The sequence below is a fragment of the Drosophila biarmipes genome, chromosome 3R, assembly GCF_025231255.1.
Source record: "Drosophila biarmipes strain raj3 chromosome 3R, RU_DBia_V1.1, whole genome shotgun sequence".
NCBI classification, from domain to species: Eukaryota; Metazoa; Arthropoda; class Insecta; order Diptera; family Drosophilidae; genus Drosophila; species Drosophila biarmipes.
The window spans coordinates 26,267,070-26,543,067 of NC_066616.1; the positions used below are offsets into that span (position 1 = coordinate 26,267,070).

Here is a 275,998-nt window from a genome sequence, read left to right on the forward strand (position 1 = left end):
ATACACACAGCATAGACATTCAAACCCTCGAAATGAAAAACAATATAGAAAAAATGGAAAGTACGAAAAAATGAACGAACCAGAAGCCAGAAATCTAGTTATGCAATAGCCCTGATATCAGCACAATTTTGCATATACACAAGATGTACTGTAACCAATCAAATTTGCGCACATTGTGAAAAATCGTTGCCAATATTTGTACTCTTGTATTTATACGAGGTACAATCGATATTTGCCATATAAATTGCACATAAATATTTGAATCTCCTATGTTTACCATTTATTTACATCACTTAATTTGTACGTTTATTTGGACGTTGTTAAAGGGTTAATTAAGGAACTTTTAACGGAAGAAACTGGTGCTTCACACACTAAGTAATTGCCATTGAAGTGGCTTAAACATGGCTTGAAGTGCCAGGTTCCTTGGAGATGATTCAATGTGCTGTTGACTGGGCAACAAAAAAGGCAAGCACAATATTTTTCGGTAGCCATCAACTGGGTTTTGATGCCCTTTTAACGACGCCATCTGGCAGTTGTGCCAGTCATAACCGAAGACCATTTCCACGTTCCATTTCAATAAACGGAGAAATCAAAAGGCACTATATTTGAGCGAAATTCTCTAGGTATACTGGTCTACTAGTTGCCAGGCCCCACTGACTTCGCTTCATTTGGCTCCCACATAGTTCATTTCCTGATGAGCGTGTAAAAAGCCGAATATTACCTGGGGCTTTCTCTTTGTGGGTGCGTGGGTGAGTGTGTGTGTGGTCGTGTTGCCCCGTAACCGGGGCATTATCACAGTTATTCCATTAGAGAGTGTTCCTGGGCGGGGGCGGACAGTGCTTAACCAAGCCCGGTGGGCGGACGGGTGTTAAGAGCTGGGAGGTGTCGTCGTTAATGGGTTAACTGGCAGCACGAATCGCTTCATTTCATTCGACACATAAGGCAGTCTCTGCCCCCCAGTGCATCAGCATGCCAGGGGTGGCAGACGGGTTTACTAAAACTGGATTCTGGCTACGGGACAATGGGTATACTGGTGGTATACCAGGTTGTTCCTAATGGGTGGCTGCTTTAGGGCTGGGCTGCCTTTTGGTAAATTGCCTGCCGTATGCTCATTTGTATTGACTACAAATACAATTTGATAGTCCTGCTGCTGCTGCTGCTGTTGCTGCTCTTTCGGCCCCTTCTTCTGCTTGTTGTAGGCCAGGTCCTGCCCTGCTTTCCTGGTCCTTTTTGGCTGCAGGCGAAAGATACACAGACACAGACAGAAAAAATTCCAAGAATTTTGTACCTGTTCTTCCTGCAGCTTGAAAATCAACCATCAATGAAATTGCTCAGTTCAAAGAGGTGGAAGCAATTGAAAGTTCGATTTAAGACTTCTTGGGACTCTGCCACCTTGATGAACCCATCAACTTATGAACGATTATTTTTGATTTAGCAAAACTTTGAAACTAACACACTCTGGCCCTTTTTCAGGAAATTAAATTTCCTCATTCTTGGCATTGAATTGCCATCATTAGTATACCTTTTTTGTCCAAGTAAAGCGGATAAATACCATACTTAAAAAGTCGTTTGTTTTAATTGCGTATAATTGGCTATAATTATAACAAACTACACATTTACGTGTGGAAATGTATTTTACATGTACTTCTTATTAGATATGCTAGTTGGCGATTGGTTGAGAGCTTATATAATAGTAAAAGTATGATGGTTTCCTTTCTGTTAGGAAACTCTATCTCTAAATGTATATATCATCCATAAATATGCAAATTCGGGAGGGGAAGTGCTTAAGATATGATGAAATATGCGCGACAGGGCAATCAGATTATAAAAATAAACCCCCCAAATAGGCGACTTTGTATTCTTCATCCCTTATCTAGGTCTACGTTTTTTTCTTTAAAATATGTTCATTGGCATCAGGTAAAGGCATTGATTTTGGGTTTTCGTAAAGTACTTTATTTAACAAATCGCAGGCTATAAATTCCTATCGAATTCAATTGTCTGCCGTCTTTTTTTCTTCCTGTGCTACCTGCCACCCCACCACCCACACACACAGTGTACGTGTTCATGGCAGCAAGCAGAAAACAGTTAACCGGCGGTGGGTAACCGGAGGGGGGAGGGGGGATAAGCGGAATGGCAGGGCGGTCCACACAAATTGCGCACCACCGACGAATCTCCACTGCTTGCTAGGTGGTACACCTAGGCGAATGCGTTATAATAATACGTATACGTATGCACATAACGATGGCCAGAGGAGAAACCAAAAGAGAAACAGAAGCACAAGCAGTGGCAGAAGGAAACGGAAATGAAGAAGGAGGTGGGCGAGGTGGAAGGAGAAGGAGAAGGAGGTAAAGGACAGGACAGGACAGGAGCAGAAATGAGGAACAAGGGTTGCGGGGCAAGATAAAAAGTTGAAAATAAATTTTTATTGTTATGGGGCTTACACACACACGCACACACACTCGCACACACACACTTGTACGTCTCGAATGTCCTTGTATCTGTTTGCGTGTTTGCGACACTCATTTTCTGCAGATGTCTTTTATGTGCGGCTCTGTATGCGTGCTGCTAGCAGCCCCCCATCCCCTTTTCATTTTCCTCTTTCCCTGTGGCCCGGAAAATCCAATGAGAACATGTGTACTTAACATAAATCGCTCACTCATTGAAAACAGTTGCATAAATACCGAGCCAAAGGGATGAACGGGTTGAGGGGGGGCGGGAGATCGGTAGCAGGGGGTGGCGGGTGTTGGGGAACCCCAGAAGAAAACCAGAAACAGAAACTGAAACCGAATCAGTAACCGAATCAGCTGAAGTTGCAACTGCAATGCAAAACATTTATCGATTGCCACCATTGCGAAACTATCTATGCACAGTTCTACCCCCTAAGCCCCTATGACACCCCGCATCCCCCCAGCATTTTCCATTCTACGTTTTCCACCGCCCGGTGCCACCCACTTTTCCGGAACTCGCACTCGTTCAGCCGCCCCACGTGTGCAGAAAGTTTTGCCAACAGTTTTAATTTCCCATAATTACACAATTACAAAGCGCAAAGTTTTCAGCACACGCCACGCCCCCCGCGGCCCTGCCCCCATCCCGCCGGCCCCCCAGCCTAGCCCCACACAATGCCAACTGCGCGTCATGGAAATGAGCAGTCAAAAAAACAAAAAATGGGGGAAAAAGGTATAGGGAAAGCGGAAAACTAAAAAACAGCAGGAAGCGGATGGCGGATTTATTTCGATGCTAAATCGAAGCTCTAATGCCCTGAAAGTGGGCGAGATTAATCGTCTGTCCGGCAATTAGTTAACCTTTCTCGAAGATTGGGTCGTCCCTACGCAGGACATAAATCACAGGCAGTAAGTACCTTGGTGCCATAGCCCCAGGATGTTTTGAACAACTAGGAGGTCTTATGCAGATTATACAGTGAATTATTTAAAGCAGAAGGGATAAATGAATTCTGTTCTACTTGGGTGTTGTGTGATCAAAGGGGTAAATAAATATTTCAGCTTACAGTTTGTATTAATAACATTTAATCCTACGACTGATAAAACTGTATTTATCAAATATAAATGGTAATTATAAATCTGTAGTATAATTATTTTATCATTAATAAGTACATTACTAGTTCTACTTCTTTAAAAACTATATTTTTAAAATCAATGCGTAATAAATAAATTAGTTATATTAATGGTTGGAGATATTCCCTTTCGAAGTTTAGCCATTCATCTAAAAATTATGAGTCGTGAACATTTGGTTTCAATGTCCATTTTATATATATATGAACAAATTTATGAACCCTAAAGAAAATCGTTGTTTACTTTGGATAAAAGAAAGAAATCCTTTTTCTAAATATATCGTAACTGACTCAAATACACTTATCTTCAGGGCTAATCCTTCGTTTAGTGTATTGTTTTAAACACAAGTATCCCCTATCTGTATCTTTTGATCCGACTAACCCATAATCTATAGCTTTTCGATCTGATCGCTATGCCCCGATCTGCGGCAGGGCATAGGCGGTGCATAACAACAGGCAAAGTGAGCAAAAACTTTTTGCATTGCTCACACTCACACCGGCAATCCAGCACACATGGATAGTCAGGGAGACAGGAAGAGTGGACGGACACGTAGGCAAAAGTATTTATTGAAAACTGTTACCGTTAGCAGCCAACCTGAGCCAGCCACCCCCGGCCACCCACCGCCCACTATCACCCTTTCATCGCCGCCCCCCGCGATGCCTTTCACACTTTGTGTTCGAATGGCTTTCACTGTATTCGTTTGGTTGCTTGCTTATCGCTGACGTTGGCTCACACACAGATACACACCCTGAAGTGGCTGTGTGTGAGTGCATTCACCGCGAGGGGCGTGGCAGGGGCTGGGGGCGGTGGGCGGTGTTCTGTGGAACTGATGGAGATACGTTGCCAAATGACAATGCGACAATGCTGCCCGCCAGCGAAGCCACACTACGAAAAATGCCATAAATAAATCAACGTTATTCTCGGCAAATCGAGAACACCCATAAAACCGGCTACTTTGAAGTGGATTCGCTTCTGGCTAAAAATATTAGATTTTTCCAAAAAAAATTGCTTGCTGTGCGCGCCATATTTTGGTAAATAAAAGTTTCTACAATCTTATTTATAACCAGTTTTGAACAAGACTTGTTCTTTTTAACAGCGATTTAAAAGAACAAGTCGTGTGGTATAACATTCCCCGACTACTTATAGCTTGCATTCGCTTTTGAACAATATTATTTATTATCTAAACTAGTGGATTCAACTAAACTCCCATTATTTATTTAATGAGTAGAAAATTGAATAGTAATCAACAGACCCATAACCATATTTTATTATGCTCCTTAGTCTCTAGGAAAAAAATACACAATATAAATTTATTTTTCAGAGATAGCATATGCTGCTATGCTGTCACTTTTAATCCATATCAGTACTCTAAAATCCCCTTTAACCATTTAAAGTGATTATTAATATAAGAGGCACATGCAGAAAATTATCCGAACAGGTTATTGATTTGCGACCATAATGTATTTAATTTAGATTCACTTTAAAAATATTTTTCATTCTTATTAACACTTAAAAATTGTATATAGGTACTTTTTAAATCATTCAACCATATTTCTAAAGCATGTATTATTTTTAAATATTATTTGTAAATTTCCAAATTTTTTGAGCAGTGCTCTTGCGGCGCCGACTGTTGACAGTGGCTTTTGTTGGAGATTTTAAAATCAATTGTAAATGCAAGTTATACGCGCATATCCTTTAAATCAGGCAGCTGTCCTGTCGCTGTCGCTTTCGCATTCGCCTTTCCGTCTTCCCCTGCTACCCCCGCTTTCCCCGGACTTTCCCCGCAATTTCCCATCCGATCGTCCGGCCAGTGTCCTTGTCAGCCGGATGCATAATCCCTGGCACTATTTAATTTTCAATTGAAAGGCCGGCAATTTATGGTTCTTCTTGGAAAGTTCTCTCTTACTCCTCGAACTCCTTGCCATCTCTCGTCCGCTGCGAAGTGGAGACAATCAAAAATTGTGCCAGCGGCTTACAAGTTTCTCGTGTCATAATTTATGCCATGCCAATAAAATAGACGCCTCGGCTCTGGCCATCAATTTCTCAGCTCTAGCCCCCAAAAATTTCAATTCGATGTGCGTAGAGATCCTTTGCCGGCTTTTCATGCAGCACGAGGTATGGGATGGCATGGTGTGGGTCCTGGGCCATGGGCTATGAGCTGGAGGCAGGAGAGGATTGAGATTCGGAGCCGGAGGAGGGAGAGGAGGAGCTGTAAGAGATGTGGCAGGCCAACCAGGGCCACGCCACGTTAATTATGCATGGGGTTAGCTGCCAGAGCTCGGGCCAAAGTAGGCCACATGGTTGCGAGGCGCTCTGAATGCTGCGATGGGCTGTTTGGGGGTGGGGTGGCAGCCAGCGACGGGGCATGGGTTATGTATGTGCGGCATGCAGCGAACTTTTAATCCGCTTTAACTAAAAACATTTAAATTTGCCCGGGCAGCGGCAGGGGCAAGCCAAACCGCCCAAAAACACCCACTTCCATCCACCGCCCGCCCAACCACCCACCCACTCATCCAGTCAGCAACCGAAAAAATGGAAAATAAATAGAAAAAATGGTATAAGGCTTATACTCTGCAGCAGGGAAAAGTGGCCGGAGCTGGAGCTGGACGAAGATGAAAAGTAGATTAATGAACAGCTGATCCTCTGGTAGTTTCGTTGCAAGTTCGATTATAACCAGTTGGGATTTTACGCTCAGAGAAATACCACTTTGAGGATTTTCAAGTTTCCATAGAAAAACTAAGATATTCCCTAAAGAGAATACATTTTTAAGACACTTCTATTCGAAACTCTCCATTCTAGAGCATTTGGAAAAGGTTTGTTGTTGCTGGCATTCACTCACATCTGGCGATTAAGCTTGTTTGCATAATCAGTTTGTTGAAAAATTAATTAATCAAACGCAGTTCACAGTGTTAGGTGGAGAAATTAAGTACAAGGGAAAGGGTTGGATTTAATTTGATGTGGGAAATAATTGATTTTTTGTTTTATAAAACTCGCAAAGGTTTGATTAAATTTCATAGTTCGGCTTTTAAACGAAACAAAAGATTTTATTATAAGTTTATTGAAAAGATTTCGTACTTTTTCCCCCAACAAATGGATCAAACATTTTCGCTGTCTAAAAGCCATAATTAAATTTACCCAATTGTGTTCAAAGGCTTCCAAAAAAAAAAACACGATACAACAACATAAACTCTCGAGTGGATTGATATTGAGACCATATGCCACTTTTCTGATATTTCAATGCGGAATTGGATCAGATTTCAACCACTTTTCACACTCCTCCTTTTTTTTGCTACCGAATTTTGTTCCAAAACGAAATCGATTTTGCGGCGACGGATACCTGACGAATATTTGATTTGCCAACTTTTACCAACTATTTGACGGCGCAGTCGGGCGGAAAACGAACTCAATTAAAACGGATTGAATGCCGAATATCTGTGAAATATTTAATATGGAAATGCTTTTAATCCCTGCCAAAAGCGCTGGCAGGCATAAGACAAATCTTGTACGGCGGACGGAGGCAAGAATTCGAAATATTTTATTGATTTGTTAATATATATTTTCTGATTTCATTTGGCCTTTTGTTCTCTGCCACACAACAAAACACACGCATGCCGCACAGCCTGGCAAATTCTTGTTCAATAAGGAATCCCAACGATTTGTTTTGCCTGTCTCCCTGTCATTCCCTATCTTTCCCATTTCCCCGCCACCGACTTTCTCAGTGCATGTGTTGTTCGGTTTTCCGCAAATTCATTTCATTTTCTTAGCTTTTTTCCTGTCGGGAGTGAGTGATTTTTTTCCAGATTCACCCAAAAAAAAAACTAGGTGTTGCTTTTCCCCCTAATGAAGGACGCGCTTTGAAAGCCGCAAGCTTGGCGGGGGGTGGGGGTGAAAGGGGAAATGCGGGAAAATGGTAAAAGTGGGGGGAAATTCTCTGTGCTAATCACAACTTGCAGCTAAGCAGCTTACTGAACTTGTTTTCCACTGTAATTTTTGCCACTTTCCTCGGCGTGAATGGCTGAAGTTGGGCGCACTGGAACAGCTGCGAGGCATTTAAGGAAATTTCTTTTTCCGCTTTCCACTTCAGCTTTGCCACTCCTATTTTGGTCCCCAGCTTTGGTGTCAAACATTCCTGGACAACAGATTACAATAAACAATTTTTCATGGCAAAAACAGCAGTAGCAACAGCAACAGCATCAGCATCAGCAGCAACACCTACAACGACAGCAGCAGCAACATCGACAGCAGCAACACGAACAACAAAAACCGGAATGGAGCCGCAGGACGACCACAGGACCGCAGCAGAGGCCGAAGTGGAGACCATAACTTAAAATTTGACAAATGTATGTGACACTTACAATTAGTATAAATTGACTGGCGTGTTGAGTGGCCTTACACACACACGAGCTCACGCCAACAATGACACCCTGACACACGCACACACACCTCGGTGGAGGCGCCACCACCCACCAACAGCCGCCACCCCCTGCATATCCCACTGCCATTGTCATTCTATGAGTATTCCAGCTGGCGAACCGCACAATAGAGCGAGCGGAGAGCGACAACAATGTCACGGCATCTGCTATTGTCAGGGCACAATACGCCGATTTGCATTACTAGCTGAGGGGGGAGATACAGGAGTTATGGGACTCCCGGGGCCATGTAGTGATCCAATCCGCAGTGAGTTACCTGTTTGATTGGTTAGAAAGTTGAAAGAAATGCTCAACTTTCGAACGCATCAGTGGAATTTAGAATATTACAGAAAGTAGAAAGGAGGATGCCACAACTAAATCAGAAACCAATAACTCAAGTTAAGGAATATTGCAGTGCACTATTGGGTCCCCATACTGAATTCCATTGGAAAGTTGAAAAGCTTGAACATGAAAATGGGCTAAAATTTCGGGCCTCTCCAAAACTAAATATTTGAATGTAGAATATTAGGGAATTTAACCACGAACTTATAGAGGTATCCCACTTCAAAATCGGAGTTGAAAAACTCAAGCTATGGAATTTAGAAGTGCAGTTTTGGGTCCCCATATTGACCCCCCTTGGAAAGCCGAAAAAATTGAACATGAAAATGGGCTAAAATTTGGACCTTCTTAAAAACTGAAAATTTGAATGTAGAATTTTGGGGAATTCAACCACGAAATCATAGAGGTATCCCACTTCCAAATCGGAGTCGAATAACTCAAGTTATGGAATATGGAAGTTCGGTTTTAGGTCGCCATACTAAAACCCATTGGAAAGACGAAAAAATTGAACATGAAAATGGGCAAAAATTTCAACCCTCTTCAAAACTAAATATTTGAATGTAGAATATTAGGGAATTCAACCACGAACTTATAGAGGTATACCACTTCAAAATCGGAGTCGAATAGCTCATTTTATGGAATCCAGAGTGCAGTTTTGGGTCCCCATACTGAAATCTATTGAAAAGACGGATAAATCCAACATGAAAATGGGCTAAAATTTCGACCCTCTTAAAAACGAAATATTTGAATGTCGAATATTAGGGAATTCAACCACGAACTCATAAAGGTATCCCACTTTAAAATTGGACTCGAATAACTCAAGTTATGGAATATGGAAGTCCAGTTTTGGGTCCCCATATTGAAACCCATTGGAAAGACGAAAAAATTGAACATGAAAATGGGCTAAAATTTCGACCCTTTTAAAAACTAAATATTTGAATGTAGAATTTTAGGGAATTCAACCACGAACTCATAAAGGTATCTCACTTCAAAATCGGAGTCGAAAACCTCAAGTTATGGAATTTAGAAGTCCAGTTTTGGGTCCCCATACTGAAACCCATTGGAAAGACGAAAATATTGAACATGAAAATGGGCTAAAATTTCGACCCTCTTAAAAACGAAATATTTGAATGTCGAATATTAGGGAATTCAACCACGAACTCATAAAGGTATCCCACTTTAAAATTGGACTCGAATAACTCAAGTTATGGAATATGGAAGTCCAGTTTTGGGTCCCCATATTGAAACCCATTGGAAAGACGAAAAAATTGAACATGAAAATGGGCTAAAATTTCGACCCTTTTAAAAACTAAATATTTGAATGTAGAATTTTAGGGAATTCAACCACGAACTCATAAAGGTATCTCACTTCAAAATCGGAGTCGAAAACCTCAAGCTATGGAATTTAGAAGTCCAGTTTTGGGTCCCCATACTAAAACCCATTAGAAAGATGGAAAAATTCAACATGAAAATGGGCCAAAATTTCGACCCTCTTAAACACTAGATATTTAAATGTAGATTATTAGAAAATTCATCCACAAATTTATAGAGGTGTCCCACATCAAAATCGGATTCAAATACCTCAAGTTATAGGACGTGGTAGTGTAGTTTTTGGTCCCCATACTGAAACCCATTGGAAAGTCGGAAAAAGCCAAAATGAAAATGGGCTAAAATTTCGACTCCATTAAAAACTAAATATCTAAATGCAGAATTTTAGGGAATTCAACCACGAACTCATAGAGGTATCCCACGTTAAAATCGGAATCGTAAAACTCAAGTTATGGGATCAAGAAGTGCCATTTTTGGGTCCCTGTATGAAATTCGTTGGAAAGTCAAAGTAATTGAACATGAAAATGGGCCAAAATTTCGACCCTCTTAAAAACTAAATATTTAAGATCAGAATATTTGGCGAATTCAACCACGAACTCATCGAGGTATCCCACTTTAAAATCGGAGTCGCATAACTCAAGTTAAGTGAACATGAGAATGGGCTAAAATTTCGACCCTCTTAAAATCTGAATATTTTAATGCAGAACTTTAGGGAGTTAAGCCACAAATACAAAGAGGTAGCCCACGTTTCATTTGGGTTCAAATAATTCAAGTTATGGAATTTAGAAGTGCATTTTTAGGTCCTAATGCCGGTAACCTCCAAATCATCATATTTTGTATTCCATTCTAGTTGGCACTTCAACGTAATCCTGTAGCAGCCTCCTCGCCAGCAGAGTAATAATAAATTTATTTGCCAACTCTCGCCCAGCGAAGTGAACTTCCCTCAATTTATGCCAATTTCAGCGTGTGCGCACGACTAAACCGTTTAAAAATTGATGCAAATTAAATTCGCTATTTTGCAAAATAGTGGTGGAAACTTTTTCCAAAAGCGGAAAGCGGACAAACAAAGCAGTCGATGGCCAAACAATAAAAAAAGCCACGTGGAAATTGGTAAAATTTAGTTTGCGGTCATCCGGCCACGCATGAAGTATTCATGGGACCTTCTCCACAATTGCAATTTCACGATCGCCCCTCGGCGGTCCCTGCGTGTGTGGGCGTAATGGTGCGGATGTGTGTGAGCGTGTGCGGTAGTATTTACTCCATATACAAATATATCATCCAAGTTTAAACTGCCGCAAAGGCTAAGGGCAATTGCTTTTGACAGTTATGCACAAATTTATGAGACAAAGTGCTGGGAATGGCGGGTGGTGGCTGGGGAAAGGGGCTCGTGGATGGGGGATACGGGGGCTAAGGGACCCCCAATCCAAAAAGGGGGCTTCCCTGGAGCATGCTTCTTTCGGTGGGTCTTCGGCTGACATATGCCGCTGCCTAAACTTTAATTGAGTGAATCTAAGTGTGGCCCACTCGCACACACTTAACCTGATTTCCAAGAAGAAAATCCCCCCATTTTCACATTTCCCCGACAAACACACGCACACACGTGGACATCTCGAGGTGAGGTATCAGAAATTACTTACAATTCAAAACAAACTTTTTGCGCACAGCAACCTAAATTTGTAAGTCAACAATGGGGCGAGAGAAGCAATCAGGGGTAAGAGTGGCCTAAGCGTTAGCCCCGAAATCCGAAAATGTCGCAGTGAAAAACTTGTGGAAAGCGGACCCAAAAAGAGGCAACTTCCGGGGAATGGGGAGGGGGTGGGGGAGGGTGAGGTGGACTCGAGGCATGCTGCAAAAGTGAAGAAAAATTGTGGAAAACTTTTGCTGATTTCGCCCAGTGCGCTTCATTTATTTCAACGATTTGTTGCCGGCCCAGCAGCATGAGAGAATCTCCAGCAGAATCTGAAGCAGAACCAGAATTGTGTCCAAAGAGCAGCTGTTTTACTTCTTGATGGGTCCGCAGAACCTCCGCCCCGTCCTCCAGGAACCCCTTAGGAATCCCCTCCACCCATGGCCATCCCACTGACTTTATCGCTTGAGTAAGTTGCCGCTGCCTTCCGTTTTATAATATTATAACGTGCGTTGTTTGTGCTTGAACAATTTTTCGGCGTTACCTTCGCCTCTGCTCTTATTGGAAAATTGCAAGTTGTCGCTAGGCGGCAGCAGCACCAAGAACAACAATGGACCATCCATTGTATATATATATATATATATCTAGGTGCCAGGAAACGAAAGGAAAGAAAGTTTCCCGGGGAGTTTGGGTCTCCAGTTTGAGTTCCAGTTCGAGTTTGAGTTCGAGTTTAGGTAAATACCTTGCAGATTCTTATTTGAGTTGCCCCGTTTGAGTTGTGTTCCAAGTTTGAACAAACTGTTTGTGTGCGGCCGGCTGTTCTATGATTCCCGCTATAGGGTTCTAGAGTTCCAGGGTTCTAGGTTGCCCCCCAAAAAAAAAGAGTGTTTGAGGACAGCCTGTTATCGTGGCAACTATCTGCCAACAAAGAAAGCCAAAATGTCGGCCATTTCGCAGAGCTAACAAAAAGCGCACAATTGCCGGGTCTATCTATGCGGCCATCGGCAAGGCACTTGCTTTTTATTTCGCTCGCATTAATTGCAAACTTTAATCGCCACAGCAGCTGCGGCTATTTTTAGTCAAAGTTCTTGCCCGAAATGGCCAGCAAAATTATTCGAATCTCACTCACTAATTGGCTTAAGCTTGTTGGGTATTAAAATACATTTGGTTTCCACAAAGAAACTTCCTGACTTATAGATATTATTTCCTATTGCTTGCAAATAAAGTGATTTAGTAGTTTAATAAACTAAACTTAAGGCTCTTCTTTCATTTAAGTAATATGGTTTGCTGCCTAACAGGTTCTAAGTAGCTCAATTACTAAAAAACATTAAATAATCGTTTACAAAGCGTTTGGTTTCAAAGTTTTTCAGCTTAGTAGAAGGTGTTAAATGTGTCAGGGATTTAATCATGCGAACTGCAATCATTAATCCGATTGATCGATTGATTTTTAAGTTGCATTTTAGTCGGCTGGCCAATTAAATTTATATATGGGTTTTTACTTCCTTTTTTAAAACATTTTTTCAAACAAAAAAGTTAATTGTTGTCAATTTGTTATCCTCCAAATGACTAAATTTATACATTTTCCTTCTTTCTTTTTTTTAGGTCGAGTGAAATTTAAATTACCGATGACATAATTTAATCTAATGCTGCAAAATCATAAAGAAGAAACTTTAACAAGCCAGCCATTTAAACAATACTCAAAGAGCCATAAAAAGAAGAAAAGAAAAATGTAGTTTTTTATGCAAATGCATAAAAATATTTTATTGAGTGGCTGAACTTTTTGCTGACTAAAATTGATTGTGTTACTTTATTGGATATTTAATTCTTTAAAGCCAGTTGTGTCGTGGTGCTTTATAGCCCGCACTGGTTAAAGCGAAACGATCAGGCAAAGTGGTGCAATTTTCGGTGGTTCCCCCAGTGGAAGTGGTCCATTTGCGGTTCCGTTCGCAGGGTTCATTCACTCGCCTCACCTTCGTGCTGCAGGACACAAAAAGGAAGGAGGACAAATGCATGCATAGGCTGCAGCATTTTCGTTTACGCTGCTCCTAAATTTAAAGTATCCTTCAAGTGCTGGCCCTACAGCCACGCCCCCTTTGCCACCGCCTGTCGCTAATGCCGTTGTTGTTGCCGATGTTGCTGTTTTTGCTCTATGCCGTGTGTGTGTGCCATGTGTGTGTGTGTTTGTGTGCGGCAAACATTTGCAAAAAGCGACACACGCTGCAAAACTGCACAATGAAGCTTCCTCCCATTCAGCCCCCCTGGAAAACGACCCCCCTTCGCCGGCGCCCTTCCCGCCGGCGCACATTGTTGCCGCTGCTCCTTGTTGCTTAACAAAAAGCATTAACACAATGCAGGCGCAGCATGACGGGGCCACGTTTCGGGGCCACATCCACATCCACGTTCACATCCACATCCACGTTCACATCCACATTCGCGTCCACATCCACTTGCATACTTGCAGCCAGAGTTGCAGTTGCGAGTGAAATCAGGAGCCAGTGGGCAGGAATGGCAAAAGGAGCTACCGGAGCGGCGGGAGGATCCTCCACGCGGGTCGTGTTATGTACCGATATTGTCGTACAGAGGGAATATGACACTGGCGGAGAACAAAGCCCTACGAAAATAGTCTTTTTTACCGACTTTTTAGTACTTAGTTGGAGGATTTTCCACTTTCAAAATATGTTGCCTACTTATGAGGGCTTTCTAAAGATAATAATGTAGAAACGTTTAAAAATGCTTTATAATGCTTAATGCTTAATGCTTCAATACATATTACTTTAAGTGTCCAGCCTGGATCTATAAAAGCTTTTACCGACTTTCAGCAGAGCGAGAGCCTGCCAAAAAGTTAAAAAGCAATGTATTTCGGTTCAACATTTTATTACCTGCACAGACTTTGAAGTCCAGGAATTTATACAACTGTGGACCAAGAACATCTATGTATATTCCGTACTTTTCATTGCTGTGCACACCTCAATAAACACGACATATACTATATATACCCCGTGCACCACATGAGTACCAGGTATTAATGTAATGGAGGTGGGCGGCAGGGGCGAAGTGAGAGTGCAGCTGTTGCCGGTGGCGTTGCGTGGGACTTCCGCTGAAATGTAACCACAGAACAAGGGCCCCGGGGCGCGGAGGGAAGCGGGGAGCGGTCGCTGGAAAACGCCGGAGATATAAGCAGTCCCTGCGGACGGGCTCAGATAAATTTGCAAGTGCACCGAAAAGAAAAGTGCAGAGTTAGAGTCCACCTAATGCTACCAAAGACTACAGGATTTCATGGGAAGCGTACGTTTTTTTTAGCAGGATTACTCTATGTATACGTTTTAAGTTTAAGAAACTTACTAAAAATGATGTATATACTTAAAGAAGTAAAGAATTTGGTAGTAGGCCATTTTATTTCCTAATAAAATGTTTATCTAAATAAATAATATGATTTAATTCTAGGTAACCATACTTTATCAAGAAATCCGAACAGCGATTTAATTATGGAATAAAAAAATTAAATTAAAGTAATTAATATTTGATTACCCAACCAGAATTCGTTCATTTAATAAACGTTTAAGGCCACATGTAGCAATTATAAAATGGTTTCCTGTATCGCAACAGGATTTCATTAAGATTTCCGGACCCAGCTTCAATTAATATATTAATCTCTCAAATCAATAAAAATAACCAATTAATCCAGGCATCTTCGACGCGCACTGCCATTTGGCCATCGACCGCAATGAACACATTTTGAGTGTGGGAACACGCTGCAGCCACAACAATTCTGGGTAGCATAAAATGCACAACCAATATTTTAATTGAACATGACGGACCTCAGAGCATTGGCCACTAGAATGCCACTCTCGCATGGAAGTTCGCTTTAATTGGAGCGGGGATTTTGTCTCTCTGTGTATTTTGATGACAGCCAGATGGAGATGGAGGCTAGGTAGCCTGGTGGTAGCCTGGCTGCTGCAAAGGGTAATTGCTAAGCAATTACCTTCTTGCCAAGATTAATGGTCATGGAGAAACTTGGAAATGCTGCCGCAGTGCTAACAATGACCCCAACACATGACAGCCTGGCTGGGATTCGGGCAAGGATTCGGTCGAGGATTCGGTCGAGGATTCGGTTGAGGATTCGGTCGAGGATTCGGTTGAGGATTCGGTCGAGGATTCGGTTGAGGATTCGGTTCCCGGTTCGGCCAAGTCGAGGACTTTACCTTTTTTTTTAAGCACTGCTTTTTCTCCCCTTTTTTGAGGCATGGCCCTGGGATAAATGAGGGCGGCACGGCATTAATTAGATGCACAGTGGGCGCGGCCGAAGCGTGTGTGTTGCGCCCCGCTGCAAAAAGCGTCGAATTATGCAAATCGCCGGCGCTCCTCTGCCAATTGGCGGGAAAAAAGACCAACACAACTGGCTTTTTCACTTGGCGTTTGTTTGTCTTTTAGCTGATTTTCCACTTTTTTGGCGTGTAACTGCATTCTGACCTGGAATTTTTTTGTAATTCGCACCGGATATATGCATTTTCAGGCATGTTTAACTGCATTCCCAATCGCCATCCTAGCCAATGCAATCCAATCCAATCCAATCCACGACGACACCGCAATCACCACCGCTGCTGACCCAGCATCGGAATCGGAATCTGCTGCTGCTGCTGGGGGATTCCCCCTCTCGGTTGCCCACTGCGCTTTACATAAATTATATTTCCGCCGGAAAAATTAACATTTTTATGAATTTCCTTTCACCAGTCGCGCATTGTGGTGTCGGGTAAAAAAAAAAAATTAAAAGAAAAAAATGAAATAAGAGGGAAATAACCAGGCAGCGAAACGCAGTTCGCCGGAGTGGGCGCCATGTTCAGGGGGGCGTGGCGCTGCAGCAGGAAGAGGAAGAGCCAGGAGCAGCAGCAGCACGCACACTGGCGCCAAGTTCTCGATTCTCAGTACCAGTTCTCAGTACTCGGTTCTCGGTTCTCGAGGCCTCCTCTCAAAAGCCCAGCTCCCCAGTGAGTGTTTCTCGCTTTTTTTTCTCCCTAGCCCAAGGAAAGTAAAGGGGATTGCCATGAGGGGAAAACTGCGAACTGCGAACTGAAAATGAAATGTTGTTATTGAAATTGGCAAAGTTTTATGTGCGCACTTTTTACATAGAAATGTGGCCATGACTTGCTGCCGAAAAATGTTCCCAAGTCGTTGGCTTCGGCTTTGGCTTTGCCTTTTGCCTATTTATGCGCGCCGAGCTTGGAATAAAGCGATTTGCCTCACTTTTTGTGGCTCTAGCTTTCGTTTAGCGGGCTTGTGTATGCCATTCAGTATGCCATTCAGTATTTTTTTTTTGCTAGTGATATCCGCACATTTGCGCCAATGTGCCGGCGTTGCGTTGGTGTAAAATGGCATAATACGGCAGCAACAACAACAGCAACGGCGAAATAAAGTGCCAGGAAACACATTTAATATCTACGCATAAAAATAAAAGTCTGGCAGCCGGCAGTGGAAGTGACCAAACGAAGCCACGACAGCGGCAGCAACAGCAGCAGCACAGCAGCAACATCAGCACGGCGGCAACAGCAACATTAAGGCAAAGTAACGGACAACGGCCAACGGACAACGGACAAGGGGCAGCGGACAGGGGGCAGGGGGCAGGGGGCAGCGGTAGAAAAGGACAGTTGAGCCGGCGGAGAAAGCAGAAAGGACGATGTGGACGTCGTCGGTTGAAGGTCTTGTTTATTACGCTCGCCTAGCCAAATGCAAAAATTTACGGACCGATGCGTGCAAACTGTACAAACTTAAAAAAAATAGTGGCCAGGACGAAGGAGGAGGAGGAAGAGTGGCAGGAGCACAAGCAGAAAGCCGGAGAAGCCCGAGCTGCAAATGAAAAAGCGCCGGCGAATCGTGGCAGCGAGCGCAGCAGCAGCAACACAGCACAGCAGCAACAGCACAGCAGCAACAGCAACATCATCAGGAGCTGGAACAACTTCCAAGCCAAAGCTTACATGCACTGGACAAAAGAGGGTAGCAAAGGTGGCAGCGAGGTGTACACACTCGTATTTGAACAAGTGCGGTCAAAATATTAGCACAAGAGGTCCCGAAAGCTCAATGGCAGTTAAGAAAAACAGAGGCCATTATCACTTGATGTTTTCCATGAACCTGAAAAAAATACTGGTCGTGTGGAATACTTTTACTTTTGCGAAGCTACAAATTGATTTTAAAGAATAGTCCACGATACACCATTGACATTTGGGGTTTACGCGTCGTATACTTAATATTGTCATATGTTACCATTTTAAGAACTGCACGTCATAAAGCTTATAATTGTAATTCAATGTGTGGTGAACGTAATTTATTACTTACACAATTATTCAATTTGTCCTGTATATGGGCAAAAGCTTATCATTTATAATTGCTTTTTACAATTATTAAAGTTAACATCCAATGGCTTACCGGTCGTATGCGTAATACAGGCGGATACTTTGTTATAAAATCTATATTGAAGCTTGCACCCACAGGCAATGCATAAAGTTTTTCTATATTTAGATCGAAGAGATAAAAATATTGATTCACAAATACTAGAGCTGTTATACGGAGCAGACCAAATTCAATTTAAATGTTGATTAAAGAGTGGATTTTACAAGTCTGTACCCAAAAATATGAGTGGAGTGTGTAAGCTCGTACACACACTTGCATACTGGAAATTCAATTTTAATTTAAATGCGGAACAAATACACACATTCAAGTCAGCACGAATGTAAGAACGTAAGAGCCGACACACACAGAAACACGGACAAGCTGCACCTAATGGAAAAAGATTAGCCGAAAGCAACAGCAATGTGCAGGGTTGGCTGGGATATTTGCATAAACCAGCTCGTATTCAATGTGTAATTCCGATAATTAAGGGAAATCCACTAGATACCAAGGGGTCTCGAAAGGCAGCACAATGGACAGGGGACACTGCACACCCGTTTCTCGCAGTGCAGCTTTGGGCCAGGCCAAGCGAAAGAAATTACGCAGAGGCGAATAAGATAAAAGGGCCGAAAGTGTGCAAAACAAGGCAAAAGGCGATCGAGGAAATGCAACAGAAATGAGAATTTATGTTTATGAAAATATTTTTACCCCCCCCACCGTGGGCTGCCCTTGCCGCATGCAGCTTATGAATATGCATGCGAATGGTGTGGGGTGAATGGAAACAGGATGCGGAAGTGGCTGGCAAGAGGAAGAGGCAGCGCAGGGGCAGAAGAAAAGTGACGTTGAGGTGTATATTTATTAGCAGGCTGTGCACAGGAAGCTGCTAATGTGCTTGCCGCTTTGACTGCCAGGCGGCGGAGCAATAACTGCCTAATGGTCTGTCATTTGTCTCTCAGCGAATGGGGGAGGTGGGAGTTGGGTGGCCTACGGTATAAGGCCTCCATCAAAGCAGGGATGTCAGTGCAGGGCCTAACTGGAACTCATTATGCGGCGGCAACCCGCAGAGCTTTGATTAGCCGTCAAGGCCTAAATAATTTAAATCGAAACTTAGCCTTATCCTTAGCTTTGCAGCTTTCGCCTGCGAGCTTTAAGCTGCGACAAAGCTCTGTCGGCTTATGGTAACTTTTTATGGCTACGCTATAAAAAGGTCCTTTTCTATTCCCCTAGCTCAAATATCCCTACTTAAAAATTCCCAAACAGACTCAATTAAATATCCCTAAATATCCTTAAATATCCTTTCAAACTTGAACTTAACGCACGTTAGCACTTCTTCTTTTCCTTCGTTGCTCCTTTTTTTTGCCTCTCCCGCTCCTTCTGCCACTTCCGGTCCTGCTGGAGATTGAGTCTCTGGTTTTGGCATGGCTGGAAATACATATTTAATAATTCAAAGTTGACTGCTATAAAACCTCAGCGGGTGTCCGTATTTCAGGGCGGTAATTTCACATTGTTCGGTTTGCCAGCCGCAAGGAGCAGAAAGCAGGAGCTGCAACTGGAGGCCTGCCAAGCAGGTGGGCCCGCACAAATTTCGCCTTTTTGTACCCAGTATGCGTAAATCTTAGGGTAGACTCGCCATCGTAAATAAGACTTCTAATGGTTGGGCCGAAAGACCTTTCATGTTGAGAGTTTGACGCAGGAAATGAACTGTGGAATAAGTTACTTAAAATAACTAATGGACTCACTAGTGTTGAGATGAAAAGATTTAATGAAAAGTTACATTATTTAAATTTAACAAAAATTTGAATTTTTCATACTAATATTAGATTGTCATGCGAATGTCATCTATAGGTGACATTATTGAAATAATAATAATTTGTTTAACCAGATAAGCGATCTCATCACATTTATATTTTCCTAGTTGCTACATTGAATCATCCATCTAATTTCCAACTAGCTCTATTCGAAAAAGAAAGGGGAAATGGAAAAACCTTTTGAGTACCGGGTATCTGATGGTCCGTTGGACCGTCGCGCGTAGGCGAGGTCCTAACTGGTTTTTGGTTCGGGTTCGGGATTGGCTTTGTGTTAATGTGAGAGTTTACTTAGCCGAACGCTCTGCCTGCTTTAAGGCCATTGAGCCGGGGCGCTTCCTGGGGGAAATTAACCTCCTGCCGGGGGGCAATTGTGAGGAGCGAGTGCTCCGTGCAGTTGCCTTTCAGCTCGCTTTGTCAGTCACACTCCGTTTCCACCTCATCTGACCCGCCTCCGTTCGCTTTGATGATATGGATCAAACGATTTTGTTTGCAGATTAAACTACATGGTCCGACACCAGCTCCTCCGGAACTCCAGCTCCTCCACGTCCTCGTCCAACTCCAACTCTAAAATGGAGCCCAGAAAAGCAGTTAGCGGGAACAATCGCGTGTCGCATGCGAGGAATGACAGCCAGTGCCAGAGGCTCTGGGATTCGATGCCATTCTGTGGCAATTGCCGCAAAATGCCTGCCACTTTGCACTTTGCACTTTTGTGCACTGCCACAAAACTTAAATTGAGCCGAAAACAAACATTCTGGCTGGCTAAATCAAACAGTAGTGCCGGCCCACTACACCAAGCGGACCAAAAAGAGACCAAAAACCCAACCGAACCGGGCCATTCATTATCCGCACTTTGATTTTAAAGCCAGTCAGCAAATCACTTAAATCTCTCTTGTGCAAAAGTCGTGGCCAACTTAAATCGCATGATAAATGTTTTCCTAGGCCCCGGTAGATACCCTCGTTTTCGATTGGGAAGAGGTATATCGATTGGTTTGGCCCTTGGCTGCTCGGCAGTGGTGCTGGGTATTTGATAATTCAATTGCTCTAGTTTCTGGCTACCATCCGTTGTATATTTAATAGAATCTTTTGCATTTCTTATGTGTTTCCAAGTGTCAACGGGCTTCTAATTTGATTTATGACCGACAGAGTTATGCCCCAATAATAATATCGAAGATAAACTTTTTTCCCCCCCTTGTTTATGCCGGACTAACGATGACTAAGGCCTTTTAAATGCTGTCGAAAGATGTCTTTGTCTTGGCCAAACTTCCCTGTGTCTCCGTGTCTTTGTCTCTCGGCTCTGGGTCATAAGTTATGCATGCCAGCTGGATGAAGAGCTCAAGGAGGAGGGTGCCTGGCTAAGGTCCCTTGTCGGATCCTAATACCTGATAATCAATTGCTAAATGCTGGCTAAATAATTGATTGTTGTTCCTCCGCCGCTCGGCCAACCAATCAATCAAATTTGGGGCGCTGCTGTTATTTAGCTAATTAGCAAATTAAAAATCCCTAGTTCCGCGCCACTTTTCGCCACGTTTTAAACGCGCTTTCCCTCACGAGTTGCAGCATGAAAAACTCATTAGTAATTAAATGTTTTCCGGCGCGTCTACGCCCCGTAGTTTCTCAACACTGTCTGTCCTTGTCGCTCCCTGTCGCCGTCCCGCTTGCTCCTTTGTCCCGAAAGCCTGTCCCTGAAGTCCTTGTAGTCGTCGTGTTCGCACAGCCAGCACTTCCGCACTTCCGCCCGCCAATGGTTCTGGTTCCGAATCTGCTCCTGCTGTTGATTCTAGGCTCCTCCTGCCCCCTCTCGAACCCCCTTTCCCTGCGTCCTTTAACTGTCTCTGCTGCTGATGACGCACACACACTCCGCCACACACACACACACAGCAACACTATGCCAGACAGGCAGCCAACAGGACGTATACGCACTTTCTACCTGCTACCTCGCATCGCAAGGCGGCATGTTGTTTTCCGCTTTGGCAAAACTTTGCCGGGCTGGAAATACTTTATTTATTGCCTGGAAACATCAATTAATCATAATTGATCAAGTGATTTTTCAGCGAGACAACCCTAGAAACACTTTTACCCAAATGAGATGCTGCCTATTAAGGTCATAACTTATGTGTGCCGTTGAATGTTTTGATCACCTGAGGTACTTTAATTATTCGAATTCGTAATTGAATTTTCTCTATGCAGCTTCCTAACTTAATTAAGAGTGGCAAGAAGAATGGGCACTGGTGGCCTGCAGAGCTGAAATGAATATAAAGGTGTCTACGTGACAACCATGCATGCAGGTCTTCTTCTGGCTTCATTATGACAAGTCGATGAATCATTTGACAAAGGACTCAAGCCGTGATTGATTCAGTGCCAAGGAGCTATTGTTGGTTTGTTCTGTTGGATTGAAGGATAGATTTAAAACTGGAGTGCAATATTTTCTTTCGACAGAAACTTTAAAAACGATTGCGTTTTTGTTATGGCCGAATGACTTACTGTTTTCGGCATAAAATATTAATTTCAAGCAGTCAAGCGAGCTACAAATAAAATGGCATTTTATTGAGAATTTTATTGTGAGTTTAACAAGGTGTGCCATTGGTTAATCTAAGCTTTATTTGTTTCGTTTTGACAAAAATATCTACTCCTTTAAATGAAAATCATGGTCAGGACTTTTAGTGAACAGCTTTCGGATTTTTTGGTGCAGTAAAATAATTTGTTTCGGCCACTGATTACAAAACAAAACAACAATTAAAACTTAAAAAAACACCTTATAACGTTTTTATATATGTATTTCAAAAAATATCCCTTGATTAAGAAGGTTATCCCTAATATAGTAAGTTCATCTGAACATAAGAAATTGGTTCTTAAATTGGTTCTTTTAAAGCTCTTTCTGAAATGTTAAAAAATCCAGAATGGTTCTTTTCAAAGTGCCTGGAACATGAGAATTGCCACATACCAGTACTTACTTTTCAGTATAGTATTTAACCACAACCATTTTTGTGAAAATACTTCTAAGCCTGTGATTTATTTGTTTATTATCTTTTCAATATGTTTGTGGGCCCAGGAGGTGGGTATTTGATAGTCGCAACCCAATCCTCTGGCCTTTCTCCTGACATTGCTGTTGTTGCTCGGCGCAGCGTATTAAGCCCGTAAACAAGTCTACAAGCAATGGCTCCGGTTAAGGCAGCGCCAAAGGCTACGGATACGGCTCCGAATACGAATACGGACTGCGGACTGCGGAATACGGACTACGGCTGTGCCAGTGGCTGTGGCTCCTACTGGGCTGCAGCCCTGAGCATGATTTGTTACTGACAGCGTCTCAGGCAGCAGCAGTAGCATCGCCCGGAGTCGACGAGGCTGGCTTTGATTTATTTCTCGTTGTACAATTTATGAGTGAAGGTGAAGCGGCAACGGCAACAGCAACAGCAACACTACAACCGGTCCAAGGATCCCGGGCTACAAGGATTCCTCACCCAGCCGGACCCTGGCAACTCAGTGAGCTGAACCCGAGATGCGTCCTTCCAAGGGGTTATGTTCCGGAATCCGAGGAGGCAGTGGCAGGGGATGGAATGGGTTAGGGACTGCGACTGTCAGGCAGCGCGTGTTTCAGATGCGTAAGATTCCCCAAAGATTTGCGAAACGCCGGGGGGAGATGAAGATGAAGGAGCCGGCAACCACGACATGCTTACACGCCCATGTAGCCAGCATTTCTTCCCGGTTTAAACCCTCTCCTTTTCGCTGGATTGTGATGGATGCTCGCCTGCCTTGGTGGTGCCTTTGCCAGCCAGCTCCTGCTCCTGCTTCTGCTTCTGGTCCTTCGAAGGACTCAGGGGGACTCTGCTCTGCGGTTACAAGGAGATTGGGCCAGCGAGGAGGAGCTGGCAGCCCTTGCGTGCAGACCCATTAGCGGCTGGGTACGTCTTTTATTTCAATTACCACCACCTTATGCAAAATTCAGCGAACACTTGGCAATAAGGAGATGCGTTATGCGGCTTGTTCCTTCCTTGCGAGTCCTTATTTCTCGTCTCCTTCCCTGGCCATTACTCATTGTGTGTGCTACTTTGCCTGCTCGGCGGCGCCTTTGAAGCTGCCGCAATTGTCACCGAGTTCCCTGCATTCACAGTCACACTGAGGTACTTATTCCCGAGTTATCCCATTGTGTGCCAAACTTTGTCCAAGAACTTCAGCTGTAATTGCCGTCGAGGAGTGTGAATTATGCACGCTTCAAATGTTTCAATTACCCTGCTCCGGGCACACCTGTCGACGAGGCAGTCCTTAATTCCTGGCTGCCCGAAAATCGAAAGTGTCCTGCCTTTGAAGTTCCCCTGTGTCAATGCCTGGGGCCAAGGCCCCAGCCACACCATATATATACCGATGACCCGACCTGACCTTATCGTTTTTCAATTACCGCTCGAACCCTGGCCCCGGCCCCGGCCCCGACCCCGGTCCCGACCCCGGCTCCTGGCAATTAAGCGCCATAATCCAGCATCCAGGATGTCAAAGTCGGCATCGCATTCACCAAGGGCACAGATAGGCGCCCACACTCATATCACCATCAATCATGGGTTGGGTGGAATGAAATTGCCCACGATTCATCATAATTAATCTAGATCTCGCCTATCTATTATTAAGATTAAACATTTATTTACATTCGTTACGGATTCGATTCGATTCGGTTTCTCTGTTGCAGATTCGATTGCTCGCCCTCTGGTATCTCTAGGTATGCGATCGTGTGCACATAATGTATCTGCTAGATGGCTCTATATGGCCACATATGCACTTTCGACCTATTTACTTAATTACGTATAAAAATACTTAGAGACTGAGCCACAAAACACAAACATAAACAAAAACTCGATTTACATATTTACAAGACAACGCGACATCGACGTCGTTAACCTCCATCCAGCAATTTCTCCAAGGGGGTGTTATCCCAGGCATGGGCATGGGTATCGTCATGGGCGGTGGTTGTAAGGGGGGGCGTGGCCTGTAACGAGATGATGACTACGACTCCTGAGCTGATGGCGGCATTAAAAATCAGCGACTTACCCGGCTCCCGGACTCCCAGGACTCCAGACATCGAACATAAGTTGCCGCTCGACTTTGGCCGGGCTTAGAGGGGTGGGCGGGCCGCGAGGGGTGCGGGTGCCCGCAGGACGACCAGAAGGACCGCCAGGAGCAGCAGGGGCAGGGGGGGCAGAGCCAGCCTCGACCCCAGTTCGTGCTGCATGGCCGCGTGCTGCTCACTCTTAATGATATGCACAAAGACGCTGTCAGAATCTGTTGGGAAATGGAAGGGGGGTGGCGAAGGGGGTTAGGAGGTAGTAAAATAATATTATAAAATCATTACTCCGTAAGGACGGGAATTCAAATATTTAAACTAGCTTATACTGCGAAAAAAATGATTTTTAATAAAATAAAGGGAAGGGTATGTTACCAAATTACATGCATTGCATTATAACTGATTGAGAAAAAATGTTTGGGATCATACAGATGAATGTTTGTATTAAATCCAGAAAGCTATTTTTAATTTTTTATTCATCTAAAATCTTGGTGATTATAAACTGTAATATACCCTAAAGCCTCAAAAGGATACCAGACAAATAAATTCATTGTGTTTACATTTTAAATTTACTTTAATTTACATTGTAATATTTCAATTAAATTGTTTAAAAATGTATTAACAACTGAGAGCTCAAGGCCTCGTTGCAGCCCAACAGAGTTTAATAATAAACAACATAATAAACAATTGAATTACTTAAATGTTCAATATCTGATAGTTAATTTATGTTGTTTATGTATGCAACTACTTTGCGTTAGTCATGGGCATACATAAATATTTAACATGCTGTCGTTAGTGGCCTGTTTAAAAAGTAATTAAGTATTTAATGAAATTAAATTTGCGCTGTAAAACTGACAGATTCATCAAGGGTTAATTGGATTCAAAATTGCATTTTCGGTATTGGCTTTAATGAAGGACTGCCTAGTTTAAATGCAATTAAGCAGGAAATTTTTAGAGACTCACTGGAGTTGTCCGCGGAGCAGGTGTAGTTCCCGGAGTCCGTGTTGAGGACGCGCGATATCACCAGGTTGCTGGTCTTCATCTGCTGCTCGGACACCACCCGGATGCCGCCCCTTGCAGAGTCGCTCACCAGCTCCGTGTCCTTGTGCCACATCATGTGCGTGTAGGGTCCCGGGGCCTGCGGAGCGATGCACGTCAGATTGATGTCGCTGCCACTCTGGATGAACAGCTCGCGGTTGGCCAGGATCTGGGCCTTGGAGGCTGTGACAGAAACAGCACCGATTTCGATTAATGGGTATGTCAACAAGTTGCCCATGGGAGCACGCTGCCCCACTCCCTTTGCCATCCCCAAAACCCAGGCTCCTCCATCGTATGATGTTCTGGGGTGTTTGATAAACTAATTTGTCAAAGTAATCCCAGCTCTTTGCACCCTCGGGCTGCTGTCTAAACGGAGATGTAAACATCGTCTACATGGACCTACAAGACCGCCAATCGATTGAGATTCAATGGGGGCAATGGAGCTGGCACTTGGCAGGAATTTTGATTCAATAATTATGGTGCCTCATGAAGGGGAATTTACTGGTGGGGCTTATGATGGAGTATTGACTTCTAATCGGATTCTAATGGAATTTAATAGTTTGGAAAGTTTACACACAGTTTAATGTAAAGGGGGAAACCCTTATGATTTTAAACGAACTTATGGGTAGCTGGAAATTAAGATAGTTTTCTGTTGGTCATTTTAGCTGTATAGCTTCTCAACTTAATATAGATGGATACTCACTCACGACGACCAGCTTGTAGGCCAGACTGATCTTGGGCTCCGTGGACACCTGGCACTCGTAGACGCCCGCATCCCTCGGTTGCACCGAAACGATCTTGAGCACCCACTCGTCGGAGTTGTCGATGTGCCGCGCCAAAAAGCGCTGATCATTTGTGTAGGTCATGATGCCGATGGTCAGGATGTGGAGATCCCTCTGCCGGATCCAGGATACCGCCCGATCGCCCAGGTTACGCACCCGGCAATGGAGGCGGGCAGTGGTGCCCAGGGCGGCGATGATCTCCCGATCCGTGGAGTTGTCGAAGATGGGATCGAGGGCATCGTAGTTATCTGGTATCAGATTGGACAGTTCCTCGGCGGCGGCCAGGTGACCTACGGATTTTAAGGAAAATATTTAGGGATATAAAAAAAATGTAAATAAATATATTCGTTTACTGTTAAAACCTTAGGATATGAATAAATGTTGAACTACCCATTTCTATAAGTCTGGAAAACTGTTTACAATCCAAGATCCAATTTCACTTTTAAACACTCAAGCATTCATAAAATATTTACTGAAACCCCATACCACATCGCATTTACACAGATATCTTCATTGTACACAAAGGGTTCCCCTTTCACGAGTCTGGAAATCCGACCTGCCCATTAAACAAGCCCGGCTAGTTAATTCAAACAGCTGTATCTGAACGTCAATCTGAACGTATTCGAGTGCATTCCAGGGCCCGAGCTTGAGGCAGACAGATAGATGGACGCAGGAAGTGTCGGGTAGATAGACAGTCGGACAGCCAGACAGACAGATAGATGGATAGATAGATATGCAGACAGATGGACGGCCAGATGGATGGTCGATTGGGTGGCTCAATCCGCTGGTGGGGATTGCCTCAGCTGGCGGGGCATCAGCATTCATTTGATTAACGAGTAGTTGTGCTTAATTTATGCCCCGGCTTAAGCTTGCACCATCTCTAATACTATTCCCATTGCTATTCCTTTCGGAGCCATTGCCACGTTTATGATCCATCGCTGGGCGAACAAGTGATTTATGTGGGTGGTTCTGGGGCTTCTGGTGGCGCTCGGGCCGCTCTGCCATTGCGATGTATTAGCCAACTAATGCGCTAATAATCCATGAGTGCCTAAACAAATACAAACACAAATACAGCTGGCCATGGAGAGAGGGACTGGTACTGCGATTGGTTGTGGATTTGTGGATGTGGAGTGGATAAACACATATTGATTTATAGGCCGGGATCCATTGTGTGCGTGTGCTACAGTGTGCCAGTGTGTTTGGCAAATTTAGCTATCAAATATCAAGCAATAAAATGACGTTAAACACTTAATTGAAACTGTTGCTCCACAGCCGCTGGCGTTGCTTTCGCTTTTGCTCTTCGGCCAGGCCAAACACTTCAGCCTGAAATTGCTTTTTATGCTGGCCGCAAAATAAAAAACTCCCGCCCACACACAGCCACCCACACACACACTTTGCCCCATTCCAAGAGGAAATATGTAACAACATAAAAATTTTTAATAAAAGTTGCGTATTTACATACAAAGTGCGGGGGGTGGCAAGTTGGAAAATTGCCGGGTCGAACCGCAACCGCAGCTTCAGTGGCCATGGCTAACGCCTCTCCAGAACCCTGCTCTCCACGGTCCCTCTTGAAAACCGAACTGCAGTCCCCCAAGCGAGCCCTAAACTGAGTTCAGGTGCCATAAATTACAAATGAGCAATTGCAGCTGCTCCTGGTCCCCTGTTTCAGGAACCACACTCGCAGTCGGGAGATGCGAAATAGATGGCAGCATAAACAATTTTGGACAGCTGGGAGTGGAGATTACCCAATTCAGATCCCCTTTGGAGATCAGTTATCCATTAGGGAGCGGGCTCCCAGTTCAACTGGGGGAGCAAATTGGAATTTAACTTTTTTCCAAACTGCATTAGAAGTTTGGGGTGTTTAATTGAATACATACGGGAACATATGGGAAGTTTTTAACAAAAAATGTGTGCCAAAAAAGTACAAAAAAGCTTTTCATTGGGGTGATAAAAGACAAAAATGTAGGAATCTTTGTGTATTTGTTTACGGTTAGCAGTAAATTGTTAATAAGAATATTTAAATAGAAATAAGGATAAACATATTAAATGAGAACGTATGATTTTTATTATTTTTAAAAAGGAAATATTTTTTAATATACATTAATAAAGCTTAATAAAGTTTTCTAAGAAAGGTAAATTGAAGAACATAATTAGCTGTGCTTCAGCTTTAATCAGAAGACGAATGTTCTTCATGTGGTGTAAAATATATCCCACAACTTACATCCCAAGCAAACAGATAAGATTTTGAGCGATGAACCTTTTCCTTTTTTTAAATTTTAGGTAATTGCGCTTTAATGATTTGTGTGAGGACCCAAGAAAAGGGGGTAAAAATAAATACTAAAATGGTTTTATGCCTTGCCCCCACTTAGAGATCAGTGGCCCTGTGTAATCCCCGCCATATCCCCAATTCTAATTGGAATTGCTTCGCACTCCCCATTTCCGATTTCCAATACCATCCTCTTTGGCATCCTCATTTATTATGCCAATTCTGATGCGACTGCCCGGCCTCCGACCCCCGAACGGGCTTAACCCTTTGAGTGTCGTCTGTTGTTTGATTAGATTTAAATCCTTACTCACCGAAGTATTGGCTGGTGCGCCGGCTCTGCTTGTCGACTGGAGCGGTTAATCCCATGATCACGAGCAGCGCCATAAAGTATTCCACCAACATTTCATGCGCAATTTGTGGGGCTCTCGAATTACTTATAACTGCAGCCAGGACGAAAGGACCAACGGATGGTGGGCGAGAAACAGAAAAGTAATTAAAATAAATGATGGCAATCGCGGAACTCGACTCGACTCAATTCAACTCGTCGACTTGTCTTGCTTCGACTCGATAGGCAACACACAAAAGAGATGAAGACGAAGATGAAGGACACTCCTGCTCCTTTCTCCCCCCGCCCACAAATGTGGAGAAACAATAACTGAAAAGGGATTAGGCTGTGGGCTCCGTCTTATCGGAGCTCCGGAAACCGCAGCACATTCATTTAAACTGATGACAAGACCGCAATGCGGTCGAGTTTTCAATCACCATGACGCCCACAGGACAACAACGAGATGAAGATGTCCTTGTGGGGGGGAGGGATGGTCGTTAGAGGGATTCCGGGAGGAGGGATTCCAGCTTTTGGTAATTTCTTCATTACACACTAAGCTGTCCATTCAATTGCTTCTGGCCAGCGGAAGAGGAAAAGCAGCAGCGTTTGCCTCGCCCGCAGGCAGCAATTTCGCTCTGGTCACGTTCCGATAATACACTTAATTATATTCGACAGGGGGGAGGTGCGGTGTGCGGTGACATAAAGGGGGAAATTGTAGAGGGGGACGGGGGGTCCTTCGGCTACCTTTTTGGCTAAGAGCGGACTAGATTCGATGGTCGTGGTCGAAGTAAATGTAGCGCGAACTGCGTGCCGCCATCTCATGCGCAACGTAACGCATTCGAGCGCGCTGCGTTTAAGTCCTTTGCCGCGGGGCACGGAGGTCCTTTCCTGTGCCTTACGTAACTTCCCCTTACGCTACGTAAGCAGCACTCATCCCGCGAGCCTTCACACCAGCACGCAACTCGAAATCAGTCACTCCAATGACGCGATTCCAATTCCAATTCCGATTGAGACGCCAGATACGAAAGCCAGCCGAGCAGGCCGACACACGACGAGTCACGGTTCGCGGGTCACGGGTCACCGTTCACGGGTCACAGTTCACGGGTAACGGGTTGCCACGTTTCCGCTTCCGTTTCAGAGCGCTCGCTGCGTGTGTGTGGCTTGAGGCGCGGTAAACAACTGAACGGAGCTGCTCCTGCGAGTCCTCCAACAATATGCAAATCTCCAGGAGCAGCGGGAGCAACAGGGCCACCAGGCGCCGGCGCAGCGGCAACATGTTGCAGCAACATTTATTGGAGCCCCATTGAATGGTTGGCCTCAGGCCCGAGACCAAGTAACGGCCCATCGGTGGGCTAAGGCCTGCTCCTGCACGGTCCTTAAAGTTCATTGGAGGTGCGTGGCTGAATGTGCTTATGAAATATTTAGCAGGGTGCGTTTGATTTGTGTCACAGATCGACTGAAAAAAAAAGAAGGAACAAGCAACAAAGGGAACACCAGCAAATAATAACACACACCCAAAACAACATCCATAATAAAAGGCAGCGAACTCATGCATGACAAGGCGCCTTTTTGCAGTCGGCTTTTTATTTTGCAATTGAAAGTGGCAGGGACAGACACCCACACACTCGCACACTCGCACAGCGAACAACACACACAATAACGCGCTTTGTGCGCCCATTGTGTCAAACCGGAAACGGATATGAAGCGGCCATGGTGCTGTTGCTGCTGCCGCTGCCGCTGCTGCTCCCGATGTTTCTGTGCTGCCAGGCGACTTATCAAAATCGATGAGGCAACATATGGTCGATTTTAATTTTCTAACATATCTCTCTATATGTCTCCTCGCACACAGACAGGCCACACACGAGCCATTGACACGACACAAGCCACTGGAAAACCCGCACACACTCACACGCACCCTGACATCCTCACCTCGGAAAGTCCTCGAACGCCCCCCCGACTGCACTCCCCCCCCACTCGCCGCCACCCCCTGAAATCCGTTTAGCATATTTTCTTTGGAAATTGAATTTCCAAGTTATTATAAATATTTCTCCAATAAATGCAATTTGAGTGGAATTCTTTCTCCTGCGTGTGCTTCTGACTTTCTTTCTGCGACTTATTCGACTTCACCTACTGCCGTTTTAGCATGTCCTGGCAAATCAAATAGACAACAGGCCAAGCGGGCGCGCCCCAGTAAGCCGAGACCCATCCAGCTCGCTCATATTATTTTACACTAACAAGCCAAACATTCCTTAAATTTAACAAGCGGCGACATTTTTTTCCAGCCCCTCATCCATCTCCCTTAGCCCTAAGTGAATTCTGTTTTCATCGCCCTCTGTTTTCCGAGCGAAGAGTGCAGAATTATGAAAAATGTTTACTATATATAGTATGTGGCATGGGGGGGGGGTTGGACTCGTCAGAAATTGTTGCAAGAATGTGGGGGGCGCTTAAAGTGTGGCGTTTGATCTGATGCAGGATGCCCCGAAAAGTGCGCTTTAAGTATGTTAAATTCAATATTTCCTCGAAACTCCTTTGAAAAGGATCACTTTCGATGGAGCCTCTTGAGTGAAAAGCAAAGACCCCATCTGCGAAAGTATTTTGTCTCGAGAACAGTGAGACTTTCCTAAGAGTTACTTTTCTTCTTTGAAAAGGGATTTTAATAAAATGTGCATTAGGAAAAGAAAACAAATACGATTTAAGACTTTAAAAACGAATTTTCCCCAAATTTAAATATTAAAACCCCAATATTTGTGGAAAAGGGGGAAAATTCGAAATTTTCAAATAAAAACAAACAAAAAGGAGTATTAAAGATGGCTAAAGGTATATAAATTTATAGGTATCTCAGTTCTTAAAATGTTTTTCCATTACAAAATTTAATAAATATTATTTTAGCATCTGTATTCCGCTTCAGGGATGTCTTGCCTGTATTTATGATGACTGAGGGGTTTCGCCGCTTTGCGTCTTCGATTTGGACATTGATTGCATACTGAATTGATGGAAACGCTGGCAGTCGCAGCTCCCACCTTCGCCTCCACCCCATCCCGACCACTTTGGGAAGCCCTTCCGCTGGGAAATAATGTACTGGGGGACTGGGCACGGGATGAGGATGTGGAGAGGGGCTGTAGCGACTGTCGTGTGTAAAATTGATAACTTTGTTTGTGTAAACAGCGACGCGACATATCGCCAGCCCCCTCCCCCCACGGTAGCTTCCTCTCCCTCCATCCGCATCCTGTGCCCCCCACCTTGCCCCGCCGGCGACCGACAAATTTTCCGACATGATGTATGTTTTCAGGGCGTGTGCGTGTTTATATCGCGTATACGTACCGCTGACTACACACACGGACACCTAGAGAGGGGGACTCGAATTATCGGTGTCAATTTTTATGCTGCTACGTGTGCGAAATTTAACAGAGCGCCAACTGATGAGTGAACCTGTAGACACATCGCCACATCCTCGCCCGAATCCTCCCATGGATTCCATGGGGCGAAGGCAAAAAACAAAACATAAAACGATGTCGCCCAATTTGGCATTACATGGCGATTGCCGAGGACTCGATAACGAAATGGAAACCAAGCCGAATGGAGAGCTACAGATACAGTGGCAGTAGCAGTAACAGGACGATTCCGAAGGAGGATAAAGAAAGTCAGGCGAAAGCAAGGTGAAAGCCGGGGCTAAATATGCCAAAAGTAGTTGCAGGAAGAGGAAAGCCAGGACAATAAGAGCCAGAATCACCAGCAGAATCAACAATGGCCCTGGTCACAGGAGGAGTAACCAGTCGACGAAAGCAACAGCAGGGCGGCGCAGACGATGCTTAAGTTTTGCTCAACTGTTCATCAGAATTACAAATTGTATTCGATTTCCGGCATTTGTGACGCTTGAGTTAACAGCCGGAGTAAGCAGCCAAATGGGACGGGACATGGGGATAGGGTTGGGGATTACCGCCCCCATACAAAAGCGGCGGCCAAGGGGAGTGACAAGCCGAGGGGCGAGGAGCGATTTAAATGCCATATAAAGTTTTATGCATATTGCGTACTTGTTGTCCCAGCAGCGATAGTTTATTCGGTTAAACTCGAGACCAGGGACGAGAGAGACAAAAGCTGGGACACACGAAAACGCTCCATTTGAGGCCGTTGGGTTGTCAAAACGTTTGATTCGATTAGACCGATTGATTGTATTAGCATAAAACTCGCATTGATTCGGCTTAGCCAAGCACTCAGGGATACGGAATTTGGATTGCAAGCGATGGGAGGAGGAGGAGGAGGAGGAGGAGGATCAGGATGAGGAGGATGAGGCTCTAACGAGGTGACTTTACCCCGCCAGACAGGTTCTCATTTTCAATTTTCCATTTGCCATTTACAGGGAAAAACAAATCGCAATCCTCTAAAGTTTGCCCAATTCTTGCGAATTTATATGTGAGCCGTTGTTGTTCCTCGCTCGAAAGTTGCGCCTCGAAACTTTTCTATCTGGGATCTCTTTCAGTCGGAGACTTTCGGTTGATTTATAGGATTTTCCGATGGGGGCGCATTGGTGAAAAGTAATATTTAAATAATATTTTCGCGGAGTGGTAGAACAGTGCGGACATAACTCATGATAGCGGAACCCCAACCCCCCCATATACAAGCTATTATAGATATTATGTATGCCAAATGCTTTTTAACCCACACTCGAAACTGAGGTCATCCGCCAGGCGCCGGAACTCATTTCACCAGCAGATCCGATGGCAATTTCGATTGCGAATCCGCTTCCCATACCGATGCGGGGCAGAAAGTTTAAGCCATCACCCATAAACCCATGATTGACCAGCCATCGTGCGGCGATTTTGCCTCCAGCCATCGGGGGGTTTAATTATAGCCACCATAATGCGCACAAATAGCAGGTTACATTCAATTTGACATGTAATTTTATCGCCTGAAAGAAAAACTTTATGTGTGCGAGTGGGTATGGACGCGTCGCTTACAATTCAAATACATATATTTTATTATTTTATTATCTACTGTTTTATAACTTTTTGCCAGCAGCAGAAGCAGCTCCTAAGCTGGCACTCAAACTTTCTGCACGTTTTCCGTATAAAAAGCACTGTGGCCCAACCGGGGCTTCCGTCAGCAGATTTGTGTCGACTGTTCCGCCCGCCCTTCTGCCCCTTTCCAAGGGCCAAATCTATAGCCATTCCCATAGTGTACTATATATATATATATATATGGTATAGGGATGTCCCCGCTGCCCCGAAGACGCGGCACAAATGGCGCAATTGTGTGAAAGTTGAAAAACGTTTTTTGGCGAAATGTGCGGCACTAAACAATGCCATAAAGCGTCAAACTTGTCGATACTTTTTCGTTCTGGCTGCCATCATCCAATCTCGTACACATTGCTCCTTCGTATCTCGGCGAACGTATCTCTTTCATTCGTTCGCTGTCAGCCGCAGTTGCTGTTTTTCTTGTTATTCAGCTACCACTTTGATTATAACAATGGCAACTGGAGAGGGGCCATGGGAGGGGTGGGAGGAGGAAGCTAGACAATCGCTTACAATCTTGGCAGACAAAAGTTTTCAATTTGTAACTATTTGTTGTTCTGGGTTATGTAAATTGGCTCATGTCGGTCGGTCTTGGCTGGCAACTTGAGGAGCGCCGAGCATTGCATTCATTCCGATTCTAATTTTGTCCGAAACCAAACCCCTTTTTCCCAGACGACTATCTGCTTTACACTTCATTTGCAATGGCAGTTGGCTGGTGGATTTGCAATGTTTTGGAGAGTTGGCAGCCAAAAATGGTTATAAATGGTCATTAATGTGCATTTGAAAATGAGGGGCAGTGAGGGAGGAGCGAAAGGAGAGATGCATTCCGACCAAAAAGAGCTGACTAATTTCGAGCGCTTGAAATTATGAAAAGTGTTTGGGCCATCAAAATGCGAATGCAACTTTGGCCATTAATCATTTATGGGCGTTCGTTTTTCAGCCCCTGCAACTTTGCAACTTTCTGCCTTGCAGTTCACCACCGACCCCCATTAAGCCCCCTTAGAACCCCTGCCACAGAGCCACTGCATAACGGGAGCACTAGCTAACAGACAAATCCTTTTTTCCAACTTATCATATTTGTATTTTATTTATGTGCATCGGTGCGCTGCAACTGCAAGCCAGATGAAAAAATACTTGAATATTTAATCCCTGAATGAAATGTTTTTTAAGAATTTTTTTCTACCCAAACTACTTTTTCATGTCCGCATATGAGTTTGTATGTGCATTTGCGGAAAATTATAAAATCTGTTATTTTAAAAGGTTATTTTTTGAGGTGAAAATGTCATTTGTATCTTGATTCGATTATGAAAACAATTAAAGGGATTGTCTCAAAGCGCACGATTATTGTTTGTCATTAATAAATATTGATGAAAACATAATATTAATAAATAACAAATTGGGCGTAGGGTTTTTTGTGGCTTTTCTTAAATTAAAAAGCGCAATAAACTCAGCTTAAAAAGTTGACAACTTTTTTAAGGGGGCCTTACTATATGTTTTTCTTTCTTTGTTACCCAGTGTAATCGATGAGCTGACACTGCAGCACTCTGTGGCCTTGGTAGTCTCAACTGCAAGTACGGCAGCAACATCTAGGATTGTTTGCCCCCGGCGGCCTTTCAATGGGCAATTTAACCCAGCCCGACAAACACAGATATCCAATTGTTGATGCTAACCCTCAGCCCCTACGACTTTTCCCCTTTCCCCCGACATTTCCTCCGTTGTATAGCAACTATCATGATGGGCTTCTCTCAATATTTTCCTGCTTAATAAATATGCCCGAGCGATAGCAGTGAAAGCGAATGAATGGCTACATAAAAGCAGATGGCCGGGGGGGAGGCGATGAAAAGTGGCAGAAGAAAGCACAAACATGTAATAAAATGCTTCAATAATTTAATTTAATTTTTATAGCCGCTCAAAATGCGAGACGACAGCGCCGAGGATGCGGATGAGGATCCGGATGCGGATGCAGCAGCGGATGCAGCTGCGGATACGGATGAAGACGTCGATGGGCACGCACTGAAAGGGAATGCAGAATGCACTGTAATCCAGGCGGAAAGGGATTAACATTAACCCTGACCTATGAGCCAGCTGTAGCAGATGGAGCGCAGCCGAAGCCTGGGCAGGATCTGAAGTTGGAGCCGTCGATTCAGGGATTCCCTTTGAGGCGTGGAAAAAGCAGTTAAACACAGCTTCAAGGAGTCGGAGGTTGAGCTGGTGTTGAGCGTAGTATCGCAAACTAATATTAAATTAAAAGCCCTGGGGCACAGAATAAAGACCATGAGCAGGAGTGAAACTAAAATTAGGAAATATACCTCCATTTTAGCCCAATCAATGGCAATACGCTCGTAAAAATCCTTGGCCAACACATGTTCTAAGCTGAGAAAATGCTTGCAATTTTGATGTTAGCAAGCTACTTACCTAGTTCCTAAATAAATTATCAAAAGACGAAGATGGCATACCCTTAGAGAAGGTTTTAAGTCTATAGATCTATAGTTACCTTGGTATAATATGATAGGATAATAAGGTAAAAATAGACAATAAATGTTATAAAAATGTATTAAAAGGTTTATACATACAGGTTTAGACATTAAGAGCCATTGGAGCTATCAAATTTTAGTTTTTTCCCGGTCAAAATGACTATCTATTAAGTATATCTGACTTTAATTTCAATCTCTGAAAAATGAAAGATACCCCCTTTTACTTAAAATTTTTCGATAGAGCATTCCGATGCTGATCACTTGCTGCCCGGGAGCTCTCCACATTCAGTCTTAAGTACCTCTCGGTGCTGAGTCTCGAATGCTAACAGCGTACCAATCTAATGACGCTCGACTTTCAGCAACTGGCCGATTGGAGGACCTGGGAAAAACTTTGGCAACAACAAGCCGGTCAGGGGAAAACAGGAGCAGCGACAGCAGTAGCAACAAAGTAAACATATGTCAATTTTCCACTCGAATTGCGATGCAAAGCTGGAGTGAAAAACGTAGCTGGGAAAACTGGAAAAAATAAAAATAGAAAGCACACACAAGGAGAGAGAACAGACCGAGAACCCAGAACCAGAAACAGAAACGTAGACCGACCAGAAACCAAACCAAGAATGTAAACGTTGACAACTTTCGCATTTATACATTATATAATGTGTATGTTTTAGGTATTGGTCATATCGTACTCAAAAAATATATATAGATATATACGGACATGTATGAATGAGCGGCTGTACTTTCATTTTGGCTGCCAACAAACAAAATAAAAAAGTCAATTTTATGGCTAGGAATTTCGGTTGATTTTGCCAGCGCAATTTTATTTTATTTTCCCCCCTCTCATTTTTTGCAATTTTTCGGCTTTATTTGTATTTTATTTGATTTTTTCTATAATTCTGCAGCGGCAATCGACGGGAAAACACACAGTGGCAGCGGCGGCAACAACAGTTTTTAAGAAGTTTGTCCGTGAGCCGAACACGAACGTAACGTTGTTGATAAATATTGGCTGTGCCCCCCAGATCCTCCTCCTCGATTTCATACCCAACCGATTTCATATTTGACCCCATCCGCTGGACAACTCGTCTTGACTCGACTCAAAGGACGAACATCGGAGGGAAGGAGGTGGCCGGGCTTTTGGGTCGCTCCTTTTTTTTGGGGGGGAAATGGAAAATTGCGGGGGCAGTGGGGGTCATATGCAGACGTCAGACGAGGGATGTCAAAATGGCAAATTGCTGGGAAACATGTAATTTTCATGGTTAGTTACATTTTTATTGTGACATTAAGTGGTCGGCACCAGGCCCCCATGTGCCATGTTCGTGTTGTTCTCAGCCCCATTCTGGGGCCTATGAATTGATTGAAATGCCATTTCAGGGACCAGATGAAAGGTCATTCGGGTAATATCTCACAATCTCTTCGGGGGCTGGGGTGATGGGTATTATTCGCCTGAAATGGATTTTTGGATAGAGTGGATGGCGCAGTGTGGAACGGAATGGATGTGCAAATGCGTTAACGGAGCTCCGCAGATGGCTTGGAAACTTCTACGCCTGACTGCGCCACTTAACGCGCGTGTACCGCCACTGCCCCTTTTCCGGATTTTCCTAGACTTTCCCCGACTTTCCCCTGACTTTCCGCCCGCCTTTCCTCCCGACTTTGCCTTCTGCAGGCGTTGCAATTCGTCAGGGCAGGGTCGCAACTCAACCTCGAAGCGGAAACGGAGCCGCAGTTCGAGTTTGTTTTGCCATTTGGCGTAGTCATGGCTCCGCCCCCCCATCCGCACCCGTATCCGCATCCGCATCCGTATCCGGCACGGTCACGTCATGTGTTGTTTGTCTGTCTCCGTCTCCGTCTCCATCTGCGAAGCTATCTCCATTCTGGATTAGATCAACATTTGTGCTAAGCCCGGAGTTAGAACGGGGTAGCTGGCGGGGATCGGGGCAGCGGGGCCGTGACCTCAGAGCGCGGGCAACACGCGGCTGCTAACGTCAAACAATAAATCGCAACTCGCTGTGCTTGCCAGCATAATAAGTGCCTACTTTTACGTAATCCAAAATGCTTGGCTTCCACCCATCCGAGAACCACCCACCAGCCGCACCTCAGGGGCAAAGGGTGAATCCAATTCAAGGGGGTTCCTTGCATTTTCATTTTAAAAACGAAGTAATTACTATCCTAGGTTTAGGGCTCTCTGCATTTCTGAGCTAAAGGCCCTGGCCAAAGCCGAATAAATCCACAAATATTATTGTATTTCAGAGCAGCATGTTGGCAAGCAATTAGAATTGAATAGCAAATCCCAAGAAAATATTTGCAACACAAGTTTTGGGAAGAATAAGCATAGAATGCATTCGCAAATGGAAAATATTACGGACAAATGATACTTGATAAGAGGTCAGGACTTTCAATGCAATCTACTTTTATGAAATATGCGTATTGTTCGTTGGGATTTTCTTATGGTTTGTGGTTTATGTTCATCAGAATATTTGAAATTATTTTTTTTTACCCAGTGATTAGTTCTTAGATCAGAGAAGAGTAAACAAATGAATTTCATTTGTGATAATAGGGCTTCGCATTGAACATAATCCCATAGTAATTGTCGAAGGGAATGTATTCTTCTGGTGGGTGGATTTAGCCCCGGTATTCCCCCCCTGCCGCCGCCCCTGGCCCACCCCCCACTCATCGCCCGCCATTAACCCGCTCCGCTCCCACTGATGAAGGCCACAGGCGCAGACACTACAAAACAGACAGCATCAGGTTGGGATTACCTCTCCAGTGGCGTCGAGGGGTTTGGCAAGGCGGTTGCCAAGGGGGTGGTGCGTTTGTGGGCTGGCTCTTTTGCATTTTATTGTCGTTGCTCTCCCATTGCCGCTGCTCCACGGATGTTGTTGTTGCCCCATTGTTGTTTATGTGCGGGTATCAAAACGCTATTAGGCCTTGGCTATGACGGCACGCATACCTCGATATCCACTTGTGCTTATGCGTACTTATCTCGGCGGTGGAGGCTGTCAACCTGGAAAGAACCGAAACGGGGAGTACCCTATAGCACAAAAAAGGAACCCTTTCACACTACAAATACTATATAATACACCTCCTATATAGTTAAGATGTAAATAAATTTACCTTGTCATTTAAATAAACTCTAGTTTCATAGCATGCTATTGCAGTAGCTACCTAAATCCTTGCAAATGTGAATTTGGACAAACCAACCTGATCCTGTAAGCAGTGAATTTCACTGGGGATACCCACATTACCACTTACTTTCAGGTTGAATGCTCTACGAATCGGGGCGCCACTGCTGGGCTACCCCGCAGTAAACAGTATGTACAGTATACAGTATACACAACACCTTCCATTTCGCTCCTCCGATCCATCCATCCCATTGTCCAACTGGCGACGACTCATTAAGAGAATACAAACTTGGGTTCCTTGCATATTTGCTCAAGTGCAAGAACTAATCCCTTGATACCCTGCGGCTGCAGAGGATTCAAAGCGTTTTTCCCACACCCACCGCCCACCATGATCCACGCCCCCTTGTTCTTAACCAAATATACATTTACAGAGGGAAAATCACTAGATGACAAGAGTGCTCAAATTGCTATAAATCTATATTTTAATTATCATGAGATAACAAAAAGTCATCTAAAATAAAGTCAATGAAATGTACTAATTTTTTTTATATTTTAAGTTTAATAAGTGATTATTAGCTTATTTTGAAATCTAGAAGATTGGAGTTATGTGACATAAAATTTTCGGTATTATAAAGTAGAGAATTTTTATGAAGTTCTATAGTATACAAACAACACTAATTGCTTTGTAGAACATACGCCGTTTCTCGCAGTGCACGTGGCTGCGTCTCTTTATCTAGCTGTGTTGTAGTTGGAAATAAACGGCAAGTTTTGTCTCTGGCGCTTGTTAACGCCCCCGTTTCGGTGGCTTTGAAAAGCTTTTGGCATCGTCGGCACTGCCGAGCTGTTGCCGTTGGTATTGGCCAGAAATTAAAGACTTTTGTCGCCGCCCGTCGGGGCGGGGGTAACCCGAAAGTGGGCAGGGGCGGCTCTCACGTACCCGGGCAACAAATGGGCTCTGCAAATAAGTAAACAAAGCGGAGGCGTTGGCCCTGAGCTGGGGAGGATTCGGCGGCGGGTTTTCCGGGCAGGGCTGCTCTGGGGTACAAGACGGGGTCTAAGCCTGGACAGCCTGCAAATTATTTTAAACAAACTTCATTCTTGAGTTTATACAACTCGTTGGGCAGCAGAGGTGTGGAAAAGCGGCGGCGGGGGGCAGCCTCAGTCTTGCCTTGTTTTTCAATCATTATTCAGGCGAGGCTTTGCCAGGCTTTCCTTGGAAAACATTGTATACGACTTGTGTGGAAAAGGCTGGGTGTGTGTGTGTGCGAAAAGGGGCGGGGTGCACGGGGCAGGGTATCGTGTTTTGCACGCTTTTAATTAAAATTGGGGCTACGATTTTTCACTTCTGGCCGGCTTAGAGCCGTGATTTATGAAACTTGCTTGCATGTTATAGTTTAAAACAAAAGTAAATGCTAAGTAAATGCCACAAAAGGCCTTCAGCCTCCTGCATCCCCCCCCCTGTCAGCTGCTTTAATTGAAAACTGGTTTAAAGGTCAGTTGAATGGGGAAAAAGGAGGCATTTGCGAGGCAGGAAGCGTTTAGCAGGAGGCGAATACCAGGGCATAAATGCCAGAAATATGTGAAATATGAAGACACCGGGCAAATACGCACATCGGGCACATCCTGGCGGCGTTATCAGGACTCCTCCTGGCTCCCATCTGGCCAGCTCTCCATCATGCGATTAACAAAGTGCCGGGACACTAAGTGCGCCACACCGAACTAAGCACAATTAATAGCCCGTGGAGTCATAACAATGCAGGGAGCATGTGGCTCCACCCACGCCCACTCCCTCTTTCGATTGCCAAACACATCATATCGGGGCCGAATTTTTTTATATGCGAGGACATATATAAGTATAATGAGATTATGTCGTGAAGGAGATTTCGTTTCATTAGCAGGAGGCATTTAATGACAGTTGCCACGCCCACACATGCGTGAAACTTACATTTTGCCCTGCAGCCCACACAAGGCACACACACACACACGGCGTATGAGTGATGCTGCCAAAAGGGCAACTCGGCTCGGCTGGTTGAGCATCTTTCCTGCCTGTCATGTTCGGTTATTTTGACTTCATTTTGATTACCCATTGCTCGCCGGCTTTTCCAGTCACCTTGCCGTTGTCATTGTCCTGAAATTGGTTCGTTCTCAGTCGATTTTCCTGCCGATTTCGGGGTCTGTCTGCCCCGTTTTTCCGTTTAACAATAACAGTTAGCCAATTACAAATCCAACAGCTCCTGGCTTTTGAAAGGCGCCCCCTTGCGATACTGAATACGGGTCCTCAGTTCAATTAGAGCTCGTTAAGGCTTAGAAGCCATAAAAACGAGCTCTGGACAAACTTCTGGCTCGACTCCCGGCTTTGGCTTGCAGTTAGGCACATGACCATAAAAATTAAACGCTGCCGTTGCAGCTAATGAAGTTTCCTCCACTCGACCACCCCACTCGAGCACCATTCGCATTGATCCCATCCGATTCGATGCTATCCCATAGAATCCAAGCCAATCCGACTGGACATCAGCATTGACATCAGAGCGGGCATTCAGCACGTGACAGGGTTTGGGCAATTGGCAATCCACTGACATTTCAAGTGTGCATGTGTCGGCGGCGATTATCCACCATTATGTTGGATGGCTCTTGTTCTTGCCCCATGCCGCACACACGAAAAAAATTATTGCTATAAAGATTTGGGAAACAAAACGTTTAAAGACTCTATATTCCATTCTATTCTATTCTAATCTTGGCTTGGTAAGCACTGCAAATAAAAATGTGAACGGAACTTTTTGTCGGTTTTAGTTTAGATAAACTGATTTGTGCAACAAAACTTATAACTCAAAAGGACTCATAAGTGTTTAATTATACTATAAACTATATTATTTTTAGATTAATAGAACAGCTACCAATTTAAAGATAAACATTTCGCATATTCTCAATTACATTAAATTTTCTGTTAGGTTAGTTGAGATAAATAAACTTATGACATTATTATTTAATATATTTCCTAATAATACTGACTTCTATTATAATGAGAATTCTAATTTTTATATAAATGAACAGTACGGACAGTATTCTGAACAAATGTGGCAGAGTTACCAATTAAATATTTAATATATTTAATTAGCATCAGTGATATACCATTATATCACACTGCATTAAAGGTTTTATGGTTTTTTCCTCTGTACCGTGCTTGCCACATGCTGCGCCAGTTAGTCTGGCCGTTGGTGTGTTGGTGCGGCATCTTGCGTGGACGGGCATCTATTTTACATTTCCACATCATTTGTTCTGGCCATGAATTGAATGTATTATAAAGCCCCAGCCCAATCTCCTGCGTGGCCACATGTGTAAGCGATGTAGCGCATAATGATAACGTGTCCCAATCCCCAACCTGGACCTAAAAGCCCCCTAAAACCGGGCCAAGACCCAAGCCGAGTCCCCCTGCTAACCGACTTTTTATTGGCATATGATTATGGCAGCCCATTCTTTATGCCTTCCTTATACTTTATTCTGTTCCGCCCCCTTTAGTGCGGAGTGCAGGCCAGCTAGATGCAGATAAAAGATACCCACTCGGTCCGGGGGTGGCATTAAATAAATTGAAATATTTACAAGCGAGCGTAAATGTTTTCACAATGTTATATAATATGTCATTTGAATACTCGGGCACTTGGGATACTGGGATACTCGGATACTCGGATGCGCGCCAACAAAGGACCACTGGCTGTGTACATAAAGGCCTCGACTGCCATCCATCTGCACGTGAAAGCATCAATTTGCCCAACAATAACTCCGGCTCACCCCGCCTCATCCCCGGATAACGATTTCTCCGGGTTATCGCCGCACTTAATCAAAGCCAGCCGACGCAATGGATCTTGACCCGCTCCGGGAGGAGAGGCCTCCTTTGGGCCAGGTGGCTTGTCCGATTGCGTGAGGAATGGCCCAGCTTTCGGGGGTTTTGGGGGCGAGGGGCAGTAGGCTCATATCCGTTTCGTAGCTGTCTCAATATCTGGCCTAGTTAATGTCAGCGTCTTGTCGGTTTCACTAGTTAGGAGTTGCCAACTCCACCTCCTTGGGCAATTTATGGCTTCTCACAGGGCTTAACTTGACAGTTCACCTGGGCAGGGTGCGGATCCCCTCACTATTTGCGGTATCTGGAGCTCATGCAAAATTCCCGGGCACACACAACTCGGGGTCTTTTGTCACGGCTGAGCCTCCTCCTGCGACGGTCTCCTCCGCCTCCGCCTCCTTTTCGGCCAAGTGTGTGTGCCCTGGTACTTAGGGCAACTTTTGGCGGCCTACAGCCAGAGCCAACTTTGAACTTCGACGTTGTCTTCGCTGCTGCTGCCGCTGCTGCCTCCGCTGCTGCCGCCGCTGCTGTTTACATTGTTTCAAAAGCTAAATGTCATTATAGCCAGAACCCTTGCCCCAGCCTCCGGCCCCTGGGCACGCCCCTCCCGCCCCTGCTCCTTTGATGCAAAGCGAGCGCTTGTTTGCGTTTGTGCATGTCCGCGTGTGTGTGTGTGTGCGTGGAGCACACATCTATGCTATCTGCTAGATACTATCTACTGGCATCGCAGTTCGTTCGCCTGTGTGTAACAGTGCGTATGCGTGATGCGCATAAAATGCCAAGCGAAAATAAAAGCTTATCCGCCCCATACACACGCACTGGCACTGGCACATCGCGAAGCGGGACATGTATACAATTCATTTGTGTACCCACTGCCGCTCTCTCTTGATGTTTGCCGCCTGATTTCTGTTTGTCCTTCAGCACAGCAAGCAGCACACCCCCATCAGGCAGATTCACCCATCCCACAGATCCTCCAGCCCCCTATAGACCATCGCTTTCAGCTACCCCTTTTCTGCAGCCACTGGGGCGCGCATCCTCGACGTCCACTGTGCTCCATGGAGGCGTTGTCACTTTATCTTAATGTGTTGCCACCTACGACTTGGCAGCAGTCTCCGGATCCCCCTGCACAGGGGAAAAACGGGCGGGCACTTTAACGTTTTAAGGGCGAGAGTTCAGAAGTGGCCAGAACTAAAATTCAATCAAAATTCATAAGCCAAAACAATGCGCATTCAAAGCCCTTTGAAAGGCCAGTTGATTGGAGTTCTGCAGTTTGAATTTATAACAAAATGCTTTTAGAGTAACAAAAAATGTGTGTAAACCCAAGATAAAATGAAATTTAATAAAGTTTTTATTTACTAAAATGTATTCAAGGCCTTACAGGGATATCCTTCTTTGTTCTATTTATTTAATAACGATAAAATACATTCCTTGGGCAATTATTAAGATATTTTAATTTGAGATAATAATATCTATCTATCTATCTATCTTTCTATCTTTTGTTCTAAAGATACTATATAGCTTTTCAATTATATTTATAGTCTTAAAACATCGATAGCACCACATTATTTCCCCTAACCAACCTTGATCAACTCTTTTTTCTCCGTGTAAACGTCTCTGTGGCAGTGTGGCAGCTGAATGTGTCCCTGCGGTAGCATAATATCATCATTTATTGATCCGATTTATGTGACAGGCAGAACTATCCTCGCCTTTTACTTTATCTGCGCGCCGATGGTTCAGTTTAAGGGCGTAAAAAGGGTAGTTTCGGGTGGGGGAATTTAAGTATATGGCGTGCTTTGGTTTGATAGAAAGTTTAAAATCGGAAATTAGCAGTTGGCTTTAAAGGGCCGCAGCCGAACAGTCGATTAATCATCGAACCTCCTGTCCATATCGAAACCGCCCATTCCATCAGCCCAACAGCCCGCTGTGGCCAATCACATGCATAATTTATATGTTAATAAATATCTATTTTGCTTTTGTGGTTTTTGCCAGCGAATAAATTACAAGTGTGCGCCAGCGTCAGGAGCTGGCAAGCCGAACCGAAGCGAACCGAACCAAAATCGAACCTTTTTGAGCTGCTGAATGAACTTTAATTTACTGACTTTGGGCAATCAGCTGCCAGTCGCCGGCTCAACTGAGCGCACTGCAAAGGCAAATCTGCCAAAGGCAGCGCAACACGAACATGGCTGCGGATGCGGATGTGGATGTGGATGCGAACGCGGACTTGGGCAGGGAATATGGAATCACTGGCTATGTACGGGGTCTACGTGAACCGGACATGCTCATAAATCAATGCTGAAATCAAATAGCAGTTCGAGTGAGAGCCAGCGAGTCGAGCGGAAGCCGTGGAAATGGTCAGCCAAGGGCCAGGACTCCGCTCCGCTCTGTCCCCTACATCCTATATAGGATGGAAAACCCCTTGCCCTTGCCAATGCCATTCCCCCCAAGGGGTCTGTCCGCCCTTTGACAAGGGCCCATCGAAGTAATGGCAGCTGGGGAAAGCGTGAGAATTAAAATTAAGTTTGCAGCCTGGCCTGGCGCACACCAACAACCTATCCATAACCAGTGGAACCTCACTCGGGGCCATGGGAAATCCCGAAAAACGAGATGCCAATTCAATTGCCCAAATGGGTTGAGCCAAAGTCGATGTTGCAGATCAATTTAAGTGCCCCAGCAACCCCTTAATTGCAAATGGGTTTCGGAGAAGGAATTAAAGTGGCAGTGGCAGTGGCAGTGGAAGTAAAATGATTATTAAGTAGATTGGTAATTTAATGTAATTACCAGCAACGCTTGGCTGATTTCCATTCTGCTTAACACTACTTACTTGTTTGGTTTCTTGATGTCTGCCTGCGGAAAGACCCTTCTCAAGTGTCTGGGCCATCATCTTCGACCCACAAATCTCCGTTCCCCACTATCAGGTCACAACTCAGCCAAACACTTTATGCTCCATTTGCAGCGACATCTTTGAGCTGTAAAATTTATGACTCCCAGTCGGAGAAGTTGGCCCGCAAACTGGCAATTAAGTAATCAGGTTGTTGGCTTACCAATTTTGCATGAAATTCCCTTATCAGCTCATTTTTCTGCTCGTCTGGCTGAGGATTTGGGATCGGTATTCGGGATTTTCGGTTGCCACTTGGACTTGGTTAGCCCCTTTTTTTTTTTTGTTTTTTTTTTTTCTGTTCAAGGAATTCTTCAAGTTGGCTGACTGGCGATGTCGTCAATTCCCATTTTCACTGGGGGTTAAGTGCCCCGGGCAAAAGTTTTTAAGGGCCTATTCAATTTCTCCGCTTGATTAAATAATGTGCCATGTTGTTCTCGTTGTTTTTGCAGACCGGCAGACGCTTTTAGCATTTCCATGCACACACACCCCGGCTCAGATTATGTTTATTTTGGGTGTCCTTGCCGGGGGGGTGTGACTTGAAATGAGTGGGCACCGCGGGCAGGGGGGGGGGGGGGGAGTGCTCGATGAGCCATGAGGCGAAAACTTCAAAAAACGTTGAGGGACGAGAAGAAAAGCGGAAAAGCAGAGACACTGGCTGTGGCAGAGACGATGAGTCCTTGGCCCGCCACGTAAATGCCGCAATTTCCTCGCCCACTTGCCACTCGCTTCCAGCTATCCATCTATCCATCCATAGATATAGCAGATATAGGTATGCCCGTATGCTCGCATATTCCATATATTTTCCATATACATTTACATATTTTCCCAACCTCTTTGAATGGAGCCGCACACACGCACACTGGTGCAGTGAGGTGTGCCCGTCTGTGTGAGCCACTGTTCATTATTTTAATTTTCTATGGCATAGATAATTGAAAGTGCCGGCAACATGTTGCTGGCTGGGTTAAATGTTGCTGGCTTTCGGGCACTTTCTCTCGCGAAGGAGAAAGGCCTGGCCTTTCTCTTAGCCAGCTCTCTTAGCTGAAATCTCTGGCTCTCTCTCTCTCTCTCTCTCTGTTGGCCAAGTCAAGTCACTGGGTTAGCACGGAACTCTGTCACCGAGTCACCGAGTCAGTGGGTCACCCGAAAACAGGCAAAGATGTTGGCTGTCTGCCGTTCGGTGGTGGCTTAGCTTTCCCCATTGAAACTTTGTAGGCATAGAAAATATGGCGAGTTAATTAGCCCGAGCCACGTAAATTGCTTACAAATTGCCGAGTTGATACACGGCAACAAAGGGCATAAAGCGGCTCAGCTCAGCTCGGGCTCAGCTCAGCCGAGTCTCCTGGCTGACTGCCCCCGTTGCCTTGGCTGCTGCTGCCTTTTGGCCACGTTAAATGCGTCGTCTGCATAATTGGCTAATGTGAGGCACACACAAGCCATGCACAGCAAGAAAATTTTCTGTTTTTAATTAATTACCAAAATAAGTAGATAAGCGTAATTGTATATCCACCGCAGCTGCACCACAGCAAAATAACCATAAATACATGGTCTACTGGTCCACCAGAAATGTCTATGCCATTTTCTAATTTCGTCGACAACCGATTTAATTAGAACAAAATGAAATCGATATGATGAGTGTTGGCTTTACAAAAAAATCAAAATATTTCATCTAAACCAGTAACGAGAAAATGATTAAATAAAGCTTAAATTACAAAAATGCATTGAAGGAAAAACATCAAGGTGAAAAGCTGCCTTGGTGTAAAAGGGAATTCAAATTCAAATCACCTTAAATCTTAATAAAAACTTACTTTACAGCTCTCTCCTTGGCTTTCACTGCCTTAAATGATAAGAAACAAGTTGAATGGCAGTGGTTTTCCTGCACTCAAAGTCACCTGCATATTTTCGAGTGCCAAAGAGATGTCAACTGAAAAGAAATAGATAGTCATTCCAAATTAATAGAATTACTTCATTTCGCCAAGTGCATTGTTTCCATGACGAAAGCCGTGTTTGTCTACGGCTAATTTTTGGTTCAGTTTACAGTTGACAGGCTCCATTCTTGGGACTTTGGCTAAGGATATGGCTTTGGCTTTGGCTTTGGCCGAGCGAAAACGATAACAATAACACGAGCCGCAGGAAAAGGGGAAGACCAAACAAAGCGCATGTAAATCACGCATACGCAACGTTTAACCTGCACCGAATGGCAACAATAACAATGTTAGGGGGGTTAGCCAGGGGCGGCGGGAGTAGGGGGACTGGCGGTCTCTGAGCTGAAGTAGAGCATTTGACGCATAATTCCCAAGCACATCCGTGGCGAGCGAAGGAGCGTAGCAGGTGACGAGATGAGATGAGTTGACTCGAGATGAGTTAAGTCGACTGGTTGGTCGGAGAACAAAGCCAGGGCTGGGAGCTTCTGGCAAACAATGCACCATGGGGGTCCTTAACCCCTGCAAGGGAGGGCAGGGGTGCACGGAAAATGGTAGCTTTTCTTTGGCCAGGAATGGCCAAAACCGATAATCGAACGGAGCTCGGCTGAAAGACGTTTCCCGGAGCATTCAGCCATATAAGAAGATAGCACTCGCTCTCTACATCCGGATTTATGGTTAAATATTGAGTTATACACCAGTAACTTTTATATTGTTTATTTATTTATTAAACATGGGATTTATAAATATATTTACAAGACAAAATGTTTTTTATTATATACATTTGTTGGTTAAGGGAAAGATACTTTTTATAGAACTTGCAAAAGGGTGGGGTAACCTTAAACACTTTATAACAATCACATTTTACCCGCCTTTTACAATGCTATATCATATTATTTTATACACCAGAAAGAATTTATTTTATTACATTAATCTTAAGGGGTATCATTCCTAGCCTTCTTAAATAAAGCATTCATAGAACGCTTCCTAGAACGCCTACAAAAACTCTTCTAATTTTATATTTATTAAGAAATGATTTTAATTGACATTAAGCTGCCCCTGGGATGGCTCTTACTGGTGAAACATTAAGAGAGCCCATTATAAAAACACCTCCATCCCTGAGCAGGATGTTCCTTTTATTGTACGGGGGACTACTGCACTTTTGCCTGCCTTGGCCCATACAAATTTCATACATTTCTTTTGAGATTGCTCCTGTCGCCCCCATTAACCGCCAAGTGCGCGCAATTACATGGAGGCTGTGGGGCATGGGTTGGTGGGTTAAGGGTTGGAGGTTGGGTGCTGGGGTCGGGTATATCCTTCCCTTAGCCCCCTCCCTTTTCAGCTGATTTGCATTTTGGGCTGCGCTGCAGGGGGTTGGCGGGAAGAACACAAAGGAAGCGAACAGAAGCTTGGCTTAAGCTTTGCCAGCTTTTCCTCTTCACGTGCGAGCAGTGGGGCACTTGTGGCATCCGCCTGGGATTCCACTGAAGGACCACCATTCACCAGAACCTCCTGCAGAACCACCTCCAGAACCTGCTCCCCTTCCTCCTCCCCAGACGCTGTCACATTGCCTTTATGCCCGAACCGTCTGCCGAGTGTTTCGCTTAATGCAGGTAAACGAGTTTTTTATGTTGCCTTCGCTGGAGTCCGCTTAATGAGGCGGCGGGAGTGCAGTTTATTGTATCGCCATCGCCATCGCCATCGGCGGGGGACACGGAGATGGCAGACCTTCAATTGTCCGGCGAAGGGCCATAAATCAGGCTGTGTGCGGTATTAAAATTAACCAGCTAGCAGGCCAATAAACATTATCTGCAGAAAGGATGGATGATGGCTGCGGATGAGTGTATCCCAGGATGTGTGGAATGTAAGGATGCGCTGATCCCCGGATCCTTGGATACTGGGATCCTGGCCAAGACGGCAATGACAGGCCAGTGATGGATTGAGCGCACGTTTGTCCCTCGCAAGAGCGGCCAAAGCTGTGCGGAGCAGGCCAAGACGGATGCTGATGCTGATGGCGATGGTGATGGCTGATGGTCATGTGTGGATGCCCCACATATATGTAGGTGCCACCTCCACGGCAGCTCCTTGCTCCTTGCCCCGCCCTCCTGTTGTTTTTGCAAAGCCTTTTGATGCAGCTACCATAACTCATCGGGGCCGAAAAACACTCGAGTCGAGATGAGTCGAGTACCGGGGGCCAGAGCGATAAAAACTATCATTTGCCAAAAGGTGAAGTGAGATGGACCGGGACAGCGCAGGATGTCAGTTGGGGGGCTGAAGATGAGGCTAAGGCCTTTGCCAAATGCCTTTTCACACGTTTTTATCGCACGGCGACCTGAGACCATTTGTTTGCTGCTCGGAGGCGCCTGATGGCTAGATGACTAGATGACTTGCTAACTGCGAGGACCCCAAGGACCTCGGGCAGAGCCAAGGATTCGCCCCTATCTCACCCCATCTCACCGCTCCCCCGATGACGCCATCGATGCCCCCAGCCACCCGCGCGGCACTTGTCACTCGTCTGTCAACTCTATTTGAATATACGCTGCTCGGCGAAACTCTTTGCATATGTTTTTGCCCATTTGTTTATTGTTTACCCCGCCGGGTGGGGGCGTTCAGGGGGGGTTCAAGGGTACTGGGTAAAAACCCTCGGGATGCCGACACTGTGGCGCAAATTATTCATGAAGCGAATGAGCTCAACAAATCTGGGCCCCGCCCTCGAGTGGCCGCCTCCGCCGCAGCCAAGTGGCCTAATACATATTTTTTGGGCCCACTCAGAGTGGCGTAGTTCGGGCATATTTTACATATTTTCCGCTGCTCCTTGTCTGCGGCCTCTGAGCCGGTTAAATCGTATTAACTTTTACCGCCAAAGCTCCAATTGACTGTCGCTCTGTCTGCCCGCCCCACTTGCCCCCTGTGTTTCCCCTTTTTTTTTGCCGCAGAGCACAATGTCGCCATCCAACTAAGTATATTAAAAATATATTGAGCCGCTTATGCTCGTACAATGCCAGCACTAAGCCGGAGTCTATTCCAATTTCAGCTTGGCAGGCAGTCAAAAAATGGCACAGAGGTGGGGAAGTGCATTCACATGTGGCATGCAACATTGGCAGCGCTTGCACCCCATTTCATTTAACCAGCTTTACGCTTAGAAAAATACTGGGCTGGGCGACTAGGGATTTACATCCGCTAAAATATTAAACAATTTTATAATATATAAATTCATAGAAATATGAATCTTCTTAATTGAAAACCTTTTCTTATATACCAGTGAATGGATAAGATGATCTTTAATAACCATTCCAAGCTATTTATTATATATTATATATATATATATACGTTTTATTTTTATATACCACTAAGTGTTTTTGATGTTCTATAACAATTATTCGAAATTATTTGAGCCATTTAATTTAATAAGCACGTTTTCTGCATAAAAGTAAAATGATACGTTTCGATGACTAATTGAAAGCAGATCTAATAACAGTCTCTCCAACTGGAATGGTAGCCCGTTTCGGGTATTTTTCATACACGACTGGGCCGAGTTCGTTTGTGGTAGATGTTCCAATTAAAAATCGATTTTGTGGTATTTTTCGCAGAGTGCAGGGAGTTCCCCGTGGCCACCCGAGCACATTCCTTCTGCTGACTGTGCCCAAAATGGGACCCAGTCTCGGTCCCGGTTTCCAGTTCCAGTTCCATTCCGCAGTCGCAGGGGGTGGGGCCGAGCCGGCACATGCATGTAAGTAGGTTTAAACTGCAATTTATCTAACACAAGGGGACCGGGCCAAGAGCCGCCCGCACTCCTTTTGCCGGGAATTCCGAAAAGTGGCAGTGGATGTGGCATACGGATCAGCATAAGTCGCACACCATTTGCCTTCGGCTTGAGTTGTGTGCGAGTGTGGAATGGATTCGGATGGTGGGATGGGAGGAAAAACTTTGCATGTGCCTCACATCTGTGCATTTGGGTGGTGCGGTTCTAGATTCTAGATGCGGTGCGGTGGCGGCTTCGAATCTATTATTTACGCTGGGACATATGTGTTATGGCATCGCTTCCATCAATAGAACTAATTGTTGTTGGCCTGCCTGTTTGTTATAAATTGTGTGTGTTTGTTTACCCAAGGGGCCGAGGGACCGAGGGAGCTGCCCTAACGAAACAAATACCCTTGAAAAGAAGGACATGACAAAATGCCATGAATGCATGAATGAGGCTATCATCGCATATTGATTATATGCATGTGTACATAGTGCATTCTCCGAACCGAAGACACTGCGAGGAGATTAAAGCTCCTGCTGAAACAAGGACTGTGTGCTGGGGAAATCTCTTCGACGTCCTCTTGAATGGAAAACAAGATGGCTGCTACTGATTGGGTGAATCGATATGTTGGCGACACTCGAACGAGCGTGTTGCAGTTTCCCATGTTGCACATAGAGAACTGATTGCCCCGATGTCATTAAATGGAACTAAGGCGAGGGAATGGCCTTTGAAAAATATGTTTTCCAATTTAAAATGTAGTTTCCCTCTCTTATTGAGCATTTAAGGATTCTTTATTAGTTCCTATGCGACCGGAATTTTCCTATTTTCCAATTTCCAATTTTGCTTTCTTATTTCAAACTTTCAGATTTGTTTTTACCTCTATGCGAGCTGTGTTTTCCCTGCTTTCAAATGCAAAATGAACTTCAAGCCTTTTTATTAAAGTCCTTATGACACTTACTTGTCAGTCGGTTAAAGGGGATTTGTTTTAAAGTGTCATGGTAAACTATTTTACAGTTGTGCTAAGTATTTTCTTAGGGTTTCCTTGACTTTTTAAGGTAAACCCAGGCAGAAATCAAACTAGTGTCATAAGACCTCGAGTAACTTTGAATCAGTTTTTATAATCTATAACCACAAACCTCCTCTATTAAACAGTCAGTTTAATTGAAAGATTCTTAAAATTCCCAAAACGATTCCCCGAAAGTGTTTAATAATAGTTTCGTTGCACTTAATGGGTACTGTAATTCGATAACTGATTTCCCTGCCCCACGCGACACCGTAATTATTCATTTAATTGCACTTTCGTGGTCGCAGGTTGGGAGCCTCCAAAGCGTCGCCTCGGATGTTACCGGAGCTTACAACCTCATCAATGGCACTGAACGGCCCCGCCACTGAACGGCCCCGGTCATTGTAAACAGAAAAGGACCCCCGACCACCTGGCCAATTCCAAGTCCGCCCCCTGCCCCCGCCCCAGTAGGAGGCACAAACATGCGTAAATTAATTTAATGTGCCTTATAAATATGTAAGCTGGCCCCGGCTCAATAAATTCTTTTTTGCCGCTGTTTGTTTTTCTGCCTTGTGCCAGGACTTGGGTCTGGGCCAGGCCAGGACGGGCCAGGACCACGTGCCCGCTGGCTCCTATCCTATATCCTAGTTACTGACCCGGCCACGCCCCCTCCGCCCGCTCCGCCTCCCCGCGGCTATTGTTGTTCTTGCCCGACAAAGTTTGCTTTAGAATTTTTGAGCCCCAACTAATTGCTGCAAATTACAAATGATAATAGCCACAACACACGCTTCAAGGTTAGATGCCGGCAATTTATTTCGTTCTCAACGAGCCCCGAGCTTCTGGGAGGTTGGGTGGCTCAGTGGCTCAGTGGCTCACTGGCTGGGTGGGTGGCTCAAGTGGGTGGCTGAGTGAGGTCCGCCGGACTGCCTGGCTGCGTAAGAATTATTGGCTATTTATCAAGCGACGCATTGCTGCCTCCGACCTTACCAAGCCCATGCCTCCGCTTTTTCCAGTTAACCTTCTTTGAGTACTGAGCGTTGACTTTGCTTATTAAATATGCATGTGTGTATGAGGGTGTGTTTGCTGTGTGTGCCAGTGTGTGTGTGTGGGCCAACTGATTGCCGAGCTGACCAAAGTTGCCATTAAAGGCGCGTTAATTGCGCTCGATTAATGGCAGCAGGTTAAACGTTAAGTGAAATTAAACAGGCGCCAGGGAGTCCGACGTGTTTTGTATACTTTTCATACCCGGTAGGATCGGGGTCCTTCGGTTTATATGCCACACGAGTATTCATATTGACGCGTGTAACTGGCAGCGACACTAACATAATATATCACCGGCCTGAATTAAGCGATAGTGTTGTACACGCCCTTATGAATATCGAATTGCAGATATTCAAACTAGGAATAATATACAAACTTGAAACGTTTTTAAAACATTTCTGGTTAAAATACATTTTTAAAAAATATATATCATATTTTAAATAAACCCTCAGTCGTTAATTAACAACAATCATTTACATATGTATTGCTTATTGCTTTGCTGTTAATGGTAAACTTTTTTATTGGAAAAATACTTTGGTATAAGTATACATTGTTTAATCGCTAAAAGGCATACCTACATGCAGGGTACCACCAGGTCGAGGACACCACTTCCCGCTCAACTTACGTTTTATGCTGCTTCTTCGCTCCAATAAATCCTGACCAAGGGAGAGGCTGGTCCAGAAAGAGAGCTTTAACTTTAGTCAACTTGGCCGGGAGGGATGGTAAATTTATTTGGCTAATTAAAATATGCTGCATGCTAATGGAGCATTGTCTGCGGCAGCCGGCAGCAGGCAGCTGGAGCCACAAGGACAGGGAACAGAAACAGGACCAGAAGCAGGATGTGGAACAGGACCAAAGGCGGACACTGGCCCGCATGGCACGTGCACCCACAGTACAGTAAAGCGCAGTACAGTGAAGCTAACGAGCCGGAAATGCTGCACATTCCCAGACACGAGGGCACACCGAATGCCGAGTGGAATGCAGCCAAGCAGCTGATGATAAAAGCGATTAAAGCCGGCTAAATGCAGCTGCCATGGTGAGTTATTATGCAAGGTGCCGCGGGCTGGGGGCAGAAAGACAGAAGATAGATTCTAATGAAAGCATAATTCAGAGACGCCAAGTGTTTTCAATGGGCAGCCGGAGAGGGGCAGCTCATCAATGAGCTCTTACTGGGGATAATGGAATAGCCAGCCAGTCAAGTTTAGTGTGTAATCAGCTCAGCAAACTTCTTCAACCCCAGGAACTCGGAGAACTCTGGGAACTCTGAGAACCCCCGGCTGGCTAAGTGTGCCAGCCATGGCCAAGGCTAACCGCTAACGCAGAGCCCCACTAATTCATTAATTACGAAATCACTTCGAGCGAGCTGCCGATCGGAGTTGGCCCGGCTCTTAAATGGGGGCGAAATCGGGCGGGAGGTGGGGCCCAGGCCATCAGCAACTTCAATTAAGTTAAGTCAGTTTCCTCATTTCGAGACAGCGTTGCCCCCAAAACGGCTGTCGTTTGTTTCAGCTTTGCCAAAGCTTTTTACATCATTAGCATTTCAGTCTTTCGACTCAGTGACATCCTCGTCCTTCGCCCAAGAAGCTGACTTCGATTTCACCAGCAAGCCAGCCATTTTGCCTGGCGCAAATTCGCAAATTTTCCCATCATTAGCATTCAGGGCAAATGAAACAAATACACTTAGAGAGACAGGGGGAGAGGGGGGGGCGACACTCGGCACTTGCCACTTGCCACGCCCACCCTCGGGCTGTTATATCAACCGAGAGTTGTTCCAAAGTTAACACAATATTTTTATTCATCCTAAGCACTGGCAGGCGTTCCGAGTTGCTCTGCTCCGAGGAGCAGGATTCCAGAGGCTTCCAGCTCGCACCAGACAAACATTCGCACATAAGCCCTAATACGTTCACACAAGTTCAATTAGTGGCAGAGACAGAAGCGAAGAGCATCCTATCCCCTGCCCCATCCTGTTTGTTTTGGGGTCTTGGGGTCTCTGGAACTCCACTCTCCTCCGCCCACCGAAAATCCTATCTGTATCTTGATTTTATTATGCTTGCGCACTTCTAGTTCCAGCTGAAACCAAACCAGAAACGGAGACCGGATCCTTGACGAAACCGCAGCGAGGTCAGCACAGGACATCAAATAGAAATGGCCAGTGGGCACTGAAACAAATACACAGAGAAGGACACCTCCTAACGCCCCCTCCCCCCTCCACCGGCCAGCTAATCAGAAATGTTTTACTTACAAATCCTTTGGTATGCGAACTACGTATCTCATTTTGCTTCTCGCACAATTTACGATATAGACTCTTGTCTGGTTTTTCCCCCGTACCCCCACGCCGATCCCATATTGGTTTGCCATTTAATGGGGCACAAAGTCGGGGAATTGCTGTTTAGCATTTGCCGTGATTCCAGCCCAGGGAGAAAGTTTTTCCGCTCAGCTGGGGAAAGTTTTAATACCTTTTGTCAATTGATTCGGCGTGCGAAAATCCCCTTTTTTCCGGCCTGCTTGTCGGGGGCTGACGGAACTAATTGTTCGGGGAATTGGATACGATTCAAAGGGATTTTGGGCCAGGTCAAGGGTTTCCAGCAAAAAAAAGGTTAAGATGCGATTCGATGTGTCTTCAATTTTGGGGTTAGTTTTTATCACGGCAATCGGGCGTAGTTTTATTGTCTTATTTATGGCCGGCATTCGCTTTATATATTTAATTAGTGGGACACACAGAAGTCCGGCCCTTTGGCGGGATTTGTCACGTATGCGTTGTCAGTCGGATTTGCGCTGCTTATGTAATAAGCCATAAAAAGTTAATAACAATGACATTGGCGACAAAGGCAACGACCAAACTGATATGGACAACAATGGACTCGGTAGCTCGGTACTCGGGGCAGGATCAGAAAGGTTGGGGGATGGTGGGCTCGTTTAGCTTCGATTCGGTTATGGTTAAACGTGCAGGATTTATACGTCCCCATTCACATGGCCATTCCAGCGGCAGAGCCCGCCCAGCCACGTTGGCCCAGTTGGCTAACGAAGCTCGTTGCGTTGGCCAACGGCTGCTGCTGCTGCTGCGACTTCCTCAGCCTTCCACGGCCACATCACGCATACGCCCGGTAGGCGTTGATGAACTGACAATTTGTGTCAACTGCCGCAGCCGCAGAGCAAAGGGCATACGGATGCCCACATCCACATCCACACACCCCCTCGTAATCCCTGGCAACGCCCTCAAATAAATGTATTTTCGAACACAAACACCATTATTCGTTCGCTCCGAGTGGGGATTCCATGCGGATGCGGGTTTTCTGCCTGCTGGATTTTGGATACTGAATGTTGGATGCGGGCTGCCGAATGCTGGATGCTGGACCCGGATGGCTGAAGCCCCGCCTGATGGACGAGGAAACTGCCCATCCGTGGGAGTGGGCATAATAAAAATTATTCGTTTCATGTGGCGCCTGGCCAAGGGGCAAAATATTTCGGCACCACGACGAATGTGCGGCATATGCCACCAGGCTGGTCATGAATCTCCAGCCCCACTCCATTCGGACCTCCATGAATGCGTGTGCGATGCGAACATCTCGACAGATCGGCCCGGGAATTATTAACTTGTAATGTGCTCTGCATAGCGTTTTTAATAAAAGCCGGGCCAAAACAGGACGTGACCAGCTGAGGCATCCACGTATCAGGCTCCAGGGAGCTCCGCGGCGGAGCAACCTGATGACGAGGACACCACGTGTGCGAGCCGCAGGGCAGCCGGGACAAACTTATACATTTTTATGTCGCCGATGAAGTGATGGAATAAAATTTTTTGTTTTGCATTGATTGCCTCGTCCGGTTGGGGAGGGAATCGCACGAGCTGGGACACCGGGCCATCGGGTCACGAACCAAGCCCGAGGACACGCAGAGAAAGGAAGGATAACAAGTATATTATGAGATTAGATTAACAAGATTATTATATTTTAATTGTATATATTAAATGTTATGCAGAAACCAAAAATCATATATATACATTGTTGGTCCTAAAATGGCACTGAAATACTTAGAAATAAAAACCTTAAAGTGTTGAACTTTTTCTTAAATTTGATAGAAATTCGGGCTATATTTTAAAATCCTTAAATAAAAGTCAGATAATAAAAACTAGAAAATTAATAACACTTGTTTTCTTATCAAAAAAGGAGTATTCTCATGGCACTTATATGCTGAACGATGATATTACTATTATTTACTATCTAGAAGAGCCTTACATCACAAAAAAGCACATCACAGATTAACCTATATAGACATTAAACATTCCGTAAAAAATTGTACAGGTAAGATAGGACTGCAGTGATACCTTGATAGGCCCCTTATAGACTTATAGATAAAAGTAACCGGCTTCCAAAAATTGTTTTCTCTGCACGAACACCAACATGGGCCCGACAAGAAGTAGTTGGCTGCGATTGAGCAAACGAGCGCCGGGGGAATCAGTACGCAGCCAGGGCAAAGGACAAAGGACACACGACAGGATACACACGTAAACGCTTAAAGTTGAAGCTGAACAAACAGATTTTTTCCCAACGCAGCTGTGAGTTCGAGGCGCTTTCCCTTAACCCTCCGAGGGGACAGCGTGGCTTAATGCGGCGTCATGGCACTACCACCGCCAGAGAAACTTTATCAATTAAACTTGGCCATTTTTTATGCAGGGCCACGCACCCGCAGGCCGGTGCCGTTGCCTTACTTGCCGAGCAAAAAGCCCACAGCCCCGGCCCAGTGACAACTATCCTGGCCCATGAAAAACAATGACGAGAGATGCGGCTAAATGATAGAGCCAGCCATCCGGCCACAGGGTTAACCCCAGGCTAACTGCTGCCATAACTTGTGCGAACTGAGCCGGATGTCTCACATGGCGATGCAGATCTGGCTTTCGCCTCGGATATGAATCTCGCAATGGAGTGGCAAGACCTGGGGAGCAGATCATCTCGCCGGAGCCAGGTGGGCGCACTCTGCGCCTCTCCTGGCGGCACTCTGTGAAATTGGGCCACCGGGAGTATGATTCTGATTTAGCAAATGAGAGACACCGGCCTCACCAGCCTCACCGTTTGTTGTCTCTGTTTTTGAGCTTGTCTCTGGGTTTGCCTTTTTGCAGGTGCATCTGCGATGGCCCGGCGAACCCGAACCCGCTAAGATGCCTCCAAGAACCCAGAGTCAGTGGCAACCGCAACCGCATTTAGTGCCCCGCCTTCTCTCCCACCTTCTCCTTGCCCAGCGCCTATTAGAAAATGTAAGGCACTCGGAAAAAATGGTAGTGACAAGAAGATGGCGTAAATAGATTACAAATAATTTTGAATAAATAAAGCCTTCATCTTCGCAGATCTCCTTTTAGTTTAGTAATATTTTCTTCCAATAAATGCTACCTTTATTTGGGTCTTATATGTCTTAAATTTTAAGAAATAAATAATAAATCAATTAAAATGTTTAAATTTTTCGCTTTAATCAATTTTCTATACAAAGAAAATTCAATAAATTTAATTGAGCTCAAAAACAAAGAAAATCGATTAGGAAAACAAGTAACAGCTCGGGTTAGACAAGTTAAAATGGATGAAATGATAAAAGATTTGCCAGAAAATCGAGCCTGTTTCTGACAGAGCCTGTGGAATTTTGGCTGCTCTGTTGGATTTGCAGCACTTGAGGAACGTTTTAGTTCTGAGTGTGCCGAGTGCGACCTGCCGCAACCCACTTGGCAAGCGGCGACCCCAGGACCAAAAAACCATTGTGCGCTCCTCCAAGCTTTGTTTGAGTGTGCTCGGCTTTGGCCCCTTCTGGAGTCCCTTCGGGGCACCTCCGCCCGCCGCCCCTTCCTGCCTCGCCGCCCCTGTCCGCCGCCGTGTCCCTTTGTTGGAGAGTAACTAAGAGGCAGCTGCTGCCCCCGTCGCCACTGCAGCTGCAGCTTTTTGCATGAGTGCATTGTTGTCGCCGCTGCTCTGCCGCAGCTCTGCCGCCACTCTGCCGCTGCAGTGCGATGCTTTTAATTACAAAAGTTACGTATACGTCCTGTGCACCGCGTCCTTCGGCGCTGTCGCTTGTCTGCAGGTGTTGCAGCTGCGACTGCGGGACTGGGACTGGGACTGCTCTTGCCAATGGACTGCGACTCCAACTTGGCCATAAGGGGGGCGGAGCGGAGGTTGCGGACCATGAAGTGACGGAGGCGTGGCACCTGTGTCAGGGCAACGCTTCAAGTCGTCGGTTCCGTTCGAGAACGTTAATTACCGTTGCAGGTGAGGTTCCAGAGGTTCCCGCTTCGGGGTTAAGATGGAATGGTGGTGGGCGACACTCTCTATATAGAGATGGCGACCTGCAGGATGCCGGGTGGCAGATAATGGCAAGCAGGAAGCGTGGCCAAAAATGTGGCAAGCCCAGCGTCGCTTCAAGCCGCATATAACTGTATAACTGTATAATTAGTGCCATTTTCTGAATGCGAAATAACCGAATGAGAGGTTTATATATGTGGGTGAGTATCTGTGTGTGTGGGTATTGCCTTGTTTGCAGTCGCATTTGTTGCTGGCCAGTTTTATGTACTTTATGGTCTCTATTCGGGGTGTGTGTGTGTGTGTTTGCTCGCCACTTTCCCGGCCATTTCGAGTGCTGTGTCCCTGCAAATGAATTCTAATTTTTGCACAAACTTTAAAGCCATAGTACGGCAGCGGTGGCAACAGTGGAATCAGCCTAAATGCAAACTCAGCCATGAGCGCGCAGATTAGCGCAGAGTGGCGAGTTCAACTTACAAGCCACAGTCGGTGGGCAGGGATTTAATCAGGATGACTACATTTAGTAGCTGCATCTCGTCGATTCGTTTGGGCTCTCAAACTGAAAATAATAGATAAATGTTTATTATCATTAACAACTGCATGAGTACATTGCTGTGTACAGACCACACAAAGCAAATCGTGCATAATAATTGTTGTTTAATTGGGCGATTTACACATTTGCTTAACATATTTTGTTTGCATAGTACTTTACGAATGGCCAAGATAATTGTTTTATGTTGCCTTCAAGCGATGTGGGGTCTTTAAATTTTTCTAAAACAAATACATTAAAGATAATAGCATTGAGGCTAAATATTTAAAAACAATTCCATAAAGATAGCGACATTTGTGTTCCCATTTCGCTTGGTTTCCAGGGACTTTTCCATAATGATTTAATCGCCCTTCGAGCCTAATCATGTGTGACTAACACGACTGTCACGAATGACTTCTTCGTCAGAGGATAACTCATTCGTATTTCACTGAGAAAAATTATACGAATCACAAACATGGGTATACATTCAAATATATCACTTTCAATGTAGAAAGTGTGAACTTGCTATAAGCATAGTTCACCCTATTCCACTGTAGGTAATCTGCGAGTCATCCTAGCCGGACCTGAACTTTGACATTGTTACTGTTGCACTCTCGTTGGCCTTTTTGGCTGCGGGGAAGTTTGGCCGGCGTACAAACTTGCGACCTCTTCGCACGCGCATGAGCTGCCTTTCGAGGGCTTTTCATTTAGCTAATCTCCACTGTAGTCGCTCAGTCGGCGCTTCTGATTATCCCCACACTGCCGCACAGCTCTTCATCCTCTGTTTGTTTTGCTGTGGGCGGTTGAGTACACAGGGAAAATTGAAAAATTTAACAATATACATAACATTTCCGAAGGAATAATAATATGGGCAATTGTTTGTTTCATTTTACCTACACATATAGAAAAATATGCTAATTTCTACTGCACTTTAAGTTAATTTGGTTTTTCAAATATGACCTAAAACCAAGATTAAATTTACTCTTCAATTTGATAACGAATTGATGTGATTCCATATTTCATTCTTAATTATTTAAGTAAATGTTGTCTGGATCAGTGGTTGCGCTAAGCCACATAGAGTTATATTTGATTAAATGATTAACACGGGAAATCCATTTAACCGAAACCATGGACTTACCCCATGCATACATGCAAGTTTGGCAGTCTAGTGAGTGGCAAATTGGATATTCAACATTTATGGCTCCATTCGGAGATGTTTTTTGTTCTGTGTGTTTGAGTGGGTGGTTTTATGGGGGATTTCAGGGTGGGCGCCTGGGTGGTTAACGCGAGGATTGCTTTGGTTTTGGGATCGCTCACTCAGTGGCTCACTCAGCTGTGGGACTGGTAGTTCGGGCGGTGTGTACACAATTTTGTTTTATGGTTTTTTAGTTATGAAACTGAAACTGAATTACACATGTATATGTGTGTAATGGCAAACATGTTACAACAACCAGCGATTTGAGCGTCGCTGTTGTTGCTGCTGTGGTTCACACGCCACCGCTGTTGCTGCTGCCGCTGCTGCTGCTATTGTTGTGGCTGCTGCTGTTGTTTTTCTTTTTTCCTCTGTGTTTTTTTCTCTTTTTAATTTTTTGTTGGCATATTTACGCAGCATTTTTTGCATGCTTAAAAACAGGGAAACTGCAAAAGGGGTAGGAGGGGGGAAGGGGTGCTGGAGAGTAATGAAGCAAACTGTTGGCGGTTGGGATCGGGAGTGGCATTGAAGTGTGCCAGCCATGGCAGCCCAGCATATACCATTTACAACCGACTCCTCTCGCACAGATAATACAAACGTTGTTTAAACTTTAAACGCAAACCCCCAGCCACGGCCATAAAGTGATACATGAAACGATGCCCGAGCTTGGCCATGGGTGAAATTGAACATTCCTGAGTTCTGAGTTCCTGAGCTGCCGGCTAAAAGCAGAATGCCCTGCATATGTAAACCGGGGCCAGGAAAGCGCATTTTCCAACCATTTTGCCAGCTTCGCAGCCAGGCTTTTTCCCCCATCGCCCAAGCCACCCACTGCGGGGTCTCGTTGGTCGCTTATTTGAATGCAATTGACTGAAGGCTTAGCCAACATTATGTGTGGCCTGGCTGGGCTTAGTCTGTTGGCGACATGTTGGCTTTTGGCTCAGCCATCACTCGCACAGTGGGTCGAATGGACGGGCGGACAGACAGACTGACAGGCAGCAACTACAACAAGTTGCAGCAGCAACAGCAGCAGCAGCAACAGTAGCAACAGCTACATCACGCATACATGTATTTCCGCATCCGCTTCCGTTTCCGCTTTGTGCATTTCAGAGTAGCAAAGGCAGCAGGGGTTAAGAGTGGGTGGTGGCGACGGCGACGGCGACGGTGACGGGGGCCTTTGGGTGTTAAGGACAGCGACTGCGGCAGTGACAACTGTCATGCTTTTATGGCCACATTTGCCAATTGTTTGCTGAATTGTTGACGTAAATGTCGCCCGGATGAAAAGGCCCCATACGTCTGAGTCGGAGTCTCCGGTTGTGTGGATGTGGCAGACGTGAGCACGCCTCGACTTCATCGCATTATTGCTTGGTTCCCTGCAGATCCTTTTCCCCATCCTCCGTTAATCTTGTTTAAGGGACAGTTGGCTGACAGATTATGCCACCCAAACAGAGGAGGAGGTGGAGGATGAGGCGGAGGAGCAGGCGGTAGCCAGGCAATCCTCACCTGTTGTAATCATTCCGTAATCCGTTGACGGCAACACGTTGCCACAAATCCAGCGCACGCAAACTCTTTGATGCGGAAATTTGCCTCGAATTTCCACGCACATTTTCATCCACGGGGCGGGGAAATGGATGGGGCGTGGCAGCTGAAAAGCCACCCAGTTGCCTAGTTGCCTAGTCCAAATACACTCGGCTGCCAAAGCAAATAACTTGATTGCCCGAATTGCGATTCAGATGTAGTGGAGATGACAAGCCGGCTGACAGCACAAAAGAACAGCGACCGACTGACGGTTTGACATAGCGAATAATGAAATTAATAAATGTCGGAATTCGGGCTTATTTACTTATGTCGACGCATGAAGCGTTTATTATTATGCTATAATAATTGCTTCAATAAAATAGACCCCATAACGACTGAACCCCATAATTAAAAAGTTCACAATTTAATTATTTATCCTCAATTAGTTTCTTTTTTTTTTGGCGTTAAGCATTTCCAGTTTTTTTATTTAATGATAAATATTATTTGTTTTTCGTGCATTTCTGAAATTCCTGAACTTTGATGGGAATTTAATTGTTTTAAAGGGCAAAAGCGCCTCTGAGAATAATATTTGCTTTGCATTAAATCTGATTAAAATTTTGGGCACTTAAAGTGTTGAAGATGCACTAAAATACTTTAAATATTTAAGATATATGATTAATCAAACATTTGACCCATTTTCGCTTTCAACTTGTACGACTTTCCAATGGATCTCAGTATGGGGACCCAAAACTGTACTTCAGAATTCCATAACTTAAGTTATTCGACTCCGATTTTGAAGTGGGATACCTTTATAAGTTCATGGTTGAATTCCCTAAAATTCTTCATTCAAATATTTAGTTTTTAGGAGGGTCGAAATTTTAGCCCATTTTCATGTTCAATATTTTCGTCTTTCCAATGAGTTTTAGTATGGGGACCCAAAACTGGACTTCTAAATTCCATAACTTGAGTTATTCGACTCCGATTTTGAAGTGGGATACCTCTATGACTTCGTGGTTGAATTCCCTAAAATTCTACATTCAAATATTTAGTTTTTAAAAGGGTCGAAATTTTAGCCCATTTTCATGTTCAATATTTTCGTCTTTCCAATGGGTTTCAGTATGGGGACCCAAAACTGGACTTCTAAATTCCATAACTTGAGTTTTTCGACTCCGATTTTGAAGTGGGATACCTCTATGAGTTCGTGGTTGAATTCCCTAAAATTCTACATTCAAATATTTAGTTTTTAGGAGGGTCGAAATTTTAGCCCATTTTCATGTTCAATATTTTCGTCTTTCCAATGGGTTTCAGTATGGGGACCCAAAACTGGACTTCTAAATTCCATAACTTGAGTTATTCGACTCCGATTTTGAAGTGGGATACCTCTATGAGTTCGTGGTTAAATTCCCTAAAATTCTACATTCAAACATTTAGTTTTTAAGAGGGTCGAAATTTTGGCCCATTTTCATGTTGGATTTTCCGTTTTTTCAAAGGATTTCAGTATGGGGACCCAAAACTCCACTTTTCCACTCCAGAAAGGGACCCCAAAACCACATTTTTAGATTTCATAACATGAACCTGATTTATACGTTTGATATCTCTTTAAATTTGTGGTTGAATATTCTAATATTGCACAATAAAATTTATATTTTAAGCAAGGTTAAAATTGTAGCCCATTTTCATGTTTAATTTTTTTGTAACTTGATTTTATTACATGAGTATTTTAATCCCGATTTAAGCGTGAGATATCCTTATGAATTTTGTAAGCTTTAAGTTATTGTTTTCAATTCAGAACAATTGAGTGTTGAACTTTGGCATTATGCTTTTTTGGGCTCTGCAAAAAATAATAGTTCCCAAACAACATTGTAATCTTTTGTGGGCTCTGCTCGATGGGTGGGAGGTTGGTGATGCAGCTGAACAAGCCTTCAAATTCCGTTTATTGCTTGAACAAACCTTGTGCAGATGGCCCAAAGAGTTGGTAATGGCCACCGTGGCAGTAACACCATTAAAGACGGATGCCAGCAGATGGGGTGGGTGCTGGGGATGAGGTGCTGCTGGGCTCTCCGGAGCGGCATGCAATTCTTCGCATCATGATATACCTTCCGCTTGGCCGCCGCTGGCAGCCGAAAACCCCCCTCACCAGCCACCCGCTGTGCTGTTGGTTTTAATTCAATTTAACAATCTTTTTTCGCTCGTTTTGTTGTTTTTTCGCTCTCCTTTGCCGTTTTTCGCCCAGTTTTCCTCTGCTGCGCCGCTGCATTGTTGCTGGCAGCGGAAGTGGAAATGCAGCCGGCAGTGGCAGCGACTGCGGCAGCGACGCCAGCCATTAGTGCAAATGAAATTGCATTTTGTGTGCCCCAAACACTCAAAGAAATTTAATCAAAGGCGCTGCGATGCGCTTGGCATACTCCGCTATATGCAGCGATATGTTTGCCATATCTTGTGCAACGCGTATATCATGCTCTTGCATACCTCTTTATACATGTGGCTTTATCGAGCGAATGCCTATGTGGTATCTGCTTGCTTTTATTACCACTAAATCGACTGCAACGTTTTTCAATGGCTTGACTCTCGTCCAGATAATTGCAGATAATAATTTCCAATATTTCATAAATGCTCACTGAATGGGGCAGGCTACCTGGATAGCATTTCAGCTCCAGCGTTCCCGTTTCTGATTCTGATGCCGATGATGGAGAGTTCGAGTGGAGTAATTGAAACGTATTCATCATCATTTGCGAGCATTTTGGCCATTAGGAGCAGCTTACGGCTGATGGAATGGGCCTCGGAGTGCCCCCGCCTCCAACCCGGCAATCTATTCAAATAGATGATGAATAACATGCATTAAATGCCTGCCAGTGTGTTGTATATGTAACATTATATCACTCTGGCTTCACTGGCTCACGAGCCTCATCACCGGAAACTGTCCAGAGATTTGGACAAGTCTACAAATATTAATTTCGATTGAATGCTAATCGCATCTGATGCCAGGGAATTGTGTCGGCCATAATTGAACAATTTCAAATCCAAATACTTGACAGCCATATATTTCCCTAAGCTGCTCGCAAATTTGACTTGTGGTGTCGAAAGCCTATTCTTTTAAAGCCACAATATTTGTACTTACCTAGATAGATTTGTTATTTGGCAACATGACGTTGTTCAATCTTGTAAATAGTTTATTTCACCCGCTGGCAGAGAGATCCGCTCCTGGCGCCACCCTGCACTTGACAATAATTAAAGCCTTACTTCCTGCTGGCCCACAAATGGAGTGATTTATTGACCCCACCTCGGGGGGAGCGCCTATCTATCAGCCTTATCAACTACAAGTGCACAGAGTGGTGTTCGTTAGGGTGAAGTGGAATTCATTGGACTGGAGTGCGTTGAAGTGTGGGCGGGAGGGGGTTTTACATATATGTGTGTGGGGGTGTGTGGAGTGTATTAAGGGCTCACTCAAAAAGTTAAACTATGGCTAAACAGGGATTAAACTAGACTTAGCACTAATAATACCATTCAAATTTAAGCTGGAACGACAAGGATCTAATGTAATCTAATTGTTAGGTCCAGGCCACTCGCTTGCGGGCGAACTTCGGAGGAGCGGCTGTCTGCGAGGTGACCACATTGAGAGAGCGAGATTTGTTCAGGCGCAGCAGGTCGTCTTCGCCACGAGCCGGCGGTAGATCCTGCCACACATCCAAGTTGAGGTTGGAAAAGGAGTCGCTAACCTTGGGCATGAGGTTCTCCTCCGACCTCGAGTCCTCTGAAACGGCAGCTTGTGATTCCACTTCCTTGAGACTGGTGAGCGATGGCACAGCCATCTCTGCCTGCTCCTGGCTGAGCTGCTCCAGCTGCTTGTTGGCCTGCTCGATGCCAGTCAGATGCTGGCTCCTCAGCTCCACCAGCGCCTGCTGCTGGCTCACATTCTGACGGAGCAAGCTGCCTAGGCAATCCTTCTCCTGGTCGATGAACTTGCTCAGCTCTCCGTAGCGCTGCAAGTGCTGTTCCCGCCAGTTCTCCTCGCAGCGCTGCAGATTGTACTTGGCCTCCGACTCGTACATGGTTTCTATTTGGGCGCAGGCAAGTTCCTCGTTCTCCAGCTGGGAGCGGTACTTCTCGAGCAGGTTCTTCAGCTCCTCCGTCTTGACCGCGTACTTGGACATGCGCTGCAGCATGTTGACGCACAGGGAGATCTGCTTGCGACTGGCCTCACTGCGTTGGCGGATAAACACCTTGATCTTCTTGAGGTTGAAAGCGTGTCCGGAGTCCACGCGTTTGAGCACCAGAGCACTGCTCTCCTCCAGCAGCTCACGCTCCTTATCGAGCTCGCCCAAGAAGAGCTGGAAGTGCTGCTCCTCCTCCTTCAACTTGTCCGTCTCTTGCTGGCGCAGACGCAGCTCCGCCATGTGGGATTCCTGGAGGGCACGCAGTTCGCGCAGCTGCTGCTCTCGGATCTGCTGACGCTCCTTTTGGGCCTGCTCCGTGCGGCTAATCTCCTGCTGCAAGAGGAGCTGCCTTTCCGCGGCCAAAGCCTGCTTCTCCTCCCGCTGCTGCTGATTCTCGATCTGGCGATCCAGCCAGTTGAGCTTGGCCAGCACTTCGTTGTCTGACTTGGATTGGTAGAGCAGCTTTTCATCATCGACGCCATGCCGCCAGCGACCGTAGAGCTTGGCCTCCATTTCCAGTTTGCGACGCAGTTGCTCCTGCTCCTTCAGAGATTGGTTTACTCGGCCCAGCATCTGGAGGTCACCACCGCCAGGCTCCCGTGGTCTCCGCCTTCGCTCCATCTCCTTGTCGTAGGCCTCATTTTCGGAGGCCAAAAGCTGGCGAAGTCGGTTCTGCCGCTCACTGAGGGCCGCCTGCTTCTCCTGCTGATCTCGGCGAGATTGGATCTGCTGGTCGGCCTTCTCGTAGTACTCCTTGTTGGTCCAGTTCTCGAAGCGCGAGGTGACCTTGCCCCAGTGGCTGTAGTAGCTGTTCACCGCCTGTGTGGCCTGCACCCGGTTGTTCTCCTGCTCCACGCGTTGCGCGTACGCCGCGTGCTGCTGGTTGAGGCGACCCGGCATCCTTGGTCCTTGGTCGATGGTCCTGCTCCTCCTTCCTCCTGTCAAAACACACAAAAAACGAGAGAAAAAATATCAGAGCGATGATGGTGAGAGTCTGAGTGGAGGCGCCAGTTGGCTGACAAGTTCATAAACTTTTAAATTGGGGCCAAGGCAAGCTAAGGATGGGGACGAGAATGGATGGTTGTTCGGTGGGAACTTCCATTTGCCGCTGCCCTTCCGCAAGGGAAGAATCTCAGCTGGACACACACACTCCATGGGGCAAACTTCATTCAATTAGCTTGAGGATGTTCAACTCTGAACTTACCTCTGTAAAGCAGATATATGCAGGGATCTGTGAGCTGAAAGTTTACTGTACGAGTGGCATTTCCCTTTGCTGTTGACTGTCTTTTATGTGCTACCACTGCCTACTCTGACCCATCCATTGGAAATTCGGGCAACAGAAAACAGAAATTTGAAATTTTGGGCAAACAGCTGCAAACGAATTCCATTCTTTTCGGCCAGTCAAAGGCTCTCGGTCCGAGGGCAATTCTCCTCCAATGTTAGGGAATGCATGGCTGCCAACCGGACAAGCGTTATGGTTGCCCCGGCTCTCCATTTCTGGTTTGAGTTTGGTTTTGGGTTCGGGTTTTTTCAGCCCCAAACTGCAGCCATCACCGCAGCTGTCACTAACTGCCAAAGCAGCAGCAGCGCCAGCAAAAGCACCAGCAGCCACTGGAGCAGCCAAAACGCAGAAATATGGCCGAATCTGTTGGAACCGCCCCCTGTCCACACTCCCAACTAGCAGTCATGACCCTGCTCCCCCAGAAACAATTCCCGGCCAGAACCAGCCGCCAATCCATCACCAGGACAGCCCAGCAATCTGTCAGGGGGGCTGGCATGCAAATGACCACACTCGCCAAAAAATATACTGTGTGCCATAAGAATCCCAACGGATTTGCGGTGCTTTAAAATATATGGCCAAAGAAATAACTGGCTTACTCTTGGCCCACATTGATAGCATTTTAAAACGCTGACGCTGGCCAAAGATTATTTTAAAAAGCTGGGATCAGAAAGCCTCATAAAACCCATTATTATGATGTTGTCATGACAGTCAACCTTGTCTTGAGGCCTTATAAAAGCTTAGCTTTAAGCAAGTGTATTAAGCAGACATTTCTTATGACGGATTATAGCAAATAGGTAACACTTATATGGACACGATTCTTTAAGACACGATTTATCTTTAAGGTGCATCTTTGAATTTATTGCCCCTTTTTAAAATGTCCTAACCACAAAACCCATCAAACTTTATTTGTGTGAAACACTAGCTTTTAATATTTTTAAGTGCAACAGTGGGTGGGCTGACTGAGCTAATTTCCCAAAGATTTATGGGCAGCACGAAGCGCATTGATATATGCCAAATTGTTTACAAATTGATTGCATTATTAATAATGCCCACAGAGGAGCGACCAAAGCCTCTTTCGCACTCATTCCAAATTGAATGGAAAATGTCAGCCGGCAAGGTGCTTCAGTGGGCTGGGGAGCCGCGTAAAATGTAAAATATTCCAACACAGTACTCCTTATGTCATATGACAGACGACAAACTTTGGCAATAAATCAAACAACAGGCGACGACGATGCCGTTTGTAGGCGGGCTGCCACCAGGATCTGTTCGGTTTGCTCCTCTTCGGTTTAGGCCCCCCATTCCCGCCAGGCTGGGTATCCGAGTGGGCGCTGGCAGGCGACGCACACGTGGAATACAGAAGCAGTGAAATGCCAAGATGCCACCGCTATATAGACTTAATACACTTTCGGCACACACAAATTCACTTCCTTAATTGAAATTTTAATTTGAATACTTTGGCAAAGTTTTGGCCGACAGCCAGGAGCAGGCGAGAGTGAGACTCTGGCGCTGCTCAGGCAGCAATAACAAACAGCCAAAAAGTCGCCGAAATCCATATATACGTATACCCATTTCCCCCTCCCGGATTCCCCAGTCGCCAGTCCCCAGCCTTTCCACAGGCAATCTCGCACAGGCTCAGCGAGTTTTCAATTTACGCGCCTCGCGAGTCGTTTGTCATTTTATGCGTCCTAATATATGGCATGTGCGTGCCGCTACAAGGATACCAGTTCCCAGGAACCAGTGCCCCCAGCCTCCTGGTACAGCCCCCCCTGTATTGGGGGTCTCTCCTTGCCAACCAGCAAGGCGTAACTAATCAGCACAGACAATGATATGGCGGCATCTGATGAATTGTTCGCACTGCCGAAGATTTCAATTGGTGGCGTAGGCTTAATTCTGAATATGTGTCCACTCAGAAAAATCAATGTTGTTAATATTTAGCAAAAATGTAAAGATTTTTAAAGGCGTAAAATAAAAGGATCTTGACTATCCTTCAAAAATAAAATGGTCAATAATTAAGTACAAATAAGTCTATACATTTTTGTATCTGCCATATCTAAGCATTTAAATCCAGCTCTTGATTAAATGGACATTTTTTTAACATAAATATTATAATATGGAAAATATTCATATTTCATTAAAACCAATATCTCATTTCATAATTAGTCGAAGAAGTATATCAGTGCTCCATTGAGCTCTATTAGCACACGAACATTATATAGGGTCAGTTTTCTGCACGCTGATTAAGCACTTGGAATTAAAAAACCCCCCACTATCTAGAACGCCACTTGTCTTTCATCGGACATTGAAAAACAGGCCCTTGGCTTCAAATCAATAAATTACTACTTCACATTATTGCCTGATATTCATTTGGCTCGGGACCAATTTATAATGATTGAGATTACGCCGATGGAGCAAAAAAACAGTGGAAACTGATATGGTCTGTACATTGTATCCAACTGAAATTATTCCGTTTTCGCTCGCCGTGTAGATAGACTCTTGCATGGCTTGCCCATCAAAAGTTTGGGAAAAAGAAGGCCTGTGATTTTGCGTGTGATTTTTGCCCCCCACTCGGCGCTTTTTGATCGGGAGAGCGTGCCAAGGCGTAGTTAGTGAGCGGCACTTAATACCCTGATAAGATGTGCGATTAGCGGGTAGCCAGTCGAATGGTAAATTATGAACACAATGGTCAGCCAAACTGGCAGCCGAAAGTCGAACGGGCAATGCTCTAACCGGGCGATTTGAGCCCAGAAATGCCCGGGGATCCCCCCAGATAATAATAACCCCCTGATGAACCCGCCTTACTTGATTTTTATCACCTCTTAATTGCATTGTTATACCCCCGTTTTGTTTACAAATGTATTTATAAAGCGTACATGGAAAATTTCAAAAATACAACTAAGTATTTTCGATTTTCGTACGGAACATCTAATGTAAAAAAAGATAAATTGCAAATACTTTTTTTCAGCGTGTGTGTTTATCTGAATCGCACACCTGTGGCCATAAAATATCTTTAATTATTTGTGTTATAACCAGGGGTGGGGCACAAACAATGGGGTAAAAGCAGTGTTCTTGAAAAGCATAAACACTGAGCACTCATTCATTGATTCCAAACCAGTGGATTATGTGTCCAAGGTAAGTGCCCCCCAAAAAAGGAAGAGCAACTCGAGATTACAAGACCTAATCAAAGGCACCTGTTGGCAGCAGCGATTCGAAATAGTTGAGTTCTGTTCGATGGCTTTGGACTTCACCTCAGTTAGCCTCAAAGACATTGGCACGCAACATGGGCGACAAGACGTCTGGATCCGACTCCACTTTCCCCGTCTCCACTACCAGTCCCCCAGCAATCCTCACGGATTCGGAGCTGTTCCAGCAACAACAGCTGGCCCCAAGTTGCGGTAAGTACCGCCACAACTATTTTTCTGCTAAAACAATTCAACAATTTGGAAAGAGCGTTCGAGAAATTTCCCCTTTTTGAAGTGTAATAAATATTCGGTTTTTGAGGGGGGGACGGAGGTGTGGTCTGCGTGTTTACCTTGCCGCAGGTATAAACAGCAAATAAAATAAGGCAGCAGAGGCAGAGAAAATGAGTCCGGTGATTTGGACTTCCTTTGGCCGAGGCGCCAGAACGCATCTGGCCACGGTGCTCCCCCCAAAGTGTTCGACACGAAACACACAAATAAATGAAATGAAAAAACAAATTCAGATTAAGATCGAGATGAAGCTGAGGATGGAATGTGCTCGTTCGCCATAAATCGACGACGGAAAATAAAATGCTGTTAATTTGTCTATCCATCCGATCTCGGCACTCCGACTAAAGCAATTTAGTACCCGCCGCATTTGCAGCGGGCTTCCCCCGAAAACCAACGCGATCCCACCAAGGGGCATCCCCGGTCCAAAAAAAAATAAAATTAAATCACACGGCTACAAATTAAAAAAAAAAAGAGTATGTCCGGTGGTCAAAGAAAGCAAATGACACAGAGAACGACGAGGGGCAGAGATGCTGCCTCTGAAGTCACTGCGAAAAAGTCACGGTTTTTAGTATCAGAAATGGAGTTAGGATCATATACCAAGAATACATTCATTTTATAGGAACATCTTTTTTAGGATCACATCATTTATTTATTTAGATCTCTAATCATTAATAAGATATAGGAAATAACACAAACATCTTAGAATTGAGCAGGATTGAGATACTTTGTATGCAGTCGCTTGAAATGATTTCTTTTAAAATTCCTAACCATTTTTCAGTTCTCTTTCAAAAATTTATAAATTGTTAATATCATTTTAGATCTAACAGCTAAAAAAAAAGAAAGGTTTTAAAAAATGTAAATACTTCACAAATCGTATTAAACACCAATCAAAAACAGAAAAGTAGAAAACCATGGTATACAAATCATCTCAAACTATAGAAATGTCTTTATCATTTATCAATCCAAATTATTGCATCAGCCAATTTTTTATCCAATATAACGATGAGACTAAGTATCTTAAATACAACGATGACACTGCGAAATTTCGAGCCACCAAAAATCACCTGAAGCTATGGAAATGGGCTCATTCATTTATCAAGCCCAAATATAAGAATAAAACGCCACCTGTGTCTTCGAAAACTGAATAATAATATTTTTGAAAGAGATAGTTAAGACAATGAATGAGTCATAGATGAGGAGTGCTTTTTGTGGTTCCGCAAAACTTTGGCCAAGTAACAGTGACAATAATAAATTGCCATTACAAACTCGAACCTTTGTCATTGTCGAGTGCCAAAAAGCAGTCTGCAGCAGGCTGATCGCGAACTGTCCCCCCAACAACTATTGTTGAAGAGATTGTCAACAAAGTTCCCCCCGCTGATTTATGGGCCTGATAGGAAGCCCTTATCAGCGGCGACCTTCAAGACTGACCGATATTGAACTGCCCTACTATATATGGAGTTCCTCCCCAATCCAAATGATCAACCATCCGCATCACGGTCCTCTAATCGCCATAATCCAAAACAGTTTTAATTGTTAATCACTAGCCCCTGTCGGAAGTTGTGATTGCGAGGCGTGAATTCTGCCCTATAGCCTAGGCAACGTTTTCAAATTCAATTGCGATGATTAACCCTAATTGCATATCAAAGTGATAGGGTGAAGTATACTTATTATGTGCACGCAGAGAAAAGTGGTGACTTTTAAATAGGTTTGGGTATGAATAATAAATAGGTAATGAATAGGGAACATCAGAAATAAAGTATAAGAGACTTATTTGATACTAAACAAACTAAACAAACTTATATTATAATCCTTTTAAATATGGGAAAATATGTTTTATACATATATTTAAAAAATTAAGTAAAAAATATATAATAATATATTTATAGAAATAAAATAAATGAGAATTCTTTGATATTAAACATATATATTTTCTCTTTAAATATTAAACAAATTATGTTTTGTATATAAAATTAAAAAATGTATTAAAATATATAAATCATTTCGAGAAAAAGCATTGGTATCGTAGGTAATAAAGATTATTATAGCGCGAAGTACACCCCTTTTCTCTCTCTGCACCCCTATCTATAGGGCGGAGTGCCGATTCACGCTGACACGTGTGGCGGCCCTCGTAACAGTAGTGCTCAAAAAAGAACCCTTCAGATGCGAAAAAGTACCGGCGATCGGAAGAGGTGAAATGCGGTTGAATGGGGCCAATGAATTCGCACTGTCATGGGTAATTCACCGCGAAAACCAATAGATAGTCGTATTAAATTTCCCTAAAGACCACAAAGTGACCTTAGCGGAACCCACTGCTGGCTGATAACAACTTTATCAAATTCAGCTGCGCCGTCGACGCCGGCAGCGGCGGTAGCGCAGGCAGCGGCGGTAGCCGAGGCAGCGGCAGCAGAAAGCTCAAACCGAGAGCGGCAGCGGTCGCGAAATTTAAAAAATCCAAATCAAAGAGCGAGCGGCGAGAGCGTTGGGGCCATAAGTTTCATGCGATTACCAATTTGTTTGGCATTGCTCCTACGGCGGCGGCGGCGGCAGCAGCAGCAACAACGACCAGCGGGAGCGGAAGCAGCGGCGCCAGCAGCGACGTCAGCGGCGGCGGTGCGAAATCGGTGTGAATTTTTCTATAAACTCAGGCCCGCCCTTATGCTGGCCAACATTCGCGATTGTGATACGGAGCATAAGGCCGCCGAGCGAGCAGAAAGCTGCCAAACCAAAGTCTGACCTTCGAAATTTCGCACAACTCTTGCCACACAGCCACAGCCAGCCGAGCAATAACAACACACGGCAAACAACCAACAACCAGCAAACAACCAAACAAGCAAACAACTAAAAGCGAGCAGCAATCGACACAAAAGTTCCTAAATCAAAGTCACATTTGGTGCGCGCACACAAGTTCCTAAGTAGCTGAAAAGCCGAAAAGCCAGCCAGAAACAATTGCAACAGCAGCATCGCAGCAGCAACAGCGCAGGGCAGCAGCAACATCCAGAAACAACAGCAACATGACGGCACTGGGATTAGTTTTGCTATCCATGATGGGTAAGTGGCGGGCTTTTGGGGCTTGCTTCTTATCGACATGCCCCTGAGAGCACCAAAATTGACTAGATACACGAGCCGCCTTATCGCAGTGGTGATTTTCAGTTCTTTTTGCTGGACTTCTGGGCGCCCATCAAGTGCAATCAGCGTCAGCTGATAATATATGTTCCGTATAATGTATGCACAATTTGCACGCTGTCAGATATGTGATTTTTTGTTTCAATTAATTACTGACATTTAACAAAATTGTCATTTACTGCTTGACAACCAGCGGGCGAGTGAAATGGTTTTTGATTTTAATATTCATAATTATATGCGCACCCTAACCGAAGCTCAGAGTCGCTTATCAAGTTCTCTCAGCCTTCTCGCTCGCAAATAAAAATATCAATGAAACTTGATATCAGCATGCATTTTTGTGTTGAATCAAAAGCAGCCAAAATAAAAAGAACGCCTTTTAACATATTAAAATAAATAAAATTTAAAATATGCGCAGCGTTCTTGTCCGTAAAAGCAAAAAATAAGCACGTAACATGCTAATTTTTGAGGGCAAATGCAAATATTTTAGGTCGTTTTGAGGAATAAAATAATAGAGTGATAACAATGTTTGTGGGACTGAATAATAGAGCAATACTAATGATTGTGGAATGGAATAATATAATATTTGCGGAATAGAATAATATAATAATTACCAGATAAATGGTAATATATTAATGAACCACTAAAAATACAAAGAGGAATATTTTAAAGATGGTTTGATTTTGTTCGATAATCATTTTTTTGGGATTCAGGAAATCAAGCAATCATTCAGACATATATAGTTTGAAGATGGTTCCGTTTTCCAACATAAATATATTAGCTTTCCGGTTCAGATTCAGGAAATCCTAGAGATCAGAAACAAGCAACCCAATGAGATTTGAATAGGTAGAGCGAAGGGAATTGAATCTTCGGTTTCGCCACCTAGAACACTTTCTTTCTGGTTTTTTAGCTTTTTCCCTCTTTTTTGCTGCTTTTATTGTGTTCTTTTTTCTGTTTGTTTGCTCCGGGTACTTTTTGTTTTGCCGTTGTACGGGTATCGGTTGTTTTTTGCCTGTTGCCTTTTAATTTTTGTTGTAATCGAGCGTGACTTAATTTCGCACATTCCGCCGAAACAATTCACGGCTGCACGGATATTTGTTTAATGGCAGACTGACGGGCTCCTCGGCACCGCCAACATACATAATAATATTGAAATGTCTCTATTATGTGCTTTGCCTGATTAAAAACAAACAATTACCTAAGGGACCACTCCACAACGCTCTCTGGGTGTGTGTGAATTTCTGCCACTCTAATTATTCGCTGGTAATTTAAATGCCTCAATTATGCGAGAATTTAATCAGCACGGCAGCTCGGGCTCGATAAACCGTCCGTGGGATTAATCGAAAATTATCAAAGAACTTTGCGCCTCTGCCTGTGAAATTACTTTTTGTGCAGGTGCAAAAGCCCAGGTGAGGTGATAGTTTTCGCTTTAGGGGGTGTGAATTTCGGGGGGGGGGGCTTATGTGGCAAGTTCGCAACATTGATTAGGCCGAGGGGTTTTAATGTTTACTTTATTAGGCCGCGCAATTAGGGTAACAATTAGGGGAGCGGGCTGATTTTGAGCCCTTCGTGCCCGGCTGTAAATATAAATGTAATTAACATGTAACACACACACTAGAAACTAAGCGGCATAAATTAAACAGTCAACGATTCGGCACTTCCCCCACATCCTTGCATATCGCACATCCCCAAAGCAATCCCGCGTTTTCCTGCTCTGTTTATTATTCAAGCACGTGCCGCCCATGAAGTCCGGGATCCAGGATCCAGGATCCAGAATCCCGAATTCAGGATAGGTGCCAAAGTGCGGGCGCGACACTCGCGAACAGATGGGGAGAAAGTGACAGCACTTGAAGTCCTTTAAAGAAGTTTTCACAACTTGCTGAACTTTATAATTTACTGAAAGTTATAAAGGAGAAAACCCTTTTTCCTACACTACAACCTTATACACTTTAACATCTTAAAAAATAGCTGTTTATAATATGAGCGTTAAAAGCTTGCAAAGCATATAAAAACATTTTTAATAAGTAGCAAAAAAGAAGAACAATACGAACACTTAAAATAGTAATGGAGTTTGTTTAGAAAACCCAAAGCCGTTGGCCATGACCTTCTGTTTTTCTCATGAACAAACTTTGAAGTATACAAAAAATGCAAATATATTTCCTTAACTCACTGAACTACAGTAGTGTGAAAAGTACTTAACGCTTAATTTCCCATTTTACTTTGCCGGATGTCAACACTGCTATTATGCTGACCTCGGCTGTGTGCCCACGCAACTTTCGCTCTCCGTAAATTTTAATTAGAAACTGCCGCTATTAACTTAGCCAAGTGCTGCATCTCCTGTTTCCGTCGCCCGTTTTCGTTTTCGCTTTTCCGGCTTTTCCATCGGCACCCGCTCTAAGTTTTCCGTATGCATATAAATGCCGAGGCGTAACGCCCACAGTCGGGAGTGGCCCGGCGTGTTCCGGAGTTTTTGGCAGACGCCGGCAAACATGCCAAGGCGATGAGCTCAAGCCCCGCAACCGACGAGCTTCCCTTTCATGTTTGCCAACTCCGGCTCTGGGCACACATAAAGCAAAATTTGAATGAAATAGTTTTCGGATCGGAGCCTGACTTTGAATGTGAGTCTGCATTTGCATTTATGACTCACGCCGGGGGAGGAACCAGGGCCAAACGGAACCGCACCGACTGCCGGCCTTTTCTCCGGCCCGCAGTGTCAACGGCCAAACGCTCACGCCATTGATAGATGATAGCCGACCCGTAGCACCTGTTGCGAGTCGGCTTCCTCTGCCATTTGGCTTGGCTTTCGGGCTTTAAGCTGAGTCACGGTGATGTGGCCCAAGCCACAGCGAATCGAGAATGCCCTACTGAGCCAGCGAAATAGATACATCTATCTGCAGATAATCTACCAACGATTTGTATCCCACAAACGGGGGGGAATAGTGTTTTCTGTTGGCAAATTTAAATATTTACTTTCACCATAGAGGCGTTGAAAAATATGGCGCATAAAATATAAAAATAATACGCCATGTTGGCCCGAAAGCGGTGGCAAATATTTATTTTTGAAAGATACAAAAACATATCTAATAAGTGGACAGAAAAGATACGCTTCATTGATTAACTGGTAAAAATATCTCACCAATAACCCTCGCTTTTACCCTGGAATATCAAATATGTGTAGATAGGTGTAAATGCGAAATCAAATAAAAATCACCCATCTCATCGACAGTTTAGCATAGTTGATTCCCGCTCAGCAGGCAGCCGCTGATGACGCCGATCGCTATTGCCCATCGGAGCCGATCGGCAACTGGTTGTTTTGGAGCTCGTAAAGGGGATTTTCAGCTGCGCCGGGGTATCGGGGAATCGCGGAGTCAGTTGAAAATCGTGGCTCGTCGGAACCGCAGCCACCGCCGCAGAGACCCACAGACATCCGCAGACAGCAGCGCCGCGTGGGGAACCCGGCCATCATTTATCAATGGAATGTGAGCGATGTACGGCGGAACTACCGCAGACCACACGCCCCCTTTTCGCACACCCGCACACCACGCCCCCTTTTGCAATTAGGGCCAACATTGGCCGACTGTCTTGGAAGTGCCAGAGTCTTACGCGCCAGATATAACTCATGGCAAAAGTTAAAATTGAACTTGTTTACGCCACCACAAGGAATTCACGGGAATAAATGTAAACAAACAGTTCACACCGAAAACAAAATTTGAAAGCCAAATTTTCCGTGAGGGGAAGAACCTGAGCACTCAGCGAAATTAAAGTGAATTTTGAAGAAATATATAATAGTTTGGAAATATTATAGATTGACTTAGAGATAAAATTCTCTAAAAATAAGATAAATAAGACTTTTAAAGTGTTTTGAAATGGGTTTTGATAATCTTCCTTAAAATTTATCGAAATTAAAGGGTTTTTATTAGAAATGAATAAGGATTTCGGAACTCCAAAGCTTTAAGTTAATAAATTGCAACTATAAAGTGTTTTTAAATAGCTTTTTATGAGGCAGGTATTAACAAAGCTTGGTCCAACAATTGCAAATGTAAGCCTCACTAATCCCGGAAACCTATCTTTACTTCCAGGCTATAGCCAGCACATGAATACGGGCGATGTAGTGCCTTCGAGTCGAATTGTGTCGCGGGAGGAGTGGGGAGCCCGCTTGCCCAAGGCCGTGGAACACTTCGAGGGAGCCGCCCCCTACGTGATTATCCACCACTCCTATATGCCAGCCGTGTGCTATACCACGCCGGAATGCATGAAGAGCATGCGGGACATGCAGGACTTCCACCAACTGGAGCGCGCCTGGAATGATATTGGCTATAGCTTCGGGATCGGCGGCGATGGAATGATCTATACAGGAAGGGGATTCAATGTTATCGGAGCCCATGCCCCCAAGTACAATGACAAGAGCGTGGGCATCGTCCTCATCGGAGATTGGAGAAGTGAGTAGGAAGGATATGTCTTTGCAATTAAGGATAGGGCTTACTTAAAGAATACCCATTCCGTATTAAACAACAGAATATTTAAAACTCTTTAATGATGACCTATCCTCATTCCAGCCGAACTGCCGCCCAAGCAGATGTTGGATGCGGCCAAGAGCCTGATTGCCTTCGGCGTCTTCAAGGGTTACATTGACCCCGCCTACAAGCTGCTGGGCCACAGACAGGTGCGGGATACCGAGTGCCCGGGCGACAGGCTGTTCGCCGAGATCCAAACCTGGCCGCACTTCACCCAGCTTAACGCTACCGAGGCCAGCACTCCGGCCCCAGTGGAACCGCACGTCCATGCGCCAGCCCACCCGCCGGCGGCACCTCAATCCCCGCCAGCTGCGCCCAAGGTCTAGTTAAGGTCTGGTCCCCGCCAGACCCTCATCCCTCGCAACAGCAGTTTAAGAGAAGCCACAACGAGCTCGGCTCCCCGCACAACGCCAAGGAGTTCATTCAGTATTCATTAGATGTCTCTTCGAACATTTCACAAATAAAGCAATTTCTAGATGATAACACTTAAACATAACCCCCATCCTGTGGCCGTCTCTGTCCATACATACAGTCAATTCCGACATCCCGCCCCACATTCGCACTTGTCAAATCAAATAGCAATTAATTTGTGTCAAATTCGATTTCGATGGCACAAGTTTTTGGTCGACACGCGGCGCTGAAAATGTCGGCGACCCCGCACAAATCGAAAGGTTTTTCCAGCCATTTGACATTGGCTCGCCATGGGGGTCGTTTTGTGGGAGGTGAAGTGGCGTTTGGGGGTCCATAAGCCCCAATCCTCACATGCGGAAAAAGCGTTTCTAGGTCCAACTGATGAATTAATAAAGCCTCAGGGGATGTCGCATATTGGAATTCCAAACGCAGAACGCAATCGCCTTAAAGCGGATTTTTAAAGTCCTCCAAACATATGTGGTGTTTTATGAAATAAATAAATACGTAATTAATATTTGTGAAAAACGGTTAGACGAGTTGGTGGCTGCCACAAAATTTCAATTGGTTGCAAAGCGAAAATGTTCACTGTCATGTGGCGTGGGAATATTTGCTGTTTAATTTGGCATACTTTTCGGCTGACGCTGACAGCGCAAAAAAACAAGTGGCCTGCTTTCGGGCGGAGCTTAAAACAAAAACATTTTAAAAACACACTTCTGATAACGAACAGTGCAAGTTAAACAAATATTTGTGGCAGTGACATTCGCTTTAATCGGTTGTTTTCGCTCTGCTGGAGTTATTTGATTGATTTCAGCCAGATATGATAGATACATTTTATCAGAATGTAACTCCTTTGATTGATAGAGCTTACAGAAGGGTACCAATTTAATTCACTTATCCAAACACTGGAAGCTTAATTATATGTTTAATTGTGAAACTTCTTTAATCAGTATATTATGATAAAATAATTCATATTAGTTAATGATACCCCTGTTTATTAACTGATAGAGATTACAGAACACTGGATTTATAATCATAGATTTAGTAATAAATGATTATGAAACTTGTCTAATCAGTATATTATGACAATACCTGGCATATTATCTATTCATATCTCATCTGTTGATTGACATGACATCCTCATCAGCCCTAGACCAATCGATATGCGATCATTGGGACCAGTCATGCAGCCACGCACTGCCCCATCGATCGATCGATCGATTGCACCGCTCCCCCGAGATGTCAACCACAATTGAGTGAAACGCGGGAGCAGCCACTTAGTAGACAATGTAAATATTGAAAGCGATTCGGAGAGAAGTAACGCATTGGGACCGGACAGACCGTCGAACAGAAGCACTAATGGGTTTGGACTTTCTAGACGAGTGGTTTTTATCACAGGGTAAGACGTCCCAACCACCCACTCCCCCTGAAATTAGCTGCGACGCCCACGCCGCTGGGGAAACTTGCGTAATTGTGCCCCATTGAATGCGGGGAGTCTGATAAGAGGCGCCTAATGAGCGGATAACTAGGGGGCCCAACGGGGAAGCCAACGGGGAACTGTATCCTTGAAGCGGGTTATTAATAATTCCATTGAACTGCACCTGTCGTAAGGTCAATCGTATCCGCTATATCACCCAGCCCCCTCACCCCTGCCGCAAAATCGGAAAAAGATGCTAAAAATATTCCTCTGTCGGTCAACAAAATTTTCATTTCACTTGATTTCGTTCTCTCCGAGATAATGAGAGGATGCCCAAGAGCGGCATATATGTGCCGAGAGCGAGTGGGGAAATTTTAAAAAAATTTCAGGCATCGCCGTGCCGTTGGAAAATGTATGAATTTAGTTTTTGAAACGCCGTCATAGGCGCTGCTGCCTCCGCTGCTGAAAATTCACTCTCCGTGCCCGTGTGTTTCTGTGTGTGGTGTTTGCGGTTGTGGTGGTGTGCGGGTGTTCGGGTGTCTGACCCAACCACCACACCTATATAGTTCAAATATATATAAAAAAAAATACATATATATCCAATATATTGTACAACTACGAGAACGTGCAACGCAGACTGCAGCGACCGAACGAACCAATTAATACACATAATAAAATTCTGAAAAATCCGTGAAATATCCAAAAATATAGCACCGCCACATATTCGTGTACATTTGGGCGGCGAAATGCGCAGAACTTGCGAAAGCGCTGTGCTCAGGCTCTTGTCACTGGCCAATCGATCTAATAAATCTCTCTGGAGGGGCGTTATGAATGGTCTATGCTGTTCCCAAAATATCCCCGGCGATATTTTTAAACACTTTTGTTGACAGGCAATCTTAGGATGAAATATGGCCGGGCATTAGCTTAGTTAGTTGCCATTCCGAGCACGATTCTTCGCAACTTTCGAGTCAAATTAGCCAGTCTCGTTAACAATTTTAATTGAAATTTCATTTTTTCGTGCCTCTGCTTTACTCTCTTTAGATGTCCTTTGCAGATTTAAAAACACAGTAATACATTCCTATGCCACTTTTTATTGCGCGGAGATGAAACATTTTCTGGGATATTTTAGGGTTTAACATATTACTGGATAGTTAATATTCGATAAATATCAATGAAAACAGCTTGAAATGCATTTAAAGCAAAATCAAGGAGTTCAACATTAGTTGAGTTTTGACAACGCAAGTGGAAGCAGCCTAAATTGCATTTAAAGCAATATTTGACAAAACATTCCGTTAGTCCCATGACAGTTTCTGCTGCAGAAGTCTGACTGTACTTCTAAGTATAATTTTTATTTGCATGTCATGTTTAATTAACGCCTCCATGCAGGAAAGACCGAGAAAGTGTTCGTCGCTCCGGCCAAAAAATTTGCAATCGCCCCGAACGAGAGGAATTGAAATGAATACGGGGAGGTTTGGCCGGTGGGGTGGAGGATGGTTTTTGGGACCGGCCATGGAATGGCAATGGAATGAAACGAATTTGGATTTCATTCCGCCTCCTCGAGAGATCCTACACACTCTGCCACCCCCCGCCCCAATGTTTTTGGCCTTTTTTGCTCCACAACATTGGTGTTGTGTACGTTTTGCTGTCTACTTTGTGAAACGAGCCAGTTGAATAAAAACAAAAGCAACAATAAAAGCAAAACAAAATGGATGGATGGAAGCAAAAAAAAAAAATAGAAAGGCGAAAGACGAAAGCGCCAGAGATATGTTTCCTTTTATTCTTTCGATTCGGTTCCGTTTTGTCTCTCCCACTTGGGCAGTTCTCTCGCCGCCCGTCTCTTTCACTTTTCCCCTCACTTTTTTCCTCACTTTTTTCCACTTTTTTTCCACTCTCGGCGGCACAAAGAACCTAAAATTAAATATTTTCGCCTTTTACATATCGCAGCCAGTGGCAGAGCAAATCGTTTCTGTTATTGTTTTTGTTGCTCTATTCCCGTACACTGGGGCATTGTTGTTGCTTGCGCTGTTTATTGGAGTGCATATGTACGGACGGACACACACATACGCAGGCGTTTAGCTGGACATTCACGAGGCACAGCCGCGGTCAAGATAGTAGTGGCGGTCGCCGGGAGTTGCAGCGGTCTGCAAAAGGCATTTCTCTCGCCTTCCTTTTCCCCAATTAGGCAGGGAAAAGTTGCAAATTGTTGTTTACATTTTCCCAGAAATGAGGTCTTTATAAATACGTAGCGGAAAAAGAGCAAGAGCAAATAATTACATTTTCCTTTACTCTATTTGCATAAAAAATTAAAGTGCTAGTGCTGCAGGCTACGACTAAATGATTCAAAATTTGTTGTCTGCTCAAGTTAATTGTTAGCATCAGCGAATTCAAATTATTCACCAAGCTCATTTGGGTTTCTCTAAAAATAGCCAGAAATGATATTTAATTATATTTATGGCCCAATTATGTTTTCATTAGAAATAATTGCTCAATATTTGCGAATAGGCTAGCAAATGGTACAATATGTTTTCTGAAAAGTGTTCGGTATTCCGTAGGATATTTATTTTCAGTAATGTAAATATTTAGTCATTAAAGTTTCTCTAAAACGTAAACATCTCAGAGAAAAAAAATCATTTGAGAGATATAGGCTGCTTTAGATATAGACCATCGATTAATCTCGAATGTGGCCATGTAATAAGGGGTAATCTAATCCTACAGTTAGACATCCTACACAGTTGATTGCAACTGTGGCTGTTTTTGCGAACGCCTGCAAAAGCATTCCACTCAGTTGGGATTTGTTGATGCATTTGTCCCGGCCTCCGTGCCTATATATTCCTATACCTATCCCATTTGGTATCCATGGATGTCCCTGTCCATGACTATGACACAAAGGCCTACATTCTGTCGCTCAGTAGAAACGGCGACACAGGCATAAACAACAACAACAGCAGCCAGCAAAGCTAATGAGCGCATTCAGTTAAAAATAACATTGAAAATGAAACATACCCAAATATACACGAATTGAAATGAATTGAATCGGATTGAAAATATCTCAAACAGCTGTTGCTCATCGTCGGCAGCGGACCAAGAATAAAATTCCCAGCAACAAATTCGCGCAGAAAAAAATACATAAAAATCTATTAGAAAAAATACGCGTATAAAAAAAATTATCAAGGCGAGGCAGCTTCAAAAAAAAAACAAATAGAAAAATAAACGGGAAAAAAACACGGGAAATCTGAATGAAAGAACTTTTTCGGACAACTTCCCTCGGCGGTGCTAATGTGCAAAGTTCTGTGTTTTCATCAGCAGCAACGCCAAGAGAAACGGGAAAAACAAGCAAAGAATTCACGGCAAATTATTTAAAAAGAGTGTGCGAATAGACGGGCGACGACATCGGCCCCTGGAGAATTTAACAGCAATAACGCCGGGAAAAAAATAAACCACCAGAGGAAATAGTCGAGGAAAGTCGAGAGGACCGCAAGCAGTGCCAACAGCGACGACGAAATGCCGTTCGTGACGCCCCGTGCGGGAACAAGCAGTGCAAGCAGTGCGCCCGGCGGACGCACCACATTCCGCCCGCCATGGGTGAAGGACGACGGCGGCACCACTGCCACCAGCAGCACCACAAAGCCCAGCGCCACGCCATGGGCCAAGAAAACAGCCACGACAACGGCCACCACACCGGCGACCAAGGAAAACGGGGAAAAATCCACGGCGACCAAGCCGAAGGCAGCTGCAGCCACCACTGCAGCCGCAAAGAAAACCCCTGAGCCGGCCAAAAAGGTGGCAGAGCCAGCCAAAAAGGTGACGGAGCCTGTGAAGAAATCTTCCCTGTCCACGACGGCGGCCAAGAAGACACCGGAACCCGTGAGCAGCAAGAAAGTGCCAGAGCCAGTCAAAAAAGTGGCGCCCACCGTGGGGCTCAAAAAGCCTGTGGCCACCACCTCGGCGCTGAAGAAGAAGAAGGAGCCGACACCACCACCTGAATCCTCATCCGAGGAGGAAGAGAGCGAGGAGGAGGAAGAAGAGACCGAAGAGGAAACCGAGTCCGAGGAGGAGGAGGAAAGCGAGGAGGAGAGCGAGTCCGAGGAGGAGGAGAGCGAGGAGGAAGAGGACACCACCGTGGACGAGAAGGTGCCCGAGCACGTGAAGAAGGCGGCCCAACTGCGCCCCACCACCGTCAACAAGAAGCCGGAACCGGAAAGTGAGTTGAGCCAACGTTTTACCATGGAGAAACCCAAGTTACGCAGCGTGGTGGTCAAGCGGGACAAGTCCTTGAAAAAGATGGCCACCGAGGACGACGACGAGGCCGAGGAGGGTGAAACGGAGGAGGAGCGCGACAGGCGGCGCCGCTTCAAATTGGACAAGCCCAAGCTGCGGCACGTGAAGCGCGAGGAGAAGCCCCTGCCCAGCAAGAGCACCGATGACCTGTCCAAAATCCGGCCCGTGCTCAAGAAGGTACCCAAGATCGATGAGCTCCTCAAGGAGCCGAAAGAGGAGCCCAAGCCCGAGTTCACGACCAAGACCCTGCGCAAGGCGTCCATAAAGCGTGAGCCGAGCATCAAGTGCGGTAAGTTGTCCGATGCGATCTGATCCGATCCGATCCGGAGCCAGCTCCAGTGATGGAACCTAACCCGATGCCCGACTGGATTAACCCGATTAACCTCTGCGAATGGATCGACTCAACAAGCGCTGTAAATTTACGCCCCTGCTTCTTTAATGTCTAATGTCTAACCAGAAATGTTTGATTTACGTTCGGGTAAGGCTGCGGGGACTTATACTTTTATATTCTATACTTTTTCGCATTTTCTGCCTGTGCGATTTTCATTGGCCCTGGCCAAAAGGCAAGGCCACTGGGAGCGCAGCAAACAAAACAAATAATGCGTCACCATGGCGTATGAGCGATATGTGCAAAAAAGCCTCTCATTGGGGATGGGTACGTGAGGATGGTTTTAAAGAGTTTATTTTTGGTGAACCATTTTTTGTACACTCCCAATGTTTGCCAAGCATTGAGGATAAACGATTTACGGGGCGTATGAGTAATATATCACATATTTACCTTGAAAGTAGCAGATACATTTTACTCAGATTTATTATTCTCCTACTACCTTACTCATTCGATTTTTGGATGAAAGTGTCATATTTCTTAATTAGGATAGCTTTTCAGGCTGTCTAAAATTCCTTCTATTTATGAGAGAAGTGTGCAGGATATCAATGTCCCATATAGGATTTCTGGATTGCTTAACTCGCCTCCTTTAATTTCCACTGCAAAATATGTGCCTTCACGCTGCCATCAATGTCTGTTACCTGTCGCTCACAGCCATCGCTGTCTGCTCATTTATAAAAACGCAGGGAGATATGCGAAATGCAAGTGCCTGTATGCAGTGGGCACATATTCATATAGAAAAATGGGAATTTATATACTTGAAATGAGTGTGTAAAAAATATTTCATCAAAATGTTTCGCCCCAAACAAAAACCACAAAGCGCACACAGACAAGGGACAAGAGAACAGCGTTGGAACAGTGGCAAAAACAAGGCTATAAAGCAATATAAATATCATTTTTTATTTATTAAATTTTAGTGAGTGTTGTGCATTGAGCCGAAAGAGGCGCAAAGTGTTTTCCTGCCAGTTTGCCTGCCTGCCTGCAGTTGCGCGTGGCTTCTATTTGGGCATCCATTTTCCTGGTTTTCCGGGGAGGATCCATCTGCCTGTTCGAAAGGGCAAACACAAAGGTATATGCCGGAGCAAATGTTCTCTCTAATTCCGTATTTATTGCCACACACACTCAGTCAAAAACACTCTCAACTCGAGGAGCTTGTAATTTTGTAATGGACTTTCCTGCCGCGAGGCTGGTCTCAAAAAACAAAGAAACCTCAAGTTGCATAAGTATGCTGTCACCTGGCCTCAAATTGAATTGCAGAAAGCCGTCCCTGGGCCAGGCCTCGAGATACTTCTCCCCTGGGGGCCAGGGCAGGCAACTAAAATGAAGTGAAAAGCTCGTTAGGACCTCCTGGCCAAATGGGAGTGGGCTAGGGCACTGGACTGGCTACGTGTGAGGCAGTTAACTTGCCTTTGTCCCCGTCCTAATCAGTGGGCAATAACGTGACCGCAAATGCCTCCTAATCTTGACCGACAAACAAAAGAGATCGAAGGGGCGGAGACTGGCCAAAGAGGTCACTAAATAAAATGACCAAAAAACGATGTCCGCTAAAAATAAAACAGAGCAACGTTTGGTCCTTTTTAAAGCTGTCACCCTATCAAACAAAAAAAAAACGAAAAAAATAAAACAAAAAACGAAGCAGGACACCAGAAGGACCCAAGGAAAGAAGGGCGAAACATTTATTTAATGTGTTCGGGTGAATTCTTGGGAGAAAGGGTCCTCAGTGGAGTGGAGTTTTCTTTTATGGCCCAAGACAAAATTCATGATTATTGCTCATTCTGTCAAAACTACAACATAAAATGGAATGTTTTAAAGCCAGATGAGGAATGGGGCGGCTCTTAACTTACTTTTCCTGCCCCAAAAAGCTCGCAACTATCAAATGATAAAAGGCCAACTCGGACTCGAATTGGAAGTGAATCTTTAAGAGGGGGGGCGCCAGTCGAAAGCTGCCAAAGATATATGGGAATGAGCTTGATAGAGTCTAACTAAATGCGCCATTTATATTCAAATATCCGCCACTAAAAAACAAAACGAAATAAAAGACGGCGCTGGCCGCAGGTTCCCCGTCTTGAGAGGCTCGAATGTCCTCAGAGGACAAAAAAGCGGCAGGATGGAAAAAAATATTTTCCTTTATTTAAATGAGCCTCATCTCTATGTATGCGTGTGTAGCTGCGAGACATGTAACGGCTGCGCCCCAATTTTTTGCCCATTTTTTGTTTTGGGAAATTCGTTGCCTTCCTTTTTTGCCTGGTTTTCCAGGGTCAAGCGATGGGTGGCATATTGGGTGGGTCGGCCCGTCATTAGAAATGTCGACTTTCAATAGGTGAGGGTGAATTTCTTCTCGCTTTTCTGTTCTCTGTGTGTGTCCCATCCAGCGGAGCATAAAAGATGATTAGGCTCTTTCAAATTTAGAAATAGCGTGGTCAAAATGACGTAAAAGGAAATGGTTCAAAGCTCACCCATACACATGTACACGCTTCTTAATGTTGGCCCATAGCTGTTGGCCATAATTATACTGGGCGACAATGAAATGGTTGACTGCATAATTGGATTAGTGTCCCCCAAACGATGGCAGAACAAATCCAAATTGAAATTGAATTCTCTAATTGGACTTAGGGCCCATCACCTGGGGCACAAAGGGAATTAAATGAGGTCTACTGTCGAGCGGAACAGCAAACATATTTAATAAGCAAAGCGAACTTCAAGAAAACTATCTTAAAAAAAGGCTTATAACTTTTTTTTAGGCAAATGATGCCGAAAGAAAGTACGCAAGTGTGTTTTCAAGCTGAGGCCAATATACAACGAACCACAAAACCTTAAGCGGATTCTGGAACCCAACCTTATAAAATATGCACGAGACAAAAATCCACTTTAAATAGTGGCCCCCATAAAGGAAATTAAAATTCCCTTCCGAAAGTAAGGTCATAGAGAAGCGCTTACAGTGTCAGGGTGAAAGAACAGCATAATTCCCGAGCTAATAGGGTTCCAAATAGTTGCAAGAAGACCCATGTAATCCCTGTTAGCCCCTTAGCACCGAGTTCTGGCTCCCAGTCAGAAACGCTAATCATACGGAGGAGCATCTAGGGGAAACCCGCTCCCCATCCCCACTCTCCACGCTGAAATAGATGGGCTGGCTGAGCGGTGCTTCATCATGCCCCGGCAGACAATGAATGAGCGGAGCCCCTGGAAGCTGGGAAGTCACTCATCGGGCGGCAGGCAGCAGGCAGCAGGCCATGACCAGGACTCTCGGTTATCCAGTACCCAGTACCAAGTTCCCCCATTTCCCACTCCAGTTTCCAGCCGGGTTTCCCAGTTTTTGAAGACCCGGCACTCACTTCATACTCCCGGTTGATTCAATGACAACGGCAACATTTGTGCATGCATAGAATATTCTGCTGATGATAACACAATGTGCCAGGAGGCAGACCCCCTCTATTTTCCTTATGGGGAGGCGGCTGCCATCACACCAGCACCAGAGTGAGCTCGCAAAATTTATGTTTACATACCCCGCTATTCATTCTGCGACGTCGTAAGTGCGGGCTTTGCGGTATATTAAGTGGGTAGCATCATCTCGCAGCTCCCCGAAAATGCCGCACCCACAGCGAATCTTCAGTCCTGGCAGTGCTTGCTTTTTATTTAAATAAGAAATAATTTTGTCGACATGAATGAATGAAGACTTTTATCTGCCCGCCACCCGGCACCCTTCTTTCCTCATCGCCCGACGTTGTTTTGCTTTCCTTTGTTTCTCGCTCGCTTCCACTTTTGTTTGCCACTGATTTAGGATAACTGCCAGGGGGTTGGGGGCCCCCCAAAAAGAAGGGGATTTTAGTGGTTAAAGGGAGCGCTTTTGTCCATAAATTACTAAACCGAATTAAGCGCACAACTCACTAAACGCGTCCTCAATTGGCTGTCCAAAAGTTGACCACGTATTTTAATCAGAGTTCTCCGAGAGCAGTTCATTAACATGCAGACAGGGGGGGATTCTATTGGGGGAGGACCAAATTCATGAGCAGAGCCGGTGGATCGGTGGAAGTAGTGTAGCAGAGGTGGAGCACCTCTAGACAATAATCAAGTTGCTCGTTTGCTCTGATTTTATTCAGCAACGTAACACGAGTTCGGATTAGTTTCATTACCTCCCTCCCCCTCCCGGGCTATACAGCTCCTTTTCCCAGGACCAGGTTGAGGGGCTTTTGGGGGAAGTGCCACGGATACTAATGCACCGCAAAAGGCAGCCAACCACTTAAAGATTAAGTGCAGATCCAGCCAGGCGCAACCGAGAAACCGAAAAACCGAAAAGCGAAAAAGGAGAAGGTAGTCTGAACTGGAGCTCAGACAAAGGATAAGGCCGGGGTGGCCTTGGCTACCCAGCCCGCCTCCATAAGAAAGCCACCCGATTCCCCACCCCCATCCTGTCAGCAGCGAGGGTTCTCCCAAACAAAGCTAATTAACAGATTTGTCAGCTTTTCATCACTTGCTGGTGCCTTCATTGTTTTTTGCATCTTTTTTGCCCCCTTTCCCCTGTTTGACTTTTACACTTTTTAACAACAGAAAGCAGAAAGCCGAGCATAAAGCAAAAGAAATGCAAAGTATTCGATAAAAAGTAATGGAAAGAATGGAAATTTTGATGTATGCCTGTGTCAGTGAGTCTGGTAGAAATTGAAACTGGCCAACTTTTTCGATTGTTAATTGCGAGGCCAAGGAGGAGGCGAGGCGACCTCGAAGATTGTTAGGCGAACAATTTAAGCGGAAATTTATTAGAAACAGCTGGCTGCAGGGGGCCACGAACCGAACCGAACCGAACACACTGCCAATCCTAATTGGCCTCGTTAACAGAGCACCAAGACGGGCGAGAGTAAGAAATAAAGTGGAGCCGGAAAGGGTGCCGGCCAGCAGAAGAGTTTAAACTAACTTAAAACCCCGTGCCAGGGTGAGTGGGGCGGCCAGTCGGGCGAAACCCGTACAAAGTAAAAAATGCAATCAAAGTTTTGTGCCACCGCCGGCCGGCCCCCGCAGTCAGCCGAATTGAATGGTGTTAAGGCAATAAAACACCATCAAAGCCAGGTCCACGTTCCAGGACGAGGTCGCAGCGGAGGCAGGCACTAACTTTTCAATCTCTGCTGCAACTTCCGACAGAGACAGCCATGTGTCTGGGCTCCCAACGCCCCCCAGGAGCCTCTACACCCAGCCAAACTTTAGATAAACGCACTATAAGCCTGTACATTCGCCTTGTATGCCTCTAAATGGGAAATAACAAGCTGAAATGTACAAAAAATAAACTAGACAGTTCTTTATAATAAACTTTAAAGCCTCGTTTTGGGAATAAGTTCATGTTTATGATCCTATAGTTGTCAACTAGACTGGGGAAAGTGGCCTTAAGTAATTTAAAGACTTTAAAAACACTTTAATTTAAAGTGTGAGCTTCTTTTTGAGGGAATAGTTATACTCACAAGTAAACATAGGAAACTGACTTAAAATAACTTAAAGATTGTTTAAATAAGGTTTATCATAGAAGTGTAGGAAACACTTTCGCAATGTAATGTATTAAATTGCGAGCTCATAAAGTACTGAAAGTACTTAAGGAATTCTAAAAAACATAAATAACAATCCACATTTTGAGTGTAGCAGCCATCCATTGTGTTCGCCCTGTATTGATATGTATGGAGCAACTTTGCCCGCAGAGCACGGCTAAACACTGGGGTGGCCTGGTGCTCTGGGTGGGAGGGGGGAGGAGCTGGGAGCCCCGCGGGAGCCGAAAGAACAACAAACAACTGACACAAATTGCAAACTCATTAAATTAAAATTATATTTAATAACCGCGAGTGCACGCAGCGCCCGGCGATTTGCTCTAATGCCCAACGACCGAAACCTCGGCCCCACTTGCAGCACTTGCAGCACTGAATGCCCCCTCACCAGCCGGCAGAGAATAACCGCCACCCACTTGGGTGCATTCCGTGCTCTTTATTGTTGCAGTTCCCGCCCCGCCGCCGTTGCCCTCGCTGGTGCCCAAGGCACCGCCACCGCCGCCCCCGCCCCTAGCCCCCGGTGAGAAGAGAGTGCTCTCCAGCAACCAGAAGGAGACCCTCGAGAAGCTCAGGTGAGTGCAAGTGACCCCTGGCCCCGTCGACCTCCCGCCCCCTGCAAGCCGAAATATCCAGCAAACGGATGGCTTTCCCTTTTGAGGCAAAGGATGTCCATAATTCCGACTCGCCTCGATTCGCAGGACACGACCCCGAAGGCGTCCGGACTGGTCCGAGATGATGAAGGAGGTGGAGAGCGGCAAGAAGCTGCGCCATGTGGCCTGCAACGATAGGTAAGTAATGTCCGCATGCTGGGCAGTAATTACCGACTGCAACACTACCAATAACAAAAAAAGGAATTAAAACGAAAGCAATTTAAGACAACAGCTGGCAAATCCTGCTGTGACCACGCCACTTTTAGCAGTCTCTTGTTAATTCACTTCATTTAAACTTGATTGAGAATCTTTAATGTATATAAGAGAGGTTTTGAAACCAGTTAAGCCAAATATCTAAGAATTATTGCTAATCTCCCACCCTTCACCCTCTCAACTCTGTAGATCTCAGCCCATCCTCACGTGCAAGTCGATGACCAAAGTGGACGACAAGTTCATCTACGAGACGGAGAAGGGCAACTCGCACAACAAGCTGCTCTTGCAGATCCAGGGCGGCATCAAGTTGAAGCCCACCAAGACCAACGATCGCAGCAAGCCAGTGCTGGATGGACTTCGCAAGTTCCGCCGCCAGATGACCATTGAGGAGCAGTTGCAGAAGTCCCAGTCTAAGATCAACATGCTCAGCGAGGCGCCCAGCAGCCATGCCCTTGGTCCGGGCAGTGCCACGGCTTTGGGAGCCGGAGGATCCCGGCCCAGCATCGTTTCGGCCATGTCCATCGACGAGGAGAGTCCCGACGAGCTGGACGACATTGACAAGATCCGCGACGATCTGCAGAGCACCAAGCAGATGTTGGCCCTGGAACTGCGCAATCGGGAGGCGCAGGAGCGCGAGAACAAGAAGCTGCTGGCCAAGATCCGCACCCTGGAGACCGAACTGGAGCGCGAGAAGTCAAGGGAGAAGAATCTCGAGTATGGATCCAATGTGATTGTGGCCACCATGGATCCCACGCCCACCGCCGAACAGACCTACGTCAACTCGCTGAAGCGCGAAGTGGAGGATGCACGCAAGGTGTCCAAAGAGGTGGAGCAGAACTACCAGAGCACCAGCGAGCAGCTGGTGGAGGCCAAGACAGAGATCGAGGAGCAGCGCCGCCAGATTCAGTTGCTTGAGCGCAAGCTGGCAGCGGCTCTACAGGTAGGATTTGGATTAGGGATAGGGTTCGGTATAATGGTTTTGGGATGTCGCTCAAAGTGTTGTCAGTTGAGACTGGTATTACAATGTTTTGAAATATTATATAAATGTAAATATACTTTCCGCAAATATATATTTGTTCTTCTTAATAGAAGTGTACATAACAAGGATAAAGTTTTTTAATCACTTTTAGATAGAACACAGCTTAATTTCCCAGTTTCCACAGTAAAAATAAGTATATCCAAGGGTTTACCAAGCATTAGCACCCCAAGCTAGCCCTTCTTTCTTGTTTTTAGTCTCACCGGCGTCGCCTCGCCGCGTCCGCAGAGGGCGGCAAGTAGACGGGAGCAGCTAACGCAGCCAACGCAATTAGTAGACTCCTCCTTAGAACCTCGTTAGTCGTCCCTAGTAGCCACTGTAGCCAGAGAAACAGATCAGCTGACAACACTTGACACAAATCTGGAATGGGTCTGGGAATGGATTGCCCAGGGACACCGCTTCTATTTCCCGAAAACTTTCCTTTAATTGCAAAAAATTCCTGCTTATAACTTGAAGTTCTGCCCACGAGACTCCAGGAACCAACAAGAATAGCCAGTATATGAAAGAAAAACAGAAAAGTAGAAAAATAAAATCAATTTTAAGAAAAAATGGAAATTTGAAACTGACCAGAAACAAATTGTAGAACATTTCGGAAGCCTTATTTCAACAATTACAGAAACTGTATAATTAGGAGTCGGGTTTCACTTTTTTCAACCCTCACCTGTGGTTTCCTTCCACTTAAACACAAGTTCTGGCAAACAAAATAAACTTTATAGAAAATAAACAGAAAAAGTTGAGGGGTCCCAGCTGCTTTGCGTATTTAGTTTTGAGCCTTTCAGTTAAGGTGAGCACTGGAAGCCAATATAATCGAGGTATTTAAGAGAAATTCAAAATGTTTTTCATCATTTACGCACATTTTGTGGCAAATTTAGTTGTAGGAAATTCCTTTTTATTATTTAGAGTATGAACGGTGCTAGTAAAATTTAGAAAAGATTAGAGTAGTAAGAATTATACTAAATGTTCCAAAGATCTCGGGTGCAGAAGGTCAAAAACCTTTTCTTACATGCTGCATGAAAGACTTCCCCTTCCCGATTCCGCCCAGACCCAAGCGGAGTTATGACCCGTTGGGGAGACGTCCAGTCTCCCACCCTGAATCCTCCATCCGCCGCCCTGGGACGCTTTGCTCTTGCACATCGCAGCAACTAACCGATTAACCCATTGACGCTCTCTTGCCAAAGGCGACACCAAGCACTAACAGACCGCACATTAGTAATTGCTTTGCTTACGACGACGACGACTACGACGATTGCTTCCACTACGACCACTACCATGCAGCACGGCACCAGGTAAAGCCAGGTTTGGTTAGAGGATGCCTTCACTAATCCGTACTTTCTATCGTTTTTTCTCATTCTCCGTTCCGCATCAGGGCGGTGGTTCCCTGGACGGATCACGACGACCCAGCGATGCCAACTTTGGAAGGGACAGCTCGCCGGAGCTGGAGCCCGAGGTCAGCGAAAGCGATCCCGATGAGCCGGAGGAAAAGAAGGTGGAACGCCGGGAGCGGCGCGCTGGCAAGGAGCTGAAGGTCCTGCGCAGCAAGCTCACCAAGCTGAAGGTCAAGGAGGAGGCGGCCAAGAAGGAGAAGGACGCCCTCAAGCAGGCCATGAAGAAGAACCATGTGATCTTGAAGTGAGTACAATTTTGAATACCATCTGAATTGGTTTTAACTGGGGTTTTCATTGCAGGGAGGAGAACAAGAAGTTCAAGAAGCTGGAGAAGGAGGTGCAGAAGATGGCCGCCTCGATGAAGCTGGACGAAGACGACGTGGATGGCGAGGAGAAGGACGAGGACGAGGAGGAGGCCGAGGAAGAGCATGCCACAGAGGAGGAGGAGGAGTCCGACGACGAGTCCGAAGAGTCGGATTCGGAGGAAAGCGAGGCGGAGACGGGCAGCGAGTCCGAGCCGGAGGTGAGTTATGATTATCCTTGATTTTTGTATCAACTCACCTGGACTTTCTCAATGGTATCCCGCAGGACTCGCCCAACTCCGCGAAGAAGGCGAACGTGGAGCCGCGGGTGAAGAAGCACGAGAGCCGGTTCGCGGCGATGAAGAAGTGCAACGTGCTGCTCCAGGCGAACGTCGACAATTTGCAGGATCAAATTGTGCAGGTGCGATCGCGGGCCACCAATCTGCAGGACGAACTGGACGCGGTTATTGCCGACCTGGGCTTCTAGTCCTATTTCTAGCCCGACTTATGTTCTGTTTCCGTTCCTTGCTCTGTTTTTCGAGTGTATGTGCTTCGAGAATATTTATTTATTACGTATTTTATAAATTTAATAATACAATTTGATTTGCAAAACAATAATAAACAAACGAAAATCTAGAGATGGAAGTAAACAACATTTTGCAATCGATATATATCGATTATGCTTCTGAGTACCATCTAATTACAAGATGTTTCCACTGGCACATATATCCACGTTTTCTTTAAATATATGGAGTTTTATTAAATGTTTAAAAAAGTTGAATCAAAAACAAATAACAAAAAATCAATTTTATATTTAAACAACTGAAAGTAAAAGTCCTCGTGTAAAACCATGTAAAATGCATAAGTATGTCACAGTGGAAACATAACTTTGCCCGCGAAATTCAAAATGAAATTACAAGCATGTTGCTATTTTTACTCATAAGTTGTATTTATTATCGTATTTTAAGCATGTATAACAATGTACAAAACAACAAATCGGCGAAATTGGCTAAACTAAACACGCACTACGAGTATTTACTTATGAGTGGAGTGGTTATCACGCGACCATTCTGATTTCCTTTGATTAAACTACGATCTGAGCCTTGATATAAGTTAAGTCTACGATGAGTGAACTGGTTTGGTGCCTGCCTCTGATGCTGGCAGGGATTGGGTGAGAACGATGGCAAGACGGGGGAGAAACCGCGAACTTCTTTGATTAGATTGAAATCTTTCTATTCCAACAGGATGAGCCTGAATCGCTTCCTCAGCGAGGACTCGCGTGGCAGGGTGCCTGCCCACTTCTTGAGGGCCGTCAGGACCACGGATCCCATCACCATGACGGCACCCACCAGGGAGTAGGCGGTGGGCGTCTCGCCAAAGAACAGCATCTGCCAGACGAAGGCGAAAACGATGTCCGCGCAGCGTGCAATGGCCACCGGTCCGGCCTGCTCGATCTGCAGGGATAGTGTGAGCAGGATCTGTCCCAGGAAGCTGAACACTCCGAGCACCACAACCAGCCAGCGATCCCGTCCGCAGCTGGGCCAACACACTGCTCCAATGGATCCACAAACGATCAGGGTGTAGACCAGAGCGATGGTTCCAAAGTTCGTCATGATCACGGAGAAGTGCAGGTTCTTAAGGGCACGCAGCAGGATGTACACATTGGCGCCGAACAGCGTAGATGAGATGGCGGCCACGGGTCCCCAGATGTCGTACGTCTTTCCGGCTAGATCCTCCCTCTCTCCGGAGTCGCCAAACACAAAAGGTGGCCGTGTGATTAGGACCACTCCAACCAAGGTGAGGTTGATGGTCAGGACGTTGAAAAGTGTGCACGGTTCCTTCAAGAAGGCCCTTGCGAAGATGGCCACAAAAACGGGCGTGGAAAAGATGATGACACTCGCATCAGCCAGTGGCATGTGCCGAAAGGCGTAGAAGCTGAGCATCAGGCCCGTGGTGCCCATGAAGCATCGCAGCAGGAGGATCACCCGCTTGCCCTCCGGAAACACCGGCTGTCGCGTGTAAATCAGGATGGGAAGTGCCGGCAGCAGGACGCCCACGAAGCGGAACGAGGCCAGCTCCATGGGATTCACGTCCACCAGTCCCTTGACAATCACCGAGCACAGGGAGAAGAAGAGCGAGGAGAGCGTGGCCAGCAGGATGCCCAGATAGGGACAATCGGCGCCCAATTTCCGCTGCAGGCGCTCCAGCCATCGGGGGGCGGGATCTGGGGGCGGGGCGCCCTCCTGGAACTGCTGCAGCTCCAGGTTCTCCGGCATTTCGGGGGTCTCTGCGCTACAATAACAAAATCCTTTCACAATCTCAGCATCCTGAAAAGGGACTTTGCGTTAGTGTGCGTGTGCATATGTGTGTGGTGTGTCTAACGGTGTCTCACCTGCACTGAAAAATCGATTTTCTCAACTACCTTCCTTTATTTACGCTCTGTGTCTCTTTCTACTGCCGCCTTTTCCGCAATTTTCACTCGCACATCTTTTCCCCGCCGCCCGTTTTACAGGGTTTTATTCATTGTTTGTTCGTGTTACACGCGTTTAATTAAACATTTTAAGACTTTTCGGTTAAACGGCGATTTCGGAAAAGCCTGCGGGCCAGAGCTGCCACTCTGCTAACACACAGCTCAACCAGTGCTGCCACTTTTTTCAGTGCTCTTATTTTGGCTGTAATAAAAAAAGCTTGAAGTTATAATAGATCTCAAATAGCTTTTAAATTGTATATAAAATGCATAATAAAAAGGTGAAAGTATAAAGATTTTTTTATTTTATGTATTTTAACTATTTACATTTTTAAATTTCCGTTATATTTTTTCCAGCTATGTTATCCAGATAGAAAACAAAGTTGGCATGCCCTTCGATCAGCTGTTTTTGTCCGAAAGGAAAACAATGAGCCAGGAATCGGGAGTCGCTACTACCAGGAAATGGGCGATTGTGGCCGCCGGCGTGGGCTTGGTCTACGTTCTGGTGCGGCACAGACAGAAGCTACTAGGGCCCCTGCGCCGCGTGTGGTCCTCCAACCGCCTGCTGCCCCAGCGTCGCATAGAAGTGATCAACTCCGTGCAGGATCCTGCCACGCAATGGGTTTTGAATGAACTGAAGAAGTGGGTATTGCCCATAATCCAAATCTCACGAGGGTTTTATTTAACGCCTTTCCCCTCAGCCACTGCCAGACTTTTAAAGTTTTGGGATTCGACTGTGAATGGATCACCGTGGGCGGCAGCCGGCGACCGGTGGCCCTCCTCCAGTTGAGCTCCCACCGAGGATTGTGTGCCCTGTTCCGGCTCTGTCACATGAAGCAGATACCCAAGGACCTGCGGGAGCTACTCGAGGACGATGCCGTGATCAAAGTGGGCGTGGCACCGCAGGAAGATGCCATGAAGCTCTCCCACGACTACGGCGTGGGCGTGGCTAGCACTCTGGATCTGCGCTTCCTGTGCCTCATGGCGAACCACAAGCCCGAGGGACTGGGCAAACTCTCGCAGACACATCTCAACTACAAACTGGATAAGCACTGGCGCTTGGCGTGCTCCAATTGGGAGGCCAAGCAGCTGGAGCCAAAGCAACTGGATTATGCTGCCAACGACGCCCTGGTGGCCGTCGCCATTTACCAGAAGCTGTGCCGGGATCTGCAGCCCAGATACTTCTGGCAACGGTGTCCAGAGGACGACCAAAACCTGCGCACCAAATTCGAACCCTTCCTGGACGTCGACTTTACCAAGGGCTTCTCACTCAGCGGAGTTACCCGCTCAAAGGGTTCGGCACAAGGCAAGGGAAAGAATGGGCTGAACAGGAAGCAACCATACCGGCAAATGGCCACCAGGTCCAAGGACTTTTACGACAACTGTCTGCTGCAGGCGCCCGATGGCGAACTCCTGTGCACCATTGACAGGCGAAAAGCATCCTGGTACCTCAACCAAAATCTGGGCACTCAGATCAGCGTGGAGCCCTTCACAGTGCGCCTTAATTTTGAGCCAGCGGGACGAGCTGTGGGCGATGTGGGTCGCTACTACCAAACGCCCAAGGAAAACCAGTGCGTGGTGTGCGGCGACCGGGATGCCTACATACGGAAGAATGTGGTGCCCAGGGAGTACAGAAAGCATTTTCCCATGGTCATGAAGTCGCACACCTCCCACGACGTGCTCCTCCTTTGTCCCACCTGCCACCAGCTGAGCAATATCTCCGACCTGAGGGTGCGCAACAAACTCGCCGCCCAGTGCGAAGCACCTTTCAAGCACGAAGACGGATCCGTCAAGTACCGGGATGATCCGGAGCTTAAGTTAGTATTTCCACTATTTTTGAATGCATGGAACATTTGAAAAAGTATGATTTTGCGCTTATTTTAGGGGAGTGTATGTACATTGCTCTAAAAAATGGCGAGGAGTCTTATCTTTCTAGGCGTGTGTTATCATACTTGTTCCACATTACTTCCGAAACATTTTTTTAAACTAGTTGTGATAAAATATGTAATGAATTGTACTTTTCAGACGCGTTCAATCCGCCGGCAAGGCCCTACTCCACCATGGCGCTAAGATTCCCGCTGCCAAGGTGGCAGAAATGCAGCGAACCCTCCTCGAATACTACACCGATCAAACGGAAGTCACGGAAGATCTGCTGCGTCAAGCGGCCAGCGTGGAGTACCGAGTGGAGAACGCCGACTACTGCCAGCACGGCGAGCGGGTGGTTCAGCAGTATCGCGACAATTTCGGCGGCCTCGTGGAGCTGGAGAGGCTGTGGCGAGAGCACTTCCTGCACACAATGCAACCCCGCTTCCTGCCCGAACTCTGGAACGTCAACCACAACGCCGACCGACTGGAGGTGCGGGCCAGCGAGGGTCGCGTGGATGAAGCCGATCTTCTGGTGGCCGGGTTGGATGCCAAGGTTAAAGTCATGTGATCCAGGGGGTTTCTGAGTTTGCCACCGGCTTTGTACGTTTTTTATTTCAATTTCAATAAATATAAACTAAATTGGATTTGTGCTATGGTACAAGACGAGATAGGGAGTCACGGGTCACGGGTCACGAGGCAGATGAGCATCTGTGGACTAACCTAGCTGACTATAAATATAAAGCTTACCGTATGGGACATTAATACATTATGTACACGCTTAAAACTGGAGCACCTGGATCGAAGTGGAGTGGATTGTGGTGCTATGGCGTAGGATGCCGAGCTAAATGAACTCGAATCCCTCGTACTTGTAATCGGTTTCGATCCGCACCTCGGGCAGCATCGTCTTGCCCGTAATGTCGAAGGCTGTGATGAAGGTGGCCGTCTTGCCGTTCAGCTCCTCCGACTTGAGGGCCACGATAATGGAGTCATCGGTGCCGGGCAGGAACTTAAAGCTGGAGAAGCCGTGCGTGGGCGTTGTATTCTCAGGATCAAGGCGTACGGTGTCGATATTCGTGAAGCTTTCGTCGGCGGAGACCAGGACATTGCAGCCCATGTGCTCGTCCTTGGTTTCGTTGTATCTGCGGTTAATAGATGGGTTAATAAGGATTTCACAGACTGCTCAGCATCCATACTTTTCTTTAGAGCAGCGCCTGGGCAGGAAGAACCAGCGCTGCTTCTCGTCCGACCAGGTTCCACTCTCGTGGATCATGTAGCCCGGCCAGGCTATCTGCTGCGACTGCAGGCGCAGCTGCTTGAAGTTGTCCACCCAGTTGAGGGACCGCACCTCACCGGAAGGCGAGATTGCCTTTACGTACATGGGGTTATGGTTCTCAAAGTCGCCCGCACTCGTCGTCCACTCCTTGCCCATGGAGCCGACGTACAGCGTTTGCTGCTTCACTGTGGCCCACTCGGACTTGAAGCCCTTGGCACTGTGCCCGTCGCCGTCGAGCAGGATCACCCAGGGTATGGGCTTGTCGTTGACTATCTCGTACACGAGTCCCGTGCGGTCGTCGAAGCTGAGGAGGCGCCCGTTGAAGGTGACCAGCTCGGAGAGCTCCATGCCCCGGCCCTTCAGCGCAAATGCAGATTCCAGCATCGTGGGCGCTCCATCGTCCCAGCTGATCTGGATCTCGGCCCTGGCCACCGTGTAGGTGAGATAGCCCTTCTTCAGGTAGCTCCGCCACGCAATGCTGCCGTCGCTCTTGGTCACCTTAGAGTTGGTGTCCAGGTCGGCGATCATGGCTATCCGATAGTTAATCACCCCGCCACGCAGCACCATGGGCGGCGTAAGCGGATATGTGGCATTGTAGACCTGGGCCACCGCGCCATTGTCTAGACTGCGGGCCTCCGTGAAGCCCCTGCGCAGCCAGTAGCCATCGGAGGAGGAGTGCGAGCCCTGGCGCGAAAAGTAGAAGAGCAGGACCAGTATGAGGGCGCAGGCGATGAGCAGGGCGAAGTGGTAGTTGAAGCGCACCGTCCGATTCCCAATCCGGTACGTGGGCGTCCGCAGGGCCGACCGCCAGTCGCGCATGTACATGGCGCGCGGCGAGTGATCTGCGAGTTGATCCCGGTACGCGAAGGCGGGGCTCTGCATCTGGTCGCACGTCAGCAAGATCTCGTTCGCGATCTCGGTGATGTGTCCACTTTTTGGGGGCTGCTCTGCCCTGCGGAATTGTTGCTTGGATGCTGGCGGTGTGACCAGAGCAGTTGCCGATGAACAGCTGGCGCAACAGCTGATGACGTCGGTGTTATCGGAGAACAGGTGTAAGCATTTTAGTTGGATTAAACATTCAAAACAAACAAATTTAATACATATTGCAGGGAAATTAAATTGAAATGAGGTACATTTTGAAAGTTATAGTTTAGAAATCATATTGGGTATGGGGTACAGTCATGATATATTACCTTTTTAAAGGCACTAACTTGTATTGTATATTCAATTATTCTTTTTTTAAATAATTTGTTGATTTTAAAATCCCTTAACCAAGATTCACAACTCAACCCTTTCTTGCCAGTGTAAGCGCTTAGTTAACCATTATTATCGAATATTCGATAATTATGCATATTGGTCCATCAAATGGTATTTTTATGGATCCAATGTACGGTCACACCAATCATAACTTTTGCAAATTTTACGCGGTTTAAGTTGCGTCCAATGTTTTTGATGATTTTTGTTCATTCTTATGATGCCTGTGACAAATGAAAACCCCCCGATACGAAAGAGGTAAGTCCTTGGAAAATGCTCCTAACTGAACTGCACCATAAAAGCCAAAAATGTCTACTTTTAGAGATAGCAGTCATCCCGTTTCCTTCAAGGAGTTTCAGAGGTTGATTGTGAACTTACCGGAAATAGCACTCCAGTTGAAGACTGCCGATGGAGGCAGTAAAACGCTTAACCACTGGACTCGATGGTACTACGAAGAGTTCTACCGCAACCCCAGCATTAGGGAGCAGTATCCGTTTAAGGTGGCGCCATGTCCCGGGCGGACGCGCACGAACTTGCTAAGAGTGCCCGAGACTGCCACTGCCTCGGAAAGCGATGCATCACTTTCCCGCCCAGAAGCGTCACAGCTCCCGGCACCAGAGTCCAATGCAATGGCAGAAGAAAACCAGTTGCATCCCACACCCAATGGTGTACTTAGATCAGAGAGCGGTTCATCACCAGACAGCCACGGTGTTATTGTTAAAGTGAACAAGTGAGTTGATTTACCTTTAAACCATCACGCATCACCAACTTTAGACTCTGTTCCCAGATCTGGCTCCTTCCTTTTTCCGGTATCCTTTAAAACATTCGAAAGGAACCTCAACAAGTTCGAGGTATTCAAAAGGATCGTCAAAAGCCAGGATTATTTAAGGCTGGCGGCCGACGACGCGTATCGAATGCAGATCCTTCGAAAGTTCTATCATCGCTTTTACATGCATCCAGATAAACGATCGTCTAAGAACCTATTCAAGGAAGTGCCAGAGAACCTTTTGACCAGGTTGCTCGAATCTGGAAGACCGCATGACGCAACTGCCATTAAGAGTATGGCGGAGTATAATGCCAAAAAGGCGCTTGAAAACAAGTGAGCATAGAAACTTTGTTATCCTCATATAATTACTTAATGGCCTTTTTAAATATTCCAAAGATCCGTCGCCACATTTGTGTTGTTCAAGGAGAACGTGTCGAATTTATCAGACATTGTGGAGCAAATGAAGCAAATGGACCAAAATTATGAGGGCAAGGACTTCAACGAGTGTGCCTTTGACTTTTACCTGGCATTTTACATAACTCCAGAGATCCGGGAGAAGTATAAGTACGAGCTGCTGCCAGGAACTTCGACCATGCAGTCTCGCATGCTAGCCATTCTAAGCAAGAAGTTTACCGAGGAACTCCGGCAAAGTCTGCCGCAACTAGCCAGTCCTTCGCCAGCTCTTCAACTGCCCGAGTACAAAGGTCCTGAGAAGTCTTCAGAAAAATCTGAAGCTGAGGAAGAAGTCCAAACAAGATCTCAAGAAGTCATAGAGTCCGCTCAAGAATTCAAGAGTCCCGAGAAATTTTCTGAAGAAGCTAAAGCTGTATCAGAAAACAAAACAACTTCTCAGAAAGCCAAAGAGTCAGCTGAAGTTCCAGAGTAAGTATCAGTAAATTAAATTTTTTCCAAAAAACTAATAAGAATTTATATTTTCTTTTAAAGCTCAATTACCATGGATGTTGACGTCGAACTGCCGCAGTTAGCTCTTCCTTCGAAAGGACCTGACCAGCCCAGGAGTACGAATCCTGAGAAGTCCCCAGCAAAAGCTAATAAGAGTAAAGTTGTACAGTAAGTAAATTTATGTTTTTAAACAATTAGTAAATAAATAGTTCATATTTTCCTTCCAAGGTCCATTAGCATGGAAGTTGCCGTTGAACTCACGCAGATAGCTATTTCTTCGCCAGGACTCGAACTTCCCAGGTCTAAGACTCCTGAGAGGTCCCCAGTTAACGCTAATAATGTTAATCAAGTTGTAGAGTAAGTAAAATTATACCTTTTTAAGAAGTGTAAGAAATATATATATTCCTTTTAAGGACCATCAGCATGGATGTTGAGGTCGAACAGCCGCAGTTATCTATTCCTTCGGAGGCACTCGAACTACCCAGGTCAAGCACTCCTGAGAGGTCCCCAGCAAAAGCTAGCAATGTGAAAGAAGTTGTAGAGTAAGTTAATTTTTTCCAAACAATTAAAAATAAATAAACTATATTTTTTCAAGGATCATAAGCGTGGATATTGTCGTCGAACCTCCTCAGTTAGCAATTCGTTCGCCCAGACTCGAACTTCCCAGTTCCAAGACTCCCGAGAGGTCCCCTGCTAAAGCTGATCGTGTAAATGAAATTTTAGGGTAAGAATCCTTTTACTAGGTGTTTCAAAAAGTAAATTTATAATCTACTTTTTCAGGAGTCCTTCTTTTGAGACTGATGTTGAAGTGAGCATTGGAAAGTAAGGAAACATCACTTTTATGTTCTTGATTTTCGATAATCTATTTTCCAATATTCCTAGGTGGGGCCGCTTTATGTTTCCTGTTTCTTATGACACATTTCGGCAATACATTAATTACGACGAGATTATCCCTCTTATTCTTAAGAAACATTACGCTCAGGACGAGACTGGACTAAAGCAGTTAATTGCTGATCCGTCGAATCCACAGTGCAAGAAGCTTTTTCGCCAGTCGTACAATCGATTCTATGTACATAACGAGAAATTTCGCAAGAAAATACCTTACAAATTTAAGTGCACGGATTCCAAGATGCTGAATAAGTTGCTAGAAAGCGCAAAACCTTTGGATGAACCAGCCTCAAAAACCTTGTCTCTCTTTGCCGCAGAAGATAAAAAGAATATTTCGAAGGCAACCGAAATCCAAGTGACTTCTCCTCTCGAGAAATCGTTACAGCAGAGTTTGCCATGTCAAAAACAACCTGATTCCCAGGATCGTTGCACCACGGTGAAACCCTGCGAGGAAGGACAAGAGGCGTCAAGCAGTCAAGCGGCTTGCAGCAGTTCCAATAAAGTGACAGAGAAAACCAAAGATGTTTCCGGGGAAAGGTACGAAAAACCTATTTTTTATTTTCCATATTTTGTATTAACATTTTATTTATTGCAGACCACAAATACCTGAATGCGCAGCGAAAGTAGACAGCCACACGGATGATTTTACCGATCAAAAGCCAGGAGATAAGTCTCATAAAAATCCTGTGTCCTTCAAAGTGTTTAGACACCATGTAAGAAATCTGGATGAAATCGCTTCTGCAATGCTCTTGTGTCCCGAGTACAAAGGAAAATCCAAGGAGAGTGTTATTCAGGAATATTACCAGGGCTTCTATTCCGGACAGGAAATGCGGGACAAGTTTGTTTGCCGATTTAAACCATGTCCCAGCCAAATGCTGGAAAAGTTACTACGTTTTCCACAGAACAATAAAGAGGTAAGTTCAAGGGGACCAGAATGCCAAGATGTTTGTGCACCAGAGAAACCCAGCGAGGAAAGTCAAGAGAAGCCACACAGCCAAGCGGTTTTTGCCATCCCCAGAAATGTTATACCGAAAAGAAAAGAAAGGTATATTCCATGATATTTGTTCAGTTATTATAATAAATTGTTAATAATTACAGCACGCAAACAACAAAAGGCGAAAAGAATGAGACCATGACGATAGCTAACCAATCGCTGTTTGGCAATCTATCCAAGTCCACTTTGTTAGCCTCTAAGGGTTCAGTTGAGCAAATCGAATCGAGAAATGAACAAGCAGTCGTGAAACCGGCTCAAATTTCAGATGAATGTAACGCAGCCAGGATTTTAGAACTAAATAGGTGAGTAACCCAATTCCGTTGCGCTAATTATCATACCAGGGAACAATAATAGTTTGTATTTGATATCCTACATATATTTAGTGTCTAATTTTCTGTTTTATTATTTTACGTTTAGCAAACCAGAGGTTGATGCGGTTGAATTCGAAGCCCACAATTTATTTACCTATTTGTTTGATGGTAACACCTCCCCGGAAATTCAAGCTTCTCTTAAAATTCAATTCGAGGACTTCCGCTTGGCTCAAAAGGAAATGTTACAATCCGATACCAATCCTGAGAAAGCTGCAACAAATGTTACAAAGGAAAATGATTCTGTACCAAAATCAAATCCCATGGAGGTCGATACAGTCAGCAGAGATCGTGAAACAGCAGTTGAAACTCAATCACCCACCACGCTAAGCACTGACTCTAAAGAAGATGAGTTACAGAGCAGTTTAAAGCCACCAATAGTTGAAGAAGTTCAGACAAATAAAAAGGAGATCCAGGATGAAACCTCCAATAATCAGGAAACTAACCTGAACAGTTCAAAGAACGCATCAGAAAATAACTCCAGAGAAGTACCGATGAGAGCAGATGGAAATCCTGCAGTTGAACCGAGCTTACCTCAAAAAACAGAAAATGAAATCCTACTCGGGCAAGCGAGGGATATATTTTTCGCTGAAAATGACAAGGTAAAAAGAAATCTTTAAGAACAAAAAATATAAACTTATAAATCGAACCATTCTACCCAAAATAGGATCACAATATGAGGTATATGATCTGCACAAGCCAAGGCCTAATGAGAACCATTTGGCGCATACTCTACCAACTGACTCTTGAGGAATTCTCCCAATACACGAGCATCCACGACGCGGAGGCCTTGTACAATTGCGATGAAGACTTACAGCTCTGCTTCCGCCATGTCGTATCTCTTGGCAACTGGCCAATAAATCTGTACGTCCGTTTGGGATTTTTAAAGCAGCTTCTCCACAGTAAAGGAGTGCAGCTGGAAAAGCTGGAACTGTCCCATATATCGCCCAAAATACTCAGCCCGTGGGAGCTAGGTTCCTACTCGGATTTCGACAAAATCGTTGAACAGGAGTACACATATCACACCGGCGAGATAATCGATGACGTCGTTCAGTTGTGTCAGGAGAGGGAGAAACTATATGCGGCTTGTTGGACACAAAATAAATGGATTTCACGAGTACCTCAAATAGCGGAAGAGGTACTGAATGCGGAAATGGGAGAAGCTGACCCTTCACTCGAAGGGATTTCATTAAGTGAGGCTTGTTTTAAGGAATATTCCCTGGTTAGATATGTAATGATTTAAATTCTAGGGTCAATTTGTGGTCTGAAAAGCCAAGATGTAAATAGCCCAAACGAAGTTGTTTCAATACCCTCAAGCTTTGATACAGTGTGTGGTAAGAAATCGACTAAATTTTGTAATAACTTTTACTCTAATGAAAAATAATCCCCTAGAGGAAACCGCATGTCCGCCCACTCAGCTCAACAGTTCCAACTTTATAGACGTGGAAGGTGTGGACCCAGCTTCCCAAGTGACACAACTGGCGGACGATCCACTAACACCCGAGGAAACCGTATCAGAAACTCCTCCTAAGGAGGAGATACCAACGTCGACAACTCTGGTGACGGTTAAGAAGGAGCCTATAAGTCTGCCCAACAATCAACGTGCCACACTTTCTCAATCCGATGATTGCCAATGGGAGGAAATTTCGTCCCAGGAGCAAGTAATAGACTTGGATGCCAGTCAAAATGAAGGGTCGAGTTTGTCCTGCTTTGCAATCCCAAAACCAAAGGAAAAGGCGCCAGAAGTGAACCTAAATTTGATTATGAGTGAAACTGACAGCGAAACTGATGAGAACTCAAATAAGTTGGAAGTCCCATCCTCTAAAGAGAGGCTGGCCAATGCAGTTCCAACGCGCGATCAATCCAAGTCCGCGCAGATTCAGATTCCTGTAGTTCTGGGAAAAAGACGGTCACCATCCGCAGAATTGGCCAGTAAGCGAATTAAACTGGTTAACGAGAAGGTTCCCCAGCTGCGACATGAGTTCCAGCCGCTGCCGATTGGTGTTATGGTTCGTATCGAATCGGGCGCGAATAAAGCACCTGACTGTCAAGTAACTACAACGCCAGCAGAGCCGGCGCCTAATCCTCAAAAGAATTCTACGCCGCAGCCAGAGGAGGCTATCATCACTCCCTCGCAGGACTTCGCCGCTGGAAACACAATCCTGGAATGCACCCAGCTGCAGCACTTGCTGGACTCCACGAATGTCAACACTCGCCAGGTAAATGAAGAAACTACTGATACAGTTTTGGTCGAGGTTCGTGCGGCGGAGACCTTTGGCGGTTCCCCTCTTCAACACAGTGTTGTATTCCGCGACCTGGATCGCTTCTGTTTCTTTAACCGGCTAACTGTTCAGCAAATCATGAAGTATCGCATCGAAGGACACCTACCGGGTGCCACTTATCTGGAAGCATTGGTCAAGATCGACGGACGGCTGTGCAACGTGCGTGGTCCTCTGTTGAGCTGCCTATTCCCCCACCTCTCTCCTGAATCGCTATCTGATTTGGAGTATGTGCTGCGGGACTTGGGAGAGTATCTGTACAAATGGAGCTGGCCAAGACATAAAGATAAAACCGTGGATATCCGCACACGAGTTCTAACCGTGTTTATAAATGTGAGCCCGAATTTCGGGCCATTTCGCATTCAGTACGATAATGAAACCAGGGAATGGGGTACCTGCATCGAAGTTGCCAATGATGAAGAGCCGGAGATCGAGGAGCGAGAGACCAGCTGCAACGTCACCGACTTCATAAGCCCGCGCATCCTGAGTCGGATCCGGGAATTAAAGCAGCTGATGGATTGAAACTGATCAAATAAAGCTTTATCTTTAACTTGTTATTTATTTATTTAATTAACTTAAATAAATATTCATTTATGTTATTATTTTTGTATCTTTTCAGAGACTTCCACGATCTTAGGGCTCTACTTGTATTATTAATGGTTTAATAATGCTCTCAAGAAATTTTTAAGTTTTATATTTTTGTTTAATCAGAAGTTTTGAAAATATGATTGCCTGTGATGAAATGTTTCGTTTTAACAAAATAAAATTTAGTCCAATACTCCAGAACCATATACATTTAAAAACAAACCTTTAAAGTAATGGTTTGTCTTATTTTCCGCTTCTAAAAAATCTTCTATAACGTATTTCCCTTGCCTAAACTTGTAACCTTTCTATCTTTATAAAACTATTTCCTAATATTTTTCATAAGCACTGCTTTTAAAATCTAAAAAAGGCGCCAATATTTAAAAAAAATAGCTAGTTTATCAATACATTTTTTTGGGGGATCAAATGGCAACCACCTGTAGCTGCGACTTAAGAACTACTTTTTAGCAATTATTATAATTACAGTATCGACTTCGTCTCATAAACCTTAAAAGTCCATTATATTCGAAAAGGTATTAAGATTTATGTACTTTTGGTTAATATACATGAAGCTACCAGATGATTTTTTAGCTAAGATAGCACCGTCGCCTGAAAAATAGCTAAATTGTCAGCACTTGTGGCACTGCACAACACCGATAACGATACACTTTCATCTCTCTTCTTCTTCAGCAGCACACGTGCTAGCTGCTTGCGCTTTGTTTTTTTCGCAAATTATCCGTCGTAATTTGCGAAAATGCGCATTGAAACGTGTTATTTTTGCTCCAGCAAGATATACCCAGGCCACGGGGTGAACTTCGTGCGAAATGACTGCAAGGTAGGATCTCTTGGCTGCCCCTGTTTACGTGTGCCGCGATGTTTATTTTGGTTCCCTCTATTCCTTCGCAGATCTTCAAATTCTGTCGGGGCAAGTGCCACAAGGCCTTCAAGCGGAAGAAGAACCCCCGCAAGGTCGGCTGGACGAAGGCGCACCGCAAGGCCGCCGGCAAGGAGCTGGCCATCGATCCCAGCTTCGAGTTCGAGAAGCGCCGCAATGTGCCCATCAAATACAGCCGCGAGACCTGGCAGAAGGCTCTGGAGGCCATCAAGCGGGTGACCGAGATCAAGGAGAAGCGCACCAGCCAGTTCGTGATGGAGCGCCTGCGCAAGGGTCGCCAGATCGAAATCCAGATGGACGTCAAGGATGTGCAGCGCAACATGTCCCTCATTCGCTCTCCAGCTGCTGGACTCAAGGAGCGCCGTGCCAAGGAGGCGGCGGAAGAGGCCGCCCTCATGGAGGAGGATCTGCCCGAGGAGAAGATCACCTACGTAGATGCGCGCGAGCTCGAGAAGAAGCTCGAGGAGGGCATGGGTATCGAGGATCTGGAGATGTTAGAAGCCTAAGGACTAGTACGCTGATTTTTGTAGGTTTAAGTTGCTGCTAAAAAAATAACACTAAATAAAAAACCCCGTGGTACATAAATGTGATCTTTGTATATTTGCTCATCACTTGTTCGCTTCCTCATTGGCTTGCTTCTCCTCCGGACTCTCCAGATTGATGGTCACGGGTCCATCGTTTTCTATGTGCACCTGCATGTAAGCTCCAAATTTGCCATCTGTTGGGAGGGTTGTTATTAAAGAATAACATAAAACAAACACCTTGACCCACCTTTAATCTTGCTGCTATCATAGGATTGACCTAGGCGCTCCAGGAAGTGATTGTACAGCTTCTGCGCCTCCTCGCCCTTCATGGCAGCCGAGAAATCTGGCTTGTTGCCCTTGAGCCGGTGGTACAGTGTAAACTGGGAGACGCAGAGCAGCTCTAGGTTGAGATCCTTGACGGACTTTTGCCACCTCTTGCCCTCCTCCTCGAACAAGCGGAGCGCGAGGATTTTCCGGACCCTAAAAAGGTAATCAATATGCTCAGTGATCCTTGGCTAGGCTGGTTTTTACCTGACTGGAAATTACCTACAGGTACTCAACATCTTTGGCCGTATCGCTGGCCTTGATCCCCACCAGCACGCACAGCCCCGGTCCAATGGAGGACACCAGCTCATCCAGCACTGTGGAAATAAATTAAGCTATATCAAGGATGACAACCTTTGATTCCCAGCATACCGGTCACTTTGGCGGCCTTAACCCTCTGTATAACCGCCCGCATTGCTTGATATTTCTATATATTTACACTATCTAGATCCCATTCCGAATAGTGCTGTTAAATTCATAATTGCTAGTGTTAGTAAACCCCCAAAAAAAATCAAACATGCGCGCCCTTCTTAGGAATAAACATATAACAATATAATTAATATAAAAATAACATTGAGATAATACAATACAATCAATAATATAATATAATTTGGTTACTTGTTGGGAGAGTCTTTTTGAGCTCGAGGGTGGAATACTTGCTGGCCCTTTGGAAAGTTTAAAATTGATCTAAGTTAATGTTAAATTCTAAAAACAAATTTCCTATACTAGCCCAGATACAAAAGGTGAGGGTTTCAGAGGTAAATGCTAAAATGATGACTTTATAATATTGTGAAATAGATACCAGTCACTCAATTTGATTGAGATTAAATATAAATAGGTATGTGAAGTTTCTTAAAGAATTCCGCAAGGTACAAAGCCTAAAAATCATCATTTTAGTATTTATCACAGCTATTGAAAGCCCCAAATAAAATATTAATAAGGTGTTATTGCCCGAGGAGTTACGATATCACAGAGGCGGTGCCGTGGCGCTGAGCTGAAGCCTCATCTCGCACAGCCTTTTGATGTGAACCTGCCCGGAGAGCTCCGCCTGCCGCAGAATACGCCGGATGTCCGCCAATCGCTCGTGCTTGTTGGCCAGCAGATAGGCGGACTTGAGCTGCCCAATGTAGATGTGGGAGGAGACCCGCAGCTCCACGCTGCTAATGCGTTTGATCAACCGATCCAGCATCTGCTTGGTTTCGGGAGCACTGCTGTCCACGGCGGCATTAATGGCGATCGACAGGATCTCGTCGGACTCCGCGGAAATGCCACCGCCGTTGTTGCTGCCTATGCAGTCCAGCAGGCGCTCCACCTCGGCCAGACGCTGATTCCTGGCCAGGTACTTGGCTGTGGCTCCAAACACCTTGATGGAAGGCAGCTTGTAGTCCTGCATAATTCTGGAAGTGCATCATATATTAATTAAAATGTATACTTAAATAATCATTCATTTACCCGTAAGCCAGACCGAAGCCTTCGTCTATATTTTTGCCACACATCAGGATCAGGATGCAGATCTGGATGCGATCTGCGGAGCCTTCAAACAGAGTGGGCAAAGTTCCTCGACTAGACTCCATTCGGATCTTAAAGAAAAACATAAGCATTAGTTAATGTAGGTACAAAAACTGCCATTCATTTCCCTACCTGCTTCAGAGTCTGCATAGTTTTAAGTGGCTCTTCTGGCCCCTGATCCTTTTCGCAATTGGCCAAAAACTTGGCCACCTCCAACTGTCGCCGAATGGTGTTGATGTGGCCATTGAGAGCCCGGGCATCCATTTGCATGGCGAAGCAGGCACCGCGAACGCTGGCTCCACTGGCTACGCTGCTCCTGCGCCCCTGCTGCCGCTGCAGATGCTCCCACTCGGACAGGTCCAGTTCCCCCTGCAGGTGAATGTGGGCCGACTTCAAGTGCTGGGCGTTGGCATGCAGCTTCTGGAAGTTCTCGCACTGGAGGGCATAGAACTTCACACACGTCATGCTGGCGCGAATGGGATCCTTGAGCAGGAGCTGCAGTTGGTACAGCGAACTGAGTTGCTGGTTCTGCTCCAGGTGGCGGCAGGTCTGCAGCAGCGGCAGGCGCCAGGCACTGAGTTGAGCATCGTCCAGCTGCTGCAGTTCATCCATCAAAATATTCAGACCTCCGTTGGCCAGTTGCGGTTGAAAGATGTGCTGGATGAAGAGATCGGCGTCCAACTGCTGGTGCTGCCAGTAGCGCAGTGCTGCTCTCAGCTCTTCGCGCTTCATCAGGAAGTTCAAGATGTCACTGTGGCTGCCGTAGGTTAGCACATAGTGCAGGGATTCCTCAAATCCGCGCTCCTGTCGGCGGCCCTCCTCGGTAGGCAGAACTTGGCCGCCATACTGACCCTTTGCTATGTTCTTAAGTCCCGCCAATGCATTGATAACATTAAGAGCTGGTTCCTGAAGAGGACGCTGTTGGACGTAGGGCTCCCGACGTCGCGTGAAAAGCGATGCCAGCGAGGTATTGGAGGTGCGGATGAGTGATGCCCGGTGAAGAGTCTCCGGTTGAGTTTGCGTTTGCGGCATGGCGGCTATTAACTGAAGAATTTCCTGCAGCAAGGCCGGACCACGTTGTGGCCGCTTTCTGGGCAACAGAACCGCCTCTGAGGTAGCCACTCCAAACATGTTCTTGCAGATGCTGCTATTTAGCTGCTCACTGGAGAGGCGAGTCATGCAGTGACCGAATTTCTCACGGGCTGAAATTAATTCGAGTCGATTAACAAGAAGATTTGGAAGGATGAAAACAACAGCTTACCTGCATCGTAGCAGCCGGCTCGGAGGCATGCTAGTCCATGTGCCGCCATCACGCCCGTGGTGGCGAAACCGCACTTTAGATGCACCTCCAGGGCTAAAGACCAATGTTCCGCTTCCACCAAGGCATCCGCCAGCCTGCGGAGTTTGTGGTTGTCGAGAGGTCCAGTTGGGATCAGCGACTCACAGCCCTGCTGCACCACCGCCATGATGATCTCGGAGTGCTCACGAATGTTTTCCATCTCGCCTGGAGCTCCGCGAACCTATAAGAATATGGTATTATAAATGCTACTTTTTAACTAAAAAAAAAATTAACTTACTTTTGCAGCGAAAGCTAAGCAGTTTATCATCTTAGCTACCAGACCATAGTCGACCTCTGGATTGGGCACGATTAGTTTCTCTAGCTTCCGGCAATGGAAGAGTAGCAGATCAACGCAGCTACGCTGCTCGACATGATTGCGAAGAATGGACAAACTGACGGCCACACTCGGGGCGTGTTCATAGGAAAATTCCTCGCGCAGCAGCTTGTCGTGGGTAATGATCCCACTCAGCCGCCATTTGCAGTAATCACTCTGTCCGGAAGACCTTGATCCTGATCCCGAAGTGACACTCTTCTCACTAGAGGTGCCATCTCGTTGATCTTTGGCAGCCGTACTGCTGGCACAATCGTTGCAGATGCGCACCTCCAACTCGTCGTAGAGCTCTGGAATCCTTAGCCGATGGGTGGAGCAGGCGTAACACACCACTCGCCCACATCGACGGCAATGATGGCGACGCATCAACATGGTGAAAGCTGCGCGCCGACAACACATGCAGTGACTAGCCTCCTCGTCGCGCGTCCACTGCTGTCGGTTTGGCGCCTGCTTTGGCATCACGAAGGCACCACATAGCGAGTCCAGAGAGTTTTGGACATCAGTACCCAGGGAACCCGGCTCAGAGGCCGCCCGCACATTGGCCACACGGTAATCTAAAGCTTTGCTGGCATAAATTCGGAGGAGCAGGTCCAAACACTCCTGTCCCACGAAGTGATCCTGCTGGTAGGAGTTGAAGTTCAGGAGAATAAAGGCCTCCGAAGTGGTTTGTCCCAGTTGAAACCTTATTTTGGTTGGCGTTCCTCCTGCTCCACTAACCGTAGCTGAGCTCCCGGGATCGTATACATGCCCTGTTTTCTCGAAGCAATAAGGGCATGGGCCCAATGGCTTCTCCTTCTGCAACTTGGAACGAGCCGCATCTAGGAGCTTTCCCAGCAGTTCGAAGCGGGCATTCATCACCAATTGCTCTACGATGAGCAGAGGGTGTCGGATTAGTTTCCAAAACTGAGAACGCTCATCGGTATCCATTTGCCGTAAAAGCTCCAAGGATAGCTGGTAGTTCCTGTATAGACGAGGATCGCGGGCATGCCCTTCGAGGTAATCGATTACCCACTGCAGCAGTGGCAACGACCTAAACTTATCCTTGTGTGTGTCCAGGAAATTCACCAACGATGAGGGTGGAAACATTTCCACAATGCCCAAAAGGGACTCATCCAGCTCCTCACCATCGCGCAGTTCCAGAAGGGCATCCAATAGAGTGAGCAAGCACACCCGCTGCTGGCCCGCTGATCCAGCCAGGTAAACCACACGGCTCCACTTCAAGCACAGTCCAAATCGACGGCGCTGCAGCAACTGCTCGAAGATCACATTTGGTGTCTGGCGTCCAAAGTCATAGGCCTGTGGCCAGCTCTCAAACTGAAGCAGAGCCGACACTCTGGCGTAAATAGTTATGTCTGACAGCGTGTGTTCCAATTCAGAGCGCAGGAAAGGTGGAATCGCCTTGGCCGCCAGGCGATGCTGCAGAGTTCGTTCTATCAGCTCCTTGGCCTGCTGACTGCTGGGGATGCGGGTGAAATGATCCTTCAGCAGGCGCGCACGCAGTCCAAGATCACTCATATGCACCACTAGCTGTATGTTACGAGGGTCCTTCTCAATAAGATCCGCAATCAGCTTGTCGATCCGTGCCCCTAGCAGCTTTGGAGAATCTAAATGAAACCAGAGTATTGAAAGAATGAAAATCTATACATGTTATTTACTAACCAGATTGCCCGCCAATTCCAAGGAGAAGAATCTGCAGTAGCTGCTCCCGATCCGGCACCAAATGGTCCATACTGGCACTATCCAACTTGTAAGCGTTCAAGGCGGCCAACACTCGATTTCCCTCATGCATGGAGGCCAGGATCTCCACCTCGGGCAGATTAACCAACTGTGCCAGGCATGAGAAGTTTAATCCCGTCTCGCCATCCGGAAGGTTTCCCAGCTGTATGGCCAGCAATATTTGAGCCAGCAGCTGGTTGTGCTGAGAAATATAGTTGTGTATCGATTCCTGCTTTTGAGGAGCCACGATGCGTGGCAATCTTTTCGTGGGTTCGTCGCCCAATTGAGGGCAGATGTTCAGCGAAATAACGTGAACAAGATTTAGGTGAAGAGCCGCAACGCTGGCCTCGATCTCCAAGGGCGTTATGCCGCACTCGTAGATCAGTTCGCCAATAACTTCGTAGGGATCGTTGCGAAGGAGCTGAGTGGTGTGATACTCCAGGTTAGGATCTCTGAGCTGCAGCAGGCGGGCCAGTTGTTGGACATAGGTGCAGAAGCGGGCATAGTAGTTGTGCCGCGAGCGGAGCTGTTGGAACTGCCCTGCGTTGGCGCGCAGTTCCTGACCATGCGAATAGTCCGATGGTTCCTTTTGATAGAGTGTCTGAAATGCAGCCTCCCGTTGGAGTTGTAAGGCCAAGACTGCCGGCCTGAGCGGATAACACTTTAGTGAGAGCAGCTCATTCAGCGCAGGCTGTTTTCCAGATCGCTCCAACAGACGCATGCACTCGCAGAGATTCTGCAGGAGATTCATGGCTCCAATCTCAGTGGAACCGGGGGAGGAGGACGCCTCATCGCTGGCCATCTTCTGCTGCTGCTGGCGCCGAATGACCAATAACAAGTTGCTGGTTATCTCCCGGTTGAAGCCCAGGTTTACAATAAGATCGCATATGATCAGGGCATTAAGATTGCGCTCCTCAAACTGCTGCAGGAATCCCTGCTGTCCGTTGGAACTGTGCCGCGAGATGAGTGCCTTTAACTCTGGGCTTTGTTGCAGACGCTGCGCCTGCGCAAAGTTGTCCACAACGCTGATGATCTTGGATAACTCGAAGCCCTTGGCCGCCACGCCCTTGATCTGCTCCACGGTGGTCTCTCCAGAGTTGGCCTGCTGCGCCTCTAGCGCCTGGTAGTTGGCATAAATGGTGGCCAGTTTCTGCTTCACCAGCTGCTGCTGCTCCATAAAGTGCAGCTCACGGTTTAATTGGCTCTGCTCCAGATGAAAGGTCTGTGGAAAATAATTTTGTATCTTGAAGTACTAGTAAGTAAATAAGTAAAATAGATTAAAGTTTTTCCAGGCCCTGTTATCATATTTGCACACAAACAATTACTTAATCGTTATTACATATTAAAATGATGAATCAATACTATATTATCATTAAAGTCGTAATCTCTAACCACTCACCTCAATGATCTGCTTGACATCGTTAAAATTCTTTAGGGCCAGTGCCATGATGGCCAGCTGCTCTGGCGTGCTGAGCATTTTGGGAATAATGGACCTCTCACACGGAGAGGTAGCGCAAGAGTTTTTCCTGCTGCCACTGAGCATCTGGGCCCGCGCCCGGTACTGCTCCATTGTGAGACCTCCATCTATGGGTGATTTCGTAGCTACTGCTCCACTGAAGCTGGCTGCCCGTCGCTGCCTGCGAGACTTTCTTCGATTGAGGCTGGAGGCGTGGTTGCTGCGCTCCCGGCTTTCATCGTCGCTGGAGGCCTTCTCCTTGGCGGTGCTGTGGAGTTGGACCAGCTGCAGTAGCTGTTCCGGCTCTAAAAGGCAGCTGATCGATGGCGCCGACTTGATTAGCGACTGTTCTATCTTCTGCAAAACTCCCAGTTTCCACAAAGCTTCGCTTATGGCGTCCACCAGGCGCTGAAATCTCTGTTGGTGCTCCGTGGCGCACTTGTAATCTTGGGAATGCAGCTTTTTGGTGACGAACGCCTTCAGGAAAGTGAAGAGTGCCTGCAGCGCGGGAGAGCGGCAGATGAATCCGTAGCGAGTGCGCTGGCTGTGGACAACTGTTGGACGTGGCGCCGAGGCGACGTCATCATCGACGTACTGCTCATCTTCATCTTCCTCGTCATCCTCCTCATCTTCCCTTCTTTTCTGCGGATTCTGCTCGAGCTGCTCCCAGCGCAGGAAAACTAAGAGGAAGATGTCCTCCAGCAGAGAGCACAAGGTTCCCAACTGATGTAGTTGCCTCAATTGCACGGAAAGCTGCACCAGCTTGGCCTTGGTCGTCTGCTCCCCCTGGTCCAGGATCACATTGTACACATGACAGAGGGCGGTGTAGTAGCTCAGAATCTCCATCTCCTGCTGGTGGTAACACTTGAGCGCTGGAGTCTGCTGCTGCCACTTGTAGGTGTCCTCGAGCAGGCTCAGCAGCTCCTGGTGCTCACATCGAATTCCATTTTCGTGGATCACGGAGAGAACCCCTGGAGCCTTAAGCAGTGCATCTACTTTAAGAGTTTTGCTTACCTCCCGCGGACGGAGGAAATTGAGCAGCGTGGATAGGCGTTGAAAGTCCGCGTAGAAGAATCGATGGACTTCCTGCAACTCCTCCGGCACAGCGCTAACATCAAACTCCGCTAAGAATTTGTCCAGGCAGCCCAGCTCGTCCAAAGTCTGCGCGCCCAAGGCAAACTCGTTGGCCAGTCGCAGGATAAGCAAGGTATTTCTTAGAGTGGGGTCCTTGAAGCATTGAAAGTCCTTCAGTTGTTGGCACACACTGGCCACGAAGTGCTCCCTTTGGCTGAGGACCAGCCACAAAACTAAAAGTCTGGTGGGCACCGCCTCGCTGCACTGCGACCGCAAGGCCACTTGCTGCTCCTGCAGCAGATCCTGGAGGAGTTGCCCATCTTTGCGCGCCAACATGGCCAGCATAAGGTGCTCGCTAGTTACTGACTCACCCACTAGACGACTCATTAGTTTCTGTCGAAGCGTGGCCGCATCCAGAATGCTCGCTGGAAAGTTGGCCAGCACACAAAGGGAGCGCGGTGATGAGACATCGCCGTCTAGCAGCTGACGGAGCAGGGTGGCGATTATCTGGCCAATGTGCAGCTTAGAGCGCTCGTGGAGCAACTGCAGAAGTTGCAGTGCGGGATAGGGCGACGCCTGGAGCACGGATTGCAGGGCGTTCTGCTGGGCTTGAATGGGTCCCGATGATTTGCCATGGAGCCATTGGATGAAGGTCTGCCAGGAAAAGGAATATTAAAGGAAGGGGGCCTCTATTAAATGGCAAAACCCACCTGAAAGATCTGCCGCTGATCCTTGGGCAGCAAATCCAAGAGCTGCTGCAGAGTCTCCTCCTGCTGGTCGCCCATTGTGGAACACCTGTAGCTCCTCGGCAGTCCAGTGTTCTTCTGAGCTCTGCTGTTTTCTATATGGGCTAGTGCTAGTTCATTGTTCGGTCTTCTGACTTCTGAATGGGGGCTCTCCGCCGAGTGATCTTCCACTGCTGATTATCTGGATCTGGGCTATTGTTACAGCTCGCCTTTTGTGTTCGCTGCTGCCCGACTAGCAGCTGTTCTGGCTTCGCACTTGCACTGCCGAGTGATAACAGCGGCCCGCATATTATCTCGGCGAGCCGGAGTCGATCAAATAATGATCTTCGGAGCCGAATGCAATAACAAAGAATTTAGGTGGCTTACGGCGGCCAGTGATGAGTGCGCGTCGATATCGGAATAGGAATCGAAATGCAGCCAGCTGGATTTGGCGGGAAAAAGCTAAAAGCGAAACTGACGGGATGATGTGTACGGAAAATATTTACGTACTTTTGTAAATGTTTGAAACATAAAATTAGAGAGCCCTATATTGGTTTAAATAGTTTTACGAGTTTATTTGAGTTTAATAGCGTAACAAAATATTATCTTTCCAAATCAAACTTTTGATTTATTAGGTTTTTTTTTATATATTTGAAATGTTAAAAATGGTGGAAAACCTTGTAAGCTTTCCGCACCACTGGCAAAATATCGCTCGCCAAATGCTCATCTCCGGCCGATAGACGGTGCGCTTGAATTCAAATTTGGCGCCCAATACCACCCCTTGAAGGCTTTAATTGGATTAGACCAAGTCCGTGGCAGTCAGTGGTTCTCGTATTCCAACTAGTTGGATTTCGTCATCGCACAGAACAGCATGGGTCTGAAATTTCAAAGTAAGCTCGAAAAAAAACATAAACAAACAGCTTTTGAGGCTTTGTTGCTGCAGAGATTCTGGTTCTGGGTGGGATTATCATAGGATTCCTGTCTGTCGTCGTGATCCTGGTAGGCACTCTGCTGAAGAACAACATACCAAATGTATTGGCACCGGAGGAGCGACAATTCGCTTTCGACTATGTGATTGGTGAGTAGCTCTGGATGGGATAGTAAAGGTACTATCTATAAGGGAATATTGGACAGTAACATTTTTCTATTGTCTTATATTTATATATATACTATGATGATAGTCGGAGCAGGAACGGGAGGCAGCACTCTCACTTCGCTGCTGGCCAAGCACAGCAATGGAAGTGTCCTGCTCGTCGAGGCTGGAGGCCAGTTTGGCCTACTCAGTCGCATTCCCCTGCTGACCACCTTCCAGCAGAAGGGCATCAACGACTGGTCCTTCCTGTCCGTTCCCCAGAAGCACTCCTCCAAAGGTCTCATCGAACAGAGGCAGTGCCTCCCGAGGGGCAAGGGACTAGGTGGCTCCGCCAATCTCAACTATATGCTGCACTTTGATGGTCACGGACCGGACTTTGATGCCTGGCGGGATCTGCACAATCTCAGCGATTGGGGCTGGGCCCAGGTGAGATCCTTTATGGCGGCTGCCAAGCCCAAGCCGCCGGATATGTTCGAAATCCCTCGTCGTTACTCCAAGTTAACTGAGGCACTGAACGAGGCACAGGCTCAGTTTTCCCACAAGGATTGGATCTTCCGTCGGTCCACGTATAATATAAGGAATGGACTGCGTTTTTCAGTGTTGCAGCAGTTCCTGAATCCAATGCTCCATCGCCCCAATCTCCGCCTGCTGCCCAATGCCTTGGTGAAGAGGATTCAACTTAATTCTAGTCCAATGCTCCATGCCGCTTCCATTCTGGTGGGGATTAAGGATGAGGAGAACAGGGAGCAAGAGTTCAGCATCGAGGTGAGGAGAGAGTTAATCCTCTGCGCTGGAGCCTACCAAACTCCTCAGCTTCTTTTGGCCTCTGGAATCGGAGACGCTGCCGTATTGAACAAATTGGGGATTCCCCTTCAGCATAGCCTACCTTTGGTGGGTCACAACCTGCACGATCACTTTAATGTGCCGCTCTTCGTTTCCATGGGAGTTACTGGACCCACACTAAACCAGAACACGCTCCTGCACCCCATGACCTTGATCAATTTCTTGAGCTCTGGAACCGGGCCCTTGGGAAACTTTGGAGTGCTGGGAAATGTGGCCAGCTATGGAGGATCACCCTTCGGCATCACCTTCTTTGGAGCCGGCGCCATTGATGAATCTGCCCTGATGTCCATATCCAATTTTAAGGGACCAGCATTCCGGGCTCTCTTTCCACGCTATTATAACGCCTCCCAGGAGGGCTTCGTGGTCATTTCCAACTGCCTGCAGCCAAGGTCACGGGGTTCTGTGCGTCTCCTTAACCGGCACATGAGAAGAAATCCCCTGATAGATCCCAACTACCTCAGTAGCGAAGAGGACGTGGCCTGCACCATTGCGGCCATTCGAAGTGCAGTGGAGGTAAGTTTTATATAACAACTTTCATGAGCTCCATCGATGATATACTGAATCCTAGATGGTCACTTCGCCTGCCTTCGCTTCACTGCATCCCCGCATCCATTGGCCTCGTCTGCAGGAGTGCTCCAACTTCGGTCCCTTTGAAAGGGACTTCTTAGACAACCAACCCTCGGATCACTATCTGGAGTGTCTGATGCGCCACATTGGCCTGGGTTCTCATCATCCAGGAGGCACATGTGCCCTGGGCAGCGTCGTGGACGCACAATTGAGGTAGAAATATTTCCAGTATTTAATATGTTTTGAACATTTTTCTGGCTTGTAGATTGCGGGGCGTGTCCAATGTGCGAGTGGTAGATGCCAGTGGTAGGTTCTATTTTCAATTATAATCTATTTTAACCAAAAATCTCATATCATCATCAGAATACTTGGAAATGTTAGGAAAATTTTCTGAAACCATTAATATTTATGATTATTTTTCCTAGTCCTGCCCCGTCCCATCTCGGGAAATCCCAACTCGGTGGTCGCCGCCATTGCGATGAGAGCCGCCTCTTGGATACTGAAGAGCGAACTGCAGGCCGGTGATTTGAAATGAATGAAATTCTCTGTGAGATTGCTGCTAATGATTTCAAGTTGAGGGACAAGCTCACTGAAAAAAACAAAAAGTTTTATACTTAATGTAATGTATTTTCAAATGTTTCCAATAGTGAAGAACACAATTTAATGACAAGATCATTAGCATAAAAATTATTTTAAATTCGAAAATATTTTCTTCAAATATTTTCGTTGGTTTCTACTTTTAAAATACAACTTCTTCATAAGAAAGATTTCAAATATCTTTTAATATTTTAAAACTATGTTAAAAGAAGATCGGTTTTTAGGAACTAGAATCTGAATCAGTTTCAGCTTATGCCTTTTAATTATGTATACATTCTCATTTTAAATTTAATAAACATATCATACTTGTATAATATTTTAGAATTTTAAAAAATTTCCAAAGTAAAGTTTTCTTAAATTGTAATATATTTATTCGGATATTTAACGAATGTGTTGTACATATTTTCCCAGTGCTCTGTTGATTGTTCCCGCCGATCTTGCCGATCTTGCACTTGATCCCACTCCGCTCCCGCTGCAGTGCTCCTGGCTCTCTGCCAGGTGGTTCTGTGAATGACTATATACGTAGTAAGCCTCGGGTGGCGCATGGCTCCCACTCAGTTCTTGTGCAACTACAATCGGCATCGGTGAAAATTCCGACAGCGTCAATTAGGCGTTACTTTTCGGGAAATGCCGATCCGTAGTGCAACCTCCGGGATTTGGTGGTGATTGGTGCCGAGATTAAGTTGCGGCGCCCGGCTCTTGGCGAATTCTCAAAAGATCACTTTGCGTACTGGGTGACATAATTGCGTGCAAGGGGGATCGGGATCTGTGACGATTCGCAGTGGGAATTGGGCCAGTGCTCGCGCGGAGGAGCTGTGATCCATGGGTCGTTCCCGGAACTGGAGACGGAGGTGTCGTAATCCCCCCGCCCGCCGGCTTAACTAAAGATAGTCGCTGCCCCGTGCCCCCGAAACTAAATTACCCCACAATTGATAATTGAGCGGAATTGAATTGAATCACTGCCGCCTGGGCAGAGGCACCCAAATCTGGGCGGCACATGGGCTCAGTGAGCCACCGGCGGACCTGAGAGTCGGACCTATAGCATCCCAAAGCCAGCGTAGTAGTTAGTCGCAATGGCGAGCATCGAGGAGATTCTGGGCGAGCTGCAGCAGTTCGCCTGGCCGGACTATGTGGCCTTCGTTTCGATGTTCCTGCTCTGCATCGGGATTGGCATATACTTCGGGTTCATGAACAAGTCCGTTTCCGAGGATGACTACATGCTGGGCGGACGAAAGATGCTGGTCATCCCCATCGCCTTCTCCTTGGTGGCCAGCTTCGTTTCAGGGATCACGCTGCTCGGTCTGCCCACGGAGGTCTACTCCTATGGCATCCAGTATCTCTATGTGGCCTGCGGCGTCATCGGCATGGGCGTGGTGATGGGCGTGTTTTACCTGCCCGTTTTCCACGACCTGAACATTACCTCCACCTACGAGGTGAGTTTTTGGATGCATATATTTGGATATATCTGAAAATTATTTGGTTTCCTTGTAGTATTTGGAGATTCGCTTCGATCGCAGGCTACGCCTTTACGGATCAGTTATGTTTGCCATTATGAATGTGAGTATATGGGTGACCTATAGTATTGTTCTATAATAAGAGATTTCAGGGATTAAATAATTACTTCCTTATATGATTCCTTAATCTTTGAACTAAAATATTCTTCAAGATTATAAAAAACAGACATCCCCTAAGGGGTTATGGGTTTTCAACACTAAAAATATATGGGTTAACCATATAATATATAATAGAATATAACTATAGTATAGTTACCATAAATCCCATCCTAGGTGGCCTATCTTCCCATCGTCATCTATGTACCAGCATTGGCCTTCAACCAGGTGACGGGAATTGGAGTCCATACCATCACGCCGATCGTGTGCATCATCTGCGTGTTCTACACGAGTCTGGGTGGATTAAAGGCGGTGGTCTGGACCGACGTGGTGCAGGCAGTGTCCATGGTGGGAGCACTCTCCCTGGTGGCAATAAAGGGCACACATGACATTGGTGGAGCCGGAGTGGTCTTGGAGCGAGCTTGGAACAGCGATCGGCTGGAAGCACCTGAGTAAGTATAAAATATTTTAAAATATTACTGAAATTTTTACACCATGTCCTGCAGTCTTCGCATCGATCCCACTGTGCGTCACACATTCTGGTGCTTGTTTTTCGGAGGGATTGTTTACTGGACGCAGACCAATGCTGTTTCCCAGAATATGATCCAGAGATACTTGTCCCTTCCATCCTTGGGGGATGCCAGGAAAGCACTCTGCATCTTCTGCGCCGGCGTGCTACTCCTGATGGCGCTCTGTGGATACAATGGACTGCTGATCTACGCCACCTACCAGAACTGCGATCCCCTGACCACCAAGGTGGCTTTGGCCTTTTATAAATTAATTTAGTTTAAGGATCATAAAAATATATATCCCATTACAGCTGGCAAAGGCCCGGGATCAACTCCTGCCGCTCTTTGTGATGAAGACACTGGGCGAACTGCCCGGCATGACAGGACTTTTCATTGCCGGCGTCTTCAGTGCCGCCTTAAGTTCCCTCTCCACCTGCCTCAACTCCATGTCCGCCGTGGTGCTGGAGGATTTCGTCAAGCCTTACGTGAAGAAACCGCTCTCCAGCTCGGCCATCAATTGGATTATGCGCCTCGTGGTCGTCGGAGTAGGAGCCCTCTGTGTGTGCCTGGTCTACGTGGTGGAGCACATGGGCACTGTCCTCCAGCTGACCATGAGTCTGGAGGCGATTACGAACGGTCCACTGTTTGGCATCTTCACTATAGGTCTTTTTCTGCCCTGGATTAATGGAAATGTGAGTTGGAAATATAATCATATATTTTAAATTATTTAAAGTCTATTTTTAGAGCGCTTTGCTAGGAGGGACTCTGGGTGTGGTAGCGATGTCCTGGGTGAGTCTGAATGCCCAGTGGGCCATCGCCTCTGGAGCCATTAGCTACCATACGAAACCGCTGAATGTGGAGCAGTGCGACTACAGCTTCAATGTGACCACCAGTCTGGCCAACTCCACTCACCTGGTGGGAACTGCAGAGTAGGTTTAGGAACTCCTCATATTAGATCATCTGATAATCCCCGAATTTATAGGGACATCTTTCCGCTCTACCGGATCTCTTACATGTGGTACACCACTTTTGGTGCCTCCATCACTATAATCGTAGCTCTGCTAGGAACCTTGGTATTTGGAAAGAATAATCCCAACAAAGTGGATCCAGTGCTGCTCACCCCTTGCATACGAAAGTTCTTCACATTCGGCTCTGAAAAGCCCATGGTAAGTACGATGAATCCCATCGAATGCTTATGGTTTATGTTGTTGTCTACCTGTAGGATGCCTACAAGGCCGACATTCCACAGCAGCACAAGCTCCGTCACGACGAGGTGGCGTTATGATCGTGCTATTGCGATTCTAGTTGGCTACACCTAAATCTGAACCTGGGTAAATGTTTACATTTTAACCCAACCGACTTCGATCCCTGTTATATTAAAAGAATTAAATATCTACTTTTTATGAGTGGCTTTTTATAGTTGCGTTCAAATCGCTTCCATTTAAACTCCACATTGGCTTATTTAGAAAATATATAAATGTTTATTCAATCCAAGGGTTAGCAACAATATATAAATACAATTAACACAAATCGACTTACAACGCGTAAAAAAGAGGGGTTCCTCCAGCTGCATCCTTTTACTTCTGCTGCACCTTGTTGAGCAGGACGAGGCGTTCGCCCTCGGTGAGGTGTTCGTAGAAGGTGGGGAAATGCTCGTTCTGCGCGAAGGTGGTAAGGAACTTCTGCAGATTGTCGGCAATGTCGCCCTGGTAGTTGGTTTCCTTGAGCAGCTCCTGCAGCAGCTGCTCATCGTCGGCATGATCGTCGTCAGTTTCAAACAGATCGGAGATGTAACGTGGCTTGGCCGCATTTCCTGGGGCATCATCAGGTTCGCCGTCCTCCTCGCTGTCCGTGAGAGGCTCGTCGGTCTTGCTCTCTTGGAAGTGCTGGTACTCGGAGATCAAAACCTTGAAGATCTTCACGAGCGCCGGAATGGTAACCCACTTCTGGGTTGTAGCCGCCACTGAGCGGGTACGTCTACGTGTGTCTGTGGGATCGTCCACCAGCTCCTTAAAGGTTATTGTGGTCAAGCGGTTGTCCTGTGTGGCCACTCCGTACTCAAACAGCTTGCACAGAGCCATGGTGGTGACCTGCAAAAAAAGGATTGGTTGGGAACAAGTTTAAAGATAGAATATATATCATATCTACCTTTCGCTCATAGTTGCCAAAGAAGGAGTTTTGGCGCGAAAGCCAATTGGTGAGGACAAACTGCATCGCTGGCTCTCCGTTTGGTCCGGGGACAGTGGACAGGAAATTAAGGACGGCGTCCATTTGGGTAAGGAACAAATGAGCGAAGATTAAGACCAGATTCATGATCACTTTTAGGCACTCAAGATTCTGCATTTTGCTAATCACAGCCTTCAGGAGCATGTCCACATTCTGACCCAGCATGCTACCCATTTTCGTGATGATGGTGATAACAAGGCGTCCTACTTGGCCGGCAGCCGTCATTTCGCTGTTCATCGGATTCAGGAGAACAGTGGCCACCACCTGCATGATGCAGTTGACACCCTCGCCGTTCTTGTAGCTGCAAATCTGTTCTGGCGAAACATTAATGAAACTGCGCAGGCACTCGCCGCCAGCTACCATGACGGCATGGTCATCCGTGTGCATGACGCAGTTGATTACGGCGGGGAAGGCAGTCTCCAGCAAAGAATTACTCAGTGGTGGCTCCGTGTAGCGGACGATTGTGTTTAGAACATCTAGGGCAATGTCTTGCTTCTCAGTGGAGGCTGCTCCTGTCAGCCCTAGGATGCTCACGATTGTTGGAATGAACTTCTCCTGCAGCGGTCCCAGGCACTCCTTGCGCTGGCACAGCGCTTTGATAAGATCCTGCACCGTTTCGAGCACAAACGGATCCTCGGTGTATTTAAGGAACACAGCAAGGGCCAAGGGCGTAATCTTTGCCTGGCTGGCAAAGGCGAATTCAGCATCAAACTGGAAAGAAAGGTAATAATTCGATTACAAAAACAGACTATCAATGCTTATCAAGCACTTACCTTAACCATGATGGTCAACGCCTCCATTAGCAAGGCCAAAACTGTGGCCCTGCAGCCCGGCACCAAAGCCATGATCCCCTCTAAGAAACCGGGCAGCTTGGACACTAGCAAAGTGCGCTTCTCCCCCTCAATAGTTTCGTTCGCCTGGAGGAAACCATTCAGGGTGCGTACAGCGCTGATCCGCAAGATGTGAGACTTTTCCGGCGACAAGCTGCACAGCGTTACATCAAGGATCTCGGCCAACATCTGCGGGTTGTAGAGATCCGACTTGGAGTAGGTGCTCAGAGTCCAAAGGGCGCGGCCCACGAGAGGGGGCGATTCCTGGTGCACAAGCAGATTGCGAACAATGTTCAAATAGTTGAGCAGGTCAAACGTAGAGTCGCCCTCGAGAATGATGTCGCGGAATGCGTGTACGGCATCCATGCAGGCCTCCTGGATCTTCCACCAGTTCGGGTTGTTGGCCGCCTTCTCCGCCTCGGCCACGCTGAAATGACTGCCCAAGGCTTCCTGCAAGGGCTGAATGGCATTGGCTCCGAACTCGTCGTTGATGGCCTGGTTATATAGCTTAATCAGTTAGCAACTCTATATAGAATAATTCTCTTCCACTTACCAGCAGAACATCGCGGCCGCACATGCGCACCGTCAGCTCCACACCACCATCTTCCTCATCGTCCACGAACTTTTCCGGATCATCCTGCCAGTCCTCTAGCTGCTCCTCGCTCAGCTGAATGTAGACGATTGTGATGTAGATGAGGTCGGCCAGCACGTTCTTGATGCTGCCGCGCAGTTTGTTGCATGTCAGGATGCAGTTAATGAACTCTAGGATCTGAATGATCAGTGTTTGGAAATTAGTCTGTTCGTCATCCTCCTCGCTGTCTCCGCTGGCCAGGGGACTCGTCTCAGTCTGGTTTACCGACACCTTTACGTACGTCTCGGCAATCTGGGTGAGCAGCTGCCAGACGATGGGCAAAACGCGGTCCAAGAAGGGGTTTATGTACTTGGGCATCTCGTTGACCAAGTGAGTGAAGACTTAAGTGAGAAAAAAATAATTATTTTACTTTCCGAGAAAGGGGAAACTCTACCCACCCTTGATGATTTCCGAGCGGAGGAGGAAACTCGACCCGGCGCCGCTGTTCATGCTAAGGTAATGCATAAGCTTGTCCATGAAGTTTGTCAGAATGGAGCTCATCATGGTGCTCTGCTCATCCTTGTTGGTAATCAATGTGGCAATGGAAGCGAACAGAGGCTTCAGGATGCGGATGGCCGACACACGGGTCTTGATGGAGTAATTCTGCTCCGAGTCGAAAATGCGATAGACCTCGGGTATGACCACTGGACCCAGTTCCTTAATCTGCTCCACATCGTAGGTGAAGTCCTGCAGGACCTGCATGGCTCCATGAATGGAATCCTCATTGCCGCCCAGGCACTTGACAATGATGTCAAATAGCTCCGCCCAACCGTGCGGGTAATCCGTGGCTGCAATGGTGGAGATGGTGTGGGCAACCGAGGAGCGGATCTTGGAGTTAGGGTCGTATAGACCATTGGGCAGGATGTTGCGGATGGTGCGCTTTGCCTGCTCGCTGGCCATGCAGCCATTGGACTTTCCGCCCGAATCCTGGTCATCCGCCCAGTGGTTCTCCACATAGCGAGTGAGCATCACGATTGCAATCTGTCGGAGCGGCAGCTCGTGCGCCTGGTTCATGATGATCTCGGACAGGTAGACGCCATAGCCTGTGAGGAGTTGACAAGGGTTAGAAGGAGCTACATGTGGACCCCACCCAAGATTGCCACGCCAAGCTGGCTGCCCGCCAAATCACCTTCCGTGTACTCCAGCTGCTTCGTCCGCTTCTCCGCCAGCTGCAGGACCCTCGTGTCCGAGCTCAGCAGGTTCTGCAGCTCCTCGATGATCGCCTGCTTCACGGAATCTCCGCAGTCGTTCTGAAATTGCAGCGACATTCTGGGGCGGCGGTTTACAATAAATTAATTCGCAATGTCCAAAATTCGCAAAAAGAAACCGGCGCGGCGCTATCACATGTAGCAATCGGGCCTTTTGCAACACTGTTCGCGCTCAGTTATTCTTATCGATGGAAACTTTAAGAAATTATCGAATTTCAAAAATAATTCTTAGCTATTTTTTGAAGTGATATGCCTGCTATATTTGATCGGTTCCAAAAAGGCGTTTATTCATATTTTTATGTTTACAACATAGCTTATTGATAAATATAATTACAATTGTATTCATACTTATAACCTAACTCCCTTTTATTTTGAAACTAGTTAAGGGATAAATAATTGAAGATCGAAACTTAAACGTATCAATAATAAATCTTAGGATTAGGAATATATACCAACAATTATAACATTCGTATCACTTTAGGCGGTGTAATCACAAGTTGCCTCGATTCGCTCGACCAATTTGTCCTTTTTTGAGGACTTGGGCATCGAGATATCGAAATGGAACCTCAAAATAAACTGAAGTTGGACTGCTGTGCAGTTTAACAAGCTCTGATCCTTGATAAGGCCCTTTACAAAGTTCAAGTCCTTGAGCTGCTTCTCGTCGACCTTGGGTATTTTCGGGGCGCTTGCACCGTCTGCGGTGGATTTAGCCGCTCTTTTCTTGGCTGGCTCCTCCTCCGGATCGAAGATCTTCTCGTAGTCAGGCAGAATCTTTTCGATGCGCTTGTCCTGTTGCGTGGTGTCCAGCAGATTATCAATGCTTTTGTTGTCCGTCGTGAAGTCGAGGGATAGGGCCAGAAGATTGGCCTGCAAGGCATCCAGACTTGGATCGTTGATAAGATTGGGTTGGTAGTCAATACGCAGCTTCTTGATGACCTTCTGGAAAAACTCGACGCCCTCGTCGGAAGCCGTATTTCCAGTATCGTTCCAATCGTACATGTCTATGTTCCGGATGTGCTTGGCCTCCGGCAGGTAGACAATCTTAAAACCATCACCACAGAGCAGCGAGCGGTAGTTCTTCTCCTCCTCTTTGTCTGGTGCCTCGACCGGCACAAGAGCCACATAACGCGGGATTGATTTGCGCCTGCTCATAAACAAGCAGATGGCTATCTTCTCACGCGCCAAGCAGCGCTCCCACAGAGCCCGAAATAGACGCTTTGATCCGATGATGCTCTGATCGTCGGGATACATAAAGTTCGAAGGCTTGCTGTAGATCACTTCCGGCAGGGAGGAGCGGTGCTTGAAGCCCAGCAGCATCATTTGAGGCTTGTGCAGGTTGCGTATCCGGTTCATCTGCTCCGTGCTTATTCGCAGGTTCTGGCCGCCCACGTTGCAACTGTACCAACCGCCCGTCGACTTGATCTGGTACTCATGAAGAACTTCCTCAGACTCCTCGTCCTTCTTTTGCACCGTGATCACCCGCTTCGTGCTCACCAAGCTGTTGTCCCTGCGCAGGATTTGCACTTTGCGCGGATAGGCGCGTCGCTGAAAATAGTTGTAGTATTGTACGGACATGGAGAGGTTGGGACCCAGGAAGAAGCTGAAGTGGCCCAGGCAGCGGCGCAGGAAGTCCTGCTTCAGCTTGCGGTCAGCCAGGATCTCTCGCAGCATTTGGGCATCTGGTACTTTAAAGGAGTCCATTTCAATGGCTGTAAAGAGATGGGATCTATTACTAAAGAGCATTTTTATCGTCAACGATGGAATAGAATGGAATAGTTATACTTGTAAGCCAATCCAAAACCACGAACCCATTGGGCTTCACTTGGACGCGGGTGAATGATTGCTCTTGTTTGATCTGCGAAGTCTTAAAACCGCCCAAGCGAAAACTCAACGCCAAGAAGGGGAACAGACTTCGCATGTGTAAAACTTAAAGAAGTTGATCTTACATGCCATTGCTTTGACTTACCTCTTGAAAGAGTGATGAATTCTTTGTAAAAAGGCTCGTAATCAAAGTCATCTACCATGGGAATAACATGAAATTCGAACTCTTTGCCTTCCAAGTCGCTGGCCTTTTGCAGGGCAGCCTGAAAATGATTGCTGAACGACGGATGCGGCGTGCTCACATCGGTCAAGTAAACGATCTTGGCGTTATTCAACTTCTTGCCGCACTTCTCCAGCATCTCGATGCAAAGGCGGATCATAAGGTCAAACCTGCCGTGCCCATCGGGCTCTACTAGGCCGTACGTGCTGGCGAACTGTGTCTCCACACCGCCCATGAACTCCAGGTAGTGCTCCACAATGGGTTTAGTTAGCTGTCGTAGGGGCAGGAACACGGCGCAGTCCTCTGGCATCACGATGTTGTCCAAGGCATTGGCTTCCAGCGGCGGAGGACTGTGCTTGGTGTTGGCGAATAGAAGCCCGATGAGGTCCTTGTCGTTGACCAGGATTCCGGATATAAAGGCTGTGCGAATGATGTTCAGAGCATCCATCAGGCGATCCACGCCGGATGTCTGCAGATTTGCGTCCACAACGAACAGAAGGGCCTCCCGACCGTGGTAGTCCCGCTTCATGGCCACTGCCTCCTCGTCCTCGGAGCCGGACAGGAGGTCCACATCGTTTTCCGGGTTCCAGGTGCTCATCCTTTGACTACTTTGTTGCAGGACGCAATTTCTTTTTCAGCAATTTCACAAGCAACCGCGTTAATCGACGCGGCAGATCTATCGATACTTGGATATATCGAGATATATGTCAGAGATGACAGTATCGCATACATTTTTAAATGTTTTTAATTTTTATATAATTTATTATACTAGGCAATTTGCTAAGGTTACATTTTGTAACTAAAATAAGAAATAATTGTTTAAAAATATATATTAATAGATGGTTCGACTTCCACCTATCGATAATCTGAGCTCGCAGCACCCAATCAATAGTTCCGTCGCAACTTTGACTCATCTCCATCGACTTTTACAGCGGCAGGCTGACCTCCTGGAAATTAAATTGCATTTAGAGACGGCACGCATAAAGGCATCAGGATGACTGGCATTATGGACTCGGTGGAAATGCCCAAATTACCGGAAAACCAGAAGACCTTCGCCGGCATCCCGGAGGCAGTGTTCCTGGTGAGTGGTCCTAACCTACAAGCGTGCACCTGCAGCTGGCGACCGGAGGCTAATCCACGTTCCTTCGGCGATTGCAGGAGGAGATCGACTCGTTCATGGCGCAGCCGGAGAACGAGAACTGCGAGAAGGTGCTCCAGCGGCTGGACGAGCAGCACGGCAAGTACCGATTCATGGCCTACAACCTGGAGGCGCGTCGGCGCAAGCTGAAGTCCCAAATTCCCGACCTGGAGCGCTCCCTGGAGATGGTGAATGTGCTGCGCAAGGAGGACCAGGAGCGCGAGACGCAGTTCCTGCTCAGCGACCAGGTGTTCATCAAAACGCTGGTGCCGCCCACGAAAACAGTCTACCTCTGGCTGGGGGCCAGCGTTATGCTCGAGTACCCACTGGACGAGGCTGAGGCGCTGCTCAAGCAGAATGTCACATCGGCCGTGGGCAATCTGAAGTCCGTGGAGCACGACCAGGACTTTCTGAGGTCAGTTGGGATGTCTTCTTTCTACCAAAAAGAACTTTTTCTTATGGAAATCCTTTTTTTCAGGGATCAAATCACAACCACTGAGGTGAACATGGCGCGGGTGTACAACTGGGGCGTGAAAAAGCGGCAGGCCGCTGCCAAGACCAACGCCACCACCCCCTCGTAAGAGGTCGCCCTGCAATCCCATCCCCAAGTTCAAGATCAACATCAGTAGCAGCTACTGCTACGTCTATCGCGTATTATTTATTTCGACAGTTCACCGAAAGGGCTCGGCAGGCATCCCCACCTGCCCTATTCTCGTTCTCCACTGATAACAATAAAACCGCCACACAACGCATCAAGTTGAGTCCAATAGAGGTGCTTATTCCAGAGGGTGTGATTCTGGCGGAGATTCCTTCAGTGGAATGTATAACCCATAAAAAGTAAACTCACAATTGTAGGATAAAGAATTCCGTTTATTTCACATCTTTGACCTCAGGCACATTCCCACCTCACTTCACCTCCCATTTCATGGACTGGTGCAGGTAATCTCCATCGGGACTGACATAGTTCTTGATGGGGGGCGTGGCCACGGGTCCTTTGACAGCGACGGGCAGCAGCTGTGGATCGATTTCGATGGCCGCCTGGTACAGCTCCTCGGATTCCCGGCGGAGCTCCGCCAGAGCCTTGTTTTGTGCCTGGACCAGACGGTCGATGATCTGGAAGTCGGCCACGCGCTCGTCGTGCTTATAGTGCGCCCACTGCTTCTTGAGGAGAACACGTTCCTCCAGCTCAGCACTGCCCAGTGGGGTAAGCTTCCTCTGGCGTTTGCTGGGAGAAAGAAAAACATTACATCTCGGTTTCGGAAGCAAACCCATAAGGAAAACGTACTCCTTTTCATCGATGAGCTCCAGGGGAACCTCCAGTTCCTCCACCGGCTTCAGCTGCCGCGCATTCTTCTCCAGCCGGCGGATCTGCTTCTCTATCTTCTTCTTCTTGCGGTCCTCGCGCTGTTTGACGATCTGTGGGTCCAGTTTCTTCTTTTTCTTGAGGGGCTCCGCGCAGAGCACGGGAGTCGTTTGGAGGCAACGTGCAAGGGCGACGCCGGTGAAGCCGCCACTCCTCTGTAAGCTTAGTCTGTGGCGGAGTTTTTAAGCCGGGAGTTAACAGAGATGTTCCCTGGGAGCTGGTGCATCTACTCACCTGGCAAAGGCGCCTAACAGCGACATTTTTAATAAACAAAAGTGGAAAAAACCTTTGCGTAATGTGCGAACAGCTGTTTTTGTTGGTGTTAAATGCTTTAGTGATGACACTTGTTCGATTACAGAACCTCCCTAATCGAATAGGGTAGGTGTATTAGCTAAGTGAGCAGCGTGTCTTATCTAACGGGTGTGTGTCACGGCTAAATCGAGAGATGCAAAAATTAATCATACGACACGTAGGCCCGTTAAAGTTTTTTCAGAAAGAATCTTTAATCTATAGGATGGTTCAATGGTATTACTGACACATTTTAGGACCTCAAAAGTTGATGTGTACCCTGAAAAATGATCAGTACATTATTACTTACCCTTCATTTTCCACATGAGAAATAACACCGACCACTCAATTACTATTTTTATACGATTTTAAAACTTTATTTTTAAAGATGAAAATAAACAATATAGTTTTATTGTGTGTTTTTTGTATTTTTTCCTTAGTAAATTTTACATAATTTTTCAATAAAATAAGTTGTTTGTTTTTTTTTCGATTAAAAATGTCATATTGTAGTTTAGTGTTTTCCTCTTGTTTTACAATTTCCTTTCCATTACACGTTTTTAGTATGATGTCTTTCGATTTTGTCGCTTGCATAAATATAAATTTGTATGTAATTATAATCGCTTATATCCCAAATACTGAATTTACCTCATACATATTTTCATTCATTTTTTTTTGTTGTGGTGTGACGGTGTTGTGTGGTGTCGTTTGCTTTTGCTTTGCGCTAAATGCATTCTCTAAATGTAAATCCAAATTTCGATTTTCCGTTTTCGGGGCTTTTAATTGCAATTTTCGTTTTTTTTTTCTTGGTTCGCGCTAAATGTACAATTTTGTTTTTTTTCCGATTTTGCGGGAACAAAACTGGTCCGAAAGGGGTATTCATTTTAATTTGTTGGCCTGAAATGCGTTTCCGAAGTTTCCAAAAGTGTACACCAAACCAAAAGTATAAAACGGAACCGAAATCGAAACCGAAACCAAAACGTGGCTTATACATATATCGCTATGGTTCATTCGAAATGAGTTAGTTAATCATATAAAGTTAGTATATCGTACTATCGTAAGTGTATACGCGACATAGTCGATTGTGAAATTTTCTCGTTTCCCAACTTTGTATGTTTCCACCGCGTATTACATTCATATATGTTTGTTTTGCTTGATTTTACTTTTGCATTACTTTTGGTTTTCTTTTCATTTCTTTGCTTTCGCTTCATATTGTAGTAAATAGTAATGTGTGAGTTTTTTTTGGGGGGACATTGGGGTTTGGGTAAGTTGGGAAATTGGGTGACGTTTCCTATTGTTAGTACATATTCTTATAAATTTAAACTGTGTGTGTGAAGTGACTTGATTCAATCGTTTTTCCTGGCCTCCAGCTTCCGAGGAAGGGAAGGTCCTGCGGTCATATGTCAAGTTGGAATTTCGAAAATGTCTTCGGCTTCTGCTGGCCTTCAATTTCGCTTACTTCGCACTAATCAAATGGGAAATCAATGTGTGTTAAAATTCGAACTGAGCATAAATTAGGGTAAATCGTATATGCATTCGCGGGGCTTCCACTCATTTGATTCTCATCCAGCTCCGGGTTTTCCAGGACTTTTCTTTGGCTTTTATCCCCGCCTTTGGCTCTGCCCGGAGCTCGCCTTCTACCACTTAGTTTACAATTACATTATAAAAGTTATCTCTAAAGTTGTTTGTACTATTGCTTGGAAATCATTCCGGTCTATTGTTGTATTGTAACTGAAAGTATTCATTTTTCTATATTTTTCACAATTTTCGCCTTTTGTTTTTTGCTTGCTTAATGGAACATAAATCAATTTCATGGCTTGATTTGGCTTCGTTTTGGGCCCAGGAGACCCAATAAATTTCGATCGTTTGCATCCATCAACCGAAACGATGCATTAGCCCCTTCGCCCACTGCCCACATTTCTTGGAGGGGCGTGGGCGAGGCTGTGTTCCTCAAGTCGATCTTTTGTCAGTCCTAAAGGTTGGCCGAAACGGTTTAATACGTTTGAAAAGTTGTAAGCAAAGAACCCTTTACACACCTCGGTGTGTTCTTGTTTTTTTGGTTTTCGTTTTTTGGGGTTTTCTCTCCGTGTGTGTGTATGGTATCGTAATCGCTCGGTTATACAATGTTCAGCTCAAAGGAATATACATACTTATATACATGGTGTCTGGATGTTGCTGTGTGTGTGTGGTCTGTGACTGTGTGTGTGATACATAATCAATTTTAAATTTTGCTAATTTTTGCTAGTTCTTTCCCATCGTCGACTAAAGAAACGATTACGATGCTGCCAACTCAAGATCTCCTGTGTGTGTTTGTCTTTTTCTCTGTCTGCAGTGTGTGTTAGGGGTAGGAAGAAAAGCACAAAAGTGGGAAACGGCAGGTTTCCCCCTTCGTTTCTGGAAAGTCTTATAGTTTATCTGCGATCCTGTGTCGCGCTCTTTTAGTGTCGCTAGTTCCGAGTCCTTAAATATAGTTCGCTCTATACCTAATTGCCACCTCATCAGTATGCCGTTCCTAGTTCATCTCGTATCATCTGTTTCCGCTTAACTTTGAGTTGAATACTTAGTTATTCGCTTCTAAATCTAAATTAAATGTAACATAGTACATGCAAGTGTCCGTGTGACCGTGTTTTCGTGTTGTTTTTAAAGTACATTGATAGATGAGCAACTCAGCGCTATAGGCGTATGCATGTACGGGGTGTGTGGGGGTATACTCGTGGTGTCTATATCCAAACCTTTGTTGCTGTCTTCGCTAGTCTAAATCATTAATTTTCCCACACATAATGTTTGTCTAAATCGAGTTTTATGTGAATTTCCATTCGTTTACATACTAGAACTAAATACATACATATTTTTTCGCTTACTTAGGTAGTCAATTAAAACTTTTTGCTAGGGAAAGGGGATTAGAAAGAGGGGACAGGGTTTTTGAGATTTGCCATCGATTTGCCGTTGCTTGGTTAGTCCGAATCGGTTAACTCCTTCGGCGGGACAGTGTGACCAGGCCAAAGTGTGAGGCAGTTTTGGTTTTTGCTTGCATTCCGGTCTATTTGGAGCCCTTTCTCATCTTTTACGTTTTCATTTCCGCTTACGCGTTCACCATCGCTATCGCTTAGCTTTTGTTTTAATTTGTTTATACTTTTTACACGTTTAATTTCTTTATACAATTTTTATTTATAATTTCATCCACCTCGTTTTGCATTAGTTACATAAAAAATTAACAGCTTTTAGTTTTTGGTATTTTCTTTTTGTTTTCTTTTGTTTTCATTGTTACTTGAAGGCACTTTAGATCGGACGTTGTGGCCCCATTTCAAAAATTGCTTTTCACTTGCTCAACTCGTGTATCACGTTGCCGCTTGCTGCTTGCTGCTTGTGTTGTGTGTTGCATGTTGCATATTGCATGTTGCTCGAGTGCTATGGAGACGTGGTCGCAAAAAAAACAAATTAACAACAAAAGCCTAATCCAAAGTTGTTCGAAACTCTGCCGAAAGTTGCGTTCGAAATGTTACCGAAATCCTTGGTTCGAAACTTGTCCTTTGCCTTAACTTCTGCTTTCTTTTTGCTTCTCTCTCGCCGCTGGTTGTTTGTATTGCCTTGAGTGCTATGGTGCGAAACGGATCTGGATGTCCTGGAGTTGCCCGGCCAGCCGGATGCCGATGTCCTGGCCGCCGATCCGGGCAGTTTGGTTTTATTTTAGAGGCTTGAGAACTGCCCATCCTTCAGCCTGGCTCACAAATCGCCTTGGAACTCGGTAATACCGAAGGAAATCACCCCCAAATAGTCGGATCGTCGTTAGCAAATCTCAAGAACAATGAAATGGGGTCTACATACACATATGTATAGCTGGTGGATAGGGGACAAGGTATAGATACATATCAAATTTTAAAACTAAACATCGGGTTAGGATTCATAGCGTTACCTTTATAGTATTCATTTTGGTTTTTCGTTTTTTTACATACACATCTTAATTTGAAGTCGGTCTTAACCCCACCAAAACCTAACTTAAATAGCGTCCTCGACTGGTTTTCCTTTCATACATCTAAACATTTACAGAGTTTTTGGGGAACATAAAATTTACGTTTTCTTTCAATCTTCGCTTTAGCTTTTTGGAGTTTTATTTTTTAACATACCTTTCATACACTTCTTTTTCCTATATGCTCCGAACCGCAGTTATGAATTTTGTTAATTTCGTTTGCTTTTTTGGTTTCTCCTTAATTTTGAAATGTGCTGCTGCAATGTTTTTGAATTTTGTTGGTTGCTTACTCGGTTTCAATTGTCAGCGAGGACCGGAAATAGTTTTTATGGCCACTTCCGGTCACTGCTTTGGTTGTCGACTAGTCATGTTTTTAGGTTTTTTCTCTACTGTTTTTTTTTTCATAATATCCCTTCTTTTCTCATGTCTATAATGTAAGACAGATTTTTCACAAAACCCAAACTAAGGGGAAAACTAAAAGTGCTTTCTGCAGTATCCGAGTCCGAATCGGATCGGATCAAATCAAACTTAAGCTTAGATAAGGGTAACTACCTGGAGATGTATCGAAACTTTGCTCAATTTTGCCCGTATTTTCTAAATGTACAATGTTTTCGTATTAAATTTATTTTAATTTAAGTTTTGTGTTTTTGTTATCGCTTTGTTTTGGTTACGTTTTTTCTCATTATGCATCGATTTATTTACGTTCTTAAAGATAAGGCGCGAAGGTGCTTAAAATAAGCTTGTACTTTTTCTGATATTTTTCCAACACGTTTTCAAAATTTCTTTCAAAGTTTTCCGTTTCCCCGTTCTGGTTTTAGGCTGCTTTCTCTACTGCTTACTTCCCTGCTTCGTCTACTGCTTTCCGAAAGGCAACTTCCTGCTGCTTCCGCTTACAATTTAAGATTTTTGGTTACGAAATTTTGTGTTCCAAAATTCAGTAATTTTGCATATAATTTTTGGATTTTGAATTCGTGTTTTCCCTTTTCTTTTTGTTAATCCTAAAGTTTTCTTTTCTTTTTGGTTTTTCTTTTGTTTTTTTTTTGGTTTTTGTAAATTTGTCCTGAATGTTTACACCGAGAGAATTATCCAAACATGGCCGAGAGGTTTTCAATTTTGTTCATTTCATTTAGTTCATTTCGTGATTTTTTCGTACTTTCTTGATTTCTTGATGTCTTTTTCTTTTTTGAGCTTTTAAACGCGTTGTGATTTATTGAAAAGTACAGATGTTGTCGACTTTTCAAAGGGAAATAAGATAATCTAATTGAATCGAATCGAAAGTAAACTGCAATTGTTCTCATAGAAAGCTGCCTGTAAATTATTAAGCTAATTTAATTTTACATATTTTTTTAGTTTAATTTTAGCTAGCAGCCCAGTCTTGAGATGTACCAGTTGCATCGAATTCGCAGACCAATTTTTGTTTCCTATTTTTTGCAATCCCCTCTAATTTTACTTGCCAAACTGCTAAATGCTGAATTTTTACCGAGTGTGACCGAGACTGTTAATTTCTACACACATATATCCTTTTTCCATATGCCTATATGCGCCATGTGTGTCATATGTTTATTAGGAACATTACCGAAATACGTTTATATTTAATTTTACACTTACACCTAAACATGATTTTTTTGGGGGTCCGCGAATTCTTCAGGAAACTGGAAGCACACTGGGCCGCTTGCTTCGCGTCTTTGGTCACATTTGGTTTGTATTTTTGATGTCTCAATTTGAATCTTCGTACGTCTGAGTTTCTCCTTTCTTTTTTTCCGAAATTCACGCCAAAGTCTTAGCCGAGAGTGGGTTACTTCATTTAGTTTTTCCTTTTTGATCTTGCGCACGTGCAAGATATATTTTCCTTCTTTGTTTTATTTTGCAAAATGCAGCGCGTTGCTTTTGAGCCGAAAGTTGTAATTTTTTGTCTACGTATATCTAAGCCGAAATAGTAAAACGTTCTTCGAAAGGCTACCACTTGATTGAAATGTTTCCTTAGCTCCTCCTCTGATCCTGCTCTGAAATCTGTTCCTGTGCTGCTTTTGATTATGGTCTGGAGTTCTATATTTTTTGGTTGGGTTGGGCTTGGCTATAAGTATGCTTAGAGGTGTGTATGTATTGTTATCCTTTTTATTATCCTGACAAACTATAAGTAAGCTGATGCATCTGTGAACTGAGCTTCTTCGGTTGTTGTTGGTGGCTGAACGGCATTTAGTTGTTATAGTTACTGTACTGTAGTTGTTGTTCTTCTGTTTAGGTGGCTGACGATGAGTTCTATTTAGTGTATCTTCTGGATATTCTTTGCTTCTGTATCTGTATCTCATCTGTCGGTTGTATGCTCATACATAAGTATGCTGGTTTGATTCTGCTTCGTGTGGCTGACAAAATATAAATCAATTACGGCGACTGCTAAACTATGAGTATAAATTTTAGTTGATTCTCGTTACGATTATACCTATGCTGACATTCAATTTCGTAGTATCTCTGTTTTTTTCTTTGGGTGTGTCTGTGTCTGCGTGTCTGAGTGCGTAAATTAAACCTAAAGGCGGCTGAGGATCACCTCCTCCGGCCGATCTGTCCCAATTTCCACTTGGCTTATATGGTGTGAGTAAAAAAGCATACAAATATCATATAGTTTCTCGTACTGATTTTGGCTTGGAACAAACTGCGTATATATATTAAGGTAATATATAGGTGTGTCTGACTGATGTTGCTTCTGCTTTGCTTCTGCTTTTCTGCTGCTTTTGAATCGGTTTCTGCTGCTGCTGTTGTTGCTTAGGTTGGCTTTTGGTTCCTGCTTAACATTTATTAGAGACTTTTTGCTGCATGCGCTGAAGATCATTTTATTTCGACTGATTTTCGGTTTGTTTAGTTTTCTTTGTTTGTTTTGTTTTTATTTTTTTGGTATTTTTGTTGGTTTTGTAATACATATTTAAAATAGCAACTACCATTATCTTGTATTTGTATTTTATTATTATTTTGTTTTGCTTGCTTTGAGTTTATTTCCTTATATAAGTAATAAGTTATATATATTTATAAGGTTGTGGATCGTAATGTGGTTGAGTGTGTGGTTCGTGTGCTTTCTTTGGGGGGGTCGGGTCTCTTAGGGGTCTTTTGGGGGTCACTCGGCCAGTACCAGGTAGTATTCCATCTGCATTTCCCGCTCGGAAAATGCTGCGCAAACGATCTCCCTCTCCCTCACTCACTCGATTTCTCTCTTTTTATTTTTCTGTTGCTTGGGTTCCGGATTTTCTTTACTCAGTGTACATTTAGAACATTTGTTAGCTATGCTGAAATACGGATTACGACGTCTAGAGTATGTATTTTATATATATGTCTATTTATATAGTTTCACTTATCGTATAAATGTTACCGGCACTATTGTTCTGAACTCAAGAGCTGTTCAATTTTCCATAACGCTTGAATGCTTTTCAACTCAGGCTGAGAATGCTGCCAAACTTTGTTGATCCAACTGAAGAACTCGACTTACTAAATAGAAACTAAACTTTGCACATATATACGATTGCTTTATACATGTGTGCGTGCTTATTTACTGGTTACTCCATCTTAAGACCTTCTTTTCGATGCTGCTTCACTTTCTCCGCTTCCTTGGCTGCTCCCCTACTTTCTCCTCCTCCCGAAAACTAAGTATAATCTTTGTATGAACCTTGAACTCAAGAACTCTGCTCTGCCCTCTTCCTTGTTGTTGTTGTACTCGAACGAACTGAGGAGATGCTCAACTGAAAACTGGCTGGAAAAACTGCGGCGCCACGCCCCCTTTTCTGGGTTAATCGAGGGGGCGGGGTCGCCGTTCTGGCTTGTCTATTTCACTATTGGTAACTTAAACGGTAAATTGTTTCTGTGAAAGGCAACTGTTGCGCGTGGAGGCCGCAGGATGTCCAGGATATTTGGGGATATACTGGGTTGCATGGGGTCAAAGGTTATGGGATAGGTTGTTCAATTTTTAAGCTGCGGCTCCCGCTCGGTTTGTTTGTCGTTTTGCTATATTTAGTTGTATATGCTATTGTAAAAAATATCATTATAAATACTTTTGTTTATCGGTTTACGCTTACGTTTACGGCTCTCGTTACGTTACGGTTACGGTTAGGGTTACGGTTAGCTAACGGTTACCTTAACGCCTACTGTGGTTGCTGTTGCTGTTGTTCGCTTTTTGATTTGATCGGTAGCCTCGGCTATAGCCCGTCGATTGCTCTGTAAACTTATACATTATAAAATATCTGATCACATTTGTTTGCAGTCTCTGTATAAATATTGTTGTTTCATTTGTTCGCTTAACGCCTTCGTTTACATGGTTTACGTTTTAATTACTTTACATATTGTACACATGCCACGCCCCCTTCTGTGGGTGGGGGGGCTACGAATGACACGCCTTTATCTCGGATAAATCATAGGATGGGCGATCGATCGAAACCTTGATCGATGGCCGAGAAGGAAAAACTTGAAACTGAAAATCGATTATTTAGCTTTTTCGTGGCTTTCGTTGGAATTGCGTTTTTCGTTTGCTCCTACAGTTGTTTTACATAAAATTTCGTGTAGAATTTTGACAAACGTCTGGCCCCGTTCCTGGCATATATGTATGACTTCTATGGTTACTTTTCCTAATTCTGAGGGACTTGGGCGGCGGCTGCTTGCTTCTTGGTGGTTGCCAATGGGTGCGATTTCGTTTTGGTTGTACTTCAGTTTGACGACGGCTGGTGGCGCGCCTTTAATCCTCGAGGGATTACAAAGGACGCCGCGTGGGAAATAATAATAATATTGCTGGGCTATTGTCTGGGGGCTGCGAAGGACCCCCGTCTCGATTTGCGTTTTGTCAATTTTCACCTGTTTATTGCTGCTGCATCTGCAAGTGCATCTGTATCTGTAACTGTTTGCTTTATTGTGTGAGAGTAAACCAAAGGAGTTTTGCAGTTCGTTTCGCAGCGCGTCGCACGCCCCTCAGATATATAGTATACCTATTTATTTTAGCTTTTTTTTTTGTTTTGTTACCAGGAATGGCACCAGTTAAACGCACGCAAAGTTTTGTGGCTCATTTGGGCCTGCTCTCGATTGATTGAGTTGGCTCGTAAGAGAATTGTGAAACAAAGGGTTTTTATCACTTATTCTTGTTGTCTATGTGAGTGGATCTGAGTGTGGATCCCCCCGATTGGCTGGTCGACCCGATGCCAGCCGAGATACATCCCAGTTCTGGGCAGGCCAAGCACGGTTTGCTTAAAGTTTTGATTGTGGCTACTTCTCTGGTCTCTCGGTTCCCTCGGGTTCAGCAGGCAGGCATCTTCTTCGGGGCTTCGTCTTTTTATATATTTACTTTTTATAGGCAGTTCGACTGCCCTTCTATTGGCAATTTCTCGGGTGGCGTGCTCGGCTCTCTCAGTTCTATAGGATATATCCCATCGGGTGTCGGGTCTAGTGGGGGGCTCTCAGATCTCCTCGATTGCTGATTCGTAAATGAAAACATAATTGTTGCTGTTGTCGTTAATTGCTAACTGAAAACCTCGGTGAACGAACTAAAAGTTTTGGCTTATTTGGCTAATTGGCTATTGCTGCGGTTGTTGTTGATTGATTTCGTTTGAGTATAAAAATATAAATCGTTTTATAAAAAGTTATTGGTTGCTGTTGCTTATTTGTTTATTTGTTTGTTTGTTGGTTTGTTTGTTTGTTGGCTGCTTGTCGCATTGTATTGTACTATAAATTATCCCGGTTCGTGCGTGGCACGCTCGTCTATTGCAAATGAAACTGTGGCATAAAATCTGATTCTCCCGCTTTCTCCTGTCAAAATTCAACTATAAACACTTATGGATTAGTTTTGGTATTGGTTTATATGTATATATATTTATATTTGTATTCGATCATGGGTAAATATTCAGTTATATTCGGTGTAAAATTTGAACTCAGGATGGCTTAAAGACTCAACACAAAGAAATATCTCTCTCCTATCGCTCCCTATATATACTATATAGCGTATTTATCTTTGATATGTGTAGACAACCCAAAAAAAGTTGCTGCTGGAAGTGCTTTGTGCTGTTGTTATTACCGATCTCTTTTTTTGTTTTCGTATTGTCGCTTCTAATTGGGCTTGTTGTTGGTTTTCAATATTTCGATTTTTTTTTTAGCTTTTTCGCTTTGTATATTTGAGTAAAAATATTTATTGTGGTTGTGGAAAACTGTGAGAGATTAACTCAAAAATATCACATACGAGTTGTGTATGTTTCCCTGGCTATTGTTGGCTGTTAAAACTAAATTGCAAATTCTCCTCCTCCCGTTCTTCACTGTTATCGGTTACTTAGGTAATTGTTTATCGTTATCGTTGTTTTTATTTGGTTATCGGTTTCTTGGGGGTTTATGCAACTTTCTCTTTATATTTTTATACTTTCTCATGTGCTTTTTTGATGTTGTTGTATATATATCAATTTGAATTTGGAATTTCCATGGGCAACCTTCGTTGCGGCCGAAATGTTGGGTTTACGTCATAAGCCAAAAGTTTTAACCTCTTCTTCATAAACTTCACAAATAAGGATGCGTAAGATTGATTCCTGATTGATCAACTGAGGAATGTTAGTAATACTGTTGCTGTTGCAAAAATGCAATTGAATTTCGATTGTTTAACTAAGTCCCTTGGTGCAGGCGCACAGTGCATGCCGAAAGTATGCGCACTGTGCGCTGCTCTATTGCAGTTTGTTCAAAAGAAAGTTGTGGTGCACGTCTGTGTGTGTGTGCACCACGGCTTAATCTTCGTACTCTCCTCGACTCCTCTCTTCTGTCTGATTCTTCCTACGCCAAATAAGTGATAAAAATTTTACTTCCAAACGGTTTGTTTTCTTTTTTCTGGTTCGATGTTTCGATTTTGGGCCAAAAATTGTTGGGAATTTTGAGAATCGCGCTTGCTACTAAAAAAACGCAATTGTTTTTTGGAAATATTTCATCGTTTAAATAGATATTTTTCGTTTTATTTTTTTTTTATTTTCATGTATACCAAAACTGCAAATTTATGTGTATTTTATTTAACTTCGTCTTTTCTGTCTTGTGATCAGATGTTTTCCAAACCAAGGATGTTTAACTAACTTATGGTTACGTTGAAGTTGAAGTTACGAATAGATTTGCTTGGAGTATGTGTACCCTACGTGTAAGTTTGACTGATTTGCTTCAGTGTTTTGTGCGTGTGTGGGCTTGCCAAAGGGGATCTGCTTGATATATATACCGATTTGGGTTTGGCACATGTCCTATCTGAATCCCCTCATCCTCCTTCCATCTCTTAACGAAAATCGTAATGCGCGCATTTTCAATGCAGTAAGGCTGTGAGTGAATATTTTCCTGGCCCTGGCCAGAATGTCCTCTTTTCAGGGGCTCTGAGTGGGGGGTCAAAGGGGGGCGCTTATGCTTAGACTGTAGTAATATTTTAATTACGTGTATGTAGTTGTATTTAAATGTCGCTATGTACAAATCTGATCAATTTCTGTTATCGGTTTTGTTTTGTTTTTCATTCAGTAATCAGTAATCGGTAAGTTTGGGTATTTTTCTTTTGGTTTGCTTGGTATTCTGCGGTATTAATGCTTTTAAAATCTAGTTAAAATTGCATATGGCTGCGTCTGCTTTTATATTTGGTAATTGTTTTACGTGTAGTAGGTATATACTTATCTCGCCTTCCATCTCGCTCTCGCTTCCATCGTCTGCGTCGATCATCGGTCATCGATTTGATCGATTTGTTTTCGTTATCGGTTTGCGTGCAGTGTTCATTAATGGTTTTTAAGTTTTTAATTTTCCTGTGCTGTGAATTCAATACTTGCTGCTGACCAACACTGGTCGCACGGGTCGCTGATTGGTTGCTTTTGGCCGGATGTCCTTTCCACATCCGTTTCCGGCGCTCGTTCTCTGTCTGGTTTCCTGCTGATGCTGCCGTCCTTAATCTATATGCTTAGGCTAACTTAGTTCCTGGGTGTAAACTGTACCTGGCGAACCGCGGCGAACAGCTTGGCCCAAAAACCGAGGAACGAACTTTCTTCTTGGCCTATGGCTGATCTGTAAGTCTTTTTGGAATTTTCCAACACCGAAAGGTTACTGTGGAGGAACTAAACTCGCTTTCCGGGGGCTTCTCGAAAGGGCGGGCCGAAGTTTGGTGGGCGTGGCTAAAGGCTGGCCCAGCTGCTAACCGCGGCCACCAGGTGTGTCGCTTTCGCTTGGTTTGCGTCGCTCGAATAAGATGAATTATGTGGAATTTAGCTTACCCTTCTCGTCTCTGCGCTCCACCGATTAGTTGAGGTTGTTTTCTTTTTTTTGGGGGGGTTAGTGAAGTGGAGTTGTGTGATAATGGTGGTGTTGTGGTAGCCAATCAGTTCCAATTTTGCGTTGACAAATGCCAAAGGTGCTTTTGACGGAGGTCGGTTGGTTTGGTTTTTGGGGAGAGTGGAACCAAAAATTGGGTGGTTTATAAGCGGCCAAAAGGTGGGGGTTAAATTTTGGTAAAGAAAAATCCAAGCGCCGTCATTTGTGTTTTCTGTTTTCTCAATTAATTTCGCTTTTATTAACCAATTATCGATGGGGGACTGACCCTTTTGCGGCCCGCCCCCTTGACTTGTTGACTTAAGTTTAAGTATGTATGTTTATGTTTAGTATAAATGTATGAAATATGTATGTGGCATTAAATATACGCAAGTGTAAGTGTGCTCCTGTGTCATTTGTTGGTACGCTACCGATATACTTTATCGGTTCATTCGCCTTCCTTGAGGTAAAGAAAGAAAGCGCTGACTAAAACTGATGGAAACTGAACAGAACAGAAAGGTTTGAGTGCTTAATTTGTTCGTATTTCTCATTTTGTATTGCTGTTAACTTCCTGAATTTCGACGGTCTCGATACGGTTGCTTCTCGCTATTTTCGAATTTTGCTTAAAGATAAAATTTCGCCTAAAGTTTTGTTAGCCAAACGTTTATTGTTAATACGCCTTAAATTGCCTAAATGGTTTCGTCTCATAATTTCGCTCGTCTCGCAATTGTCAATTAACTATTTTTACATCAATCAATAATTTCGTATGGAGACCCCAATGGGAGGCCTCCATATTGGTTTTATCCGAAACAATAATGAAGTTAGTTCGATTTTTAGTTTGTTGTTAGTTACTTTTTCTATCACAAAATCAGTTACAATTGTATTTAGATCAATTTCATTTCCAAATTTTCTTTTCAAATTTTTCAATTTTTATTTTCAACTCCATTGCCAAAAGCCGCTTCCTTCGTAAATTTTGTAAAGGCATTAACAATCAACGCGTCACTCCTGGGGCCCTAGAATCGGACTTGAATTTCGACTTCTGTCTGCTGTGAAGGTGGGTGAAACTTAGGGTTAAGATAACTCAACTGGGTAATGCGATAAACGTAAACTTCAGTTCGATTAGCGAATGCCTCGTCTGCTTTGTACGATTTCCTAAATACTAATTTCGCAAATGCTTTTTTCTCATTTTCAATTATCCAAACTTGAATTTCACTTTCAATTTCGATGCGAAGAACTCCAGTTTCTTCCACTCGATCTCGATCTCTTGGATTAGGAAACTCACCGTCTTATACGCGACTAATTTTGTCATAGTTACGCCAAAGTGCAATCAATTTTTGCTCAGATTCCTCTGGTTAAGCCTAAAAAACTCGCTTAGTTCGTTTCAATTTAGTTTTAGCTAAAATTCAACTATTGTTCAATAATTTTGTGATCATTGGTGTGGCCGAAAGGTTTGCTGGGGTGTGCGATCTCCTCTCCTCTCATCTCATCTCCTTATATCGGTGTTCCCATCCCATCTAATCTAATCTAATCCAAACTCCCACCTGAGGGCGCTAGGGTATGGGGCTGGCTAAACTGAGTAACTGACTGACTGACTAACTGGCTGGCTGATGGAGCCCCTCGGAGCAATTGTTGGGCCGAAATGGTCGATTTCGCTGCGTTCTTTTCGTTCGAGGAATATGATTTTGTCTATGCCAAAAATTCAAATGTTTTGCATGCAGTTGATGATGTTGTTGCTGTTGTCGCGTTGCAGTTGCAATCGAGGATGAGATGTTGCAGCTGCAGGAACAACAGGGTTTGCCCGCCCCTGGCCCAAAAGTAACCGCCGGACGGAGAGCAGGCAAACATATCCCTCTAAACCCGCCCACTTTCCATGCTGTGTCTGCTGTGCTGATGAGTGAGAAGTGCATGATCGATCTCAGCCAGCCAGAAGTGGGATAAAATACATCATATATATTTTTTACAAATTAATAGAAAGAAAAAACCATATTTTTAATTGGTATTTTTGGTGTTTTGTGTATATTTTGTTTTGTTGCAACTCAAGGCCAAGTAAAGTAAATTAATTAAACTAAACGTTAACTTAACTAAACGTATAAATTATTTACATAAATAACAGACTAGTGTGTGTGTGTGGGTTGTGTTGGTGGTGTGTTTATAGTGTGTATGTTGATTATACTATAAAATTAAGATGCGTGCTCAAAGGTGGGGCACTAAAGTATAAGAATTGATTAAAAATAAACCGCATTCAAGGGATTCATGTTAACAATTAACTTTGGTCGAAGGTTCGCATAACGTATTGTAAATGATAAATTGGTAAATTTAACTACCCTAACGCCCGCTGTTCGTACAAATACATAACTCTGGCTCTCTCTTTGATTAAAATCTAAATAGTTTTCGCAATTTCTTAACTTTTTTTGTGATTTTTTGCTTTTAATTTCGCTTAATAGACATCGAATATATGCTTAGCGCTTAAAAGGAGGTTCTAAGGGGATATAGCAACTTTAGCTCTCGGGTGACATTTAAACTTTTAAGATTAATTCCCGATTTCCGGCCGTCGGAGATGCGCCTGCTTTTGTAAAGCAGTGCGCAACTGGGCGGGGGAAACTGCTTACCGGAAAGTCGGTCGGCCAAGCAGTGCGGCGAAGCCCACTTCCTGTTTGGCCGAGCGACTTTCGCTCTCTCTCAAATGAACACACACTTTGTACCGCTGCGAGCGTGTGTGTGTATGTGTGTGCGTGGAATGTATTGGTGTCTCTTGTATTTTTTGTTTTTTTCTGTGGAATGTGTGTCAACTTTCGGTAGATCATTAGACGGCTCAACTATTTGTTAAATATTCATACGTATACGTAATTTGCTGTAAATATTTTCAAAAAAATTTCAACTAACAAACCAACGGCGAGTACAGTTTACACTGCCTGTAAATTACGCTCGGTGTGTAAGGGGTGTTCTCAGGTGTGTGGCTCAGGTTCTCTTTCAATTTGCACTATTTCACATTATTAGATTAAGACTTGCTGCTCTATGTTTAGTTTTGGTTTGGTTTAAATGTTTGCCGGGGAGATGTTAGGATCTCCCTGGCCCACTTTCTTTTTCATAATCTTGTCGCTCTTCTTTCGCTGAGGTTGTGTGATGTTTGGGTGTGTAGTTTGTGTGGTTTTGGAAATTTTTGAAAAAATATTTTGCTCAGTGTGTTTCCTAAACGCGTTTTCGACTCGTGTGTATTTCTCACTCAGCTAGGTCTAAGTTCCCTTCATATTTCTCTGTGTGTGGATACTATTTGTTCTTTTCTTCTGACTTTTGTTTTTGGCTGGGGAGTTGGTCATATCCAGTCGTGTTTCCTGCGCAGGTTTAGCCTTTTAGCTTTGGCCTGCGCCTCGCCTTCGAATGGCTGCTGCCGGCCCTGGAGTTGGTGCCCGTAGTAGTGGTGGTGGTGCTGCTGCTGCTGCAGGTGGTGGTGGAGGCCGGACTGATGGGTGGTGGCATTCCCAGCGGATGCGGCAATGACAGCGGTAGCGTCGGCAGCGCCAACTCCTCCACTTATTCCAGCTGCTCTAAAAAATTGGGCGACTTGAAGTACTCGGGCACGGGATCATCCATACGCGAGATGATCTTGTATATGGACTTCTTCCACGACTGCTCGGTGTCTTTGCCACCCTGTATTGCACGGAAGAACTCCCGCAGAGTCGATTCGACCACGAAGCGGAAATTCTGGGGTACCTGTGGACCGATTTTCTCGATTAGCGACTGGCTCCCAAAGGGGGTTTCTCTGGATCTTCTGGTTAGTGGTTCTTCGCTCGCATCCACACACACTTTTTTTTTACATTATTTTACATTTTTTCTTAAGAAACTTGTAGTGTGTGTGCATGTAGAGTCGGTTTACGGGGGGAATGGTTAGTGTGTTAGTGTCAGTGGGTGTGGGTGTGGGTGTGTGGGCGTGGTTATTGGCATACCTCAATGTGGTTATTGCGATTGTAGTGCAAATTGAGCACGCGATACAATTCACTATCTCCAGCAATCAACAGATCATCGGGTGTCTTGATGCCTTCGGTGACAGCTTGTCGTGCATATTTCTCCATTTGTATGTAGTAGAATTCTCTGCAGATGCGTAGATGAGGAATGTTTGGTTTGGTCAGTATTCTGTTTTATTCTATTCTATTTATAGTTTTTTTTTTGGTTGTAGTTCAGGTTCAGGATCAGCATTCAAATTTACAAAATCGCAACGCAAAGAAAGAAAAATCAAGGTTCGAACCAAGGCGAGGGGTGGGAAATCAAAGAGGAGGAAATTCGTAAAGTGGGTAAACCAAATTCAAAGGAAATCGCTAATGCTTGCTCGCTCTCTCTTTCTCTCTCTCTCTCACTCATACAGCCACGCTATCTCGCTCACTCTGTTCCTAGGGGGTCCCTTAATGCATTATATTGGATAGCTGTTTGAGTATGACATTATTAATAATTCGCTGCATACTCTTAGGCGCGTCGTCTGTGAGTGTGTGTGTGTGCGAGTGCCTGTGTCAGTGTGTGAGTGCGAGTGTGTAAAGAATTTTTAATAAATCTCAAATGTGCAGCAGCAGCTCGTGGTGGTGCAATAACAATTGCAAGTCGAGGCGGCATCTTCTAGCTGCGGTTTTTTATTTCTCTCTGTTGTACTTTGTATCCTGGGAAGGACTGCCTTGGGGGTTGGGGATTTAATTAGCAAGTGCAGCGGGCTGCCGCTGCTGCTGCTGCTGCGTCGCCTTGTTTAGTCAAGTGATTTGTGTGTGGGGCGGCTGCCGCTCGCAGGGGGATACGACGGGGGGTGTATGCTTTACTTGGCAACTGTAAGTGATTGCTTGTCTTCCGGCCTGACTGCCTCTCCTCGGCCCCATCCGCCTCCTTCTCCTCCATTGTCTGCCGCGCGCACTAATTGTTGTCTTTTTTTTGCCGGGAATCCTTTGGAGAACCTCCCATCCCCCCGCTTCGTGCCAACCCCCTCTTCACAACGCTCCGATAATCGCGCTAATTTCAAGATTTCCCAGTAGCAGTACGCCAAATGCATTTCTCATGTTGTGCCACACAGCGCTCGTGTTGATTTTCCAAACAATAAGCGCAGAATGCGCAAATAGAAAATCTTTTCCTTCTGCCCCCCGCCCATAGGAGCGCGTCCCGCCCCCTTTTTTGCGGCTCCCCGGAGGCGGCGGTGGTTCGGGTGGGTGGGTGGTTTTGGATGGCTTCATAATGAGGCTGATGGCTTGGCCTGGCCAAAAGAAAGGAATCGCTGTGTGACAGTTTTGTGTGACAGTCCATTGTGCCGGGTGTCCATAGTTATTAGGGATTGCCGGGATCTCAGGCCCCCATCTCCGTTCGGTTGGGTTTGAATTGCAATTAGCTTTGTGGCTGGCGTGAAAAGGAGCTTGAGGCGAGCCTTATGCAAGCAGAGGGAAGCACATGTGGCAGGAAAAGGAAGCTTGGCTTGGCGCTTTTTTAAATGCGCCACTTAATTTAGATAATAAGCCGTGCAAGTGGAACTGCAGATGTGCATGCGATGGCGTTGCGGCTCGTCGGAAGTGCTAATTAGTTTGCATATAATATTTCGTAGCCTATTTATTTGGGCCGGGCCTCACCCACACACACACTCAAACGGAGAGGTGGAGAGAGAGAGAGGGGTCGCCACTAAAACACTTGTTGAAAGGCAGGCAGGCGTTTCTTTGTCAAGTGCATTCATCATCTCACACCTACGGCCACACCTCTCTCTCCCTCCCTCCCTTTCACCCACTCTCTCCGCTTGAGTGTGTGCGTGCGGCAGTGTGCTTTTGGTGTGCATTTTTTGTTCGTGTGTGCGTGTGTGTGTGCTTGTGTCTCCTTCTTCGCTGCACCTTCTTCTTCTTCTTCACTTCCTCCGCAATAAATTACGTATCACGGATTACGGTTACGAATACGAACGAGTAAAATGTTATTAATAAGCTCACACATACTCACCCACACATATGCAGACATCTCTACCTCATACATTAATGAAGTAATTGGCAACACTTTTGCATTGTATCTATATATAAGCATCTGTACAAGTCATATACGTCTATATACATATACAGAATGGAGCGTGTATCGTATCTGAGTGTCTGAGTGTGTGGCATGTGTGTGGGTGGTGTGAGTGTATTTTTATAAATGTAACTGCATTTGCTGCTGCTGCTGTTGTTGTTGTTGTTGTTCTTGTCAGCAAGATCTTTTCACGCGACGAAGGAAGGGGGAAAAGCTGAGGGAGGGGTAGCTGCTCTAAGCGCCAAAAGGACACTTAACCTCAAAAAAAAGGAAAGCGGCTCGATGAGAAACAAAACACGGAAAAAGAACAGCGGGAGATGTGAGAGTGTGTGTGTTTCTGTTTCTGTTTCTGTGGGTGTAAGTGAGTGGGCTGGCATGTGTGTGGGCGTATCCTTGAGCGCCTTTTGCCAGTAGGGCCCTGGCTATTGTGCTCGAAACTCTCAAGTAGCTGCCGCCATGAAAAGCGGCCAAAGAAACCCACTGAATGTATCCTGGCAAACAAACTAATTAGCCCGCCAGGAGTCTGAGTGTCTGTGTGTGTGTGTCTGTGAATGCATGTCCTTTGCCGCTTTCTTTTCATTATTTGCATTTTGGCGAGCACAAAAAGAAGTTACTGCAGCTAATGCAATTATATAAGTGGCCTGCTTGAGGACCTCGAACAAAAGGCACTTTTGTTAATTAGCCAACAAACGCACACACATGCGCTGAGCGTGGGTGGGGGTGTGGTCTATTCGTGTGTGTGGGGTGGGGCCCACTTAAGTAGGCAACACTTTTTAATATGCCAGCGCCACAAGTTTCTTGGCCTCGCTCTCCGCTATTTTCACACTTGACTCGCCAGCTCAAGTGGGCAGGCAGCTCATCATCGCCGCGCTCGTCCTCCGGACTCTCCAACTCATCTTCAACGTGGGGCTCCTAACCCCTTGCATTTTTCTTAAGTGGCCACTTTCAGCAACATGTTATTAGAGCACTCGGCCCCAGTATATCTCTGTGTTTGGTTCGTGTGTGTCTGTACTGTGTGAGTGTGGGAAACTCATAATATTAACTAGTCGTTAAGAGAGAGCAAAAAGCGGTTACAAGTATTAATTTCCTAGGTTAATTTAGGGGGAAAACGATTAAGGGAAAATGCTTTCCCCTCGAGAGAACAAAGGAAACCGAAATCAAACTCAAGGAACTCAAGGATGAGAAAGGAACTTTTAGAAAAACGTTACATCTTACAACCCTGAGCGCTAAGCCCAAACCCTTGGAAAAACGGAAACAAACAATCGAGAACCAGTTAGGAAATCAAAAAATATTCCCACCCATTTTAACCTCTCGCCAAAGAAGTCGAAGTCGCAAGTAAAGACAAGATGCCAACTCCCCGCTTTCAGATACCCGATTCCCATGCAAAGTAGGGTTCGCATCGAGAAGGGATTGCAACCCCAAAGGAACTAACGAACAAACCCCGAGCGTGCCGGGTCTTGATTTGTTGTCTTTTGTTTGCAGGTAGGGTAGGTAGCATTTCTTAGGGTGTCTCGCGAACAATTCCCTAAGACGTTGCGCATGTCTTAGACAAATCGGAGACGACGGACAGCTGCTAAGCCGATGAAAGAGGGTTGGAAGGTAAATCCAGGTGAGACCTTGTGCCACGCTCTGTTTTCTTTCGGAATTTCTGTTTTCCCTGATTTCTCGGGGCGGACAGATGCGGCCTCGGATTTGGCGCGCAAATCACGGCGACTGAATGCGGGCCTACCTCATTTCACTGTGGCTCTGTTCCATTCAGAGCACCCCTCGGAACTCCTTCCCCGGAATAACCCAGACCCGGACTATCTGGCAGCTGTCGTTTTTCCGTAGTCTGCAGTCTTTATGTGCTCTTTTTGGCAACTACTTGCGCAATTTCACGGACTGACAGTTGGAGTCGCGGAATGACAGCCGAATGGTGTTGCATGTCCCCGGGACTACTTCTTGAGTGCAAGTCGAGGGTTTCGACAGGTGGCAGTCTCATTTTTGGCCAATCAATTTGTTAGGAACGCCCCCCGCCCTCTCCCAACTAAAACATTAAGCCCCAAACTAAGATGACGAAACGAAATCATAAAAATGAATGCTGCTGAATGGTTAATACTTAGTATTAAGTGCTTAGCTTGTATAGATTGTTAATTGCACAACTTACCGGAAGTTCGAGAACCATTTCACCAATTGTGCTGTGTTGTTCTTGTTGAACTTGATGTCCGGGAAGTACATCTTGAGCACCGCGGAGCTGGGATAGCGCACCCAGAAGAACATCAGCTTGGCCTTGCGCAGGTGCATCGGTGTCAATGTAGAAGAGTGCAAAGGAGTCAAGGATTCGCAATGTCTGGTGGCGTTATAGATATATATGGTATATGTATGAGATATATGTGTCGGATGGATGGTCGATTGTCTTTCCAAATTTCCATGTTCGTGTACAGCAGAGAGAGAAAGAGGTGTTGGCGGGGCTAGGAGGGATATATATATGTACGATTGGATTGGCAATGTCTAACGTGGCTGCACTTTCGAGTGCCAATAATGAATGTCTAAGGGTGCCACAGCCCCCGCTTTCGCCTCCTTCAGCCCACTGATTGCAAAGAGCTGAGCTGGGAATCGGAATCCGAATCGGAATCGGAATCAAAAGTAGAATGGGCATGGCAATGGGGGCTAGTAAGAGGCCAACGAGTGCAGCTCTTTCGATTGGCTGCTCGTCATTGATTTTTTTCCCCATTTCTGTGGCTGTTGCGAAATGCAACTCAAGCCAGGCCAAGTCGATGATGATGATGACTTGAGGGTCTTTCGGGGGCCCTTCGCCAGCCTTTGGGGGCTTAAGTGTGCGGCGGGGCAATAAATAAGGTTTTGATTACATTTTATAAAAGAATTTAGTTGGGGAAATAAATAAACTGAAGAAGACACTTGATTGGTTTCGTTTTGTAAGCGAGGTCCGGACCAGGTGGGGTTAAGTACCTGGTCTCTTAACTACCTCTGCCACCCTACTACCGTGCTATACTGTACCCCGAACCCATCTTTCTCTGCTGCACACGGTGCTGGACTAGGTGGAAACTCACTTGGCCATCAGCGACTCCTGGTGCTGTTCTGTATTTAGTTGCATTTGCTTGTAAAAGGATATAGTAGGAGCCATGCCATCGAACTGCATGTCGGCCGAGTTGCACTCGGACTGGCGATCCTGGGCGTCCATGACGGCCCGCAGGCAGGTCTTGTAGTCCGGCGATCCGCCGTGGTGGGCGGCTGCCAGCAGGGCGGGATGGAGCATCGACGGCGGGTGGGGCAGCGGCGGCGAGTCGCGGGAGTCCATGAGGGCGCCCAGGCTGCCCGGCGGACTGGAGGACAGCTGCATGGGCTGGTGGTGCGGGTGGTGCTGCTGGTGGTGCTGGTGCAGTTGGGCGGCCGTGGGCTGGCCAGCGGCTGCATGGGGATTGAAGAACGGCGAGTACGGCGAGAAGACCTTGGACTCGTGCAGCGAGGGATTGGGTATGGCCACGGAGGTGGGCAAGGACACGGGCATCATGGGTGGTGGTGGTGGCGGCGGTTGTGGGTGGTATGCGGCACCTCCTCCACTGCTCCTCGTCGGGCTCTGGGCGGGCGTGGCATTGCTGTTGCCGCCGTTCGCCGCCTGCTGTTGCTGCTGTTGTTGCTGCTGCTGCTGCTGTTGTTGCTGCTGCTGCTGTTGCTGCTGCTGCTGGGGCGTGGTCGGGGGTCCACCGGTGGGCGGCACCACACCGTCCTGGGCCAGAATTCGGCTGACGGTGCGCGGCGTGATGCGGGTGTCGGTCACCTTGTGGCGCTTCTTCTTCGGGGTCACCACCAGGCTGAGCGCCTCGTTCTGCTCCAGCTGCTGTTGCGTCTGCTGTTGCACACTCTGCTGCTGCTGCTGGGCGGACTGTTGCTGCTGCTGGGCGGTCTGCTGCTGCTGCTGCTGATCGGGCGGCAGGCAGAAGGGACTGGTCATCGAGTTGTACAAGGCGGCGGCGGCCACCGGATTCATGCCCTGCGGCGTCTTGGGCGCCTGGAACATGGCAGCCGCTGTGGGCGAAGGACGAATGTGAGGAGGCGGTATATTAAGGGTACTTAAGCTACTGTTAGTGGGGTTCGGCCCAGCTGGCCCGTTGTTTGGGTTAGTATTCGCATTGGGATCAACCGACTGTTGCTGCTGCTGCTGCTGCTGGGCGGACATTGCTGCTGCTGCGGCGGCATGGTGCATCTGCAGACCCATTGCAGCGGCTGCAGCAGCGGCGGGCGAGGCGAAGGATAACTGGCTGCCATTTAGGCGGGGGGCGGAGATCAGCTGTTGGCAGTTGGGCGGCAGCAGGGGATGCGATTGCTGTTGTTGCTGCTGCTGTTGCAGGTGCTGTTGCTGCTGCGACGTCTGCTGCTGCTGTTGCTGTTGCTGCGCACTCGCATGTTGCTGCTGGGCATTCTGTTGCTGCTGCTGCTGCTGCTGTTGCTGCTGCCCATTCGACCCACCACTCGACACAGGCGCTTGGGAGGGCATTTGACTATTAGCTAGGAGTAGTGAACCATTATTACCTGATTGTGTTGCGGGCGTGGGTCCGTTCTGGGGCCTGTCCGCCACCTTGGTGCGCGGCGATTTCCGGTCGAGGATCTGCGAGGCGAGCAGCAGGTCCTTGTTCAGCTGCTCGGCAGCCGCGGTCACGGAGTCCGCCTGCTTGCTGAACAGTCGCCGCTGGTGGACGAACCGGGTCACAATGGTGTCCACCAAAGCGGACAGCGAGGTGGTGATCTCGGACTTGAGCACATCGGCGAGTCCTTCGAGGTCCGTTCCCGACATGCGCATCATGGAGCTATTGTTGCTGGCGCGCAGCATCTGGAACTTCTCGGACAGCTCCGACTTGAGGGCGGTGTGGGCCGCTGCGCCGCCCATTCGCGTGGGCAGGCGGGCGGGTGCCGGGTGGTGCATCTGCGGCCTTGGTGCGGCAGTGACCGCCACATGTTGCTGCTCCATCTGCTGCTGTTGCAACTGTTGCAGCTGCTGCTGGTGGCGTTGGATCTGCTGCTGTTGCTCCTCCTTGCGTCGCTGCTGCTCCTGTTGCTCCTGCTCGAAGCGTCGCTGCTGCTCCTGCTGCTGTTGCTGCTGCTGCTGTTGTTGTTGCTGCTGCTGCTGTTGCTGTTGCTGCTGCTCGGCGGCCTCCTTGGCCATGCGAGCCTCCTGCTCGAAGAAGAACTGCTGGTACATGGCAGCTGCATGCGACATATCTCCCATGTGCTGCAGCAGCGGTGGGAATCCTTGCGGCAGGGCAGGATGGCCTACGCCCACCAGGGGATTGTGGAGCTTGCCGGACATCATCTTGCTCATCATCTGGGACAGCATGTTGGCACCGGAGTCGCCGCTCTCGCCCAACGAGGTCTTGGGTTTCAGAGGCGAGGGCGAGGGCGAACTGGAACCAGGTCGCTCCTGACCCACCTCCACCTTGTGGGCGGGACTTACATCTCCGTCTCCAGTCAGGGTGGGCGAGGGCGACAGCTCGATGTGGTCACTGCTGCCGTTGTCAGGCTCCTGCTCCTGCTCCTGCTCGACATCCTGATCCTGGTCGAGCTCCTGGCACTCGGACTCCTGCTCCATGCGCGAGCACAGCTGCACATACTTCTGCTGCATCTCCGCCAGCTGCTCCTGCATGGATCGCAGCTGCGACTTGAGGGCATTCTTCTCCACGCGCTTTTGCTGGATTTGTGGCGACTCTAGTTCGTTGGACTCACTGTCCTCCTGGTCGAGCATCATGCTCTGCAGATTGAGGCCGAAGTTCAGGCCAGCTGCGGCGGCCACATAGCGCTCCATGGCGTGTTGTTGAGGCTGGTAGAGCTTGCGCTTCTTGCAGCCATTCACCTGGAGCTGTCCAGCCTGGACCAAGCCAGAGGACGGACTGCATCGCATGCCGGAGACAATGTTCTCCACGCGGGCCCGTTTCAGATCCATGCCCGGTTTCTTGAGGCATCCACTGCCAGACTCACGCTTCTGCTCTACGCAATCATCATCGTCGTCCTCGTCCAGGACGTCGTCCTTGCTGTTGTCCAGCAGCATCATGTCCGAGTGACTGGGCGAGGCCAGGCTCTCCATATCGGAGCCGCGCGAGTGTAGGCCCAGGAGCTCCACCTCGTCGAGCATGTCGTCCACGGACTCCTTTTTGGTGGGCAGCTGGGTGGGTTCCTCGGGAGCCCGGCTCTCCGATCGATTGGCGGCCGCATCCTCCTCGTCCTGCGCCTCATCCTGAGCCCCGTGGCTATCCAGGGAGTCGGAGGACTTGCGTCGCAGACTGCCATCGCTGGCCAGGCTGCTGTGGCTCCCGGTGCCACTCCCACTCCGGCTGCTGTGGCTGCTGCCATGCGGCGATTGCTGCGGCGGAGGAGCTGTCTGCGGCTCACTCTTGATCTTGATGTCCGCCATTTCCGAGTCGTCGATCAGATTGATGCTTTCCATGGTGTTGTTGTTGTTGTTGGCGGTGGCAGCAATATTGTTGTTGTTATTGTGGTTGAGCTTGGAGTGCAGTTGCTCCTTCTCCTGGAGTTGCTGCTGCTGCTGTTGCTGCTGCTGTTGCATGGCCGTGCGCAGCTCCTGATCGAGTTGCATCAGCTCCTTCTTGCCCTGCAGTATGTTCCGCAGCATGTGATGGGCCACCAGATCGTGTTGCAGCTGCGACTGGTGTTGCTCCCCACTGCTGGCACCACCGTTCAAGGAACTCACTGAGGCAGCCCGCGGTGGCGAGCCACCGGCAACATCGGCTGCTGCCGCCTCCAAGGAGCGATCACTGCAGGCGGAGACACGGCGACTTCCCTTCGGGGAGACACCCTGATGCGAGTGACTGGAACTGTGGGCCGATCCCGGCGAGATCGAGGCATTTGTGCCATTGCTCAACGGCGTACTGTTCGCGGGAGCAATGCTGTTGTTGTTGTGCTGCTGCTGCAGCAACTTGGACGTGGAATTGAGGCTGCCGATGAGCAACTCGGCACTGGTGGCCGTCTCCATGGCGGCGGCTAGCATGGCGTTGTCCAGACTCTGGGGCAGGCCACTCGTCGCGTCCTGGGCCTGCTTCATTTGGCGGCCAAACAGCTCGTTGAGCATCTTGGCCGAGGAGCCACCGAACAGGTTGCCAAAGGCGGCCGTCAACAAGGACGATGCCGAACTGGCGCCCGAAACGGGTGAGTTGCTGCTGGGCGAATGGGTGTGCGAGTGGGCGGTTGTGGCAGCCGGCGTATTGTTGCTACTATTATTATTGTTCACCGAGCTATTGACCGATTGTGGTTGGAACAGGGCTCCTCCACCAGCGGCACCCGCAGCAGCCGCGGCAGCGCTACTCATGAAGCCAGCAGCGGTTGCCGTTGCTCCGCCGTTGTTGCTGCAGTTGCTGTTGCTATTACTATTACTGTTGCTATTCGATTGCTGATTGTTTGGGTTTAGGTTAATGGCAATGTCTTTGCTCAAGGATCGCTGACGCGAACGACGACTATTCACTTTGCTGTTCGCGTTTCCGTTTCCGTTTGAGCCACCGTTATTTACGCTCGTCGTGTGCTTAACTGCTGTTGGCGTGGGCGCTTGGGCCTGTGTTGCTGTTGGTTTTTTAGCCGCGCACGTTGTTGTCTTGCCGACGGCCGTTGACTGACTGATTTGCCGACTACTGCGGGCGCTGCGATGACTGCGACTGCCACTGCGATTCGCGTTCGCCGCCGTCGTCGTCGTCGTCGTCGTCGGAGTCGTCGTTGTTGTTGCTGCCGCCGTCGTCGTGGTTGCTGCCTTGTGGTTGTTGCTGCTGGCGTTGCTGTTGTTGCTGTTGCTGCTGCTGTTGCTGCTGCTGCTGGCGTTGCCTTCGCAGCCTTCGAGCACAACCACGACGTCGTCGTCGGAATCGTCGGACTCGGCGGCCTCCTCTTCGTGGGCCTTCTCCTTTGCCTTCTCTCTCTCTTGCTCCTTGTCTGCCTCTGTATGGGTGCTGCTGCCCGTCGTATTGGTATTGGTGGTCTTGGCGCTCTCGCCGCAATTCGCCGCGCTGCCGTCGCCGTTGACTTGTATGGGTAGTGGTGACGTGTGACCGTTGCTGTGGTTGCTCGGCGGTGGTTGCTGCTGTTGCTGCTGTTGCTGTTGCTGTTGCTTGACGGCTGTTGTCTCCGGCTCGGTTGCCTTCAGCAGCACGCTGTTCTCATCGCTGTACAAACCAAAACAGTCCGCCTCGTACTCCTCCGATGACATCATAAGATGATGCCCACCAGCAGCAGCAGCTCTCTCCCGGCTTTCTCCGCTTTCCCTGCCTTCCCTGCCTGCCCTGCGTTCCCTGCGTTCCCTGCTTTCCCCTCAGCAACCCTAAGTCGTCACCCTCTCCGCTTCTTCGGATTGGCTGAATTTTCACCGGGCTTTTCCCCTCCGTTTTCGGGCAACGAGAGAGAGAGTGAGAGCGGGCGAAAGAATTCGCCGCGGCGTATGCGTGATTTCAAGTTTAAGTCCTGGCTAAGGCTTTCTAGCTTTCTAAGCGTATCCTTGTTCGAGTCGTAGACCAAGTCCGTGTAAAGGGAGACGAAGAGATGGTTGAAGAAGGTCCTATCGATGTGTGCTGCGCTTTCAAAACCGCTCGCTCCTGCAATCCTGCAATCCTGGCTGCCTGGCCGCGATGTCCTTGCTGCTGCTGTTGCCGCTGTGTTGCTGCTGTTGTAGTGCGCCAAACGTTGAAATTTTGCTGTCGCCCAACTTTTTGGTCGAAATGTTCCAGTTCAAAATTCTTGCCGCTGTTGACAGTTGGTTGCTGCTCGATTTGTGTCTGCGTTTTCTACGTTTTTTCCTGCGTTTTCTAATTGTGAATTTTGTTTTGAATTTTCTTTCCACCACCACACACATGCGAATGTCCTTTGCATTTAATTTTATTTAGGTTTGATTTGTATTTCCCTTCGTTTGACTCCCCTGCTCGTACTCGTCGTCTAGTTCTTTTCTGCTCCTTTCCAGTTTGTTGTTTATATTTTCGCTTTGATTTTCGATACTCAAAAGTGATGTTTTTCGATGCTTAGCCCGATTTTTGAGATTTTAGTTCGTTTTTTTCGTGTCAATTTTTTGTCGTTTTTGGGTTTTTAGTTTGGTTTGGCTTGGTTTTCGTTTTCTTAATAATCCTTGCTTGCGCTCAAAAAATCTTTCTGTAAAATTAATGGAAGGCATAAGTTAAGGGTACATCTGCTGTGTGTGGGAAAAATGGGCGAGCTGAGAGTGGGGCGAGTGTTTAAATGGAAAGTAAAAGTGGCTGGCCAAAAGCCTCTGGTTTGGGTGGCCACTTGATTGGTGCTCGGCTTGGGGCTGTCCAGGGGATGGCTGTTCAGGTCCTGCGAGGCTGTGGGTGGGTTTCGAGGGGTGATGGTGGTGTCCTTAATTCAGCACAAGCTAACCACCCTTCGACCCTCCTCCCAACCGAGACAGGTTTTTATCTAATTTCTCCACTTGAGCTTATTCTCTGCCCAGTCTGTTTGTGTGTGTGTGAGTGTGATTGGGGGTGTGAGTCAGAGTGTGTGTACCCGCCCCTTTCTGTTTTTGTACAAAATAAAGATAAGTCACTTCGTTTTCGCTGATAAACAAGTTTGACTTACTTTTCTCTGCCGCAGACACAGATACATTCAGAGATACATAGACACATAGATACTTTGCATATGGCCATGGGTCGAATGCGTAAGCACTCGAAATAATCAATATGGGGACTTTGGAACTCGCCAAATGCGTCAAAGCATTGACTATCGATCACACTTGGTGTGTGTATCTTAAATGCTCGTTTTTCCATATCGCTAGTGTGTCTAGGGACCATGTGCATTTCCCAAGAATAGAGAACCACGAAACAGAATCCTCCCCTTTGGCAGGCCGGGTCTCGACTTTCGGACCCTTCAATTGCGAGTGCAATGGAATGCAGACTGCAGCCCGTAGGCCCAAGTCAATGTCAACGGCAGCCACCCCTCCGTTCTTCGATCCCTTTTTCGGCAACTGTACTTCCTCGCAAGCCTGCAGCTTGCAAGGACAGCCCGGAGGGACAAGAACGAACCCGAGGAGGGTGAGGAGCAGGAGCAGGAGCAGGAACAGCCACCCCTATGCGGGACTTAGTAAGTTGGTTGGGCTTGGTCTAGAGAACGGGCGGGGCATTCCTATGCACAGCAGATCGGGACATTGGAATTGTCAAAATTACCACAAACAAAGCATTATTTTTCTCTGTCGTCCATCATAGATCCTCCTGCAATAGAAAAGGAAATTAAGGACGTTAGTTAGGAGGCAAAAATCATTTAAACTTATAACTGCAAACTCAATGTGTTTACACACATACAGAATGTTTGTGATTTTAGTATAGTATAATATTTCGTATATAAAAATATCTTTAAATTTGTAATCTGTAGTACAGAAATGAAAAGTGAAAATAAATAGTTTATTTTACTACAACAATTTTTAACAATCTAATAATTGAACTTGAGGATTCAATCTGCATTGAAATAAAGTACGAGTTTCAGTTTTAGGGTATAAAATCTATTTCTTTATTCTTTGTAAATACCACAGGCTCTTTTATCTTATAAACCATCTGATAGGTAAATTGCGCCCACGTGCCCGCATACTTGAGTCGGAGAAAACTACCTAATTGCCTCTTCAAGTCGTCAACCTTTTCTTGAGGAACGCTTTCTTTAGATACTCTTCAACTGCTCCTACGATAGACAGTTGGCATTTCCAAGTTCAACGCACTTAGGGACTTGGTCTAGCAGCGTTATCAAGGGGTCTTTCTAACTTCAACCCCGCAAGGAGGGCATAGAAACCAACATATGGCACTAGCGCCCAGGAGAAGAAAGGAGAGCAAGGAGCAAAGAAAGTTGCCAGCTGAGGCGAACTTCCACCTACAAACGGCAGCGCAGATAATTACGACCTTAACACATTTTCCGTTCATGTTCCGATGGAAAACGCTGGCTTCGGCGGATACTTTGCATGCGCTGGAAATGAGGGAGGCGCCGGGTTTTTGTGGAGGGGCAGTGCTAGGGACACACTACCATATACATGCATGTATCTCAAAGTGTGCTTTGGAATGTGCCTTCACAGATCGCGGCACACGGTAATGTACTCATCGCACAAACGACCGAAGTGTGGCACGGCCATGTGTGCTGTTCATACTGCTCTCCTTCTCGTGGTCGGGTGTCATCATTAAAATATGCTTTGGCTCATAAAAAGTGCCTGCGAGGGGGCGAGGTGGCACTGTGTTACGGTCAAGTGACTCTGAAATCCGTTAAAACACAAAAAACTGTCCCAAAACTAAACTAGTGGCAATTAGGCATTGTGAGTTCGCTTGAAAGATCCATTTTGCCAGATAAAATAGCAATCTGGCGAGCTGAGATTCGCTGGAAATGGAAAATGAGCAAATGGTGGGGGGAATCACGAAGAGCAACGCGAAACCGGTAGGGATTCTGCAGCCCCTATGCCTTTACGGATGCGGAAGGAAACGATCGCCACAGCCAACAGCTGATGATCGCAAACGATTGCTTGATATGAAGGGGAGTTGCAATACACTGGGGAAAATGGGGGAGGGTTTTAACTGCTTTGATATTTAAAAACATTAATTTATAGAATGATCTTTTAGTTCTTAAAAAATATTATAATTGTCTTTTTAACTAAATTCTTTATTTCTCATGATAATATAAAATTAAATTAATAATTTTCAAAAGATAAAGATTAAAAATTATTAACTTATTTGAATAATAAGTACTTAATTTTTTTTTTAATTTGATTACTATTTTAATTTTAAAAGAATAACTTAAATTAATGTTAAAGAACAGTTTATACTCGTTAATTCCAATAAATAAATACACGTAAAATTATGTAAAATTTTAAAAGCTGATTTTTAAAGACAGGTAAAGTTATTTCAATCATTTTTATAGTTGAGTTGATAGCGTAAAGGTCAGTACTATTTTTCCAAGTGTTATTATGGCACGTACTTGGCAGCCACGAGCGGCGAGCGATGATCGGAGCACACCTGGACTCACAGTCTATGCCTCAATGCGCGTGCGCACAAGCTGGCGATCACTGGAGGAAGGAGGAGGAGGTGGAGTAAGGAGGTGGAGGACAAGGATGAGTATGAGGTGCAGGGTCAGAAGGAAGAAGCCAGGCAGACGGAACCAAGGGGCGTGCTCGGTGGTGGCATTTGACATCCATCCAGTCGGGGAACCGATTTTTACCTGATCCCAATGCTATTTGCCTAACGGGTGGTGCGGAAGTCGCCCGGAGTCGACGACATCAATAAAGTTCAGAAACACCTTTCAACTTGTGTGTTGGCATTCGCTGCCAATGCAGTTGCAGCTTTCCAGCTCTCTAATCCTGCCGCAAGCACATTAAAATTATGTTGCCGCAAAGTTGGCTGGCAGTCGTTTCCACAAGAATTGGCAGCAACTTTGTGAAGCGAATTGTGCTAAAAGAAAATGTCCTTCTCTGCCTTCTCCAGTGGCTGTCTCAAACAGGGATTTAATGCGAAAAGTTTTCCGAGAACTTGCCAAAAGGTCCCTCTCTAGCGGCATTGCAATGCAGTAAACTCGAATTATTGTGATGTCAGCCCAGTCTCAGTTATTGTTATGGCTACTGCTGGTTTTTCGGGGGCCCTGAGGTGGAGGAGGAGGAGGAGACGTAGATGAGGAGGATGAGGTGCACGCTCCTTGGCTAATACCCCGACTGCCAGATAAGATACAGATACTCGTACATGGAAACACTCTCACAGATATCGGCGTTTGGTCGCCATATGGCGGGCCATAGATACGACATCCGCGCGATACTTTCGAGTGGAGCCAGCGAAAGGTTTTCCCGCTGCACTTAGCCAGGGAGAGAAGTAGGTTGCCTGGAACGCTCTGTGATTTTTCATAAAGGGGTATTCATGCTTATTGGGGGGATGTGCCAGGGGATCATAATGACAAATTAGTAAAATGTGGTTTTTCCAAAATAGTATGTTTTGTTTAAAAGCCTTGTGTATTTATATATTAGAAACTATTATTAAAATATATTTATGTAAAATATAATTCAAGATTGTTTTTATTAATATTCGGTTTCATATCTCATAGTTTGCCCTGAGTTTTGAATTTGCTGACCTATTTGTAACTTCAGATATCTGAAATTATCCCAATTCCTGGGTATCCTATTGGCGTCCACCCAACTCGGCGGTCTTGTCCTGCTGTTGTTTTCAGACATAAGCACTTTTTGTGGTCGCTGTTTGTCGTGGCTGCGTTGTTGGCTTTTATTGTCTTTCAGCGCTTGATTAGATAGCACACACTCGTACACTCGCAGCCTGGGATACTACACACGACGGATATAGACACGAGCTCGCCGAGATACAGATACGGATATGTACTAGTATTCGGGCCAGGCACGCAATGGCAGCCAGAAAATGGCCATATGTGGCCAAGTCGGCTCCCACTGCTCATTTTTCCAGACTTTTGTTTGGACAGTGGTCGCTGGTCGCGACTGGTTCGACTTTGAGGCTTTTCCACCAGGCTTTTCCTTCTGCCCGCCTCCATTGGGCTTTTGTCCAACCTGCAGGCCTGCACCTGCACCTGCCACCCACTCATACTCCCACTTCCACTGCCGCCCACTTCCCCACATTCGTGTCTAGTGCTTATCGCGCTTTTGATATCGAACAAAAAAAAAAAAAAGGAAAGAAACAGGGGGAAAATGCATGCCTAACGTGTGTCCTTTTGCTTCGCCTATCTATGCAGATATCTTTCTCTGTCTCGGTGTGGGTGTGTGGGGAGGGTGCTCGAGGGGGAAAGAGGAGCTCGGGCATTAAAAACATTTTCATTGTAATCAAGCGTACTTTCTTTTATTATTATTATTTTGCCTCTCTTTCCGGCACTAACGACGCAAATTACTCAAATGTATCTGGCAGATACTTTTTGTTTTCCGCCTCGATGTCGTTCCGTTCGTGTATCTATATCTCTGCCGCTACCCGTCTCTGTCTAGAGCTGCTCGTATATTATTTATTGATCGCGATAAGCGTCACGAAGCCAATTTCAAGCGTTAGCCAAATGATACTTGCCCCCTCCCCAATCCCCCGGCTCTTAATCGTAAGTGCTTTTTGCACTCGCTTCCAGCTAATAATGAGTACAGTCCCGTCAAGCGATGGCAGTTCTATATGCTCCTACAGTACTTAGAGTTCCCTTTTCCAGGCCCAGTGATTTCATATCCCCCCTCGCTGGCACATCCGCTTTGGTGCGTGGCAGTAACCCTCTTCTTCGCTTGCATTATTAACGTTGCAATCAGAGGTAGAGCCGTGCAGCTGGCAGATGTCGAAAGTCTTTGCCTCATAAGTAAGTCACCCCCTCGAACGTCTTGAAGACGCTCTGGGAAACCAACTGTCGTCGATCGCCGGCCGTTACGTTTCCTAAGGGTTCGGGGCTCGTAATGGTATATGGTATAGTGCTATACGGGGGGTATGGGTTGTCCTGGTTCTGGCGTGTGCTGTATGAGCACAGAGCGTAAACGGAGTCTCGAAGTCATCCAGTGGAACTTTAAGGCACCTTCGGCTGGGTTTTCCACCTTTCTGTGGGCCGGCTGTTTTTTGTAACGTATTTCTTGGCCCCGCTTTTGGGCATAAGTTTCAAGGAGTGGGAGTGCCAGAGTTTAGTAGTAGTTTGGGGAAGAGCAGAACTTTGACACGCAATGTCGTTTGGCTCCAAATGCGACGCCTCCAAAGTCGCTTGAATAATTCAATTTTTCGTGTGTCCAGGGCGTAATGTGTCCATTTAGCCGGTGGTCATTACGAGACGCACATGGGCAGGCATAAACACTTCCTTCCGCCCACTAGAAGGGGGCATACGGTTCCTATTTCCTTGACAAAACGCCTCCGCCGCGGAGACCAGCTGGGCCAGTTTGTGGGTTTCAAAGGTGGGTGGCGCTGGTGGTTGACTTATTTTTATGACAAATGCGAGATATGTTAATGCGATAGGCTGGCGGTTATTAAGGAAATTACCCACACATGGCGAGTCCTTGAGCCGCGTACAAATATTTGAAGTTTCAATTTCAGCGTGAGCGCTGGCATTAAAAGGATACGTGTACGACTGGTCGGGACTGGAGAAATGACTCCATGTCATGGCTTGAGATAATTAGAGGTTGTACACGGGACTCCCTTTTAGTAGTCTATCTTGTAGTCCTGTTTTACTTTTTTTGCGCCAGAGAATGGTGGCTTTGATTGCATGTCCAGAGCCTTGGACGGCACTTGGGTGTCGTTTGACCCGCCGGAGTGACTAACCTGGGACCCGAGACCCGAGACTCGGGACCCTTGGGCTCCGGACAATATATACTGTAGTATGGCAGCTGAGTCATCCTCGGCCGCCTCGCTGGCCGCACACTCGGGCTAAATTTGTTTAAATTCATCTGCGTATCAACAAATTGATTGCATTTAATTCAATTGAACCCAGGCAAAGAGCCCAGCCAAGTGGGGGGTCACTATCGAGCAAGTTTTCGAGGCATCTCCGAGGCAAATTGACTTGAATAATGAAATTTGCTGCTAATAAAGGCGCACTGCGATTCGTTTTCGTAACGAAGCTGGATCGGGGAATCGGAGGAGGATTGGGGATCTGGGGGATGCGAGCTGTCGGAGGCGTCGAGTCAAAAAGTCGCAATAAAATCTTGTAAAGCATAAAATTCAATTCCCATTGTTCGTGCTCCTCCCTTGTGTATGGATTAAATGGAAAAGATTTTCTTGATCAAACAATGGAAATGTCTGAGGGCGACAGACAATTGTTGATTTATGCATCGGAGATGAAATTCTTGGAAAACTTTTGCAGTTCTCTCCTCTCGTCTTCCATGCAGCATTTAATTCCTTCGTAATTGCAATGAAAACTACTTCAGCTAAGGGGTGGAGGAGGGGAGCTATCCTGGTTTTGAGCCAACATCCTGGCCATCATCCTTGGCTCCTCGACAAGTGACAGTTTCAATTAAAAATCCGTTAGGAGCCGAGAGGAGCCATCGCTTAACCCCAGCTCGGACCAAGTTGAGTTTACCAGTCGGGCAAACAAAACTCAAGTAGTTGCGAGATTCATTATGATAATTTAGTTGCTGGAGAATGCTGCGAGTCCTGCGAATCCCGGCCCCGGCCCCAGCCCCGGCCGCTTGACATTTGAAGAACTTGTGAAGGGTCGCTGGAGGAGCGCCAGCGAGTGAAAGGCGCTGCCTGCGACATTAATGGAATTAAATTTGTGGAAAATGGTTTTTCGCGAGGAAAACCAAAGGGGGTGGTGGGTGGGCTACAGGGTGCTGCCCCTACCCATTTGAGTGGCCCCTGGCCAGATCAAAGGGTACGAGAGCTGGCAGGGGAACACGTGCTGCCCGCTGATTTCCGAACCGAGCCGTGAATCAGACTTAACAACCACTTGCCGTCCAGTCGGGCAGCTACCCCAACCCATTCCATTCCATTTCAACCCAACCCAACCCATCCAATCCAATCCAATCCACCTCCTCCTCGGTGGACGACGATGACTCTTCTGACAGCTCGTCAGCTGGCATCATAACTCAGCTCGGCATTTGCGTCCAGTTCTTTCGGGCCTGCAAGTCAAAGGCTGCAGCACTTAATGAGTGCATCCGGTGGATGCACTACCCCCTGGCCTTGCATTGCTTCATTGCACTTTACATTAAAGTCGCGACATTACACAATACGAACATTAATGTTCATTAGTGTCGTCCACCGGGTCCAGTTCCAGTTCCGTCGGCTGTCTTAGGGGGTAGTCTGCAGTGCACAATCCATATATCCATTTCGATGTCAATGCAATGCCGATGGCCCTGTCGAATGTCCATGTCCATGTGTCATATAGGTGTCAAAGTATTGCATCGCTTCACGCTCAATTAGGGGAGGTCACTCATCTTGGGGCAGGGAGAAATCTTGGGACCCGGTAACTGAAACCCAGCGGCGTCTTCTGGGTTCTTGTGCCTTCTGCTTCTTGCCAGGAAGTGCAGCCAACCGCCGTGACGTCTTCTCCCTTTCGTTTTTCGAGTGTGGGGCCCACCTTTGTTTGCCTTTGGTTTGGGCCTTCTAGGCCTTTGTTTTCGCTGACGATGATGATGGTCTTGTCTTTGACCTTTTGTCTGGCTGCGGTTCATTAAGGCAACTCGAAACCCTTTAATTGTTGTGTCTTCCTGACGACGTCGCCGAGCCTGAGAACTTTTCTGTCTTGGTCACAGATTTCTGTTTCGTTTTTTTTATTTATTTTTGGGAAGGGAGGGCGGTGTTATTTGTTTCTGCTGATGTGCTGGCCCAACGACTCCAGAATTAGTTGATTTATGAATTATGACTATGTGGACCAGGGCAGACTGGCACTGGGCAGCCTAAGCTGCCGGATATTCTAATAAAGCGGCCGCCAGCTGCAATTGCAGCGAGTGCAGATTTAACACTTCTTGTCAGAAGTTGATTGAAGCAACCCCCAGCAGACCAGTTGAGTTCTCAACTTGGACGGCCCTGCGAAGAAGGAACCGACAATTGTCCAATGCGGAACTATGAAACTAGTCCGCCATGGGAACCATACACATCCACACATGTATCTGCGCTCTCTGGGTGCTGCACTCAAATTAGTGCAATCAAGTTATCTTGTGCGTATCTGTACTGTTCTACAGCCACTTGCTGGCAATTGGATCTTTGCATCTAACACTTCAATTGTCCGCTGCGGTGGGAATTTGTTAGGCCGAAGGAAAAACTATTTAAGCAAAAGGAAATTATTAAAAATTATGACCGACCCTTGGGTCGGAAACCGTGTGAAAAGCGCACCCTCGCCTCTTTCTCCGGGCCCCGTGATCTGCGATCTGCGTTCGCCATGCAAATGGAAATGGAAATTGTTTCCTTCGGCAGCATTGGTTCTGCTTCAAGGCGCTTTCCGGCATAGCTTTACATGATTCGGCAGGTTTGGTTCCCAGCTGGTTGAAAACAATATACTCGCTTTTCCTCCCCCTCGCGAGGACCTCACTTCCTCCCGACTTCCTGGCAAGCAAAGCGTGAAGTCCTGTTCCTTTTTTTCGGCCCGGGCCTTGCAAGTAATTTTCGGAATACTTCGCCTTGACATGTCAACGCCCTGGCAATTTTTGGGGGGAGGTGGGGGGCGCGCGAATGCAGGCAAGTTCATTGTCGCTACCCTCGGGCCGAATTCATTACGCGAATGTATCTCACAGATGCAACCCCAAAAGCCGCCCCCGAATGGAAGCCAGGAGGGCGGGCGGAAAAGTCTTGAAGGGCACTGCACAAGAACAAGGAGGCGGCATCGAAAGGAAAGGTTTCTTGGGGTTGGGTTTGGGGTCTCGGATCTCGAGTAGCGACTTGTGGCAATGCAACCAGAAGACAACCCACACTGCCGCCCGGAGAGGCCAGAAGGGTGGTTCTGCCAAGGACATTTGAGGAATGACTGCAGCAGCATTACCCAGTCCAAAATGCTTTATGAAATACCCTATCAATGTAATGGGTGCTTCTAAGCAGCTGCTTAGCTGTCTTTCTGTGAAATACAACATGTTTCTTGAGAACTCACTGTAAAATTATAAGAAAATTTAACATAAAATTAAATTTTTTCATTTCTTCCAGATAAAAATATATTTTTAGGAGGCCACTTAAAAATTATGTAACTATTAAGGAATGATTTGGAATATTTTGTGGCTTAAATAAAATGATAAATAGTTGTCTTGTTTGTGCTTCCCCAATTTATTATTTTATTTCAATTTAAATACATAATCAAGTAATAATTAGTCTTCGAATTTTTAAGAAATAAGATGGAAAAGGGTATTCCCTGCTCCTCCAGAGCTTAGCTTTCCCTTCCCTTTTTCCGCCAGGCAAAACGCATTTCATTTTGGGCTGTCGGTCTGGAGAGTCTCAAGCCCTGAGATGGCAGACAAAAAAATTAAAAAGTGCATAATATGAATCTATAATACATAATAATAAAGCTTAAAAGCAGCAAGGCATCTCGAGGGCGGTGGGGGTGAGCCATCAGCATCCTTGGCAGACGGGCAAATAAAAAAGGGTTGGTCCTGCCAGCGTCCTGGGCGAACAACAAGAAGTGCAAACAGAAAATAAAATTTTCGTTGAAAAGAAATTAAAAATCTGCAAGATTTGCATTTTGACTCAGACCCCTCAGACCAGATGTAATATATGTATAATATTTTTGCCAGAAATCCCAAGCCCCCCTCGAACAAAATCTCCCTCAGCCGTGGCGCAAAAAACTTTTGAGTGTTCACCTCAAAGTGCAGTGGCGTGGACAGTGAGGATTTCAGTATGAAGGATCCAGGATGAAGGATGAAGGATTTGGAATGGCTGGAATTTGGCTGGTTAAGCTGGCCGGGGCTCTAATGATGCTGCTGGCGCTTTGATGGCTGATGAACTTTCTCAGGCCCTGTGTTCTTACCTCAGTTTCAGTTTCAGCTCCAGTTTGAGTTTCAGTTCAATTTTAATTAATGAGCACACAATTCGCCGCATAATTTGCATTTCATATCTGTCTTTCCCCCCAAGCCCGCGCCCAGTGGCCCCCTTTCAGCTCGGCCTTGCCATTATCTAGGCATAATGCCAGCGGACTGCGACTTGGACCCGCTTAATTAAAGGCTGCCTCCGACTTCCACCTGACTGGGAGCTTGGAGCTCGGAGCTCGGAGCTCTCTTTATCTCCGCGGGCATAGAATAAACACAATATGCAAAGTTTTTCCACTGCCATTGAGGCGCGGCCCATTGAAACGGGGCGCCAGAAGAAAATTCGAGCAAAGGAAAAGTGCAATTCATTTATTTGCGTTTCCTTCTCCAGTTCTTCACTCCGTGCTCTCGGGTCGAGCTGCTTTTTTCTTCTTATTTTGGCCACCGGTTCACGGCAAGGAGTCCATCGTCCTGCCTTCATTCATATTTATGCGCTTTGTGGAAGACTGCTCCTGCCACGGCTCCTGCTGCTGCGACTTCTTCTCCTTGCCGAAGTCCTTTTCCCAGCCCTCGGTGGCCCGCCCCTGCTCCTGTGTGCAATGCACTTGTCAAAGCTTAATTGAAGGCAAGATTGCAGTCTGACTCGCTGACTCTGGCCCACTGTTCGGCTGCAAGTGTGTGCATGGCCCGCTGTGTGTGTGTGAATGCGGCATATTTTCCCAGCGACTTGGCAAAAGTCGCTGCAACGTTGCTCAAACAAAGTGAAAGCCAAAGAAAAGAAATTATGCGTGCCCTGTGGAAGGCGTTGCAAGTGGGGTGTATAGGAACTCTGGAAAACTGTTTATTTTTCCTAACTAAAATTTAAAAACATCTATAAAGTTAAAAATAAATTTAATTACTCAGTTAATTTAAACATATTTATTTGAAAAAATCGAATTTATAAATAAAAAGTAAAGTAATGCGTTTTGTTGTTGCCACAAAAGAGATACTTTTAAAATTGCACGGAAATATAACATCATTGGAAAATAAAAAAAATAATTATTTTGTCTTTGTATAAGATATCTTTAATATTCTTAGTTTAAAAAATGAAACTGTATTAATTATATCGACATTATAAAATCTTATAAAATTTCTAATAAAAACTTAAAAAAAACACGGTACAAAATAGTCGATCCCCTGCGTAATGTCTTGGTTTTCCTGCAAGTGCCTACCAGCTGCCGCCTGCCAACTAGCAGCGCGAGCGATCTCCAGGAACGGCCCCTGCCCTCCGCTCACCTTTCCACCCCGGATCCCACCCCATGTTCCCGCTTAGGCCGCAATTTGCAACAAAAAGAAACCAAAATTAGACAAAGACTCGGGATGGAGGATTGGAAAGGAGTCTGGATGCGAGACGGGCTGCCCTACTCCGAGGAGCACTCACACACACGAGGGCAAATAAGGAAAGCCAACGACGTCGACGACGACGACGACGACGACGGAGGAGACGTCAAAAGAATGCAGTTAAGCACACAATTGACATTTGAAACGTCAACTTGGGAAACCACTCGAGCTGAAGAAGTTGCATAAAAAAGTGCCTCCGTTAGGGGTTTCCTCTGCAGCTCCGCCCTCCCCTTCTCCCTTCCCACGCCTTTCCTTTCCTTAGGGATGAAGTGGGGCCAAGAATCCGAATCCGGGGACCGACTTCTTGCCAACAGGAGGCTGCAGCAGTTTATTTGCACGGCAAATAAATTTCCATGCAATGCGGAAAGTGCACAGGTTGTGCGAGGTTCCGGGGCGGCCAACGGGGCGTATGGGTTATGGCAGTGGTTATGGTTATCTTTCTTGCCGTGCTCTCCATTCTAAGATAATCAACAAACGGCGGCTGATGCTGAAGACTAACGATGTGCGCATATCTGATTGCAGTTTACTGTTGCATGCATCATTAAAATGTGTCTGCAGCGGCAACGGTGCTCTTCTATTTCGCCCCCTTTGGGCCCTGCAGCTGCTGCATTTTTGCTGCATTTTCTTTTTATCCTACTTTGCTCAAGGTGGAGCCGGGCTAGGGCTGTCTATTTGCATAGGGCGGCGTGCGAGGTGGGGGTGGGGCAAAAGTCACAGATTGAAAGACGCGCCCGCACTCCTTTTGAGGCTTTTGAGCGTGTCGCTGAACTGTCGCCCAAACAGCCCGATTCTTTCAGCCCGATTCCCCCAGTTGATTCGGCCTTAAAGCCCACACCGAAAGAAATCATACGCAATCGATGGGAGTTTAATTGGTCTCTAACTCATTTTTCTCAAGAATTTGCGTTTTTACTAAGTTTTATAAATCAATCTATCAAATATTTTAACAGAAGTCGCCTTTTGCTGAAGAACTTGCGTTTTACTAAAGAATTCGAGTTTTGTTTAAATAACTCACCAGATGTACAAAAAATTTTCCTTGAAAGGTACCTCTGAAGGACCTTTTGTCTGAGTGCATTCATATTTTTTCTCCGTGCAATTACGAATGGAGTCTATTGCCCGGCCATGTGAGCCGGCTGTTGCCTATTAAGTAACCCGTGGAGACCACTTTGCTGCCATCTGCATCCACTCGCATCCATGCAGATATTTCATTAAGAGCCCTGGCGAACCCGTGAAGAAATAACTTTTGCAACATTTTCCAGCGCCCCCGAAAAAAACGGAAAATATATACTACTACATGTGAGAACCTGGAAAAACTGAGGAGGCCTACAGAACCGAGAGCTGTAAGGGTTTTTCCAACCCCACACTCACCTTGCCGAGACCAAAGTTTTTCAACTGCGCCAACTACCTCAGAAATACCCACACACACACACACACACAGATACGCACACACATTGCAGTTATGCCTGAAAGGAGGTGACTGCATATCCAGCCAGGCAACTCCTCGCTTTTCCTTCCATTTCCCAGAAATTTTCCCCCCCATCCTGAGTACTAACAAAAATTCATCCAGCGGCAGCTAAGAGCGCAAAAATTATGTTGCATACATTACGGCGTGCACACAAAAACAAAAGAAACTGCAGCAGCGCAACTTTCTGCAGCAACAGCAGCAATTTTCTTCAGCCCACCAGCCGCCCACTTGAAGCCGCTTTTCCCACTTTTCCCACTGCAATTCCCTGCTACTTCTGAGTAAATTAACTGCATTTCTTCACAGCCAGCCACACGGCTGTTTCGCCGCATATTTGGAGGCGCCACACAGCAGTCAGGTGGCAAGGGATGCTGGGCTCTGGGGGGGGGGTGGATAACAGGGTGGCTAAGGGTGGAGCCCGTGCCCAAAAGGGTTGCCAGCGAGTTGCAAAACAAGTTTTCCTTGTAGAAATTGTACTTTGCATTCGCATTAATTAATTAAAAATAAAATATATAGAGAGAGGGGGAGCTGGAGTTTTTCGGTCCTCGAAGGGTGGCTCCTTCGTCTGGCAGCCAGTGCAGCGTGGAGTGGAGTGGCGACGGCAGCGGGCAAGATGGACGGATGCAACGGATGCGAAGACATGCCAAAGAAGCATGGGCAGCCGGAAGCCCGCCAGCAGGGGGGGATTCGTGTTCCCAACCGCCCCCTGCTCGGGGGGAAAGGAAGAGGGAATGGAGGCCAAAACTTGATGACTGCAAAACTGGACTTTGAGGGGGCGTGTGCACAAAAGCAGCAGCAGAACAAAGCCAACAAAAAACTCGCGAGCAGCAAAAAAGGGGAGAAAAATACAAGGGACGAGGAGCGAAAAGGGGCAGACCGGCGATTTCATTTTGTTTGATTGTTTGATTTCTGCTCCGCGTCGTGACCAACGTCCAGTGCATTTTGGCGCAGTCGGTTGAAGGGTCTCCGGCGTAGCCTCAAGACTTTCAGTGCGCCACGACCTAAACGGAAATCTGGCCAAGGGGGCTGGCACTGGGAAAACTGGGACTGGACTGGACTGGACTGGAGTGGAGTGGAGTGAAGAGGAGAAGAGAGCCTGGTTGATGATGAAAAACGCACTCGAATTAAAAGGTTTTGCTGGAAACGGGGACCGGACATCAACCTGATCGGGGGCAGGAGCTGCAGCGCTTTGGGGGGTTGAACCTCGAGTGGTTGCAAATGAATCAAATTAAAATATTTATGGGGATAATCTGTCATTTGAGCAAGTGAATATTTGGCCAAAACCGGTAGGAGGAAGTGGGGAGAAGGCGAAAAAATCAATTGCAGTGAAGTTTTTCGTTTAAGGAAAAATATGCATAAAATAAAGACAAGCAAACAAAGCCAACTAAATAATCAAAAAAAATCATTTTTTTAATTATCTCAAATACACTATATTTAATTAAATAATTGGAAAACCAATTAATTAATAAAAATAAAATAAACTCATTATTTTAGGAATTAAAATACAATGCATTCAATAAGATGAAGTACTTTCAATGAGTAGTATTTTCTTTGATATAAGAAATAAAATGGAGAGCTTATAAAACATATATTAGCAATTTACCTAAATGTCCTATACAATTGAAATAAAAAAAAGCAGCTGGTCCAAGCAAAGCTTATAGAGATTAACCCCGAAATGGGAATGTCCTGGCAGGAACCGGTTGCATTTGCACTGCAGTCTAACTGCAGTCATCCTGCGTGTGTGTGGGGGAGGGGAGGAGGCGGGCAAGGAGTGGCGTGGGGTCTCAGAAGGACCAGGACGAGACGACGAGTTGAGCCAGACAGCCAGCATATTGCAATTTCGCAAATCAAACAAAAGGCAGCCGCAGAAAAAAACACACAGCGCCGTGGGGATGGGGCAAAAGGCGCTCGACCAAAAGGACAATGCACAGGCCGAGGATGGCACAGGATCCAGGATACGGGAGCCAGGAGCCAGGATCCAGGACTCAGAAGGCAGGACGCAGGACGCAGGACACAACTCGGCTAATATGCATTGCACATGCAGCGAGTCTTAGGCGGAGCAGGAGAATCCGGAGTTTGGGGGCCTTAAACTTTTTTCATGACTCTTGTTTCGGCAGTTTGTTTGCCCAGCAAATGCATCCAATGCAATTTTTCGGCCCGCAATGTAGACGCAAGTCCTTGCTGCAATCAACTTTGCCAGGATAACGTCAAATGGGGTGAGATATGGAGCAGCGGCGATGGTTAAGCGGACGCTTCGCAAGTCAATCAGTCCACAAAAACAAAAACACATACAAAAAAAAAACAACTGCAAAGCAACAAAAAAAGTCCCAAGCCGGCTAAAGTCCTTATTATCCTTGCATGTTGGCGGAGAAAAAAATGCAATATCGAATGCATTTGGAGCTGCAGCCACGCTCCCTTTTTCCCGCCTGCCCCGATATCAACTAAACGCACTGCAGCCGCAAAGAAATTGCGAAAATGAAAACAACAAAAAAGGAGGAGGAAAATTGGGAAATGGGAAGCGCGCGAGAGAGAGATTTTCAATTAAAAGGAATTGCTGCTCTATGTGGATTTTTGTGCTTATTAGCCTGCCTATCCGGCCTTCAGCGCCCACCCCCTTAAACCCCCTCGAATTCCGGGCCTAAAACCACTCGAAAGCCGTGCACATTTGGTAATCAATTTCTGTTGTTGCTGCCGTTGTTGTTTGGCGGCTGACTGACAATCTTCGCTAATAAGCTGGCCCCCAGGCGCCTCCAACATAGGCTACACGCACACTGAGAGAAAAACTTCTAAGAAAACTAGTTAACAGCAAGCGAGCAGCAAGCTAAAGAGCAAGCCAAAATAAAGGTTCATATGGTTAAGCAAAGATTGGATTTCTTAGAAACCATATGCTTAAAAATCTAGCTTTGTTAATAATAATAAATAACTCTATCGGAAAGTATAATAACTTTCCAATATTTCCTCTTAAGTGTTCATTATACTAATAAAGTACCTAAAGGTAAGAAAATCAATTACTTAAAAGAAAGTTTATTTAAATTCTTTTTATTTTGTATATTTTTTTTTCTAAGTTATTCAATTTGAATAGAATTTTTCTATACAGCAAATTTAAAACTTCGCCCAATTCTTCCTAATTTCATAAATATTAAAGGGAATTTCTCTGAGTGCATCTCCACAGATCACAGATGAGATGATGCCTTGCATTATGCAGATTTCAGATTTCTGAATTGCGACGCCGAAATGCATTCAGTGCCTGCCTCTTTTTCTGAGCCTGGCCCTGTTGTTGCCGCCGCTTTTCAATTAGGCCAAGCCAAGCCATCGCGATTCCTGGTTAGAGGCAAAGGATTAGTTCCATCATTATCTATTCCGCATGTGGGCAAAAGTGTCGCAGTGTTCGTACGTTCGAAGGAGATGGGGGCGAACTGCCGCATGGGCAAAATATTATTGACGATTCTTCGGGCCGACGACTGAACAATGGCCATGTGGATGTGGAATGCAAATCCTTCAGTCAGCTAATATTGTTTATCCCTAAGCAGTCTTCTGCCCCTTCCCGGGAAGGAACAAAGCCGAAAACTATGCAAAAATATAACAAAATCGGTGGAAATGCTAGACCAAATCGAAAGGAAAACTCTTTGACAATGGCAGGTAGCCTGGTCACAGAGGGTCGACAATGAATGAGTGAATAGATGGATGAATGAACCATCCAACTGCGATGCAAAGTAAGTGCAAAGGATTTGCCCAGCGACCAAAGGGCTGAAGTGGCCGCCGCCGACGAATGATTGAGGAAAATCAAACCCGGGGAAAACGGTGAGAAAATCAGCCGTTTTCTTGATGAAAATCGGAGATTTTACCCCCTCCCTTGACAGCTGAAAAATGTTGAATCTCCTTTTATTGTCTGGGCAATATACATATGCATTCCATTTTCCTCGTTTGGCCGACCATTGTTTGGTCCTTGATCGGAGGTTGAATTTGACACTTTCCAAGAAGCCATTGTTTGAACGGGTTAATTTGTGTATTTAGCCGAGAGAGCCAGCTGCTATTGAATATCGACAGGCAAACGTAAACCCAATTAAAGACCTAAGTCGCCGCTCACATTTTGCGGCACGTTCGTCCTTCATTTTGCACCTTTTGCAATGCGGCAAGAAGGACGCAAAAATGCAGATCACGGCCCAAGGAGTCAACGATCCTGCAACCGAAGTCGAAATCGATATGCACCCGCATTTGTCTGCCAAGATGCTGTCTTCTGGAGTCCATAACTCATCGGGGCAATGTGCAAAAGTGGCTGTATCGCATATCCTGTGGCCGCTTTGTCTGCCCGAGATTCCTTTGTCCCCGTCGTCGAAGTCAGCTGCAGTTGCAATCTGTTTTTTCCGCATTCACCACGATCAAATATTGCCGCAGAAAGAGGGATCCCTATCTATAGATATAGCATCCTGATCAGGTGGCGCGTGTCCGCTGGTGGCCAACTGTGATTTGTCGGTCGGAACCGCATTATGTTCGTCTATTTGTGGGGCGTCAGCTGGTGTGCGTGCCACGTGTATCTGGCAGATACTTTTCCTGAAGGCGGCTGCCTTATCGACTGCATGCCGAATTACCCGCTTCCTCATTAACATGTCACTTTGGCCTACTTGTCTTGGCTTCTCGGGCTCGAGCAAATGCAAATTCCCCTGGCAGAGTAACGCAACCACTTTCAATTCCGAATCTCAAAGTCAAAAGAATAATGTAAATTTGCAACTGCCAAGCCAAGAGGGCACTGAGACAAAAGAGGAATCTATTTTGTAACTTTTAATAGTTGAAAAAAAAAGAAATATACAATCTCATTAATGTTTCTACTTTTAAGAAAACAATTTATTTGTGAAATATTCTTGCATCTCATAAGTACATTTGTTCTTGCCTTTAAAAGAGATGCACTTTGAATGGCCAGCTTCTAGAAGTTGGGGTTAATTTTTTTCCAAGTGGATGGCAAAGCTTTTTAATTAAGCCCTGCCTTCAAGGAGGGGACTGGACCACGAATCGGGAATCGAGGAGAAATCACAGAAAACTGTTATTATAATCATCGTCTACGTCTGCAATCGGACCATCGCAACCATCCCGACCATCCCAGCCACCCCTTCTTGTCGCCTACTTTGTCATTATAATTTTTCCTTTCAGCCGGCCAAAGCGATGCCAAATGAAAGAAATATTTTGCGGGCCAAAAGAAATGCATTTTATTATTATTATTTGTTGTGGTGACTTTTTAATCATTCCCTACCAAAAACAAAGCGCTCGCAGGGGGGTTGAGATGGCCATGGGGGCGGGGGGGCTGTTGTTCAAGAAGCGGAACCACTGGCCGATTCTTATTGGTGCACCAATACCACTCGGACAGCCCAGACAGATATGGCCATCGGCTACTCCCACACCAGCAGCGAAAGACGACGACGGCACAGATACAGATACAGATACGGATACGGATACAGCTGATGACGACGAATGGGGAAGTCTCGGGAGCACGAGAGCCCAACCACCACCACAAGAAAACCCACACCAATGAAGAAAGCCAGACGAAGACGCAGACCACTACAAAGCCAAATTCGCCGCAAACGAAGCACAAAAGCCGAAGACAAAGTGCCGCCCCTTCGCAGCGGTGACGTCACACGCCTCAAGAAACGCTCAAGGAAACGACCTTCAGCGAATGAGTGGGCAAGAGGCAAGAGGCGAACTATGAGCGAAGGAAGAGCAGGTAATGGAGGAAGAGCAGTGAGCTGCGGAAGAGCGTAAGAAGAGCGCAAGAAGACGCTCTTCTCTGCGCTCTCACTCTCCAGGGCACTTACTCTCAGCAGACCGTCTCAGACGTTCAAGACCTGTCTTCAGATATTGCGCTCAATGCGTTTCAGTACAACGACGCGCCTTGTATCTGAAAGTTCGCTCTCGCTCTACGGATACCAGATAGCAGATACGCTACCATGCGATACATCTGCGGCCTGGCACTGGATTAACGCTAATTCGTTTTTGATTGCCGCCAGGGGGGATCGCCAATGGACCGATGCGTAAGTAAAGTGTGTATTAACCAAGCACGCGGTTTCCCAGCTTCGTGGCCCTGCTAGATAAGCCAGATCGCATCCCTTGGGTGCACCAGATGCCTTATCTGGCTGTCTTCAAGGGGGGCGTTCTTTGGTTCCCAATAAAAGAGGCGTTTTATTAAGGTCAGCTAATTGATCAACTGTATGTATCTCATCGCTTTGTCCAGTAAGTGTGTTAACGAGTGAGTAGCACTGCAGACTTGGGGCGCCTGAAGTTCCCCAAAGTCTCCCCGTTGCTGATGACTCAGTGCTGCGCGCGGATAAACATCTTCGGCCGAAGAAAGAACACAAAAAAAGAACAGCCAGAGAACCAGAATCAAAATAGAAGAACCAGAAGGAGAGGCGATCGCAAAGAACAAGCTAAAGATCCCATGGGCAGAGGGAAAAACAAAGGCGAAAAGGGGGGAAAACGAGATGGGAGACGACCCGCACATGTCGTCATGTGTTGTTGGTATATCTTGGGAAAATCGAGAGGGGGGTAGCCCTAGGTGGGGTGCATTGAACTTGGCGGCGAAAGGGGAGCGATTAAACCCAAGCAACCCACCAAGAGATCACAGATCGCAAGTTCCCAGAATTAAAACCAAGCCAAGCCGAGTACTTGTTGTCTGGCTGCTGTTGTTATGGCGAATTTCCACAGATCTGCGGTGTTGTTATTGCGAAAACGAGGAATCGAGCAGATAGAGGGGAAAGAAAACAAGAAGAGCAGGCAGAAATAATAAATACAAAGACCCAAATCCAAAAGTGGCAGCTGCAATTCGAAAATTTCACAAAAACTCAAAAACACACACATGTGTAAAGTGGACAGAGAGAGGGATACACACACTTAGGCAGACAAAGGAGCTGAAAAGGAAGCGAAGAGCCGGAGAAAAAGGAGACCGGACAAAGGGCAGAGCAGGGATGACGAGGAAAGGTTGCAGGCAAAACAAGTCAGCAGGATCAAGGACACGCAGGCACTCACACACACACACACACACGCACAAAGGAGCAGGCAGAGAAAACCTGAAATCGTTACTCGAAAGAGAGAAATGCAAGCGAACGAGCGGGCCAAAAGAAAAGGCAGATTAAGGACCCGTTCCTTTGTAATACAAATATTTTTTACAATACATCTATGGGTAGGTAAGGCCCATTAGGGTGGTTCCCTCGTAGGTAGCATAGGTACAGATCGGCAGGACATGCAAAAAATGGAAAGAACAGAGAGCCGAAGAAAATACTCGATGACAAAGGGAAAGATTAGTTTTTCAGGTCGATTGAAAATCCGTTGTTAGGGGAGAACGAAATTACTTAGTGCACAGTGGTGCAAGGTCTATCAAATTAGTGGCAGTGTTTCCCAATAAAAAACAAAAGTATTTGATTGGGCCCCAGCTACTCATACTTTGTTGCTTATGACTGCTGTTTAGGTTTTTCATGCGATAAGGTTTTATATAAGTGCTAAAAACATGTGATAATAGAAGCATATGTTTAAATGTTTAAATATTAATACATTTTTAATAATTTATTCATAATAAATTATTTGTTTTCGGGGTTAGATATATGGCATTTAAGTATATATTAGGGAAATATGAATTGTTTACATAAACCAAAAACAAATTCTGGTCAAATAGAAACAATAAAACCATATAAAAATTATTTATTTATGTTTTTGAAACAAAATGACTTGAACTGAAAGATCATGTTAAAGATAATTATCATTAATGTGTATGTGTTTCTACAACTTTTGTTACTACTTATCAATTTTCCGCCCTCAATGCAAAGTCTCTATTAGGATTCCGATTGCGACCTCTAATCGAATCATTCTTCCCCATATTCAACAGAAGGCAGCTGCCGCTCCTCGCTGACGAAGGAAACCGAACACCACCAGCTGGGTTATATCCTCGCCAGGCGCAAACAAGAACCACAGGGGCACACGATCGCCGCGGAGGATCACAAAGGGCTCGTGCCACATGGATATGAGCCAGGGGGTTGGTGATAGCGCCTCCTGAAAGAAGTACCGACTCATGCCCAGGCGGACGTGCGTCGAGACAAAGTGATCCTGCCGCAAGGAGCAGGACGAGCCGCTTATCAGCCATGCATGGCAATCGGGGTGGCTGAGGGTTGCAAGCGAACGCGTTCTTATCTTAAAGCTCGGGCTGTCGGGAGGGTGACGAAATAGAGCAGATGTGCAAACAACAGCGCCGATGACTGATGACTGACGAAATTCCGGGCATTGCAACTTGAGGGGCGGCGATAATTTCCCTCCAACGACGCGTGCTCGGCACGCTTTGAGATCCAGCTCCAGACCCAGATCCTCAACAGGAGCAACTCTCGCCTGGGCACTCAGACTCGGATTCAGATTGGGAGCCACAAAATTTCCAGTATTATAATGTCCGTGGATAACAGCCTCGGAATCCTCGACTTCACTTTGGCTAAGGAGAGTGAGAAGACAGCAATGACAGTGGCAAACATATACAAAACGTCTGACAAGGAGAACGACCCCGATCCCCATTCGACGGGCACTATTGTCACCACCGGCGCCACTGCCCAGCCAGCCACGCCTACTGCCGTCCTGCCGGCCACGCCTACTCTGCCCGCTGGCCAGGATGTGGGCGATGGTGCTAGTGGCAGTACGGAGCTCAAGTTCCAGTCGTATGTGAATGGCAATGGTAACGGGGTGTACAAGATCATCAAGACCCTGGGCAAGGGCAACTTCGCCAAGGTCAAGCTGGCGATCCATGTGCCCACGGGTCGGGAGGTGGCCATCAAGGTGATCGACAAGACCCAATTGAACACTAGTGCCCGGCAAAAGCTGTACCGGGAGGTGAAGATCATGAAACTGCTGAACCACCCGAACATCGTGCGCCTCTTCCAGGTGATTGAGTCGGAGAGGACACTCTACCTGGTGATGGAGTACGCCAGTCGAGGAGAGCTATTCGATCACCTGGTGAAGAACGGAAGGATGCGGGAACGGGATGCCAGGGTCATCTTCCGCCAGTTGGTATCCGCCATTCAGTACTGCCACAGCAAGTTTGTGGTCCATCGGGATTTGAAGGCGGAGAACCTCTTGCTCGATCAGCACATGAACATTAAGATCGCAGACTTTGGCTTCGGCAACACCTTCGACCCCAACGCCCAACTGGAGACCTTCTGCGGAAGTCCGCCCTATGCGGCGCCTGAACTCTTCATGGGCAGAAAGTACGCCGGACCCGAAGTGGATGCCTGGTCCCTGGGAGTGGTGCTCTACACCCTGGTCAGTGGTTCGCTACCCTTTGATGGCGGCACCCTGAAGGAGTTGCGGGAGCGAGTGCTTCGAGGCAAATACCGAGTGCCCTACTACATCTCCATGGACTGCGAGAACCTGATGAGAAAGTTCCTGGTTCTGAATCCCGCCAAGCGCACTTCATTGTCGGCTGTCATGTCGGATAAGTGGATAAATCTGGGTCACGAGGAGGCAGATCGGTTGAGACCCTTTCGGGAGAAGCCTATGGAGCTGCAGGATGCCGCGCGGTTTGATCTACTGATGAGCATGGGCCACAAGCGGCGGGATGTGGAGCAATCGGTGAAGGGTCAGCAGTTCGACGACATCTACTGCACCTATATGCTCCTGGGCGTGGCCAAGCCGCGCTCCTCCAACCGCAGCGCAAAGCCGGAGACTGTGCCAACAATAGATCTCACTGCTCCTTCGGTCAGTAGTCCACTGCCCAACATCACCACGCCCACGGTTACCATAGCCCATGTAACTCTAGCGCTGGACAAGAATCCGCCCATTCAAACCTCCGCTGGTTCGAGTCGTCCCGTTGCTCCTCGCCTGGCGAATGTTCCCAATACGCCTACTTCGACGCCGCCTTCGGGACCACCTGCCAAGCCCACAAGACGCACTCCTGCCAGGACGCCAGCGCGCAAGACCACCAATCACTCGGGCAGCCAGCCCTCCAGTCTCCCGCACACTCCGCAGTCCAAGAGGGCTAGTGCCAACATGGATGTGAAACCGACGCTACTGAGTGCCCAGCGACAGTTGGCCCAGACCCAGAAGACGGCCAGTACCCCTCCGCGCTTCCAGTACCCCGTCTCCCAGACTCCAAGTCAGGCGCAGGGATCCACCAGAAGACCCACCACGCTCTACGAGAAGGCGGAGCCGGCAATTACGCCACTCCTAGCGCCCAAGTCACCAGCCATCGGAGGACGACTCCTGGAAAGGATTCCTGGGGCGGGAGTGGCAGTGGGAGCAGTGGAAAAGGCCTCCGACAAGCCCTTCACCCGCCACAACGTGGCGCGGGCCACCTTCCACTTTGGGCAGGCACGCAGTGGAAAACGGGGAGGTGGTTCCGGATCAGGGGCTGCCGGCGAGGAGGATAGCTACCAGACGCCGCCCCTGTCCGCTGATGACACCAAGCCCGCCTCCCGAGTGGGCTTCTTCTCCAAGCTGACCGCTCGCTTCGGCCGCAGGGTGATCCACCTGAACGAGAAGGACGCGACCGAGCAGCGCAAGAACCTCACCAAATAGCCAGGTGTCCGGCGGTTTGGGGCATCACCATGGAGTAGGAGAAAGGTTGAGTGATACAGCAGGTCCTGACCGAAGATTCAATTGAACTAGAAAACTGGTTATCAGTTTGTCTTTCAAGTGTGCGGCGAATGCTTTGCTGGGACTCGGAAAAAATAGGTCTACCAGAAATGACAGCAGCAAACACAGACAAAACGTCCGACAAGGAGAACGACCCGGCAACTTGTGTATCCCCAGCCGAGACCACCGCAGCTGGACAGGATGGGGGCAGTCCGCCGCTCAAGTTCCAGTCGTACGTGAATGGCAATGGCAACGGGGTGTACAAGATCATCAAGACACTGGGCAAGGGCAACTTCGCCAAGGTCAAGCTGGCGATCCATGTGCCCACCGGAAGGGAGGTGGCCATCAAAGTTATTGACAAGACGGCCTTCAATGCGAGTGCCCGTGAGAAGCTGTACCGCGAGGTGAAGATCATGAAGCTGCTGAACCACCCGAACATCGTACGCCTCTTCCAGGTGATCGAATCGGAGAGATCGCTCTACCTGGTCATGGAGTACGCCAGCGGGGGCGAGCTCTTTGACCATCTGGTGAAGAATGGCAGGATGCGGGAGCCGGATGCCCGGATACTCTTCCGCCAGCTGGTGTCCGCCATCCAATATTGCCACAGCAAGTCCGTGGTGCATCGTGATCTTAAGGCGGAGAACCTTTTGCTGGACCAGCACATGAACATAAAGATTGCGGATTTTGGCTTCAGCAACACCTTCGACCCGAATGCCCAACTGGAGACCTTCTGCGGCAGTCCACCCTATGCAGCCCCTGAACTCTTCCAGGGTAAGAAATACGGCGGACCGGAGGTTGACTCCTGGTCACTGGGAGTGGTGCTCTACACTCTGGTCAGTGGTGCCCTACCCTTTGATGGCGCCACACTGAAGGAGCTGAGGGAGAGAGTTCTGCGAGGCAAATACCGAGTGCCCTACTACATCTCCATAGATTGCGAGCATCTGATTAGGAAATTTCTGGTCCTGAATCCCGCCAAGCGTACTACCCTTTCGGCAGCCATGTCGGACAAGTGGATTAACCAGGGTCACGACGAGGGCGACAGGTTGAGACCTTTTCAGGAAAAGCCCATGGATCTGCAGGATTTCCATCGATTGGACTTGCTGGTGAGCATGGGTCACAAGCCTTGTGATGTGGAGAAGTCACTGGTGGGGCAGCAGTTCGATGATATCTACTGCACCTATATGCTCTTGGATGTGGCTAAGCCCCGATCACCGAAACGCTACGTAAAACCGGTGACTTCTTCGGGGAATTTGCCTACATCTTATCCAGTAAGCAGTCGGATTCCTATTCCAAAAACTGCCGCCAATGTCACCATTACGCAATTGACCCTCGCACTGGAAAAGAGTCTCCTCAACGTCTCGGCCTCCGCCTCCAGTCGACCAATGGCTCCTCGCTTGGCGAATGCCCTCATCACGCCCACTTTGACGCCGCCTCCGGTTCCTCCTAAATTAATTCCCCGCAAAACCTGCAAGGCCACTAACCCTCTGCGTGATGTTCCCAGGCGCTCCGAACCCGCGAGCTTCCCACAAACTCCGCTGACCAAGAAGGGAGCCAGTGCCTCAGTGGACGTCAAGCCCACTCTACTGAGCGCCCAGCGAAGGCTGACCCAGGCCCAGAAGATGGCCAGCACTCCAGCCCGCTCTCAGCAGTCCGGTTCCCAGGCATCCACTAGACCAGCCACTTATCTTCCCGGGAAGTCAGAGCCTGCAGCCACGCCCCTCAAGGTGCTCAAGTCGCCCACCAATCTCCAGACCCCAAGCTCCTTCTCCCCCGATATCAGCAAACGCAGCTCGCGCGTGGGCTTCTTCTCCAAGCTTTCCGCCCGCTTCGGCCGAAGGACGATCCATGAGGACGAGAAGGACATCGCGGAGCAGCGCAAGAATCTTTATAACCGCAAGTGATACAACAGACCCTGCCCCCAAAACGGACGATCGACCTTGTGTCTAGTTGGTATTTTTAATGAAAACGACTAAAATTTAGTATAACAAATAAATGTTGACTTAATGGATATGCAAAAATATGTGTTACGAGCTGAGGTGATCGTTCTGAACTGATCTTGAAACTTGACTGTCGAAACCATTTATATTAACGTAGACGATCGCTTTACCATTTTAATATTTACGTTTTATATACTAGAACTAGTTAAACCAATAAATCTTAATTAGTATAAATGTGAAATGAAGAGTGATTTTGTATTTGGTGTAAAACTGAAGAATGAGAACGATCAGGCTGAAAGGAAATTGGCTGGAACATTAAAAGGGTTCACACAAAAAGTACCAACAGCAACAGCCACAATTTCAGTTTGCGTGTCGCTGCCACATTAAATGGAACGAGGAACTTGGCAGGGGGTGGGAAATGAAAATACCAGGGGGTGGAGGTCCCCGTGAGCAACACGAAACCGCAATCATTTTGCACTTTTCGAGGCAACAGCCAACTAAACAGGTTAGTTCGAGGGGTTGGGGCTGGTAATTCGAAGGCGTCGAGCGGCGGAAGGAAAAGGCGTTCACAGCCGAACATAACAATATCCGGAAAGAAACCAATAAACGGGAAATTCCGCCGAAGGGCCGCCAACTATACCTATTTTGTTTCGGTGGGAACCGAGCTGGGAAAAAGGATCGGATCGAGTAAGGGTGGTTGTTGGCGGACTGATTGGACCCATTGGGAGCGGAAGCAGAGCGTTTAATTCGTTAACTGGCGGAAGAAGGTGACTGGAAAACAAGTAACAGGTCGCACATAAATTAGACTCCCGGCCAGTGCATTTGCCCACTCCTGGAAAATAGTTCTCCCACAGAGCCCACACCACCCCCGAGCAATTAGCCCCCCCACCGCCACTCGGGCCCACTGATAAGATTGGGCCCAAAACCCCAAACCAAACCGAAATGCAAACAAAAATACTCGCGCTCTATTTGCATGGGACTAGAACGGAGCCGAGCAGAGCTTCGATTGTTTGCTTTAAGGGTAAACCGCACTCGCACTCGCATTTATAGCAGATATCGTTAGAGATATATGCATATAGATGGTGCTGATAAATCGAAATAGTACTTGAAGCAAATAAAAGTGCCTGGGTCGAGTCAATAATTTAACTAAAAACGCGCGCGAGCCATCGATTAGATACAGACGACGGGCGACAGTCGCGAGGTTTATCAAGGACTGTACTTGATAAGATAGCCACTCCACATACCATCCTTTGACTCCCATTCGAACGGCCTCAAAGTATGCAGCAAAAGTTTCGCCCGGAAGTGCCAATAAGAAAGCCATCCAGGACCCATCAGCAGGGTCTCGCAGAACAAAGATCCCGGCTAATTTGCGGCAACAACTCGTAACGAGCATGTAAATGAAAGTTTAACTGTAACTGCAAGTTAAAACCCATTTATACGGCATAAGTGGGTGGAATGGGCTGGCAAATTGGCCAAGTGTAATCCAAGGCTCTCGACATCTAATTGAGGGTGGATTCGGATTCGTCTTCCTTTCTTGGGGGGACCTTGGGCCGCCTTCAAGTGTCTGCCGGCAACGCCTTGAGTGTGACTTGGGTCCGGGTTGCTGAGCTCTGGCCCGCTGCCACCCACAATTATGTCAATAGCCAAGTTTCCAGGGCCAGCCGAGATTTGGTAGTGACAAAAGGTTGGCCCTCTACCAGCCCCCCTCTTGGAGGCTTGTATTGTTTACCCTGGTTAAATATTTTACGGCCCAAGAAGTGCCACAAGAAACTGTAACTGAGTGCTGGGAAAAGGAGCTTAACCTGCTGAAATGTCAAGTGGGGCCGTCGCTTCTTTTGATTTTTCACATTTTTCCCTTCGCCTGCCTTTTGCGGTCGCTTAAGAAACATTTTCCAGGCTTTTTCCTCTTTTTCTTTGGCTTTGTTCCCTTCGCGCTTGCCAATTAGTCCTAGGCGATTTTGAATGTCCTTTTCGTTTGGTTCCCAGCCCAAGGATTCTTGTGCCGCCAACCCTTAATTAATGGCCCTCGCTTATTTCTCAACTTCGGTCTTCGTCCTGAGCTCAGTTGGCCAACTATTTTGTCTCATTTTCCGGCTGACTTAAGCGCTTAATAGTTTTCAGTTTTTATGTGCCATAGTTTCGTATCCCTGCTCCTGCGATCCTTACTGCTGTGTCTTCTTTGGCTTGCACTTTTCTTGCTCAAGTCGAAACTTTTTCTTATTGGAAAGGGTTCGGAACTTTGCCTGTGTGTGTGCGAGTCCTTGTTTTTTGTGGTCACCCGGTAGTTAATCAATTTTTTGTCCTTTCTTTTTTTTTGGTATAGATTGTGTAAAAAGTTTAGTCTACAAGTATGTTCCCAAAATGGGTGAACGGGTGGGGAGACAAGACTTTTTGTGGTCGGGTGCAAGGGAAAACTTTTAATTAAGAAAACCTTGAAGTGATTTATTGATTAGAACTCGGCCTGGTCAAACTTTCTGTGGTCGCAGACTCAACTTTCCGACTTTCCTTTGGCTGGAGGAGGTTCTTCTATCTATCTCAGCCCCGAAGACAGCCAATGAGACTCTTTCTATGGGTTTTTTTATGGCAGATAATTGAGCCCGTGTAGGGGGCTTCCCATCAACAAATGCCAGGCGCGGCGAAATCAACTCCCCGTCTCACTCTGGCTGGGCAATGTAGAAAAGTACCGATTCGCTGCTTACGGAAGCGCAAAGAAATACACCCACTACCCCGGCCCCTTCCCAAATAAGTACTATACCAGGCCACAGCAATCCAGAAGTTACATTCAGTCTGCTCAACTGGCAGAACGAAACTTTGGACCCAGCCCACAGAAACTTTGGGCCTTATTATTACTGGCCAATACGCAGTAAGAAATAAAGTCGAGGAAACAACAAACAAAATGGTGAGCACTTCCGCCCGGCCCGAAAGTAATTACCAAAAGTCGGTAGTTGGCAGTCGGTAGTCAGTAGTTGGTAGTCGGTGGAGGGGAGCTCCAACTTGGTCTGTGCCGCACATTTCACGCCTCCGCCCCCCCCGTGAAAAGCGGTCATTGTTTTAATTGTAAACAATATGAAGATAATCAGAGGCCCGAAATCAGTGCGTGGCAAGGGGGAGAAACTGCAGCTCAGGTGCCGCAGCTCAGTTCTTGGTGACACATGCCCACCTCTGCAGTCACTCCACCCACTCTGCCTTTAAAACAGAACGAAACCCAACGGCGGAAGTGTCGCCCCGACTGTGGGCACAACAAAAAAGCGGAACTACTCTTGAAAGATTTGCGTTGGACAGGCGGGCACCTTCACCTGGCTCTGTCTGCGGCTTTTCATCGGTCGCCGGCAACTTTCGCGGACTGAGGCTGTCATGAGTTGCTGGCCCTCGCATATTATTAACGTTTTAATACGTATTTGTGCGCTGCCTCGCCCCTGCTTTCAGCCACTTTGGTGCGTGCTGCCTGGCGGGGGAAATGGTAATGGTGATGGCAGTGGAAGGGGCAGGGGAAGTGGAAGGGGATGATGGACGGGGACAGAGGGTGTGCCTCGACCACTTGTTGTGGACCGGAGCACGTGGGAAAGTGGAAAGCGGCCGTCGATGCAGATTGAGCTTCCGCTTGGTCTTATGTACACTTGACAATTTGGTTATTAATTTTAAGAAAAATGAGTCATATTTACTTGGAAAATTAAGATACAAATAAGTTAAAAATAATACAAATAATTATATGCTATACAGAAAGTGTTGAAAGGCCTTGAGTTACAATCAGGCATTTAAATGGTAGAGAAGATTTGGTTCTTAAATATTCTTTAAGCCAAACAAATTGTAACATCTAAATAAATAAGTTAAGTAACTAAAATAAAAATTAAATTTTATGTGGAACAGAAGTTCTTAGAAGGCCTCAAGATACAATCATAAGTTTAAGTATTAAGAAGAACTTGTTCTTGAATATTTTAGGATACTGATAAAAATAAATCATACAAGCTAAGATATTAGAGTATTTACAAATAAACCAAGTCCAATAAGGTTATAAAATCATGCTAATAAAAATAAAAATGGACAAGTTAATAAACTATCATTAATTAAGGGAACATTGAAGAAACCCAATATTTCGAGTGTAGCTTAAAGCCTTGGCATGACCAGTGCAGTGCAGTCGAGCGATCTAGATAGAGCTAGATCCGACTGGAGCCCAGTGCATTTGGTTGGGATGGGATGCTTGAATGATTCCGCCATATGAGACGCGACACCAGCCCAAATCGACTCAGATCGCCTCACGCCAAGTGCTCGTGCATCCGGTCTGGTTTTTGGGGGTTGGGCTGAGGCTTGATTCGCCTGCTGGTTTATGTAAGTCTATGGCGAATGGGTGTCTGCTCTGTGCATTGTGTGCGCTCCTCTCTAGATACTAACTACCAGATACTCGAACTAGATGGCATCGCACAGATGCTCTCGTACTCGCACTTGTCGTCGTGCTCGTACTCATGCATGGCGCGCACCAAATACGAAATAAATTACACTTGATTATCTTGTTGCTCGCCTGGCTGCTGCTCGACCGCTGATCTGTTGCAATAGTTTGTCCATGTCCGAAATAGGCGGACAAAAAACAAGAAAGATCGGCGGTGGCTAGCTCTACGAAGTTTGGATACCCTTGGTTATAAGAAGTTCAAGTATTAAAATATAATTTGGAAGTATTACATTTTGTTGTGAAATTGTTAGATAATTGGTTCTGAATTCAATAATATAACATTTGTTTTGATTATTTTGATAAGATAAGATATATATAAACTCATTACAGTCGGGTTATGTTAAGCTATGATTAATAGTCCTTACTATTATATATTTTTATTTTTATTCTAGACCAACTTTAACCATCAAGCTCTGATATAGAAAACACAAATTGCTGTTATCAACAATATCTTATCTTTTGCCCAGTTCTGTTTAATTAAATATAGGTGTTATTACTTATGATATAGTTGTGGTTTTTACGAGGAGTTAAGAGCATTCTAGAAATTGGGTTAAACTTTTAAGGAATTATATCTACCCCTTTATAGAATAGAGTATCGCAGACTAACAGAAGGCCGGACAGACAGACGGACCCTGGGCATGTGTTGATATTCTACAAGTCATTTGCTGACTTAATTTCCAGCGCTTGAAACGGAATAGAACGGAACCGAGCAGACTGCTGTAGTTGCCAGTGGGCGGGGAGGGCCGTGGGGGTGGTCACCAGGCCAGGGGGTGGTGAATGGGGGGTAATTTCCACAAGAGCCGCGACATTTGCTCAGCGAGGCGTGCAACTTTGGCCGCCGCTCAAGTGAGCCCTGCCATTGGCCGGCGCAAGTCCGATATTTGCTCGGACTCGGGATCGCCATCGGAATCGAGCTATACTATATGCCCCGAGTGTGTGCTTTATTTAATTCCAGACAATCATCGCGACTTGTTGCTGGCTCGCTGTCTCTGTACCTGTCTCTTTCTGTTTCTGTTTCTGTGGCGCGTTTTTAGGGTAATTTTCTTTTCGCAATTGAATGAATTTGCGTTTCGGTCTGCCTCTGTACTAGCCAGCCCCCTTCTATTGCCCCCGCACTTTTTATATTGTTCGGTCTCAATAAGAGATTATTCGAGGGTCGTGTATAGATGTATATTTAGATGGTTGCGCTCAGCTGCATGGTAGAAATTTTCACTTCCGTTCTTAAAACGATTTCCGGCCGACCATCAGAGGAGTTGGCCGTGCATGGCGAAAGGTCCGATGCTGCGAAGTTTCGAAGGCCCGAAACTTTCTACATGACATTTCCACCTGGATGCTGGGCCAAAGTTGTGCTGAACATTGTGAAACTTTCTTCGCAGCGAGTGTACACAGCAAAACAGCCAACTTGGCCGGGTCTTGGCTGGCTAATAAAAAGGGGTATGGCCATGGTAAGGGGCCATGCCCAGGCATTGTGCGCCTAAAAGTCAACTTTAATTTAGCATTTTTCATAAGTAGCCTTAGGTGCACTTACTTATGCACTGAAAAGAAAAGAGGCGAGTGGTTGGGGGCTGCTGTGAAGGCTGCACATGAGCAACTCAAGCCCCAAGTGGACTTTTACGAGAGGGGCGGGAGAAACAAAACAGAACTGAAGTTGGCAATAACAAGTGAAAACAGCAGCAAACTCATTTACACGGCATCGAGCTGGATAATAACGAGGCTGGAAACTGGGAAATGGGAAATGCTTAAGATTTGCTTCCTTCTATTTTGTCGCTTAAGCTGAAAATAATTGCAGCCTGCTTGTAAATCCAACAACGCAGCAACTAGCGGCGTCTGCTGTCAGCAAAAGGATAACACGGCGCCTCATTACACACACACACACACATGAGCAGTGCACACACATGCATAGAACACACACATGCAACTTCAGCAATTTCCGTTTCCGCTGTTGCACTGCCAGTGTTCCCTACACTTCTTCTAGCCCAGACGCCTCTGTTTGTTTTCCTTTTTTATTTTCTCCCAGCAGGTCTGGCGGGTGGAAAGTCAAAGAAAATGTCTGCGTGAAGGGCTGACTTGGTAGGAGAAATTGAAACGGACACAGGGCAGATGTATGCAGATGTAGATGCCCCTGCCCACCAACACTGCAACCATCTCTGTCAGTTTTCTTTGCCATTTCATCTTAAGTAGCACACAAATAAACAAAGGCAAACAAGCGAGGATTGCCGAGTCCTGCAGCTCACAAAGGCGCCTCTCCATATGGCAGCACTTTTCGATTAAGGATACCCCCTGTCTCTCTCTCTGTGTGTGTGTTGACTTTCTAATTAAAAAATGAAGTCCACTCGAGCACAAAGGCGTTTCATTAGACCAAGACTGGACGCAGACTTTAAGTTGGAGGGCTATATACTGAAGGGGACTTACCAAAATTTAAGCGGCTTTCTCATTGGATAACTTCTCGATATGGTGTAACCTGCAAGTAGAAAGCAGACGATGGCACAGGGCGCAACGTAAATGTGAGATTAGTAATCTGGTCAACTGGTTCAGATGGTAGGCTGAAATGGTTGTGGAGAGTTCAATGGGGGAGAAGTTCACAAGGCCTAGTTCTCAATGATTCTTTGTCTAACTCAACTGCATTGATTCAAGTGCGAGCTATTTGGCGGTTTTATAGGGTTAATATTTATAAGTGATTCGATGGGTTTGCAAGTCACAAGCTGCAAGCGAACATAAAATGATTTAAGTTTTGGGAAGCACAGGACTCTATTTTATTACTGGGTTAAAAATCAATACGGAAAAAATAAAACTTTCCTGATATTATAAAATACGTATGAAATTTTATATTTTTTAAGAAAGCTTTGATGTTTATAAGTATAAATGAATCAACAATCAAAATACAAGTTACATTTTTGCTGCTGATATTATAAAATTGATGTGCATAAAAGTTAATACTTTTTAAACCAACTTTAAAGTTTTATATCTTATCGTTTGAAATTTAATTTTGTTAGCAAAAATTCCATGTGACTGGAGTGTTTATAATTTTTGTAATATCAGTTCACTAGCAAACTTGATATAAAAACAAAAGCAAACAAGGCAGTATTTAATTAAGTTTAGTTACTGAACTCACAACACTTAGTATAAAAAATGTACTTGCAGCTTCACTATTTTTTATCTAAGCTCTTTACTGACTATACCTAGGTTTAATATTATGCTAATCAAAATGCGATTTTCTTAATTGTTCAGTTTGGTTTGGGGGAAATGTTCTAGATTTTTGTTTTGTTTTCTTGGTTTTGCTTTGTTTTTTTTTTGCACCAATACCATTTGCGATATTTTACCCTTAATTTAAGTTACAATGCCAGTGGCGAGTGCGAATCGAGCCGCTTCAGAGGATCGCCCCGCTTCATTGGGGCCGTGTGTTCAGCGTTGGCAGCTGGCGGCAGGAGCGGCGGCAGCGACAGTCGCTCCCGAGGAGCGGGACTGCACCGCTGCCAGGAGCAGGAGCGGGCGGGAAAAGTCCGCCGACCGCTCCGGTCGCTGGTGATGCGGATCGGAATTCGGATGAGGGCGGCTCATTTCTTGGGCCGATACGATGTGCACGGATTTTGATTTTTGGGGGGACTTTTTCGTTTGGGACTCGGGGAGGCGAACACAATTCACTCTAGCGCTGCGGTCAACGGGGGTCGGGACTGGGGTCATCAGGGGTCACTACTGGCACATTTTCTCTTTCAACTTTTTCTAACAAAATTATTTATATTTTTAGGGAACCGCCGCACGGCTTGCTACATTTCTTGTCACTTCATGGCGAGGCACACCGAAAATTATGCCACACTTTTCACTGTTTCAGATCATTTCCGGTTATTGGGTTAGGTAATTTTAGTTACTTTTAGTTTAGTATTTTTACGGTTTCTTTCGGAAAGGTTTTCCAAAGGTTTGTTGCCGCAGCGCTTTTAATTTTACAAGTTTAATTTAGAATTTCGAGCATTTTGGATTTTTTTTCTATGTCGTCAATCTTTTCTTCTTTATGCTTTATTCGTTTATTTTTATTCAGGCTAAATGTGGGATTTGTTTAAAAAAAATGGATGTTCGTTTTTATTTGAATTTGAATTATTATTAAAATAGTTTTGGATTTAAACAAATTATATACAATATAATAGTGATATATATTATAAAGAATATAAATATATTTTATTTAGATTTTAAAAACAAGTCGTAAATAAACGTATTACTTAATAAAATCAAATGTAGGAAATTTAAACTCACAAAAAACTTGTTTGTTCAAACAATTAAAAAATACAATCGTTAACAATAAGAAATATATTTATTATTTATTGAAACTTTTATTTTGAATTATATTGTTTTTATTTATTTATTGTTATTTTTTGTATCACTGATTTAATTCACAACATTGGTTTTCTGAGTTGATAAATTCTTTATGCTTTTTCACAGTCGAAATTTGGGGTCACTTTATCACAGCTTGGGGATATTTTTCCATTATTCATTAGCATTTGCATTATAATGAACATTTTTCAATTGGGATGCAATCATCATTCCATCCCCCAACCTGGCACGTACCATCGTCGAAGTGCGGACTTATGGGGCTAACGGGTAACTGATTACTGACTGCTACTGCCTGGCTGCTGCGCTGTTGTTGTTCCCTAGCTGGGCGACCAACTGACCAAGGATGAGCCTTCTAACTGCTTCTAACTGGCCGCTGCTGCTGCGCTGCTGTCGCTGCAAGCCAAGACGATCAAATGTCTCCCAAGAAACGAAGCCCCAATGCTTTTATATTCGGCTCCGAATGGGCCAGTGTCTGTGTGCGAGTATTTATATAAAATTAGACACGAGCCGCTGTAGCTCAACTATATAAGTATAAGTAGGGTCTGCTGAGGGTGTTTGTGAGTGTCTGAGTGCCTGAGTTTCTGAGTGCTGCTGCCTCGGTGTCTGTGAAAAGTTGCTGACAAAGTTGAGCGGGGCTGCGGCGAATCTGAGGCTCTGCCTTGGGCGCTTTAGATAATTTCCTGCCAAGTTTTTCCCCATCAAAGCCAAGACGCGGCGCCTGCCAATGCGCAGGCAGGATAATTGCGGGCTAACATGTCGTATGCGCAATGTGGCCACCAATGCCGCAGCAACAGCAGCAAGTGGCGCCCGTTGCGTGTCAGTGTGTGTTGGTTGGGTTCGATGGTTTTCTTTTTGTATTAGTATTTTTTTGTTTTTTTTTTTTTTGTTGGAGTATGTGTGTGGCCCTTTGGTTGGCTAATCGCGAGAGAAGGCAGCGAATAAAGAGGCGCCGCAAGTTGCACGTACCACAAGACAGCGACACTTGAACTAATTGAGGAGGATCTGTGACTGGGTTCGATGGGCGAGACGATTGAGCTGGCTGAACTGGGCTTTAAATGGTTATTTCTAATTTATGTGATAGTAAAATTTATTTATTAATTTTATTTTAATTTATTTTAATATTTATTTTATTTTATTTTAATTGATTTGAAACTGATTTGAATTGAGGCTTCAACTCAGACACACAGCATAAGCACGCTATACAATTTAGTTGTTTTTCTATTTTTGGTTGAATATTTTTTTAGTTTTATTATTATTTTATTTTAATAATTTATTTGGAGTGATTTGAATTTTTACACAAGTCGAGGCGGCGTTCGTCGGCGTAGTCGATAGAAGACATACGCAAGCAAAACTTCTGCCAGCGCGCGTGACTGGAAACGTACTGAATTTTGTATTCTAGCCTGCGAAAGTAAAGTGCCAGAAGACCAAGGCGCTGCCTCAGTCGAAGTCGAAGTCGAGGACTCGGTCTCCGTTTCCGTTTCCGTCTCAGCTGCCGCTGCTGCTACGGCTACTGCTGTGCTGATGCTGCTGCTGCTTCAGTCAACGCCTGCCCACATAAGTGTGCTACACTTTCTTGCAAGCAGGCGAGTCCTTCTACTCCCTACTACCCACTACCTATCCCCCAGGCCACCAGGCCCCCCTGCCACATCCCTTATCTTGGCCATCTGCGATAACGAGCTGCCTTTTCTATATACACGAGCGTCGTCGCTTTTAAATATATATATATCCCATATAATAATATATATTATTTATATATGTATTAGGCGACGCCGGCAGCGGCAGAGGCAGCAGATAATTTCCTACACGCAGTAAGTGCAAGTAAGTGTGCGCCTGCTCTCACACACACACACACGCCAGCACACATACAGCGGCACGCATACCTGCACGAAGAAGGAAGCTCCAAGGAGGAGCCGACTGCCGAAACGGAACGAAGCGGCCACGAGCGGGACGAGAAGGACGAGCGGAAGGAGCGGCGGCGGGCGGGCGGGCGGTGCGACCGTAAGCGCGCGTAGCTTAAGAAGGACTAGAAGAGAAGAAGCAGGCAGGCAGCGGCCGCAGCAAGTTGAGGTCCTTGCCGAGTCGCCCTCGGAGCGGACTCGGAATCGGAAGTCGGGATGCCGAAGCTGCTGCGTAGGTGTAGGTGTAGCCGCCGCTGCCTCAGGATAATGTAATGCACTCACACACACTCACACAGAGAGGTACGCAGACAGGGGCACACACAGGGGCACACACTCAGACGCCGGCAGAGAGAGGACGCAATTAGAAAGCAGCAGGACACGAAGCAGCCGAAAATCAGGCACGAAGGCCCGAAGCCTGCGGCTGGCATTCTTCGGCTTGCCGGCTCCGTTCGGAGACTTTCCAAAGGAGCAGTCACTCGCTCTCCCACTCCCACTCCCACTCTCTCTCCCTCTACCCTTCTCTTTCTCGGCCAGCGTCTTCTCCTCAGGAGAACACACACTTTTTGCTTACCCGTCGGAGGATTCGGAGCATCACATGAGCAATTCTGCGTATCAAAATCGAGTTCTGGACTCTGCAGTTTCGAGTTCGTATAAAAAATATATACAAATCATAATAAATACGTATATATACTTATAAAAATGTTGCCAACAATCTTTTTGCTTTGTACTTTTGATTTTCCATTTGAATTTTGTAACTTGTGTCCTATGTTCATCTAGTGTCTTTTTATTCAAATTCTTCGCGATTTTGTTCGTAATGTTTTCATATATTTTTTCAAGTTTTTTTGTTAAATATACTTCGTTACTTTGTGTTCGAGAATATTTTGTTAAGAACTAAAACGGACTGATGATGATATTGTGTTTTGTGGGAGGGCAAACAAGTTCAAACAAATAACAAACTGAGAATCGTCGAGAGTTCCTGCCGGTTGAGAGTTTAATCGAGACGTTTTCGGAGAGACGGCGAAAAAACACTTGAGAATCGTTCTTTGGAAGCCGGTAAATGTGGTTCGATTCTTTTTTTGTTCTGAATGAGTTCCTTTTCCTTTTTTTGGCTTTTATTTTCGATGTTTGGACACACGATCTATCAACTGTTTTCTGGGTACGAATTTTTCTTATGAATTTGTTCGAGTTTTAGTTGCTGATTTTGTTGCTTTTTTGTTTTTGTTTTTGAGTGCACGCAAACTTAATACTTAAAAATAAATGAAAACGTAATTGAAAAATCCGAAAATAAAAATTTGTTTGTACGACGACGTTGATGTGAAGCTTTGTACTAAAAATGCGAAAAATTATTTCGCCGCGAATAGGCCGAGGACGACCGCTGACGGTGTCGTTGTCGTTGCGTTGTCGTTCTCGTTGCCGCGACTCTCTGCCCCAGCCAATACGTGTGTGTGTGTGTATTGGTGTGCGAGTGCGCTGGTATGTGTGTATTGGCAGCAAAAAATGTTTGCCCGCCGCAGCCGCGAAAAAATACGCGAATGTCCGGGGGGAGGAGGCCATATTTCCCAGGGAGGCAGAGCAAAGCCAAAGGCAACAGCAAAAACACACACTGGGGCTTTGCAAATAAAATCAGCGGCAGCGCTGCCAGGACTCCCCGAACCACCCACCCGAAACAGGATACTCTGCCAGCCGCCACCCACCCACTCACACACACACACAGGGCTAAATCGGAGGGGAGCTCACACACACACATAAGCTCTTTGAGCTAGAGCTAGTGCGCATTTCAAATACCGTGTACATGGAGGGGCAGGCAGCGCTGCCGGCGCCGACGTCGCTGCCACTTGGGGCAGCTGAAACAAAATGGAGACTGGGCAAGTGTGCGTGTGTGTGTGTGATCTGGTTAGGCTGTGTTAGTGCGGTGGGGCTGAGCTGCAGAAAGAGCATCGCCCAAAGGGGTGGCGAAAGACTTTCCCAGGACATTCTCCTCTACTCAAGATTCCCCCAGGTTCGAATTGCATTCCACAAGATACTCCAAAATCTGAACCCTACTTGGAGATTGCTGACAAGAAACCACCCAGAGTTGCCGTCGGTACTTGCGTTGGGGAAAGTACTTGGGTCTTATGTCTCTAAGTGCAGAGAGTTGCTACAGATTCGCCCCATTTTGCAACAGATTTTACTTTTTTTTTTTAACGAGCTCACACGTGCTAAAGTTTGAGAGGTACTCAAATGAAGCTAACAAGTAGTTTAAGTTAGGGAAATAACAAGGAAAAATAACTGACCGAAGAGTTAGTCTTAAAACTAGGTAATCATTTAAAATAATAGTAAAGCCTGGAAAGTAAAGAAAAATTTAAAGGACAATAGTTAAAACATATATTCATTATAAAAAACTTTTGAATATTAAGGAAATAAAGTTTATGTTTGTTCAAAATAAAAGGGGATAAAAAAAAAACGTATTTAAAGTCATGAACAAATACTCAATGATAAATATTTTCTAATTTTTGTCCTGGTTGTCCTAATATTTTAGTGATTATATTAATAAATGAATCCCAAATTTCCCCACTACCAGAGCTCTTAATGGTGTAATAAAAATAATTTTTGCTAGACTTCAATTAATGATGGTCAAGTGCATTGGGGGTTTTTAGCAAGGGGCATATGTGATTTTTTATATTCGATCACGTACAGGACAATTTACTGATGTTATTTATCCATGGCGGTGTTCAGTTTCTCTCTCGTGTCCACGGCAACGGCCTGGTTGATCCCAAGGATCCTGGTGAGTCCTGTGAGGCAGTCGGCCGGCCACTCTGGCATCGTTGTCTGCGTCGCCGTCGCCGGGAACGCGGAGCGGTGCGAGCGGTCCAGCTGGATGAGCTGAGCCAGCCGCTCCAGAGGATCGCGATGAGGCTCTGGCGGCTTTTTGATCGGTTGCAGTGCCTCGCAGTATCTGTCGGATTGCACCAGGCTCAGAGTGTGTGCAAACATGAGAGGTCAGTCGGGGGGACTCTATCGGGTTTCCCGTTTAATGTATATTTTTTAATGGTTTGATAGCATCTTGCTTATCTAGCGGCTTCCATTTTTTGGGGCTAGCATCTTAGGCATTTTGGGGGAACTAATTCAAAGCAACTGACAACAGCAGACGACGACGCAGACGAGAGGACGCCGTTGACTGGACTGTTTCCTTGGATCGCGGCTGGGATCTTGGGGTTCAAGATGTCAGCAGTGCGTTTTAAATTTTGGTCTTCACGGGGGCAGCGGCAGATTGTTTAAAAATCAATTGGATGTGTCAAAAAAATCAGTTGATTGCATTAGAATTTCGTTGTTTGCCTTCAATCGAAGCTGTTATTGTAACACACACCCGCTGACGCACACACACGCTGGCACACACACACGAACGCACACGAAAGGACACTCGCGGCCGGATGCATATATTTTTAGATATATATATATATTCAGATAGATATTTGTATATATTTTATTTCATTTATTGTATATAAATAGTATTTGACGCGGCACTCGAACTGCAACTGAAGCCTCAGCCCCTCAGCGGTACGGGGGGCGTGGGCGCTTGACTTTGGGGGCGGCAAACGCGCGCGCACTTTGCACCCATTTATATGTATATATATATATCTATATTCTATACCGTATATATATATATATGGAATATATATATTTTATATATAATAATGCGGCCTCACTCCACTCCACCGCACCGCGTGTGTGTGTGCTGGATGGGTTTGCTTTTGATTTTTTAGAAAATAAGCAAGTCCGAAACTGAACCGAACCGTCGACGACTTGGACCAACTCTGCGGCTCCTCGCTGGAGCTTCAGCTATCGTTACGTGGCGGCGTATCGCTGGCGTTGGCGTTACTTCTTTTGCTCGGTGCGAGGTGCGTCGAGCCGAGGATATAAAAAAGCAATGTTCTACTCAAAAGACGTCCAAAAGCCGTATGCCAACTGCGGTGCCCAGTGCCCACTGCCCGGCCGATGCCTTCCGATGCCGATAGATGCGATGCGTTGCGTTGCGTTGCGTTTGCGTTCAGTTCGTTCGGCGTTCCGTCATCGCGACACGGACACGGACACGGACTTTGGCAAACGACGACGCGTACATGGCCTCCACCCTGGGCCCCCAGCCATATGATTCCCCACGCCCCCCCATCGACAGCCGCCAAAAAAAGCTACAGACGCGCAAAATGCAGCGACCCCCCGCCGCCGTATGTAAAAGCATCTCTGTTTAAGTTTTTTTCCTTTGGCCAAAGTTCGCGCGCGCAAAAAGCGCACCACACACACTCACACACACAGGCCGGGGTAAAACTCTATGTACTTTGACCACTCGATGTGCGAATGAAGCGCGGTCCGCACAGGGGGGTGTGTGGGCTGCCCATCAAGAAATAGAAAAAACTTGGCTCCAACTCTACGCAATGTCTACGCGCCCACACTTGCAAGCAGGAACCCCCAGACCAGCCACCCACCCATCCCACCCCACCCCCTTCAGACCCTTTTTCGAGCCGACCAACCACGCACGGCCGGGCTGGCAAGGAAATGCAGCTGCACCACCCCCTGGGCAGCCTCCTTTTTGGGACCCCAGATGATTACGAGTTGCCCCAACATCATCATCGTGGCCATCGTCATCCTGCTGGCAACGCACAAATCACGCAGCCAGGTGGGTGGCGGCCGGGTGGCTGGGTGGCTGAAGGGCAGTTGCTTGCTGCACGTGCTGGGGCTCCAGGAACAGCTGCTACTGTGGATGCAGCTACCAGCCTCCCAGCCCCTTCCTCGGCTGCCATGTAAATTTCCGAGGCCTGGTCAAGTAAATAAACTGCAGCCAAGCGGGGGAGGGGGGAGGGTGAGAACGGGTGGCCAGGGGGAAAGGACTTCTAAAAATAAGCCGAAAAGAGACAACACAACCAAAAAAGAAGCAACCGCCTCAGTCTAGCGGCTTGTCTGTGTGAGAGTCCTGGAGTGCAATTGCCTTGCAGCGTTGCATCCTTTCGGCTGCACTCGCAGCTCTCGTTGCGCAGCCTTTCTCTCTTTCTTCGCCACTCTCTCTCTCCCTTTCACTCTGTCTTGCTCTCCGGAGTTTTCCTTTTTTCCCATCTAAACTGTGGCAAGTTGGCGCCGACTGCTCAGCCAACGCTGACTGCGCTGCCAGCTGCTATTTACTAGTGCAGTCGCTGGTAAATGAAGCTGCCCCCAAGCCACCCCAAAGAGACGCCCGGCCGCCTGGCCGCCTGGCCGCCCACCCCACCACCCACTGCCCCTTTGGCCGGCGCTGCTGCTATCTTCTAGTTGGCAATTGCATTGCCTGCAATGCACTTCTCCTGTTGGGGAAGCGCTGCACTGCGCATGTCCTTGTTTACATTATGTGCAAGGCTCCAAAACTTCGCCTCCTGCACTCGCCTGTGTGTGTGTGTGTGTGTGTGCGAGGATGTAGAAAAGCAAAAAGTCTACAACTACAACTAAACCTGCTGCTGCTGCTGCTGGGGAGAGTGGCACGCACACCAGCAACACCGTGCTGTTGCTGTTGCATGTTGCTGCTGCAGCTGAGCTCCATCACCCCGACAGGACACGAAGTCCTGCGAAGAGGAGCCGAGCTCAAGCGGGGAGAAGGCCAGCCTTCTGCGATCTTCAGACCCACTGAACTAAGGAACCCAAAGAAGCCATTTTTTCTTAAGAAGTAATTGCCTTAAATAAATAGCATAGGCATTTAATGGGTCCGATATTTGTATCTTTTAGAGGAATTGCTAGAGAAACTATTTGACACGCTATAAAAGATACTTTTTATGATTTGTTTTAGCAAATTTGGAAACTTTAAAAATAGTGTGGCTCCTTAAAATTGCAATTTAAGTTTTTATGAACTTAAAAATATTTTTATAAAATAATAATACAAATAATATGTTAAAGGGTTTACTCATAAAAAACAGTTTATACGACACTACGAGAAGATTATATAATTATAAGAAACTTTAAAGTTAAAATTGTTTAAAAATAAGACAAGGAATTATGGGGAGCATGAGGAAACATCTTTAACTAATTACATTTAATGTATTCAAGCCCAAAAACTTCAGAGTGAGAAGGTTAAAACAAACCATCTATTTTACATTTCTTAAGACACCTCGTAAAATAGAGACTCCAAAGTTAAAAGATCTTATATAAACCTTAGAGTATCTATGGTTAATATTTTATTTCATTTCTGTAGGTTCGACTAACTATACTAAAGGCAACCGTCAATTAGATCGTTTTTAAAAAAAATGATGTCGGAACACAGAGGAGGTTTCTTATACAGGCTATAATATCTACCATATTGACCTGCTAAGACAATAGATCAATTAACTATTTACAAGCCTGTTTTTAAGAAATATTTCAAAACATAAAATATTAAAAGCATTTTCCTCCAATTACTGATAAAATATTCTTATTATCCTTTTCTACCTTTCAAAAGATAAATTGATAACTTAAAGATTGCCCTCACAGTTAGGAAATGTGTCAGGAAAAGGTTATGGTAAGTTATTTAATGAATTTTTAGAAAAGCCTTTACTCACCCTCAAATAAAAGTACATCGAAAAAATATCACATCACAACAATTTTTGATATCCGTTTGCGTTCAATGTTCTCTCTAAACTTTGATTAATTTTCTCACTATAGTTCCGTTTTTTTTGTATCTTCTTTTATATAATTTTTTTGTAATTTATTTATTCTTTTTTTGATAAATTATTATAAGAAAATTTTGCACATGTAAAATTTAGCGTGTAATTTTTGTTGCATTCATAGACTTTTTGGTTGTTGTAAAAATTTTTCAGGTAATTTCGTAGTTTTCGATTTCGAGTGTTGACTTCTGCGCTTCAGCAGCCTCTTCTGCTGCTCTTTTTTGACTTCCCTTGGATCTTTTCCAAAACGGTTGTTGTGGCCGAAATGCACAATACAAAAGGTGAACTAACTAAGGATCTACGTCTGAATTTGTAGAAACTGAGAGTGTGTCGGGACGATGACGAACCTGTGGCCGAGACTTGAAGACGGAACGGGCCAGACGATATCGAAATCAAATTCAGACGCTTGAATTTTGGCTCAAATCGGAATCGGTGCGGAACTGAAACTGGAGTTACTCAATCTTGTTACTTTCTTCGCTTGGTTTTTCTGATTTCTGCTTTTCTGCTGACTTTTTACGGACTGACTGGTGTTGCCTGCTTATTTTGGTTGCTTCTTGGCTAGTTGTTGTTGTTAGTTGCTTGCTTGTTGCTGTTGTTTACGAACGAAATGCTGCGTTTGACTGGCGCTGATTATCAAGTGATTAATATTATCGATATTGGTAAAAATGTAACTTTGTCTATTTTGTTATTTGTTGTTGGCTGGCTGGTTTTGTTAGTTTAGTTTTGGGAAATGAGGAAAAAACTGCGCTACATTCTAGTGCCGGCGTTTACATTGTCTTTCGGCGCAAGCCGGTTGCGATTGTTTTTTAGGTTTGTTGGGCGGTTTGCAAAGCACTCAAGACGGCATGTTGGCCAGCGAGTGGGTGTGCTCGAGCCCCAGCCCGAGTCTTAGTTCGAATGGCTGGCGGGCCAACGGGGCGTATGAGTGCCTGGGCCGCAGCATTGCGTATACGTAGTGGGGACCGGGCTGGGTGGATAGCTGGATGGGTGGTGGTAGGTGGCTAGGTGTAGGTGTCTGGTCTTGCACTTCAAGTCATTTTGCACACACTTTCACTTTCACATTCACTTGGCACTTGGCACTTTTTTATTTCCACGTCCTTTCTCTCTGTCTGCTATGTCTGTCTTTTCGATTTCTTTCTTTTCGCTTGGAGTTCGTTTTTTCTTGGGGTGGAAAACTGCAGACTGCCTTTGCTACTGCTACTGCTACTGCTCCGGGGTTTTTTGATTTATGCAGATGCGAAGAAGTCTGCGAGAAGTGGCGACCTGCCTGCCGACTGCCTGCCTGCCTGCCTTGCACTGCCTACTGATGTGCCTTGCCTGCCGCCAGCTGCCTGATCCTGGCAGCACGGCTCAGTTCAGTTCAGCTCGGTTGAGTCCTATTTAGTTCGATTCAGGACAGGCCAGGACAGGGAGACGAGAACCCGAGGAGCAGAAAAAAGCGCCGCAACTTGTTTCGCGTTTAGCAGTTTTCTGTTGCAATGTCCTGGCAAAAATTGCTAACGATGACGGGCCCCAGAGTCACAGCAGCAGCCAGAGTCGCTGTCGATGGCGTCGTCGGCTGCAGCGCGTTGATTATGAGGGACGTTCCGGCTGGCGTAGGATGGATGTGGATGCAAGGATGCCAGGATGCGGGGTATACGTGGCAACACGGATACGGATGAAAGTGGCCGCTGGCCGGGCGCGAAACGCGCAAAAAAATTCCGCGGCTACGTCGCAGGCAGCGGCAGCAGCGCCAACCGAATTGTCCTCGTCCTTTTTGGTTTGGCTTTGGCGCAAAAAATTGCTGCGACTGCGACGTCAGCGCTGCTCCTGCTAATGTACATACACATGCAACACCACACTGACACACACACACACTAGAACAGTGGGCGCACATATGCAATGCTGGACAAATCCAAAAACACAGAGAGAAACAGACAGCAACGCGCGCTCAGTCGCGAAAAATCAAAACAAAGCGCGACGACAGCAGCAGCAGTGGCGTCCCCACCAACACACCGAGCGAAGGACACGGACAATGCACATACCACACACTCACACAGATACCCCCCGTCACACACACACACACAGATACTGCACACTTCCAATCAAGAGCAAAACGCATTTTGCTGCGCCTAAAAATCAAACAACGCCAAAAAGTATGCAACACCCAAGCCCCTAGAGCGGCTGATGAGGTGGTTTTCGGACTGGTAATGGGTGGCTCATTGGGTGGCTGGCGCAAAACTGCAGCTATCGAGCCTAAGTGTACCTAAAACCCAGCACCCCATCCCCCCTCCCCAGCCAGATTGACCATACCATGCCGCAGATACAGATACAGATACATCCACAGCTGCTGGGGGGGAGGGTGTTCGGCAGCTGTGGGAGCTGTTGCTCCTGGCTGTGCATTGTTGGTGTGCCAGCAACACCCCCTCCCCCCCCCCTATCCACACCCTCCACCACCTACAACCCACAGGACACCACCCACGCCACCACCCCTACCCACCGCAGGATCCGCCATGTGGCCATGTTTTGTTTTGATTTCGTTCTTCTCACACACGTCCATACATTCAGCGGGGAAAATGCAATTTTTTCGTTTTCATTTGCAATAGCAAAGCTACAAAATAAAAATTGCAAAAAAAAGGAGGGAAAACTGAAAGCTACAAATAAAACAAAAACCTAAGCGAAACGTAAAAGTTTTCTATGTTGCCCTTGCGCGTATGCAACACTTTTTTCTATTTATTTTTTTCTATTTTATTTCGCCGCCATTTATGGGTGTTGGTTATTGGCATTGGTATTGGTATATCGTCGGAGTTCGGCATTAAAATATCCAGCAAAGAAAATTGCAGCCGGAAAAAATAAAGAGCGACAGCCGCACTCAAACCCCGGCAAAAAGGATCGGCGGCAACAAGAGCAACAACAATAGAGCCAGCATAAATTCCCACTAACTCATGCACATTCCGGGCTGAAAAACAAGGGGGTGGTGCTGGTGGCGGGGGAAAAGCGCATCAAAAAAGCGGAGAAAAATTGGTGGGCGATTGCAGCGACAGCCACTGCAATTCTCTATGTACGCGCTCAAAGATATATGTGGGCATATATATATATACGCGGGGATATATAGACGGGGAGGGACAGATCGGAACTAGGCAGAGCCTGCATTAAATCCTACGCATCGCGCCCGTTACTCATACGCCGCGTATTCCCGGAAATGGCCCCAAAGCGCGCCGAGGATGAGGTGGCGGTGGCGCAGTTTAGGCCGGATAGGCACAGCACCCACAATCCCCACCCAGTACATGGAGTTTATGGCTTTATCGATGGCATTGGCTATTGACTTTGCCGCTGTGGCCGTTCTGCTTTTGCTTGGGGCCCGCCATGGTTTTGGTTTGGTTCGATACGATGCCGGAGAGGAATTCGGAATGCTGCTCATAAAGAGATTGCCAGATAGCTTATGGATTCATAAGTTGTTATGCACAAATGCAACGGTTTCGGGGGCGGGGCGGGTGCATTGCCACCTGCTGCGGTCTGGTTACAGCCTCCCCTCCTGTCCTATCCCATGCCGACCGGTCATCATTAATTAATGAGCTCGCGGTCCGCAACAGGCAGCGGCCCATCCGTGCGATGACTATACCCGGAAATCGCATTAAAAATCCAATGGAATGGAGAATGCAGCTCCTAGGGCATTGTGATGGCAGCGCATTGAAATACTGATCTGCATATGTAAACCGCATCAAATTATCTGCATTCCTTCAAGGCAAAGCTCAAAAAGTATATTTTTGAAGGTTTAAAATTAAAAAAAAAAAATTAATTAAAAAAAAGCCTTTAGAAGAGAAAATAAATACATATTATCTTAAAATTTACTAAAAAAAATAAAATGTCTCGCCTGAAACAAAATGGAAGCAGCAATATTGATTTTTGCTAAAACAAAATGGAAAGTTTGGTTTTGATTAGGCTCTTTTTCTAATGATCAGGTACTTAACTTTTTTGAAACTAGCATAAACGAGTGTTGTATTAAAGTTAAAATAAATTATGGTTTTATGAAATCAATTTGTAGGCACTCAATTATCGCTCGCGAAGGAAGGGAAGGTTATTACCAGAATAATGAATAATATAAAACCTAACCTTTTTAAAACCTTAATTTTTTTATTCCTAATTGAGATATTTGCAAATAATATTATGGAAACACTTTTATTTTAAAGTTGTTCCAAAAATCGCTGTTAAATAATACAGCTAACTCCAAACATGTTTCCAAACCTCTTGTTTGTCGGCTTGAACTGGATAAGCTCCATAACAAAACAATTGTTGTATCAAACCGGTTATTATCTGGTTTCTAATCAGCCATCCCCTCCGCCCTTCTCCTGCCAATGGCGATCTTCATTAAATTCGCATTATGCTGCTGTTCAATTAGTTGAGAGCAATTCGATAGCAAATTAATGGCCGTGCAAAGCTGGTCGCGGCCCGAAAAGCATCAATTATGCGCTCGCCTTTCGTCGAACACTGAGGGGCGGTGGTTTTGAAGGGGGCTTGGGGGCCACACACTCACCCAACGGGACGGATACACATAAAGCATTTCTAGTTTGAGCCTTTTGTTGTTGCAGCTGCAGTTGTGCCGCTGATGGCTGATTTGCATATTCCCCAAAGCGCTGCTGCAGTTGCAGTTGCATTTGCATGCGCCGGCCGTTGCCCAAAAGCAAGGCTCCCATGTCCAGGGCCTTATATAACGAAAATATCGCCTGGCAGGCTGAACGGCAGCAGAATGGCAGTCGGGATGGACGAAAAAACCCCCGAAAAATGACAAAAGCAGCGCGGAAAATTGCGCGAAAAACTAAACAAGCGCGCGGAAAGGAGGGGAAAACAGGGAGGTCATGCATCGCGACAGCTGCATTTTGGACGACGACAACAAAAGTCCATTCGAATGCCAGGACGTTGCAGCAGTGGCGGTGCAGCAGTTGCAGCGGGACCCCTTCCTGACCCCTTGCCGACCCCTTCTCGACCGCTTCCCAACCCCTTCCCCTCGACTGGCAAGGCAAACAAAACCAAACGAAAAATGTTGCAGCAAATGCAATCAGCGATGTCGGCGCAAGGAAGGAGGCAGCAGCCAGCAGAAGGGGCTGCCGTTTAGTCCTTTGTGCGGCGAAGGTCCTGCCAAGTGTCAAGCGGTACAGTTGCCTCATGTCCGCGGAGTGTGAATCTGGGAATCAGGGAATCTGGGAATCGGGTGACCAGCAGAAGCATCTACATAATTCATGCCACACACACACACACACACCCACTCGCTTTTTTAACCCGGCCAGCATCCGGTTATCCCCCAAGGAACTGTTGCTGGCCATAAACATATTTTGCTTTTAATTAATCAAACGGATCCGAGGGCCAGCTCAAAGGACATGCAAACGGATGCCCTACAACCGAACTTTGAACTTTCGATGTGTAATATTTTTAACTGCGAGTGCACTGGCAGAAATGTCGGGGGTTTGCGGGTGCGAGGGGCACAAACAAAATACTAAGCCCGGATAAAACTGATTCACTCGCATTTTCTCTTGCCGTCCTGCTCACGCTTCCTCTTGCCCTCTCACTCTGGCCTGCACCTTGTGCCCCGCTGTTGTTGCTGTTGCATTAAAAATGCGCGCTTGCGTTCGAAAAACAAAGGGCAAAAAATACAAAAATGCCCCGCCTACTAGAAGGGCGGAGGATGTGGTGTGCGCGTGGGGGGTTACCAGTTTAGGGAGGGGACTCCAAGGGGGGTTTTTGGTCATACTGCCTGACGGCTGGCGTCTGTCAGCCATCGTTGCAATGGCAAAAATTCAATGCAACTGCGACAGTCGCCGAAGCGACTCTGTTTCCTTTACGGGCGACCCCCTTTTCCTCATCGGCAACCCTTCTACGTCCCCCTTTCGGAAACCCCCTCTATTTTTCCTACGATGCGTTGCTCATACGCCCCGTTCAACGTTCAACAAAATGCACTTTTCGCGACAGCAGCAGCAGCAGCAGCAAAAGCATCAGCCTCAAATGCTACATTTCGCTGGAGCGGGGGTGGAAAAATGGGCAGGGGGCAAAGGGTTTTAACGGACAGGCAACATGGCTGGGTTTTTACGCTGCAGCTGCTTTGTCAATCCGCGGACTTGTCCATATATATCAATTTGTTGTCCCATGGCATTGTTGTTGTTGGGGCACAGGCAGTTGCTTTTAGCCGCAATTTGCAAGCGAACTTCGTTTCCGTTGCCCCAGCCACTAGCCTCCAGCCACCACCACCACCACCCACTTCGACTCGCTGATTGACAAATAATTGGCATTGACTCTGCTCTACTTAACTGGTTTCAGGCAACTCCTCTTCGTTTTTTCCCACTCTTGGCAAGCACAGCTAAATAAAGACATTAGTGGAGCAAAAACTTCATTTCAATTAAGTTCGCGAGGCTCCTTTGTCCCAGCGTAATTAACAAGAAAGGACGAACCCGACGACGTCATCTTTGAGGGCTCTAAACTAGGCAGAGACCGCAGCGACGACAGCGAAGGACAAACATGCAAATAGTTAAGTTGCTCAACCGCCGTTAAGGATAAGCACACAGGAGTGCCACTCGCACGAGCACACACGCATAAAGGAATATCTCAAGAGACAATGAAACCACAAAGGCAACAACAGCAGCAACATAAATAGCAGTGCAACCAAAGCCAAGGACAGAAGGCACCATATCCTGTAAAAAAAAACTATTTAAAAGTCAAATCCTAAGAATATATGCATCAAAATAGTAAACCTAACTTTCTCTAAAATTAAGAAATTCGGAGTTAATGTCGAGTTTAGGCAATAAAATACTTGAAAAACATAAATATCTAATAATTTTATTATTTATTATAGTAAATAAATATTCAATAAAACTTACAGAAGTATCTTTTAATTGAAATTTAATTAACCGAATTTATTGCATTAACCCCGAATGCAATACTGCAAGCCATGCTACTCAGCATAATTTGAGCACACCCATCGCATACCTCGCACCGAAGGCGACCATGTATAATTAAAGTTGAACCGGGCAGGACTTAAAGGACATTACACGACAGCAAGGCGACGTCCTGGCGTGCCGACCGACACACATACATGCATGCATGCAGCCATTTATCCATCGCCTTCGGGTCGCCAACGTGGCCGTAACATCTTTTGCCGCTATTGCGCTTTTGTGTGGTGCGAAAAAATTCCGCTTGTCATGTGATAAGGATAATGAAATCCTTGCGACTGAAAATATTTACTTTGCATGGACACACTGCGACGCACACAGGACGAAAGGGAGCAGGAGCGGAGCACTATTTACCCGACTGGCCACATGTGGGCAAGCAAAGGTGCGGCCAAAGTTGTCGTCGCCGTCTTCGAAGCCCTTGGGACCGGTCCTTCAAAGGGGGTGGGCCGAGGTGGGTGGTCAGCCCCGGTTTTAGTGTCAATTTGTATACAAGTGTCGCCAGCCCAAGCACACAGCTATATGTAGACACAGCTCGTAACCCCTAAGTCATCCGGCGCACCCCTCGTTGAGAGTGACTTACTTTCGGGGTCAAGAAGTGGCGTCCCGGCTCGCCCACCTGGCGCCCCTCCGCCCCTGCGAAAACTAATTCCCAACTCTTTCGCATTACTTTAATCTTAAAGGCAATTTCGGAATGCAATTTACACGAAACTTTTGCCAAAATAACGCAGGCCGAAAACAAAGTTGCATGAAATTGCACACATGTCGGCAGAAGAAATCGGCTGCATGATGGAGTTTTGTTTGGGTAATTGCGTTGCCTGTGCGTCCCAAAGGGGGCTGGATAATAGACAAGTTGCAGGTTGGCTAACAACCCCTTGGCTTGCCGAGCCAAAAACGGTGCAAAGTGCATATTATGCAGGCCGAAACTGCAGTTTGCCGCCCAAAAGCGGAGCTCTCAATAGAAGGCGAAAGCCAGAAGCGAAGGCGAAGTCGTTGGCAAGGGTTGTGCAGCAAATTAAAAACTTCCATTGATGGCAAACAAACAAAGCCCGGTGATTCTTGGTCGTAATTTTCCTGATTTCACTCTAGTGAGGGGGAGTATCTGATGGGTAGTTAGCCCCCCATAGCAATTTGACTACTGCAATTGGGCCTTAAAGGCTTTAGCCACTGCAATTCTTAAAGAGTCCATGAGTTAGGGTTGAAATATCCGAGACAAGTTATCATAAGGTCTTAATCAAAATCCATTTTTAATTTAAAAAATATTTTAAAAAATAAAGCACATTAAAATAAGAATTCCAAAGTGTTATATATTTAGGTAACAATTTATCTGCTGAATACTATCATTGTATTGTACTCTGCAGCTGTTGTAGTATCTACCCTTGATTCGTCATAAAAAAGCAAGTGAAACTGCGAAAAAAGTGCATCGAAAGCCGGCACGAATTTATATTTATTGAATAATGAGTTTGACTGGCATTATTTTGCAATTTAAATTCCCACGTGATTTTTACAAGCCAAAAAGAGGCTGTGTAAAACAATGGGAGGTGAAAGTATACTCTCTCAGCTCCCAAAAAAAAAGCAGCTCAAATAAATGGAGGTAAATGGCGAGTGCAGCTGAAGGACGAAAGATAAAGGCTGCATCCTTTCGACGCAAACATGCAACACATGGTTGGAGGTGTTTAAGCTGATTTCCCGAGAAAAGTCGCCTTACAACCGAACAGGTGAGAAGGACAACAGAAGCTCAACGCGGAATTTCCATATAAGAGCAAAGGAGGTCCATACATATGAATGGGCTTATTTTTAAATAACTCTCGTATCACCTCTCGAATTTTGAAGGGATTTCTATAGTGCTTTAGTGTCAGATCTAGTCACTTCTATTTGCGAAGCCTCTACACCGATTTCCATTTCCACCAAATGGCCTTTTTATATTTTCGACACTTAGGCATAACCTTTTTTTGTACCATTTTAACCATTTGGGCCGCTTTCTGCTGACGTTGCAACAGGGCAGCAACAGTTTTACTGTTCATTGGCCGCCACACCGCCAAAAATTCGTGCACAGGGAGCCAGGACATCCACGGCCGCATCCACATCCTCGTACTCGTCCTCGTCCATGTGGGCTCGTCCTGCCGCTGCTGACCGGCGTTGTTTGGCCTGCTTTTTTGTTATTTTGCTCTCTTTTTTTGGCTGTGCTTTCTTTTTTTTTCCCCTCCACCCATTTCCACATCCTCGTTGATTTCTGCTGTGTGCTGCACGTTCGCGCGCTTTTTTCATAATTTTTTTGTTGCGCTTTTTATGCGAATAAAAAATAAATTAAAAAACGATCAAAAATAAATTGCAGTCGGTCGGAATGGCGAAGGGTGGTCTCTGTTAATGTGGAAATCATGCTGTTTGCCACGCCCACACCCACGCCCACATGCCGCCCCCGAAAAGAGGCGCTGGCCTTTATCTGTTTGTATGCCATTGATTTTTAATTATGTTGCATACTTTCGGGCGAGCGCGACTTTTTTCGCTCCTTGTTTTTTGACTTTTTTTTTTTTGGCAATAATTTACACAATGAATGGGTGAAAAGGGGTTGGAAAATGGTAAGGGGGTGAATTGCATTAAATGGAAATTAAAGAAAACGAGTGACAAAAACGAATGCGAGGCAAGGACGCGGTGGACCCGAAAAAAAGAGGCGTAAAAACCGAAAAAAGAGGAGCGAAACCGAAATCGGGAAAAAACGAAATACGAAACAAATAATTTTCATTATCAACGATTATGGTTTGACCTTGAGCGGCCTTGGGTTACAGCTGTTTGTTGGTGTTGGTGCTGCCGTGGCCGCTTGTTGTTATTATGACATGCAGTGGTAAATTGCAATGGTGTGAGAGAGCGGAAAAGCGAAATAAAAATGCCGGCACAGGTCCTTGTCGCCGTCCGATGACCTGCAGGATGTGGGGTGGGGTGGGTGGCGATGGGTGGTGGGGGTTTCTGTGGGCCGAAGGATATACTTATATGCGTAAACGCACGTGTGTGAGTATGCCGATGCCGGTTAATGAACACGCACCCCATTGGAATGGGGTCACGGGCAGAGGTTGTCTGCCGGCCAAACACCTCCCACTGCCCACCGCCCATCCGAACCACCCCCTTCCCTCGACAACAATGTCCTGCCACACATACACACACATACGAGTAGTTTGCGCACTTTATTTTATTTTGTTTTCGGTTAATTTTAATTGATTACCCAATATGCGAAAATAATTCATTTTTCCACAGCGCTTTTTTTCGCCTTTTTTCGTTATTGTTATTATTTTTCCACACGTTTTCACTTTCAATGGGGGCTCGCTCTTTATTCATTTTTTTCGGCAACCGCGTTTACGCAATTTCATTCATGATTTCGCCATTAACGGAAAATCGTTGTAAGGTCAGTTCATTGACTGGCCGAAGTGCAGAATAACTGGTGCAACTTTGGCCCATAACTCAGCAAGAAATCATTGTGATGCTTATCTTGAAGACACAATGAGGCCCGGGTACAAAAGGCCCCAAAATTGTGTAACCCTTTTCCTCTATTTTCCCTCTATCACGTAGCGCATATTAAGAAACGGCCGAGAAGGCTGAACGGCCTTCGTCCTTTTGTTTCCTGGACCTCCCGATTTGGGGTGGGCCATTACAACTATGCAAAGCGTTTATGAATTTAGTGCCGTGATACAGTCAAATACTCTATGGATGAACCACTAAAATAATTTTTAAAAACGTTTATGTTTTACGAAATAACTACAGATAACTAGCCAACACTGAACTCCATAACTATGACTATTTCATTCCGATTTAGACGTGGGATACCTCTATGAGTTTGTGGTTGAATTCTCTGATGATCTACATTAAAATATTCCTTTTTGACGATGGTCAAAATTTTAGCCCCTTTTCATGTTCCATTTTTTCGTTATTCCAGTGACTTTCAGTGTGGGGGCCCAAAACTGAACTTCTAGATTCAATAACTTGGGCATTTTTATTCCGATTTAGACGTGGGATGCCTCTATGGGTTTGTGGTTGAAATCTCTGATGATCTACATTAAAATCTTTCTTTTTGATGCTGGTCAAAATTTTAGCCCATTTTCATGTCCCATTTTTCCGTAATCCCAGTGACTTTCAGTGTGGGGGCCCAAAACTGAACTTCTAGATTCAATAACTTGGGCATTTTTATTCCGATTTATACGTGGGATGCCTCTATGGGTTTGTGGTTGAAATCTCTGATGATCTACATTAAAATCTTTCTTTTTGATGCTGGTCAAAATTTTAGCCCATTTTCATGTCCCATTTTTCCGTAATTCCAGTGACTTTCAGTGTGGGGGCCCAAAACTGAACTTCTAGATTCAATAACTTGGGCATTTTTATTCCGATTTAGACGTGGGATGCCTCTATGGGTTTGTGGTTGAAATCTCTGATGATCTACATTAAAATCTTTCTTTTTGATGCTGGTCAAAATTTTAGCCCATTTTCATGTCCCATTTTTCCGTAATTCCAGTGACTTTCAGTGTGGGGGCCCAAAACTGAACTTCTAGATTCAATAACTTGGGCATTTTTATTCCGATTTAGACGTGGGATGCCTCTATGGGTTTGTGGTTGAAATCTCTGATGATCTACATTAAAATCTTTCTTTTTGATGCTGGTCAAAATTTTAGCCCATTTTCATGTCCCATTTTTCCGTAATTCCAGTGACTTTCAGTGTGGGGGCCCAAAACTGAACTTCTAGATTCAATAACTTGGGCATTTTTATTCCGATTTAGACGTGGGATGCCTCTATGGGTTTGTGGTTGAAATCTCTGATGATCTACATTAAAATCTTTCTTTTTGATGCTGGTCAAAATTTTAGCCCATTTTCATGTCCCATTTTTCCGTAATTCCAGTGACTTTCAGTGTGGGGGCCCAAAACTGAACTTCTAGATTCAATAACTTGGGCATTTTTATTCCGATTTAGACGTGGGATGCCTCTATGGGTTTGTGGTTGAAATCTCTGATGATCTACATTAAAATCTTTCTTTTTGATGCTGGTCAAAATTTTAGCCCATTTTCATGTCCCATTTTTCCGTAATTCCAGTGACTTTCAGTGTGGGGGCCCAAAACTGAACTTCTAGATTCAATAACTTGGGCATTTTTATTCCGATTTAGACGTGGGATGCCTCTATGGGTTTGTGGTTGAAATCTCTGATGATCTACATTAAAATCTTTCTTTTTGATGCTGGTCAAAATTTTAGCCCATTTTCATGTCCCATTTTTCCGTAATTCCAGTGACTTTCAGTGTGGGGGCCCAAAACTGAACTTCTAGATTCAATAACTTGGGCATTTTTATTCCGATTTAGACGTGGGATGCCTCTATGGGTTTGTGGTTGAAATCTCTGATGATCTACATTAAAATCTTTCTTTTTGATGCTGGTCAAAATTTTAGCCCATTTTCATGTCCCATTTTTCCGTAATCCCAGTGACTTTCAGTGTGGGGGCCCAAAACTGAACTTCTAGATTCAATAACTTGGGCATTTTTATTCCGATTTAGACGTGGGATGCCTCTATGGGTTTGTGGTTGAAATCTCTGATGATCTACATTAAAATCTTTCTTTTTGATGCTGGTCAAAATTTTAGCCCATTTTCATGTCCCATTTTTCCGTAATCCCAGTGACTTTCAGTGTGGGGGCCCAAAACTGAACTTCTAGATTCAATAACTTGGGCATTTTTATTCCGATTTAGACGTGGGATGCCTCTATGGGTTTGTGGTTGAAATCTCTGATGATCTACATTAAAATCTTTCTTTTTGATGCTGGTCAAAATTTTAGCCCATTTTCATGTCCCATTTTTCCGTAATTCCAGTGACTTTCAGTGTGGGGGCCCAAAACTGAACTTCTAGATTCAATAACTTGGGCATTTTTATTCCGATTTTGACGTGGGATACCTCTATGAGTTTGTGGTTGAATTCTCTGATGATCTACATTAAAATTTTCCTTTTTGACGATGGTCAAAATTTTAGCCCATTTTCATGTATAATTTTTCCGTAATTCCAGTGACTTTCTAACTGGTAGCCAAAACTAGACTTCTAGACTCCATAACTTGGGCTATTTCAAAAGATAAAACCTTTTATTTTTAGTTAAGAAAATGAGTTTATAGTTAAGATTGATTCACAGAGTCCTCACTGTACTTGCGTGTCCCTTGGGTTATGTAAACTTAATGAGCAGCCGAGGAAAACGCATATTAGGCTTATCGCAACTCCTGCATCTCGCAACCCCCGAAAGGCATTCAAAGGGCTTCGATAAGCAACCGGTTCTGGAAAGGTGTACATGTAGTTATTCCCATCGGTTTTTGGGATTTTAAGTCAACTTTTGTCTCACTTAACGCGAAGACAATGGCGGTGTGTTCGGGGTGGGGAGGTATGTTTGGCGACGATAGTTTCTGGGGGATCTTGAGGGGACCAGCGGCCGAAAACTTTCGCATTGTCATCGTTAAGATTGAGATCTTTATGAAGGTCGCCTGGTTGCCCCTTTGAGTTATCGAAACTTTGTGGCCATAAACTGTGGCGGCAAAAGGACAACGGAGTAGAAACGCATGAATACGTGAGGCCCCGAGTTGGCCAAGCCCCAGTTCTTCGACCCACTTGCGAGGATACGTAGTTATAAAGCCTCGGGGTTTATTTCGGGTTACCGCCGCCGCCCGACTTTTCTTGTCGCTTTTGCGGGCTGAATTTATGACACAAGTAATTTGCGTACGGTCAAGCAGCCAAGCGGTTGGAGTCAGTCAGCCGCAGTCACAGATACAGATACAGATACCAGTTTAGTTTCATAACCGCACATGTGTGTCTAATGTCCTGGCATGTGTCTAATTAGTTGTGCGTCTTCTGCTCGTCGAAACGAGGTCAGATCGTATGGGAAGGACGTTTCATGGAATTGAAATTGTCTTGTGCTTAAGGTGCGTCCCGGGTTAATTGAAATGCCCGTAGCAGGGTCTCAATGTGGGATTAATCCAGGCGTGGCCAGGGCTTTGGCTCCCTTGACTGACCCATTGTCAGAGTCAACTAATTGAAACTAATACGCAAAATCTTATTTAAACACATCAAGTTGCTGACCAAGCAGCAAAACAAATTTTCACAAAAAACAAGGCCTAGAAAGGACACACTTAAATCATAATTAGAGTGGAAATTGAGACAAAACTCTTTTACTATAACTACAAATATTATAATGGTTAATTAAGGATTTTAAATATTATTATTTTTATATAATACAACTTTTAAATTCTTTAATGAGACTTACTATTCATTAAATCTCCTGTAAACCTAATAAGTCCCTTAAAAAGAAGGTCAAAAAACCTTTGGTCCAGGAGACCGGCTTAGTAGGGCCGCATTGTTGACAGGAATTATGCAAATTTAAGGCAATTAAAACACTTGCTAATTGACTTGCAGGCCGCCCAGCCCACGGAATCGCATTGACAAACAGTCGAAAGGACTCGCACACATGTGCAGGACGACAAGGAGCCGCGTCGCGTGGACAGGAGGATGGGCAATGGAACTCGAATTGGGACTGGCACACACATGTGCGGAGGGATTGGGGGAGCAGGGGGCAGAAGGAGGCCGACTAATTAAATTAAACAGCGACTGGAGCGGCCATCGAAGTGGACTGGCACGGAGCAGGCGTCGAGTATTAACTTATTTTTCGTGCAATTAACTTTTTAGTGATGACGGACGGACCCGGCGCAAACAGCCAAACAAAAAATCAAACCAAAGAATTCCCATTTCCACGAGCGGACGAGAGCAGTCGCACAAAGAGGCCAAAGTAGCTGAGCTGAGCACCTCCCCCAACCACCCACCGGACAACCTTTGACCTCCGCCCCCCAACCCAACCACATATCCCATATCCCATGGCATTCATACGGCATTATGCTCGGCCAGAGTCCGCAAGTGCATGTGGGCAAAAGTTCCTTTCTGGCGAGAGGTCTTTTTGTTCGGCTCAGCTATTTACACTGACTTCGCATGCAAATGCAAATGCACATGCGAACGGGTGTGTGGATATAAATATGAATTCATCCTGCTTAGGCAGCCATCAATCATTAGCCTCGACCTGCAACTCGGATGCACCAGAACTTTTGAACGAGCTTGGAGAGAGTCTGCCAGGATTGGGGCTGTCAAGATTCGATTTACCCTTCATGGCGACGAGAGGATATACTTGATAGTCTGATATTGAAAAGGGAAAAAATATGAGAGATACATTTCGGAAATTCCTATCTATAAGATATCGGAGTAAGGTTAAAAAAGTGTTCTTTAACTTCGAGATTTTATTTCAAATAGTTTATTTTTTATAGTTTATTTATTTAAAATTAAATCAATAAAAGTTATAAAAAGGTATCTAACCAAATATTATATTTGAGGATTTCAGTTTTTCAAATAACATAAGAACTTTTACCACCTCATTATTTTATAAATATTAAATTATCTTAAAATGAAAGTTCCTGACAGTCATATTCATGACCATTTTATTACGACTGGCAATGGATCACAATCTCCTTATAAGTACTAAGAAATTTTTTAATGAAAAGTAACTTGTTGATTGCATTACATTAGAAATATATTTTTAAACATAGCCCAATTAGTAGAATATAACATTTAAAATATATATAGCTATACTTAATACTCAATTGAAAGGCTATCAAAGTTCTTAAAATATTATTAAATTCACATTTGATTGAATAATATTTGTTTCTGTGTGACTGAAGTTGGGAGCTCCAATCGCCCATGCAGCTCACATCTTTGGAACTGCCTCCGGGTCAAAGGTTGAATGGGCTGGTCAGCCAGCCAGGCAGCCGGCCAGCAAGCCCTAATTAAGATTTTCATTTGCCGCCACTTGGCTGGCCTGGCCCGGTACTCCTCGTTCTTACAATCCAGCAATAATTTGAAATTAACACATTTTAAAGTCCCTCGGTGGATGAATGAAGGCATACGAACGGAAAGCGGGATGGGTTGGCTCGATAATCAAGCGAAAGGAAGCGGAATCGCAGGGGTGGCCGCTGGTCAAGTCGAAGTTTTGAAGTTCAGTTGGTCATTGCAGGCGCTCTTGCTTCCGCCGTAAGACAGGGCACAAAGGATGCCCGGCTGAAGGGATTCCCAGAGTCTCAAGCTCCTGGCCATCGACTCGTCTCCAGCGCGTACATGTAATCAAAGAAATTAGCGTCACGTCGGTGGATGTTCAGATGGCCAGCTGGATGGATGGATGGATGGATTGCTGGATGGACAACGGGCAAGGGTTGCAAGGCTATATTCGTAGCCAGCGCAGCGTGAGCCTACCCTTGTCAATCTCCGGCTGAAAGTGTGTTTGTACATTGTCTTAAACAGTTTGACTTTCAATTTGCAGCCAAGTTTAATAACAAAGCCCGGAGCAGGGCTCGATTTTTAATTACGCAACGAGTGAGTATCTTGCGGATACCAAAGCCAGGGCTCTCGGCGGGCAGCTTAAAGGATCTCCCGCTCCGCTGAATAGCCTCCCACATGTATCGGCATCATCTCTGCAATTAACCCCACGCGTCGAAGTGTAAAATACTTATTAATAAATAAGCACACACGCCGACTAATTGTCACAAAGGTGACAGGCGAGATGGAGTTTTTCCCGCTGCGAGACGGCAGACAGGATCTGGGGGTCCTGTGAGGACCGAGGTCCTGCGGCCTAAGTTCAAAGTGAGGGCCGTCCACATGCGTGGGCCTCGCTTCGCTACTCTTAACCTTTTTCCCCGCTTTTTTCCTCCGGTTTTTCCTTTTTTTTTGTTTCCTGCGCTTTGCCTGCCTCGAAGTGTTAATGGAAAATCAATAATTACGCATCTTGGAATTATTAATAGGAGGCCAGGCAGCAGCTTCACATAATGCTAGACGTAGTACTCGTCCAACGTGTGTGTAATGCCAGGCAATTGCCGGCAAGGAGGTCCTGTGTTTCAGCCCCCTGTCAGTGGGCTCCCTGGGCTGGTCAAAGGTAAAAAGGATATTCCGCTCACGAGTGTCCGCTTTCATTTGGTCCTGTGCGTTGTCTGTAATTGGCAACATAAAAAGCATTTCGCGCAATTGTTTCTGTTTTGAGCCTTTTGATTTTTTCCATTTCCATTTGGCATCTTTTGTGCTCCTCTCTTTTTGAGCGGTGCGCTGCAAAATAATTGCATTCAAACACATTGCCGTACACAGCAAGAAATGGGACTTTCTAAATCATACATTTTGAATTTAAGTCTTTTTAATGTATATACTGACTAAATGATACATAAAGTCTTCTTGGCAGGACGTTCAAAAATATATAAACATGCACTGGTTACTTAGATTTAATTGCCCAAAAGTATGCAACAACTTATAAATGCTATTATTCAATTCAGATAGATGACTTTTATTCACTGCATACTTTAAGACACCTTATATAAAAAATAGAAGGGATTTGAAAACCTTGAATATGATTCATTTGATGCTAGTTTTTGTTAGTAAACAACAAAAACATAAAATTTCCCCGTAACTAATAAATTGCTACGTTACTTTTTCCCTGTGCAGCGGATACTTTTGTGCGTGGTTCGGCTTTGGTTAGTGCCGCCTGAATGCATCGCTGCATTTGGCATCCTGTCTGTATCCTGCGTCCTGCATCCTGGCTAATTGACAATTGGCCACCGCCGCACGCACTTAACGCGGCAAAGACTCTCTGCCAAAATCGCGGGCCAAGAGCTAAGTTCCGAGTGGCCGTCGCGGCCAAAGGCAAATAATTTTAATTAAATGAAAAAGAAATGCGGCGAGGAAAGGCCGGAAAAGGCGGGAAAAGTGGGGATGCTGGGGCACTTAAGCGCAGTGGTTTAATCCCACATGCCACTTGGTCGTCAGCGAACCAAGGGACGCACAAAAATGCACTGCCAGTTAGCCCCCTGACCCCTTGCTGACCCCCCTGCTGACCCCCCTGCTGACCCCCGCCCCTGGCAATGCAGTCGAGTGAGAGTAGGCATGTGCATGTGGGGTTTTCAGAGTTTGGGGCCATGTCCTTTGTAAGAATTCATTTGCACAGCGAAACTTTTTTCTCCCAATTTCTAACGCCACACACTCAAAGTCGCCAAAGGGGGTGGAGTGGGCGGTTGGCTGGTTGGGCAATGGACAGTCTGGCGGGGTGGCGAGGCGGGGCAAAGCAAACACACAACTGCCAAAGAGGTAAACTGCACTTAAAGTGCAGCGAGAAAAAATGCCAGTCGCGAGCTGCAGCTGACCAAAAATGCATTCAGCACCCCAAGGCGGGAAATTTTTCAAGGGGCTCTTGGGGGGAAGGTGGGGAGGGGTTTGAGTTCCCAAAAGGGGCGGGGGCGTGGCAGCGACGTTTATAGGCAAAAAGATAAAGAGCCAAGTGCCATACGCACTCACACAGCCGCACACTGTTTGTTTTGTGCGCTCATGTGAGCTGCGAGAGTTTGGCGAGTTTGCCAAAATGCTGCCGAGTGCAATCCCCTGAAGTTTGCAGCTCCCCAGTTGTTGTTGCCGTCAAGAGCCTGAGCGATTTTGATTGAAAACGCGCTCACACCAGCGCCATCAGGACCAAGCCATCAGGACATCAGGCTCCGACTGTTTTTTGAAAAGGATGCGTTGCCACCGCCACTGCAAATGCGACTGGCACACGGACTCTGCAATTTTTAGACGACTGCACTTGAGGCAAATAAAAAAAGCAGCTAAATCAACTTGCAATTTGTGCGTTTCGTTGTTGCTGCCCCCGCGATCCCCGATCCACCGACAACGTCTCGTATGAGTGATGCACGGATTATTACCCAGGAACAGTGCTGCCCATTTTTCCTGTTTCTGATTGTTTTTTAGGGAAAATGTAAAATATTTCCTTTATCTGAGTTCTATCCATAACTATAAATACTTATTGTTCTTACCGAAAAACATTCGATAATATGACTTATTATGAATTGTTTAATAACGTGAAGTTAACTGTCCTTTAATGTATCTCAAGTATTACGCCCAGTGCTGCCAGTTCTTCCAGTTTCTGTTTGTAATTTCGAAAAAAATATGAGTAAAATATGGAATTTAATAAACATTTAGACGACTGCCTTTCAATGTATGAGTTATATAATTACCCAGAAACAGTGCTGCCCATTTATACGTTTTTTGAAATTACTTATATAGAAATATAGAATTTTAGATAACGATAAATTTTTTTTATATATTTGTAAATTAACCGTAACTTGCTTTATGTTAAATCCTTCTTATTGTTCTGCCTGACGAAAAAAAACATAGCACATAGCAATATCATTAAGATGATATATTGTTTAATTAGGTGTTGCTCTCAAACCCCACCAATTCCTCCCATTTCCAAGGATTTACGGCTAGCCATCAACTTGCATTTCCCAACGCCTTGCATCAAAAAATAAAACCTAAGTCGCTGGCTCAGCGACAATTATCTTTTTGATTCTTGGATAACAATTAAATGTTGGTCACGCCAGACCAATAAAACGCGAAACATTAGTCATTAAATGGAAACTTGGAAGAAAACAAAATGTGAAACAAATATGAAAAAGTTTAATTGGCCATTTTGCCATCATCTTTGTCGTAAAAAGTGGACAGCCGAAAATTGTCACGGCCCCCTGCGCCAAATTTATGTAAGTGTCAACTGTTGGCCGAGACTGCGAGATTTAAGATTCCGGCTTGTAAGATCGAAAGATGAGCAAATCGACCATCAAAAAGAGGCAATTAACTGGGTTCGCGGATGAGCCATAAATCTGAGTTGTTAAAAAAATATAAGTGTGCCCAGGAGGTGGGGATAAAAACGACCCAAGCACATGCCGCAAACTTTTTCCTCCTTTTTTTTTTTTTGGTGGTTGTTTTTCGCTGCAGGACAATGGGACCGCGGGTCGATCCTTGGGACTCCTGGTTGAGCAGGTCAGGAGCAACAGCCCAAAATGTGGCCACTCAAAACATTAAATGTGCCAAAATGCAGCCATGAAAAATCCGATTATTACATTTCTTTTTTCGGCCCGTCCGTCCCCAACCAGAATCAATTAATGCCGGCAATTTGCGCAGCCGAACGTAACCTCAATTATGTGCGCCAAAGTGGCCTCCATAGTCGTGGATTAATCGCATAAAACAACAGCAAATTGACTAGCAAAACCAAAGGGACACAAAAGTCCATCGGCAGGTGAGCTGCGATTGTCCAAAACTCCGGCAACTCGACATTATACGCGAGGCAGACAACTGGGATGCGAATTATAACAAAAAGCCAACATATTGCCGGCGGGTCGGGGGTCTAATCGAAAAAATGTCGAAAGTCAAACACAAACACAATGACAGGGTAAATAGCAAAGCAGCATATAAAAAACTGCACAAAAAGAATGGAGAGAATGGCAAAAAATTGCCAATGAAAATCAATTGAGCTGGCACAGAGAAAGGGCGACTGGTCTGAATGCATTGATCAATAAAATGGAATTATGATGTATGTATGCAGGTGAGTTTGCTGAGAGATTTAAAACTATTTCTTATTTCAAGAGGTTTTTTTAAATATTTCTTATCAGCTTTGAAATTTAAATAATATTAAGCAAACGTTAGTCACTTGTTAAAAGCCTCTTTACAAGCAAATTGAAAATTCTTAAAATCGAATTTTTGGACCTATCACAAAAATTGTAACTGAAAGTTACACTTATTCCTTTTAATTATAATGAGGCCTCATATTGTTATTATTATCATTCTGAATACTGAAAGTTTGATAGAAATAAAACAAACAGCACCAAATTTGTAATGTTTTATTTAAATTTTAAGCTAAAAGAAATTTTATAATAATTGTACAGGTTTTTTAGTTATCATATTTATCTCAACATTTTATATCTTATCATATGTGAGGCATATAAATTTACCTCATATAAGCTTTTGAAATTTACAAAAGGTAATTAGTATCATTTATTTCCCCAAAGATAATTTCCCAGAAAACTATAACTTCCCCTTCGCTGAGCAACTGAATAACCAACCCTATTCTGTTTCACAGTCCTCATCTAAGGATAATTTACCCTGAGACCTTAGAAAGGCGCCCCCTATTGCTGGGCGGCTAGAAGCTAGGACTTGAAGCTAAGAGAAATGGGTGGCGGATAAGTTAAGAGAAACTAAGCAAGCCAAGGGTTTTAAGAGCTGTCCAGGGGGTGGGAAGGACACCACCCAAAAGGGGCTGCCAACTCAGACCGAATAGATGTTTTTGGGTGGGTGAGATACCATAGAGCATAGTATATCAGGGCGGATTTCGGGCAGGCGTGGGTTGCAGCTGCGATGCGACCTAACGCCATGGCCGACGCGGGTTAAATGGAAACCATGGCCCAGGATGGCCGTAGCTTTGTTAGATACATAGATACATAGATACACGCCGGCGAACTGCGCATGTCCCGGCCTTAAAACCAGCAGCAAAGTGAAGCTGCAGCTGCCGACGGCAGAGCAACTGCTCGCCCATCATAATCATAAATTGCTAAATTTGGCTAATGGGCAGCAGGATGCACTGGATGGACAGCAGACAAAAGCTGCACCCACAGACGGAATCGATCAGTAATTAATCATTTTTATGGATTATTTATGGATTTGCCAGGCTTGCGCTAATTACAATTTCAGCAAATTTAGAACAGACAGTTCAAGCACCCCTGAATAATCTGAATCTAGCCACACGCCAAAGGTCCTGAGATGGGACCTAATAGAGTCCCGAGTTGGAAGAGTGTCGAGGGGAATGAAAACCACAGAAAAGCGGAAAAGTAAGCAGGAAAATGTCTAAGGAAGGGCACAAAAACCAGACTAGACTGGGACCAGACGCAACCCTTCATCTTCGTGGCTTCTACTTTCCACTACTTTTTTGTTGACTGGCCTGTTTTTGATCCATCTCCTCAATGTTTGTCTGGTTTGGCTGGCCTTGCTCCTTTCCCTCCTGCCTTTGGCATCCTTTCCCCTCATTTCTTCTCCTTTCTTGAGTTCATTCGACCGTCTGAGGCAATATTTGCGGTGCACACATTAGACCGGCAAAAGGGTTAATCCACGCAGACTAGAACGGGTTGAAGATGCAGATGCGGTAGAAGCATTTTCCCAAAAAAAGGAAGATTAAAGTCTCAGTTTGTAAGTGATTTTCGGAAAGAGGTGTTGTAGATATCTCAAGTGAGAATATTTTAATCAAGAATGAGGACCTAGAAGGTTTTTATAAACAGAATGATAAGAGAGATATGTTTAGGGAAACCGTCATTAATTTTAGTAAGCTATGTGGTTATATCAATTATGCAGTCTTAGTTCTTACCGCAAGTCCTCGCATAAAAATTGCAATCATTTCTCTAGCCCTCCATTTCCAGATCAATAAATATACTCCATAAAATCATTTTAATAAAAAATCAATTAATTTTGTAGTAGGTATTCAGCCTTAAAATTAACTTGACAGAATGTATAAAGAACCTTATCCTTAGTATCTAGGTAAAAGGAAACTTTAATTCTACTTTAAGACCCAGTTGACTCTTTTGCGAAGCCACCAGACAGGGTGCCTCCCTCCACCGAATTTAATAACTCACTTTCAGGGCGGAGGCTTGGCCAAGACACACGAAACCCTTGACTAATTCAATAACTCATTCCCCCGACCCCAACGAGATCCAGACAAATATTTGTAACTAGCAGTAAAATGCAAATTGAATTCAGCCGCCCGTTCATTGTCCTCCTGCTCCGATGGAAAACTCCAATCTAATATGGCGTCTTTGGTGTGGCCAAAAAGTCGCAACTTTCTCGGGGGATGGGAAGGGACTGGGATTGGGTGAGGGATTGGGCGCAGGACGCCGAACAAAGGGATGGGAGGAGGCGGTCCCGCATGCCGACTTGGGATAGTTGTGACTTCCGTCTGCGCAGGCATCCCAGAAGGGACCAATGTGGGCTTGGCTTCTGCCATACGATAAAGGGGTGGCAATAAAACTTACTTCCCCGGCTCCTTGGCCAAATTGAATTCCGTTTGGAGCTGCAGCCCCCCCTCCAGGAAATTGAATAGTTTCAGATGCCAGTTGGCAAATAATTCGCAGTCAACTTTTCAATTTTCTCGCTTATGTTGATTTGTCCATGGGCCATTGTTTGCCTGGCTCAAACTTCGAGCTGCTTTTGTCCGTCAAAGTAATTAGGAAAAAGCGGTCCGGAATCAGGAGTACTTGGCCATTTGCGAACTCCAACTTCTAGCTCCCGCTCTGTGTATGTGTGTTCATTATGTGAACATGCAGCTTATTTGATTTCTGCATGCAAATTAGTCGACTAAGGACATTTGCTGAATAAATTTAAGGCAGGGAATGGGTTTTGCTAGCCAGAAGAAGCCGAAAAACTGAAAGCTATTTACAAAACCGGGGAAAACAAAGTACCCCAGCGTAAAGAGGTGGACCGGTGGCGCCCTCGAGTCCTCCAAGCAAAGCGTGTAAAACGAGCGCATGTCCTTAAATAAACGCAACGTGGCCAAGGAGCAGGGAGGCGGAGGAGCTCTGGACCAGGATGGCGCCGTGGTGCAGATTATAATTTCAAAAGAGACGAGCGGACGGGACAGAAACGGTTGAGTTGAGCTCCATTCGTTGGGGGAAAGGGTTTTGGCCAGTGACTGTGGACGAGGACGGAGGACAGCAACCTTCATTATGAAAGTTGCTGTTTTCATTATTTTCCTCGGCGTGGTGGAGAGGATGCCCAGGAAGCGAGGATGTCAGGAGGCCAGCACCCACCACAACAACAACTAATCTACATTTAAAACGCGGCTGCTGGCTGGTAAGGGGAGGTTGGGAAGTGCACGGAAAGAAAATGTGAAGAAATCTGTTTAATATCCTTGTAATTTAAATTTGATCAAATATTTTAAGCGTCCTAAAATCTAAAAACTAATCAAATGCTCCTATTCCCTCTCATTAACAGGGCATAGAGTATTGGCAGGTTCGTTCGTTATCCGCCGCCACACAGACAGTGTACAATGCATATATATCCTTGCTAATGAAAGAAGCGTCGGTCGCTTCATGGAAAGATTAAAACTGCCCTTGTTTCTAGGTTTGCAACTGATATTCTGTACTATTTTTTTTATAAACTACTGATTTGAAAAACAGAAAAACTAAATTGAAAATAGAAAGAAAATTCTATCTATTTTTTTCATACTTTTATAAAGGTTCTTCACAATTCATAATTGTTGGATAACATTGAAACCTAAGCCAGTTTATGGTTTATGTTATGTTATGGATATCGCAGAATCCCCTGCTTTTCTTTATATATTTTTTTAAATCACGTATATTTTTCTTTCAGTGTCCCAATTGGAAGGGGAGTGGGCGAAGGGCTTACGCTTGGCATGTTTTATTTTTGCACCCTGAAGGCATTTGCCGAAAGGATTCATCTTACGACATTAGTGACCTCGGCAACTGCGCACAAACATGCGGAAGGATAATCAGGCGGAGGACTGGGAGTGGGTGGTGGTCCTGGGCTGGTGGAAAGGGCACAGGACTGGCATTGGGACTGGGACCTGTGCTTTGTTGTGCTCTCCTAGTGCAAATATAAGTTTACCCATAATGGCTGCCAACGGCAGCAGCAGCAGCAGCAGAATAAACTAGGGTTGTGGGGTCAGCACTTGCCTTGTACCTTGGGGTACAATCTGCCACAAATACTAGCTGGAAAACCACCCGGGCTTTCCCCTGCTCCCCCTCCCCTCCCCCTCCCCCGATTTCCCATTTCCCAGCGCCCCTTTGTGGGGTGTCAAAGTTGCGGGCATCTTCTGCTGACTGCGTCACGTAGCCGGGCTTCCTATGCTGCAGACTCCTCATTTATTTTACTTAATTGTCAAGTCGGATTTCTGAAAGGGTTGTCAGCACACTTGCCACCCTCAAAGTGCCCCCACTGAACCTTACTTAAGTTGAAATTTTTGTTACGCTTTTGCTTCACTGCTCCTTGACGAATGGTGAGGGCGCTGCAACAGGAAGTATGGGAATAAGTGCTTTAAACGTCCCATTAGAAACTTTAATTTCTTCATCAATTTGGGCAGCCTTTGTGGCGCATTCCATGTCATTTCATTTCATTTTCGAAAAACCACTCTGCGAAAGTTCTCCAACCAAAATCAGTGCACTCGCGCACTTCTGGTAGCTACTAGCAACTCGGTGTTTTTGGCCCAAAAAGCGCCGCTGGCGGGCACAACCCACCCATTTTCGACAGCCCACAGCCACCGCGAACTACCATGAGAACCACTATCCACTATCTGAGTGGAGCCAAAGCCAAATCCAAAGCCAAAGCCAAAGCCAACACCAACCTGAACAGCCAGCATAGGGAGACAGACAAAGTTTTGGAATAGCTGCCCGATGTACAATATAAATGTGGTTTTCATATTTTTGTGGTTCACTTCAGTGGGAGCTGGCCCGAACTGGCGGCCCCTACAACGTCCATAATGAAAGCCATTCATAAAACTTTAGCTAAATACGAACATTCATTATAAAATAATTTTCCCAAAAATACGTGAAATCGGGCAGTTGGCAAAGGGGGGGCAAATGGGAAACGTGGAGTGGGAGGTGGGAGGTGGGAAGTGGGGGTTTCCAACGTTGGCAAAACTCTGGTTTGCGGCATAAAATTTACATGCAGAGTGAAAAAGTTATGCACTGAACTAAAAGATAATAACCAATCCATGGTCTGTGTGCCGTGCTGCTTCATTAAACTTCTGTTTGTATTTCGAGCGGTTTCGCTGCCAAAAAAGGACCTCATTTCCTTGAACACCACCCGGTATGTTGGCTGTCTGTTTTGGCTCTCGTATAGAATAATTACACACTAGTGTTACGGGAAAGAATTTCAATCAAAATTAATTTTAGGTGCCACGGGAATTTATTGTATTCATAGAAATACCTCTTTAATAAGGTAAAAGTAAAACTTGTTGGTACTTATAACTATTATTATTTAAACAATTATGAAAATTGTTTCAAATATCAAAATGAATTTTATTAATATATTAATTAAAAGAAACAAAAAAGGGCGCTAAAGACGACGTCTTAATTGGAGTGCAAGGGAGATAGAAAGATACATGCAGCAATTCAACAGTTTCCGATATTGCACGCTTTATTTTATTAAAACTTTTTAATGAATGGCCCGATTTCATTTTTTTTATTAAGTATTAAAAAATGTTTCTTAAAAGACTTGTTATGTAGTTTACGAACCACCCCAGCATACCCTTTGTTCCGACTAAATGCTACATTTGCATATCATTATTTTAAGAAACAATCTCCATAAATCTTCAGGCCCCAGAGGATAAGAGTGATGGTTTTGGGACAGATCCTGGAGAGATGTCGGCCACACCCTGTCCTGCGAAGCACTACGTGACTGGCCGTAATGAACAGCTTTCTTCCGCCGGCTCTAATCCATTACTAAATTAAACATAACACTAAATATAAATAAATAGCTAGACAGCGTGACAGCAAACAGAGCGAAAGGAGGCAAAAGTGCCGGGGATTTCCATTCTCAACAGCTGGTAATGCGGGTGCTTTGAAAAGGAGACTACTCCCCAGCTGCTGGAGACAGCTAAGAACCCTTTCTAATTTGCCTAAAACACAAAACACAGTCCCCGTAGTCGCTCCTGGAACTGCTGTCTCTCGGACAATAAATCATCAGGACCTCGAGCTCTGACCCCCGGCGGATGGAGACCTTTAATTATATGCCATGCGTAGGCTCAAGTGTGTTTTGAAACTAAATCTGCCACCCGGGCGGGCCAACCTCATTGGCGCCCAAAACAATTAAACCCTTTTTCGTTTTACGTTTTCCGTTCCGTTTTCCTTTGCCAAGCCCCCCGCCCTGTCCCGCTTCATTTGGTGGCGACTCCTTGATGGCCTGCCATTTTTATGTGGCCAGGGGTCAGGGCATTTGCATTCCAAGTAAGCTTAAAAAATTAATGACATTAAGAAGTTGGGTCCTTGGGGGTCTGAAATGGCCTCGCCTGAGCTGCGATGCCATTTCATTGCCGGATCAAATTGCTAAACCAACTAAAGGCACCCCGAGGGCGAAGCGCCTTTCTTATTAATGCTCTTTGTTTAACTTGGCTTGTGTTAACCCCTTGACAACGCCCGGATCGATTTCGGTTGGAAATTTCCTTGAATTATTTAAGTTTTAAAGTATGAACCAGAGTGCCCTGGGTTCCATGGAGTGCCTCGGCATCGGCTGCGAAAATCCCTGTGTGCATACAACGTTTTAAATTGCACAAATTGCAAACAAATTTTCTAGTAAATTACCTTTTGCTAAACTGCAGCCGGGGAGCCAAAAAGCATGTGGAAGCCGGTCCGTAAAATATATATTTTTAGAATTTTAATAACACGGGCTGTGGAGCCAAGCTCGAGGGCAGATGGAAATGGAGTCGCTGGGGAAACTCAATCTTCTCGACATGGTAGGGAGTGGGGCTGAAAAAGTTGGCAGGATGGAAGGATGCTCATATTAGCTGAGAATCATATTCATAATTATTATTTTTCAAAGCGTAAACTGAAACTTTTCTCTGGCGGTGAGCTGAGCTCCTCATGAGCCACCCATCCTGCGGATGTGGATAAAGTTTGTCTTTGGAGCTGGAGCCAAGCAATTTCGAGAAAATATTTCATTAGGGAATGCATTTGTTGTTATGTAAGCTAAATGTTTGAATGCAATCTAACGAATGCTAGGAGAAACAGAAATGAATGAGGAATGAACTATACTTTATTTAAGATACAAATATAAAGACAATCTTAAAGTAATTCAATAAGCTCTTTGATTAGTAGTTAACTGAATGAATAAGAAAATACTTTAAAGTCTTCCAATTTTCCACAAAGCAATTTTATAGATTAATTCTCAGATATTTTAAAGTAATTCTAAGAAAAATGAAGTGTCCAAAAAATATTTATAGTTAAAAAATTCAAGGAATTCATTTTAAAAGATTGAAGAACCCTTTTCAAGTATAAGGTTGGCATTTTCTACATTAGTTATCCATTTTGAAAAATAAGATTCAAGGTACCAAGGTACCAAAGGCAATTGTATCTTTAACACTATTGTATTTAACCCTACGCCGAGTTCGGGTCCCATTTTGGAATGTCCAGATCGAAGGGCGCACGCGTGCTGGCCACGCTTAAGGGATGATGTCTGTCCCGGACGCAGATAAGCCATCCCGTTTCGGGGTGGAGATCAATTAACCCTTGACTCCTGACTTCCGACTCTCGAGGCCATATCCCGTATCGGAATGGGCCACCCCAATTAGCGGGATGACCAAATAATCTCCAAGTGTTGTTTGTTTAGATTCGTTCTAAGGATCTTTTGGATATTTTCCGCTGTCCTTGGTGTCTGAACTTTTACTTCTCATAGACGGCAGAACTAGTTTGACAGGCTTTTTAGTTCCCAGGCAAAAAGCATCCCCCTCCCCCTGGGCAGGCACCCTTGTCAAGGTTATTAACCGAAATTGTTTTGGGAAAAGGCTGAAAGGGTGAACGGGGTGAAAAAGGTGAGGCGCTGCCTGATGGTCATCATAAGTAAACCAGTTTTAAGACAACGCGAAGATCTTCCGTCATCAATTGTTGGTCGAACAAAAGAAAAACTCTGGTCTGAAAAATGAATATTTTCACCCAAATCCGCAGATTGAAACTGGTTCTGGAAAGAGGATCGTTTTGTGGGTCCAAGCTTTTAGGCCAACCTTCGCGCAGATCAGTTGGAATTTAGCAGCGAACGCGATGTGATCGAGGCAGAACCGAGCGCAGGATTTCCTCAGACGGCAGTTGTGATCCTGGTGAGTTAGTTTGGGGATTGCTGATGCAGCGAGAAAAATCAAAAACTATCCAATTTAATGGGGGCCTGCGAGCGGAAGTCGCTTAAAGGACACACTTTCGACAGACCGCAGGAGAAAGGAGAATGGTGAGTGGAGAGAGCGAGAAAAGGGTTACAAGGTTACTCAAACGTCCTTCGCCTTCGCCTAAAAAAACCCCAAGCTAGACCAGACCAGACCAGAACAGACCAAAACAAAACACGAAACGCAGCAGCATAGAAAAAATTGTTGCCGCTTTCCTTTTCCTTCCTGGCGCGTCCACATATCGCATATTTTTTGCCGCTTCTCCTTTTCGGCACCCGATTTCTCTCTTTTCTCCTTTCACCGCTCTCCTCCACTCGCCCCACTGTCGTAAATTTCGCAAAAAATATATTTTCTAACAACCCAAACAAACAAATGGCAGCATGCAAAAAAATACAAATCCCGACCCCCGCACAAAAGTCGCGCGAAAAAATCAGCAAAGCCCGCCAGGACATTTGTGTTTATACGTGAGTGTGTGTGTGTGTGTTTTACTATGGTCGAAAGGATATAGAAAAAAATATATTATAAATGTGAATAAGCTGAGCGAGTACTCTGTGGGCGCAGCGATGACTTTGCCCTTTTTTTTGGGTAATATTCTTTTTTTAGACCTCATTGTGGGTCTGACTTTGCGCCGGTCGCTTTATATTTGTTTGATTAGAATCCAGAGGTCGATTACCGGCAGGAGTTTTAATTCGTTATTAATTGATGTCGATCCGATTTGTTTCCAATGCGGTTGACTCCACTTGCCCTCGATTGTGTTGGCGTTCTAGTCAGCGGATAAAGAAGGATTCCGTAAAATGAAAGGAGATTGGGGAAACAAGTACATTGATCCGAAAGGATTAGGAATTCGTTTGATGTGTATTTGATGAGGAAACCCCATTGAACTCATCTCTTAAACAATTTTACGGTTTTTGAAATAATTGGAATTTTCAAGAGTTTCTTGTTCTTGATAATTAGCTAAGTTTGTTTCTTTTGGATCAGAAGACATTATAGTTTCATACTCTAGACTCTAGTTCGACGAACTTTAAATTTGCTATTTCAGATTGAAAAACTGAAGTCTTTTTGCTGAAAATAAGATTCTTTTTAATCTGATCTATGCAAATGCTTGGAGCAAAAATCTTATTGCAAACTTAAGTTAAGACTGTGATAATTACACGCATCTTTTATAAGATGATCTGCTACTAATATTAACTTTGTATATCGACAAGAATCATCTACTACTATCCTTAACCTAAATGGAAAAGCATTCTCCTCGAAACTAGCTGAAAGCTTAGACTTCCTAATTGCCATAATTGTCTGATGCAGTCAGAATAAATCGTCTATTGAGGGTTTATCGGATGAAATGTCTTAACGACGCATTCAATTACTCAAAAATGTTTTCACATCATCGTTTGCTGATTGAAAATTATGGCTTTCAAATATTTCAGCTCGGTAAGCGTTGGAAAGCAGCAGGAAAGGCCAAAGTCTAAGTGGGCGGGGGAGTCTATTTCCTGAGCTCGAGGACCCCAAAAGGGGCTTGAGTTGGCGTCCTCTTGGGTTGGGAAATCCAAGGTGGCTGGGGGTGGCTGAGGGGGCTGTTGAGAAAAAGTAAGCAGCATAAAACTGCAGCGGGCACCCGATTGGCTTTGGCCACGCACACAAAATGTGCATATAGAGTGCAACTTTTAGCACCAACCGAATGCAGTTCCACACACACACACACACGCACACACAGATACGTTCGCCTGCATGTATGCATGCATGTGTATATACATAGAGAAAAAAGAGTGGCAAGTGGAATGTTTTTGTTGTACATGGGCCAGCCGAAGCGAAGGGAAATCAAAAACAGAAACAGGGACGAAAAATAAAAGCCAAATAAAAACAGTGCGAAAATGCCCAAAAACTGTCGTAGAAAAATGCACTTTTTCTGGGTGTGGCAAACTGGAAAAATAGCAGCGACGCCGACGCAGGCAGAGGTACATTAGAGCGGAGGAGTTTTTGGAGCTGCAGCTCCACGATGGCTGCCTAAAATGGCAGCATGCAGTTTTACACGGCCACACACCGCCCCCCCTTTTTTTTGCCTTGCGCATTTTTAGTTGGTGCAGGCGGAATGCATTTTTACTCCCTTTTTGCACTGGTATATAAGGGTCCGGCATCTGTGTGCGTGCGTATCCCTATTTGGTATCCTAAAAAAGTACACAAAATTTTGGAGCGCCGGCAGCGCAGTCGGCGGCGACGTCGGCCGCACAAACACGCCCATGTTTTATGTACACGGCCAGGGGGGTGGCGGAGGAGGGGGGCTGAGAGCCCTTTACATGCGCAGCCCGGCCATCTGCCGGTGTATGGGTGAGCCGTGGCAAAAGGAGCAAAAAAGCGAGAGGCAAAACACTAAAACTAATGCGCGAGAAAGAGAAACAGACATTAGAAAAACGCTGCGCATTGGTGTTGGTGAGCGAGCCGAACTGCCATCGTTGCGCAGCGAGAGAAAGAGCAAGAGAGAGAGAGGGAGGGAGAGGGAGAGGCAGAGCAAGAGCGAACGAGAGAGAGCGGTAGCAACAGGACGAAGGACCAAGTGGGTGGCAGCTGCCTTTTTAGAGATAGTGGGTGGCCTACGCGCCTTCATATCGATCTGGAAAATGGATTTTCTATAGATCGCTGCTTTAAGAGCAAAGATACTCTTCTGCTTCTTCCCCATCCTTAAGGCAGTATATTTTGTTAAGTCCTTCCTTCTAAGAAATCTTCTTTTTTCTTCGTTGCATCCTCTTTTTTCTATATACCCGAGGCTGCAATCGGAATCGTACTCGAGTCCTCGACATTAGCCACACACATGGAAAAGCTCTCCTTTTTCACTCGGTTGTGTGTTTTAGTGAGTGTGCGTGTGGTTGTATTAGCATATGTGTACAAGCACACAAACGCAGGGATATAATTTAAACGGCTTTTCTCCCCTTCTTCTTCACTTGCCAGGATGCGTGTGTTTGGTCTTGGTTTTATGTTGGGCATCCTTAGAAGTTAATGGTGCGTATACCTGATGGAGTTGGGAGTTTAACACGATGAGATCAAGAAAAAGGGTATGGGGAAATCCAAACCATCTGAGATTTCACGGGAATTTGTGGAAAAATAACCTGGCTATGCATTATGATCCTGAAACATCCTTATGATATAGCTTTAAAATACAATTACCGAAAGAGGTAGTAGTTTATTTCTTAAAGAATGTAGATTCAAAGTTTTTTTTTAGGTTTTGGTTAATATTTCATGGACAGATAAATTAAGAAGTTTTTACATAGAGGAATGTAGATAAATTATAGATTTATTAAAAAAATTAACGAAGTATTTACAAAATATATTAAAAATAAATGGAGTGTTATAACCTGAAGCCACCCAAGTGTTCCCTTATTCCTATTTAAATGTACTTCAAGACCTTTGTTACACTGTAGTTCAATTTGAATAAGTTTAATAAAGAACCGACCAAGCTTTTTCATCCCACTATGATCTATAGACCTAGCTGAATGCGTGGCACAAGAGCGTGCAATTTAATTTCAAATAAATTAAAGACTATTCAGATGGCCAGATTAAAAGCGAGCCCGTTCGCACAAAACCCAAACACACAGCCGGGCCAAAATGACCGGCATTGTTTTTGCCTTGGCAACTCAACCGCGGCTCCATAATAAACGTAACTATAATACAAAATAAACACAACCGAAACAATCTAAATATGGCGAGAATTTATGTATTGATTTTCATTAATAATATTCGGCTGCAGCGCTGTTGTTTTTGTCGAATCTGTTTTTGCCGTTGCCGTTGCTGTTGCTGTTGCTGGGGCTCGGTATCCTCTATAACGCTGCTCTAGTCCTGGCCGTGGCATTTTTCCAATTTGGGCTCCGCTGGGCGCCGGCAAATTGAAAATTTTCCAAAAACAAAACAAAACAAAGCAGCCCGGCATGGAGTAGGAGAATGGTGAATGGGTCGAATGGGTGGGCAAGTGCATCATTTTTCATCAAAAACTTTTCGGGGACGAAATGGGCAAACAAACGAAAACCATTTCGACCATGGCCAGGGGCCAGCCAACATCGGCTGCAGCTGCACTGGCAGTAGCTCTGGGTTATGCATCATAACTATATGTGTGTGAGGCCGGTTAGGCTGCATAAATCTATGGATTGCAGGCGGCGGGGTCTATGTATGCACCCGCCTCCTGTGTGCCTGATCCTGCTCCTGATTCTGCTGCTCCTGATGCACCTTTGATATGCAATTTATGCATGTCATCTGCGCTGCGTCTGCGTCCATTGTCCTCGGGATTTTTGCAAAGGCAGAGAGATGGAGGTTCGAGGGCGAGGAGTCACCTAAGCACAACACCCACGCACCCAAAAATCCTTTTTTGCTGCCAATTTATAGGCCTCCACCCAGTGCAATGTTATTTTTGGAGCTGTGTGCAAGGGTGTATGTGTGCATTGCGTTTTTCCGGCTTTCCTATTTGCATTGTCGACCAGGCAATGGGCGATGGGAGAGGCTGCAATGTTTGCCCTTTGGTTTTACAGTGGCGCATAGTATGGCATAGTAGTCCTCCCTCACAGCCGGGCCAGAAATCATGTTTTTGCCAAAATGCATTTTCATACGCCACGTAAGCCCGTCGCCATTCCATGTGCGCGCCTGCATGCGGGTCCTGCACATACATAGAAGCCCCCTACCACCCACTCAACCCATCCATCTAGTCTCTATGTACTCGGAGCAATGCACTCGTATCTAATCAAAGTTTGGGTTGCACGCCGCATGCTGCACTTTTCCAATGGCACGTTGCTGATGCGGCAGCTTTAATTTTAATTGATGCATTTTCCGGACCAATCACCCACCCAAAGCACACTCATAATGCCGGCCGTGTGTAATTGCCGGAGTCCCGCTGCAGACTGTCCAGTTTTGTAATTTATCTAAGCGCTGTCCGACGGCTGATTGATTGCCATTGTGCCGGCCAGGCGGTGGCCACAGATGCATCACAACATTATCAGATTCACTCTTCAATGCGATGCATCTGTAATTCAAAACTAATCCTAATTCGTGCTCTAAAATCCCTTTTCAAACTGAATTTGTACATGATGTACATAAAAATGTATGTAAATATATATTTATTTATCCATATTCTGGAGCATATTTAGCTAAAGATTGAGCCTAAATATTACTTCAGTTGTTAAGAACTTATTTCCAGTGCCTACAGGTTAAAAAAGCATAGGAATTATTATAATATTTTTTTAATAATCAATAAAATATTTAAGCATTTTATATTGAAATAAGTTTAAACGAATTGAAAGGAATTTAAATACCCTTTTCCAAAATAAATTGTATATATTTTTCAAATACTTCATTTATTTTCAAACTTTTGATTACTTTTGATTAGGCCAAATTTAAGCAATAAATTTATTGAATCAAATCTGAAATATTGGCCATGCGATACAATTTAATATGCTTAAGAAGCGTTCATGGATTATAAATAAACTGTAGCTATACCATCACACATATTTCTTAAAAGCCAAATTCTTTAAATAAAATTGTTATCTTCCAAGTGGTCTAAAAGAATTTCAACAAAATGGTTAGCCCAAGGAAATCAGAAATCAAAATGACCGAATCGCATGCGAAATGCAGATGGGTCCTTTGAGCAGGCACAAATCCTGGCAACAGGATGTGCTGCTAACGAACTGCGAGCGGGATCGGGATCATATGCAGGTTCACATTTTTTCACAAAGCTCCGCGGCGGATGCAGTTTTTGTCCTCCAGCCAGAAACTAATAAAGGCGAATGCCATGCCCCACAGGGGTGGCAGTTTGGGGGTTTGGGTGGCTTGCCTCTGATGGATGAGGGGGTGGGCTTTGGTTGGAGGTGGTGCGCTCAGCTGGGAGCAGTCTTCTTCAATTTATCGATTGCAGGCGGCTTCCCTAGAGCGTGCAGCCCCCCCCACCCCCGTTGGAGAAAATAAGAGCAGGCAAAGAATTCGCACGGCTAACTGCAGATGCAGATGCACCACCCAACCGCCCCCGCCCAGCCCATGTACAACTGCATTCTTCCCCTCGTTGCACCGGCAGTTGAAAGCAAAACAGGACAAAAACAGAGCAAAACCCAAAGAGCAAACAGCGATGGCAGCAGCCATGGCAACAAAACTGAAACATAAGCAATGCAAAGAAAAAACTCAAAATGCATGGTGGCCACCATTTTGAATAACAAGTGCGCAGGGGTGGCCCCAGCCCCCAACCCCCAACCCGCCACTTGCAACCCCCTTCTGGAAAATAAAGAAAAGAAAGCGGCACACAGAGAAGTGCATTGGACGAGTGCAGTTGTGGAGTGGCAAGGAAAAAAATGCAGTTGTCAGGGCAAGGGTAAGGGAGGCAGGATGTGCAGGCCAGCGAAAAGCGACAAAATCAAATGCCGAGAAATAAAATTCCGTGCCCAACAAAAGCGAAACGAGACAAGTCGAAGGTTTTTGTGGAATCATGGGCAGCTTTTTTCCTTGCCGCAGTCCTGTGAACAGAAAAGTTTTCGGAATGGAATGGGCTGCGGATGGATTGGTATATCCTGCTCTCTCTGTCTGGGGCATAGGAAAAGCCTATTTCAAAAAATTGAAAATGCAAAATTTCATTTGTGCAACGTGCGGCACTCCTTTTTACCATGGATCCGCATTCGCATACGCCCCTGGCCAGAGGCAAATGCACTGGATGCTGAATGCTGGATACTGGATACTGGATCCCGGGTCCTGGTTCCACCCACTCCAGCTGCTCATCCTTCTTTTTCGCATAGCTTTTGCTGTTGTTTTGGATGAGACCGTCGAGGACGAGGACGACGACGACGACGACGTTGCTGGGCCGACAAAGCAATTCTTCAGAAATGAAATGTCCTGGGCCTGCCACCCGCTGCCACTCCCCCAGCTCCACCCCCACCGCCTCCCTTCCTGGGATCGCCTACCCCCGCCTGGACTGCATTTCAAAATGGCAACGTGGATGCAGGAGAGCTGGGCAGGATCCTGCGGACCAGCAGCAATGGCGACAACTGTCAGCATCATAAGACTGCACATGAGCCTAGCAGGAGGCAAAATCAAGGGGATGGGTATGGGATTGGGTATGTGGAGGATGTGGAGTTCGGGCATGGGACAAAACGTAAACAACAAGTTTGCTTTTTGGCACTGCAGTTGGGCACCAAAGTTTTCCGCACACAGGGAGACACAGAGCCGCAGGGTGGAAATCTGCAGGGAAGGGGGTTGCAGCGGCATGGGGCAGACAAAGCAAATGCAATCAGCAATGTGTTTTGCTTTTGCTGCCCCTGAGCTCCCCGCACTGGGGCCAAAATCAGGACCTGTTCGACTGGACTAAGCCTGCAAGTGCACTAGGCACTCTAGCCTCCAGAGGGAGAGTCCTCGCAGCAGCAAACAGGTTCCGGTTCCCCTATTACTTTTACCACTAAATTCTATTGACGCAGCATTAAGGAAATGCATACTAAGGAAATATGGTAATTATGGTATGCCTTTCAAAGAACAGGGGGCATTACAATACATACTTTCATATTAAAAAAAATATATATTTCTTTTCCACAAGATTCACACAAAAAAATAATTATTATTTAGAAATCTTCTTCTAGATATTCACATACTTTTTGCTTTTTACCACAAAATAAATAAAATATTCATCATATTATCATATTAAGTATAAAAAATTAAGATTATGGTTATCGTAATGAAGGTCAAATAAACCAGTTAAATATTTTAATTGAACTCCAATTTTTATAAATATTTACATAGATCGATCAAATATTCGATTCTTTTAAATAAACAAACCATTTGTTCCTCCCAAAGGACCTCTGTATTTTCCTATAAAATTAGGGCAATTATCAAAATTTGTCCTTTATTCTTAAGGATGCAAGGATCCACAACCTTTTGTCACTCAGTGTATGTTCCCCCCGGTACACAATAATGCGAAAAACTCTGCAGCTGAAAAATAGAAAGACGCGAAGCAAAAAATGTTGCTATTTGCCTACTGCTGCAGAACGGCATCGTAGCGCAAAAAGTATGCAACGTCCACGAAAGTGTTGCATGACGCCAAAGGGGCGGGTCGAGCACCACGCCCCCTGCTGCCGAATCGAAGCTCGGTGCAGCTCAGGCCCAAGGAAGATATGAAGGGGCGGGGTTGGGTGGCCAAAAAGTGAAATCAAAAACTGCAGCACTGCCGGATGAAGGGACAATGGGTGGCTGGGCATGGGAATGGAACCGGGAACGGGTATCTCTACTTCAGTTCAGTTCAAGTGAAGGCAGCAAGAAAAAATGCAAGCCAAAGGCTGCAGTAAAAATGGCACAAAACAAGCAGCGCGCTGCGACCCACTCCCAAAACCCAAACCCAAACTCAAACCCAAACAAAGCAAACCGAATGAGGAGGACAACGACGAATCAGTGGTGGCAGGACGAGTCCAAGGACCCGGTTCCCCTCCCAGGCGGATGCACATTGTTAGGCCCGGCCAGTGGAATTGGATTGGACACGGGATATGGCCACGGTGCTGCAGCGATGCCAAATCAACGGACTCGTCGTCGAGACGCCTCAGCCGCCCCAGATGGAGGGGATTGGGGGAGCCATCTGGTGCACAGAGAGCAAATGTTAAGGGAACTGCAGTTTTCTTACGCAAATGGGTCGGTTTTAAGATCTATACAAATATAGAAAATCAGTCCGATTGAAAATCTTAATCTTGAATACATTCGATTTTTTTAAATTAATGTGCTTTTCATAAAGACAGCCTTAATTATCATGATTAAAATAATAATGTAATTATATGCTACTTCTACAAGAACGCTTCATATAATTTAAATTGAAAGCATCAGTAATAATATTTTTGCTTTTAAAACATCTGGGTTTTATAAATGATACATACCATCCATTAACAAATTATATTTTGACCAATGATATCATCATCATATCAAATCTTAAAAAACATTATTCTAAGTTAACATATTTCCTAATCGATCCTATAACAAACAGAAATATTTAGAGACAACTTGGCCAAAAAACTTGTCTCTAGTTTATAAAGATATTTGATATGATGGTTTCAACTTAGAAGTGGAAGATACTTTCAAAACCTATATTATTTCGGTTCAGTGTGCCATTCGGCACTCGCTGCAAGGGTTGGCAATGCAATTCATATAGTGCAAAAAATGCGTGGGGGTAAATGGGCGAGTGGGCGCCTTGAAGATGTGCCCGACCAGGCATTTCTGCATTTTGTATTTATTGCACTGGGGGATCGGGGACCGTGGACCGGGGTGTTGGGGCTGAGGATTTCTGGCTGGGCTCGGACTGTATGCAAAGGAAAGCTGCACTTGCCGGCTGTGGGCTAGTTCAGGACATTGGGACAAGGCGACTTCGGCACGTACGCGACGCTGGCAGTTTGGGGTAAATGTGGAAAAATGGAAAATCCAGAAACGCGGATTGTTAAGCTTGGCCATTTTTTCCAGCGTCTGGCGGGGAAGTGAGCGGCCGGGGGGGCGTGGCACAGGCCTTAATACTGTGGCATTTGTCTTGGAGCTGAAACAACAGACGTTGCCAATGCAGACGCTGAAAAAATGCATAAAACGTTGCAACAAAAGTGAGTTCAAAGGGGGTTTGGGGGGAAGTGGCAGTGGCAGTGGCAGGTGCAAGGGGGGTGGGCAGTGCGAGACGCAGCTGCTGCAACGTTGATTTGATGAACATTTCGCTGGGGCAGCTAACGTGACGATGTCTAGTGCGTAATATGCAAAAAGTGCCCACTCAGACGTCTGCCTTGAGGGATTTGAGACTTGACCCTCTCCCTTACCACTCTCTTGCCACTTTTTCCGTCTATCTCCGCCGCCAGGCAATGCAATTTTTCTTCATTGTAATTTGGCTGGGACTTTGGCCAGCAATGTTGCCACTGCCGCCTGGCCACTGCACTGATTCCCAAAGTGTTACATGCACGAAGGAGGAGAATATTTTTGAGGCAGCTCACTGGAGAAAAATGCAATATTTAAGTGGAGAAATATACCTCAAGGTTACTACTATCTTGAGGTTATCTTTAAGGTGCAAAGTGGTTGATGGTTTCTTCATCGTAATTTATTAAAACTTTTAAATCAATTTTGAAGGTCTATAACGCAGTTCAAAAAAAAAAAAATCAGGGATCTGAAACAACATATTTATACTATAAAAGTTAAATCTGTTGCCAATTTCTCAATGTCATGTTAGCCTTCTAGTTTTTTATCTAACATATAAGGCAAAGCTAACAGGAAGTTAAATTGAGCAGGAAAACAAATTAGTTTTCTCAGTTCTTTGTAAGTTTATTGATCGACAATTAAGCTAGCAAATAAACTCAAGAATAAATGTTAACATGGCATTGAGAAATCGGAGCCTTTGCACCCAATCAAGGGAAGAGTTCTGAGGCACCCTTTATAACCCTTTCTGCCAGAACTTTTTCTCCGTGTTAGGTTCCAAGGGGGAAATGCCTTCGGAAGGGGAGACAGTTATGCGGCTCGCGCATACAAATTATGCGGAAGGGGAGCGCCAGGATGGGGCAGCAGATGAAATGTACGAATCCATGGACTCCCGATCCACGGGGCCATTTCCCTTGCCCGGGTCCATTGTAAATTTGCAATTTTTGCCGAGTGCTGCTCGATGCTTTGTTTTGGGATTGGTTTTGGCAAAAAGGAAGGAAGGGAAGTCTCGTCGCGGAACCGTTTTTGACCAAAATGCATTTTGATGTAGTCGACGGCGGGCAGAAGAAAAGAAATTTGAAAAAAATCGCCGCATGCTTTTTGGGCAACCCCATGGATTCTGATTCCGATTCAGGTGGAGGCAATTGCTCGATGGGGGGCAGACCCATGAAGTATCCCTTTGCGCTGGAGGGAGGGGGGCAGAGGCTACCTAATCTGACTGAATGCACTCTCCGCAGAGACAGCTGGGTGGGTGGAAATATGTGAAAATATGAGGAGAAGGAGGGGCGGCAAAAATGGCAGGAACTCGCATGGCAAATTTTCCATTATGCTCACTCAATCAAAACTGCAACAAAACAAAAGTTATGAATAGGATTTTAGCTATGGCAAAACTTTTCCTTCTGCCCCACTCTATGGGGATTTACTTAAGCCATATTTTATCACTCTCCCCATGTGGCAGCTGCAACTTATTCAATTATTTTAATGGAATATTTCTCCTCTCTGTTTGCAGATATTACGGAGCCTTCGTCGCTGGGTAAGTTTTGGGGTTTTAATTGGAATGCAAATTGAAATAGTTCGGAGTGCCTGGGATGCTGAAAAGGGATGTGGAATGCGCCCGATCAATATCGATTGTCATTGATTGACCTGCCTTAAATGCTTCTCCAAAAACTGAAATGCTCCTGGGTGTGGTTAATCGAACTAACGCCAAGGTAAACATGCTGGAATCGCCCCTTTCCATCGGATATTCAGTGTCATTAGGCAGTGCATTTGGTCTGGCGATTCGCTTTGGCCAAATGCAAAATTGTCAAATATTTACTCAGGCAATTTAGCATGCGGCAGGCGGGCAAATAATTACAAAAACGTTCGGAAAACAAATAACTAATAGAAATGGATGGATGTGCGGACGCGGATGCGGGACCCACTATTCCCTGGCCACTTTTCACTCAAAACAAATAGCCAGCGAAAAGGAAGTGAAAACAGAAAGGGAAAACACAGAGCGAACCGCGGAAATGGGGAAACTCCGCAATGATAAAACAATTGAAAATCGCAATCAAAATAAACCAGACCGGAGAACAAAACAAACAAAAAAAAGAAAAACAATTCAAAAATGCAGCAATTGCAGCGGTTTTCTCGTTAAGAATAAATTAAGTCCCTACTACGAAAATGGATTTATTTAAGTGCTTAAAGTTGGCCCTTTGAAACATTTAAATTAAAATTTTAAAAGTACAACCTAAGGTTTTTTGAGACCACAATTTGGGAAGGAAATGCCGACAAAACCCAAAATCAAAGGAGCATCGTTGGGATTTATTTTGGCCCAAACAAACATTCTCTGACAATGGTTTCCATGCAGCTCAGATTTTGTTTTTCCCAATTTTCCAACGACACTGCAGAAATACTAGCATATTTTTGGGGGCAGGATGCAGTGCCTCGACTTAAGACCATTGCTCAATTTGATGCCATCCGGCAAACCACTAACAATTCTTCTAGGAGAAATCTGAGCAGAGTCATCTGCATGCCATTTTGTCTCGGAAGGTTCCACCTCCATCCAATGTATTCCTTGTTTTTTTCTGGGATGGTATATGCTCCTACTCCCCTGGCTACCAGATGCAAAGGCAACAAACACGACTCTGAGATGCATTTGCATCAAAATGGCCGCCTGGACAAAAAGCTGGGGATTCAGTTCGAGGAGGGACTTCCCCGCCATGCTCCGGCAGCCATGCGTGTCACTCACACACGCGCAGAACCAGGGGCAGTTGGACCCATCTATCGTCACAGCATCCGTTGTTCAATCGTCCTTTTTCGGGCGCCTACCAAAGCGAACCTACCAGAATGGCACAGCAGCAGCCCCTCAGTGCACCTTCCCCCCTCGCTGCCCACCTTGTCACCCGTCTATTCATCTGAAATGCAATTTCAAAATTTTTTCAACAACTCCTTCTGCAGTTCCCGTTCGCATTTGGCCCCCTTCTGCCGGCACCCGTTGCCGTTGCATGCCAAAAACTGCATTTTAGGCTCCGGCTGTGGCTCCGACTCCGGGCTCTATGACTCCGGATCTGTCTGCTCGGACTCGGGCTCGACAAATGCATTGGCTCGTCCTGCTGATGGAGCCCAGGACTCAGGACTAACACAAAAACCCATACAGGCCAAATGGGGTGGACCTTAGTTATGTTTTGAAATTTACGTATTAGGAGATCTTAAATTCAAAGACGTAAAAAAGGAACAGAAGTATAAGATTTCTGAATTGTTTTGATATCAAGATCAAAAAATATTCGACGGAATCCTAAAAATAGGGATTTTTCTAAAAAAAAAGGATTATCCGAACTATTTAAAAAAAATTTTTTTTTAAAAAAAAGTTGCCTTAGCTACGAAGTTTGAAAACTCATGGCTATTTATTTCATGGGTCATATTATTTTCGTTTGTATATTTTTTTCAATTTTCCTCTCAAGTTCATGAAATAGCTGCTGGTCCACCCTAAAACACAACCATGGATGCAGGACTCGCACGTTTGATGTACAATATTTGTAGTGCTGCGTCTGGTTTCGGGATCGGGGTTTCGGGCTTTTTGCAGTTTCAATTGGGCTGCAAAAAATTGCAATCTAGGCAAAAATGCAACAAAGGCAAAGAGCTGGGCGTGCATATTCACATGTGCTCCCCGGCACCCCCTTGCCTTGTGTGTGTGTGGATTTTTTCCGAGTGCATCTATGTGCGTGCATGTGCATTCATTTGGGCCAGGCCGCTCGGGCAAAAATGCAAATTTTTTAGCCAACGCCATCTGAAAATAGGATGGCAAAAATTTCTGCATTTTGCAATTTCAAAGCCTGGAAACTTCGTTTGGGGAAAATGCATTCGGGACCGTTGGCCAGCCTGCAGACCGCCCATTTTCCTGGCAGATGGATTGGCATGGATTACAAAGGAGGCTGGGCCCATGGCTGTGTTACTGGCTGTTTCTAACTCGCAATTTAAAGCTTTAAAATGGCCGCCCGTAATTTCTACAATTAATTGACCGGAACAATTTCATAAAACTAAAAATTCCCAAAACGATAAATTACTCCAAAAGGACAGAGAGATGTCACGTTTCCAGCTGGAACCCAAAGCCCAAGCCCAAGCCCTTAAAAACGTCAAAAAGGGTCGTCGGATTAGAAGTTATGGAAGGTTTTTGGGGCGGGGGCGATGGGCAGCCAGACTGCCCAGGGGCAACGTAAATTTTCAAGTAAAATTAATGACGTTTAAAGAAAAAGATGTGGGGAACGAGAGGTGTAGAGCTGCCGAACAACCCTTTGGCAAAATCTTTCTAATTAAGAAATATCCCAGCCTTAGCAGCCATTTGCCAGAAGTCTGATCCCGGGAACACACATAGAGAGGCAGCTGCCAGGCCAGGGCAGGCCACATCTTGTGGTCCTTGAATGTCCTTACTGGCCTGCTGCCTCTGCCTTTGTGAGTGCATTGAAATAAAATAATAGTAAAAAGTTAAAATTCTATTCAAATTGTTTGCCAGCTGAAAACAATGTAATTTCATTTTATTTGAATATAAAAGCACCCTCCTGCTGCACTGACCACTGCCATGTTCTCCATCTTATGCCGGCGACTGGACAAAGTCGTCTTTTGTCCACTGGCCAGAAAGAGACGGGGCAGGACAAAGTGAAAGAGATGGAGAAGGAGATGGAGAAAGAGGCCATGTGCCACAATGGTCATCTAACCAGAGCAAGGTTTGTATGATTACGTTAGCAACTTTACCGCAGTTCCTCAACAGAACCGAACCCAAACTCAGTTCAGATAGTTTGCAAGCGCTGCTGGTTGACCATTCCCACCAACCCGCCCACTTCTCTGCAACTTAACCCCCTCTTAGCCCTTACTCCCAGCCATGTTACGACTGCGGTTACTGTGGGTGTTGTGTATTGGCCATGGCCAGAACCCAGAACCCAGCGTCCAGTACCCAGAACCCAGGGGTTGGCCATCCGACTAAGCCCGCCTGTGTGTGTGCTTGGATTTTATTGAAACTTTTCTTTGCCGCAAACGTAGCAAGGAATATTTGAAATTTCCCCCCGCATCCCCCACCTTTTCCCTTCCCAACTTAAGGTTTTCCCTTTGCCAACCGGCATAATGCATCGAGGTCAGAGTGGGGCGGAAATTCGCATACCTATATGCAGACTCACATATAAGTATGTGAACTGGGCAAATTAAATAATTGATTGCTTCAAGATTGAAAACGAGATTCCATGGGGCATGTAAAGGGTTTTCTTTTTGCCGACATAATGCCACAGAAAATCGCTTTATTCTTGTAATTATATCGCAGTAATCATTTTATCTGCGATTTCAGAAATTCTACTTATAAATGCATACAATGGCAATGGTTTTGTTGTTGTATGAAGGATGAATAGCTTTTTCGTTAAATAGGTAATTGAAATTAAAATTTAAAAACCTTTTTAAATATTATCAGAAATTTGAAATGCTACTTCTTAGATAACAGAACTTTAATCTGTAAAATTGAAAATAAAAAAAGATTTTGGAGTCATGCTTCTATCTGTGTGCATTCTCCTTGAGCTTTTCTTACAACTTGGCAACTCCTGCCTTTTTCCTTCGGTCTTTAAGAAGCAAAGTTCCCTGCAATTGCGAAATCATCCCTTATGGATGATCCCCCTGTTCTGTGGCCCCTCCCCTAAGCTCATTCGCCAACGTGGCCCTACGAACGCAAATTGCACTCCAAACATTTTACGTTTAATGGACGAGAAGGCGTCCACAGCATCCATGTTATTATGCAAGAGACCGAGCCACAGACACACACACACGCACACGCACACACCAATGCAAAAGTGCACAAAGGAAGTGCACGTCCTTTGCAGAAAGGACGAAATGCCATTGGAAACGGGCAGGAAGTATGAAGTCATTTGAATTTGAATTCAAAATTTTCTAATAACATTTCAGCTGAAACAATCTAATAACACACGCTCACACACATTCGTGCGCAAGTAGCAATGTCCAAAAAGGACGAAAACGAAAGGAGCCACCCACAGGAGAGATGAGACGAGGCAACGTCCGTGGTTGCAAGTCCCAATTGCCCCAACCCTTGCAGCGGTGCAAAAGCAAAAGTGTTGTTGGTACTAGACGTTGCTCCTGCCTTCTCAGTCCTTCGTCCTTCGTCCTCCCGATCCTTCTAGTCCTTTTCGTCCTGCAGTGACACATGAACGGGGTGGGGATGGGAGATGGACGGTGGGCGGTGGGGTTGGGAAATGAGTAACTGGGTGGTTTCAGTGGACCGAAGTCGCAAACGCAGAGTCCCCGCTCGTATCTTGGCAATAAAATAATGACTCAACTGAACTGAAAACTAGAAATGTGAAATGTAAATGGCGCACAGGACACCATTACACCCAGGCACACAAGGACACTGCTGCTTGTTCCTTGCACGTAGCACGGCTTCCTACGTGCCCCGCCACGCCCACACCGTCTTTTGTCTGCGTTTTAAATTGTGCAATTTTATATTTGCAAGTTTCTACGTGTCCACCCCCTGAACGGTGTCGGCATTTCCCATTCCATTTCCCAGACACAACCCTTGGCTTTGTAATTGCTGCATGCCTGCGACTGGCCTTGTTCTGCTCCCCTCAGTCCCTTTCTCCTTTCTCCAGTCTTCCTGCTTTCCCCGCCATAGAAACCCATCTCCATCAGCCCTCTAACTCTGCGTAAGTTTCCCTGCCGCTTTAGTTTTAACTGCCCCAGCGGTGGCATCCATTTACTTAGTGATACATGCATATAAGTGAGAGACATTCTAGGTTTCCATACCTAAAGAAAAACTCTAATTATAACTATAAAACCGAACTCTAAAACAAATATACCTAAAATTATTTAGGTCTTTAACAAAGCGTTTGAGTATTATAAATATAAAACAAATTATTTCCTAAACCCTATTGATGTCAGAATCAGTACTTTCATGAGTTCAAAGTTGTCTGGTTTTTTTATAAGAATTAAGAATTTCTTTTTAAAGTATACCTACCTAAATAGATGTCCTTAATGAAATATAAAATATTAAGAAGTATAAATTAAATACATACTTTAATGGTAAGATAAGAATCCTTAAATCAATTTTTTTTTTGCCCTAACATTTTACCTAGTTCTTATTTTCTTTGGAGAAATGGTTTTGTAGAACTTTCTCTTTTTTGAACCGGACATGAGCTACTGCAGCTACCGCAAGTATAGCAGTCCTGACTATAAAATTATATACAGTGTAGTGCGACTTGTCCGGCGGTGAAATGGGAAGCAAGGGGAAAGTTCTTCTTGTCAGCAAAAGGAAAGGCTGTCATATGCATTTATTATGGCTCTTGGCATAAGTTCTCGGTTTGCAGTTGGCTTGGCTCCACTTTGCTTAAATTTGGGCAAGAGATCTGTCCGTTAAATCGCTATGGGAATGGGTATTCTGGGAGAGGGAGTTATATCGTACATCCACGTAGAAAAAGAAACACTGGACATACCGGCACTCACTCCTGCCTCCCGGCTCTTAATAAGCAAATTAATGAATGCGTGGAAGTGCAAATTTGTTTGTGAAAAGGATGAAAAGTACTCGTAGTCGGCGGCACAAAGCCAGCCGAAAATGCTGGGGATGAGAGTTGAGGCAAAAGGCGACATCAATGGCTGCCAGGAATGGGAGAAAAAGGGGGGGTTTGCCGGGTAAATTGCTTGTAAAATGTAAGCAGCGTCTAAATTAACTTTTGTTTGCCTTCCATAAATGCCAAGTTGCCCGCCATGAGTGGGGTGCAAAATAATTATGTAGCGCTGTCTTATTTTAATAATTTCCAACCACGCACTGTCCAAGAGATTCCACCCACGAAAAAACGAACCTCAGTCAAATAAAGCCCGCGCCGAGTCCTTCTAATAAATATGCAAATGGCGCATTTAAATACGCAACGAGCTGAGGGATCGAGTGGGGAGGCGGAGAGATTTGGGTCTGCCCGGGGGCAGTGCTCGCTTTTTAATGTCATTTCTTAATAGCTTCGAATGCGTTAAATCTGAGGGAGTCCTTGCCGAGAAGATGTCCTCCTGCTGATAACGCGCATACGCCACGTAAGCCGCTCCAAGCAGCGCCGGACACGCCGCCTGGGAGCTGGTCACGTAGCCATTAAAACACACACAAAAGGGCCACCTGCCACGCCCCCTTGGCTCAGCTTCCTTTTTACGGCCAGTGGCGGCCAAACCCGAATTAGATGTAGATGCACGGAGAAAAATAATATTTAACTTTACCAGTTTATTTTTACCAAGGGGCATCAGCGTTAAATATTAAACAAAGAAGGCTTCCAAAGGAATGCAAACAAATAGTAAAGAAAACGGCTTCTGAAAGAATGCGTACAAGTATTAACGAAAAAAAGGTTTCGAAAGGGATACCTTCAAAAATTTTATAGTTGTCTAAAAAGACACTTGTCTCTTTTGAAGCAACTGAATTAATTAAACATTTAATATTGTTATTAATGTTACTATTTCTCATGGGTTAGTCTGGATTTTACGCCTATAGTTTCCTATTAGTTGATCGTTTGACAAGTAAAATCTCATACATTGCTTGTGATATTTTCTTAGCGTGTTGCTTGCTGCCATAAAATGCCCTGCAGAAGGTGCAAATCCTTGAGATCCTTGTCTGCCCCTCCGAAATTCCGGCTCCTCCCTCCCCCCAAACCACCATTCCCCTCTCATTTGCGGCGCGTGTGCGTCCGTGTTGGCCCTCGGTAAATATGAAAATAAATAAATCCTAAGCGTAAGCCAAAGTTTTGATGTATGCCCCAAGCAGCTAAAATGCGGGAGGGATGGCTTATGGGGGGCCGTGGGAGTGGGCGTGGCATACTAAATCCTAGCAGCGAGTGGACGTGAGGGTTTTTGCGGGTGTTTCGGGTGTGTGTGAGTGGGTGGGAGGTCAGTCAAAGTTATTTTAGGGCCACATTTTAAGCTCTTTGCCAACGTGTCCTGCGCATCCTGGCCATCCTAAGCCAACGGGCTCCAGCTACGCCTTATCTGCAGTACCGCCGCTCCTCCAGTCACTCAGGAAAGCCCTCCCAACGGGGCTTGGGATTGGGATTTCAGGGGGCGTTTTAATATTTTAGGTGCTCTAAAGTTACATAACGCGGGGATGGACAGCGCTGGTCTAACTCCTTTCTATGTCCTGCCTTATATGTGTGTGGCGCATTATTTATCAGCAAACAGGAAATTAGCAGGCGGGCTGGCAGGCGAAAGGGCATCGCCTTTGAGATACCCCTTAAAGGTCGTGTTACTTATGAAGAAGGTGTATTTAGAGAATAGGTTTAAATTGCATTATAAATAAAATTAATTTATTGATCATTATTTAAATGATGGTTCTAATTTAATCCAGAAATCTCAAGACTTTTCGAGCTACCACTAAACCCTATCGACTTTATCCTACCCAAAGAACCCCGAACTTTTTGCTTATCTTGCTGCTTAGACAGAATTTGCTGGACGAGGCGATGTCCTCACAAAAGCGAATTTAATTAATTAGACAGACGCTGGCCAGCAGATATGAGTAGAACAGGAGCTGAGGGTTGGCTCACCCCATTATCCCACCCCGACCCCCCAAAACCATCCCAACCTTTGGGGGCCACCTCCTTTGTTGCTGCGGTCGTTTCCTAAAAAGTTCTACATGTGTTGTGTGCTGGGTGGAGGTCCCTTATCAAATCCACCGCAGCGGCAAAGTTAAAAACTATTAACTAAAATTTTCTATTAAAACTTTTCGCTGAAGTGAAAACTTTGCCATGTTGCCAATGTTGTTGCCGTTGCTTTAGTGCCCACAAGCAAGTTTAATTTGTTGTAAACTCTTGCGTTGGGGGCTCAGTGAGAAAGGAAAGCGGAGATGTCCATTCCGGGTCGTCTCCTGTGGCTTTTTTGTCTCCAGAAACAAATTGTTCAACTTGTTCACCGACTCCCTCTCTCTTTCTATCTTTGCAGATTGCCCCAAGGACCCGGCCAGAAAATTGCATTTAGCTCGAGCTTATCTAGAGGCCCACTAACCGAACTAGTTGATAAGAAACGCTTTAGTAATACTAGCTGTACCTCTATAATATAATTGTATGTAGTTTGGCTTTTAGTTGATCAACAATATGCTTGTGCTTATTATTGTTATAATCGTAATTTGAATAAAAAATGCTTTGAGTTTTTTGCCAATTTTGATTTACGGTTTTTAATAATTGAGCTAATTCAATAATCATGAGATGTGTTAATCATGGAGCAGCAGCAGAAGCAGATAACTGGATCGACTTACGGAACTAGTTAATTGCAGGTTGGTTCTATTTTATATCATAATTATTATTGCTGAGGTTTTTGTATAATTTCATATGTATAAGAAGAAAGAAATGGTGATCTGCCTGGATATTATATTATAAATATTGAACAAGTTACTAGGAATTTGTGGTTTTGTTATTAGTAATAAGAACATTATAAAAAATATCTTTTAAAAGCCGAAATTATTCATTTAATTCATTTCCGGAACTTTTCTACAAAATTGATTTTTAATTAAGTTAATATCAAACCAGGAAAAATGTAACTGAAATTTAAAACTTAAAACAAAAGGAATTTTTTAATGCTTTTTAAATCATTTTTGTCTTTGATTTTTAATAAGTTCTCCTTCGTCAACACTTTAAGGACTTATTATCATAAGTAACCCTTAACATTCCAAGTTACTAAAGGCGCCATCTATAGGCGGGTGCTCGCATCTCTCATAAAAAGGGGGTGGGAATGGAACGCTTTCTAAAATTTCAAATCAGAAAGCTTTGCGCGGAGCTTTCGTCCTGTGCCATCCTGCGAATATGCAAATTAGAATATGACTTGAGGGAGGGCAGCTCTTTAAGCAATGTGAGCGGACTGTTCCAGGTTTAAATTTCTCTCGTAATCTGCTCAAACCAAAATAGGTTTTATAAGGAAATGAAAAATGCTTATTGGAGATCAACAAATAAAGTATGATTTGAAAATTTTTTGGAACTTTTGTAATTTTCATTTATTATTCGTATTATTCGAATTATTATATTATATATGTCATAACTTAAAAAATTAAAAAAAATACATCAAACCAGATTTGATGGAAAGTAAAATACGAATGATATCCTAAGGAATCCCTTTATCATCACTTAACGGATTATAGAAAAAAAGAAAGCCAAAAATAGGTAAAACCTGCAGACTAATTTATGAGGATAATCTTAAAGCTTAGTCGAGTATTTACTTAAACATCTGTAAGGCCCCACATTTCTACACATCGGACTAAATAGGATTCCAAGCACTTTCGCCTGAGTGAATTCAAGTGAGCATGTCGCCCCCCTCCAAAGCCTCTGTGGCCCCTTTGCATAAACATTAACCATTTCCAACCAAAGTCACCAAAGAGCTGGCTTAAAAAAATCGGTAGACAAGCATTTTTGGACCTTATCAACGACAATGCCAGGTCGTTAGGCTTGCATTCAGAATCTGCTGCAGACGAGGCCGTGGAAGGTGGCGTGCCAGTGGTTGGAACTGGACAACTGGACAGGTGAAGCCCAAGAAGCCCTGCGGCCGGGGCAAGGTGGGTCTGCTTTCAAAGGCAATGGCAATCTGGCGAGCACAGAATCAGGAACGGAACCAGGACCACCAGTCGCACCCTAAGAGTCCACGTTGGTTTTAATTTTATGACTCGCCAGGGTTAAAAACTTGTGCACATAAAATGGGGAGACATGCAAATAAAATGAAACGGCACAACAATTTTCGCATCCAAGCAGTCTACACAACAAGAAATTTATCCTTTATTTTTTTAAAAATTTTTGAATGTTTGTAGGGGTTTGTTAGGAGGATTTTTAAAGAAAATTATAAAAACATGGCTCCTATTTTTAGCCATTTTTCAATCGTATTTCAGCCAAATTAAGGCGTAGAGCTAAAAGACCGACTGTTCTGAGCAGCTAACAATATTTGCTAACTATTAAAATCACTTTTAGAGAAATTTATTTTTGGCTCAAATTTTCCATTTTTTTAAGGGGTAACATCATGTTTTTTTTGAAAAAATGGCAAAAATAAAAATTTTTTAGGTTTGAATGCCAATGAATAGGAATTCAAATTACGAGCTCAACGAGGTATCACATTCTTAATTCGGACCTTTCCTTGCAGTATGGCATCCAAAAAACATATTTTTTTCCCGAAAAATTGGTATTACGAATTTGATCAAAAATACTCAAACTTTTAGCGGTTTTTCAATCGTATTTCAGCCAAATCAAGGCGTACAGATAAAAGGTGGACTGTTTTGAACAGCTAACAACATTTGCTAAAAGGTTCCATCACTTTAAGGAAAATAAATTTTTTGTCGATTTTCCGCATTGTTTCGACATAATGTTTTTTTTGAAAAAAATGGCAAAAATACAAAATTTTTAGTTTTGAATGCAAAAGTATCACATTCGTCATTCTGACTTTTACTTGCAGAATGGCAGCCGAAAAAACAAATTTGAAATTTTAGTACAAAAGAAGGATTAAGAAAACTGAAGTTTTTGAAAGTTTTTTAATAGATTAATAACTTATTCAAAAATCTTTAAGTGATACAATTTAGGTATGACCGCAAAATGCTGACATATTATTTATCATGGGACACTACACCCTGTTTTTCGAGTGCTTATGCACTGAACATTATTTATTAGTCAAAAAGAGTTACCGCTTTTTTTCCTGTGTAAAAATCAGAGTACGAGACGCTGAGCTTGGCATACCTTCAGGCCAAGGCAGAGACCATGATTTGTTACAGATTTCCTCTGCCGACTGGACTCGGCAATTGAACAGCTTACGGCTCACTTCTCGCAGGCAGCCGGGCTGTCAGGACAAGTTCCTATGGCAGCGTCTCAAACAATGGCGACGGGCTGAAAAACAGACAAAAATCGGGGAACAAAGACAGCCTGCACCTGAGGCACACATATTTCGGGAGGGAATATTAATGGATCTGTGCCATAAAGACGACAGCTGGCAGACACGCAACAAGAACAAAGCGAAATGACAATCGTAGCCCCGCATTAAGTCGAGCAGAATAAAATATGTGTGTGCAGGCGCTGTGGGAATGGGGGTGAAGAGGGTTATGGGGTTACGGAAATTTGTTGCCAAAAGTATGCGACAACAAAGGCAAAAGTTCATCATGACAGTTGAAAAACAATAGAAAACTTTTTGGCTTGCAACAAAAGGAAAAGGAAACATGGCAGCCATTGTGGAAAAGGGCAAAAACCAAAAAAAAAAAAAAAAAAACAAACCAAAAAGGAAAACCGCCCCGAAGAAGGGTTGTTGTTTGCCTTATGAGGGTTGGTTATCTCCCATGGTCCTTGCATACTTTTAGGCTTGCGCCTTGAATATTCGTGAATCAGAGTACCTTTCTCCCCGCCTGGCCTTTGAAATGAATTTTAATTTCTTGTCTGCGGTGCCCGACTGCGAGCACCCAACCATTCACAGCCAACACTCACCCCAACCCCCTGGAAAACAGCAAACCCCACTTGCAAACAGAAGGACCAACGAAGTGAGGGAGCAAAACAAAAAGGAAGAAAGCAAAATCAAGTTGAATTAATTTCGAAAATCATGGCCGCCATGTTCGAGCCGCTCCTGCTGCCACTGACAGCAAGGACGTGGCCAGGACCCAGCACCCAGGACCCAGGGGAATCCTGTGTGGGGGAGATCACCATCGTAGCCCCCCATTTCGGTGCGGTACGTGAACGTTAATCTGCTCGCAGACGTTCCACGCGATGCGTGTCTCCTGCTTGAGCAAGGATGGCAAGGATACGGGGGCAGGTCCTGGCTGGACAGGACTCATCATCATCGCAGCCGGCAACAACCGCAAAAGGGGGCAAGGACTCGTGTCACGTAGACGAAAGTAAATCCACTTTCACCCTTGCTTTCTCCCAGCTCCCCCAGTTCCTTCCTTTCTTCCATCCCATCCCAGCCATCCATCCATCCGAAATGGCTTCCATAATTCCTCACTTTCGCTGGCCCGGCCGAAATGCTCTTTTTCATTTCCCATTTTAGACAGCACACGCCGGAAGCTTTTTACAATTTATAAAATTACATTTTGGCTCATTAATTTTACTTATTGTAGCGCTATTTTGTTTTTCCTCAAAATGGTTTCTAGCGTATTTTCCACATCTCCGGCTGATATATCGCCGGGGTCAGACAATAGCTGACAAATGGGTGAAAGCTGAAGCGATGTCGGGCGGGGTTTACGCTTATTAATTACCCCAGACCAGGCTCAGCTCCTGGCTGTCGGGGCCAAGAAGGCGATTTCAGTTAAATTATCGACAGTTACAAATAGTCAAAAATAATGTAAGCAGCCAGCGAGGTTGGCTTAATGAGAGCCCCACATAAATCACCATAATGGTGTGTTGTAAAAGTTGGAGAATATAAAATTAGTATTTTTATCTTAGTAATTTTAGAGGCACTTTAAGTTTGTTCTAGCCTCAAAAAAACTTCAAAAGCCAAGAAACCACAACAAAGTTTACCAATAGAAATGTTTAATATTTTAGATGTCTGGGGACAAATAGTTAAATATTCCTTGATGGAAAGAACAAACAATCAATTTATTTCCAGCCGTCTCTTCAATTAAGTTGATCTGAAAGGACGATTTCCTATTTATCCCCAACCAATAGTTTCTTGTTAAAATGCATAGTGCCCCAAGGAGCAATTGCCTTGTCAAAACTTCTTTATTCAATTAGTTCAGCTTCTCTCGTTTTGCCAACGAGTTAGCAAAAATACAATTTATCAGAGGAGTTTTCAGCTTTCAACCCAAATTAAATCTATCCAACTAACCCGGCTGGACAGAGGGCGAAATAATGTAATGCTGGCCACTTATTAAATGAACAGTTTTCGGCAACCGCAGCCATAATCCCCCAGCCCCTTCGAAAAACATCCCGCAACGAACTGCTCTGCGACGCCGGCCACTCGCACTAATTAAACAAATATTTAATTATAAAATATTTTACTGCAAAATGCAAGCAGACGCATAAAATTTATAGCTAAACTATTATGCGACACACACGCCCAAACTCATTTGCCAGCTCGGCGTAGACCGAACCCAAGCCCCAAAGGATACCCCAGGTACCCCCCAAAAAAAACCCCGCATGCACAATATTTTCCAACTAAAAGCGCGCAAAAGTTTTTAAATTTAATTAAATTAGAAGCAATTAGCGGGAAAGCTAATAAAAGTTGGCCCAAAACTGCGGCAGCCAGAGAATCGGGCCGGAAGTTCTGGCTAAACTTTTAGATTACATTTGCAAGAGGGATCGACATATATATAGATTAGAAATGTGGGGGATTCCCGGCGGAGGAAACGAGAACAAGGATAAAGGCCTCTCCAAGTAATTGAGCAAGGAGCCGCAGTGATAATTGAGTATCACTAAGTGTCATTAAGTGCTCCACTCGATGTCCTTCGGTGCGTGCGGGAGGCCTTGCTTTAGTTTGCCCCCTCGTCCTTTTACGGCCGGGTCCTTTCTGTTTGCCGGGTCGCCGCTTGGCAAATAACTAAATGTGTTTACTAAACCACTTACTAAACACTCAACCACTGCCGGCCAGAAGAGCCGGCAGAGCCAGGGTCGCATTGTTGCTGCCAGGATGCGAGTGCAACGTGACCAAGCGGCTAAAGTTGGGCTACGGCAAAAGGAATAGGATCCAAAAAGCACACTGAGAGAAAAGCGTTTTACTATATTCTATACAAAAATTCGTTAAAACTAGCTTTAGACATTTTTCTCAGCTCACTTCTCACTTCAAGGTTTTATTCTAACGATAAACTTTTTTTGGATTGAATTATACTAGATTATAAAATAATACAATTTTATTAATATTTTACTAAAATACAATTTTCTTGTTTTTTTTTAATTTTTCAGTTATGAAAAGAAAACAGCAGTTTTTACTAGGTGTTCCTTTAAAAAACGCATCCTATAAAATATTGGCTATACGTAGAAACCTCTCTATAGATTGTATGATATTATATCCCTAGTGATAATATTTTTCTTCGGTGTTATTTAGGTTTGTGGCAAAATTGAGGAGACGCACCACAGACGCGTCTAGCCGGGTGAAGGAAAAGCGCTGCAAAGGGAAATCGTTTTCATTTTTCATAATGCTGTTAACTATAGTATATATCATGTCCCTCTGTGTGTGGGTGCTTAACTCCCGCCCCCGGCCCCTCCCACGCATTACTCCTTTGAAGCCTGTTCATAAAACACGCACGCAAAATATAAATGTTAAAAATAAAATGTGAAAAAGCAAACAACACAGAATCAAAGGCGGCAGGACACCATACATGTATGTGTGTGTGTTTGTGTGCTTGGGGTTTTTGTGTGTGCCGAGTTAGCCTTTTTTCCCCCTTTTAGCCAGTTTTTGTTGCTGTTGCTTTTGCTGCTGCAGCTGCGGCTGCTGCCTGGCTTTTTCTGCTTTTTCTGCCTTTTCCGCAGTCGACGGGAGCAGCAGCCAATGGCAGAGCAGCAAGTAGGTGGAGCTTAAAAAAAGACAAAAAATTTCCCCAGCGAAAAAAGCAAAAATTGGGGGCGTCAGGTGGGTGGCTTGGACTTTTTGCCACGTTTTTCTATACGAAGCCGAGTCGCCTGTGAGCGTGTATGTGTGCGTGTGTGGGGAATACACTTCGAGAGGGTGGGGGTGGTGTTTCTTTGGTAAAACTGGCTGTTGCAAAGAGGGCGGTTGTGGGGCTGGAATGGCAAGGCAGCCTTGCTTTTCTTGCTCCATGCATATTATTTGATTTTATTTTATTCAAACTCATCTGCTCCTTCAGTCACTCTGCGAGAGAGAAGTCCTTCGGCCGGCTGTCCCTTTCTCACTTTCTCTCCGTCACTCACAGGACTCTGGCTCTCTCTTTTCCGCTCGGTTTCCGTTTAGTGGGTGGCTGGGTGGAGAAAGTGCAATGGCAGATTGCGTAAATTGTTTGCATCCTGGCCACAAGGAAGACAAAGATGCAGAGGCATCCGAAAAAGAGAAAAGAAATTAAAAAGGGGAAAATAATGGAGAAAAAGGCAAGGAGAACGCTTGTTTAGTTAGGATAAGAAAACAATAAGGAAAGCTTTTAAAATTAAGGTTATAAATATTTTAAAGGTGCTTCAGATATATATAATAACAAGCCAAAACTTAAAAATGTTTGTCTTAGCATAAATTTCAAATAGGTGATAAAAAATGAATTAATATTGCAAACAAGTTGGAATAAATTCATTGATTTTTTATTGCTAAACTACAAAGTCAAGGCATATATTAAATACCTCTTATCTTTAATCTTTTTTTAAAATGTTATGAATTAAAATAAACTGCATTGCCAAAAAACAAAGACGTCGGAGTCATCTTTTTAATATCTGTTTCAAGACTTAACCTGGCGAAAAAAAGACTAAAGTAGGCTTAAGTAGATAAACAGGTTAAGTTCTGAGTTCTATCTCTTCCCCATGGAACCTGCATTTTTCCCTATCCAATTACAATGTGGCCGAAAAGTCTCAGCAAACAACCTCAAAATGCGTGAATTCACAACGAGAGCAAAGTAAAATTCGCATTTTGTCGCAACTGTACTGTTTTTATCCTTTTTTGTTGTGCACGCTGCTGCTTTTTCTCTTTTTCGTTTAATTTGTGTACACATTTCGCATCCTTTTCGCCGTACGACAGGCGAAAGCGTCAAGGGAAATGGCGAGGAGAAATGGCGGCCAACTCCAAGTCATCCTTAAATGTTAATTTTGAATTACGAAATTTTTCCATGTCAGGTTGCCCCCCTTTTTCACGTCCCCCTTCCTCTGGAAAACAGTAAAAGGGAAAATTGGGAGGCTGGGGAGCGTGAATAATTTAGGGTCTTTGAGCGTTTCCCCAAAAACAGAGAAAAACACAAAAAACGAAATACAAAAACAGATAAACAAGAAGCAGGCGGGCTAAAACCCTTTCGCAAAGGACCCAAGCGAAAACCCTTAATGCCCAAATAGAGCTTAAGGTCGGACAGGGGGTGGTGTCAGTGGGTGGGTTTTCCACGGGGTGGGCTGCAAAATAAATGAGCCAAGGGGAGCACCGCATTTTCTGTATGCAGCAATTTCGATTTTTGTTGTTGCTGCCTCCGCTGCCATTGTATGTTGCGGCATTTTATTTTCTATATGCGAGTGAATCGGGCGAAAATGAGAAAATAAGTGGAAAAAACAAAATGGCGGCTCTTTTTTCTCTTTTTATGCGTACTAAAAAGCGCCCCAGAGTCCGTTGGCGAAAGAAAAATGCGAAAAACAAAATGCAGCGCACGAAAGAGCGAAAAAAAAACACTGAGAGAAAATCGAGTGAGGGCAGAGAAGTGGTTGGCAGTGGGCGGTGGAAAACAAAAGCATGAAAAATGCCGCGGAGGAAAAGCTCATGATTTATGATTTAAATTTCGAACGCGTGTGGTGTGAAGACCAAGCATTCAAGCCAGCCACTCGCCCACATGCCGTGCTGCCATTTCAGCACTTTTCACGTCAAATCCCGCTTTTTGCGCCTTTTAATGGCGAAAATATCTATATCTACATGCTTTTCGCATGAGTACATTTTCACACCATTTTGTACAATGCTTAGAAAAAATGCAGCGGTATTTTTAAAAGGGTTAACAACTTTTAGCCATTTATTTGAATCACATTTAAAACTAAAGATATACGATTTTTAATAATATCATTTAGGTATTTTGATAAAGCATTTTATTAGAGGATTTTATTGATCCTATTTTCTAAAATTCTTATTATTTAATTTTATTGTTTTATGTGGTTGTATAACAATTGTTCCTTCAGTTAAATGACTGGAATTCTTTCGTTAATTAAATTTGTTTCTAAGGTCCTTTTTTATTTTTTGTTTTAAAAACCTGGCAACACTGCCCTCATCCCTTGCGTGAAAGAATGTCTGTGTGTGTCGCCGCTGCTTTTGATGTGTGTCGCCTGCAGACGTGGGACAAGGGCAGCCACATACTCCTTTAATTGCCGACCGCCCAACGCCCACTGGCAGGGCCACGCCCCCCAACATCCCCATCGTCATCCGGACTGTCGCGTTTCAATTGAAGCTGTTTGTTTTAATTAATTACATTAATAAGTTTTCCTTGTTTGTGTCGGCTCACATTGTCATCATTATCGCGGCTGCTTCATCAGGTAATCGGCTCCACCTTAAGAGATGCGAGCGAGGGAATAATAGTCGGGGAATCGAGAAATGGAAAAACCATTAAAAGCATCATGATGACAAACACAAAAAAAATTAAAAAACAAATATTTTTCATTTTAAAATAATAGAATAATAGAAAATATTCTTTATAAAAATGAAAACGATGGCGCTCAATGGCTACATTTGTATCTGTATCTAACGGATACTCCGCAGCTGCTGGAAGCGCGGCAAATGTGCTTCCTTTTTTGCCAATTTAATCGGTTGCATCTGCACACAGTGCCTGGAACGGTTTTTCATACAAACGAAATTGAATTGAATTTAAAGTAAAAGCTGAGGTTTCACCTTTTTGCAACTTTATGCTGTGTGCGGCCTGCGAATCCAAAATGGCCGACCGGAGAACTTACCCTCTTTTTTGGTGGCTTAAGGGTTTGTTTAGCCTTCGCCAGCCCATTCCACCCCTTTTTTTCGGCGCTTCGAGGGTTGGGTTTATTTGACGTATAAGCAGCTGCGAGTTGCAATTATTTTGCCTTGAATAATGTAAGCCGCGGATCCTCAGAGGCAGCTGCCTAATGTCGATGGGGATTTAGGGCTAAACAATAGGTGGACCTAACCATTTTCGAACCGTTTGATTAATAGTACTTTCTGTGGAGGCCTTGGTATGGTATCCATCAGATACTTAAACACAAAAGTTGGAGCTTTGGCACACGCACGGATTACCCATCTCTCTTTGCACATTTATCAGCGTGTGCGGCAATATATATTTTCATTTTAAATGCAGCCTGCGTACGCCAACGTCAAATTACAGACGACATTACATAAAATGCCCGCAAAACCCCTTAAACACACACACTCGCACATCACAGTCCTGTCAGTGTCGTTCTCCGCATCTGCAGCTGTGTGCGTGCGTCGTTAATTTAAAATTTTACCGTTTTTAGTTTAAGCCGACAGGCAAAGAGTTGGGGGAAAACTTCAAACTGACAGCCAAAACGAATCGAGAAAGTCCTACAGGCAGTGGAAAGGCTTACGGTCCATTTCGTAGGCTTTAATTAATATAGCATTGCGGTCGTTCCAATTAAATCGCCATTATTCAGTATAGTCCTTATGTCCCTCTGTGATATGCATATAAGTATGGATAAAAACCAATCCGTAAATTCCTCATTTAAATCACAAAATTGTACTTTATTTATTTTTACTAATTAAAGCTGGGAAGTAATGAAATTTCAACTTTAAAATAATCCAAACATAAGCAAATTTTCATTCTTAAATTCCTGGGGAAAAGGTTATGGATAAAGGAGCAGCAAAAGAAAAAAAATTGCTAATTTACCATCACCCTTATCAGTTTGTTAAAAAAAATACAACATATTTCCTAATCCCTTTTCATTAATTTTTAAAAATGTTCTTGCCTGTAGTTAAAGCAAAATGATAAAAAATCGAGATATGAGTAAAACTGTCTTTTCCATTTATTATCATTGCTTTTAAATAAAAATGGGATCAAAGGGAAAGGAATTTCAAAAGTTGTACGAGTATAGCGTCCTTTTTTTAAGCGATTAAAGAACATATAAAAAAGTAGTTCTTTAATATGCACAATCTTAAATTCACTAGGAATTATTTAAACTTGTATTTGTTTTATAAGTTGTTTTAATTTTTAAAGAAGCACATTCCAACGAATTGACTTATCCTTCTAAGTGTAGGGTACGCCCGGTCCCAATAGATATCCTGAAAAATGCCCCCAAACGCACAAAGCACGCACACATGCACTACATACCACGCACACACACGCGCAACACTGGCAAATAGCCAGGACGATAAAGGTTAGAGGGAAGGCACTTCGGCTGGGAATGGGGGGAGTGGGCCTGGTGCCGATCCTGATCCTGGGAATGGCACTGGGACTGGGACAGATAGCCGCAGCGGAAAAAAGCGCCAACCCAAAAACCAGTTGAGTAAATTATGTACGCCAACAACAACAGGAAAAGCGGTAATGTAAGCCCGCCACGCACACACGCCACTTCACCGTATACATATGTGTGTGGAAAAAAGGTCTATGTACAGTAAATTATATTATATGCGGCGATGTGTGCACTAAATAAGGTAATTTGCGTGTGTGGCCGCCCAGCGGCAAGCTGGAGCGGCAACAACGTCAACAACATCAGTGCGGCAACAACACAAATTCATTAAAATGAAAAATGAAATTCAACATTTTTGAAGTGTGATGGAAATTTGTTGTTTTTGTTCGAGGGGCCTCCACACACCCGGGGGAAGTTGCCCCTCCAGCAGCTTAAATTTTCCCATTTTCACTCAAACGTCAAATGTGTGTATGCACCTGACGTTTTAGTTAATTTTTGGATCCCAATAACAACGCCTTTCGATTCGCAGAATTTTCATTTCATCAAGAGCCTGATAATGTTGCACCTAATTACTCGGAAACCTATCTATATAGATTTAACAAAATCCATGAAATCCTTTATGAAGGGCAGAAATGTTATTATTTTTTTCGTTATAGTTTTTATTTTATTTAATAATAAATTACAGTGCTTACAAAATATTAATTGAATTTTAAATCCTCTTAGTTTCAAGATTACCTTATTATCATACATAATTTTACTGTAACTTACAAATTTTACAAATAGCTTGCATACATTTATGCCTAAATTTAAGTCCGTTCATATACCTCATCTGTTCCCAAATATTGCCCCAAAATTAAATGACACTCCCCCAAAAATACAGCTGCTGCAATGTATGCAGTAATCATCGATTAAACGCCAATTAAACTGCAGACAAACAGCTGATTTTCGGCCTGCCATCAGGCTCGACCCGAAAAGGACACTCCACACACTCGGTGACGTCATAATGTAAACATCATAAAAGTGTCAAAAAAAAACGAGTAAAAAAGAACTTAAATTTCGCGGCTGTAAAAGTGGCACGCGCCAACAAAAAACAAATTGCAATTAAATAAAATAAAAACTGAAAATAAAAATGCGCTGCAAGAACGAGCAGAAATAAAATTAAAAAACAAACGAAAAATGGGGGAAAAAAGCCAAATGAGGAAAAAACGACGACAACTCAAATGGCAACAATGACATTGACAATGTCAATGAACGGCCAAAAAAAAAGGAGAAAAAACCAGCACATATGCGAAAAACAAACAGCCGAAAAAAGAGAAACCCAGGGGGTGGGTTGGGTGTCTGAGGCGAGACACGTGCCGGAGAGCCAGAAAACGCAGTGCAACCGGCAATTATCATAAGCAGCAGATGCAACAGCCTTCCATACACACAGATACACACACACATATATATATACATTTGCACTTCGGTGTGAGTGCCGGCCGAAAAAAGAATAAACTAAAAATATCCTGGAGAGGAGAGACGAATGCCAGACTGTGGCTGGTCATTCATTTTTTTCACACCAGACGGCAAATGGGGGGGCCGGCGTTTAATTTAATGCCAATTACGTGTATGAGCCGCATTAACACACACACACACGTGCACCGAGACGCACACTGCTGCAGCGCACTCTCACAGATACTTTCGCCGGGGCGAATTGGCCGAAAACAAAAAATTAACCAAAAAAATTCGTCGCCAGCTGAAAAGTATGCAACGGAAAATTCGAAAAGAGAAATGATGGCAGTAAGGACTCGGCAATGGATAGTCCTTTATCGTTTTTCCACTAAAGTTTCCCGCTTATTGGTCAAACGTGTGTTTAATTTTATATTAAATTTTTAACAAATTAATCAATCTCTTTATTCTGTATTAGTTTCTGTTCATGTTAATGTTATTTTATTATTTCTTTTAAGTTTTTCATTAAATTTGTATACAAAATATTTCCATTTAAGCTTTGACTTTTGAATTTTGTTTAAAAAAAAGAATTAATTAAATCAAATTAATGTAAATATGTTAAATTAATTAGGTAAATACTGACTTATTTTATCTGTCATCAATTAATAGTTGTTTTTGACCGATGATTTTAATGTAACCACTTTATTTAGGATTTTTCAAAGAAAAAATTAGTAAAACTTGAACTGTGAAAATCTTCACTATTAAATACCCTTTTCCGCTTGCATCAGAAACAAAGTAACAGGCTGAGGTCCCAACTACTGATTGAATAAATCCCGATACCTCGGTATACCCACAAATTATTAAGTGATTTTCGCCAAACAATTGCAGTGCCAATTGGGTCCTTGGGCGTGGAACTTAATTTCTGTTTTCCCCCGCACAGTTTATTGCACTTAATGAGTGTGGGTGTCCGTGGGGGGCGGTCACCCAGAGGGGGGCGTGGTGTCTGCCGCTCGTCTGCCGGCTGTGATGATGCATGCGGAAACGCCAGACTCCGACTCCGGTTGCACCGGCACCGCCGCCCAAAAGTGACCCACCCATCGCTTACCATACAATGGGAATGAGGAAAAGCGAGAAAAATGAGCGAGCATCGCACATACGCCCCGTTGGCCGAGGAGCAGGAGGATGCACCCGCCGGCTGGCCAGTGTCCTCGTCCTTCACCCAGAATTATTTTTGCACTCTTTTTTTACCCCGTCGCTGCTGCTGCCCCACCGGCAGCAATAATAACAACAGCAATGCCACAACATGAGCAACGCCAGCCGCCGCTCTTTACATAATATGCAATTTTTATTTGGGATTCCCCAAAAAAATAAAATAAAAAGCCAAAAAACGGAACGGAAAAAGTAAAAAAAGAGGAAGTAGAACCGCCTGCATTACGCATGTGTCCGTGTGTGTGGGTCAGCTGAATGGGTGTGTGCGTATTCCATCAATGCACGCATTAATAAGCCGTAGTGTCCTGGATCCCGAATCCTGTCCGGGATCTGGGCGCCGGGTGCCGATGCCGCAACGAAATGGAAAGTGCCGGGCAGCCAAAAAAAAATGGAAACAAGCTGAAATGAGCGAAAGGCTGGGGAACCCGAAAAATAAATATAATTGCTGCCAAAAAAACAAAAAAATCATAAAAAAGGAATGCAGTCGAGAGGGAAAGAGAATGGGCGAAATCGAATGCGAATGGAGAGCCGTCGACATTAATCGACTCGAAATTGGTTTAATTCATATTTAAATGGACCGATGCCGAATCACGGGGGTCAGAAGCAACAGTTGCATGCCGCTCGCTCGCTTGTGTTTTCCGTTCAATAATTCAATTAAGCTTTATTTATGGCAAATCAAAATTGACCGTTCAACTGTTGCCCTCGCCACGCGACTAATTCGCACCACCCACTTCACGGTTTTGCGGGCGTGTGACCCACTGCCACCAGGTGTCCTGCGTGCAAATTATTGCTCGCAATTGGCCAAATAATTGACCAGACAGGGTCAGCCCTTCGCTGCCACCGGCCGCCGCCTTATTTATGATTTACGATTTGAATATTGCACTAATTGTTGCTCCATTGTCGAATGGAAAATGTTTGTCGTCATGTCGCTAATGTATTTTCGGTTTCTATTTCGTTTCAGGCCCATTATTTTTGGAGGATTTTCCTGGGGAATTGCAAATTAAACAAGTCTATGAAAGGACAGGGAAATTATGCCTTAATTGCAAGAACTTAGAAGTCAAAAAAGAGTTATATTTTATATTTATATTTTAGTCATAATAATCAAAGTGTTAATTTGATCCATTTTTATCAGTATATAAGATATATTTTACTTTACTGTCCTTAAAGTTCTAAAAATACTATTAATTGGTAATTTTTACATTAATTTATAAAGCTACCAACCTAGTTTACTAAGGATATTATGCTAACCAAGCATGACTTTAAGCCTGAATAAATAGCAGCATTTGCTGGCATGTAATTTTCACTTCCTTCGCATATTATTTCATTAAGAGCGCTCCTTGTTTTCCTTTGCCTTTTCCACCCTTCAGTTGCTGCGCAATTTTAATCAGCAAAAGGCATTCATCTTGTTCGCGAAACTAATTTTTTATCTTGCCAGCCAGGCAGTCTGGCAGCAGCCAGTGGGTGTGGGTGTGGGTGTGGGAGAGGTCCTGGCACGTCTTTCAGCCAGCGAGACAAGGCAATGCTCTGCGTCCTACGTTCTGGTCCCCAAAGAAAAGCAGGCAAAAAAATACGCAACTGGCAGGACGAACAGGATGCGGCACAAGTAAATGGTGGAAACTTTTAACGCCCTCGTCCTGGGCCCTGGATGCCGAGTCCTGAGTCCTGGCTGCTGCCGGCTGGATCCTGGGTCCTGCGGTGCCAGCTGCTGCAGCTGCTTCGCATTCGCATTTATTTAACTAACAGTAAAAAATTACTTTTGCCCAGGACGTTTCTCTCCCAGGGAATTGTCCAACGACCAACTATGTTGGCCAAAAGTGGCAGCAAAATGGGTGGCAAGTGGGGCGGTGGTCCCCGGCCAGGACATTCGTTATGCTTAAGCAGAAGAATACGAAACTGTACTTGACAGGGCCCACAACCAACCCTGCAGCTCTTGCTAAACTAATAGCAAAAGGGATCCCTTGGGTTTCTATATATACATATACGTAGACGGAACGGAGAAATATAAAAATAAATGAAAAAGCTGGAAAAAGTAATGGCCAACACGGCGCATGGAGACGACGGTCGTCTTGGGGGGAGAGCAGGGATGCTGTCCTGTGTATCCTGTGTATCCTGCAAGTCCTGGCCCTTGCTCGGTTGGTCCTCAGCTCGGGGTTGTTTGCTGAATGCTCTCGGGGCGAAAGGAAAATGGCGTCGCCTTAATTTATTTTAAGTGGTTGATGGTTTTAACTTCGAGCCAAGGATGCTGCACAAAAGGAGCAGAGCCCTTAAAGCCACTCGTTTTCCGGTTTTAGGAGGAGAACGAAATGTGGTGGGCCATATATGTGGACCACAACAAAACCGAGGAAAATCAACCCGACCTGGGATGCCATTGTGTCCTTTGTGCCCGAAAACCGAGAGGCCAAGCCCAAGCCCCGGCTTTGTCTTTTCTATAAACCATTATGCAAATAGCCTCAGTGGGTGCCCCACAAAGTCCCCAAACTGCAAGAACAAGTCAAATTTATGGGCGACTTAACAATTTGCCGGACGAGGACGAAGACCCCAAACCCGGCAAACACAAACTGCAGGGGAAAATCACGAGAAATTGCAAAAACGATTAAATATAGGCAGGCCAGGCAGCAGCAACAACCTCATCCTGCAAACGAAAGCAAACGAATGCAAATTAAAATCTTCCCCTTAAGTCGACGGCTCCAGGATCCTGAATCCTGCTCCCCCCCCCTTCCCCCTCCCCGAGCTGCCTTGTCTGCACTCGATGGCGCCATAAAAAGTATGGCTCGTTCACACAGACGTTCCACTTGCCAGGACCTCCCAATCCTCATGCATCGGGCATTTTATGCATAGGGGAGTCATTATATTGAATTGAACGTTAAAGCGCTGATAAAATGTGCAACAAAAGGACCAAAAAGGACGACGGGCCAAGGCGAGTAACGTGAACGAGTTGGAGTCCATTGACTCACCGCCTTGGTTGCATAACCCAGCCATCGCCCATCGGCCATCAGGCAGCCTCCTTTTCCCCCAGACTTTCGGCCATCATCGTCGTCATCATCATCGCCATCGCTTCTCCGGGCAGTCGAAAAGCCAGTAAAGCAATTGAGGCCTCAGACACTTAAAATGTAAGCCAAAGGCCGACCGTCTGCATCTGTGTCGGTCTGTGGGGTCTGTGTGTCTACACCGAGAAAAATCCTGAGCTAAAATCCAAGACTGCAAATACTTACTACACATAAGGTTTTGTCCTGCCTTTGAAAATTAAAAGATAAAATTATAATCTATCATGGATACTAGTATAAGAGTACATCATATTTTATTATACTTTCCTTAATATAGACTTTGATTTCGTTTATTAACATTTCTAAAGCCTTAGTTTATATCAAAACTAATTTTTTTATAATATTTTGTATTTATTTATAATTTTTCCAGTGACTATGTGACTGTTGTCGCACGGAGTTCGTAGCTGTCAGCCATAAGATATTTCCATAGACAGGACGAAGGAGCCAGACGACCAGGATACCCGTATAGCAGCAGCCACGATTGAGTTGCTAGGCCCGCCAGACACCAGACCAGACTTTGAGGGGAATGAGGAGGAAAAGGACACTGGCTCACGGAACTCGAAAGTAGGCTGTTTTGCACAAGGGTGTCTCAGAAAAAAACAAAATAGAGTATGTTATATAATAATTTAGGAAAGACACATTGGCTTCTAATACAAATAACCAATCTATGAATATCTTGAAAATATTATATTATAACGAAAAATGTAAGTGCATAATTATTTTACTAACAAATAATACAAACATTAAAAACCTGAAACTCTTTAAACACCGAACTCTTACCTTTTCAATAGTTTTTTTTTCTTAAATTTAGCTACATGATTACTTCTTATTGGCTAGACCTTTTGAAGCACCCTACCATTTCCAGATTGTTTCTTTCCCGCTCCAGTCGTATCGAAGTAACTGCCTACTTCCTCGATGTCCTCGAATGCCTTCCAGCGGGCCACGGCGGCCCCGCGTCCTTCGTCCTTCATATCCTGTCAGGAGCTGACTTTTTCCTGTTGCCGCTGCTTCCTTCCTTCCTTCCTTTCTTCTGGCTCTTATCTTCGTTTAACTTTCTACCATGTTACGGCCCGTTATCTGTCTGCCCGTGTACGTGTACGTGTCCTTCGTGTCTGTGTTTTGGTCAGTGTATGTGTCACACATGTGTGCCTTTGTGTGTGTGTGTGCTTCCTCGTCTCTGTTTGCATTTTTGAGCAAATCAAGTGAAATTACATTTTTCTATGCGATGCTCTTAATGTTATTTGCATACGTATCCTGCAGGCTACAATATTTACAAATGAATGCAGTCCGGTGCCGGGCGTTTGGTCCTTGGTCCTTGGTCCTTGCTGCTTTCTGCCCGGTGCTTGGTGCTCGGTCCTCGAGGGCTTGGTCCTTTGGAGAATCAGACAAGCGGCTGTTGAACCAACCACCCCAACTATCCAACCGCCCAACCGAACTAACTACGTTTGCGAAAATTCTTTCATATCCTTTTCAACCATCGTTACGTGCCCTCAAAGTGCCATTTTGTCACTGGGTCCTTTTTCTGCCACTTCTCGTGCCCATTCCACCAGCTGTCATTTGCATTTGCCCCTCCCCGCCCGGTTGGCATTAATATTTGTTTTCGTTTGATAATTTTCTTTTGCTGCCTTTTATACTTTTAAGTGCACGTCCTGCCATTTCCAGGACCCTTACCCCCCCAAAAACCCCTTCAGCGATTTTCCCAGTTAGTTTCTATCTGCATCCCTGTCGCTCGCCTCCTTGCCTTGGCCTCGTCTTATTGGACTGCAGAGAGTAAGTGGCAGCAGCCAAGTGAAAAGGACGAAAAGGACGAAGGAGAAGAGGGTGCAAAGAGGAAAAAAACCCAGCCACATTTAAATGTGCTCCGCCCCTTTTCTATTTAAAAAATGCAAAGCATTTGCTTGGCTTTGCTCTGCTTTGCTTCTACTTGTTATCCTTGCAAAGGTCCTTTTCTCCTTCGTCCTGCTGCTGGCTCTTTCTTTTAATTTATTTTATTTCGCTGCCTCCTTTTTCTACGTGGCGGCGAATGCGAAGTCCAAACCGAATGCTATCGCAAAAAAAGGTGGAAGCGAAGGACTTGGCTTGAGGTCGCCTTCACCAATAAGATGTCCGCTGGGTAGCAACTGAAAGGGGATATTGCGGACTGGGCAGTCGCTGGGTAGTTTTAATTAATTGTTGCCAAGCAATTTCATTGAAAACAAAATGGTTTCACATATAGACTTTCCTTATAAGAAACCATTAAAACAAATTCAATACATATATATATTATATTATTATATTAAGGTAAATTTATTTCATGGCAGGTTGTTTAAAAAAGAAGAATATTTTTAAACAAAATAAAACAAATTTAAATCATTTTTTTTAAGTCTAGTTACCTTAGCTTTAACAATTTCACTAGTAAATCTTTGTTAAAATTTTATAAAAATTATATTAAGCATAATAACTACAATTTTAGACTATTTAATCACAATAAGCTTCCAGATTTTCGAATAATAAGTACGAATGCTTATTTAATTATACATAACTTATTTACTGGTTCTTATAAAAATAAAAAACATTTAACAAAATAAATTAATTAAATGTTGCACTTTTATTTCCTTAAGAGAGAAACTCCACTCTCCCTCTCTCTCATTTATATTCTCATTTACGGATAATTTACTTATCCGAATAGAGCGCTGCCTGGTGGTTGAAGGCCAAACCTCTTCAGGTTTATCCTAAGTACAGAAGGGTTGCAGTGGCTTGGGAAGCCTAACAACAGAGGGCGGCACTATGAGAAGCAAAAAGCGGGAGGGATAAAAAACTTGGTTAGTTTATTGGTGGAAATAATTAATGTTATTAAAAATATTTCCAAAAAAGTGTCTGAACTGCTTTTAGTAATTGGTGGTAGGGACACTAAGTAACTCCTGAAACTTTTTCGAAATGAAACTAAGATGCCAACTCTTCCCTTCCCTTTTTTCATTATTTACTACCATAGTCATCTACATATATCTTTTCCAAATAATTTTGATATAATTTGAACTTAGATCAAACTGGGAATTGTAACATGGGATTTCTTTATCAACTATTTAGTTTCTGTACAGACTAGCAGCCTCGTGACACGAAATCAGAGATACCTCCGACCAACCGCCCGTTAAAACCACCCTTAGATGAACCACCAGCGCCGACAATCCTTTGACCCATCCGAACCATGCTGCCGCTGACCAGTTTCGGGCGAAGAAAATCATGAGAAAATCTGAGAAATCTGCGCAGCATCTTCGGCGGTTTTTACCCTTTTTTTCGGATGCTGAACTTGCACTTGGGCCAAAGGTTAGTGACCATCAGGACCAGTCCTGGTCGGTCCATCGGTGGCAGGACCTGTTTCGCCAGCAGTTGCAAGAGGCTGAGCCTGGGAAACTGCCCGGATGAGGACCAAAGTCTCGACAGGAACAACTCGTAGACCAATTAAATGGAATGCCAACAAAGAATGTTTTTTTCTCGTTTCACTCGTTTTACTTTAGCGTTATAAATAAATGCATGCATTGCCTCCTCACTAGCCCCATTCAATTGCTTTCCATCGCTTTTGTCCTTTTCGATGCTGTCTCTCCAGCTGGAGGAAAGTTTTTGGCTAGCCAGCAGGCCCAACTTCTGCAGAAAATATTCTAATGAGCTACAAAGTTCCACCTCCCAAATAAATCTGGGGGTCGACAGAGACATGGCTGAGCTTCCTGCCGGGACTAAGACTGCTTCCGCTGGAAAATCAAATGAAATTTCAAGTGGATTTTGGCAACCAGGCTCAAACGTAGCATTTTGGAAAATTAACCAATTTTTGGGTGAATGAAAAGGTGAAGATTTAAGAAATCCAGGCATCGATTTTAACATATTAGAATTCAAAAACTTTTCAACTAGACAGTTACAATAACCACGTTGTGCAAGCATAATCGTTCATTAGAAATCTATATTTTAAGAGAGATATAAAATGATTAGGTATAGTAAATATATTTGCAAGGTAAACTTTAATTAACGTCAATAACTTTAGCAAAATTAAAAGGAATTGTATTTATTTTTGTTATGAATATGTCTTCTTAGTTTCAAATCTCTATAAATGTTGTGAACCTTTTTTAAAAGTGGCCAATATCTGGACTCCAATTTCCGCAGCAGCCAAAGACAAGTTGCCCGCAATTAGTCATTAATATTAAAATAAGTTGCACGACTCGAGCCAGGACTAAAGCAGCGTCATCAGCTCACGTGTCTTCGCTGGAGGACCTCTCTCCTTTGGCCATTACAGGACACCAGGCGACGCGACTAATTAGTTTTGGGGCTCTGCTCCGGTTAGCCCCCAAGCCATCCTCCGCCAGCCCATTTCCCAACCCATCGCTGTGAAAGTCAAAGTTTGTTATGCAAAATACGGCGCGTATCTGGGCAAGCAAATGAAGCTCATTCAGCCACTCTTTGGATATCCTGCAAGGATGTGGCCAAGGCAGCGCTGGAGATGATGGCCAATTGCCAGCCAGGAATATTTGATAAGTTGCAGCAGCAGGTTCAGACCAGTGCATAAAGTATCATATTTAATATTTATGGCGGTCCCTCTGCCCAGCGACCCCTTCGTCCTGCTGCTTCGTTCGGCAGGAAGGCGTTTGCCTAACTGCAAAATTTGCTGAGAGCCCTGACCACTAATATCGAACTCGGCGCCAGCCAAGCCAATAAATCGAGCTGGCAAACCCGAAACGACCCTCCAACCTGGACTAACCTTACACTGAGAAATTATTTGGTTACAAGATGGATAGAAGATAATGAAAAAATACAGGAACATCAAAACAAATGCATGATTGTTTACCAAGGCAAAAATGTAATATTAAATAAATTTATAATATACATGTTTATTTTGATAGTTGTTGGTTTTTTTTTTCCCAGTTCACTATCCCAAAATGGACCACTAGCCGCTGTTGCTTGGTGGGTTCGCTGGTAATTATAATTCGCCCAACTCGTGAGCAAAATAAATTAAGAAAAGCAAAGTTCTGCATCAGAGTTTTGGGCAGGACTCTGTTTTGCTTTGGCTGCCGCCCGAGGCGAGCGGCATGCTCCACTTTTATGCAATTTTCCGGAGGGGGCAAAATTCTTGCCTTAGGTGCTGTTGGCTGCAAGGAGGCTGAAAACGGGGAAAAGCCATGTCCTGGAAATTGCATTTTCGCCAGCCAGCAAATAAAATTGCAACAAGGACGAGAGCGTCGAAACTTTTATTGAACTTGCGAGTTGAAAATTCGAGCTGCTCCTGCAAGTCCTCCTAGTGCCCCCCATACTACATCCTCCTTCTCCGCAGCTCTGCTCTATTTTTGCCAAGGCAGAACATTTTTCCATGCTGGTAAAAGTTAACTATGAAAACCAAAGGAAGTTAACGGTTGAAATTAGTAAAAATGCAGAAAAGTTGATGAATTTTCTGGGGGACATGGAGCGGATTCGTGGGGCGACAGGTCATTGAAAATGGGTATATAAATGAGTATTTGTTATGGGTATTCTCTAATGTTATTTATCAAAAAAGTATCAGTCACTTTTTTTTAATTAATGGAATTCAAAATATATATTTTAAAAATTCGTAACATAGATTCATCTTGTTTAATGTGACTGCCGAACTAATATTTATAATAGAATCTTTTACAAAATATTTGGAATATAAAATACTAATTTTTAAATGTAGAAACCTTTTTATTTATTAAACACATCAATTTGAAAGTGCTGCCTTATGAAAATTCATTTGCTTCTATAAACTTAAATAGTAAAATATTATTTGGTTTTCCAATATTATTTTGTAGATCTGCAGGATGTTCCAAGAATTCGCTCCTGCTCCAACTGGCCACAAAATGCTGCCGGGCTTGGGTGGAATGGTTGATGGGCTTGGGCTCCCAAACTGTAGAGAAGCTGGCCAAGGCAAGGCACCCCATTGACATTTTGGCCAAACTTGATGTTGATGTTGAAAATTTTCATCAAGTTGCATAAAAATAACAACGAAAAACAAAATGTTCCTTCTTGCTGTTTTTTCTCTTGTTGTTGCAAACAAACTGTGAGGAAAACTCATCTAAAATGCATAAAATTTGAGTTGATGAACTGGCCGAGTGGAGGGTGTGGTGGAGCTGCCGAGGAGGAGCTGTGGAGGCGATGGAGCAATCAACGGCAGGCTGCTGCCAACGGAAAGAAGGAGGCAGCTTCCGATGACTTATGGCCAGGACATGCCGGGATGTGCAGGATGTGGGGCCAAAGTTATTGGCTAATGCGAGGCTGCCAATTGAGGCGCAGCCCAGGAAGGACTGGCACAAATTTGTGAATAATTCAGAAATCAATTTCAAATGGGCCCCGGCGTCAGACAAAAGCGATGAACAAGAATCACCGGACAAAAGAGTAAGGATAAGATGGAGATGGAGTTGGGAGCTGCAAATGGAACCGGAGATGTCCAGACAATGGCCAAGAATGGCAAACAATTGAACCGAACATGGCAGCTACATGGCAGCCCAACAAGAAGCAGTTAGATTCAGAATACAGAATCCAGAGCAGCTCCGAGCCGTTGGCTTTATAAATAAATAAAAGCGTTGGAAATAAATGCAAAAGGATCTGGCTGACAGGCAGAAGGACATGTGCATATATTTGAACAATGCAGCAGCAGCAGCCGAGGCAGAGGCAGAGGCAGAGGCAGCCATGAAAGCAAAGAAACAAGAAATCAAGAGCAAGGAATAAGGATGCACAAGGAGCGAGGCGTGCGAAGGACAACATCCAGCAGAGGAGTGATGCTGTCTGG

At 45.2% G+C, this 275,998-nt stretch overlaps 20 protein-coding genes, 1 long non-coding RNA gene and 1 pseudogene across 45 annotated transcripts; 12 read left to right on the top strand and 10 right to left on the bottom strand.

Moving 5' to 3' along the window:
* Window positions 1–24,066: 24,066 nt before the first annotated feature.
* On the bottom strand, window positions 24,067–30,077 carry LOC108024865 (V-set and immunoglobulin domain-containing protein 10). The gene is made up of 6 exons (XM_017095007.2): window positions 29,662–30,077; window positions 28,904–29,032; window positions 26,248–26,616; window positions 25,470–25,727; window positions 24,494–24,724; window positions 24,067–24,431 (listed from the first exon to the last, which is right to left on the bottom strand). The coding sequence occupies exons 2-5, from the start codon at window positions 28,992–28,994 to the stop codon at window positions 24,558–24,560; spliced, it is 885 nt and encodes a 294-aa protein (XP_016950496.1). The 5' UTR covers window positions 28,995–29,032; window positions 29,662–30,077; the 3' UTR covers window positions 24,067–24,431; window positions 24,494–24,557.
* A 36,611-nt stretch (window positions 30,078–66,688) lies between these two features.
* Window positions 66,689–95,983, bottom strand: LOC108024524 (trichohyalin). Of its 2 annotated transcripts, none has more exons than XM_017094487.3 (2): window positions 95,838–95,983; window positions 66,689–68,540 (listed from the first exon to the last, which is right to left on the bottom strand). In XM_017094487.3, the coding sequence occupies exon 2, from the start codon at window positions 68,500–68,502 to the stop codon at window positions 66,997–66,999; it is 1,506 nt and encodes a 501-aa protein (XP_016949976.1). In that variant the 5' UTR covers window positions 68,503–68,540; window positions 95,838–95,983; the 3' UTR covers window positions 66,689–66,996. The 2 variants fall into 2 exon arrangements, with proteins under 2 accessions (XP_016949976.1, XP_016949975.1); XM_017094486.3 differs by lacking the exon at window positions 95,838–95,983 and adding an exon at window positions 68,807–68,916.
* On the top strand, window positions 74,894–80,481 carry LOC108024526 (peptidoglycan-recognition protein LB). 3 transcript variants are annotated; one of them, XM_017094489.3, is made up of 3 exons: window positions 74,894–75,399; window positions 79,551–79,910; window positions 80,028–80,481. In XM_017094489.3, the coding sequence occupies exons 1-3, from the start codon at window positions 75,363–75,365 to the stop codon at window positions 80,309–80,311; spliced, it is 681 nt and encodes a 226-aa protein (XP_016949978.1). In that variant the 5' UTR covers window positions 74,894–75,362; the 3' UTR covers window positions 80,312–80,481. The 3 variants fall into 3 exon arrangements, with proteins under 3 accessions (XP_016949978.1, XP_043946840.1, XP_016949980.1); XM_044090905.2 differs by lacking the exon at window positions 74,894–75,399 and adding an exon at window positions 78,803–78,959; XM_017094491.3 differs by lacking the exon at window positions 74,894–75,399 and adding an exon at window positions 78,813–78,950.
* Window positions 82,224–96,214, top strand: LOC108024523 (uncharacterized). Of its 8 annotated transcripts, none has more exons than XM_017094479.3 (9): window positions 82,224–82,305; window positions 85,117–86,377; window positions 92,441–92,564; window positions 92,691–92,780; window positions 93,045–93,795; window positions 95,070–95,177; window positions 95,258–95,520; window positions 95,577–95,799; window positions 95,865–96,214. In XM_017094479.3, exons 2-9 carry the CDS (start codon window positions 85,312–85,314, stop codon window positions 96,063–96,065), a joined length of 2,826 nt encoding a protein of 941 aa, XP_016949968.1. In that variant the 5' UTR covers window positions 82,224–82,305; window positions 85,117–85,311; the 3' UTR covers window positions 96,066–96,214. The 8 variants fall into 8 exon arrangements, with proteins under 8 accessions (XP_016949968.1, XP_016949971.1, XP_016949972.1 ...); XM_017094482.3 differs by having other exon boundaries at window positions 82,229–82,295; window positions 85,114–86,377; XM_017094483.3 differs by having other exon boundaries at window positions 82,238–82,295.
* Window positions 96,215–96,502: 288 nt separating this feature from the next.
* On the bottom strand, window positions 96,503–98,203 carry LOC108024525 (solute carrier family 35 member G1). The gene is made up of 2 exons (XM_017094488.3): window positions 97,971–98,203; window positions 96,503–97,905 (listed from the first exon to the last, which is right to left on the bottom strand). Exon 2 carries the CDS (start codon window positions 97,852–97,854, stop codon window positions 96,811–96,813), a length of 1,044 nt encoding a protein of 347 aa, XP_016949977.1. The 5' UTR covers window positions 97,855–97,905; window positions 97,971–98,203; the 3' UTR covers window positions 96,503–96,810.
* A 248-nt stretch (window positions 98,204–98,451) lies between these two features.
* On the top strand, window positions 98,452–100,555 carry LOC108024754 (exonuclease 3'-5' domain-containing protein 2). The gene is made up of 3 exons (XM_017094863.3): window positions 98,452–98,687; window positions 98,747–99,862; window positions 100,071–100,555. The coding sequence occupies exons 1-3, from the start codon at window positions 98,473–98,475 to the stop codon at window positions 100,477–100,479; spliced, it is 1,740 nt and encodes a 579-aa protein (XP_016950352.1). The 5' UTR covers window positions 98,452–98,472; the 3' UTR covers window positions 100,480–100,555.
* Window positions 100,489–102,316, bottom strand: LOC108024755 (apyrase). Its single transcript, XM_017094864.3, has 2 exons — window positions 101,105–102,316; window positions 100,489–101,050 (listed from the first exon to the last, which is right to left on the bottom strand). Exons 1-2 carry the CDS (start codon window positions 102,064–102,066, stop codon window positions 100,753–100,755), a joined length of 1,260 nt encoding a protein of 419 aa, XP_016950353.1. The 5' UTR covers window positions 102,067–102,316; the 3' UTR covers window positions 100,489–100,752.
* Window positions 102,317–102,571: 255 nt separating this feature from the next.
* LOC108024315 (protein telomere ends associated) lies at window positions 102,572–109,422 on the top strand. Of its 2 annotated transcripts, XM_044095536.2 has the most exons (17): window positions 102,572–102,696; window positions 102,761–103,168; window positions 103,226–103,537; window positions 103,601–104,086; window positions 104,150–104,275; window positions 104,336–104,464; window positions 104,521–104,649; window positions 104,703–104,831; window positions 104,888–104,929; window positions 104,990–105,532; window positions 105,591–106,040; window positions 106,094–106,291; window positions 106,407–106,959; window positions 107,025–107,550; window positions 107,608–107,691; window positions 107,750–108,576; window positions 109,256–109,422. In XM_044095536.2, the coding sequence occupies exons 1-17, from the start codon at window positions 102,656–102,658 to the stop codon at window positions 109,271–109,273; spliced, it is 5,001 nt and encodes a 1,666-aa protein (XP_043951471.1). In that variant the 5' UTR covers window positions 102,572–102,655; the 3' UTR covers window positions 109,274–109,422. The 2 variants fall into 2 exon arrangements, with proteins under 2 accessions (XP_043951471.1, XP_016949708.1); XM_017094219.3 differs by lacking the exon at window positions 109,256–109,422 and having other exon boundaries at window positions 107,750–109,201.
* Window positions 109,423–109,881: 459 nt separating this feature from the next.
* LOC108024352 (probable ribosome biogenesis protein RLP24) lies at window positions 109,882–110,698 on the top strand. Its single transcript, XM_017094254.2, has 2 exons — window positions 109,882–110,053; window positions 110,125–110,698. The coding sequence occupies exons 1-2, from the start codon at window positions 109,973–109,975 to the stop codon at window positions 110,617–110,619; spliced, it is 576 nt and encodes a 191-aa protein (XP_016949743.1). The 5' UTR covers window positions 109,882–109,972; the 3' UTR covers window positions 110,620–110,698.
* On the bottom strand, window positions 110,695–111,441 carry LOC108024353 (D-aminoacyl-tRNA deacylase). Of its 4 annotated transcripts, none has more exons than XM_017094255.3 (4): window positions 111,334–111,441; window positions 111,188–111,278; window positions 110,885–111,117; window positions 110,695–110,831 (listed from the first exon to the last, which is right to left on the bottom strand). In XM_017094255.3, exons 1-4 carry the CDS (start codon window positions 111,374–111,376, stop codon window positions 110,722–110,724), a joined length of 477 nt encoding a protein of 158 aa, XP_016949744.1. In that variant the 5' UTR covers window positions 111,377–111,441; the 3' UTR covers window positions 110,695–110,721. The 4 variants fall into 4 exon arrangements, with proteins under 4 accessions (XP_016949744.1, XP_016949745.1, XP_016949746.1 ...); XM_017094256.3 differs by having other exon boundaries at window positions 111,184–111,278; XM_017094257.3 differs by lacking the exon at window positions 110,695–110,831 and having other exon boundaries at window positions 110,991–111,117; window positions 111,184–111,278.
* A 47-nt stretch (window positions 111,442–111,488) lies between these two features.
* LOC108024671 (zinc finger FYVE domain-containing protein 26 homolog) lies at window positions 111,489–119,516 on the bottom strand. The gene is made up of 8 exons (XM_017094739.3): window positions 119,097–119,516; window positions 117,256–119,040; window positions 115,800–117,078; window positions 114,048–115,744; window positions 113,732–113,990; window positions 112,603–113,672; window positions 112,414–112,541; window positions 111,489–112,358 (listed from the first exon to the last, which is right to left on the bottom strand). Exons 1-8 carry the CDS (start codon window positions 119,169–119,171, stop codon window positions 111,929–111,931), a joined length of 6,723 nt encoding a protein of 2,240 aa, XP_016950228.1. The 5' UTR covers window positions 119,172–119,516; the 3' UTR covers window positions 111,489–111,928.
* Window positions 119,517–119,977: 461 nt separating this feature from the next.
* Window positions 119,978–122,569, top strand: LOC108024380 (neither inactivation nor afterpotential protein G). The gene is made up of 6 exons (XM_017094284.2): window positions 119,978–120,001; window positions 120,055–120,189; window positions 120,293–121,560; window positions 121,616–121,827; window positions 121,880–121,920; window positions 122,040–122,569. Exons 1-6 carry the CDS (start codon window positions 119,983–119,985, stop codon window positions 122,147–122,149), a joined length of 1,785 nt encoding a protein of 594 aa, XP_016949773.1. The 5' UTR covers window positions 119,978–119,982; the 3' UTR covers window positions 122,150–122,569.
* Window positions 122,570–122,786: 217 nt separating this feature from the next.
* On the top strand, window positions 122,787–125,733 carry LOC108024690 (sodium-coupled monocarboxylate transporter 1). The gene is made up of 8 exons (XM_017094767.2): window positions 122,787–123,644; window positions 123,703–123,768; window positions 123,999–124,273; window positions 124,328–124,577; window positions 124,642–125,022; window positions 125,075–125,259; window positions 125,313–125,496; window positions 125,553–125,733. The coding sequence occupies exons 1-8, from the start codon at window positions 123,285–123,287 to the stop codon at window positions 125,613–125,615; spliced, it is 1,764 nt and encodes a 587-aa protein (XP_016950256.1). The 5' UTR covers window positions 122,787–123,284; the 3' UTR covers window positions 125,616–125,733.
* A 55-nt stretch (window positions 125,734–125,788) lies between these two features.
* On the bottom strand, window positions 125,789–129,442 carry LOC108024689 (importin-9). The gene is made up of 6 exons (XM_017094765.3): window positions 129,147–129,442; window positions 128,416–129,060; window positions 127,940–128,358; window positions 127,330–127,881; window positions 126,479–127,267; window positions 125,789–126,420 (listed from the first exon to the last, which is right to left on the bottom strand). Exons 1-6 carry the CDS (start codon window positions 129,283–129,285, stop codon window positions 125,908–125,910), a joined length of 3,057 nt encoding a protein of 1,018 aa, XP_016950254.1. The 5' UTR covers window positions 129,286–129,442; the 3' UTR covers window positions 125,789–125,907.
* A 44-nt stretch (window positions 129,443–129,486) lies between these two features.
* Window positions 129,487–131,928, bottom strand: LOC108024836 (ATP-dependent DNA helicase 2 subunit 1). The gene is made up of 2 exons (XM_017094970.3): window positions 131,192–131,928; window positions 129,487–130,934 (listed from the first exon to the last, which is right to left on the bottom strand). The coding sequence occupies exons 1-2, from the start codon at window positions 131,862–131,864 to the stop codon at window positions 129,703–129,705; spliced, it is 1,905 nt and encodes a 634-aa protein (XP_016950459.1). The 5' UTR covers window positions 131,865–131,928; the 3' UTR covers window positions 129,487–129,702.
* A 223-nt stretch (window positions 131,929–132,151) lies between these two features.
* LOC108024384 (prefoldin subunit 3) lies at window positions 132,152–133,171 on the top strand. The gene is made up of 3 exons (XM_017094288.3): window positions 132,152–132,347; window positions 132,425–132,819; window positions 132,883–133,171. Exons 1-3 carry the CDS (start codon window positions 132,261–132,263, stop codon window positions 132,983–132,985), a joined length of 585 nt encoding a protein of 194 aa, XP_016949777.1. The 5' UTR covers window positions 132,152–132,260; the 3' UTR covers window positions 132,986–133,171.
* Window positions 133,172–133,253: 82 nt separating this feature from the next.
* LOC108024414 (39S ribosomal protein L40, mitochondrial) lies at window positions 133,254–134,100 on the bottom strand. Its single transcript, XM_017094329.3, has 3 exons — window positions 134,002–134,100; window positions 133,690–133,935; window positions 133,254–133,629 (listed from the first exon to the last, which is right to left on the bottom strand). The coding sequence occupies exons 1-3, from the start codon at window positions 134,025–134,027 to the stop codon at window positions 133,311–133,313; spliced, it is 591 nt and encodes a 196-aa protein (XP_016949818.1). The 5' UTR covers window positions 134,028–134,100; the 3' UTR covers window positions 133,254–133,310.
* Window positions 134,101–134,404: 304 nt separating this feature from the next.
* LOC108024488 (homeobox protein prospero) lies at window positions 134,405–205,790 on the bottom strand. Of its 9 annotated transcripts, XR_007764649.1 has the most exons (9): window positions 204,197–205,790; window positions 193,858–193,906; window positions 162,445–162,489; window positions 155,338–161,416; window positions 154,434–154,616; window positions 150,223–150,367; window positions 138,177–149,989; window positions 137,966–138,085; window positions 134,405–137,889 (listed from the first exon to the last, which is right to left on the bottom strand). XR_007764649.1 is itself a non-coding variant. In XM_050888970.1 (8 exons), the coding sequence occupies exons 4-8, from the start codon at window positions 160,488–160,490 to the stop codon at window positions 149,810–149,812; spliced, it is 5,157 nt and encodes a 1,718-aa protein (XP_050744927.1). In that variant the 5' UTR covers window positions 160,491–161,416; window positions 162,445–162,489; window positions 193,858–193,906; window positions 204,197–205,789; the 3' UTR covers window positions 134,405–149,809. The 9 variants fall into 9 exon arrangements, 5 of the variants coding, with proteins under 5 accessions (XP_050744927.1, XP_050744923.1, XP_050744925.1 ...); XR_007764646.1 differs by having other exon boundaries at window positions 134,405–138,085; XR_007764647.1 differs by having other exon boundaries at window positions 137,966–149,989.
* On the top strand, window positions 180,337–185,007 carry LOC108024489 (serine/threonine-protein kinase MARK2-like). 3 transcript variants are annotated; one of them, XM_044092433.2, is made up of 2 exons: window positions 180,337–180,497; window positions 182,342–185,007. In XM_044092433.2, the coding sequence occupies exon 2, from the start codon at window positions 182,890–182,892 to the stop codon at window positions 185,005–185,007; it is 2,118 nt and encodes a 705-aa protein (XP_043948368.1). In that variant the 5' UTR covers window positions 180,337–180,497; window positions 182,342–182,889. The 3 variants fall into 3 exon arrangements, with proteins under 3 accessions (XP_043948368.1, XP_050744929.1, XP_050744928.1); XM_050888972.1 differs by having other exon boundaries at window positions 180,340–180,506; XM_050888971.1 differs by having other exon boundaries at window positions 180,340–180,497; window positions 182,345–185,007.
* Window positions 185,006–187,246, top strand: LOC108024490 (serine/threonine-protein kinase MARK2-like). Its single transcript, XM_044092438.2, has one exon. It carries the CDS (start codon window positions 185,136–185,138, stop codon window positions 186,963–186,965), a length of 1,830 nt encoding a protein of 609 aa, XP_043948373.1. The 5' UTR covers window positions 185,006–185,135; the 3' UTR covers window positions 186,966–187,246.
* Window positions 205,791–232,856: 27,066 nt separating the features above from the next.
* LOC108024496 (uncharacterized) lies at window positions 232,857–252,699 on the top strand. The gene is made up of 3 exons (XR_001768156.3): window positions 232,857–232,919; window positions 244,135–244,158; window positions 252,552–252,699. It is a non-coding gene; the product is annotated as an uncharacterized LOC108024496 (long non-coding RNA).
* Window positions 252,700–266,167: 13,468 nt separating this feature from the next.
* Window positions 266,168–272,671, top strand: LOC108024316 (uncharacterized; annotated as a pseudogene).
* The last annotated feature ends 3,327 nt before the right edge of the window (window positions 272,672–275,998 follow it).

Bases quoted from the DNA above. Each gene is read 5' to 3' on its own strand.
- LOC108024865 (XM_017095007.2), bottom strand. From the start codon at position 28,994: ATGTTGGTGGAATACTTTATGGCGCTGCTCGTGATCATGGGATTAACC. The intron at 26,617-28,903 runs GTGAGTAAGGAT...TAAAATCCGTAG, and splicing joins GCGCACCAGCCAATACTTCG to GTCACCTGGCCGCCGCCGAG. The intron at 25,728-26,247 runs GTGAGTATCCAT...TTTCTGTCACAG, and splicing joins CTACAAGCTGGTCGTCGTGA to CCTCCAAGGCCCAGATCCTG.
- LOC108024524 (XM_017094487.3), bottom strand. From the start codon at position 68,502: ATGCCGGGTCGCCTCAACCAGCAGCACGCGGCGTACGCGCAACGCGTG.
- LOC108024526 (XM_017094489.3), top strand. From the start codon at position 75,363: ATGACGGCACTGGGATTAGTTTTGCTATCCATGATGG. The intron at 75,400-79,550 runs GTAAGTGGCGGG...CTTTACTTCCAG, and splicing joins AGTTTTGCTATCCATGATGG to GCTATAGCCAGCACATGAAT. The intron at 79,911-80,027 runs GTGAGTAGGAAG...TCCTCATTCCAG, and splicing joins CCTCATCGGAGATTGGAGAA to CCGAACTGCCGCCCAAGCAG.
- LOC108024523 (XM_017094479.3), top strand. From the start codon at position 85,312: ATGCCGTTCGTGACGCCCCGTGCGGGAACAAGCAGTGCAAGCAGTGCG. The intron at 86,378-92,440 runs GTAAGTTGTCCG...TTATTGTTGCAG, and splicing joins TGAGCCGAGCATCAAGTGCG to TTCCCGCCCCGCCGCCGTTG. The intron at 95,800-95,864 runs GTGAGTTATGAT...GGTATCCCGCAG, and splicing joins GCAGCGAGTCCGAGCCGGAG to GACTCGCCCAACTCCGCGAA.
- LOC108024525 (XM_017094488.3), bottom strand. From the start codon at position 97,854: ATGCCGGAGAACCTGGAGCTGCAGCAGTTCCAGGAGGGCGCCCCGCCC.
- LOC108024754 (XM_017094863.3), top strand. From the start codon at position 98,473: ATGAGCCAGGAATCGGGAGTCGCTACTACCAGGAAATGGGCGATTGTG. The intron at 98,688-98,746 runs GTGGGTATTGCC...CTTTCCCCTCAG, and splicing joins GTTTTGAATGAACTGAAGAA to CCACTGCCAGACTTTTAAAG. The intron at 99,863-100,070 runs GTTAGTATTTCC...TGTACTTTTCAG, and splicing joins CGGGATGATCCGGAGCTTAA to ACGCGTTCAATCCGCCGGCA.
- LOC108024755 (XM_017094864.3), bottom strand. From the start codon at position 102,066: ATGCAGAGCCCCGCCTTCGCGTACCGGGATCAACTCGCAGATCACTCG. The intron at 101,051-101,104 runs GTATGGATGCTG...TATTAACCGCAG, and splicing joins AGGCGCTGCTCTAAAGAAAA to ATACAACGAAACCAAGGACG.
- LOC108024315 (XM_017094219.3), top strand. From the start codon at position 102,656: ATGATGCCTGTGACAAATGAAAACCCCCCGATACGAAAGAG. The intron at 103,538-103,600 runs GTGAGCATAGAA...AATATTCCAAAG, and splicing joins AAAAAGGCGCTTGAAAACAA to ATCCGTCGCCACATTTGTGT. The intron at 106,041-106,093 runs GTATATTCCATG...TAATAATTACAG, and splicing joins ATACCGAAAAGAAAAGAAAG to CACGCAAACAACAAAAGGCG.
- LOC108024352 (XM_017094254.2), top strand. From the start codon at position 109,973: ATGCGCATTGAAACGTGTTATTTTTGCTCCAGCAAGATATACCCAGGC. The intron at 110,054-110,124 runs GTAGGATCTCTT...ATTCCTTCGCAG, and splicing joins TCGTGCGAAATGACTGCAAG to ATCTTCAAATTCTGTCGGGG.
- LOC108024353 (XM_017094255.3), bottom strand. From the start codon at position 111,376: ATGCGGGCGGTTATACAGAGGGTTAAGGCCGCCAAAGTGACCG. The intron at 111,118-111,187 runs GTAGGTAATTTC...TTACCTTTTTAG, and splicing joins GCCAAAGATGTTGAGTACCT to GGTCCGGAAAATCCTCGCGC. The intron at 110,832-110,884 runs GTGGGTCAAGGT...CCCTCCCAACAG, and splicing joins TGATAGCAGCAAGATTAAAG to ATGGCAAATTTGGAGCTTAC.
- LOC108024671 (XM_017094739.3), bottom strand. From the start codon at position 119,171: ATGGGCGACCAGCAGGAGGAGACTCTGCAGCAGCTCTTGGATTTGCTG. The intron at 115,745-115,799 runs GTTAGTAAATAA...GGTTTCATTTAG, and splicing joins TGGAATTGGCGGGCAATCTG to ATTCTCCAAAGCTGCTAGGG. The intron at 112,359-112,413 runs GTAAATGAATGA...ATGCACTTCCAG, and splicing joins GGCTTCGGTCTGGCTTACGG to AATTATGCAGGACTACAAGC.
- LOC108024380 (XM_017094284.2), top strand. The intron at 120,190-120,292 runs GTGAGTAGCTCT...CTATGATGATAG, and splicing joins CGCTTTCGACTATGTGATTG to TCGGAGCAGGAACGGGAGGC. The intron at 121,921-122,039 runs GTAGGTTCTATT...TATTTTTCCTAG, and splicing joins GCGAGTGGTAGATGCCAGTG to TCCTGCCCCGTCCCATCTCG.
- LOC108024690 (XM_017094767.2), top strand. From the start codon at position 123,285: ATGGCGAGCATCGAGGAGATTCTGGGCGAGCTGCAGCAGTTCGCCTGG. The intron at 124,274-124,327 runs GTAAGTATAAAA...CATGTCCTGCAG, and splicing joins GATCGGCTGGAAGCACCTGA to TCTTCGCATCGATCCCACTG. The intron at 124,578-124,641 runs GTGGCTTTGGCC...ATCCCATTACAG, and splicing joins GCGATCCCCTGACCACCAAG to CTGGCAAAGGCCCGGGATCA.
- LOC108024689 (XM_017094765.3), bottom strand. From the start codon at position 129,285: ATGTCGCTGCAATTTCAGAACGACTGCGGAGATTCCGTGAAGCAGGCG. The intron at 127,268-127,329 runs GTAAGTGCTTGA...CTTTCTTTCCAG, and splicing joins CGTTGACCATCATGGTTAAG to TTTGATGCTGAATTCGCCTT. The intron at 126,421-126,478 runs GTAGATATGATA...CTTTTTTTGCAG, and splicing joins TTGGCAACTATGAGCGAAAG to GTCACCACCATGGCTCTGTG.
- LOC108024836 (XM_017094970.3), bottom strand. From the start codon at position 131,864: ATGAGCACCTGGAACCCGGAAAACGATGTGGACCTCCTGTCCGGCTCC. The intron at 130,935-131,191 runs GTAAGTCAAAGC...ATCTCTTTACAG, and splicing joins ATTCATCACTCTTTCAAGAG to CCATTGAAATGGACTCCTTT.
- LOC108024384 (XM_017094288.3), top strand. From the start codon at position 132,261: ATGACTGGCATTATGGACTCGGTGGAAATGCCCAAATTACCGGAAAAC. The intron at 132,348-132,424 runs GTGAGTGGTCCT...CGGCGATTGCAG, and splicing joins TCCCGGAGGCAGTGTTCCTG to GAGGAGATCGACTCGTTCAT. The intron at 132,820-132,882 runs GTCAGTTGGGAT...CCTTTTTTTCAG, and splicing joins CACGACCAGGACTTTCTGAG to GGATCAAATCACAACCACTG.
- LOC108024414 (XM_017094329.3), bottom strand. From the start codon at position 134,027: ATGTCGCTGTTAGGCGCCTTTGCCAG. The intron at 133,936-134,001 runs GTGAGTAGATGC...ACTCCGCCACAG, and splicing joins CTGTTAGGCGCCTTTGCCAG to ACTAAGCTTACAGAGGAGTG. The intron at 133,630-133,689 runs GTACGTTTTCCT...TCTTTCTCCCAG, and splicing joins GAGCTCATCGATGAAAAGGA to CAAACGCCAGAGGAAGCTTA.
- LOC108024488 (XM_050888966.1), bottom strand. From the start codon at position 160,490: ATGATGTCATCGGAGGAGTACGAGGCGGACTGTTTTGGTTTGTACAGC. The intron at 154,617-155,337 runs GTGAGTTTCCAC...TAACGCCACCAG, and splicing joins CAGGAGTCGCTGATGGCCAA to ACATTGCGAATCCTTGACTC. The intron at 149,990-150,222 runs GTATGCCAATAA...ATCGGTCCACAG, and splicing joins ATCGCAATAACCACATTGAG to GTACCCCAGAATTTCCGCTT.
- LOC108024489 (XM_044092433.2), top strand. From the start codon at position 182,890: ATGTCCGTGGATAACAGCCTCGGAATCCTCGACTTCACTTTGGCTAAG.
- LOC108024490 (XM_044092438.2), top strand. From the start codon at position 185,136: ATGCTTTGCTGGGACTCGGAAAAAATAGGTCTACCAGAAATGACAGCA.